At 40.5% G+C, this 288,358-nt stretch overlaps 2 protein-coding genes across 10 annotated transcripts; one reads left to right on the top strand and one right to left on the bottom strand.

The window, feature by feature from the left end:
- The first annotated feature begins 62,858 nt into the window (after positions 1-62,858).
- EML4 (EMAP like 4) lies at positions 62,859-236,076 on the top strand. Of its 5 annotated transcripts, XM_033175898.1 has the most exons (25): positions 62,860-63,177; positions 81,522-81,634; positions 147,586-147,768; positions 158,810-158,939; positions 163,660-163,833; positions 165,707-165,835; positions 167,218-167,243; positions 167,434-167,466; positions 183,640-183,763; positions 185,932-186,081; positions 188,048-188,117; positions 189,658-189,768; positions 191,590-191,685; positions 196,943-197,077; positions 197,199-197,334; positions 202,309-202,460; positions 204,179-204,304; positions 204,390-204,521; positions 205,566-205,633; positions 217,691-217,779; positions 219,182-219,279; positions 228,758-228,845; positions 229,383-229,481; positions 232,416-232,546; positions 233,269-236,072. In XM_033175898.1, the coding sequence occupies exons 2-25, from the start codon at positions 81,610-81,612 to the stop codon at positions 233,737-233,739; spliced, it is 2,976 nt and encodes a 991-aa protein (XP_033031789.1). In that variant the 5' UTR covers positions 62,860-63,177; positions 81,522-81,609; the 3' UTR covers positions 233,740-236,072. The 5 variants fall into 5 exon arrangements, with proteins under 5 accessions (XP_033031792.1, XP_033031789.1, XP_033031788.1 ...); XM_033175897.1 differs by lacking the exon at positions 81,522-81,634 and having other exon boundaries at positions 233,269-236,076; XM_033175899.1 differs by lacking the exons at positions 81,522-81,634; positions 167,434-167,466 and having other exon boundaries at positions 233,269-236,076.
- A 3,173-nt stretch (positions 236,077-239,249) lies between these two features.
- On the bottom strand, positions 239,250-266,204 carry LOC117062413 (cytochrome c oxidase subunit 7A-related protein, mitochondrial). Of its 5 annotated transcripts, none has more exons than XR_004428361.1 (5): positions 265,814-265,970; positions 255,598-255,729; positions 244,294-244,466; positions 242,306-242,497; positions 239,250-239,436 (listed from the first exon to the last, which is right to left on the bottom strand). XR_004428361.1 is itself a non-coding variant. In XM_033175895.1 (3 exons), the coding sequence occupies exons 1-3, from the start codon at positions 265,883-265,885 to the stop codon at positions 239,428-239,430; spliced, it is 213 nt and encodes a 70-aa protein (XP_033031786.1). In that variant the 5' UTR covers positions 265,886-265,970; the 3' UTR covers positions 239,250-239,427. The 5 variants fall into 5 exon arrangements, 2 of the variants coding, with proteins under 2 accessions (XP_033031786.1, XP_033031785.1); XR_004428360.1 differs by lacking the exon at positions 242,306-242,497 and adding an exon at positions 239,752-239,962; XR_004428362.1 differs by lacking the exons at positions 242,306-242,497; positions 244,294-244,466 and adding an exon at positions 239,752-239,962.
- Positions 266,205-288,358: the final 22,154 nt, after the last annotated feature.

The raw sequence follows: 288,358 nt of genomic DNA, 5'->3' as shown, positions 1-288,358 counted from the left end.
AGAAGTTGGTGTTTAAACAGTTGTTATGAAACTAGGATGTGTGACAGAAACATCACCTGTTTCCCAAGAGCTCATCCTCTCACTTAATTCAGCAAACACCAAGCTTTTCTTAGCATCCTGGGCCCCCTTCCCTGCAACTCTTCTTTGGAAGTGCCTTGGGTGATGGTCAGAGGCAAAGTCTGGAGGTGATTACATGGCTGCCAACTTAGGCTATGAGCGAGTCCAAAGGAATGGATCTGGCTTTTGACCAGGACAAAGCTAAGTCCAGAGGAGAAGCTGAGTGAAGAGGAGGCCCAGTGATAAACTTGGGTCTGAGCAGCCACAATCGAAGCACGATCTCATTCACCAAGATGGTGAGCAGCTGTGTTCTCTGAAACACAGACCACATGAGCAAAAATTGTCTTCCCCCAATTTGGAGGCTCCTCTTGCCAAAGCAGTTTAATGCGCAGAGAGGAGCAGAGTGAGGGAAGGTTTTGTATGGAGATGTGGGAATGAATGAAAAGGGCTTACATAAGAGGACCTATCTGATAGCCCTTGGGACCGCCTCAAATGCCTCTCTGGGGGGTTGGGGGGCGTTCAGCTCTGTGAATATTTAACTCTGACTGTTTTTGAAAGTCGCCCATGTGACAAGTGTGTCAACAGAGCCCCGGATGTGCCCTCTGGGGTGGGGAGGAGGGTGGATGTGATCAAGTACATTTCAGGCTTTCAGAGAAACAGGAAATTCAGTCATCAGAGAGCGAAAAATCTATTCAACCTCTTTTAAAGCCAGTGAATAATGTAGCAGAGTCAGAATTGTCACAACTGCTGGGTGCAGCCTTTGGAAAAGATGAAAGATGAGAGAATAGGAGAGGAGGAGGGGAGGCCCCTGCAGCTGGGATCACTCAGAGACACTCCCCTAACCTTCCCCTTCACCATCTGGTGGGAAGAAGGAGCCCCTGAAACTTCTCGACCCCAACACTCACCGCCTTGCCACCATCATCTGCCTTGCATCCAAAGAAGCTCATCTCATCGTGCCTTTGCCCCTGTTGACTTCAGTCCTTAAGAGCTGCTTGGTTCCCAGCTCGCCTAATCTCAGCCCACGAATCCCCATGAGGCTATGTTTTCCCTATCCCAGGGCTTTCTTCCACCCTCCCCAACTCCTGAAAGTCTTCCTCCATGCCCGCTGGAGTTCACGATCCATGATTAGCAAAATCTGTTTTATCCTCAATCTATTCTCTCAACATCTGCTTCACTTCTTTCCCCAAGAGGCACCTGGTTGTCCCCTGAGCTCATTGCTTTTTCCACCACCTTCTCAAGCAGGGGCTATTTTGTTCTCTCACAACCTTCTCACCGAGAGGTGACATAGGTGTCTTTCTTACTCTTCACACTTTCAGAAATATCTTCCTGGCCGGGCGCGGTGGCTCAAGCCTGTAATCCCAGCACTTTGGGAGGCCGAGACGGGCGGATCACGAGGTCAGGAGATCGAGACCATCCTGGCTAACATGGTGAAACCCCGTCTCTACTAAAAAAAATACAAAAACTAGCCGGGCGAGGTGGCGGGTGCCTGTAGTCCCAGCTACTGGGGAGGCTGAGGCGGGAGAATGGCGTAAACCCGGGAGGCGGAGCTTGCAGTGAGCTGAGATCCGGCCACTGCACTCCAGCCTGGGCGACAGAGCGAGACTCCGTCTCAAAAAAAAAAAAAAAAAAAAAAAAGAAATATCTTCCTGCTCCTCTGCAAACCCTTGCACCCCACAGTGAATTTTATATCTTCAGGTTGCATAAATCACTACTGTCTTCTCCTGATGCCCAGAGGTCATTTTTCAATTATTTTAGGGCTTGGTTAACTGTTTCTCTAATATGTACTGTCTTAACGCTTGGTGATTAAAATGTACATGTAGATGACCCTTTCAACACCCAAGCCTCTCAGTCCCTTGAACTCCTTTCCTCCAATGATCTTTCCTCTATTCAACCCATAATTGTGATTACCTACAACTGCAACCTCTCCATAATCTCAATTTCATGCATTCCACTCTCTGACTGCAACCTCCTATCTTTCCAGTTCGTCTCACGCATCCCAGCTATGCTTTGACCCCATCCGAACTATACACTGTTGCCCACCCTGTGATGTTCCTACTCCCCTCCTGACCCAGTGTCAATTTCACGGTTCAGCCATTATCATCATTGCCCCTTCTGCACACCTTCAGCTCTTTGCTTCTCTTTTCCTTTGTCACATTCACCTAGCCTGACGCAGACTTAGTCAAATCCACCTCTGCACCTACTTCATACCTCCATACCTGCTGCTGAACGTGGCTGGAGAACAACACACAGCCACACTGCTTGATTCACTTTAAATTCATGATGATGAAACTCCATGGGCCCTTAATGCTGATCAGGTCATTTTCCCTGATCCATTCATTCACCTTTCCACCTAGAGAGCAGTTTCATACCTTTTTTTCTCTTTTCAAATCTTTAGCATTTCCTTCCCACCCTTACTTTCAGCTGATAATTGTATTCTTTCTCCACTGGGAAAATAGAAGCAACCGGGAAAGAGCTCTACAGATTCCCATGACCACATTTATCCTCTGACCAGAAGTTGCATCTTCACACTTTCCACCTATTACCTGCCCATCAAAGCAAATTCCTCCACTTGTGCACACAATCCTGTCCCTTTCACCTACTCAAAGACATTACTCCAGCAATGCTTCCCTTTCTCTCCTCCACCAAATTGTCTCTTTCTCTCTCTCTACCAGATCCTTTCCATCAGTACACAAGCATGCTATTATTTCTCATATCTTAAAAAACAACGAAGTCTTTTAATGACTACTTCCATCAGCAGCGTCTGCCCTATTTACTCCCCTTTAGAGCAAAAAAGAATCATTTATACTTGCTATGTCCAATTCCCCTCCTCCAATTCTCTCTCAAACCAACTTCAAATCAAGCTTATATCCCCATTAGCCTACAGAGATTGTTCCTGTCAAAGTTATCATGACTTCCATGTTACTAAATACAAGGGTCAATTTTCAGCTCTCATCTTATTGATTAATAGCATCTGACATAACTGACCACTTCCTCCTCCTTGATACAGTCTCTTCACTGAGGTTCATGCCAGGGCATCTTACTTGGTTGATTTTTTCCTGGTACCTCACTCCTTCAAACCTTCTTAGTCTTTTTTCTTTGTTCCTCCTCTTTTCCCTAACCCCTAAATGTTGAAATGCCCAGGGCTCAGACCTCAGTTCTCTACTCTCTACTCTTCCCTATCCACCTCTTTCGATGGTCTCATACAAATATTAATACATGATTTCCAATACCATCAACATGCCCATGACCCCTACATTTATATCTCTAGCTCCAGATCTCTTCCCTGAACCCTGGACTCATATATCCAACTGTCTGTTCCACATCTCCAAATTCAACATGTCCAAAACCAAACTCTTGATCTGCTCCCCCAAACTTGACCTACCCACAGGCTTCCCATCACAACTGATGGCAACTCTATTCTTCCAGTTGCTCAAGCCAGAAACTTAGAGTCATCTCTGACACCTGTTGTCCTTTCACACGTACACCAGATCTGGCATCTGGCAAGTATTAATACTACCTTCAAAATACATCCGGAATCCAACCACTTCTTGCCTCCTTTATTGGCTCCATCTACTTGAAGCCACCATCATCTCTCACCTGGTAGATTCTCACCTGAATCTACTCTTGCTCTCAACACAGCAGCCACAATGATCTCTTTTGAATGCACCTGAGAGGCCGGGTGCAGTGGCTGATGCCTGTAACCCCTGATGCCTGCACTTTGGGAGACCAAGGAGGGAGGATCCCTCGAGCCCAGGAATTCAAGACCACCCTAGGCAACATGACGAAACCTGATCTCTATTAAAAATACAAAAATGTTCCAGGTGTGGTGGTGTGTGCCTGTAATCCCATCTAATCTGGAGGCTGAAGTGGGAGGATTGCTTGAGTCCAGGAAGCAGAGGTTGCAATGAGCCGAGATGGGGCCACTCAACTCCAGCCTGGGCGACAGAATGAGACCCTGTCTCAGGAAAAAAAAAAAAAAAAAGTACTTTACATCATACCCCTTCTTTAATCAAATCTCTTCAGTATCCCTGCCCCCCATTTTTCTTAAGGTAACACTTCAATAACTCCCATTTCTCTCAAAACTAAAGTCCTAGGTCGGGCACAGTGGCTCACGCCTATAATCCCAGCACTTTGGGAGGCCAAGGAGGGAGGATCACTTTAGCCCAGGAGTTCAAGACCACGCTGACCCTACGAAAGAATCAAAAAATTAACTGGGCATGGTGGCACATGGCTGTAGTCCCAGCTTCTCAGGAGGCAGAGGTGGGAAAATTGTTTGAGCCAGGGATGATCATGCCACTGCACTCCAGCCTGGGCAATAGAGCAAGACCCTGTCTAAAAAAAAAAAAAAAGCCAAAAGAAATGAAGGTCTTTACAAAGTCAAAATGGTTCTACATTATCTGTCTACTGCATCTCTCTACTTTTCTGACACTCTTCCTTGCTCATTTCAGCCTCCTTGTTGTTCCTTAAACACACTAGGCATGCGCTTACCTTTGTGTCCTTACTCTAGCTGTACCCTCTACCTGAATACACTTGCCCCAGATATCTACTTGATGAACTTTCTCATTCCTGCAGTGTTCAAATTTCACCTTCTCAGTGAGGCCCACCCTGATCATCCACCCTTCCCCCTACTCCCTGACACTCCTGATCACCCTTAACCCACATAATCTTGTTCTTTTTTGTCCTCATGGCACTTAAGAAGTCTAACATACTATGTAATTTAAATATTTGTTATGTGTATTGCTGATTATCTTTCTTCCCCCTCCCTGCAGGGATCTTTATCTATTTTGTTCACAAATCTATCCTAAATGACCAGAACAGTGCCTGGCAGGTCATAGGCAGACAATAAAAACTTTTTGAATGAGTGAAAAGAATCCAGTCAGAGTGAGTTATTTCTTCAGTCATGGGAAGTGGCTGGGACAAGGGCAAAGGGGGAAAAGGGACTAGAAAGAGCAAATAGAACCAATGATAAATGCATGGTTAGAGAGTAAAGTTAGGTAGAGTTGAAACGAACAACCGAATCCGGTATGTATAATTAACCCGAGGGAGGGAGAGAGAGAACGAGAGAGAGATGAGATGAGATTTCCCGTATGGTAGGTAATAGAGCAACTTTATTTAGCACATATAAGGTAGATAAAGGCCTGAGCCAGTGGCACTGGCTTACCCAGTTCCCATCACAGACAGTCGTTTTTTAGTTTCTCTGCCAGCCTTTAGTGAGCTAATGACACAGTTCAACAGAGAGGCACCAGAGTGAACAAAGTCTAAAGAACAAGACCCTAATAGTGAGTTCTTTGAAAAAGAAACTCCTCTCTTCTCCTATTCCCCCAAATGTCTTCTCAGTAGAAGATTCTGCAGGAGCAGATATTTTGGGCAGTCCCCAGGCCCATTTCATCGGAGCCCTGTGATCACTGGACTCAGATGGGCTAACAGTGCTGCTTGCCTGGCCCCCAGCATAGCACTGTAACACCAGCCTGCCTTCCTTTCTCACAGGGATTGCAGCCTCCAGGCTGACTGCCAACATATCCTTTATTCCAAGATGCCAGTGCTGTGCAAGGAGCCTCTGCACTCAGCACAACCAAGTTAAAGGAGCTCCTAAAGCCCCCTAGACATTTTGGTTACAGACCTGCAATGTTAGCTGTTTTGCTGCCCTGAGGGCTTGAGGCCAGAGCAGGGTCTGGGCCAGGAGGCCTTACTTGTCCTAGGGAAATAGAATCCCAGAGACTTTTCAGTCTGGAGGCTTCACCTCACAACACACCTAACCAGCCCCAGGCATCTCTTAGTTTCCACAGGACTCCTGGCAGAAGTTCCAGCAGGTCCCTCTTGACTAGACCCCAGTTCACAAGAAGGACTCAAACCAAATCGTACTGTCTTTCGCCAAAACAAATTCAAACCAAATCAGCTGTGCTTTTCATTTACAGTGTACCTTTCATTTAAAGCTGTGCCTTAAGTTTCATGTAGGGAATATAAGCGCATCAATGGTGATCAGCTAGGGCTGAGAGAGCAGCCAATAAGCCTTGAAGTAGGGTAAGCCTGTATCATTTTCTCCATAAAATGGATAAGTTCATTCATGAGAAAGACATTCATATTTGTGCAAACCAGATATGATGGAGAGCCCTATGTGGTTCAGTGCAAGCAAAAAAACACAGTAAAATAAACAGCAGTCCTGCAGAAAATGTAATTTAAATCCATTAAAATATTTACCCAGTCTGGCCGGGCATGGTGGCTCACGCCTGTAATACCAACACTTTGGGAGGCTGAAGCAGGCAGATCACAAGGTCAGGAGTTCGAGACCAGCCTGCCTAATATGGTGAAACCCTGTCTCTACTAAAAATACAAAAATTAGCTGGGCATGGTGGCGCGCACCTGTAATCCCAGCTACTCGGGAGGCTGAGGCAGGAGAATTGCTTGAACCTGGGAGGCGGAGGTTGCAGTGGGCCAAAATGGCACCACTGCACTCTAGCCTGGGCAATAAGTAAGTGAGAGGAATTGAAATATGTCTAAGGAAACTAAGAGGCAGAAGTTATTTTGATCTGCTCTTTATAATCATCTCAGATGCCTGCCCTGGGCAATGTCTAGGTTATTACTGAATTCTGGGGACATTGCCATATTAGCCCAATGCCTAATCAGAAAAGAAAGCTGACCATAGTCAACTAGAGGGTAAGGAACCAAGTGAAAATAGAGAGAGTTCTCCGGACCTCTGAATCTGGGTACAATCATTCAGGATGAAGACAGGAACTAGGGGAAGAGAGAAAACATAGAATTGTATTTTGATTGACTTTTTTTCTGATTACAAAAGTAATATATATTCAATGTAGAAAACCAGGAAGATACTGAAAAATACAAGAAGGTGTTGAAAAAAAAAAAACAACACTTGTGACCCCACCACCCAGATTTAACCAAGATTAACATGTTAGTGTACCTTTCCAGTGTGGTTTTCAATGCATATTCTTTTTAAAATCAAGTTAGAAACATAGTGTATATGCTATTTTAGAAATTATTTCTCAGCTGGGCGCGGTGACTCATGCCTGTAATCCCAGCACTTTAGGAGGCCAAGGCAGGTGGATCAACTGAGGTCAGGAGTTCAAGACCAGCCTGGCCAACATGGTGAAACCCCATCTCTACCAAAAATACAAAAATTAGCTGGGCATGATGGCACACACCTGTAAATCTCAGCTATTCTGGAGGCTGAGGCAGGAGAATTGCTTGAACCTGGGAGGTGGAGGTTGCAGTAAGCCAAGATTGCACCACTGCACTCCACTCCAGTCTGGGCGACAGAGAGATTCTGTCTCAAAAAAAAAGAAAAGAAAAGAAAGAAATTCTTTCTCATACATTATATCATAAATCTTTTCCAAAATCATTAAATATTCTTCTGCAATATGATTTGTTAAAGCTATATAAGATTTTGTGCAATAGATGTGCTATAATAGGCTTACCCAATTTTATATGGAAGAGCACTTAGGCTGTTTCCAAGCATAGAATTCTAAATATGGCAAGGTTATCTGCACAACTCCTGTTTTCAGGCATGCTGACCTCCATTTCTTACAAGCAGATAATGATCCCTTTAAAGTTCTCTACTCAAAAGAACCCTGCCATAGCAGAAGCAATTCTTCCCCAAGCATTCAGCTGCCCTGTGTTCTCCAGGGAAAGCCTAGCATTGGGCATTGGACATGCTTGCCTCTAAATAGCAAGGCCAGTTGATTCTTAAGCAAATGGAGAGAAAGCATTTGTCATTCTAAATCAGGGAAGTAGCTCAATTCAATTCAATTGTATAATTCTTAAAAACATATTTTGTGCCAGTCCTGAAAATGGTATTATAGAAGAAAAGTATGGTTTCTACCTTTAAGAAGATTGCTGACCAGGCTGGGCGCAGTGGCTCATGTCTGTAATCCCAGAACTTTAGGAGGCCGAGGCAGGCAGATCCCCTGAGGTCAGGAGGTAGACGGCAGCCCAACCAACATGGCAAAACCCCGTCTCTACTAAAAATATAAAAATTAGCCAGGCATGGTGGTGCACACCTGTAGTCCCAGCTACTCAGGAGACTGAGGCATGAGAATTGCTTGAACCATAGACGCGGAGGTAGTGGTGAGCTGAAATTGCGCCACTGCATTCCAGCCTGGGAGACAGAGCAAGACTCTATCTCAAAAAAAAAAAAAAAAAGAAGAAGAAGAAGAGGAAGGAGAAGAAGGAGGAGGAGGAGGAGGAGATTGCTGGTGGGATGTGGTGGCTCATACTTCTAATCCTAGCACTTTGGGAGGCCAAGGAAGGAGGATCACTTGAGCCAGGAAGGTCAAGGCTGCAGTGAGCTATGATCACACTACTCCATGCCAGCCTGGGTGACAGAGTGAAACCCTGTTTCAAGACGAAAAAAAAAAAAAAGATCGCCATCTTCCTGGGGTGACAAACACAATTTTAAAAGAGTCAGGTAGAAACATAGGACTGTATTTATGATGAAACAACTATGACTGAATGCTATGTTTTTCAGATCACATGTGCTTTAGGAAGAGAGAAGAGTATAAGTGCAATGTGGAATTGGGTGGTTGAGAAAACTCCAGAGAGGACCCAGTAGAGCTTGGAGGCAAGGTGGGCAAGGAACATTTCAAGAGGAGGGGACACTACAGCTGAGGCACAGAGATGAGAAAGCGCAGGAAGCAAGAAAGAGGCTCATCTGGCTGCAGCAGAGGGAGAGATGGTAAATTAGATCAGATAACTCATATATTGGGCATGTGTACAGAGCCAAAAAGATGTTTGGCCTTAATTCTATAGGTATTCCCCTTTGCCATAGATGTTACACCAAGAAAGAACACATTAAATCAAGCAAATTTAAGCTGGGTTTTTGTTTTTGTTTTTTGGTGGTGGGGGGGATGGTTTATAAGCAGAACTTCTCAAAGCTTTTAATATGCTTATATATGTGGTAGTATTGAGAGGCGAAGATTTGATATTCCAAGCATCTTTGGCAGCAGAACTCTTTCTCATGGAACATTTCCAGTGTTCCATGAGACACAATTAGAGGCTAGTGAGCCACTGACTTTTGAGTTGGAAAGTGACACATGGAGAAAACAAAGTTTTGGAAGATGGATCTCATGGTAGAATATAAAGTGAATAGGAGAGAAAAGAACCTGGATTCAGGCAACACAATCAGATGATTGGATAAAGGCTCAAGATTAGGGGGCGGGTTGCACTACACTGGAGTAGAGAATGGAGAGCAACAGCATTGATTGAATGCACAGTCTTCTGTTGGACCCTGGGATGATACAGAAGTGTCACAATTCCTGGGTCTTGTAGGAGTTCGAATGAGGATCAATCAGGAGTTTGATTGTGAGGCACAGAAATCAACTTGGACCAGCTAAAGCAAAAAGATTATTTTTAGGGAAATAAGGATGCGTCACAAGGACTGGATCTAGGTACTAGAAATCAACAAAAAGTTCCCCATCTGATCTCAGCTTCTCTGTGTGTCTACTACATATACAACTTTTCTCCTATTTTCTTTCCTCTCCACTCCCTACCTCCCTCCTCTCTCTCTCTTTTTCTTTTGTTTGTTTGTTTGTTTGTTTGTTTTTGGAGACAGAGTCTCCCCCTCTGTCACCCAGGCTGGAGTGTAGTGCTTAATCACTGCAGCCTCAGTTTCCTGGGCTCAAGTGATCCTCCCACCTCAGCCTCCTGAATAGCTGGGACCACAGGTGCAAGCCACAGTGCTCAGCTAATTAAAAAAAAAAAAATTGTTATCAGAGATGGGGTCTCATTATGTTGTCCAGGCTGGTCTCAAACTCCTAGGCTCAAGCAATCCTCCCATTTCAGCCTCCAAAAGTGCTGGGATTACAGGTGTGAGCCATTGCACTTGACCTTCTCTGCAGTTATCGAGTTTGCATATTACACTGAGTTTACATCTTACATTTCTAGCCATATCAGAAACTGCCTCTGCATCTCTCCTTCTCAATTTCAGATTTCTAGTAGAAAGAATCTTGTTCACCCAGCTTGGGACTCACTGAGTTATGACCAGTGGGACAGATTTTAGAAGATAAACATGGCTATAGGGACTTACCCTGTGAATTAGTGGGGGAGCTGCTTATCAGGAAAAGGGATCTGCTGTAAAGTGATACTGTAACTTTAAATTGAAAGTGTACTTCTAGAAGAGTTGAAGAGGAGTGGATTATTGTTGAATGGATGTATAATTAATGAAGCTTTAAAGGAACTTTATTAGAAAGTCCATATCCTTGTCTCTTTCCCAAACTCCTTTAGTTCCCAAGTCCTGAAAGAATCTATAGATAACAGAAGCAGAACACCACAGTGGTTAAGAGCACATGCTCTGAGGTTAAACTGTTTGTGTTTTGGATCCTGGCCTTGAGGACTTGGGCAAGTAACATGACATGCCTGAGCCTCAGTTTCCTCACCTGTAATATGGGCATCACGAGGAATAAATAAGGTAATACGTGTAAAGTGTTTGGCACAATGCTCTTGATAATGTTAGCAACATAATTTTGTAATGAAAATTAACTGATGGAGCTGAAATGTGCATCAGCAGGTCCAAATATCCTTGATAAACTGGCCAAAAGAAAGATGAATTGGCATAGAGGCAAGTGTTCATCTCGGTTCTCCAGATATCCCTGCAAACGTGGCCTCTGGAGTAGGAGATTTGGGGAGAAAAATAAGCCATGAAGCTCTTCTGGCGCCAGCATGAACATCAGCGATCATGGGTCGTTTGGGCCAGTCACATTCCTCTTTTTTCCTAGAGACTTAATATCTACCTACCTACTAAATGGCCTTGATTTGGAGGACAGAAGACAAGAAGAGGAATTGCTTTCAGCTGGTCCTCGCCTTTAAATAACTAGGGGTACGAAAATTTTTAAAACACAGAGGAGACCATGTGTAAAACATTAGTTAAGTTCAGATATAAATCTAGTCTTTGACCAGTCCAGAGCTAATCAATATGCTTTTCTACTCTCTTTGAACTTTTGAGTTTTCTGGCAACAACAAAAATCCGAAACCTCATCCAAAACCGTAGTCCAGACAGCCCAGTTTCTGCACTCCCTTCCTTGTGTCACATATTGTTGACAGAACTACTCCTGTTACCACATTCATTCCAGTGGTGATTCAAATTCTTCTGCAGAAATGGACTTGAAAGACAGAAAACTGCTCCTGTAATCACTTAATAAGGAATCTTGGACGAGGAATACAGAGCTATGAATACGAATTTACTCTTAGCCTTTATGGATGCCTTTTTCCCAGTTTTCATTGAAAATCTTGATGAACTAATTTAAATATCAAGGTAAAGTGAGATGGAAAATTACCCATAATAAGAGTTTTCTGAAAATACAGATCGGCCTCTTTTAGGCACATCAAGTTTGCTTTGTTTAAATTACAAATTCGCATATATTTGAAATGTGTTTCAATGTGTCGGTTTTAAGCAAAACTAAACTATTTGATTCCTTTCCAAAACTCAGGAATGTGCTTTGGAAAAACCCCATGAAGTCTGATTTACAAAGCAGAGGGGGAAGTGAGTAGCGGGTGAGAAAGACCCACCCAAAGGCTGCAGCCAGCTTCCCCAGGAAGATTCATAACCATGCCACAATACTGTCCTGCAATTCGTTCCAACAGATTTTACTATAACTCTAAATCATTAGAAGCAACTGCTGATATTACTAGTGCTATCTTTGCCTCAAAAAGAGGAAAAATCAGGACATACAATATAATCCCCTCAGGATCTAGGAGAGAAATCAGCCCATTTGTCATAAGAACTGAAAACCGAAGCTAAATAGTATACGAAACATTAGTATTTCATACCTCGATACTATATATTTTTGAAAATAAAGTGAGCATACACACAAGAAGTGGCAAGATGCAGCAGTTATAAAGTGGCTTAAGTTGGGTTAACTAATATAACTTAGAAAAACCATCCTATCTATTGCAAATTCTTTCCAGAAAAAGGTAAGAAAAATCCAACCACTTTTTAAACATCCTGAGCTATTCACAGCAAGTGAATCCTTACCCTTACCAGATGTATAAACATTTACATAAGGCAGGTTCATCACTTGGAGAGTGTAATCAAGGAGGTACTAACGCAGTGCTTCTCTTAAATGACTTCCTCCTCATTAGGGTCATTACTGTTTTGCAGTGTCCAGGGATGAAAGGACTTTGAAAGGTCATGTGTCTTGTGACCCAACTAGCAGCATCGGCATCACTGGGGAGAAGCTGGTTAGAAATGCAGAAGCTTGAGTCCACGCCACTCTTACTGACACCGAATCTGCATTTTGACAGGATCCCTGGGTGATTCACACACATATTCAAGGTTAAAATATGCCACCCTAGGTCATTCTCCTGCTTCTGAGCAAAACTGGGCACAAGGGACAAACTGGTCTCCTTCAGCCACTTTCAAGTCCTTTATTGAGCGTCCTGTGTGAGTCACTGAGAGGAAAGGGGAAATAATGCTTATTTAGGGATGTCTTGCATAACTTAACAAAGTAACTTCTTCAATACACTCAAGTACCTATTTTTGGAAGCTCTACAGGTTAAGTCAAAGTAAAGAGAAGCAAAAAATGGAGTGAGTTCAAGTAAAAAACTCTGACAAAATAAGGGAAGTACAGAAGCTGAGTCTATGAGGGATGGGAGGAGGAATTTAACCAAATTATCAGATCCAAAATCATCTCTGCACTGTAGATGATTTATAGCCCTAGAAGCTTAGAGGCTTGAGTCTCTTGCAGTATTTCATTTCAAATTAATAATTTTTATCTAGGGCTTCCCTATGGCTTAAAATGAAGGCCCTGGAATTTCTGAAGTGAGATTAACTGATGATTTGTATGTATGGTCATTCTGTAGTTATCCTGTAAGTTTCATATTGTAACAAGACTGGAATCTGAACAATAGAAAACTCTCTGTGGAAGTAAGCCAAAAGCTGATGGACTTAGGAAAGTTACATATATGCGTTTCAGTGGTCCTCAAATTTAGCTGCACATTAGAATCACTTGGACTTTGGGAAAAAAAAACAACAAAAAACAGATTTCTTGAGGTATAACTGACAAATAATAAGACAAACATATTTTTTTTTTTTTTTTTTGAGATGGAGTCTTGCTCTGCCGCCCAGGCTGGAGTGCAGTGGCCAGCTCTCAGCTCACTGCAAGCTCTGCCTCCCCGGTTCACGCCATTCTCCTGTCTCAGCCTCCCGAGTAGCTGGGACTACAGGCGCCCGCCTCATCGCCCGGCTAGTTTTTTGTATTTTTTAGTAGAGACGGGGTTTCACCGTATTAGCCAGGAGGGTCTCGATCTCCTGACCTCGTGATCCACCCGTCTCGGCCTCCCAAAGTGCTGGGATTACAGGCTTGAGCCACCGCGCCCGGCAAGACAAACATATTTCAGTATACAATTGGATGAGTTTTGACATGTTATATTCTTGTGAAACCATCACCACAATCAAGCTATTCACCCCCCAAATTTTTTGTGCCTCTTTGTTGTCCAACAAAGAGGCACCACTAATCTGCAACCACTAATTCTGCAACCACTAATCTGCTTTCTATCACTATGGATTAATTTGTATTTTCTAGAAGCTTAAATAAATGAAACCATATGGTGTGCATGTTTTTGGGGGAGAGGGCAGGGGGAGCTGATTTCTTTCCCTCAGTGTAATTGTTCTGAGAGTCATCTGTGTTTGCATGTGTTAATAGTTTATTCTTTTTATTGGTAAGTAGTATCCCGTTGTGTGGATGTACCACATGTTGTCTAACCATTCACAACTGAAGGATATTTGGGTTGTTTCTCATTTGGGGCAATTGAAAATAAGCAGTATAAACTGCTATAAACAGTCACGTACAGACATAAGCATGTACGTTTTCATTTTTCAAGGTAAATACATAGAAGTGGGTATAGTAAGTGTATGTTTAACTTGAAAAGAAACTACCAAAATGTTTCCAAAGTGGTTGTACCATTTTGCTTGCCTGCCAGAAATGTATGAGTTCTAGTTACTCCACATCCTTCCTAGCAGTTGATATTCTCAGTATTTTTTTTTCATTTGAATCATTCTAATAGGTGTGTAATGGTATTCCATTATGATACTAATTTAAATTTCCCTAATAACTACTGAGGTTGAAAAATCTTTCATGGGCATATTTGCCATCCTTATATCTTCTTTGGTGAAGAATCTTTCAAGCCTTCTGCTTATATTTTAACCAGGGTTTTGTTTTGCTTTTTCTTAATTGTTGAGTTTTAAGAGTCTACATATACCGCAAAAAACTCCTTGGTAAGATATATGATTGGCAAATCCTTTCTCCTCATCTTTTTATTCCCTTAACGATGCCTTTCAAGAGCAGATTTTTTTTTTTTTTTTTTTAAGACAGAGTCTCCCTCAGTTGCCCAGGCTGGAGTGCAATGGCGAGATCTCGGCTCACTGCAAGCTCCACCTCCCAGGTTCACACCATTCTCCTGCCTCAGCCTCCTGAGTAGCTGGGACTACAGGCGCCTACCATTACGCCCAGTTAATTTTTTTTTTTTTTTTTGTATTTTTAGTGGAGACGGGGTTTCACCGTGTTGGCCAGGATCGTCTCGATCTCCTGACCTCGTGATCCGCCTGTCTGGGCCTCCCAAAGTGCTAGGATTACAGGCGTGAGCCACTGCGCCTGGCAAGAGCAGAAATTCTTAATTTGACGCAATGCAATTTATTAATTTTTTTTTCTTTTTTTTTTTTTTTTTTTTTTTGAGGCAAAGTTTCACTCTGTCGCCCAGGCTAGAGTACAGTGGCACGACCTCAGCTCAATGTAACCTCTGCCTCCTGGTTTCAAACGATTCTCCTGCCTCAGCCTCCTGAGTAGCTGGGACTATAGGCACATGCCACCACGTCTGGCTAATTTTTGTGTTTCTAGTAGAGATGGGGTTTCCCCATGTTGGCCAGGCTGCTCTCGAACTCCTGACCTCAGGTGATCCACCCACCTCGGCCTCCCAAAATGCTGGGATTACAGGCGTGAACCACTGTGCCCAGCCTATTAATTTTCTTGTATGGATGGTGCATTTGGTGATCTGAGAAATCTTCACCTAACCCAAGGTCACAAGGATTTGCTCCTGTTTGCTTTCAAAAGTTTTATATGTTTAGATTTTATATTTAAGTCTATTTTGAGTTAATTTTTGTATATAATGCAAAGTTTAGAATGATGTTTAGTTTTTTGTCTATAATCTATGAATATCCAATAGTTCTAGCACCATTTATTGAAAAGACTGAACTTTATCTACTGAAGTGCCTTTGCACTTTTATTGAAAGTCAGTTTACAATTGACCACATATTTGTGGGTCTATTCTGGATTCTCTATTCTGTTACATTGATCTATTTGTCTATCTAATACAAATACCAGACTGGGTATTTGTATTAAGACAAATATAATTTGGGTATTTGTCAAGACAAATGAAAATTGTCTTGATTATCGTAGTTTTATTGCAAGTCTTGAAATCCAGCTTTATTCTTTTTCTAAGAAAAATATGAATTCTAGATTAAGCTTGAATTTTAGAATAAGTTTGCCAGTTTCTGAGAGGGGAAAGCCTACTGGAATTTTGATGAGGATTGTACTGAATCTACAGATCTATTAGGGGAAAAATGACATCTTAACAATATTGAGTCTTTTAATTCATGAGCACAAAGTCTTCTTTCATTTTTCTCAGCAATGTTTCCTTAGTTTACAGAACTTACAGCTCTTTTGTAAGGTTTTTTCTCTAAATATTTGATTATTTTGTACTATTATAAGTGTCATTATTTATATAATTTTAATTTCCAAGTATTTATTGAAACCATTTAGAAATAGTTGATTTTTTTATATTGATCTTTTATCTTGCAGGCTTGTTAAACTCATTTGTTAGTTCTGTAGCTTTTTTGTAGAGTCCATCAAATTTTCTACATAGAGAGTCATGTTGTCTGAGAATAAAAACAGTTTTATTCTTCTTGTCCAATCTTAATTCATTTTATATTTTTTTCTTGACTTATTGTATTGGCTACAACCAGTACAATGCTGAATAAATACAGTGACAGTGGACAGCCTTTCTTTGTTCTTGGTCTTAAAGGAAAAGCATTCAGTCTTTCCTATTAAGTATGATGTTAGCTTTAGGTTTTTCATAGATGCCGTTTCTCAAATTGAAGAAGTTTCCTACTTTACTGAGAGTTGCTTTTATTTAAAATCAGAAATGAGGCCAGTCACAGTGACTCACACCTGTAATCCCAGCACTTTGGGAGGCCAAGGTGGGAAGATTACCTGAGGTCAGGAGTTCGAGACCAGCCTGGACAACATGGTAAAACCCCACCTCTACTAAAAATACAAAAATTAGCTGGGAGTAGTGGTGCAGGCCTGTAGTCCCAGTTACTTGGGAGGCTGACACAGGAGAATTGCTTGAACCTGGGAGGCGGAGGTTGCAGTGAGCCAAGACTGTACCACTGCACTCCAGCCTGGGCAACAGAATGAGGAAAAAAAAAAGAAAGAAAGAGAGAGAGAAAGAAACAGAGAAGGAAAGAAAGAAAGAAGGAAATAAGGAAAGAAAAGAAAGGAAGAAAAAGGTCTTGGATTTTGTCAGATTTCTTTTTCTGTATCTATTGAGATATTCACATGGTTTTCCTTTTCAACCTGTTACTGTGGTAAATCACACTGAGTGACTTTCAAATATTAAACTAACCTTGCATTCCTGGGTTATGGCTATAATGTACTATCCTTTTATATATTGTTTTATTCTATTTACTATATTTTCCTAACAATTTTTGCATTTATACTCATGAAGGTTATTGGTCTGCAGTTTTGTTTTCTTGTTACATCTTTGTCTGGGTTTGATATCAGAGATCAGAGTAATATCAGTATTGTAGGCACCGTAAATATTTCCTTGTAATGCTTTTTATTTTAATTTTTTTATTTTTCAGAGTTTTGCTCTTGTTGCCCAGGCTGGAGTACAATGGCACGATCTCAGCTCACTGCAACCGCACGATCTCAGCTCACTGCAACCTCTGCCTCCTGGGTTCAAGTGATTCTCCTGCCTCAGCCTCCCGAGTAGCTGGGATTACAGACATGTGCCACCACGCCTGGCTAATTTTGTATTTTTAGTAGAGATGGGGTTTCACCATGTTGGTCAGGCTGGTCTTGAACTCCTGACCTCAGGTGATCTGCCTGCCTCGGCCTCCCAAAGTGCTAGGGATTACAGGCATGAGCCACTGCACCCAGCCTATAATGCTTTTTTTTTTTTTTTTGAGACAGAGTCTCACCCAGGCAGAAGTGCAGTGGCATGATCTTGGCTCACTGCAACCTCCGCCTCCTTGGTTCAAGTGATTCTCCTGCCTCAGCCTCCCTAGTAGCTGGGACCACAGGCACGCGCCACCACATTCTGCTAATTTTTTGTATCTTTAGTAGAGATGGGGTTTCACCATGTTGGCCAGGCTGGTCTCGAACTCCTGACCTCAGGTGATCTGCCCACCTCAGCCTCCCAAAGTGTTGGGATGACAGGCATGAGCCACTGCCTCTGGCCATGGCTGGGATTTAAACCCAGGCTTCCTAAGTCAAAGTTTATTTCTTTTTCCTTTTTTTTTTTTTTTTTTTTTTTGAGACGGAGTTTCGCTCTTGTTGCCCAGGCTGGAGTGCAATGGCGTGATCTTGGTTCAATGCAACCTCTGCCTCCCAGTTTCAAGCGATTATCCTGCCTCAGCCTCCTGAGTAGCAGGGATTATAAGCACGTGCCACCACAGCTGGCTAATGTAGTATTTTTCGTAGAGACAGGGTTTCTCCATGTTGGTAAGGCTGGTCTTGAACTTTCGACCTCAGGTGATCTGACTGCCTCAGCCTCCCAAAGTGCTGGGATTACAGGCATGAGCCACAGCACCCGGCCAGTTTATTGCTATCTTTTTGTATATCATAGCTACTTATATTTTGTTCTGTGACATGTGTTTATTGACTTGAATTCTGCCTGCATTTCTCTCTTGTCTCCGGAATACACTGTTTTGGGTTGTGGGAAGGAGCCCCATCTAACCCAAACCTTATAATTTTCACTGGACCTACCGCATTGTCTGTACCCAGAAGATGATTCTAGGGTTTTTCTTTTTCCTTTTGAGCGAGCTAAGTATCTGGGTTTATCTGACCACACAGTATTCATCAATCTGCCTTTTTCGTGGTCCATCCACAATCTAAGATTTAAATCAGGCTGTAATTAACTCTAGCACACAGGCTCTTCTACAAAAACCTTCCCAGGCTGCAGACTGTCAGCCTGCTTTTCTCCATTAATGCATGCCATTGGCAGCCAGCAACCAGATTTTGCCCCGAGCTACTCACACAAGTTTGAGGCAAGATTATGGGTGAAGAAAAGCTTGGGGTGGTTGCATCTCCTATGTGTAAAGCCTGTTTTGGTTGAGTGATTCCAAGTGCTGGTACACTATGATTAATTAACTTGGCTAAGCATTAATTCTTAAAAATCAGGAATCATTTGAATCATTCCTCCAGGTGAGTTGCTCAGCTGCCTCAGGGAGAGGATCAGTTGAAAAAAGTGAACAATTAATGTCTTAGAGATGACACACATTCCAAAGAGATAAAGAGAAAGGCTAATGAGGCATCGCTTTGACACATACTTTCTCTCTGTGTTTTGTTTTGTTTTATTTTTGGTTCACAGGTATCCTCAGCCTCAATATAGACTAATAAATCTATGTGAGCCTGTGAGTTTGTTTCTTTTCATAAATATTCAACAACTCAAATCCTACCCCCAAAACTGCCTTCTTTGACCCATTTCCTGTATTCCTGTCTCTGTTATCTTCAGATCTCTCCACCTGACTGTCCTCATTATTGAAACGTCATATTTTGACCTCAACACTTCATAGTTGCTGGTATGACTTCCTCTATGTTTGAAATGTTTTCTCAGTTACTGCCCTAAGTAAAAAGCAAACACAACAAGTTAGGGCTTGGCTATCTTTTTTTTTTTCTTTCAAAAAAGAGCTATTTATTACTAAGACGAGTCTACAACAACACTAAAAGTATTCAAAAAGAAAAACATCACTCATATTTCTGCCACTTACCACAACCACTTTCTTTTCTCCCAGATTTTCTTCCAGTCTTCAGTCAGATATAGAAATATTTTACATAAGCATAATTATAATGTTCATGTAATTTTTGTGTTCCACTTTTTGTTTAACATCACCTAATAAACATTTTCTTGTCCTTGCATAGTCTACCTAATGATCTTTTTTGTGGCTTCGTGGTTTCCCATGGATATGCCATAACTTGTTTAATCATTTCTCCTGCTGCTATGCATTAAGTTGTTTCTAGTTTTTAACTATTATAAGTGGTTCTTTTTTTTTTTTTCCTCTGAGATAGAGTCTAGCTCTGTCATCAGGCTGGAGTGCAATAGCACGATCTCGGCTCAGCCTCCCAAAGTGCTGGAATTATTGGTGTGAGCCCGGCCATAACTATTATAAGTGGTTCTTCTATAAACATCTAGTGCATGTAAAGATTTCCCTTCTTCTTTTAAATTATTTCCTTTGTAGAAATGTCCAGGAGGGCTGTTGCCAAGTTGAAGGCTTTGAATGATTTTCAGGGATGATGAGCTCTTAAAAAGGCAATGCCACAGAAGTTCATAACACATGTTATATCTTGATTTATAAAACTAATGATGGGGCCTGGCGCAGTGGCTTACACCTGTAATCCCAGCACTTTGGGAGGCTGAGCCAGGCAGATTGCTTGAGGTCAGGGGTTTTTGAGACCAGCCTGGCCAACATGGTGAAACTCCGTCTCTACTAAAAACACAAACATGAGCCTGGCATAGTGGCAGGTGACTATAATCTCAGCTACTTGGGAGGCTGAGGCAGAAGAATCACTTGAATCCAGGAGGCAGAGTTTGCAGTGAGCTGATACTGCACCACTGCACTCCAGTCTGGGTGACGGAGTGAGACTGTCTCAAAAATAAATAAATATGAATAAATAAATTAAAATAAAACTAATGATGATACAGAAGGCCCAAGATACTTCATAAAGCATCACTAACTGTCCATTCTCATACTCCAGAGCAGTCCAAGCAATGCACAATAAATACATCTACATCACTTTATTCTTTATTCTACTGATGCCCATTAAAAGAAAATTAGCCAGTTTTTTCCTGTATTTCAAGTGAAGAGCTTTTGGAATAAGTTTCAAGAAACTCAAGAGCAAAGCCATGAGCTAACCAAAGATCCACTTTCTGAGATAAATCTTGTCTTAGAAAGGAAATGAAGGCATACAATGTGTGTGGCAGGAGGGGCCATGAGGAGGGGGCTCAGGTCAGATATGATCGGAACGCTAGTGTCACAGTTGTCTCCTGTAAACTGGTCTCTGGGAGCTGGGTCAAGGCAGCGGAGTTGAAAGCCAAACACAGACAGCAGCTGTTGAGGATGTAAAGTCTCTGGACAGAGTGGATAGGGAGCTGGGTGTGGTCACCCAGAAGCCAATTTCCACCCCACCCTGCAGACCTAGCGACTGGGGCTGAGAAGAAAGAACTTCCCGTGTTGCATTCCAGCCCTCCTGGTTGGGCTTAGTGAGACGGCCAAAGACTGGCTGCAAGCTGTCTGATTGTACTGCACACACCTCCCTCAATGGTGTCCCGGCTGGAAAACACTGAGGCTTTTAAGAATACCACATCCAGATGGCCAGGATGCAGGACTGACCTGCAATTGCCACTCTGGGCACCAGGTACAAATAGATCTCACTGAAGTCCTCGAGGGACTGAGTGAAACTGCAGGGGTATGTGGGTCTTTCCCATGTTGCACAAATCCGTGCTGAGCTGCATAGGTGACACTGATCCCTTCCACAGTTTCCCAGAACATTTGTCAAGAGCCTGAAAGGGCTGCATCACTGAGCAGGGAATCTTCATTATTCATTTCAACATCACTTTTCTTGGAAACCTTGACTACTCCACTCTCCAGAAACAATCCATCAAACTTTTCTTTTTGTTGAAGTCATACTGCAAAAACTCCCATAATCAAATTCCCCACATTAGGATCCCTGTTTATTATGTAACAACAGAGTCAAGAGGGAAAAGACTGAATCAGACATCGACATTTTTTTTCTCTCTCTCTGTTTTAACTTTTTGTCATGAAAATTTTCAAACACACACAAAGTGAGAGAAATGTAAAAATGAACCAGGATGTACCCACCACCTAGCTTGCACAATCTCAACATACACCAATCTTGTTTCATCTATTGCCCCTCACCCCCACAACTATGCACACTTTTCTTTTTTTTTGGCTGGAATTTTAAAAAGCAAGTCCCAGACATAGCATCACTTCACTAATATATACTTCAGCATGCATCTCTAACTAATAAGGACTTTCCTTTTTTTTTTTTTTTGAGACAGAGTTTCATTCTTGTTGCCCAGACTGGAGTGCAATGGCGCTATCTTGGCTCACTGCAACCTCCATCTCTGGGGTTAAAGTGATCCTCCTGCCTCTGCCTCCTGAGTAGCTGGGATTACAGGCACCTGCCACCATGCCCGGCTAATTTTCTGTAATTTTAGTAGAGACAGGGTTTCACTATGTTGGCCAGGCTGATCTCAAACTCTTGACCTCAGGTGATCCGCCCACCTTGGCCTCCCAGAGTGCTGAGATTACAAGCATGAGCCACTGAGCCGGGCCAGGACTTTCATTTTTAACATAACCTCTGTAGACACTAGTATTTATTTAGTATCTATTGGTATCTATTTAGCATTTAGCATTTAGTATTAGTGGGAGCCATTACAGTAAGGCTCTTCACACTGTTTATTTCATAAAATCTCAGATCAGCAAAGAAACACCTTGGAAATTCACAAACTCCCCAGGAGAAAGAAAGAAATGCCAGGGCCCTAACAATATTGTTGTTTGCATTTTACTCATAAGGAAAGGTGCTTAGCCAACTCGAGGTAAGCTGTGGAAAGGCTGCAGTCCAAGAGCCTTCAGAACTTGAAACAAGAGGCATGTCAGAGCCCGACTTTGCTCCATCCCCTCTGAGTAGTCAAGGTATTAAAAGAGCATCACTTCCTCATTTGAAAACCACCTTTAAAAAAAAAAAAAACCACTTTACACCTATCATTTGAAGTCATATTGTCAAGATAGAAACACGTTTCTCGGGAAGGTAGTACCTTGAAAATAGAAACCATTCAGCAAAAAAGTTTCTGAAAAATCCAAGGTACATTTCCACTAATCAGGCTTGTCTGCGAATGGAGCAGAGGGAAAATGCTGCTTCACACAAAAGCAATCTCAGTATAAATATTTCTGTTTGCTGTGTGCTCTTCCTTTGTCATCTCTGTCCTTTTTACATGAAAGCTCAGGAGATTTAGGCACGGCAGCTACACTGGATTGACTTACCTGAATAAAGGAGTGGGGACTACACAAACATGGAATTTGGAGTGAGCCTTTGCCTCAAGGACAGACTGATAAATCCATTCTGAGTCACAAAGATGCCACACAGGCTTTGGCCTGCTACCTATGGCTGGACCTTCTAACCCCGGGCTCCTAGATACAAAACCCAAGCCAGCCCCCATAGACAGTCACAACATGCTCTTGATTTTCCCTTCAAAAACTCTTATGCCTTCTTGTTGTTGCCCTCCTCCAGGTTCTCATCACTTTATGCAAGATTATGCCAGGGACTGGGATGTGTTATACAAAAGAGTTGCCAGGAGCTGCAGTGTGGGTGATGGCTATGCCTAACAAGAGGGACGGATATTGGGATCTGGGCCAGCACTGCAGAGAGCACTCACTAAAACTGAGCTGTTGCATATGCTTTGGTGGGTGTTTGCTCTGCCTGGAGCACCCTGTAATTGTCTGTTTGACTTGCCCCTCAGCCCACTCTGCTTCTTTCAAGTCTCTGCACAAGCATCCCATTCTTGAGGGGGCCATCCCTGGCCACACTGTGTCAGACAGTACACCCACTGCCACTCTTGAGCCCTTTATTCTGCCTTATTTGCCTCTATCCTCCTTATCACAACCAAATACAACAAATTTATTATTTGTTTTGTGTTTTGGTCACTACTGTATCCCCTGCACCTAGAACAGTGCCAGGTATATGGCAAGGATTCAACACATTTTTGTAGAATGAGTGATCTCCTTGAAAACGAGATCTTGTCCTCTTGTTCTACCACACATGACTGATCTAAGCATGCACTAATTATGGAATGCCCCATTTTGGAGGAGGGGCTCCTCTGGAAATCCACAGAGAGATACAAACGGGCTTTCCAGAGCCAGCACTCACCCTGAAAATCTAACTGTTCTAAAAGGAATGTAGATTTCTTAAGTCTGCATCCTCTGTGACTGCCCCAGAGCTTGTGACTACCAGCTCCTAACCATGCATTCTGTTCCCATCCTTTGTTTCTGACCTTCAGGATCCTTGTGAAGCTTCCCGATGGCCTGATGCTAACAAACTCTCAAGCACATACACTTTAAGAATAATATATCCCTCTCAGAGCTACACCACTGAAAGGTGTTGCTTCAACAAGAGAAAGATTTATTACTTTCTTCCCTCACAGAAAAACCGCAGGAATATTTCCTTGTTGACTGCAGCAGTGAGTTCCAAGTTTCATTAAAGAACCGGCCAGATGCTTCCTCCTAGCTTGTGTGGGAAGAAGTTAAGATAAAGAGCATTTGAAACTCTACCTCTGCACACCTGCCCCATACCTTATTCCCTTTTGACAGTTCTTGTTTCCCCAGGGTTGGGGATATAGAGCCATGTGACCCGCCTCCCAGACAGCTGGGACCCTGGAACTTCCCTGGCCCCTCACCCTCTGGTATTAATAATAGATGACTCTTAGTGAATTGCACATCTGCCATAAAGCAGGCACTACGCTTTTCAAATTGTCTCAAATTCTTAACACCCAAACCGGAAAAGAGCTGTAACCTGAGTGTCTGCTGCTTGGACAGCCCTTGTATTCATAACAGCAGAATCTATCCTTCTGCCTCTGTCACTGAAAAGCACCTTCCTCCAGTACATCTGCAGACAGGGAGTAAGTTTCTTATTCCCAAAGCCAGTCCACATGGCAGCCTGTCCCTCTGCTCTTACCTGTCCCTAAACTCCACACTCAGCTGGGGCCTCTGCTCACAGTACTGTGGGTCCTGCCCCAGGACTCAGAGCTGCCCTCTTCCCTTGACATGACACTGATGGTGGCCTCAAGGGTGTAGTAGGCAGAATAATGATCCCCAAAAATGTCCACATTCTGGAACCTGTGAATATGTTACCTTATGTGGACTTTGCAGGTGTGATTAATTTAAAGACCTTGAGATGGAGAGATGATCCTGGCTTATCCGGATAAGCATGATGTAATCACAAGGATCCTCATGAGGGACAGAAGGAGGCATAAGAGTCAGAATCAGAGTCAGAGAAAATGAGATGATGGAAGCATACGTCAGAGTGATGTGAGGAGGGGACTGAGGAACGCAGGTAACCTTCAGAAACTGAAAACGGCAAGAAAACTCCTTCTCCCCCAAAGCCTCAGGAAAGAACACAGCCCTGCCAACACCTGGATTTTAGGTCTTCTACCTCCATATCAGGACAATAATGAATGTGTGGTTTTAAGTCACTAAATATGTGGTAATTTGTTACACCAGCAATAGGGAACTGATACAAGAGGTGACACAGAGATGACACATTGTTCTAGGTTCTAGAATAGAGCAGTAAACACAAATGACAAAAATCCAAGCCTTCAGTTTTAATGGAACCCCCTTTATGATACTGCCACTCAAAAGGGTCCACACAACCTCTACCCCTCTTCCCCAAATAGGCTAATTTGTAATATACGGATAATCCACAGCAATACCTTTTTCACAGTCTGAATTACTCAGTTCGGAATCATGCCATATAGTTAGATGATTCCCAAAATAATCCATGGTAGGCTTCATTTCTCCATTTCTTATTCTTTTCAGGGTCCTTCTGCCAGCTTGAGGTCAAAATACTCCTCCTCACTCTTCCTAGGGTCTTCTGATCTCCTATGAGTAACTCTTAGATCGATCTCTCTCTCTCTCTCTCTCTCTCTCTCTCTCATACTCTCTCTCTCTCTCTCTCTCACACACACACACACGCACACACCTCAAAGACAATCATTCTCAACTTAATTCTGTATTAGTAAGGAGGTCTTTCTAAAGGCAACATATTCCGTCCAACTAAATTAAAATATGCCTTTGCTTTTGTTATTCAGAGTGGCTCCAGACCCCTTTTTTCAGCTCCCCACCTCCACTTATAGACTATGCCCTGGGCCTACCTGGCATTGGAAATGCTGCCCATCACTGTGCCTTTCTTTTTTTTATTTTTTATTTTTTTATTTTTTGAGACAGAGTTTTGCTCTTGTTGCCCAGGCTGGAGTGGGTGCGATCTTGGCTCTCTGCAACCTCCACCTCCAAGGTTCTCCTGCCTCAGGCTCCCAAGTAGCTGGGATTACAGGAATGCACCACCATGCCCAGCTAATTTTTTTATTTTTGATAGAGACGGGGTTTCTCCATGTTGGTCAGGCTGGTCTCAAACTCCCGACCTCAGGTGATCCGCCTGTCTCAGCTTCCCAAAGTGTTGGGATTACAGGCGTGAGCCACTGGGCCCGGCCCATCACTGTGCCTTTATAAACAGAAGGCCTCCACTCATGAGCAACACCCTAACTATCCAGAGAACTGATAGAAGCTGAGTGGATGTGCTTTTTCGATACACTGAGCCACAGCAAATTCCTACCCAGGGCTTCCTCTCTACTAACAGTCTCTGCTAGAAGTGAATGAGAACTCCCTTTTCCCTATCTATCGATCACAAGCCCCTAGTGCCATGGGATTTGTCTTCTTTTAGTTACAGACAGGAATCCCCAAGTATAAGTACCTCCTTTTAATCATTTATAAATGATCCTTTTCTCCTCCTTTCTTGTGGTCTTTTCCTAACAAAAAATGAGTACAATTCCAATCAAACACAGGCACTACAAGTGAGTACTTCTGATTAAAACAAACTTTAACTCGGGCACTGAGGAATTTCAGAAAGAAGAACTGTTGCTGTAGACTCTGATTAAATTTGCCAACAATAATAATGCTTGTTATAGAGTAATTATTGTGATGTAAATAATAATACATCTCTTATATGCTGCCTAAGTACTAGGGACATGTGCTGAATATTTTACTTGTATTAGCTCATTTAATCCTCACCAATGAACTTGAGAGTGTTATTATTCACATTTTACATATGAAAAGCTTGAGCTGTGAAGGGCTAAGAAAATTACTCCAAGATGACACTGCTACTTAGTGGCAGAGCCAGGACTCAAACACAGGTTTGCCTGACAGCCAGACCCTAACCACTCTGCCATTCTGCTGTGGAATGCTTTTCGTACTAGAAGACTATCCAGGGTGGCACCTTCCATCTCTATTTCCATTTTCAAGTGAAAATGCTGAAGGAGGAATGGAGGAAAAAAGACAGGTTTATGACCAAAATTTGACCACTATGAGAATTATGGATAGATAAGAAGAAACCTGAAAAGCCATGAACAACAACAAACTTTAAAAACCACATCGAATTGAGCAACGGTAAATGCAGAAATTTGGGGTTTATGGTCAAGAGTGGTGCAGGGACTGGTGGCAACATTTATTTGCAAAGCGTCAAGGACTGCCGCCTCCAATTTAGATGCCTTTAATACATGAAAGTCTAAAATACTTTAAAGAGAATCCCAGCAGAGGCTACAAGCCAAGAATCTTTGGCTTACAAAATAGTGGGGGCTGCTTCTTCCCAAGTTACCATGCACAGAAGCAAAACTTGGCAGTATCTGAAACAGAGGATTTTGATCCTGTTCCTACCATTGCTTCCAGAGAAGGAAGCAAAACAAACCACTGAGTTCTATCTACTCCTGCTCCTGAGCACCAAGACCCTGCTCAGAAGAGAATCTCACCTTGCGGTATGCTCAGGGAAATCAGCCCCTCTAGAGGAAGCACCAAAAGACCTAAGTGCAGGACTGGAGTTTCCTACCCCTACTTATTTTCTGCAGAGTTCTGTTTCTTGAGGAAACTTTCCCCAAATAATCGAGCTGCCACTCTGACACCATTTTCATTGAGTAATTCATGGTGATGTCACATCAACCAGGCACTAGGGGAAGCCCTGCTTTTATGGGTTGGCTCTTAATTTAGGAATTTTTATTTTCTGACTTCCATCCCTCTTTCGCTGGACTCCACTTTTTTTGAGGCAAGATGCCTGAGTGGTGAAGTGTTGCTTGCTTTTGAGAAAAGGAATTCCTGCTGGTTGAGAGGCAAATGGTTGAGTGAAGGCAAGATGCATGTCCTGTAATAGTACATCTTAATTGGAGAGCTGGCAAGAGAGGAAGGAGGTGTGGGCCTGCTATGGGCTCTATTATTTCTAATAGGGTTCATTGAGTCAAGCACAGAAGATGGGCTGGGGGCACTAGGACTAACCACCACCTCCTGAAGACACAATCACTCATGTCTGGGGAGCTGACCACCTCCTTTTGACACCTGGGCAGCCACATCTAACCCACATCCCCACCTTCCCACCTTGCCTCTCAGCTGCTTTGTGCAGCAAGACAGCAAAGGCAAGTTTGGCAAAGCTCGCCTGTAAAAGCCTAATCCAAACAGCATGTCCGCTGAGCTCAGCGGGGTGACTCATGTGCAGTGATGTGTGAGGCCAGCAAGCAGAGATTAGGATCTGGCCCGCCCGCCAGCCTACCCTGCACTTCCTTTGATCAACTCTGATGGTTTTTAATTCTGCAGAAGCAGCTTCCTGCCAGCAGCGAGCAGCTCTCAGTGGCGGCTGGAGCTGCGTCCGTGCTGACCCACTTGTCAGTGGGGAGGGAGGCGTGTGCTGATGGCACTGGGACATCCCGGGCTCACAGGCTGCACTGAGCGAGAGGGCAGCCTCTTTTGCTGAGGTGCCCATGGTGACATCAGAAGCTTGCCCCTCAGCCAACACCAGCAAGACCATGCGTGTGAGCAGCTTGGGCTCTGAACCTGCTGCTGGCATTGGTTAGAATCACTGGGTAATAAAGAAAAATGGGACTCTCCCTGGGGGACATTTTTCAGTAAACTGGGGCATCTCTAAGGACGCCATCTGGCACAAAATGAAGCACTTTCTGGGTTCTTCAGAAGTACTCTTCTACATCTGTTTTGCTTGAAATGGAACACATTTGGAGTATATTACTTTTTTGAACCGCTCTTTCCCTGCTTGGTTGGAATATGTTTGCCTCTTGATTCTTCCAAATCCCCTCGATTACCACTGCCAAGCAGAGCACCTGAAATCTGGTCTCATGCTTTCTCATTCCCTCTCTTCCATGTTTCTCCTTTCTCTCTCTTTTCTCAGGAAGATAGCAGTGATTCTAATCTTGGCTGCATGTTAGCACCACCCTGGAAGGGGGGTGTGGTTAAAAAAAAATTCCCCAGGCCCAGGCTCTGCTCCAGTTTAATTCAATCAGAGTCCTGAGGGTAAGACCAGGCATTGGTACTGCTTAAAGCTCCTACTGTGGCCTGGTGCGGTGGCTCACGCCTGTAATCCTAGCACTTTGGGAGGATGTGGCAGGCGGATTGCCTGAGCTTAGTAGTTTGTGACCAGCCTGGGCAACACTGTGAAACCCCATTTCTACTAAAATACAAAAAGTTAGCCAGGCATGGCAGTGCATGCCTGTAGTCCCAGCTACTTGGGAGGCTGAGCCAGGAGAATCGCTTGAACCCGGGAGGCAGAAGTTGCAGTGAGCTGAGATTGTGCCATTGCACTCTAGCCTAGGCAACAGAGCGAGATTCCAGTCTCCAGAAAAAAAAAAAAAAAGAAGAAGAAGAAAAGAAAAAAGAAAAGCTCCCATTGTGCAACCGAAGTTAGAAGTCCTTGGGGTCTTGGTGTCGTAGGCCATCAGCCAAAAGCCCTAACAACGGTTCTTATCTGTCTTCCCAGCACCATTCAGGAGGGTCTAAGAAGTGGTGTGTACTTTAACCAGTCAAGGTGAAATAGTATCTGGATGGGATAACTAGCCTACATATTAAGAAGAATTTCCTCTTCCAATTAAAAGTATTTACCAGCTAGGTACGGTGGCTCATGCCTATAATCCCAGAACTTTGGGAGGCCAAGGCAGGAAGATCGCTTGAGCCTAGGAATTCAAGACCAGCCTGGGCAACATAGTGAGACCCTTGTCTCTACAAAAAATAAAATAAAAAGTTAGCCCAAGCATGGTGACATGTGCCTGTGGTCCCAGCTGCTCAGGAGGCTGAGGTGGGAGGATAGGATCACTTGACTCTGGGAGGCAGAGGTTGCGGTGAGCCGAGATCGCACCACTGCACTCCAGCCTGGGCCACAGAGTGACACTCTATGTCTCAGAAATAAATAAATAAATAAATATTTACCATCCCACTGAGACTTAGCACAGACAATGAATATGAGTGACTGAAATACAGAATAGACGAGTCTTAACAGACAAGGAGGGAATGATTCAGTACACAGAACATGATCAACTGAATGGAAATTTCTGGAAAGCAGGTTTGTGATGAAAGGTTGTGGGTAGAGCAATGAATAAAATAAAGACCCCTAGATAGATTTTAATTTCACCTATAGAAAAATAATGCAGTATTTGGGACATATTTATATTAAAAAATTATTCATTGTTTATCTGAAATTCAAATTTGATGGGATGATCTGTATTTTTGGGTTTTTTTTTTCCTAAATCTGGAAATCCTAGTTTGGGTGGCAGGCTGGAGAGGAGAACCTCAGGCATTTGAGGGAGTGGTGGGTCTCACCTGTGTGGAACTGTCCCCCAGGGTCTGCGGGGAAAGCACAGAGCATGTGGTGTTGTCCCAATAACTAGGGGTTGCTAGCGGCACTTGGTGGATGAGAATCAGGATGCTAAATATAGTACATTAGGTATAGTTCCAATGAAGTTTTGTTCCAATGAAGAATTGTCCCATCTAAAACACCAACAGCACCTAGACCAGTGCCACCCACTGTACCATTTTACTGAGGACTGACTCTATCATCCTCACATAGTTGATTCCCAGAAAGCAGTACACCAGCAACTCAGAGAGCTTCAGGACCTGCTCTCAAGGAACGAGACAACCAACGTCCCAGGTATTTGCCCCAAAGCCTCCCATGGTCCAAACCAAGCCTCATAGCTGGTCCACTGAAATGAACCCCTGAAATGAACTCCAAACCTTCAAAGCTTACTCTAATTACCACCTCCTTCAGGAAGCTCTCTTTTGACTGCTACAGTTTTCACTAATCTGTCTGCTCAATCCCTAAAACTCTTTTTATTCTAATTTAACACTTGAACATATTCTGCTAATAGTTCCCTGTGTGCTAGCCTGTGAGTTTTTCTCTTCAACTAGCCTGGGTACTCAGGAAAGTGAGATCAACTTCTGGGTGACCTTGAGTGTAGCTGACATGTGCAAATAGGCGAGACAGTTGACATACAGATGAAAGGGAAGATGGGAAGCCATAAAGAGGAAGGAGAAAATCAGGAACCAGAAATAAGATAATTTTGTAAATGGATACTAAATTGAAGTCTGGGCTTCCTGACAGCTCGATCAAAAAGTGAAAGACAATTGGTTACATCACTCTTACTGTCTGAAAAAAAGGAAGCAATATCAGCTCATGAGGAAATGTAATCTTTTCCCTCCTGCTGAATTGTAAGTGAAATTTATCACGTAGATCCTAAAAGACAGGAATCTGAGAAATAGAATAAACAATGTCTCCAATTGAGTTTTCAGAATTTACAAAAAAGGGTTTGTTTGTTTGTTTTCTGTGATTACCCTCTAAGAAAATCAGAACTGGTGGGAGGCGGTGGCTCACGCCTGTAATCCCAGCACTTTGGGAGGCCGAAGCAGGCAAGCAGGCGAATGACTTGAGCTCAGGAGTTTGAGACTAGCCTGGGCAACATGGTGAAACCCCGTCTCTACTAAAAATACAAAAAAAAAAAAATTAGCCAGGCGACGTTATCATCCCAGCTACTTGGGAGGCAGAGGTGGAGGTTACAGTGAGCTGAGATGGCACCACTGTACTCCAGTCTGGACAACAGAGTGAGACCGTGTCTCAAAAAAAAAAAAAGGAAGTCAAAACTCTAGTATTGAACCTTGGCTTAGTGCAAAAATTTTTATAAGGAATTAAGCTAATGTATTATAAATATATTGGTTTCTCGTGATTTTTATTAATAAAGGGGTACTTTTCAACAGCCCGGAGCTGTTATGAAGGCTTCGTGTGTGGCTCCCCCAGGAACTTCTGACAGCCTTAAGGAAAAAGTGGGGGTGGAAGCTAAGTTTGTGGTCAGGGGTAGAGGAAAGAATGGGAACAGACACACTCTACTTGTCACCCTACCCTTCTCTCCCCAAGCTAGAATCAGACAGTGGGAATTATGCACCCTGCCAAGAAGGCGCTTCCCAGCCACATCCCCAGTAAAGGAATAAAGGAAAACAGGATGTCACCAAGGGCCCACCCCAGGAGAGGATCGTGAGAATGACTTGAGAGACTCCCTGATGGTATGGATCATCTTCTAATGAGGGCTACACTTTGGGTTAGTTTGCCTCTCTTCCAAAGGCAGGGAACAAATAATTAGATGATTCAAAACAGAGTTTCCATTTTTTTGTTTGTTTTATTTGAGACCCAGGGGCTGCGGGTTGTTGATGAACACACATGTCCCTCTCCATACCCAGCCATCCCCATCTCAGGTAACACCTCTAGGGCTTGGTGGCTAGCTGTGGCAAAATCATGATGAGTCTATAGGTTATCAAAAGTCTAAGCGGCAGGTCTGGGATGAGAGGTCAAAGCCCAAGGTACAAACCTCTGGCACGGGCTTTTGTCTTTTGTTTTTTCAGTGGCAGTAGCTTCAATTTCCTTCCCGCTGGTGTGAAAAGGATGACCGGAGCAGGCAGGGCTGATCCAGATCCAGAGGCTGTTTGAGCCTCCCCACTGCTCCCTCTCCTTTCCTCCCCGGGGCTGAGGGAGTCTTCTGTGGGAGAGAGGGGGCCATCTTTCCTTTGTCCCTGAGGAGAGGTCAACCTGATTGTGCTGCTCTTGGCTTGCCTAGGGTAGTTGTTTCTCAGGTTGATAGATTCTGGGCTTAGTGCTGGCATGTGGCTACTGGACTCATTTCTGATTTTCTGGCTCTTCAGCAATGTTGACCCAGGCCCTCCCCATCACATGGGATTAGAGGAAGGAGGTTTAGGTAGAGTCATTTGTAGCTACTCAGCATCTGAACTCCCTTCACATGTTTAGGACATTTATCACTTTATGAATCTTGGTGTCCTAAGAAAGAGCCCCAAGGACCAAATACTGTCTTATTTTATTTTATTTTATTTTATTTTATTTGAGACAGAGTCTCGCTTTGTCACCCGGGCTGGAGTGCAGTGGCATGATCTCAGCTCACTGCAACCTCCACCTCCCAGGTTCAAGCAATTCTCCTGTCTCAGCCTCCCGAGTAGCTGGGATTACAGGTGCCCACCACCACACCGGGCTAATTTTTATATTTTTAGTAGTGATGGGGCTTCACCATATTGGTCAGGCTGGCCTCGAACTCCTGACCTTAGGTGATCAGCCTGCCTCAGCTTCCCAAAGTGCTGGGATTACAGGCGTGAGCCACCATGCCTGGCCCAGATACTCTTCTTTCTAGTCTCTTTTAAAGGTAGGACATGGACACATAACCGAGACTTGGCCAACAGGTACAGCTGCTCCAGAAGGAATCAGAAGGTACTGGCACCAACAAATACGGACACCTTTTCGTGGGAAACTGCAGGGCAGCAAAAATATACAAGCTCCCAGAGCAGTGGTGCTCATAGTGGTATCCAGTGTCTGGAGCTGAAGATGGTGACAATGTAAGCTGTGGTCCAGCACTGGGCAGTGGCAACAGTGATATCCTCATCTTAGTCCCTATGCTGTGATTGTACCTATAGCCTTGGCTGTGATCCTGAATTTCTGGTTCCTGTGTTTTTTGAGCCTGTTTCTCTAGCCTTCCCAGTTATTCTATGAGTTGCCCGATAGCATTGCAACAAATTATTTTTCTGTTTAAATCAGAGTTAGTTTCTGTTGCTTGCAATTGAGAACCTGATTCTGTCTAACTACAACTGGCTTCGGTCAGTCATTGGCAGATGCTTTTCCTCTTTCGCTGCCTGCATTCTTCATGCCTCTGCTCTCCTGGCAGTTCCTCAAGTAATCCAGAAAAGGAGGAAAGAGCATGCAGAGAATTTGACCATGGCTGGGAAGCGAGCCAGGAGAACACTGAAGAACTTGACTATTAGATCTCCTACTTTGTTAGGTGGGGTGAATGCAATATCAATGGGACAGAAGGCTGTGAGCTGTCTGTCATTTTATTTTATTATTTTTATCTCTAACTTGGTTATACAACGATACAATTATTACCTATGGTACTTAAAGACCCATGAAGGCATGGACCAAGTCTCCCTTGTTTGCCCCAGTATCTAGGTCATACTAGGTACTCAGTAAGTAGTAGTAGCGGATGATGATGGAAGTTTGAGAAAGAGAATTCAGGGAAGAGAAGCTTAATATATCCTTAACGTCTTTAAAAAAAGAATTGTCTCATCTATGTGGGAGCTAAAGATTAAGGTCTGCGAGTCGAGCCAACACTGCAAATCTGTGGTGGTGTTGATTGAGGAGCAAGAGCCTGGAGCTTGAGCCGTCAGACATTCAAAAGCTGAGATGACATTCTCCCGGGCAGACAGAGCCTGACTTGGGTCTAGCCCAGACAGAATGCTGGTCCATTTCTTCTTGGAAGGAGGCCCCAAGAATGCCTGCAAGCTGAATTGAGATGGATCTCCAAAAAGCATTTTGAATCAGTTTCAAATGCATTGGCAGTCTGGGGGAGTCAATGTGAGTCTAGATAACCAAGGGCAGGGTTTCAGCTCTCTTAAGCAGAAAATAACTTCAGTGCATCTCTTTTTAGTTTATTTTTTTGTTTTTTTGTTTTGTTTTGTTTTTTGTTTTTTGTTTTTTTGAGACGGAGTCTCCCAGGCTGTCTCCCAGGCTGGAGTGCAGTGGTGCAATCTCGGCTCACTGCAATCTCTGCCCCCAGGTTCAAGTCATTCTCCTGCCTCAGTCTCCCAAGTAGCTGGAACTATAGGCACCCGCCACCATGCCCGGCTAATTGAGTCTCTTGTAGTAAGCTTAGTTTTGAGTAACACTGTCATCTGTCTCACCTGGATTTGGGTCCTTGAGGATGCATAGTTCCAAACTGACTCAGGTGCTAATCCTTGTTCATGGGATTAACTAATGGACCCTTACCTTAGACAGGCCTCTTAATTAAGTTGTTTAAGCTCTCATTTCCCAATTTTAAAATCCTTGGTTTCAAAATATAGGGTTTGAATTACTTTGCTCACCAATTTCTTATCTAAAATGTGACATTTCTTATTACTTCCCTTAAGGACAAGAGTATAGGCATGAACCACCGCACCCCGCCTAGCAGTGGTAAATTTAAAAAAGGGAGAAAGGGTCAAGTGCAACGGCTCATGCCTGTAATCCTAGCATTTTGGGAAGCCAAGGTGGGCAGATCACTTGAGCCCAGGAGGTCGAGGCTACCATGAGCTGAGATCACACCACTGCACTCCAGCCTAGATGACAAAGTGAGATCCTGTCTCAAAAAAAAAAAAAAAAGACGGGAGGATGCTGACATCCTGTGACTTGCAAATACAATCTGACCTGGCACAGTGGCTCACACCTGTAATCCCAGCACTTCGGAAGACCAAGGCAGGCAGATCACATGAGTTCAGGAGTTCGAGACCAGTCTGGCCAACATGGTGGAATCACATCTCTACTAAAAATACAAAAACTAGCCAGGCGTGGTGGTGTGTGCCTGTAGTCACAGCTACTTGAGAGGCTGAGACATGAGAATCACTTGAACCCGTGAGGCAGAGGTTGCGGTGAGCCAAGATTGTGCCACTGCACTCCAGCCTGGGCAACAGTGAGAAACTCCATCTCAAAAAATAATAATAATTAAATTAAATAAACAAATACAATCTATAACCAGTTACAGAAACTGTAAACTGCTTTTTATGCTCAGTTTTCTTTGTTGCTGGAGCTGGATTGCCAAGGAACCTACTTCTAGCCCAGGCTTATCTTTAGATTCACATTGAACAGTAGAAGATGGTAAAGGGTAACATGCCTCATACTGCCTGAGGCTGTTAGAGCAGAGAGCTGTGAGCTAGCACACACAGGTATATATATATTACATTTATTTATTTATTTATTTATTTGGAGATGGAGTCTTGCTCTGTCAGATGGAGTCTCGCTCTGTCACCAGGCTGGAGTGCAGTGGCATGATCTCAGCTCACTGCAACCTTCACCTCCTGGGTTCAAGCAATTCTCCTGCCTCAGCCTCCCAAATAGCTGGGACTACAGGAGCACACCACCACGCCAGTATTTTTAGTAGAGATGGGATTTCATCATGTTGGCCAGGATGGTCTCAATATCTTGACCTCCTGATCCGCCTGCCTCAGCCACCCAAAGTTCTGGGATTACAGGTGTGAGCCGCCGCGCTGGGCCACACAGGCATATATTTTAACTGTGCTGTCCAACTAGGTTCTAATATGTAGAATCGACAGCAAGTTCCTTTTGCTCCGTAAGGGTGCTGTGACTCTTTTTGTCCTGGGATTCAAGCGATAAGCAGATTTGAAGGTCATAAGTGACAGCAGACAGGATGGTCATCTTATTTCCTCTGCTTTCTCCCTGGAGAGGAGCCAGAAGACTCCAGAGAAAAGAGAGATGGAAATGGAAACAAACGAATCCCAGCAGGGGAGCAGGGAGGAGAGACGAAATGGCAGCCGACTTGAGAGCTCTCAGCTGCCAGCTTCAAAATCTGATGCTCTGCATTGCTCTGCATAAAGGAGCCCAGGCTTCCGAAATCCAGGCGCCCCAACATGATTGCAAAAGCCACACCCATCAGCCCACAGAAAGCCAACACTGCTGCAGAACCAGTGAGACACCTTGGGAGGCTGCCCGAGTTTCTGGAGATATCTCTGTAAAAGCTGCTTTTCTCCCTGGTGGATGCTTGAACCCCGGCAAATGGTGGCGGACGGGACCCAGAGCTGCCATACCGAGAAGGAAAAAAAATTTTTAAGGAAAAGTTAATTTCAGGAATTATGTTCTCAGTTTTGTTGTAGGGCTAGTTGCCAATTCCTTTTCCCACTGGCAGCAGGCAGGGCTGACTGAGCCAGCACGCAGAGGCTTCTCAATGAGCTTTGATGTCAACAAAGGTAGGCAGGGCAGGCCCCAGTGGAAAATTGTGAAGTCAGCAGAGTTATCTCCGGCACTCCTCCCTTCCCCTTGCTTCCCCTTTCTCCACCCATTTCCCCCTCTCTCAGCTTCCAGCTTCTCATTTCCCAGGGGACCCTGTAATATACGAAAACCCGCTGTCATAAGATACGAGGGGCCGGCTCATGGTTCCAGTTATCAAAGTCTGCTTTTTCTTCCCAAGTCTAAAACAAACAAAAGCGTGCATTCCATACATTTCCTAAGAAAAGAGAGGGCACACAGAAACGTTGTCCTTCGTGTTCTCTCAGTTAAACCCCAAGAGTTTGGACCCTCAAGTTTAAAGCTGTCCTCTTGCCTCCTGGGGTTTTAAGAAGATTCAAAAGTGCCTCAAACCAATACAGCTGCTTGGTTTATGGCTCAAATTTAAACCACAAATTATAAAATGATAAATCGCTGCTCAAGTCTCTTCCAGGAAAGACTATGTTTTCAGATTAAGTTACAACCTCATGGACGTATGAGTGAGTGTAGCTGCTGACTAACTCTCACACTCATTTTCCTGCTGGAGATGTTTTTTTTGTTTTTTTTTCTCTTCATGAACATTCACTGTTTCTAAATGCTTTAAACAAAGAAAATGAGTGAAGACAGGAAAAACATCAGGGATTTCTTAACCCATGGAGCTTTGTGCTTTAGTATGTAATGGCTATTTTTATTTTATGAGAATCAAAGGAAGTTTAAGAAATATCTTTGTTCTTGAGCACTTACAGTAAGAAAGGGCTTCACAGGGGCAGCTACACGCACTTCAAACCCTAGCTGGCATGTGAGGCGTGTAGTAAGTCAAAGCTGTCTTAGGGAATTGGGATGTTAAAGGATCTATTCAGTGATTTGGGCAGGATTGCAATATCAGTTACTGTATTTTGTTCCCATAAAAATAAATTCTTGGAATTCTCTTATAGGGTCTGGTCTAGCAACAGAGAAGTATGACAGGTAATTAGTGTGCACGCATGCTTTGTCATAATGACTTCCCTGCTAGAGCTTTGGCAGGCAGGAGGTTAGGAGAAGAGATGAAATATGGACTTGTTTGAGACAGCTATCTTGCCTCGCTGCAGACTCCGTCACACAGACTTCATTTTGATCACCTGTGGCTGCAGGAGGCCGCTCCATGGTCCATCCGGCAGAGTACCTTGGTTATACAACTAAGACCTGGTTTCCCCAAGTCCCTCAGGCCTTGAGTACCATGAGGCTGTGAGTCATAATCACTGTAGCATTTACTCCTAAATTCAACTCCTGTTTACTTTCCTCCTTGACTTTCCGTCCTCCCTTTCTTGGGGCTACTCAGGTCCTTTTCTGATGTCATTTCACGTTATTGAGGCCCCTCTCCAGCCACTGCAGGCCCCGCCATGGCTATTCCGTTCTGCTTTTCTTGAAGTCTGCCCGCATTGCTGCTGCTTTTTCTGGGATACTTCAAATTGTGGAGAGAGTTTTTTTCCTGTGATTATAGCTCTTTCTTCCAATTTTGACTAGTCTGGCGTCTCTGTGATTACAGCTCATTAGGACTCCCAAGGCTAGAGAAGGCATTAAAAAAAAAGTTGCCATGTTTTTATTTTTTAAGGTAACATTTATTATAACTTACTTTTGCAGAGCAGTATGAAAAAGAAAGCAATAATGGTCATTAATCCCACAGTCCAGATAACCCCTAACCGTATTTTAAAAAATAAAAGTAGGCCGGGCGCGGTGGCTCAAGCCTGTAATCCCAGCACTTTGGGAGGCCGAGTCGGGTGGATCACGAGGTCAGGAGATCGAGACCATCCTGGCTAACACGGTGAAACCCCGTCTCTACTAAAAAATACAAAAAAACTAGCCGGGCCAGGTGGTGGGCGCCTGTAGTCCCAGCTGCTCGGGAGGCTGAGGCAGGAGAATGGCGTGAACCCGGGAGGCGGAGCTTGCAGTGAGCCGAGATCCGGCCACAGCACTCCAGCCTGGGCGACAGAGCGAGACTCCGTCTCAAAAAAAAAAAAATAAAAAAAAAAAAATAAAAGTAATACACATGGGAAGAAAATTAAAACAGTAAAAAAAGTATAAAAGGAAAAATAAAAGCTCCCTCTTCTGCCCTGAGTTTCTCCCCTAAAATATAACCAGTGTTACTATTTTTTTTGTACATCCTTATTATGACATATTTATGTATGTCCTCTAACAAAATTTTACATGAGGGAGATCTTACTGTATTAATCATTCTGCATCTCATTGTTTTTCACCTTAAACGCCATCTCAGAGATCTTTCAAACACGAGCTACAGATATACTGTCGTTTTTGTTTTTTTTTTAAGATGGAGTCTCTGTCACCCAGGCTAGTGTGCAGTGGCACAATCTCAGCTCACTGCAACCTCTGCCTCCTGGGTTCAAGCAATTCTCTGCCTCAGCCTCCTGAGTAGCTGGGATTACAGGTGCCTGTCACCACGCCCAGCTAATTTTTGTATTTTTAGTAGAGACGGGGTTTCACCATCTTGGCCAGGCTGGTCTTGAACTCCGGACCTCGTGCTCCACCCGCCTCGGCTTCCCAAAGTGCTGGGATTACAGGCGTGAGCCACAGTGCCTGGCCGTACTCTCTACTTTTAATGTCTGCACAGTCTTTGTTAGGAGAGAATGTGCCTTCCAAGTGAAAGGCCCTCAGCTAATGTCATTCCTGGCCCCTTTCTGTCCCTTTACTTCCACCACCCCTTGAGTGCAGAGTGATTTATCTGATTATATAAATTGAACCTTTTAGGTTCAATTCTGCCCTTTTCTTCTTAGGATGGAGTTGCCTACTGCTCCCCCAAAAGTGGGCAGAACTGGAGAATGTCTATCCAATTCGGGGTTTCCATAGTAGGAAGCCTATTTGTCTCACAGTATGAGATAACACATGGTGCAGCATGCAAATTAGCCTTTATCAGAGAGATTTGTGCCTTCATATGCCATTTTCTCAGTTTGTTCAGAATCTGAACAGGGAAGAAGGCTGCTATGTATTGGGCCTTTTAAGAGTCCGCAAATATTATTCCTTATTTGTATGAATCACAGTGTATTTAATCGGTTTCCTTTTTTTTTTTTTTTGAGACAAGGTCTTGCTGTGTCACCCAGGCTAGAGTGCAGTGGCACAATCTCGGCTCACTGCAGCCTCGACCTCCCAGGTTCAAATGATCCTCCCACCTCAGCCTCCCAAGTAGCTGGGACTACAGGCACATGTCACCTTACTCGGCTAATTTTTTTTTTTTTTTTTTGCCCCGGCTGGTCTTAAACTCCTGGGCTCAAGTGATCTTCCTGTCTCATACTCCCAAACTGCCGAGACTACAGGAGTGAGCCACCACACCTGGCTAATCGGTTTCCTAATGATGGATGTTTAGGTGGTTTCCAGTTCATTGCTAGAACAAATAACACCTCAGTGAATATCTTTACACATCTATCTTGGTAAACTTTTTGCAATCATATCAAAAGGTAGATTCCCAGCAGGGCACGGTGGCTTACGCCTGTAATCCCAGCACTTTAGGAGGCTGAGGCTGGTAGATCAGAAGTTCAGGAGTTCAAGACCATCCTGGCTAAAATGGTGAAACCCCGTCTCTACTCAAAACAAATAAATAAATAAATAATAAAAAGTAGATTCCTTACAGATATTGCTAGACCAAAGATGTGTCTTAGTGTCCCAAATAAAGATGGGAGAAAAAGATTACCCTCAACCTTAATAAAAGTTGAAAAGGGGGTGCCTAGATAATACACTAATAATTATAATGGGAATAATTAACATTGATTTATTTCTTACTGAATGCCAGGTTCTGTGCTAAACACTTTATGTATACTTATATTTTTAAATCCTCGTAACAACCTTGTGAGAGTGACTATTATTATCTCAGGGTTTTTTTTTTTTTTTTTTGAGACGGAGTCTTGCTCTGTCTCCCGAGCTAGAGTACAGTGGTGCAATCTCGGCTCACTGCAAGCTCCGCCTCCCGGGTTCACACTATTCTCCTGCCTCAGCCTCCCGAGTAGCTGGGACTACAGGCGCCCACCACCATGCCCAGCTAATTTTTTGTATTTTTAGTAGAGATGGGGTTTCACCATGTTAGCCAGGATGGTCTCGATCCCCTGACCTTGTGATCTGCCCGCCTCGGCCTCCCAAAGTGCTGGGATTACAGGCATGAGCCACTGCACTTGGCCTTTATAGTTGAGGATACAGAGATCAAAACTGTCAAATAACTAGCCCAGGATCACACAGCTAGTAACTAGCAGAGATGGAATTCAAGTCCATGTTTGTGTAATTTGAGAATTTATACCTCTAAGCACCAGACTAAAGGGTGTTCCCCACGGCATAGGGTGGTTGGTAGTCTCGTCTAGAATTTGAAAATGTGTGAAGACCATTGGCTCAGATCTCAGCTCCCACATGCGTGTGTATGTATGTGTGTGTGTGTGTGTAATCATAATTAAGAACACAGAATCTGCAGTCACACTATATGGGTTCAAATCCCACCTTTGTCTCTTACCAACTGTGGATTGACTACCTCAGTTTCCTCATCTGCAAAATGGAGACTTTTAAAAAGATTAAGTTATTTAATATTTTTAAAACACTAAGGAACACTGCCTGGCATCAAGTAAGTCTTTTATAAATGTTTGTTATTAATTTATTTTATAATTATTTTTAATTCTAAAAGCAATATACAAATTCATGTATGTATAATACTCAATAATTCAAACAATATTCAGATATACATAATAATAAATGAAAGTCCCCCTCACCTTAAGCATCTGCCACCACCTGACGCCACTGATTCCCATTCTTCCCTTTATAGATTCGTGGTTGCTGTCTACGCCTTCAGACCTTATTGTTCTTAACGTGCACTTTTCTTTATACATATGTAGTTGTATCTGTACACAACTGAGATTATTCTACTGGGAGAGTAGCTTAGCATAGTGATTTGTAAATGGACACTGGAGCAACACTGTCTGAATTCAAGTCCCAGCTCATCTACCTACCCACTGTGTGACCTTAGGCAAGTACCCTAACCTCTGAGACTCAATTTTCTCATTAATTTCCACAATGAAAAATGACAAGTACCTGGCTTATTATGGAGATTAGATGAGTTAATATATGTAGAGCTCTTAAAACAGTGCCTGACACAGAAAATATTCAGTAAATGTTAGTTCTTATAATTACTCCTACATGTGCTATACAGGGACTTCCTCTGTCTGTTAACAATATATCTTATGGGTTATCCCACAACAGCAGATATAAAAATGCGTCATTTAAAAGTGGCTATAAGACAGGCAGGGTGGCCCACTCCTGTAATTCCAGCACCTGAGGAGGGTGGATCGCTTTGAGCTCAGGAGTTTGAGACCAGCCTGGGCAACATGGTAAAACCTCATCTCTCAAAATAAATAAATAAATAAATAAAACTTAGCCAGGCATGGTGGCACACACTGTAATGCCAGCTACTTGGGAGGCTGAGGCTGGAGAATCACTTAAATCCGGGAGGTGGAGGTTGCAGTGAGCCAAGATGGCACCACACACTCCAACCTGAGCGACCTAGTAAGACCCTGTCTCAAGAAAAAAAAAGTGGTTACACAGTGTTTCGTAGTACAACCACATTGTAGTTTAGATTTGCCCCAATTTGGGTTGCTTCTAGCATTTGTATTCTTTCTCATGTGAGAATGTAGAATTCTAGACGGAATACCAGTCATCAGTATATTCCACTTTATTGAACAAACATATATGTCATTTACTACATGTCAATTTCCTAATCATCTTACTCATTTAATACTTACATTAACTCTATTAAAGTAGTGGCTATTTAATCCCCATATAACAGATGGGGAAATTGAGGCACCGGGTAGTTGAGTAACCTGCCCATGATAGCATGGCCAGGAAGCTGGGCACTGGGATTCCAACCCAGGCAGTCTGGCTCCTGAGTCCATGCTCTTCACCACTACACTCAGAACCTCTCTTCTCTGTGCTAAAATCTGTAGCCTGCACTTCATTAGAACTCCGAGCCTCACCTCATCACAGTTTACACCTACCTATACTGTGGACGGGAATTCACTGTCTTTGGAATACACTTAGGAATATACAAGTAATCTAAGGGACAACATGATTGCTAAACCAACCTGACTCTTTGAACTACCAGGAGCGAGCCTGTCTAAGGACTGCTCCTGACAACAGCCAGCCAGCATTTAGAAAGCTCTTCAGCGATGATACCAGCACTTTCCTCCAGAGGCCCCGGGTCTGGTCTCTGAACTCTGTCTCTGTGCCATGCTGGCCCACTGAGCAAACTCACAATGCGGGGCAGCAGACAGCCTTAAAATAAACAAACATGTTTTTGTTGTGCCTGGTTAGGGAACAGTGTCTATCCAATTAGGTAGTAGAAAACTCATGTAAATAATCTGTCCTTTTTTTCAATTCCTGCTATGTGGGAGTCTTTCACAACTGACTTGGCCAACTCAAATTCCTAAAATGCTAAGGTTCAGAAAGTCTGGTCAAAAGTTTGCTAGTAAAATATGAAACTCTCTCTTCTCTGTCCTCTATCCCCCACCCCTACCCTCAAGCTACTTTAGCTTTTAAACATGTATGAAATGCTTTTTTCTTTAAAGATATGAGTGAGCTATTTCTTTTGGAGTATGTCCAGACAATCTGGCAAATGCACACTTGGCATTAGCCACAGGGAAGCACATTTAAAAAAAATCAGAGGAGCAACAAATAAAATTAGGGCAGACTATGGGCCTACCCTTCTTACAAATCAGAATATCTTTCCAAATGGAAAACTTCATGAAACTCAATGAGTTTGATTTTTTTTGTTTTGCTTTGTTAATGGAAAAAATACATTCACAGACACATGTAATGTAATATTCTGGAAAGTTCTAACATTAACGATAAGAGTTTACATTTTAACTTGAAATATTATTTCTCATTCTAACATATTAAAACCTACATTTTTCCTTTTATAAATATACTTCTATCTCTGGGTTGTGTCCTTATGAAAAGAAGTACCGAAAGCCAGTCTTTCACTCATCCCAAAGCTTAACTTTTGGCTCAAGGAGCTTCCTATCCTGTTCCAGCTGTGACATGTTGAAAGTAAACCTGGAAATTGTGGACAATTTGCTATACTCTATGAATCTTTGCTGTGGTTCTACCCGTTTGCATTTTAGGAAATAAGGTAGGAGTATCAGGCCATTCTTGCATTGCTATAAAGAAATACCTGAGACTGGGTAACTTATAAAGAAAATAGGTTTAATTAGCTCATGGTTCTGCAGGCTTTAAAGGAAGCATCATGCTGGCATCTGCTGGGCTTCTGGTAAAGCCTCAAGGAGCTTTCAATCATGGCAGAAGACAAAGCGAGAGCAGGCACTTCACATGGCAAAAGCAGGAGGAAGAGAGAAAGAGAAAGAGTGGGAGGGAGGTGTTACACACTTTTACATAACCAGATCTCGCAAGAACTCACTATCAGGAAGACAGCATCAATCTGTAAGGGATCCACCCTCATGATCCAAACACCTCCCACCAGGTACCACCTCCAGCATTGGGGATTACAATTCAATATAAGATTTGGGTGGGGACAAATATCCAAAACTATATCAAGAGGGAATCATGGGGAGAGGCTCTGATAGGAACAGGGAATGGGTCCTGTTCAGGGGACTCCTTTCTACTTTTACTGTTCACATCATCCAAAGGGACAAACAGCCTTTACAACATATGTTTAATCCAACTCCTCTCACAGAGAGGTGGTTGAGCAAGGAGTAGACTGGATGGGGATGGGACAATAGGCTAGTCTTACTCTTAATTACGGTGGATAAAACTGGATCTTGAATACAGGAAACTATATCCCAGCAGATTATTAAGACCAAAGACAGGCCAGGCACAGTGGCTCACACCTGTAATCCCAGCACTTTGTGAGGCAGACGCAGGCAGATCACCTGAGGTCAGGAGTTCAAGACTAGCCTGGACAACATGGTGAAACCATCTCTACAAAAAATAAAAAAATTAGCCAGATGCAGTGGCACTTGCCTGTAGTCCCAGCTACTCGGGAGGCTGAGGCAGGAGAATCACTTGAACCTGGGTGGCAGAGGTTGCAGAGAGCCAAGATCACACCACAGCTTGGGCAACAGAGCAAGACTCTGTCCCCTCCTGCCCCCTCCAAAAAGCCCAAAGACCAAAGACAGAGGTTAATTGCAAAAGAGTTGATCCATTTTTTTTTAATTAAAATATCAATCAACTGGCCAAGTATGGTGGCTAACGCCTGTGATCCCAGCACTTTGGGAGGTTGAGGCAGGTGGATTACCTGAGGTCAGGATTTTCAGGAGACAGGCCTGAAACAACATATAGTGAAACTCCGTCTCTACTAAAAAATACAAAAATTAGCTGAGTGTGGTGGCGCATGCCTGTAGTCCCAGCTATTTGGGACGCTGAGGCAGAAGAATTACTTGAACCCAGGAGGCAGAGGTTGCAGTAAGCCGAGATCTCTCCACTGTACTCCAACCTGGGTGACAGAGTGACATTCTGTCTCTCAAAAATACAAAACAAAACAAAATATCAATCAATCAATCACACACACACATGCGCGCGCGCACACACACACACAAATCAATCACCGTGCCCTCCTGGCCCCTATTGAAAAAGTAGACTCAGAAGCCATGTTTTGTACCATGAGATCTAGCTCTCTGGTCTCATGAATGTTTGGATCGGGGTGGGCACCTGATTTAAGGGCAACCAAACCATAGATTGGCTAGATTCCCATGACCTGTAATCAGACATGAAAAGATACATTGGACCCATCAGAATTCCTCTCTCAGAGGAATGGCATGAAAGTAGAGAAATTACCAGTTCATAGCAGGACAGAAAGGAGTATGGCTGAACTATAGCTATACTGATGAAATACAGTGAAGACTTACAAATTTGTAATTGGTAAAGTGTACAGCCACCTCAAACTGAGAACTAGATTTTAGCACTAGTTTCTCTGAAGCTAGCCCTTTATGGTTTTTGTTCTTGGGTTTCCAAAAGCTTCCATTATCTTATCATGTATTTTTCTGAATGTTCTTATACTTGAGCTAACTGGAATGAGCACCTGATACTTGCAGCCAAAATAAAGCCAAACTAAAGCATTATCAAATAGGCCAGCAAAAATAGAGCCAAAATAAATGAGACTGAGGAATCAGGAAAGTCTGAACCAGAGGTAATACACGTGGGTGACTTTGCTAAGGCTCATGAGGTTGCAAATAATGTTACTGAAATCAATTCAAGTTGATGAAAGAAGAAGGAAAAAAAGGGAATTCATATATTCATGTGGAGAATACTGAAGTAGCTCAAGGACAGCCAGGACTCTTAAACATTAGTTCCAGACAGTTCCTCAAACTGTTAATCATAAAGTTATTACCATACGACCCAGCAATTCCACTCCTATGAAAACATATGCGCACACAAAAGGTACACCAATGTTCATGGCAGCATTATTCATGATAGGCAAAAAGTAGAAACAACTCAAATTCCTATAAAGTGATAACCAGATAAACAAAATGTGGTATGTCCATATGATGGAATATTATTTGGTTATAAAAAGAAATGAAGTTCTGATACATACTACAAAATGGGTTAACCTTGAAAAACTTAATGCTAAGTGAAAGAACCCAGACACAGAGGGCCACATACTGCATGATTGATTCCATTTATACGAAATGTCCAGAATAAACAAATCCATATAGACAGAAAGTAGATTAATGGTTGCCAGGGGCTAGGTAGAATGGGGAATGGTGGGTGGTGACTGCTAGTGAGCTCAGAGTTTCTTGTGGAGGGATGAAAATGTTCCAGAATTAGATCGTGGTGATGCATAACTCTATACTAAAACCCATGGAATTGTACACTTTGAAAGGTTGAATTTTATGTCATGTGAATTATATTTCAATAAAGCTGTTATAAAAAATTTTATATATATGTAGCTTTTATAATTATATATACATATATAACAAAACAAACAAAAAAAGAATGCCACAAAGTGGAAAGCAAGGAAGAAACCACACAGGGCTTTTTCACACTCTCTCTCCTCTCTGTGTCCCTGTGGACACCTGTTTCATTCTTGTCACTCTACAAATCTTAGCTTTTACATGCACATGGTAGACAGATGATGGCTACCCCACCGTTAAAAATGTACATGTTGTGATAGAGACTGACTAGATGGTCACCTACCCATTTTCTTTCTGGGCATACAACAGGACTGTGTTTCCCAGCATCCCTTCCTGTCAGGTAGGGCCATGTGATGAACTGTGGCCATTAGAATGGGGGCATGATGCATACTATTTCCAGGTCTAACCCATTTAAAAAATCTCCTGTGCACCTCTTCAGTCTCTCCCTCTTCCCTTGACTAAGGTCTTAGAAAATAATGAAGCCACTAGATGGAAGGAACCTGGGCACTTAATAGAATTTATGGAGCATAGCATTTCCCGCTTCTCCATCCTCCATTGGCGTTCATTAAAGTATGATATGGTTGAGAAATAAACTGAAGCCGTTGAGATTTGGGGATTGTTTGTCATAGCAGTTAACCTTATCTGACCAATACATAGGTATCCTCTGTATAGGAGATTAACTCAGATTGGCTGGATTAGTCTCAATTCTAATTTGAAATCCTCAAGTGAGAAAATCGTATTATCTCAAACTATGTCAGATGGTTTCCTAGTTCAGTCAACTGACATCAGGGAATGAGGTCACAGGGCATAAATAGAGTCTTCTAGGAGCCTATCCATGTAAGTGAACAGCATTTCTTAGAGGAAAGATGTCTACTATAGTGATAATATTAGGGGTCATTGTGAATTAGGGAGATGGTACAATGTCTAGTGTACACACACACACACACACACACACATGCTCTAGTTCCTAATTCTAAAATTCCTTGCAGGCAATTTGAAAAATACAAAAAAAAAGTCACCATTTTTTAGCACTTCTTTTCCTCCTTAATTCCCATTTTTTTCCTTCCTCCTGTCTTTCAATGCAGGTAGTAGCTAAGAGAAGCTAAATCCCTAGAATGACATGACCTGGTGTATTAGTTTGTTTTCACACTGCTGTAAATAAATACCCAAGACTGGGTAATTTATAAAGGAAAGAGGTTTAATTAACACATAGTTCCACATGGCTTGGGGGGGGCCTCAGGAAACTTACAATTGTGGTGAAAGGAGAAGCGGAAGCAAGGATCTTCTTCACATGGCAGCAGGAGAGAGAAGTGTGATAAGTGAAGGGGGAAGAATCCCTTATAAAACCATCAGATCTCATGAGAACTTACTCACTATCTGAGAACAGCACGGGGAAACTGCCCCCATGATCCAATCACCTTCCACTGGGTCCCTCCCTGGGCATATGGTGATTATGGGGATTACATTTCAATAAGAGATTTGGGTGCAGACACTGCCAAACCACATCACCTAGACATAGCCTACCTTTACCACTTTTCTGGATCTGTGGCTTTGGGGAAAAGTACTGAATTGCTCTCTGTCTTAATTTTTTCATCCATATGGTTAATGATAGCACTTACCAGAGGGTTTTCACAAAGATTAAGTGAGTTAATACATGTCCAGTGCTTAGTATAGTGCCTGGTTCATAGTAAGTACTTACTATTAGCTGTTATTATGTATCTGAAACTGCATTCCAGTGTTTCTGCATTCTTTCTTGAACGTTCTAAGGATGGAAGATGGCTTTGTCTTTAGGGGCAACTCTTTTTATTTTATTTAATTAATTAATTTTTTTTAGACAGTGTCTCGCTGTTTTGCCCAGACTGGAGTGCAGTAGTGTGATCTCGGCTCACTGTAACCTCCGCCTCCTGGGTTCAAGCGATTCTCCTGCCTCAGCCTCCTGAGTAGCTGGGATTGCAGGCGGGCACCACGACGCCCAGCTAATTTTTGTATTTTTAGTAGAGATGGGGTTTCATCGTGTTGGTCAGGATGGTCTCAAACTCCTGACCTTGTGATCTGCCTGCCTCGGCCTCCCAAAGTGCTGGGATTACAGGTGTGAGCCACCACGCCTGGCCTATTATATTATATTATATTATTTATTTATTTTTGAGACAGAGTCTCGCTCTGTCACCCAGGCTGGAGTGCAGTGTGCAATCTTGGCTCACTGCAACCTCCGCCTCCTGGGCTTAAGTAATTCTCCTGCTTCAGCCTCTCGAGTAGCTGAGACTATAGGCACGTGTCACTACAGCTGGCTAATTTTTATATTTTTAGTAGGGATGAGGTTTCACTATGTTGGTCAAGCTGGTCTTGAACTCTTGACCTCAAATGATCCACCTACCTTGGCCTCCCAAAATGCCGAGATTACAGCCCTGAGTCACTGAGCCAGGCCAGGGGCAACTCTTTTTAAATTCCTCATGATCCAAAGGAAGTAACAAACAACTGTGCTTGGAGGGCCCTGAACCAGTGGAGTAATCCAAATGCGAATGTTTTAGATGAAGACACTGAGGTTTCTGTTTAACAATGCAGAAAACCATTTTTATTGGGAGCAAGTATAGCTGTCCAGATTATCGAGTTTCCTCTGCTGATGGTCAGAAACAAGAACTTGGGGTTCTAGAACTTGAGTCAATAGGAGGAGACCCCCTCTGGGAGGGTGAGGCAAAGCTTTGCACAACTGTGGCAGGCTGAAAACAAAGGAGTGGACCTGTGGTGGAGAGTCCCTGGAAAGAGGCTTACAGGGAACTTCAGGAGCAAATGATATCTAATGTTCAGTGTTATTTTCTGCACTGTAATTCTCTATGTAATCCTCGAGCCTTTGTAAGGTTTGTTAAAATTGTAGCCGGATGATAGAGAATGACAGTCAGCTGGAAAAACCATTTTGAGACATGTGAGAAGTGATTGGTGAAGGAGGCTGGGGCAATGCTGTGGAGTGCATGGGGATCAGATAACAGGATGAGCTGAGGAATATGCAGACATGTATTGGAGGGTCTCAGAAATACCTAGAGAGGGGACTGGACTGGTATGCCCATACAGAATGAAGAGCAGAGTTACGGCATATGAAAGTACATAAATCCAGTGAGGCTGGGAAACCTGGAGGATCTCTCTGTCTCTCTCCATACACGAATTGTGTATTCGTGTGTACGTGTAGAATATATGTTGACATTGGATTTATAAGATATGTAGATAGTTTTTCACCTTGTTTTTCATTTAATTTTATATCATGAGCCTTTCTTAATATTCTTTAATATTGTGCAAGTATATAATGAACAATGGCCTCAATAACCTATTGTATGATTATGCTGTAATTTATTTAGCTGATGTCAACTACGGGACATTTAGATTTTTTGCAGTTTTTCACTTTTATAAATAATATTTGCAGTGAACATTCTTACCTATTCTTTGCATATTAAATAACTCATTTTTTGAGTTCTCAGAAGTGTATTTCCTACGGCAAATGGTAAGAACAATGTTAAGGCTTTTGGTAGATTAACAAATTGCTGGCTAGAAAGATCATACGTAGGGCCAGGCACACGCCTGTAATCCCAGCACTTTGGGAGGCTGAGGCTCATGGATCACCTAAGCTCAGGAGTTCAAGACCAGCCTGGGCAACAACATGGTGAAACCCCGTCTCTATAAAAAAAAAAAAAAAATTAGCCAGGAGTGGTGGTGTGCACCTGTGGTCCCTGCTGCTCTGTAGGCTGAGGTGGGAGGATCACTTGAGCCTGGGAGGCAGAGGTTGCAGTAAGTCGAGATTGTGCCACTGTACTCCAACCTGGATGACAGAGTGAGATCCCATAAAAAAAAAAAAAAGATCATACCAAGCAGGACTCCATAAGCACCCCCAGTTTCCCACCCTGGAATTATATAGGCATACATTTCATCACATCATGGGGTTACTTGCAGATTTCGGGGGATGAGGTGTGCTCATTTGAAGAAAGTGAACGTAGTCTGGCATGCTGGTGCCTGTCTGCAGTTCCAGCTACTCAAAAGGCTGAGGTGGGAGGATCGCTTGAGCCCAGGAATTCAAGGCTGCAGTCAGCCATGATCACACCACTGCACTTGAGCCTGGTTGACATGGGGGAGACCTTGTATCCAAAGAGAAAGGGAGAGAGAGAGAAAGGCTGAATATGATGGACACAGGAAGGCATTTGCTTAGTTACCAAGAGGTTTCACTAACAAAATATATCTCAGTTTTCATGTCAGAAGAACTGCTTTTATTTACTTGCACAATAGTCTCTCTTTAGCAGTTTTAGCAGTGAAGAAACATCAATATTTCTTACAAAGAGACTCTCTAGCTTTCCTCACAGGCAGCTAATTCTTAATTCTACTTTTTCTACTTTGAAGGCAAGGTGAAATAATCCATTCTTTGGTGTCATAATTGAAGGAAAACCTTCTCCCCAACTCTCTCAAGTTTACCCCTACAAGTAGGTATCCTGGCTCAAGCTAAATGCCTACTAGGCTTACATAACATATTTACAGTGACCATGACCTTATGTTAAATGCAATGGAATTGAAACCCAGAACCAGTGTTCTCACTAATAGTTCCTACCTTATATACAGTAAATGTCATCATGGAAATATCAAAGGGAAAACGTGATGGGGACAGGCAGACCATTTATAGGACTGGGCTGACATGGAATGATGTCCAATAGAACATGAAGGGGTTTCAAGGCTGAGTGGATGTCACAGCCATGAGATGAATGTTGCAAGTGACATGTTCATACTCACACCAGCTGTCCTGGCTCTCCCTTAAGTGCGTGTCTCAATTCAAGGATAACTATGAGCAGCTCAGAGCCCTCAGCACCCCAGGTGGGCAGGAATGTGTAGGGCACGGGCCACTTTGAAACCTCTACCCTATTGTTGACCCCTGTTCCCACATGGGGAAAGCATGGGTCAGGGAAAGCATCTATGCAAGCTGTTCAGTGAGCATGTTTTAGGCGCAGCAGTTTTTCTCTGACTTCATTAATTCATGGGAAGTAATTCTCTAGAAGTACCTTAGAGCTCTTTTTCTTATTATAAACAACACTGTCGCTGACTACCAAAGTAATGCAGTACAGTGTAGAAATAGAAAAAGGAATAAAAGTCATCCACAATCCCAGAACCCAGAGATAACCACCATCAACATTTTAGTAAATGTTTTTATTCTCGTATCTGTAGATCTATAGACACAGGGTCATCTCTTTTGTAATTCTGAGCTCATACAGTAGTACTATTTTGTACTCTTTTCATTTAACAAAATGTCAACATTTTCCCACATCATTAAACATTTTTACAATATGATTTTTTTTTTTTTTTTTTTTTGAGATGGAGTGTCGCTCTGTCACCCAGGCTGGAGTGCAGTGGTGCAATCTAGACTCACTGCAACCTCCACCTACCAGGTTTAAGCGATTCTTCTGCCTCAGCCTCCTAAGTAGCTGGGATTATAGGGGTGAGCCACCACGCCTGGCCTACACTATGATTTTTATAGCTGCATAGTATACTAACCTACGGATGTAGCATTAATTATTTAATCATAACCATCTGGTTGCACCTGTAAGTTGTTTATGGTTTTGCACCATTAAAAATAATATTGTGAGGAGACTTGTTGTTAGACAAGTCTTTGTATATAGCTCTGATTATTTCCTGTGGGTTAATTCCTCAGTGTGAAATTGCTTAGTTAAAGGTAGTCACATTTTGGAGCTTTTGATAAACAGTACTAACTTGCTCTCCAGAACTGTTGAATATTCCACACACTTGTATATGAGAGTATCTGTTTAACTGCCTCCTCATCTATGGTAAATAATTTTTTGCTTGTTTGTTTGTTTTGAGACAGAGTCTCGCTCTCTGTCGCCCAGACTGGAGTACAGTGGCATGATCTCGGCTCACTACAACCTCCACCTCCCGGGTTCAATTGATACTCCTGAGTAGCTGGGACTACAGCCCCCCACCAATGACACCCAGCTAATTTTTGTATTTTTAGTAGAGACAGGGTTTTGCCATGTTGGCCAGGCTGGTCTTGAACTCCTGACCTCATGTGATCCACCCACCTCAGCCTCCCAAAATGCTGGTTTTACAGGCATGAGCCTCCTGATTAGCTGGCACTATAGGCACGTGTCACCATGCTGGGCTAATTTTTTTTTTTTTTTTTTTGGTATTTTTAGTAGAGATGGGGTTTCACCATGTTAGCGGGATGTTCTCAATCTCCTGACCTCCTGATCTGCCTGCCTCGGCCTCCCAAAGTGCTAGGATTATAGGCATGAGCCACCATGCCTGGCCAAAAATTTTTTTAAAAAACACCTTTCATCAGGCACAAAAAGACAAACGGCATGTTCTCACTTATTTGTGGAATCTAAAAATAAAAACAATTGAACTCACGGAGACAGAGAGTAGAAGGATGGTTACCAGAGGTTGGAAAGGGTAGTGGGAGAGGTAGGGATGGTTAATGAGTACAAAAAAAACCAGAATGAATAAGATCTAATATTTTATACCACAATGTGACTATAGTGACTAATAACTGAATTGTACATTTTTATATAACTAAAAGATACTAATTGGATTGTTTGTAACACTAAGGATGGATAACACTAAGGATCCATATCCCATTTTACATGATGTGATTATTGTGCATTGCATGCCTGTATCAAAAGATCTCATGTACCCCGTAAATATATACATCTACTATGTAGCCACACAAATTTAAATTATAGGTTAAAAAAAGCCCAACTTTTCCAATTTGATTTCCATCAGATGTTATCTCCTCATTTTAGTTTGTACTGCTTTCTTTCCTTTTCTTTTTTTTTTCTTTTTTTTCTCTTTTCTTCTCAGCACCTCACCACCTGAGTAACAGGGACTACAGGCATGCGCCGCCATGCCTGGTTATATTTAGACTTTGTTTTTTTGAGACGGAGTCTCGCTCTGCCATTCGGGCTGGAGTGCAGTGGCACGATCTTGGCTCAGTGCAACCTCCGCCTCCCAAGTTCGATTCTCTTGCCTCAAGCCTCCTGAGTAGCTGGGACTACAGTTGCCCACCATGACGCCCAGCTAATTTTTGTATTTTTAGTAGAGACGGGGTTTTGCCATGTTGACCAGGCTGGTCTTGAACTCCTGACCTCACATGATCCGCCCACCTCGGCATCCCAAAATGCTGGGATTACAGGCATGAGCCACCGCGCCTGGACATAATATTTGTATTTTTAGTAGAGACATGGGTTCACCATGTTGTCCAGGATAGTCTTGAACTTCAGGTGATCCACTGGCCTCCCAAGGTGCTGGGATTACAGGCATGAATCACCACACCCAGCCAAATTTAGACTTTTTTAGAGCAGTTTTAGGTTCACAGCAATACTGAGAAGAAAGTACAGAAATATCTCATATGCCCTCTGCCCTACACATCCATAGACTCCCACTATCAACATCCTGCACCAGAGGGGTACAGTTGTTACAATCAATGAACCTGCATTGACACATCATTATCACCCAAAGTCCACAGTTTACATAAGGGTTCACTCTTAGTGTTGTGCATTCTATGGGTTCGCATAAATATGTAATGACATGTATCCACCGTTATATCATCATACAGCGTATTTTCACTGACCTGAAAAGCCTCTGTGCCTATTCATTCCGCCCTCCCCACTTACCTCTGGCAACCACTGACCTTTCTACTGTCTTCTTAGCTTTGCCTTTTCCAGAGTGTCATACAGTGGAATTATACAATATGTAGCCTTTATGATAGGCTTCTTTCACTTAGTAATATGCATTTAAGTTTCCTCTGAGTCTCTTCATGGCTTGATAGCACATTTCTTTTTAGCACTGAATATTTCATTGTTTGGATGTACCACAGTTTATTTACTCATTTACCTACTGAAGGACATCTCGGTTGCTTCCAAGTTTTATCAATTATGAACAAAGCTGCTATAAATATGTAGAGATTTTTGTGTGAATGTGCTGATGTGCTGATTTTTAAATATTCTTGTTCTTATATACACTTATTAGTGATTTGTATTTCTTCTTTTATGAAATGCCTGCTCATATCCTTTGTCATGCCTACTTTTTTTTTTTTTTGAGACAGAGTCTCTCCCTGTCACCCAGGCTGGAGTGCAGTGGCGAGATCTCGGCTCACTGCAAGCTCCACCTCCCGGGTTCACACCATTCTCCTGCCTCAGCCTCCCGAGTAGCTGGGACTACAGGCGCCTGCCACCACACCCGGCTAATTTTTTGTATTTTTAGTAGAGACAGGGTTTCACTGCATTAGCCAGGATGGTCTCGATTTCCCGACCTCGTGATCCACCCGCCTTGGCCTCCCAAAGTGCTGGGATTACAGGTGTGAGCCACGGTGCCTGGCCTTGCCTACATTTATTGACCTGTGGTCTGGCCAACTTGATGAGCCTGGTTGTGTGCAGGATACTGGATAACTGAGACCAGCAACTGCTGGCAACAACAGGAAGATGCTTTCCCCACAATTTTGACCCTGGGAGGAACTTGGATCCTTCCACAGGAATGTCTTCGCACTTTTGGGTGAGGACAGCCCATTTCACATGAAGGACTCTCTGAACCTGGGTCATGGCTCACCTCATGGGCTGATGCAAAAATGCCACCCATGGCTGGGCATGGTGGCTCACACCCGTAATACCAGAACTCTGGGATGCTGAGGTGGAAAGATTGCTTGAGGCCAGGATTTGAGACCAGCCCTGGCAACATAGCGAGACCTCATCTCTACTACAACAACAACGTCACATTTTGGAATTGATTTCAGGTTTCAGTTCTGAGGTAACCTTGTACTCATTTTAGTTTTATAACAGATCCTCCAGAAACTTCAATCATCACAGTTTAAATGGAAGGGAAGCCTTATCTGAAAATGTCATTCAGCTAAGTGCAAGTCTCCCAGGTATTTAAGAAGGAAAAGTCCCTATTCTGACTGGGAGGACTTTGATGATGAGCATTATTGGCTTTATGCAACTAGACATGCTCTGTTATTACAGACCATTCACATCTTGATCAAACACTGAGTGTGGGCCCAGCAAAGTATTAGGCTAAGAAGAGAGTGAGGAATGACACGAAAAGCTTTTTGACCATGTATCTGGAGACACACTAATGTACATGCACACATGTGCCTTCTGTTTGCACGTACAGGCACATACAATTATTCTAAAAGAAACTAAAGGGAATAATATGCACAAAAGCAAATCATTCATTTTCTATTGTTCTTCCTGTTTCTCTTCTCCCCCCAAAACTGCAGACTGCTTAGACGCAAATTGATACAGTAACACCAAAAGAACCCTAAAGTCATAGCTGATTGCTCTGATGAACCTATGACAGGCACTAGAAGATTGCTTACTAAAGTCTGCAAGCAAAATAAAGAAACTGCTTCTTACACCCATTGTAAAGGCTTTGTGTGCTTTAATTACATCCACCCAGGACCATAAACTCGGGGTGGGAAACTTCCAGGTCTTTAATCTTAATTGTTGTAGTCCAAGTATTTCATTGCACTTGAAAACCACTTATGACTTCTTACATTTCTAGTTAAAAATTATTTTTTAAATGCCTAGGTTTTTTTTTGTTTTTTTTTTGTTTTTTTTTTTTTTACTCATAGACTTCTAGGTAAAAGTCCACAGACATGGAAAGAGAAAGGTTTAAAGTAAAATAAAATAAGTTACAAGTTTTATTGTTATTAATACTTAAATCAGAGGCAATTTTAACTTTTTGTCTTTATATACCTTCTTTACAATGTTTTGAAACTGCATTAGATCATTTGGTTATTGGATATAAAGTTTGGTGTTGTAAAGGACCGTAAACTAATGAATTTTTTTAAATGTGCAATTGAGATATCATCTAATGACACACCTGTTTCTGGTTAATCAAAATGTTTTATCAAATCCTCAAAAGCTTACTAAGGTTCAACTGTGGTTTGGGATAAAATATATGCAGATGAAGAATATGTGGCTTATCTTTGTGTGGAACATGAAGTAGTATAAGAAATAGACTTTTCAAAGAAGAGTAAGACATGATGAGTAAGAAACTGTTATCCAGGAAATTGGTACTATATTAGCTTACAGTACAGATAAACTGAATAATGGAGTAACGAGGATAGTATACGGGTAAATAAAGAGCATCCAGTAGATAACTAAAGAAAAGCCTAGGAAATCAGGTTCTTTAGCCTATGGAGACGGGAGAGAGAACTTAGTAACCCTTGCTTGCAAGCATACTCAGGTACTCTCAATTCTAAAAATTTGCCTCTTTAGGCTGGGCACGGTGCCTCATGCCTGTAATCCAACCCCTTTGGAAGCTGAGGCAGGAGGACTGCTTGAGCCCAGGAGTTCAAGACCAGCCAGGGTAACATGGCAAAACCCCATATCTAAAAAAAAAAAAAAAATTATCCATGTGTGGTGGTGTGCACCTGTAGTCCCAGCTACTCAGAAAGCTGAGGCATGAGGATCACTTCAGCCCAGGAGATTGAGGCTGCAGTGAGCCAAGATCACAATGCTGCACTCCATTCTGGGTGACAGAGTGAGACCCTGTCTAAAATAAAATAAAATATTCCTCTTCATCATACTTCAGCTCAAGTTAATTTTCTGTTTCTGATCTTCTTTATTCATTCATTTAACAAGTATTTATTGAACACCTACCAGGTGCCAGGTGCTTTTCTAGGAGCTGGGAATTCAGTAAACAAAACAGATAAAATTCTGCCAAATTCCTTTAAACTATAGCCTGCATTTTTTTTTCCACTTTCACATCCCCCTTTCAGTCTTCCGCAACTTGATTTTTTTCCCCCACCACCAAGATAAACAGCTCTCTAAAGACCAGTGATCTCTCGTAATCACTAAATCTAGTACCCCTTTCTCACTTCTCATCTTCCTTGGACTCTGTAGCATTTAATAGCTTCCAACTTCCATCATTAAAAAAAAAAAAAAAAACCCTTTTGACTCCTTTTGGTTTTGTGATAGGGCACTAGTGGGATTTGCCTTCTATTGCTGTTATTGTTTTTTCTCTGACACCTTCTCTTGCCTCCTAAATATTGGAGGTCCCTCAAGTTCTACATTCTGCTTATTTCCATTTTTTTCCCTCTTAAATCTTTTTCCTCTAAGATTTCTCATAGCTTAAACCATCGTCTCTATCGAGAAGTCTCTTGCATATATATTCCCAGACCCAACCCTCTCCTAAACCACAGTCCACATTTCAAACTGTTTGCTGGAGGCCTCCATCTGGACATCTGGTTATGACGCCAAGCACAATCTGTTTAACACCGAACGCAGCACTTGTACCACTCAGAGTTCTCTGTTGCAAACAACAGAAACCCACTCTGGCTGACTCAAACAGAAAACAAATTCACTGGGAGGATATCTCCTTCGGTCAATAGGAAGATCAGAGGGCTAGGCACAGAAAATGGGCAAAAAGCCAGCCAATGGAGGGCACAGAGAGCATAGGCAAGTTTACTCTTTAGGAGGAGTCTGGCGAGGACGCTGCCCTGGAGTGGGCTGCCCTACTTCCTACCCCTGCACACCATCACTGTTGCTCTTCAATTTCTCAACCATCTTCAAGCATGGTCTCTGACTGCTAGTTTTTGTATCACTGCCCCCCAACTCATCCCTGCCATTAAAAGACCTGGGTTGAGGCACTCACTTGGCCTAGGTCTTGTGCCTGGGCTCCAGCTATCAAAGATGGCCTCGGATTCCCTTCAGCTTCCCACAAAGGTTAATTCATCACTATATTTTATTTTCTCCAGTCACATCATTTCTTTAAGTTCCCATTTTAATATAATGCTGCCATTATTCTCTCCATCACTGGGAACTGAACCTGGATAACCTGTTTTACTCCCTCCTCTTCCTTAGCTTCTGAGGCAATCAGTCCACCCAGCTCTGCGAGGGCTTTGTTTGTTGTTAATTCATTAGTTTTCCTTCACACGATTCTTTTTTTTTCTTGGAGCTTTCTGCAGCTACTGTTTCACTGCAAGTCTCCTAATTGGATTCCCCACTTCCAGTGCCTCTTTCAATGTGTCCACCCGGTTTAATCTTCCTAAAGCAATGCTCTGATCATATCACTTTGCTGCTAAAACTGCATTGTTGATAGGCGTCTCAGTCTGGTGTTCAAGGATCTCCACAACAGAATCCCATTGAGACCAAAGGCAAACTGGTGCAGCAAAGACTTTGATTTTCAGATGTAGATGGATATGGGTTCAAAACTTGATTTTCCCATTTCATAGTTGTATATTCTTGAGGCTCATTTTCCTTGTCTGAAAAATGGGGATAATGAAACCTACCACTTAAGGACATTCATAAGTAAGAACTTGGAAAGTTGAAATAGTGTTACATGTTGTATTTAGGTTGCAACATCAACCCACAGATGCTTATAATAGGGAACATTCAACTTCAGACCTGTCTGGTTCAAAACCTTAAGTAAGGTTGTCATCAGTGTGGTTTAGCACAGGCAGGTTAGGATCAGCATGCTACATGCTTTGGGGGCTAAGTGGCAATCTAACCACCAATTATGGCATTGTTCCTAATTTCAAACTGCTGGCTTACAGATGACCTTTTGGAAATATTTTATTTGCAAGTAGAGAACTTCCTGTGTTATTAATTTTGAGAATTGAATTTCCTTGATTGGCTGCTTTCCACTCTAACATTTCTATTTAAAAATATTTCCCTGTAGAATATCAATTTTGTAAGGGGTTGCTATGAACTCTTCATGGAGAAAAAGTTTATATTTATGATGGACACATGAAAATTATTAGCTATTATCTCTAAGGCTTGCCCAACATCCAGTAAAGGTAGTAAACTTACAACACATAAAAAGAAACTTTAAAGTTGGTTCCACAATCTCAACAAGTTCAAATCTCATTTCATGGCATATATTCTGAATCAGTGTCAGGAAAACTTAGCTCTGCAGGAGAGGCTAGTTGTCTTCTTTCTGCTAGTCATGGATGGCACCATCAGAACTGCCAAAATTAACCTCAAAAGGCATTCATTCCCTCACTCATGCATCTATGCAGCAGGTCCTCCAAGTGAGGTATGGCTGGTGATCCCCACAGGATAGATTTCAGTCTCATAAGCTCTCGCCAAGAATTTACAGCACTACTAATTGCTTGATTCTTTTCTGAAGTCAGAAAGTCTGGAAAGTCTTACGAGAGAGATAACAATCATGCCAAGATTGGTAAAATGGTTATTTAGTAAGTATGAGATTTTAAACCAGTCTCTACAGACACAGTTTATGAATGTCTGAATTAATATGCAGTGTAATATATTTTTTGTTTTTGCATTTTTAATGTTTTCAAAAAATGAACACTTATATGATTAAAATAATGTAAAAGTGAAATCCCCCATTTCTCTCCTCTACCCGTTCCTTCTTCCACTTAATTTCATTTCTCAGAGGCAGCTACTTTTGACACTTTGGGGTGTCTCCTCTCAAACTCCTTTTATTTCTCTTGCAGTAATTTTGAAGTTCTCCCTAGGCATTCGTTATGGTTAGAAGCTAGAACAACATTGCAATTTAGCTTCTTATAGATTTTGGAACTCTTTTATACACTGCTTACATTAAACATATTATGAAAATGAAGAATCCCTTTTTTCCCCCACTCAGGTATTAACTTCTCATTTTTTTCTATCAAATTTATACTTACATGGACTATAGATTTATACAATCTACATAGTTCCATGACTATAGGGTTTCATTTTTTAAATAACATTCAAATAATAAAATAAAAGGAGCTGAAGACCCAGCATACTTAAAAAAAACCCTTAATTTTCCTTGACATTCATTTTAAAATGTCTGTGGGAGAGAAAAGCAAGCAGACAAAAAGTTTGTAGTTACTTTTCAAGGTCATCTAGCTAGTGAGAGTAAAACAGAGAAATTGAATAGGAATCTTATTTTTCTTCAAATGTTAGGTCAAGACTTTGACAATGTATCTTCACAAGTATTCTGAAACTCCTCCTACAATATACTCATCTTGACATAGAGGGGAAGGTAAGTATGCAGAGTCAAGATCCTATGTATAAAGAGAACGTTCTGGCCAGGCACAGTGGCTGAAGCCTGTAATCCCAGCACCTTGGGAGGCCAAGGGTAGGCGAATCACTTGAGGTGAGGAGTTCGAGACCAGTCTGGGCAACATGGCCGAACCCTGTCTCTACTAAAAATACAAAAACTAGCCGGGTGTGGTGGTACACACCTGTAATCCCAGCTACTCAGGAGGCTGAGGCATGAGAATTGCTTGAACCTGGGAGGTGGAGGTTGCCATAAGCTGAGATTATGCCACTGCACTCCAGCCTGGGCAACAGAGTGAGATCCTGTCTCAAAAACCAAAACCGTAAAGCTAATATTCTAAGTTTTTAATATTTGATATAGCTATATTTAGCCTTTTCCTATAACTGGGATCCTAGAAAATGGCACATATTTTGCATTTGCCTGAATTAAGTTATACTTAAAGAGCTCAAAGGGGCAAGGGGACTCCACATTGAAAATAATCTAAAGATAAATCCTTTGTTAAGGTGAATAACCAAAATAACCCTCCAGTAATCGGTAATTGTTTAGCACCTTTGGATTTGTGTGTTTGATGATAATGTTCAGCTATGGCTTCACTTTTGAAAGATTTATGTTAAATTTTATTTTATCTTGGTAGTATTAGAGGCTTAGATTGTAAGATGTACTTTGATAAATATAAAACAGAAAAATTCTGGCTGCTTTAAAACACTCAGGCACTAGTTGTTGAAACAATGTATTCAGATTGACTAGTTTTCAGAGTTCTTCTATGTTTGTTCATTATTCAATAAATATTTATCAAAAAGTTGTTCTGTAATATGCTCTAAGTATAAAATAGAGAGCAAAAATGGGTACAAAATAAGAGCCGCTAATACCTACTGAGCACTTATAACATACTGTGCCCTGTTCTAAGTGCTTTACATGTATTACCTCATAGCATCCTCTCAAAAACTCTAAGAAGTAGAAGTGTTATCATCCCCATTTTGCAGTCAATAAAGCAGAAGCACAGAGAGGTTAGGTAACTTGTCCAATGTTTCATAGTTAGTACATGATGAGTTGGGATGTGAATCTGGGCAGCATGATTCCAGAGTCCGCACTCTAACTGCTGGGATATACTAACTCTCCTATATTTCAACAGCTTTCCTTGTAGTATACAGTATAATGAATGAGATGCTTATTGAATAAATCATCCAAGCAAATGAAAAATTTTAACTCTGATGAATGCCACGAAGGGGAGTGCAGCAGAAACCAGGGAGCTGTTACCAAAATATGTCTCTTTTCCTTCTGGATACACAGACTACATTCCTAGCCTCCCCTGCAGTCATGTGACCAAGTTCTGGCCAGTGGAATGTGGACAAAAGTGAGGTACACACTTCCAGGTCTGGACCATAAAACATATGTATACCTATCTGTCAAGTTCTTATTCTTTTAATCGACCTAAGGCAGAGAGCGTGGCCTGAAGACACAAAGGAACAGCTGTCAGAATTGAGAACTTCTCAAAGGTTTACTTAGGCTTAATAGAAACTTACACATATGAAAATGCCCATAGCAGAGGGAACATTGGGTAAATCATTTAAGTTTGAAGAGAAGGAAATTTTAGACACCGTTTAGTCTGTAACCTGAATTTATCTTGGCTGACTTATGGCCAGTCTCCATATAGTATGGTATTCAGAAGAAATACAGGTCTTAAATCCAAATAAGAAATGCAAAGTAATTTACATTTTTAGCGAAGATTTTTAAAGAGGCACCAAAGGTAGACATATACCACAAGAAGGTTTAACAATCCTTTCAATCATTTAATTCCTCTAAGTCCCTCTCATCAGGGCATATTTCTTGTCTCATATTTCCCTCTCATCATGACATATTTCTTGGGGACCTCTTGTCAAGTCCCTCGACTTGTCAAACCATGAGAAAGTCTTTAGAAGTATGGGAAATCGTGTTGGGGAAGGGAGGAAGATGAAGGCTATGTATATTTACATGTTTTGGTTACATGTCCAGACAACCCATTTGCAAATGAATAAAGTCAGGCCTAAATAAATTAGGTGATTTGACATTCACCTCTTGGGTCATACGGAGTTGGGCCTAGAACTCAGGTTACTTCATTTGAAATAACCCTTATTATGGTTCCCTAGCAGGCCGTCCTATAGCCTGCCATATATGGTCGTATTCCACCCCTACCGGGCAGAACGCTAGGGAGAGTAAGGAAGCCTGAGTTTTTGCTTCTACTAGGTTCGATGACCTTGGGCAGGTTGTCCTCTCTAAGACTCTGTGTTTTTCTTCATGAGAAGGGTTGGTTGGGCAAGATGAACTTTTGGGTCATGTCCAGCACTAAAATTCCTTGCTTCTTATCTGTCCCGGGCCCTGCGCCTGTGGCAGTGGTGGTATCGAGCTAGTCAAAAAGCTTCGCCCCTATCTGTCCCTCACTCTACCGGGGGAGAGGGAGAACCTCTCCCTCTTGGTTGCTTCTTTAGTGTCCTTGTAGGACCCACGTGGTGGCCATCTCTTGTCAGGGGGGTCCAGACTTGGCTCTGCGGGCTTCCCAGGGGCTATATGGGGAGAGGATCCTTCATGCATCAGAGTATCCCAGGCCGGAGGCTATGCCTTATCCCCACCTGTCGGAACCAAACCGTGGTCCCCAATCTTCAGCAGGCCCACCGCGCAGGCGCAACGACCAGCCTGTCGCGAGGCGGACCAACGCCGAGGCCGAGGCAAGGTGAGAGGGCGGGGCTGACAAGACCACGCCTCCGTGGCGTCACGTGGGAGGCGGAGTCGGAAGTGTGACGGCGTGCGCGGGGCGGGGCTACTGCTGCGCGCGGGCGCGGGGGCGGGGCGCGGCGCGGCGCGGCGCTCGCGGCGGCGGCGGCTGCTGCCTGGGAGGGAGGCCGGGCAGGCGGTTGAGCGGCGCCGCTCTCAACCTGACGGGGAAGTGGTCCCGGCGGCCGCGGCTGACTACCCCAGGGCCAACGGACGGACAACGGAGGCAGGAGCCGGGAGCCGAGCCGGGCGACGTAGAAAGCGAGCGGGTCAGGCTCAGCGTCGGCCACTCGGTCGGTCCGCTGAATGAAGTGCCCGCCCCGCTGAGCTCCGAGCCCGGCGCTTTCCCCGCAAGATGGACGGTTTCGCCGGCAGCCTCGGTGAGTACGGCTGGGGAGTCCTGCCTCTTCTGCGAAGGGTAGGAACTTTGTTCTCTCCTCACACAGCCCAGGCCCTGCCCTCCCTCCTGCCCCTCGGGGTGGCCGCGGCTCCACTGCACATGTTCCCTTCGAGGCTGCCGCCCCTCCACGGACTCCGGTGGACTGAGGGGCCCCTCCCCCATGTCCAGCCCTCCTCTGTGCTAGACCCTCCTTTCCTCCCGGAGCCCCTTTCATTGCAGGGCCCTCCAAAGGGGGAACCCCTTCCCTCTCAGGCCCCCCAATAGCTGGCACACCCCTCCCCGTACACTCACGGCTCCCCCCGCTCACTCCCCTTCAGAGTTGGGACACTTCTTCAAATCCAAGCTCCTCTTCAAGGTACAACATTCCACCCCCTTTCCATATACAGAGCTCTCTTTCAGGGTGGGGACAGCCTTTACCCGAACAGAGGCTCCTTTTTAGGATGGGGACCCTCATTCCCTCTTCAGGAAGGGGGCATACCCCGCCCCCCAGTCTTCACTTTAAATTTGGAGACTTTTCAGTTTTCTTCAGAGTAGTAGGCAACTTCCTTTTCACTCCCTCCACTTCTCTGAGCATTTTGCAGTGGTGGAGAGACCTAGAAGCATCGGAGCATCATTCGCTTAATACAGGAAAGGAAGAGGTGCATCTGTATTGGGGGACCCTCTTTAAGAGTGAAAGCAGAAGTGTTTTCTGGCTCTGCATGCGTGCTGGGGAGAAGTGATTCTGCCCAATGAATCAATAGGAAAGGGGGCCTCTATCAGGGAAGGAAAGGATTCTCCATTTTTGGAAGATGTTGTCTTTGTGGAATGGAGAAAGGGAAGAGGTTGTTAAATAGGCTGAAGTGCCTTTTCAGTGTTCCTTTCACTCAGATGAAGGTAATCTTCTGGGTAGGAAAGTCACAGCGCCAGGCTAGTATTGACTGCCCTAGAAACTGAGTCTGGAATTACTACTATTCTTCGAGGCCATTGGAATCTAGTGAAAGATTGAGTTCTACTGTTAGAATAGTGAGAACAGTTTCAGCTTTGGCTGATAACGCAGTTATGTGATACCTACTGCTGGAATTGTATTTTGAGTGTTTTATGTGCAGGTAGCTTGTATTCAGACGCCTTTCTTTTACGTTTCTTGATAATAAGTCTCTACTTGTTTAATGTTCACTGATCAGTGAGGAGTCTGTCCATACATAGGCCGTACTATATCCAGATAATATCGAGATGAGATGGATTTTTAAAATCTAAAGTAAAAAAGTGAGTCAAAGAGCAATGGGCCCATAATAGATATTAAATAGTAAAATCCATAATTTTGGCCTTCCCTTTTTCTTGGGCAGAAAAAATTGTTGTTATAGTGCTTTCAGAGTGGAAATCCTAAAATAGGAGGCAACTGAGTGTTGTGTTACTCGTTCCTCCTCAAAGGCACCTGTTGTCCATTATCTAACCTTTGATGTCTTGTAATTCCTTACTTAGGTTGGGCGCCTTTTAGAGAGACATCCATTTTTCCGTGGTTCTTTTTTAGCTCCATGCGTTGGTTTATTCACAGTAAATGTTGGACCGAAAAACTTGTCCTATATGTCCGCTAAAGGGCTGATCATATACTAAAGTAAAAATTGAGTGTCTTTTTAGGGGATGTTGTGGAGAGCTGTGTTATCTTTGTACTGTATTGGGTCCTCATCCTGTAGGAATGGGGAGATCACTATTCACTTTAACTTCTTTCCTGTTGGTTCTAAAGACTTCTGGAGGGTTTGGTAAAGCTTCATCTTCTATAAGTGTTTAGAAGGAGTCTTTCTCACCAGTTGGGGCACTTAAGTTTATTTTCAAACATTGATTATGCTTTGTAATAGCTTTCTTAACCAGTTCATGAGGCAAGTGATATAAAAGACCGAGAGATGAAGATGAATTGCATTTGGGGCTCACACTTTTCATATAGAGCGTCATTGTTGACCCTAATGTTGGATGTAAAAAATTTATTTGATGCCATGCTTTGGGTGGTATGTGATGAGACTTTTCTTTAGATATGGTGTTAATCCGGAGCAGAGGAGATATGCCTATCAGAGGAACCTGCGTCTGCAGAGAGGGAAGGAAATGGCTCCTGGCAGTATTTCTGGAGCTGCTCTTGATGAAGATGCTTCTCAGTGGGAGCTCTGTGCTTTCTCTTTCTGTGCCCCTTGTAAGAGTAAAACTAGGCCCCATCTTAATTGAAACCTTAAAGGGTGGGGGAGGAGTAGTGCTGGTATATTTTACTGGTAGTCTTTAAGCAGAGCTTTGCTCAGCTCTTGCCAAATTGCTTGTTTCTGTTCTCTGCAGTTAATTAGCCTAGAGTTTAGAGTTACATTGATCTTTATTTTATCAGGAGAGCCATGAATATAAAGGCAAGTACTTCTACTCTAGTAGATGTTTAAAAACTTTTTTTTTTTTAAACCAAACAAGAATTCAAAACATGTGAAGTTCTTCTGGGGTTACAAGTATTGAAAGCATTTATCCTCAAGGAAGTATGTGTGTATTTCCTTTTACATATTAGATAGGTTCTTGAAAAATGGTGAAAAAAAACTACATTTTTATAAGCAGAAAAATTGAGTGCTTTATAAACAGAACAATTTTAGAGAAGAGATTATTTAAGAGAATCCTGTGGCGACTCATTTTGGGAAGTGAAAGACTTAAAATTCAAACTGTACCCTTGATTGTTGCATGTTTAGATAAGAAAACCACTGTATTATGTGCATTTTATAAGATGTCTAATGGCAATTAAGACTAGTGTTTTTTTAAATCATATGAATGATAGATGATTGGCTGTTTCATAAATGCCACATTGAAGTTACCTGGTACTGATTATATTATCTTTGTTTTACATAAAAAGAACTGAAGAATTCTTTTAATCTCCGCAACTGATGAGTTTCAGGCAACTTGGCTGGCAGGTGCTTGTACTCTGGAATTTCCCTTAGGTATTATTAATATATCTTTTAATTCACGAATTATGGCAACTTAAGGCAGCACTGTAGAAACCTTTTTTTTTTCTTTAAGGAGAGAAAACTACTCAATTACCTTGATGTCTTGCCTCCAAATCACTACATATAGATACCCATGTGCAAAATGTATATACTGTGTATATTTTAAATCTCAGGTCTATGTGCAAAAGTGGGGAACTATTCATACAGCTTTTACCGATTTTTTATAAGACAGGGATTGGGTGCATTTCATGCTTAATCTTTTTAGAATCTCTTGTAATAGAGGTTTAATTTTAAGACTTTTATCTTGGAATTAACCTAGAGATTAGTCTGTTTGCATTTGAAAGAAACCTTATACCTAACCATGTCAGCTTTAAATTTTTCTGCCTCAAAAGTTAAACAGCAAAACTTAAAATCTTCCCCCTAAGAAAAATCGTAGTGAACGAAACTGTTGGATTAGGATCTATAAGAAACAATATTCTGGGTGCAGGGTATAAATGTGAACAAGTATGCTTCAACTTAGTCTTTTTAACATCACATTGTTAGAACTGTGATTTCTCATCAAAGATTTAGTCTTGCTTTCTTAAAGGAACAACGCTGTATGTGATTTTCAAATACTAACCTAAAGCATTCCTTATTTACATGAAAATGTTTTTCATGTTATATTTGGAGAGGTTTTTTTAAAACTTTTTTTGTTGGTTGCTTGTCTCTTGAAGAGTTCAAGATAGACTTAAGTTATGTAACAGGACATGAGTAGTAACTCTTAAATAGTAGAGCATCTTCATGAGTTAGCTAGAGTATTTTTCAACATGTATATGGATTAACATCGAGCATGGACTAGCACTATGCTAGGTGGTTCTCATGGGAAAGACAAGTAAAAGACATGCTTTTTGCCTTTTAGGAGCTTACTGCCTGGTTTTTAAAATAAGTACCATGACCAGGTACAGTGGCTCACGCCTGTAGTCCCAGCACTGTGGGAAACCGAGGTGGAATGATCGATTGAGCCCAGTAGTTTGAGACCAGCCTGGGCAACATAGCAAGACCCTCTCTCTACAAAAAAACAAAAATAGGCGTAGTGGCATGCGCCTGTAACCCCAGCAACTTGGGAGACTGAGGCAGGAGGAGCACTTGAGCGCAGGAATTAAAGGTTGCAGTGAGCTACGATTATACCACTGCACTCCACTGGGCCACAAAGCAAACCTCTGCCTCTAAAAAAAATAATAATAATAATAAAGTACATACTGTATGTAGAGATGTTTACTATTAAGCCTAAATACCAGAAATGGGGATGAAGGGAGGAAACACCATTTAGAATGCTGTGCTATGTTTCAAGCAAGCAACTTCTGAGAGAACATTTGTTGATTGCTAGATTTATCTCCGTAGAGCTTAGCTTTTTGAAACAATGAAATAATTTATTTAGCAGTTCAAATACTAGGGAGTCTTTCTCTGTCTTACGTGTAAGTTGGAATAACACGTAGCAAAATACTGCGTTTTGTATGTGGGAGTCCATATCTGTAACGTGTAAAACTTTAATATTCTTAAGAAATTTTAGAAAAATATTTTGATGTTTAAAATAGATTCTAATACTTGTAAAAAGTTTAGGGGAAGAATCTACTTCATCTAGTATTACCTCAGTGTGGAAGATTCCCAGATCTATAGTATATTTCTTTTTGTGTGTGTATCTGACGGAGTCTTGCTCTGTCTCCCAGGCTAGAATACAATGGTGCAATCTCAGCTCACTGCAACCTCTGCCCTCTTGGTTCAGGCGATTCTCCTGCCTCAGCCTCCCGAGTAGCTGGGATTACAGTTGTGTGCCCCCACACCCGGCTAATTTTTGTATTTTTAGTAGAGACAGGGTTTTACCGTGTTGGCCAGGCTGGTCTCAAACCCCTGACTTTGGGTGATCCACCCACCTTGACCTCCCAAAGTTCTGGGATTACAGGTGAGCCACTGCGCCTGACCGTATAGTATATTTCTATGTCTGTATGTGATCTCTTATCCTTTAGCTGTCTTATGCTATTATAATGGCTTAATTTTGCATGCTGTATATGATTTTTAAATATTATTCTAAAGAATTCCTTATTTACAGTGTACAAAGAGCTTTTACCTCATTTAATCTGCATACTAACCTTGGGAGATAAATTATTATGCTTTTTTTTTTTGGATACAGAGTCTTGCTCTGTTGCCCAGGCTGGAGTGCAGTGACGTGATCTCGGCTCACTGCAACCTTTGCCTGCCAGGTTTAGGCAGTTCTTTGCCTCAGTCTCCCGAGTAGCTGGGATTACAGGTGCCCGCCAGCATGCTTGGCTAATTTTTGTATTTTTAGTAGAGACGGGTTTCACCATCTTGGCCAGGCTGGTCTTGAACTCCTAACCTTGTGTGATCCACCCACCTCGGCCTCCCTCACAGGCGTGAGCCACCATGCCTGGCCGAGAGTGTGTGTTTGTTTGTTTTTGAGATGGAGTCTCGCTCTGTTGCCCAGGCTGGAGTGCAATGGCACCATTTCAGCTCATTGCAGCCTCTGCCTCGCAGGTTCAAGCCATTCTCCTGCCTCAAGCCTCCTAAGTAGCTGGGATTACAGGCGCTTGCCACCACACCTGGCTAATTTTTTGTATTTTTAGTAGAGATGGGGTTTCTCTGTGTTAGCCAGGATGGTTGTGATCTCCTGACCTTGTTATTCACCTGCCTAGGCCTTCCAAAGTGCTGTGATCACAGATGTGAGCCATTGCACCCGGCTAAGAATGTGTTATTTTTTTAAAACGTTGAGTCCAGGTTTTTTCTTTTTTTTGTATGGTTGGGATTGTTTGTATCTATATTATTTTATTTTATTTTATTTTGTTTTTTTGAGACAGAGTTTCTCTCTGTTGCCCAGGCTGGAGTACAGTGTCACAGTTTTCGCTCACTGCAACTTCTACCTCCCAGATTCAAGCGATTCTTGTGCCTCAGCCTCCCGAGTAGCTGAGATGACAGATGTGCACCACCGCCCCCACCTAATTTTTGTATTTTTAATAGAGATGAGGTTTCGCCATATTGACCAAGCTGGTCTCGAACTGCTGGCCTCAAGTGATCCATCCACCTCAGCCTCCCAAAGTGCTGGAATTAGAGATGTGAGTCACCATGCCTAGCCTCATATTATTTTTAAATAAAGGAAACAAGAATAGAAAAATAAATTATCTTTAGCTCATCTGTACGCAGCTGATGTTAACGTGTTGATGTACTTGTTCTTGGTCTTTTTCTGTGTTTAACTTTTTTAATAGTTAAAATCATACTGCAGACATAATTTTGCATTCTGTGTTTTTCGTTGGATCCTAACCTTTTTTTTTTTTTTTTTTCCACTTAAACTCAGATTTTTCTGATGGAGTGTAGTGGTCTTTTCTCTACTCAGTTACTGACTCTTTATAACCCTCAGGTACATACCTGAATCTGAACTTCTCTCCTGAATCAGCTTCTTTTCCTTATTTCCCACTGACTGTATCACCCAGTTTGAAATTTCAGAATCATGTTTGATTCTTTGCCATTTTTGCCTGGGGCATTAGAATCTCTTCTAAGACTTGTCAATTCTTGTCACCTTTTCTCATCCCTTTTGTTTTCCACCGCTGTAGTTCAGGTACTTATTATTCGATGCATGGATTATTGCATGGCATCAAGAATCTCCACCTGTCCAGTTTATTTTGTACAAGGCCCTCAGATTAATCTTCCTAAAGCCATACTTTGATTGTGCCATTCACCCTCTCAGATTGCTTCATTGCCTTGATGACTACATTCAAACACCTTAGCCTCTTAGCCTCTTCTCAAGTCCTCTGTCATCTCTTTCTGCTGTCTTACCATGTTCTGACCAAAATGACCTATTTCTTGTTCCTCAGATTTTCATCTTTTCATCCTGATGACCATTCCCAATACCCTTCAAGGCTCAACTCAAATATTATTTCCTTTGTAAAAATGTTTATTTCTTTTCATTCCCAGCCCAAAGTATTCTTCCTTGAACACTTGATAGGACCACTCTTGGGGTACTTATTGCGAAATGTTTTTTTCTTATAGTTATAAGGTGAAAGTAGTTATTGCAAATCTTAAAATTGTTATTTCCCTAAGCCAAATTGTTTTTATTTTTATTTATTTTTTTATGAGATGGAGTTTTGCTTTGTTGCCCAGGCTGGAGTGCAGTGGTGTGATCTCAGCTTACTGCAACCTCTGCCTCCTGTGTTCAAGGGATTCTCCTGCCTCAGCCTCCCGACTAGGTGGTATGACAGGCGTGTGCCACCACACCCGGCTAATTTTTGTATTTTTAGTAGAGACAGGTTTCGTCATGTTGCCCCAGCTGGTCTCGAGCTCCTGACCTCAAGTGATCTGCCCGTTGAGGCCTCCCAGAATGCTAGGGGATTGCAGGTACCACGCCCACCTAAGCCAAATGTATAAGCCTCTTGAAGGCTGTATTGAAGGTTTTATTGAAGGCTGAAACTCCCATGTGTCTTTGAAGTCTTGAGGTGGAGATTTCATGATCCAGTAAAATGTGGAGGAAAAAAATTAGGGACTAGCATATAGTTGATGACTTAACAACCTTCACTTTCATACCTTGTTTTTTTTTAAAAGAAATGACACTTGAAGACCAAAAGATTATAATACACAATCTCAGAATAAAAAATTGTAAAATTACTTTAAAAAATATGGCTTACACCTGTTATCCCAACAGTTTGGGAGGCTGAGGCGGGCGGATCATTTGAGCTCAGGAGTTTGAGACCAGCCTGGGCAACATGGTAAGACCCTGTCTCTACCAAAAGTACAAAAAAATTAGCCAGGCATGGTGGAGCACACCTGTGGTCCCAGATAACTTGGGAGGCTGAGCTGAGAGGCTTGCTTGAGCCTAGGAGGTGGAGGTTGCAGTGAGCTCAGCTCACACCACTGGTCTCCAACCTGGGTGACAGAGTGAGACCCCGTCTCAAACAAGCAAGCAAACAAACAACTCACTTTGTTCTTATTTCTCATTTCACGTGAAATGAGTGAAATCTTCTAGACTTTATTGGGAATCTGATAAAGAATTGTGTGCCAGATTCTAGGGTATTATTTTCAAGTACAAGTCATATGCATGACCTGTGAATGGTTTTTGAACTCAGTTTAGTAGTGGTCAGGACCAACATTAGAAAAATGAGAAAAGGAAGAGATAATGTAAAATATCAGTACTTCATGTGAGATTGCTTCATGGAACATTTAATATCAGTTATATATATTTGTCTTAGATTTCAGTGTAAAATTTCTGTTGGTCACAATCAGATGAAAGATACATTTTTAGTGGCTAATCCCTATCTTTGAGAGAATAGGTGGAAAGGTTAACATACATAAAAAGGTGGATGAACAATCAGAAGTAATCATGAGTTGTGGGCTATGTCTTTGATAAGTTTTTAGAGTCTGAATATAATTAGAATATGTTTAACATCAGTAGGAGCAGAAAGATATTTATTAGTTCTAGAATGAATGTAATTCAGACAAACTCAGTATGTAAAGAAGTGATTTTATGATATTGGTAGGGCTGGGGTATATTTACCTTGCAAATCAATTCTTTGCTTTGAAAGAGAATTTTCAGGCCAGGTGGTGTAGCTCACACCTATAATCCTAGCACTTTGTGAGGCCAAGGTAGGAGTATCACTTGAGGCCTGGAGTTCAAGACCAGTCTGGGCAACACAGTGAGACCCTGTCTCTACCAAAAAAACAAAACTTAGCCGAACGTGGTGGCACATACCCAGCTCCTTGGGAGGCTGAGGTGAGAGGATCGCTTGAGCCCAGGAGGTGGAGGCTGCAGTGAGCTATGATCATGTCACTGCACTCCAGCCTGGGCGGCAGAGTGAGCAGCGAGACCCTGTCTCAAATAAGTAAGAGGATTTTCCTTGTTTGAGTATCCCCCATGTGATGCCTGTCACGTGAGAAATCCCTGGGAGCCAAAAACAACTGCAAAAAAAGAGGGTTTACCATATTGCTTTATTTTACTTTTAAGCCAATCTGATGGAGTTGTCTGTGTCTTGACTGGTTCCCCACTTATTTGCTCAAATACATTTTTTCCCCAGGAAGCTGTCCCTGATTAGTACACTCAAACCATTGCACTATAGCGCTTCTAAAGTGGAGGGGACTGAGCACTTACACTTAAGGGATCTGGGAGTATAGCCAAAAGTTGAAATCTATGTAATTTTAAAGTTAATATGATTGTTTTGCAACAATTATAATAAAGATTTATTCAGACAGGAATCATCAATAGACGCTAAATCTAAGGGGATATTTTGGTGAGGAGCAGGATGTCTGCATGGTCTTAAATTTCTCCCCATATAATGCTTATTACTTGTAAGGGGGGAAAACAGTAACTCAATATGGTGGTGAAATCAGACAACCATATTATTGTCTTTTTTGCACACATGCACATTGTGTGCATGATCAAAATAAATATCGCCAGTGGTTGTTGTTTGTATCTGCATGTGATACCCTGAAAAGAACACATCACTTATCGTGTTTTTCAGCCATGAATTCATAGCCTGAATCTAATCATGAGGAAATTTTAAACTCCAGATGGGGAACATCCTATTTTTTAAAACGTCGGGGAGCTGGGGTTTTTTTTTTTTTTTTTTTAAGTGTTATAAAGACAAAGTCTGTGGAAACATTCCAGGCTAAAGAAGACTTAAGAGATATGGTAACTAAGTGGACTACCTGATTTTAGACTGGATCTTGTATAGAGAGGAAAATATAACAAAGGATATTATTGGATCACTTGGCAAAATTGGAATATGGATGGTAGTAAGTATTGCATTAATGTTTATTGAAGTTGATAACTGTCTTCAGGTTATGTAAGAGAATACTTTTATTCTTAGGAAATACATACCAAAGTTTTTATGGAGAATAATCCGTGATGTTTATAACTTATATTCAAATGGTTTAGGAAACAAATGTAATACATATGTGGGACTTTTTTATTTTGTTTTGAGATGGAGTCTCGCTCTGTCACCCAGGCTAGAGTGCAGTGGCGTGATCTTGGCTCACTGCACCCTCTGCCTCCCGGGTTCAAGCGATTATCCTGCCTCAGCCTCCCGAGTAATTGGGATTACAGGCGCATGCCACCATGCCCGGCTAATTTTGTATTTTTAGTAGAGATGGGGTTTCACTCTGTTGGTCAGGCTGATCTGGATCTCCTGACCCCAAGTGATGCACCCGCCTCAGTCTCCCAAAGTGCTGGGATTACAGGCGTGAACCACTGTACGTGACCATATGTGTTTTATATATACACACAGATACATGGACATATAGAGGGAGGGAGGGACAGAGAGCATGCATATGTGCATGTGTGTAAATAAAGCCAATGGATAAAACGTTAATAATAGGTTAATTTGGTGAAAGCTATGGATAGTCTTTGTACTGTTTTTGTTCTTACAGCTTTTCTGTGAGTTTGGAATCATTTTCAAAGGAAAAGTTTAAAAAAATATGCACTGTGCATTATACTTCATAGTATAGCTTTAAAAAAATTTGAAACTATCCTGTCTTCCAGAAAATTCCAGGCAAACCCTTGAGATAAAACTGCGGCTCCAAGAATATGTTCCTTGTGTATATCATGTGGCTTCCTTTTATCCCTAAGCCTCAGTTTGAGAAACATGTCTCTGGGCCAGAGGTAGCTGTGGTTCAGATTTAGCCAACAGACATGTTTTGTTTGGCCCTTTTGAGTGTTTTAAAAATTGGGAAATTTCGTATAACAATGTGGATGTTTGGTTTCTATTGAAAAATAGAGTGATCTTGCCACTCTGGGCTTGCATTCCATTCCAGATGATCTATATATTCACTAAGTGGTGTGCCAGGTGCCCTCAGTCCCTACCTTACATGCAGCTTGTTTTAGTCATTTCTTTCCTGGCCTCTGTAGACCTATCTTTGCAACCTTTACCTAGCCTAAGAGGTGATGAAAGTGCCTGTCTTCTTTATACTATAACAATTTGAGAACTAAATTGCTAATCAGATGCCCTATCACCCTCTAACATTTTAGTGTTTATTTCCTGTAAATAAGGCTTTCTCCTACATAACCATCTACAACCAACAAAATCAGGAAATGTTGATACATTACTGTCTAATTCTCAGACCCATTCTAGTTTCACTAATTGTCTGAGTAATGTCTTTTATAGCAAAAAGCTGTAGTTCACAATTACATGTTGAATTTAGTTCTCATGTCTCTTTGATATGGAACAGTTCCTTAGTCTTCCTTGGGTTTTGTGACCTTGACACTTTGGAAAGTTGCCCTCCAGTTGTTTTGTAGACTGTCCCTAAATTTGATGTTTTTAGATTCAAATTATGCAATTTTGGGAGAAATGCCACAGAAGTGAAGCTGTGTTTGTCTCATTGCATCCTATTAGGTGGCACACAGTTTTGATTTATCCCATTACTGGTGATGTCCATTTTGATCACTTGGTGTCTGCTAGACTTGTCCACAATTTTACAGTTTTAGTAATTGCAAGATTATTTTTCTTGTTTTACTTGGTAGTTAATAGCTATTTTGCAAAATGCGCTTTGAAACGATGTAAATATTCAGTTCTTCATCTGACCTTCAGTGTATTGGTTTATATCTGTATGGACTCAGGTTTCTTATTTTATTTTGTATTTGAGACAGGGTCTCACTCTGTTGCCCAGACTGTAGTGCGGTGGTGCGATCGCAGCTCACAGCATCCTCCGCCTCCCAGGTGCAAGCGATTCTCCTGCCTCAGCCTCCTGAGTAGCTGGGTTTACAGGTGTGTGCCACTACCACTTGGCTAATTTTTGTATTTTTAGTAGGGATGGGGTTTCACCATGTTGGCCTGGCTGGTGTCAAACTCCTGACCTCAGATGACCTACCTCAGCCTCCCAAAGTGCTGGGATTACAGGCGTGAACCACTATGCCTGACCAGGTTTCTTATTTTTTTTGATGGGTTATAATCCATTACTATTTATTTTGATGCTTAAATTGGCCCTGTTTTGGCAAGTAGATGCCCCTCTAAACTGTCTTCTTTGTTTTTTTGCCATGCTCTCATCGTTCTTTGATGACTTTCTTGTGTTGTGACACAATAAGATGATTCAGGTTCGTCTTGTACTCTTTTTGCTCCAGCCCTACAATCAGCCATTTTGCCAAAGAGCCCTACTTCTTTTATGGAGAATGGTATTTAGAAACCAAGCTCTGTGCACTAGTTGTGTTCAATGCTGCTGGAGTCCTTGTCACAGTAGTTAAAATTAAAGAATATATTTATGTACATATGTGTGTGGCAGTATATAGATATAGTTACAGCTATATTTTTACAACAGCATAGGATTAATTTTAGTTTCCTCCTTTATATATTTATAATTACTTCCCCAACAGAAACCTGGCTTCCTTTATACTTAGCATATTTATTTATTTGATGAGTCCTCCCCTGCATAATCAATCTCCTGTCTCCACTGGTTTCTACTTCCTTGCCTGTTCAGGTTCTGATTGAACCTGTGGTGGGCTGCCCCGTCATCTCGTACTGACATTCTCATCCCACCAGGGCTCCAGCATCCTATGCCAGGCTGCCTTTCTCATCCACCTGGTTGTTGATACCCTGCACACTAAACTCTGACACCCCATCCTGTGCTGCTCCTCTACCAGAATGACCTCCTTACACTCTTGCCTTGTACTGGCTGCCTTGATAGCTTTAGGACTGAACTATGGGGGAAGGGGAGAAGCCTAATCATTTTTAGAGAAAACAGTAGCTCTAATGAAAAAATTGAAAACTGTATCTTTTCCACCAAATATCACAAGTATTTCTTTATTTTATATCACTTCCCAAATCATGTTTACATGTCTGTTAGTCTGCTAGAGCTACCATACGAAATTACTACAGACTGGGTGGTTTAAACAACAGAAACATATTTTCTCACAGTTTTGGAAGCTAGAGGTCAGAAATCAGTGTTTTGTCAGGTTTGATTTCTTATAACACCTTTCTCCCTAGCTTGTTGGTTGCCATCTTCTGTGTCCTCGTGTGGTCTTTTCTTTATGTGCACATATCACTGGTGTCTGTGTGTCCAAATTTCCTCCTTTTTTTTTTTTTTTTTTTTGAGACAGAGTCTCGCACTGTCACCCAGGCTGGAGTGCAGTGATGCGATCTTGGCTCACTGCAAGCTCCACCTCCCGGGTTAATGCCATTCTTCTGCCTCAGCCTCCCGAGTAGCTGGGACTGCAGGCGCCTGCCACCGTTCCCGGCTCATTTTTTTGTGTATGTTTTTAGTAGAGATGGGGTTTCACAGTGTTAGCCAGGATGGTCTCGATCTCCTGACCTCATGATCTGCCCACCTCAGCCTCCCAAAGTGCCGGGATTACAGGCGTGAGCCACTGCGCCCTGCCCAAATTTCCTCTTCTTACAAGGATACCAGTTGTATTGGATGAGGCCCTCCCACCCCACCGCCCATCTCTACCAAAAGTACAAAAAATTAGCCAGGCATGGTGGTGCACGCCTGTGGTCTCAGGGACTCAGGAGGCTGAGGTGGGGAGATTGCTTGAGCCTGGGAGGTAGAGGTTGCAGTGAACTGAGATCACACCACTGTGTTCCAACCTGGGTGACAGAGTGGTGACTGACGCTAATTATAGCTCCCAGAATGAAAATCTAACAATTTAACAAATATTTGTTAAGTAAATACTGCATGCCAGGCATTGTTTTCATACTGGGAATATGTCAGTGAACAAAATAAAAATCCCTGCTCCATGAAGCTTATATTATTGTGAAGGGAGATAGACAATAAAGAGTTTTAATTAAATTATTCACTCTTAGGAGGTCAGTGGCTTCTGTAAAAACAATTGATGTCTACACTGTTGGTTGTGAGCACATTATCCTTTTTTCTTAGATGTTGGTGATATAACCTGTGTGGGATATGGCTGGGTCAGATTATACAGAAAAGTAATCTTGGAGATACAAAAACAGGTAGTTAAAACATTGATAGCTGCCCTAGGGCTACTTTGTTATACATCTTAGTCACTGTATCTGAATTTGATAGGTTTTTGGTATATGTATATGTATGTATAAAATACACGTATACGTTTGGCAGGCTTCCATTCTCGGTTCCTTTTTTTAAAAAATCATTTATATTTGAGGTCTTATTATTTACTATGCTACCTTTATGGTTGGACATACATTTCTTTTTATTTTTAGTATTTTTTCTTATTAAAGAATTTGGCTGTATTTCAATAAAATCTTTTTTTTCAGGTTAATTATTATAGGTCACTGTTTATCAATCTGGATTCAGGACCTATATCCAGTTACTAGAGAATTCTTGGGATGCTGAGGAGGTCTTAAAACAGCTGTTTGTGGGTGGTGGTGTTGGTAAAGGCAAAATGTGGGTTGTGTGACCAGGATGAGGTCACCTCTTCCACCTTCTGGCCCTCTTTCTTTCCGGACTTTAACACCTACTTTGGTACTTAAAGCAATTTGGGCCGTTTGCTGTGCTCTGAAGAGTTGTTTAGTAGTAGCACCTATAAGATGGTGTTAAATGTTTTTTGAATGAGTCTGTGTCACAGCAACAAGGAAAGAGTTGTTTTCAGTAGTTTGAAAACCATTGATATGGTTTTTATCTCGTTCTATTCTTTCTTAACCTGCATATGGCCACCAGATTATTTATTCTAACACACCATTTTCATTGTCACTCCCTGTTTTAAGAACTTTCTTCTCAAGTTTCTGTGAGATAAACTCTAGTATGGTGTCCAAGTTGTCCTGCCACCTGGCTCTCTCCTACCTTTCCAGCTTCACCCGTTACCACGGCCCCTACATGGATTCCCTCTGTATCCCTTTTCTTGCTTAGTTTTTTGTTAACTGGTTTCTTTTTATACCATTATTTATTTAATATCTTTCCTTTCTCTTAGTAATTTCTGTTTATCCAAAGTAGTTTAAGTCCACCTCTTGACCACTTTAATCCACAGGAATTTTCTCTCCTATTTTCTGAAATCTAGCACATTTGATTTTACTTACAGAGATGAATCATATATTTGCCTTATGTTGTTAACTCATATATATAGCCCTTTAAGTATTTCATGTTGTCTTTTCAATTAGGCAATACATTTCTTAAGGACAAGAATGTGTTTTATAGTAGGCTGAATGTATTGCCTTTTGAGTGGTAACTGCTCTCATATCTAGCGCCTAACTGCTTTGGTCGATGGGAAAAACCGTAGGATCAGTGGATTGATATAATTCTCTTTAACTTTTTGTTTTTATGTAATCTAGTTTTCTGTCCTTTGTGCAATGATATATCTGTGACATATTGGCAAAATCATTTGTCCTGGAATAATATAATACCTGAGCATATATTAATTTTTTTTTCATTTTATAAAGAAACTGAGTTGAAGAGAGGGAAAATAACTTGCTCAGGATTAGAGGTTGACAAACTACCACCTTCTGGCCAGTCTGGTCTCTTTTGCATTCTGTCTGAGAAAATGGTTTGTGCATTTTTAAGTAGTTGAAAAATAGAATATTGTGACACATGAAAATTATATGAAATTCAAATTTCAATATCCATAAATAAAATTGTGTTGGAACCAGCCATACTTGTTTACTTAGGGATTGTCTGTAACTACTGTCACGTGACAATGGCAGAGTAGAGTAGTTGTAACAGAGACCGAATGGCATGCAGAGCCTAAAAATCTCTGCTGTCTGGTTTTTTATAGAAAAAAGTTTTCAGCCCTTGCTTAAGGTTGAAACTTGTTCAGCCTTGGCTTAAGGTTGAGCCATGATTTAATTCTAGGCAGTTAGAGAGCCTTCTTTATAGTCTCCTGAACATAGCATGGAGTCTTTGGGGAACTAGTAAGTAAATATTAGTAATTGAGTATAGAGATGAGAGATGAAGGCAGGAGAGGACCATATCACTGATTATCTTCAGTGTCATGCTGAAGAGTTTGGCTTTGGGCCTGAAGGTGATGGGGGAGCCACTAAAGGACTTGTAATCAAGTTTGGATTTTAGAAAGTTTAGTCTGCTGGTACTGGGGAGAATGAATTAGAGCAGACAATATTGAAAATAGGAATATCAGTGTGGAGTTTTTGCAGTAATCTAGGAGAGACATGAAAGGGGCCTGAAACAGGTCTTCCCTCTTTTCTTCAGTAGTTGGATAGGAGATACGGACCGATTTAAAATTAGAGGAAAATTCTGCAAGAGTCTCTTAGGAATCAGGCGCTTTAAGCATATAATTTTAAGTGTTCATAGTAACTCTGAAATATCATTATTTATAATACCAATTAAAAAGGCCCCAAAAAGCTATTGAGAATTAAATTGCTAAACGGATGCCCCATCAGCCTCTAACATTTTAGAGTTTATTTCCTGTAAATAAGGCTTTCTCCTACATAATCATACTTACAAGCAACAAAATCAGTAAAGGTTGATACATTACTAATTCTCAGACCCATTCTAGTTTCACTAAGTGAAATAACTGGAGTGTGATCTTTAAAAAGTCTATGCTTGTTTTACTGAATTTTGCTATGTCTGTTTTTACCTGGGAATAATGCTAGCTACCTACTTCGGATTGAATCACTTTTCCTGTTTTCCAAATAGCTTATAATTGCCACAGAAAAATACATAGCCAAAATAACTAAGGAGATCCTGAACTACGTTACTGTGTAATTTTATTTCCCTATATTAAGCACAGGGAAGCACAAGTTCATTCTGGATCCACAATGAATTTGATTTTTGACTTTTTGAAAGTCCTTAATTTACATTTGAAAAAAAAAATCTTTAACTGTAAGGTAAATATTTTTAGTGCCTTAACTTGACAAACTTGCTGTATACCCTAGGGTAGATTATGGAATTTGAAAAACAACAGATAAGATAAAGACACATTCCTAAGAAATGTATGAGAAAGTGTTTTAGAGCAGGCTTTTGAGAATCATTTTCTTTTCTTTGCTTATTAATCTCTTCCTACCTCACATCGCTGACATTTTGTTTTAACCCTGGATAAGGTAGTTAGCTATTTCTGTCAGACTTCATTGGACTTACTTAAAACTGGGTATACTCTGCTCCTTTGGGGATTTGTCTGTCATTTTCATTATCAAATGCATTCTCAATAGCAAATTTTCACGGTCCTCTGTTTTAAAACAACATTAAAGCATTTCGTATCTTGGTTTTAGTGAAAGAGTAGAACTACAGAGTGGTTTTCAGATTTCTAAATTTTTAAATCCATTTTATTGAGCTTTTACATATAATAAAATGACAATTTTAGGAGTACAATGGGTCTTAATTTATATCATTGTGTATTCACTGCTACAATCAAGATATAGAACATTTTTGTTACCCAAAAAATTCTCTCATGCCTCTTTGTAGTCAGTCCCTTCCCTCTACCTCCAATTCTTGGCAACTGCTGATCTGCTTTTTTCCATTTATTTATATATATATATATATATATGTATTTTTTTTTTTTTCTTTTGAGACAGGTTCTCACTCTCTTGCCCAGGCTGGAGTGCAGTGGCAGGATCTCAGTTCACTGTAACGTCCAATTCTTGGGCTCAAGTGATCCTCTCACTTCAGCCTTCCAAGTAACTGGGACTATAGGCACACACCACCATGCCTGGCTAATTTTTTTTTTGTATTTTTTGTAGAAATGGGGTTTTGCCATGTGGCCCAGGCTCGTCTTGAACTCTGGGCTCAAGTGATCTGCCTGCTTCAGCTTCCCAAAGTTCTGGGATTACAGGGGTAAGCCACCACATCCAGTGTATTTTGTCTTTTCTAGAATTTCACATGACTGGGATCTTACAATCTGTGGTCTTTTTTGTGCTTTTTACTTAGCATATTGCTTTAGAGATTCATCCATGTTGTTTGTTTCACTAGTTCATTCCTTTTTATTGCTGAGTAATATTTCTTTGTGTGAATATACGACACTTAGTTTATTCCGTAGATGATGGACATTTCGGTTGCTATTAGTTTTGGCTGTTATGAATAAAGCTGCAGTGAACATTTGCGTATACATCTCCTTTCAGGCCCTAGCAACCATGAATCTGTTTTCTTTATGAATTTGCCTATTTGGTGCTCTTTTTAAAAAAAAAAATTGTTGCCTTAATTTTTGAGAGTATTTTATATGCTTTGGATACAAGTCCTGTATAAAAAATGTGGTTTGCAAATATTTTTCTCCCAGTCTGTGGCTTGCCTTTTCATAAATTAACAGTCTTTAGAAGAGTGAAAGTTTTTTAGTTTGATGAAATTCATTTATCAGTTTATTTTAATGTTCAACTTATTTTTTTCTTTTGTAGTTTATACTTTTTGTGTCCTGCTTAAGGAATTTTTGCCTAACCCAAGGTCACAAAGATTCTTATTATTTCTTAGTTTTTGCTCTTATTTTTAGGTCGATGATCTCTGTAGAGTTGATTTTTATATAGGGTATGAGGTCAAGGTTCATTTATTTGCACACTGATGATTTTTGTTCCAGCACAATTGAACTAATTGAAAAGATTGGCCTTTTTCCATTGAATTACCTTGGCACCTTTGCTGAAAATCAACAGACCACGTATGTGTAGATGAAGTTCTGCACTTTCTATTCTGGTATGTCAATCTCTGTTTGTCACTAAGCAAATACCACATTTTCTTAATTACTATAGCTGCATAGTAAAGGTTTCAATTAAAATTTTTATATATTTGAAAAACAATGTAGAGGAAATGGAAAATAATGTAGAGGACCTCCTGGGCTCAAGTGATCCTCCCACTCACCTCGCGGAGTAGCTGGGACTACAGGTGCACACCACCCTGCCTAGCTAATTTTTGTATTTTTTGTGTTGAGGAGGGTTTTTGCCATATTGCCCAGGCTGGTCTCAAACTCCTGGGCTCAAACGATCCGCCAGTCTCAGCCTCTCAAAGTGCTGGGATTATAAGCCGTGAACCACTGCTCCTGGGTACTTACATTTTAGAGTTTACTTTTAAAATTACTTTTTTTTTTTTTTTGAGACAGAGTCTTGCTTTGTCACCCAGGCTGGAGTGCAGTGGTGCGATCTTGGCTTACTGCAGCCTCTGCCTTCTGTGTTAGCCTCCTGAGTAGCAGAGATTACAGGCACCTGCACCATGCCTGGCTAATTTTTGTATTTTTAGTAGAGACGGAGTTTCACCATGTTGGCCAGGTTGGTCTCGAACTCCTGACCTCAGGTGACCTGCCCACCTTGGCTTCCCGTAGGACTGGGATTTACAGGCATGAACCACCATGCCCTGCCTACTTTTAAAATTACTTTCAGGGGCCAAGCATGGTGGCTCACACCTGTAATCCCAGCACATTAGGAGTCAGAGGCAGGAGGATCGCTCAAACCCAGCTAGGCAGCATTATTCCCAGGTAAAAATAGACATAGCAAAGTTAAGTAAAAAGAGCATGGACTTTTTAAAGTTCAAACTCCAGTTATCCCACTTTTAGCTTTTCTGAGCCTTTTTGTTTGTTTTAAATTTTTTAAGAGATGGGATTTCGCTTTGTTGCCTAGACTGGTCTCAAACTCCTGGACTCAAGCCATCCTCCCTATTCGGCCTCCCAAAGTGCTGGTATTACAGGCATGAGCCACCATGACCAGCCATGAGCCTTATTTTTAAAACAGTGATAATATTTCAGAGTTACTATGGGGAGCACCTGAAATTTTATTCATGAAGTGTCTGATTCATAAGAGAGTCCTGTTGATTTTTCCTCTTTAAATTTAAATCTGTCCATATCTCCTATCCCACCACCCAGTGAAGGGAGGAGACCTGTTTCAGGCCCTTATCATGCCTCTCCTAGATTGAGTTCAAGACCAGCCTGGGCTACATAGCATGACCATGTCTCTACTAGAAAGAAAATTAGTGAGCCAGGCGTGGTGGTGCGTACCTGCAGTCCCTGTTACTTGGGAGGCCAAGATGAGAGGATTGCATGAGTCCAGTAGTTCAAGGTGGCAATGAGCGATGATCTTGCTACTGCACTCCAGGTTCTGTGACAGAGCGAGAACCTGTCTCAAATAAATAAATAATAAAATTACCTTCAAAAACATGATCTCCTTAATTCACTAACAATCTTAGGAATTAGAACAGACATTAATATCCATATTTTATAAATGAGGAAACTATAAGGTTTAAGAGGGCTGATTTGAGATCATACAGTTAGTGTGATAAAGCACTGAAGCCCAAGTCATGACTTTCAAAATATGGTGCTTTCCACTATATGATACTAATTTCATTTGCTGTTGTTCTCTCATGTTGAATATTGAAGAATGAGTGTTTTATGAATAATTCAATCTCAAAATTTTATTTAATTATATAGCTACATGAAGACAGCTAATCCATTTCCTTGGTTACTAACATCATGAGACATACTAAGAAGTCAAAATTCCCAATCTGAAATGCAAAGAGGAAAAAAAAAAGTCATCAAAATTAGGCTTTTTTTTTTTTTTTAGGTGGTGGTGTTTTACAACCAGAAGAGGTACTTATAATTTGATTTTAAATTTAGGAATGCAGGGAAGAGGCAAGATTTGTTAAAAGAAAGCAGAAATATTTCTTGAAAAACTTATTTTAAGAATTAAAGATGCTCTTGTCAGGATGATAGAACTTAAGCTTTAGACTATTTGAGTGTGTATGTGTTACCTATATTCTCTTCTGTTGACAGACCTTCTGTTCTTTGCAACCTTAAGTCCCTTTCCTCCCGTTCCCTCCTCCTACTGAGTCCCCTGACAATGTTAGGTCATAGTTAGGAGGTTCTTGCAGGAGTAGTGATGAAAGATAATGGTGACTAGAGTTTGAGTAGTGATGGCAAAAGAAACGGTAGGGTTTGGAATATATTTTGAGGGGCCTGTGGATGTGCTTGATGAACGGATGTAAGGGATGAAGAAAACGAATGAATCACGGATAACTCCTAGTTTTTCAGCTTGATCAACTTGTTAGTACTATTTACTGATGTGGGGAAGACTTAGATGAATTAGATGAGCTATACAGTGAATGAAGGGAAATCAGATAGAAGCTATTTTTTTTAAGTTTTGTTTTCATAAAAAGTAATGTCACATCTCAGACATTGGAAAGGTAGAGACTAGATGAAATTACTTATGATCCTGACTTCCTGACACAATAATTTTAAGTGTTTTAGTGTGTATCTTTATAGTCTTGTGTAGTGGTTGGCATCCTTTCTGTAAAGGCAGCTACTTAACTCTGTTGTAGCATGAAAGCAGCCATATAAACAATATGTAAACAAATGAGTGTACTTGTGTTCCAGTAAAGCTTTGTTTATGGACATTGAAATTTGAACTTAATGTAATTTTCACATATCGCAAAAAATTCTTTTACTCATTTTTTCCCCCAAACATTAAAAAATGCAAAAACCATTCTTTGTGTGCAGGCCACACAAAAACAGTTGGCAGGCCAGATTTGGCTATCTAGCCAGTTTACAGGCCCCGATCTTGTGCATTTGTTTTATGGTTACAGTCATTATCTTACATTGAATTTTATTACCTACCTTTTCTACTTTATATATGTGCATACTTTTTAAGTTAAAAGACAAAGTGATTGCATTTGTTAAATAGTAGGCACTGATAAACTTAGTTTACAGAGTGCCTTTATGTTCATTAATTTTTAAATTCTTAGAATAACCGTGGGAAGTGTGTGTCATGCTTAATATATAGTAAAATATGTATTATGTACATAATTGAGGGTCAGATATACATTATCATTAGATCTCTGTCTCTTCCATTTCTCTCTATATGTTGGCTTTATTCTCTGAAATGATCTTTCCCCAGCAGCAGTGGTCATGGCTACCAGTAGCTCTGGAACAGTATCCTCAAAGTTGCCCTCCCTCAACACTAGTTTGAGAAATTCTAAGGCAGGACTTTGGTCCTGTTGCATCAAAATTTCATCCCACTGTTAATCATTATGTGTTGAAAGGGCAGAGTCACGTAGGAAGATAAGAGTTCTCATTTAGAACCAACGTTTAGAAAAATAGGAGGGAGAGTGGGTAGTTTCTCAGATGAAGGATAGGGTAGTACGGACATGGCCACCTGGGGGAATTGTGAGTTAGCCACCCCAAATTGTGTCTGTTAACATTGTTTGATATTGATTTAATTTTATGCTCTTGTCATTTACCTATTTGTGTTATACTCAATTCTCTTTGCCATTGCCGCTTTATGTTTTATCACCACCTCAAATTGAATTTTAAAAATCCCTAGTTTTGCCGGACATCGTGGCCTACACCTGTATGTAATCCCAACACTTTGGGAGGCTGAGGCGGGTGGATCACCTGAGGTCAGGAGTTCGAGACCAGCCTGACCGACATGGAGAAACCCCATCTCTACTAAAAATACAGAATTAGCCAGGCATGGTGGCACATGCCTGTAATCCCAGCTACTCGGGAGGCTGAAGCAGGAGAAACATTTGAACCTGGGAGGTGGAGGTTGTGGTGAGCCAAGATCACACCATTGCACTCTAGCCTGGGCAATAAGAGTGAAACTCTGTCTCAAAAAAAAAAAAAAGAAAAAATTCCCTTGTTTTGAATGTCATTTCCCCAAGAGTCTAGGTCTTATACCTCAGTGAAAGTTACACTTTTATTTGTTTTGTTTGTTTGTTTTTTTGTTGTTGTTTTGTTTTGTTTTTTTTTGAGGTGTAGTCTTGCTCCTCTTTTGCCCACACTGGAGTGCAGTGGCACACTCTTGGTGCTTAACTGCAATCTCTGCCTACTGGCTTCAAGAGCTTCTTCTCCTCCCTCAGCCTCCCGAGTAGCTGGGATTGCAGGCACCCACCATCATGCTTGGCTAATTTTTATATTTTTAGCAAAGACGGTGTTTCAGCCGGGTGAGGTGGCTCACGCCTGTAATTCCAGCACTTTGGAAGGCTGAGGCGGGCGGATCACGAGATCAGGAGATTGAGACCATCCTGACTAACAGAGTGAAACCTCACCTCTACTAAAAATACAAAAAATTAGCCGGACGTGGTGGCAGGTGCCTGTAGTCCCAGCTACTGGGGAGGCTGAGGCAGGAGAATGGCATGAACCAAGGAGGCGGAGCTTGCAGTGAGCCCAGATCGCCCTGTTGCACTCCAGCCTGGGCAACAGGGCGAGACTCTGTCTCAAAAAAAAAAGGCAGAGTTTCACCACATTGGCCAGACTGGTCTTGAGCTCCTGACCCCGAGTGATCCACCTGCCTCAGCCTCCCAAAGTACTGGGATTACAGGCATGTGCCACTGTGCCCAGCCTACTGTTTTCTTTTTAAAAGACCATATTCTGACCACTCCAGTCCCTTAAATACTAGAGTTCTTTTATGACAAAAATCTTGGTCATTTCCTGCCTCTTTGATTATAATATGAAGAGCTAGATGAGAAACAGATGAGCATCATTTGGAAATTCCAGATATTAAAGTATGAATGTATTTTGCTAGAATAACTGGCTCCCACTAGGATTCAAAAACCCAGAAAAACAGTGAGAAATGAAGCAGTTGCTCTTTTCTGAGTTTTCAGAACAATTGATTCCACTATCATGATTTTCACTTTTCTGTGAGACCCTGAGATTCTTGGTGCATCTGCAGAAAGCATTTAGGGTTTTGCTAATCTGAAGGAGTGACTGGTGAAACTCAAGTATAGGGTATGTCAGGGAGGCAGTGGAAAACTGACATGTTTGGCTGGTTGGCTCCATTTGGCCAAACCTTAAGTCTTTAGCGGCAGTACGATATGCTTCATAGTAAATAACAGTCATATACCATATATGAGGGTACTTCCATACGATTTTAATACCGTATTTTACTGTACCTTTTCTGTGCTTATATACATACCATTGTGTTACCATTTCCTACAGTATTCGGTGCAGTAATATGCTATACCAGTTTGCAGCCTAGGAGCAGTAGGTATACCGTGTAGCCTAGGTCTGTAGTAGGCTATACCATCTAGGTTTGTGTAAGTACATTCTGTGATTTTGCAGAATGAAATTGCCTGTGATGCATTTATCAGAACTGACACATGTCTGTACTGTAAAATGTGCATGTAATTTATTCTGCTGAAGGAAAAATTAGAAGGTGGTTTTCAGATGAAGAATAAAAGGAGGAAAAGCATTTAGAATGGTGTCTGCTGTGTAATTGTTTAGACTGACAGTGGAAAATGTCTTAGCAAAGAAGTTGCTGTTGCAATTTTATTTCTTAAGACCAAATCCAATCTGATGCGATAATGAGAACTAAAATGATTTAAATTCCTTTAAGTTTTGACCTTTTTCATTTCTGAGATTTCTTAAAGGGACATTGTGCTATATTTTGCTTTTAAGTTTTCACTTTTGTCATTTATTGAAATCATTGTAGGCGTTCTTTTTTTTTTTCCTTTTTCCTTTTTTAATGAAGTGGGATCTTGGTATGTCACCTAGGCTGGAGTGCAGCAGCACAATCATGGCTCACTGCAGCCTTGACCTCCGGGGCTCAAGCAGTCTTCCTGCTTCAGACTCCTGGGTAGCTGGGACTGTAGGCATGCACCACCATACCCAGCTAGTATTTTTATTTTTTGTAGAGACGGGATCTCGCTATGTTGCCTTTACTGTCTGGAACTCCTGGGCTCAAGTGATCGTCTCCCTTTGGCCTCCCAGAGTGCTGGGATTACAGGCCTGAGACACTGTGCCTTATCTGCAGTCTTATTTTAAAATGTGTTAACATTACTTTATTGTGAAATAGTTGTAGAATTTCCCTTTTACCATTTTTAGGGTAATTCATGTTTGCTTATTTTAAATTTTATTAATCATTGTTTTTATAGCCTATATAAATATACTAAAAAAGATAGTCATCATAAACTTTTAATGTATAATGTTAACGGTTTATTTGAAATGGGATATCCTGTGGTGTTTGGTTAAGGAAATCAAGTCCTTTTATATAAGATTAGGCAAAGCATATTTGTATATTTTTCAGTTATTTTCTTTATATTTCTTTTCTTTTCTTTTTTGTGTCTAGTCCTGAATGCTGAATCCAGATCTTTTTCACTTCTCTTTTTTTTGTGTGTGTGTGTGTGCTGGATAATTTATATTATTGTTGACTTGTACTATGAAAACAAATTTTTTGTCAGAAAATATTCTGTGAATATTTTCCCCTACATTGTGGCTTGCCTAGTTACTTTTTAAATGATATCTTTTGATTGACTTTTTAATTTACCTTTTTTATTTCTTTTTTTTTTTTTTTAGACAAGGTCTTGCTCTGTTGCCCAAGCAGTAGCTCATGTGATGCCCAACCTCCACCTCTTAGGCTCAAGCGATCCTCTCACCTCAGCGTCCCAAGTAGCTGGGACTACTGATGTGCACCACCATGCCCAGCTTATTTTTGTATATTTTGTAGAGATGGGATTTTCACCATGTTGCCCAGTCTTGTCTCGAACTCCTGGGCTCAAGCGATCCACTTGTTCTCAGCTCCCAAAGTGCTGGGATTACAGGAGTGAGCACGGCCTGGCAGAGATCTTTAATCTTGATGGTCTGATTTATCATTTGTTCTTTAGGGTTTTGGCTTTTAGGTCTATGTTCTACCTTAGATTAATTTCTGTGTATGGTATAAGATAAGAGTTAAAAATTATTTTTTTCTTATAAATAGCCTTATAAACAGTAACAAACAACATTGTTTGACAAAGACTCTGCTTTATTTCCAAATTAGGTAATCAGTATTACATGATAAATTTATTAGTTCTTTCAAAGTAGTTGCATGGTTAGCTAGCTCATTGGTTACAGAAGCTATATTGTTTAGGTCAGAATTATGGGTTTATGCCTTCAGGATCCAGTTAACGTGGCCTTGTTTTGTGGCCATGGAATGTATTTCTCCTAACTTGCTTTAGTCATTTGTTAGATTGGTTTCATTGCAAGTAAGAGGGTATATGATAACTTCATCATGCTACCAGGTAAAACATTAGAGCATATGCCTTACGTGACTATTAACTAATTTAATATTGAGTGAAAGAGATTACATTACTACATTTTAAGGGTACAGTATTCATAGTATTATGATGTTTAATGTATCATACTCAGTTTTTATGCCATACTAAAATAAGCAATAATACATTGATTTTAGTAAACATTAGGAAATAGTTTTTCAGAGTTTTGTGTAGAGTGGGAAATGTAGATCTGACACTGTGAAGTCCATTTGTTAGGTTTTGTGCGTAAACGATGCTAAGTATAAAAATTCAAGACATAGGAAAATTTAAAATATACGTTTACATATGCTTGTGCCAATATATAGACCATTCCATAAACCCAATTATTGGCTTACATTTCTGAGATACCAGCATTAAACATGAGTTATCTTTTAAGAGGCTGAATTTGAATTATATTACTATGTTAGGATTTGTGCCAGCTTTTGGTTAATCATTATCTTGTTGATTATATTTGGTTCACGATGACTCATTTTTCAAGGAGCTTTATTGCAGCATTACATATTTACTACAGGAAGCCTGGATGGAAATGGAGCATCAGGTTATTGGAGATTTTTTTCTCCAATCTTTATTGTACCAAGTGTTATTAAAGTTAATTATTTTTCAATAACTGAATTCCCTGTAGAACCTAGTACTTCATTAACCAACTGTTAGAGGATCAGTTATTCCTTTTTCATGGCAGACAAATATATCTTTGATGATTACTTAAATATTGGTCATACATTGACCAAACTTAGATGTAGTATTTTATTCTCATCAAATTGAGTATGGTCATTAACTAAGAATTTTGGAATCAGAGATATTTGAGATTGAACCTTGTTTGTAAAATTTACTAGCTTTGGAAGCTTGTGCAAATACTTCTCTGAACCTTAGCATTCATTCAGTCATTAATGAGTGAATTAATACATTCATTTATTAATGTATTTGGATAAAAATATTTACCTTGCAAGATCAGATTAAAAAGGACATATAAAAGAGTATTAGCACTTAATATGTGCTTAATGGTGATCACCATCTGTTGACACTTGCTTATAGTATATATTGAGGTTAGGAGTGCCAGTCATTTAGCCCTTCTCTCTCCAGGTTCTAAGAGATAAATAATGGACACAGCATAAGGCCAGTAGTCTGATCTGTTTCTAAAATTTAGACTATCTGATAACAGCAGAATTTGAGACCATAACATGGATCTAAGGATAAATTGAGAGTCTGCTGCAATCACCAACAAATCTAGACTGTGAGACTATGGGGAGAGTTCAGTCTGCCATGCCGACTCTGACTACACTTAATCTGGCAGCTGGCGAGAAGATTAGAGGCTTGTTTTATGTACCTAGTTAACAGCCTAACAAAGAGCTGGAGTGAGAAAGGGAAAGATGGCCTTGTTTTCTATGCAGTAACCTAATTTCCTTCTTGTTAAAAATAAGGTCCAAGGAAAGCTAAATCTAACCCACCAAATTAGTAACTTCCCTTCCCTCTCTACCCCTGCAGGAGTTTGTGGCTTGAGTTTGTGGAAGAGAGACTGGGAGAGTTTTCTGTAATACCTAATAGAGTAACCACCCTGCCTCCACCCTGCCCTCTACTGTGGAAAAGAGAAGGGAAGTCTTATTCTTTGTAACAGGAGATTAGTGTAAGAGTGCCCCCTACTTTGAAAAAGTAAACTTCACTTATGTTCAGTGTTTTTGTAGGCCCAAAGAGTAAATACAGTAGAAGAGCCCTGCAAAAATGAAAAGCCACGCTAGGAATCAAAGAATATGTTGGTTTAAGGAAGTAAATTATGTCTTTATTTTTTGAGACAGGGTCGCACTCTGTCACCCAGGCTGGAGTGCAGTGGTGAGATCACTGCTTACTGTAACCTTGACCTCCCAGGATCAGGTGATACTCCCACCTCAGATTCCCGAGTAGCTGGCACCACAGGCATGCACCACCACTCTTGGCTAATTTTTGTATTTTTTTGTAGAGATGAGGTTTTGCCATATGCCCAGGCTGGTCTCCAACTACGTGGGCTCAAGTGATCCACTTTCCTCAGCCTCCCAAAATTTGCTGGGTTTAACGTGTGAGCCACAACGCTCCCAGCCATCTTTTAAACTTGTTAATAGAAAAATTGATGTTGGTAAAGAAAAAGAACCCCCCAGAAAGATAGAGGCAATAAAAATCACAAGTCATCTATTGGCAGGAGGTGATAAGAGTTCTGTTTGCAAAGATATATTTAAGACATCTATTTAAATACTAGAATTTTTTTTAAATGAAAATATCAGTAAATCCAAAACAATAGTCTTCAGAAAAAAAAACAAAGTGGTGTAAACTCAACGTAAATTGTAAATCTATTCGGTAAATGAGTAATTTTAAATATCTGTGAAATATATATTAGTAGTGAATATTTTATCTTAAAAAGCAAAAATGTGAGAGTGATCATTTATTGGCACTTAAGAAGAAACCAGTAAACGTGTAGCAAAATAGTGAATAATTGTCAGTTAAGCCAGTCAGTGTGTCATTAGCTATTGACAAAGATTATAGTTTTGGAAATAACTCCAGATGTGCTCCACCTCACACTTTATGTACTCCTTTAGCCAGGATTTATAAAATAGAATTAGAAGCATAATATATGTGTTTGTAATTTGAAGCATAGGGTAGTGGTTAAGAATCTGGGCTCCAGAGTCACAGTGCCTACGTGTACATCCTGGCACCTGCAATAACTAGTTTGTATCCTTGGACAAGTTATTTAATCTTTCTGTGTGCCTCATTTGTGTGTTTTTTTTTTTTTTTTTTTTGAGACGGAGTCTCGCTCTGTCGCCCAGGCTGGAGTGCAGTGGCGCGATCTCCACTCCCTGCAAGCTCCGCCTCTCGGGTTCACGCCATTCTTCTGCCTCAGCCTCCCGTGTAGCTGGGACTACAGGCGCCCGCCACCGCACCCGGCTAGTTTTTTTTGTATTTTTTTAGTAGAGACGGGGTTTCACCATGTTAGCCTGGATGGTCTCGATCTCCTGACCTCGTGATCCGCCCGTCTCGGCCTCCCAAAGTGCTGGGATTACAGGCTTGAGCCATCGCGCCCGGCCTGTGTGCCTCATTTGTAAAGTGGGACTAATACAAGTACCTAGTTCATAGGGTTGCTTATCAGTGACTTTAATGGAATTATGGCGACCAGTTTGCTACAGGTTAGGTAGTGAATGGAAAATGAGAATGTCCAAACACCTATAGCTTGCTCCTACCAGGACTTCTTAAGGGAGATAGAGGGAGTCTGACTTAAAATTGATTTTTTTTTTTTTTTTTTTTTTTGGTTAATAGAGATGTGAATATCCTGAGGGAAAATGACCAGTGGAGAGGTCAGATGTGAGAGAGAATGGGCATATATGATTGACGTAAGGTCTCTAAAGATAGTAATAGGGGAAACGCTCTAAAGCACTGGGGGAAGGCTTGTTGTTTAACTCAAGAGGCAACTGTTTTAATGAGTTGGGAGGGACTGGGTGTGGTGGCTCACACCTGTAATCCCAGCACTTGGGGAAGCCAAGGTGGGAGGATTGCTTGAGACCAGGAGTTCAAGACCAGCCTGGGCAACATAGTGAGACCTCCATCTCTACAAAAAAAGAAGAAAAATTTTAAAAGGAAAAGGTGATAAGGATGCTACTTTGGGGAGGAATATTTCTACCTGAAGTCTGCTATTTTCTCTTTGAAAGAGGAAGTGAGGACAAATTCTGAGAAGTATGAGGTGGAGGTGGGGAATCGAAAGCTGGAAGAGAGTTGTGAGGATTTGGAATAGTTACTGGGGCAATGGGAGCTGGAGATCACTTGGAAAATGTAGAGAGACCAAGATGGGTTTGATGAGCAAGGGTTTTTGTGGTGGTCCCCGTTGTGTGTATATATTCTCATTCCTTCCCTCTGTCTCTCTCTGCAGTACCCAGCAGCCACTGTGTAGAAACAGAAAAGCTGGGCAGTCAAAATGTTCTGGTATTGGTGGAGGCAGGACTTGACAAAGCAGAGTGGTGTGGGAAGACCCAGGGGCCAAGAGTTGGAAGGATTGCAGTGAGAGTGGTTGAAATTATGTGTCTTGGGGGTTTAGGCTGGAGAGTGAACACATTGAAGCCAAGACAAGGCTGATAGGTGGGGAGAAAGTGGAAGAACATTAACACCAAAAGTTTCCATGAAGCTAAAGGGTGAAGTGTGATGGGGAATAGGAGTGAAAGAGACAGAGGATAAGGGGTTGTAGTTATGGGCCAAGATAATGAGTCTTAAGATTTCAGAGGAGTAATTATTGTAGATGATTAAGTGAGTGGTTATAGAGGTGGATTACTCAATTGGGTAGTGGCTATCTCTTCACTCCAGGAGAGCAGCTAGGATGTTCACATGGATCTGCAATTTGCCCAGGCTAATAATGGCTGGAAAGGTAAATTAGATAGTAAGATCAAAACTTATATGTAATTTGGAGAGTAACTGAGAAGTTGATTGACGATAATGATGAATAATTAGGTTAGTTGTTAGATCCTAGTTATAAGTAAAGGAGGAAGGTTTTGCAGGAGACTTTTGGTGTAATCGTATGTATGCTGCAATAGAAGACAGGACAATGCTGTTATCTGTTTTCTGTGTGAGAGGTATAAGAGAAAGAATAGTTGCCATTTTGACTCAGCTGGAATGGAATTGGTGTCGTGTGGGAAAGCTGGTTTCAATTAGAGCACAAAGGTAGATTGAGGTTCTGTAAAGGATCTAGAGAAGTTTATTTGAAAATAAGCATTACAAATGGCAGTAGTGAAAAAGGGAAAAGAGGGAGAGTGAATGGGTAAGTAAGAGAAGGAACCCAAGCCTTACAGAAATCCGAGGCCATAATTTACTAGTCAGATGGTAAATGTATCAGGGAAATGAAAGTCATCTATGGGTTATTGTGGAATCATGGAAAGAGACCATTTACTTTAAAGGATAAGTATATGGGATATCATTTATGCCAGTCTTAAAAAACAATTTTGACATTGAATCATTCCTTAATGAGATGAACAATGGCTGAGTAAATAAGGTTGCTGAGATTTAGAATAGAAATATCGGCCGGGCGCGGTGGCTCACACCTGTAATCCCAGCACTTTGGGAGGCCGAGGCGGGTGGATCATGAGGTCAGGAGATCGAGACCATCCTGGGTAATACGGTGAAACGCCGTCTCTACTCAAAATATGAAACAAACAATTAGCCAGGCGTGGTGGCGGGTGCCTATAGTCCCAGCTACTCGGGAAGCTGAGGCAGGAGAATGGCATTAACCCGGGAGGCTGAGCTTGCAGTGAGCCAAGATTGCGCCACTCCACTTCGGCCTGGGCAACAGAGCAAGACTCCGTCTCAAAAAAGAAAAAAGAAAAGAAAAGAAATATCAGTGTTGTGTAGACATGGGGAAAAAGAAAGAATTTCAACAAAAATTAATGGCCTTTGCTCTGCATATGACCTATAAGCTGTAGATAGCAGTCTTTTTTGAATTTGGCATAAATGCTTTTATGGATAAATGTTAATTTGAGGTTGTCAGGTGTTGTGGTTGTCAGGCATATTTAATTCAACAAATGCTGATTTCTTATTTGCTGGTCATTGAGATCAAAAGCTCTCTTTTTGACTTGAACTCCCTTTCTCCAGTTGAAAAGATAGTTTCAGAAATTCTGGCACTAATTCAGACTTACAGACTTTCTTTGTAGAGACAGTAATTCTCAAGTTCAGCAGTTTGACTCTAAATATCATAACAATTCTAAATTCGTATCTAAAGGAATGTTTTAAATCTTTTTTGGTATTTTTAAAGAGTTTTTGCAGACACTCATAGTCTTGGCATGCCTTCTGTTGAATCTTTGGTGGGAGAAAGAACGTAAAGTAAAGGACTGAAATTTCCAGCGCTTTGCAGGGGATAGTAGGAGAAATAAGGCAGGAAATGAGGGCCCACCTAGAGCACAGTTTATTCCAAGTCTTTTCCACTTCCCCTGTTCTCCATGGGCTGCCTGCTGTATTCTCCTAACGATGACCCTGAGAAATTAAGTGAATTGCATCCTCTAATTGTTGTCTACAGCAGTAATATGACAAAAGTATAGGATTTTTAAGTTCTTTTAAGTGAAGGATACCTGTATTCTAATTTCCATCAATCAAGTCGAATTTGTGAAGATTTTGTCAACTGTGCTAATTTTCAAAATGTTCTTGTTGGCTACATGCTAGCTGGGAATTATAACTCTGAAAGCATTACCATCAAAATCTAGCTATTAAGTAAATGTATAAAACTAATTTATCAAGCACCAGTCTGTATCAGAAACTGTTTGATGTTCTTTATGTGTATTGGCTCATTTAATCCTCATAGTAAGTTATGAGGATTAACTCATAATAAGTTAGCATTATTATCCCCATTTTATAGAGGTGGAAACTAAGGGATGAGTTAATTAACTTGCCCAAGAGCACACAGCCAGGCTTAATGTATGCAGATTTTCAACTTGATTTAGGAAGTTGAACATAAGTCTACTAGAACTTTAAAAAGTTAAAAGTATAACGCTTTCTGTGATGAAGCAATCCCACTTCTGAGTATATATCCAAAGGAATTGAAACCATTATGTTGAAGAGATGCCTGCACTCTCATGTTCATTGGCGCTTTATTCACAATAGCAAGGATATGGAAACCACAGAAGTGCCCATCAATAGATGAACAGATAAGAAAAACGTACTCAGCCTTGAAAAGGGGGAAATCCTGTCATTTGCAGCAAAATGGATGAACCTAGAAGACATTCTGCTGAGTGAAATAAGCTAGGCACAGAGAAACAAAACCCAAATAGCCACATTACTTCACTTATATGTGGAAACTGAAAAAAAGTCGAACTCAGAAGTAGAAAATAGGTTGGGCATGGTGGCTCATGCCTGTAATCCCAGCACTTTGGGAGGCTGAGGTAGGCAGATCACTTGAGGCCAGGAGTTAAAGACCAGCCTGGCCAACATGGTGAAACCCCATCTCTACTAAAAATACAAAAAATTAGCCAGGTGTGGTGTCACATACCTGTAATCCCAGCTCCTCAGGAGGCTGAGGCAGGAGACTCGCTTGAATTCAGGAGGCAGAGGTTGCAGTGAGCCGAGATTGCGCCACTGCACTCCAGCCTGGGTGACAGAGTGAGACTCCATCTCAAAAAAGAAAAAAAGAAGTAGAAAGTAGAATGACAGTTGCCGGGGGCTTGGAGGGGTGTAGACAGGGAAAGGAGAGGCAATGGTCAAATAGTAGAAAGTTTCATTTGGACAAGAGAAATAGATCCTGGTGATCTATTGCACAGTATGGTGTCTGTATATAATAATAAGGTATTGTAGACCAGGTGCAGTGGCTCACGCCTATAATCTCAGTGCTTTGGGAGGCCAAGGTGGAAGGATTGCTTGTGGCCAGTAGTTCGAGACTAGCCTGGTGTATTAGTCAGTGTTCTCTAGAGGGACAGAACTAACAGGATACATGATATATAAAAGGGAGTTTATTAAACGGTATTGACTCACACAATGACAAAGTGAGGTTTCACAATAGGCCATCTGTACACTGAGGAGCAAGGAAGCCAGTCTGAGTCCCAAAGCTGAAGAACTTGGAGTCTGATGTTTGAAGGCAGAAATCATCCAGCACGGGAGAAAGATGGAGGCCAGAAGACTACACCAGTCTAGTCTTTCCATGTTCTTCTGCCTGCTTTTATTCTGGCTGTGCTGGCAGCCGATTAGATGGTGCCTACCCAGATTGAGGGTGGGTCTGCCTTTCCTAATCCATTGACTCAAATGTTAATCTCCTTTGGCAGCAGCCTTCAATCCAATCAAGTTGACACTCAGTATAAACCGTCACACCTGGGCAATGTAGCAAGACCCCCCATCTCTACAAAAAATTTAAAAATTAGCCTGGTGTGGTGGTGCATGCCTGTAGTCTTGGCTGGTTAGGAGGCTGAGGCCTGAGGGTTGCTTGAGCCTAGCAGTTTGAGGCTGCGTTGAGCAATGATTGTACCACTGTACTCCAGCCTGGGTGACAGAGCTGTACCCTAACTCTAATAATAATAAGAAGAAGAAGAAGAAGAACATATTACATATTTCAAAATAGAATAAAATAGTGAATTTTAAATATTCTCACCATAAAGAAGTATTTGGCCATTCTATAATGTATACATATATTGAAATATCACATTGTGTCCCATAAATACATAAAATTATTATTTACCAGTTAAAATAAAACTTAGCATTTTCCATAAGTATATGAAGGTAAGTTTAGTTTTTTCCCCTCGTGGTCCAGTAGACATAGTTTGTCTTTCCATCTGTGGTGGCCCTTTTATGTTTATCAGAGGATCTGAAATAAAAACATTTGAATCCATGTTGAATACACTGTAATAGAGTTTTTCTGAACTTGAATAAATTTGGTTTGTCATTTTCAAGCAAAGTATATTGACATAGCTGTAATTAAAGTTTTTAATATAACAAAGTTCACATGAACTTTATATAGATTTTATTTGTAGTACAGTGGATGGCATCATTACCTATGGAAGCAGTTATACAAGATGGCTAGTCTGGAATCACAGATTAATATTAACAGCCATTTATTTACTTATTTTTTCAGACTTAATAGACACACCCTTTTTTTTGTAGAAGTTCCCCCCGTCCCCTACATGTTTTGGTGTGAATTGCAGTTGCCTGAACATAAAGAGGGAAAAAAACCCAGAAGGGATTAATTGATATTATACTTTTATGCCACATGTATAGGCACAAAAAGGCCTGGACCTCAACAGTTTGATAGGGAAAGAGTCCCCTGTTTAGTAACTATAGTGGTAATAATAATGAAAATATAGTGCTTACTATAAGGTACAGTGCTAAGCACTCTGTATTCCTTTATAAGATATTGTTGTCTTTCTTTTTCCCCCAAAGAGATGGAGTCTTGCTCTTTTGCCCAGGCTAGGGTGCAAGTGACACAATCATGGTGCACTGCACCTTGAACTCCTGGATTCAAGGGATCCTCCCACCTCAGCCCCTGGAATAGCTAGGACTACAGGCACATGCTACCACACCTGGCTAATTTTAAAAGTTTTTAATAGAGATGGGTCTCACTATGTTGCCCAGGCTGGTCTCAAACTCCTGGGCTCAAGTGATCCTCCTGCCTTGGCCTCCTAAAGTGCTGTAATTACAGATATAAGCCACCATACTTGGCCTATCTTTCTTTTAAAAATTTAGAAGTTTTAGTTTTAGAACCATTAGATGACTTTTGACAAGCTATATAAACAGTTAATGGCAAAGACAGGTTTTGAACCCAGGGGGTCTGATTTCAGTACCTACAGCTTAATCTCTTGTCTGCTGTGGTATATGGCAGGGGCTGGCAAACTTCTTCTGGAAAGGGCCAGATAATAAATATTTTAGGCTTGGTGGGCCACACATCTCCAGTGGAACTATTCCTCTCTGCTGTTTTTGTAAAATAGCCATTGGCAGTACCCGAAAGAGTGGGCCGGGGCTATATTGTAACAAACTTTTATTTATGAACACTGAATTTCATGTAATGTTTATGGGTCTCTAATAGCTGTTCCTTGAATTTGTTTTTCAGCTGTTTAAAAATGTAAGAAATCATTCTCGTTCTCTTACCATACAACTAAGGGATGGTGATGGGATCAGATTTGGCTTGTGGGCGGTAGTATGCCAACGACTACTGAATGGCTTGCTATATTTGTTCTCCCTACTAGAATAAACAGAAATGGATGATTCTTTTAACATAAGTTTTTCAGAATAAAGAAAAACTGTTACAGGGAGAGTTAGACCTAGTTAACTAGTTAACCTAGTTAGGTAGGTAGAGTTACAAGTTAGTAATGAATCTATGTAAATATTCTTTGCATCAGATGTTCATGAATGCTAAGATTATGGGGTCCCTTTAATATTACAGTTCTTCCTATTACTGTACCACATGGCTTTAGAAATTATAAATATTCATTTCTTAATCATTTGCAATACATTGCCATTTTGTTCTATAATCATCCAAAGAACTTTGATTCGAGGTCCTTCTGTATATTAAGTGTTGAGGTAATTTGATTCTTTTAAGAGAAAAATTTTTTGGAAATAAAATGAAGGATTCTCAATAAAGATGATTCATGCAAACTTTACAAAGTTTGCCTCTTAGATTACAATTTGACATTTATAAACTTGACCTTGTAGAATTTTAGTGTAAGTTGGCTTATGTGCAACAAAAAACACCCCCAGATGTGATCACTGATATGATTCTGAATTAAAATGCTTAATGAAAACTTCTAGTGTTGACAAATCAACACTAATCAAATAAAAATCTGTCCTTACACATAGTGAAGTTTATCAGCAAAAGTTTACATTTTTATATTTGGTAGGGAAAAGAGATATACTCTAAAAGTAAACTAATTTCAGCTTGACCAATAATAATAATAATAGGTGTAGATGGTGTTGAATTAAATGCCCCTGCCCTGAGTTAGCTTCCCTGGCTTATATAACCCGCAGTAAGCACTCAATGAATGTTTGCTCTTAGACGCTGTGCCTGGCCTGAATCAGTAGGCACTTAAATGAAGGAAGCAGAAGATCTGTTAGTACAAAAGGAAAGGGTTTTGTTGTTGTTGTTTTGTTGTTGTTTGTTTTAAGGAAGTATCAACTTAGATTTTTTAGACAGAAATGCATAAATTGTTTGTTATACTAATACTGTGTCAGAATTATTTAGTGATTGGCTATAGCCTATAGTATGAAATCTTATTTTCTTTGGGTTAGAATTCCGTCATTTGGCCCCAGCCTTCCTTTCTAGTCTTATTTTTACTCTCCTGTGTTAACAAACTATATAGTCAGTTTCTATTACTCAGTCATTTATCCACAAATATTCTACCACTTTGGAATTTTCTGTTTCCTCTACCTAACCAGTTTCTGCTTAGATTTCAAGACCCAAATAAAATTTTTTTTCTTTCATTAGGACCACTCTTGCTCATCATGATCATTTTTGCTTCTAAATTTCTAGCACTTACTGCGTTTATCACTCATTTGACTCTTTTTCTGCTTTGTGAACATTTCTTATAAAAGTAAGTAAACATTTGTACAGTATTTCTAAATCTGTAGACCTTATTCAGGTTTCACAAATGTGTTCCATATCGCATTCCCCCACTCCGGTCCAATCCAGAATCAGGCGTTACATTTAGTTTTTAATTTTAATTAATATATTTTTTAGAGAGAGGGCCTCACTCTGTCACCCAGGATGAAGTGCAGTGGCTTAATTATAGCTTACTATAGCCTCAAATTCCTGGGATCAAGTGATCCTCCCACCTCAGCCTCCTAAGTAGCTGGGACTATAAGTGCACTCCACTGCATCCAGATGATTTTTGAATTTCTAGGGGAGAAATGGGATTTCACTGTCTTGCCCAGGCAGGTCCCAAACTCCTGGCCTCAAGAGTTCTCCTGCCTTGACCTCCCAAAGTGTTGGGATTATAGACGTGGGCACTTCTCCCAGCCTGCATTTAGTTTTTATGCCTACTTTTATGTCTAGTCATCTCTCCTACTTTAATCTGGAACTGAACTGTTCCTGAGCCTTTTTTGTTCCTTTTATGACATTGACAGTTTTGAAGATTACTAGCCATTTATTTTGTAGGATGTCTTTCGATTTGGTTTTATCTGGTATTTCATGATCAGATTTAGGATATGCATTTTTGGCACATATACTACATAAGTGATGTGTTCTCAGTGCATCATGTATATTATTTTTGGGAAATAGTAAAATTTAAATCACCACAGTGAATTATAATAATTGCTGATGAGTTTGAATAATACAATAATCAAGACAGTCCTGGGTTCAAATTCTGTCCCTACCATTTGCTGATCATATAATCTTGGGTGTTACCTCTGTTTAGCTAATTTCTACATCTGTAATTGCAGGTAATTTAAATACCTTTTGGTAGGTCAAAAATAGTTGCATATTGGCAGTTTTATAGGGATCTGTCTAATATTTATAGATTTGTGAGATGAAATGAGACAATGCATCTGGCACTGAATATGTATTAAGTATACTGTAGCAATATATTATTTTTCAATATAGTTCTGTAAAAATATGTCAGCATGATTATTGGTTACATTATAAAATGAAGTTATTTTTAAGTTGGATGTATAACACCTCCTCTATTTGATATTATCAGTTATCATTTGTAGTTTTATAAAAGTAATTTCCAAACACAACCAAAACTTTTATAAATATATGTATTTTACAAAACCATATCTATGTATACACATACAACCTCCAAATATATATTAATGTAATACTAGATATAACTAGTTTTCATATAAGTAATTTAAAGAATGTAAGTAATACCTTAAGGGTAATTGAAGTGTCTTAGGGTTGTTTGCCTCTGCACTGAATGACCTAGGACCTTATACTTTTTCACTTATTGGTATCTTTAAAAATATGATTTTCTCATTGATGGATGAGTTGTCAGTTTCTTGCTTACCTCAGCAGCTCTACCTGAACCACTTTTTAATTTGTTGCTTTTTATTTGCTGGGAATTGGAAAACCAGATTATTTTGGTTCCTACCCAGTTCTAATAAACGTAGTTAACAGGCAACTTATGAGGGCCAGAGGACCTTTCCTGAACATAAGTGGTCTTTATACTTATGGTTTTAGTTTGGATTGTTGTGAGGTCTTTTTCTGCTCACTTTCTGGTCTTGGCTCAGTTCTGATGACTTGTCTCTGAGTTTGGCATAATATAAAATGCAAATTCATAATATTAAATAAGAATTCACCTTTGCTTTACTGATGAGTAATTGATTTCCTAATTGTTCTGTGTTTTAGACAATCATATTTGAGCTATAGTTACATTATCTTATAGGAAGTTTTTCCTTAAATGTTGCAGTGAAGTTTAGTAATTGAGAGTCCTGAAAATGGCAGTATTTGGATATGAGTATGCTATAGTATTGACACTATTGAAACTCAATAGTGTCAAAAGTCAGTAGGATGTGAATATGCTACAGTATTGACACTATTGAAAGTCAATAGCGTCAAAAGTCAATTGGATATGAGTATGCTACAGTATTGACAGTATTGAAAGTCGGACATCAGTCTGCGAGAGCCTACTTTATGATAGCAGCTCACACTTCCTATTTCATCTCTTTTTTGGTGGACAGGTACAAATTACATTTGTTTACTACCTTTTCAACTCATGTTTCCGCATTTATTCGTTTATTCTTCCTGGCCACTCTGGGAGGGAGGCCTTATGTCTTCTGAATAAAGGACAGGTTTAAGAACAGAAGGTGAATAGATGCAGAGTGAGTATTCAAATTTTGAGATAAATTTTCATTCTCAAACCTACTTTGAATCTGAATAATTTTGCCTTACATCATTTAGAACCAGATTTTTTTAAAGTTCTGATTTTGTATGTATAATCAAAGAACTAAAATGTATTTTTAAAATTTTCTATTTTATGTTGAATGTTTTCTTTACAATAGATTTATTTTGGAAACCTGCTCCTTTTTCTCCCCTCCCCTCCCCTCCCCTCCCCTCCCCTCCCCTTCCCTTCCCCTCCCCTTCCCTCCCTTCCCTTCCCTTCCCCTCCCCTCCCTTCCCTGTCACGTCTCATCTTGTCTCGTCTCGTCTCCTTTTTTTGAGACAGTCTCACTCTGTCGCCCAGGCTGGAGTGCAGTGGTGCGATCTCGGCCCATTACAACCTCCGCCCTCTGAGTTCAAGTGATTCTCCTGCCTCAGCCTCCCAAGTAGCTGGGATTACAGGCACCTCAGCCGGCTAATTTTTTATGTTTTTAGTATTTTTTATGTTTTGACAAGGCTGGTCTTGAACTCCTGACCGCATGATCCACCCTCCTCAGCCTCCCAAAGTGCTGGAATTACAGGTGTGAGCCACCGCGCCCAGTCTGGAAGCCTACTCCTTTTATTTTTATTTATTTATTTATTTTTTTGAGACAGGGTCTCGTTCTGTCTGGCTTTTTCTTTTTTCTTTTTTTTTCTCCAGACACAGAAAGCCACATAGAACAAAGTTAAAGCTTGGTAAATTATTATGAAATGGATATCCTTGTAACTACAGTCTAGAACAAGAAGTAGAAGTTATTATGAAATGGACATCCTTGTAACCACAGTCTAGAACAACAAATAGTAGTCATTTCAGAAGCCCCTATAGGTGCCCATCCCAGTTACAGTCTCTTTCCTTCCAAATTGTTACTACTCCTAGCTTTTGTAGTAATCACTTCCTATTTCCTTATGGTTTTATCCCCTAAGAGTCCATTGCTAGACACTAGAGTTTAGTCTTCCCTTTTTAAAATAAAGTACTTAAAATGCATCTTTATTATGATCTAATTGTAAAGGAAAGAGAAATTATAATATATTAAAAAATCGCTAATATGATACTAAAAGCAGTTTTTGGAAACTCAAAGCCCTACATAACTAAAAATATGGTTTCAAAACATAAAATAATTTTTAGACAATTATGTTCACTTTTCTGGTTTTTTTCCTTTTAACAAATACCACAAAGCAGAAGGGTACTCTAACTTTCTTTCAATACCGATCTTTTTTTCCAAGATAATATGTTGTATTTCTTCTTATGTTGATTATCATTTGTGCAGGGCTTTTCAGTTTCTAAAACAGATATTCCTGATCTGACTTAATCCTCACAGCAGTCTTGTAGGCATATTCTTCTTTCCATTTTATAGATGAGGAAATGATAATGTAACTAGTAGGTGGTGAAGCTTTGATTGGACCTTTGATTAAAAAGGAATTTCCTCATAAATGTTTTTCAAACTTTAGTCATCTGAGTACTACCTTCATGATTTTCCCAGTCTCTTACAACTATTACTATTTTACTTAATAATTTTATTTAAAATGACTTTTAAAAAACTGATAGACTGGCCAGGCGTGGTGGTTCACGCCTGTAATCCCAGCACTTTGGAAGGCTGTGGCGGGTGGAGCACCTCAGGTCAGGAGTTCAAGACCAACCTGACCAACACGGAGAAACTCCATCTCTACTAAAAATACAAATTTAGCAGGACATGGTGGCGAGCACCTGTAAGCCCAGCTACTTGGGAGGCTGAGGCAGGAGAATTGCTTGAACCCAGGAGGCGGAGATTACAGGGAGCCAAGATCATGCCATTGCACTCCAGCCTGGGCAACAAGGGCAAAACTCCATCTCAAAAAAAAACAAAAAAATCCCAGTAGACTTCATTTAGAACAGTTTTACATTTGCAGAAAAATTGATCATACAGAGTTTCCACACACCCCCAAATTCCCTTATTATCAATATCTTAGTATGGTGCATTATGATTTAAAACCCAATACTGACACATTGTGTTAACTAAAATCCATAGTTTATTAAGATTTTCTTAGTTTTTACCTAGTGCCCCTTTTCTTTTCCAGGGTCCCATCCAGTTGTCATGTCTTCTTAGGCTCTTGGCTATGACCATTTTTTCAGGTTTTTCTTGTTTTTGATACCTTGACAGTTTTAAGAGCAGTATTGGTATATTGTAGCAGCATTGGTATATCAGATATATTGTAGAATGTCCCTCTTTTGGAATTTGTCTGATGTTTTGGGGAGGAAGACCACAGAGGGAAAGCACCATCCTTATCACATCATAAGAAATATATGTGAGCAACATGACATCATTGATGTTGTTGACCTTGATCACTTCACTGAGGTACTGTTTGTTAGGTTTCTCCTTTGTAAAGTTACTTTTCCTAACCCCTTTCTGAACTGTACTCTTTGGAAGGAAGTCACTATGCACAGCCCACACTTAAGAAGTGGGTGTGGAGTTATGCCTCACTTCCTGAAGACAGTGTATTTACATTTATTTAGAATTCTTCTGTTCTCTTAGATATTTTTTTCAGTCATTTATTTATTTCAGTATGAACTCATGGATATTTTGTTCTTTGGGTTAAGATCCAATACTATTTTATTTATTTTGTTATTCAGATTGTTCCAGCTTTGGCCACAGGTTGGCTCTGTGTTCCTTTGACATACTCCCACCTTTTAAAAAAAAAACTTTTTTGAGAACTTCCTTACTTTCTGGCACTATAGAATAATTTAGTTTTTAGACATTTATTTTAAGATTAAATTTTATACACCACCCAGTAGATAGAAAATCATCTTATGGAAAATATTTGTTTATCTTAAAAGTTGGTTATGTTTAAATATTAGCAAAATGTTAGAGAGGTGTTAGAAACTGAGACTTTCTTAAAGTAATCAGAAGGTCCATGTGATCTTTTTTTTTCTTTTTTTTTTTTTTTTGAGACGGAGTCTTGCTCTGTCGCCCAGGCTGGAGTGCAGTGGCCGGATCTCAGCTCACTGCAAGCTCCGCCTCCCGGGTTTACGCCATTCTCCTGCCTCAACCTCCCCAGTAGCTGGGACTACAGGCGCCCACCACCTCGCCCGGCTAGTTTTTTATATTTTTTGGTAGAGACGGGGTTTCACCGTATTAGCCAGGATGGTCTCGATCTCCTGACCTGGTGATCCGCCCGTCTCGGCCTCCCAAAGTGCAGGGATTACAGACAGGCTTGAGCCACCGCGCCCGGCCGGTCCATGTGATCTTCTGTCTCTTATACACTCACTGGAGCATCCTGTCTTCTTTGCAGCTATAACTCTTTTTAGTATTTGCTTTAACATTGATTGAAATACCTTATAATGTGCTTGGTGTACCTACCACAGTAGATAGTGTGGAACATATAAAAGTGTGAAATATGGTCTCCTGTCCTGAAGGGGCATACATACACTTGGAATTTGTTAAGTCTGTAAGCATGGTTGGAAAAAAATCATATACTCCTGCATGTTAAGTACAAAATGGTATGAGTGTGAGGCTTATATGAGTTTAGGAAAGGAAGGATTCTGTGTTGAATAGAATAAAAGGAAGAACTTCTTAGAGGTTAAACCCATAGTAGATCCTGAAGGTAGGATATTGGGTAGGGGGTGAAGTCATTTCTGATCAGAGACTGAATGAACATTATCTACAGAACAGTGAATGAGGAGATTGGCTTGGGTGGAATCTTGTGTTGCTATAAACTGAAGTAGTCGGAAATTTCTGAACCCGTGGATTAGTCCCCTCTGTAGTTAACAAGTGTGATATGCCTAAAGTGGTCAGTTCTAATTATGAAAGGACTTGAATGTTTTAAACCTGCAAATAAAATGTTGTTAGAGAGGTTGAAAACTTTATCCTTCCAGGAAGGTTACGTACTTTCTTATTGAAACTGTGACATTTAAGTTGGGTAACTTTGTTCCTGTTACTGCATAGTGTGTTGCCAATGTTCTAAGTAGGGTAAGATTTACCCTTTGTCTTGGTGGGTAATGTAAACTTAGCTGCATTGGCAAACGTAGTATTTTCTTCCCAGACACAAAATAACCCACTTTCTTTTTCTTTTTTTTAATTTTTATTTTTTGAGACAGAGTTTCACTCTGTCGCCTAGGCTGGAGTGCAGTGGCATAATTTCGGCCCACCGCAACCTCTGTCTCCTGGGTTCAAATGATTCTCGTGCCTCAGCCTCCCAAGTAGCTGGGACTACAGGTTCGTGCCACCATGCACGGATAATTTTTATATTTTTAGTAGAGACGGGGTTTTGCTATGTTGACCAGGCTGGTCTCGAACTCCTGACCTCAGGTGATCCTCCTGCCTAAGCCCTCTAAAGTGCTGGGATTATAGGTGTGAGCTACTGTGCCTGATCCCCACTTTCAAATTGTATGTAAATATATATAATGGCTTTCTTTAAGCCTTGTGGTGCTCAACTATTTTGGAGACTTTTTGATCATCTGTTAAGATAAAAATGTTTTTGTTGTTGGTTTTTTATTTCTTAATGAAAAATTTCTAATTTACTTTGTGTTTTACTTTCAAAGTAATGCATGCTATTTGACATTTGAACTAGTGTGTTCAAAAAAAAAAAAAAAGAAATTACATATATCTTGCCTCCTTGATGAAAAACTATATAAAATTGTAGACTTAAAAGATTTGTGGAAATACATTAGGATATCAGAAAACTAAATGCATGGACTTGCTTTATGACTATCTATGACATGTTAATAAAATAGTTTAATTTTTTTTTTTTTTTTTTTGAGACGGAGTCTTGCTCTGTCGCCCAGGCTGGAGTGCAGTGGCCGGATCTCAGCTCACTGCAAGCTCCGCCTCCCGGGTTCACGCTATTCTCCTGCCTCAGCCTCCGGAGTAGCTGGGACTACAGGCGCCCACCACCTCGCCCGGCTATTTTTTTTGTATTTTTTAGTAGAGACAGGGTTTCACCGTGTTAGCCAGGATGGTCTTGATCTCCTGACCTTGTGATCCGCCCGCCTCGGCCTCCCAAAGTGCTGGGATTACAGACAGGCTTGAGCCACCGTGCCCGGCCGAACTAGTGTATATTTAATGTCACCTTTAATGGATTAAATATTATACTCCCATATTTTAATAGCCATTAAAATTTTTTACTTAATTCCTTCAACGTTTTAAAGAGAAGGACGGGAAATATATTATAAGCAAACTCGGCAGTAGATTTTTTTTTTTTTTTAGCAGTACATGTTTCATTGCACGAAATAGAATATTTTGTTAATGTTTGAGACCATTTAAAAAACCTTCCCTTCCTCAGCTAGTCACTGCTAAAATTCTTTAATTTCTTTTAATTTAGATCTCTTTTCTATCCAATTAACAGATAAAATGGCATGACACCCACAGATACACTTATTTACTTACTGTGTGTCCACTTTATTCACTGCTACAGTAAGGCAGATAGTCCCCTTCATGCATTTCTATATCTTTATCACGTTTTCTAGTGTTTCTTCCAGGGCACCACAGTACCTTTTATTGGATAGGGCATGAGAATAGAAAAGTATACCTGTGGATATTTTAAAAGTAACTACTAGAGAAAGAGGAATTGGCAGTATTGTGTAGTGATAAAGCACTTGACTAAGAGTCTGAAAGCCTGTATTCCAGTCCTGGCTCTGCCCTGTGTTATGTAATCTTGGAAGTCAGTTTTTGCATTCTCATTTGGGTTATGTGATCTGGAAGACACTTTCAAAATTATATCATTTGTGCCATGGTTCTGCAAACAAATGAGCATATTAGTGTAACATAGTATCCATAATGAAATATTGGAGTACCTCTGCTTCAGTTGTAAAAATGTTATAATCTTATAGCTTTGCCCCCCCTTTTTAAAAATGTAAACTTTTAATTGAAGTCTAACATAACTTGCAGAAAAAGTACACTCATGATAACATAAAACACAAATCACAAAACATTACCAGAATCCCAGAAGCTCCTTAGTGATGCCTTCTGTTCACTACTATTCCCCCCTCCCACATCTAAGGGTGACCACTCTCTTGACTTCCAACATCATAGGTTAGTTTTGGCTATTTTTGGAATCACACAGTATGGCTTCTTGTGTGGCTTCTTCTGCTCAGCATTATGTTTGTATGATTTGTTTAGTTCTAGTTCATTTCCATAGCTATGGGGAGCTTTATGGATATATCATAGTCCATTTACCCAGTCTCCTGTTGGACTAACCATAAAGAAAAGAAAAACAAAAGATAAAATGAACTACATTAGGGTTAAGAAATTCTGGTAGTTTAAAAACATTTAGGGATTGAATCTTTCCATTGCATACTTTTGTGTACTGTTTAAGCATTCAGATCGCAGATGTGTGCTTCAACTTTGTTAGCCTATTGTCACCCTTTTTCTTTTTCCCAGCAGCCGTATAAATCTTGCCTTGACTATCAAACAGGAATAATTTTCTAATAGTTTTAATAGCATGGAAAAAATAAGGGCAATAATTTAATACTTTAAATTTTTAGGTCTAGGAAAGATACAAGAACAGTTTAAATTTATATTTTGCAACTGGCTAGAAGGTACTTTTGCGTTTTCTTAAAACGTGTAAAATTAAGGATATTGATTGTTATTTAGATACATCAACTTAAGTTTCTTTTATGCAATTATAATTTTTAGCTGAATGTCTAGGATTTTAAAATTCATTCCATCAACAGTTACTGAGTACCTGTTATGTATGTAGTCAGAGAACTTTGTCTTTTGTGTATATCAAATATTATGGTAAATGGTGGGTAACACCTATGTTATGTGATCCCCCAATTTTTCCTAACAAGTCAATGAAAACTAGAATGTAGAAGCTTAAAACATTTTGCTGTTTTAAATTCAGTCATTTCTCTGTTAACTCTTTATTAAGACAGCCACTTGGGCGGGAGTCTCAGATCAGTGAAAAAATGTCAGGTCGTGGATTTGGTATGAACTTAAATAGAAAAAATTTTATATCTAATACATTTACTCATATAAATATCATCCAAAGTATAAAAAATTAACGGTTTAGAAAAATGGACTGTTACTTGATGCTTACCTGAGTTTTTATTGTAAGGGGTTTGTGTATTTGAATAGGCTAGGCAGTTATTCCTAACTATATAGCTTTTTCCTTTACCTTGTCTTCCTCACCTACTTAGCCTGGAGTTTACAACGTTTTTTTGTTTTGTTTTGTTTTTGTTTTTTCCATTTTTTAATTCATTGAAAATGAATGAATGCTAAAAATGAAGGATTTGGGCTAAATATTTAGTGATTAATATGCCCTTATTGATGTATTCCGGTTAAAAAAACAAACACCTAAAACGTAGTGGCTTAAAACAACAATTTTGATGTTATATCCAACATTATTGTGGGTCAGGAATTTGAGCAGGGTTTGGCTGGGCAATTCTTCTTTTCCACTAAGGTCACATGGTAATATGCAGCTGGAGGGTCGTACCTTTTGCATATGTGGTGCATTGGCCAGGATGGCTGTGAGGCTAAGCTTAGCTGGGACTGTCAAACCGAGTATCTGTGGCCTCTGGTATGGTGGCTCAGAGTAGTTGGACTTCTTAAAGGGCAGCTCAGTTCTGGAGAAGGTATTTCAGGAAAACAGAGTCTTAGATTCTGCAAGACTTATTCATATCTAGTCTTGGAAGTTACACAACTTCTGTTGGTAAAAAAGCAAGTCATGAGGCCAGCCTAGATTCAAAGGAGGAACTACATAAGAGCATGACTACCGGTAGGCATGTTTCATTGGGGTTCATCTTTGGAGACTAGCTATACTACAAGATCTGTAACTCTGCATAGTAGATATAAAACGGTTTTTGAGACAGGGCCTCTTTGTGTCACCCAGGTTGGAATGCAGTGGTATGATTATGGCTCACTGCAGCTTCAACCTCTTAGGCTCAAGTGATCCTTCCACTGCAACCCCTAAGTAGCTGGGACTACTGATGCATACCACCACACCTGGCTAACTTTTATATTTTTTATAGATACGAGGTTTTGCCATATTGCCCAGGCTGGTCTTGAACTCCTGGGATCAAGTGATCTGCGTGCCTCAACCTCCCAAAGTGCTGGGATTGCAGGCATGTGGCACCATGCCAGCCATAAAACCATTTTTTAACAGAATGGTATTCAAATCTTATAATCCAAGCTGATTTTCATAAAATCTAACTACCTTAATATTTTTATGTTCCTGTAAAAGCTTCCAGGGTACTCTGCAAATTTATTTCATTTTCTCTTGAGGTGTATCAGCCTCAGACTAGATTTTTTTTCTGTTTTATTATAAAAAATATTTAAGAAGTAAAAAAAAAAAAGAATTTTGTAGTGAATACCTGAATATCTACCTCTGAGATTCTATAACATTTTGCTACACTTTGGTTATCATATATCTATCTATTATCAACCTGTTTTCTGGTGAATTTAAAAGTAGGTTGCAGGTACTCAGATACAGATTTAAATTACTTTTTCTTCCAATCCAAACCTTAGAGGATAGTCAGAAAATACAAAGAATCTTTATTGCTATACCTTCTCCCTTTGAGAACTTATTTGTTTAGAACTTTTAAATCTGCCTTATTCATCACATTAGAACTTTTAAATCTGCCTTATTCATCACATACCCAGCCATTCTTTGGTTTAGTTTTCCACAACTCTTACTCCTGATAGTGTCACTAGGATCTTTGGAAGAAAAGGAGAAACTCATTTCTCTTTTTTTTTTTTCTATTTTTTGAGACGGAGTCTAGGTCTGTTACCCAGGGTGGAGTGCAGTGGCACAATCTCAGCTCACTGCAACCTATACCTTCCGCGTTCAAGCAATTCTCCTGTCTCAGCCTCCTGAGTAACTAAGACTACAGGCACCCAACACCATGCCTGGCTAATTTTTGTATTTTTATTAGAGACTGGGTTTCACCATATTGGTCAGGCTGGTCTTGAACTCCTGACCTCAGGTGATCTGCCTGTCTCGGCCTCCCGAAGTGCTGGGATTACCACACCCGGCCCACTTTTTTTTTTTGAGATGGAGTCTTGCTCTGTCACCCAGGCTGGAGTGCAGTGGCACGATCTTGGCTCACTGCAGCCTCTGCTGCCCGGGTTCAAGCGATTCTCCTGCCTCAGTCTTCTGAGTAGCTGGGATTACAAGCGCATGCCACCACACCCGGCTAATTTTTGTGTTTTTAGTAGAGTCGGGGTTTCAGCATCTTGGCCAGGCTGGTCTTGAACTCCTGATGTCGTGATCCACCCATCTTGGCCTCCCAAAGTGCTGGGGTTACAGGCATGAGCCACCAGGCCCGGCCCGTTTCTTTTTTAATTATAAAAACAATCATCCACAATCCTAGTATGAGTACAGCTATTCTCATTAATATGTTACCTGTTCTTTTTTCATTTTATATCTCTGCACTTATTGCTAGTAATTAAAACATATTTTGAATGTGTGACATTTTAAAGATTATTATAGCCAAACAATGAGTGCTTGATATTTCACTGAATGGCTGGACTGCTATTTTTAACCACGCCACAACAATTGAGTTGCTTTCCAGTGGAGGAAAGCTATTGAACCAAATTAAATACTGCTTATTGTCTAAAATTGGTTATATCCAAAGTTTATCCCACCCCTCTGACTCACACCCTTAAGTAAGAGTTTAAAGTGATGAAATGGCGGAGAAACAAAGTAGTTGGAAGGAATAAAGATCTTCTTGGTTCCTGATTGAAACTGCATAAGCAACAAACAAGTTAGGAAAAAAATGTAAGTTTCAACTGTAATAAAATATTTTTGTTAAGTAAATTTTCATTTTTTTAACCAATATTCTGACACTTAATATTCTCATAGTTGGACTAAACAAATGTTTTATTTAAAGTTTACCTGCAGATTTAAGCATATTAGAAACCTTTGGCATCAAGCTCAAGAGCTATGAGATACATATATTTCCTATGAATTTTGTTTTTGTAGTGGAACTTCTTTTTGAACTCTAGACAAACAAATTGTAATCTTAGGGATACAGTCCTCCTGTACTGAACAGGATTATACTTAACCCATCAAGGCAATTGAGTCTCTAAGTTTTTTTCAGAGAAAGCAGTTCTTGATTGTCAAGATTCGTTCTTCCCAGAATTAACCTTTACTGTAAAAAAAAAAAATTATATAACCCACATTCTTCATGTTATAGATTCAGTACATTTCTTGTTTGGCCCTCTGTGGAAACAGATGATTACTGGTTTTCATTTAGTAACTTTAGGTACTTGAAACCTAATATTTGTCTTTTAGGCTTTGCTGTGTTTGAATTACGTTATTTACAGAATGCAGACTGAAACATAGAGTTTTCTCTATGGAATACTGTACCCATGAAAAAGATTCTTTCTGAGGATTCTTAAAATATGCTTCTGGACTACATTTGGTCGTGTTTGTGTGTCCACATATTCATTGTCTTAATGAGCAGTTAGGTAATTTGAACTACATTTCTTGATTGCTGGAACTGTAGTTTTTAGAGGGTATGTCCAAGTATCAGATCTATCAACCAATATTATAACCAAACTCACTAGCAAAAATGGTCTGAATTTCATCTGCTTTTAAATATGGAGATTTACTTTGGGAAAGACATGGGGAATTTGATCTGGGTGCTGATCATCTCACTTTTGGAAAATCCCTAGGCTATTGGATTGATCCTGTGATTGATTTATGGGTCTCAGTCAGATCTGGGTGGTCCTTGAAGATTGTATAGTCTGCAATGAAGTGAGCTGTAGAACAGGGGTTCCCAACCCCCGGGGCCACGGACTGGTAGAAGCTGGGTCACACAGCAGGAGGTGAGCAGTGGGTGAGTGAGCAAATCTTCATCTGTATTTGCAGTCACTCCTCATCACTCTCATTACCACCTACGCTTTGTCTCCTGTCAGATCAGTGGCATTAGATTTTCATAGGAACACAAACCGTATTAGGAACTGCACATGCAAGGTGTCTCGGTTGCTCACTTCTTATGAGAATCTGATGCCTGATCTGTCACTGTCTTCCATCACTTCCAGATGGGACCATCTAGTTGCAGGAAAATGAGCTCAGGGCTCCCACTGATTCTACATTATAGTGAGTCATATACCTATTTTATTATGTATTACAATGTAATAATAATATAAAGTGCATAATAAATGTAATGTGTTTGAATCATCCCAGCCTTCCCCCGCTGCCCCTAGTCTGTGGACACATTGCCTTCCATGAAACCAGTCCCTGTTATCAAAAAGTTGGAGACTGCTGCTCTAGAGTATTCCAGATATTCTGTACTTGAGAATTATACTTGGATCTCTCATGTATATGGATCTTCCTGAGCCTGTCTGAAGAGAATATAGTAAAGGAGGAAAGGAATATTAAATTTGCCCTATCATAGTTCAATGTCAGCCTTTCCTACTCGGTTCCTATCCATACAGCACAATACAATTCCATACTAAAGTACAAGAGTCGTCCTTTAAGTACTGAAGATGCTTTACTTTGACCACAAGAATATTTGAATTTTGGATTCTAACCAGTAGTATGGTAGTGGCTTCTTTTAAAAATCAGTGAAATTTCTTTCTTTCTTTCTTTTTTAATTTTAAAAAGAGGGGAGTCTTGCTGTGTTGTACAGCCTAGACTTGAACTCCTGGGCTCAATCTGTCTTCCCATCTCAGCCTTGCAAGCAGCTAGGACTACAAACATGCACTGCAGCACTTGACTCAGTGAAAACTTTTAATATAAGGTATAATGCAGTTAACTAATGCTTGTTACGCATTTACTCCAAAATTTAACTGAAACACATTTGCTTGTTTCATCAGTGACATCATTTATACACCAATGACTCTTGGCCATGAAGAACCCACAGTGAACATAGAAAGTTTAGTTGTAGACCTTCAATTGATTAATTGTAGCAGAAACGGCATCAAATGAGGAAGAGCCCCCTTCATAAGGAAATACAGTTGACCCTTGAACAACACCAATTTGAACTGGGCAGGTCCACTGAAATGTGGATTTTTTCAGCCAAACGTGGATTGAAAACTACAGTATTCCAGGGATGCCAAACCTGTGTATACAGAGGGCTGACTTTTTGTATATGTGGATTGTGCAGGGCTGACTGTGGGACTTGAGTATCCCCGGACTTGGTATATGTAGGAGTCTGGTAACCACCCTCCCGCATATCTGAGGGATAACGGTAGATGTCTTTGAAAAGGTCTACCTTAAAGTTCTGAAGTTCTGTAAATATTCAGCTTGCTTTAGTTTCTACATTTGATTTTTATTTTAGATTTTCATAGATTAGAAAATGACATTTTGCATTTAACAGAATTTTAAAAAATCAAAAGGTTTATGTATGTCGTTTGGTTTTGGTGCAGGATCATTGAAAATCCGTTTCTGGCCGGGTGCAGTGGCTCACACCTGTAATCCCAGGATTTTGGGAGGCTGAAGTGGGCAGATTACTTGACCTCAGGATTTCAAGACCAGCCTGGTCAACATGGTGAAACCCCATCTCTACTAAAAGTACAAAAAAATTATTAGCTGGATGTAAGGGGTGCACGCCTGTAATCCCAGCTACTTGGGAGACTGAGGCAGGAAAATCACTTGAACCTGGGAGGTGGGGGTTGCAGTGAGCCAAGATCGTGCTACTGCACTCCAGCCTGGGCAACAGAGGGAGACTCCATCTTAAAAAAAAAAAAGTAAAAGAAAACTCTTTTTTGCCAGGAATAGCTGCTTTGAAAATTTCTGTATAGGAGGGGCTTAAGAGATGGCAATTTGGGTGGGGGAGTATGTCTTGAAGATTTATTTTGATGCTGCACTTTATTTTCACTCATAGTGTATGTCATAGATCATTCAAAATAGCAAAGTTCTCAAAAAATTGTTTTACTTCTCTGTAATACGTGTTTAACACATAATTGAAAAAATACCAATTATCCACATCAAATTCAGGCATACTTTGTTTTATTGTGCTTCACGCTCTTGCACTTTGCAGATACTGTATTTTTTTTATTTTTATTTTTTTACAAATTGAAGGTTTTTGGCAACCCTGCACTGAGCTAGTGTATTGGCCTTGCTTTTCCAACAGCATGTGTACCCACTTCATCTCTGTCACGCTTTGGTAATTCTCACAGTATTTCAGACTTTTTCACTGTTATTGTATCTCTTTAAGGTGACCTGTGATCCGTTATCTTTGATGTTAGTATTATAATTGTTTTGGAGTGCCATGAGCGACACCCATTTAAGATAACCTACTTAATAAATGTTGTGTGTGTTCTGACTGCTCCGCAGACTGGCTATTCATCTGTCTCTCTCCCTCTCCTCAGGCCTCCCTATTCCCTGAGATAACAATATTGAAATGAGGCCAGTTAATAATCCTACAATGGCCTTTAAGTGTTCAAGTGAAAGGAATGAGTGCACGTCTCTCACTTTAAATCAAAAGCTAGAAATGATGAAGCTTAGATGAAGAAGAGATGTCAAAAGCTGAGATAGGCTAAAAACTAGGCTTCTTTTACCAAACAGCCAGTTGTGAATGTGGAGAAAAAGTTTTTGAAGAGTGCTACTCCAGTGAATATATGAATAAGAAAGTTAAACAGCCTTATTGCTGATACAGAGAATATTTGAGTGTTCTGAATAGACAGTCAAACCAGACACAACATTCCCTTAAGCCAAAGCCTAATCCAGAGCAAGGCTCTAACTCTCTTCATTTCTATGAAAGCTGAGAGAGGTGAGGAAGCTGTAGAAGTTTGAAGCTTGCAGAGATTAGTTCATGAGTTTTAAGGAAAGAAGCCATCTCCATACATAAAAGTCCAAAGTGAAGCAGCAGGTTCTCATGTGGAAGCTGCAGCAAGTTATCTAGAAGATTTAGCTAAGATCATTGATGAAGATGGCTGCACTAAACAACAGATTATCAGTGTAGACAACACTGTCTTATATTAGAAAAAGATGTTACTTAGGACTTTCATAGCTAGAGAAGAGAAGCCAATGTCTGGCTTCAAAGGACAAGCTGACTCTTGTTTAGGGGCTATTGTAGCTGATGACTTTAAGTTGAAGCCAGTGCTCATTTACCATTCTGAAAATCCTAGGGCCTTAGGATTTTTCTACCCCGCACATGTGTATGCTCTAGAAATGGAAAAACAAAGCCTATATGACAGCACATCTGTTTATGGCATGGATTACTTTTTTTTTTTTTAATTTGAAACAGGACCTTGCTCTGCCACCCAGGCTAGAGTGCAGTGGTGCTATCAAGGCTCACTGCAGCCTGAATGTCCTGAGCCCAAGCAATCCTCCCACCTGAGCCTCCTGAATGGCTGGGACTACAAGCACACCCAACCATGCCTGGCTAATTTTTGTGGTGTTTTTTTTTAGGATGGAGTTTCGCTTTTGTTGCCCAGGCTGTAGTGCAGTGGCTTGATCTCAGGCTCATTGCAGCCTCCGTCTCCCGGGTTCAAGGAATTCTCCTGCCTCTGCCTCCCAGGTAGCTGGGATTACAGGTGCCTGCCACCACACCCAGCTAATTTTTGTATTTTTGGTAGAGATGAGGTTTCTTCGTGTTGGCCAGGCCAGTCCCGAACTCCTGACCTCAGGTGAGCCACCCACCCCGGCCTCCCAAAGTGCTGGGATTACAGGCATGAGCCACAGTGCCTGGCTAATTTTGTATTTTTAGTAGAGATGGGGTTTCACCATATTAGCCTAGCCAGGCTGGTCTCGAAATCCTGACTTCGGGTGATCCGCCCCTCTCAGCCGCCCAAAGTGCTGGGATTACAGGTGTCAGCCGTCACACCCAGCCTAATTTTTGTATTTTTTTGTAGAGACAGTGTTTCATCACGTTTCCCAGGCTGGTCTCGAACTCCTGGGCTCAAGCGATTTGTCTGCCTGGTCCCACAGTGCTGGGATTACAGGTGTGAGCCTCTGCATCTGGCCTAAAGTTGTCTTCTCTCCTTACTCTTCTCTTTCTGTAGCCATGAAGAAATTGAGTCATGTTAATTAACACACCAGTGATTCTGATTATGGAGAATATAATTTCTCAGCTCTATTAATAAAAATTACATTTTCATTTGAGAAGAGATAGTTTTTAAATTATTTTATGTATTTTAAAATGAAATGGCATATTTGCTTATTTTAACAAATTTTTTGCAAGATAGCCCCTGTTAACGGTTTAATTTGTGTCCTTCCACATCAGGGGTTGACAAACTTTAGCACTTTGTGGCAAAATTCACTGTTTTGTATCCTGTGAGCCAAAAATGGTTTTTGTATTTTTAAATGGTTGGAAAAAAATCAAAAGAATATTTCATGACACATTAAAGTTATATGAATTCTAATTTCAGTGTCTATAAATAAAGCTTTACTGGAACATAGCCATACACGTTTGTATAGTTACTGTCTGTGGTTGCTTTTGTGCTGCCACAGCAGAGTCCAGTAACTGGGACAAAGACCTTTTGTCCTACAAAGCCGAAAATGTTTACTATCTGGTCCTTAACAGAAAAAGTTTACCAACCCCTGTTCTCACGTACACCTGTTTTCTAGTTTGCTTTTTCAAAAACAGGGCATAAACTGTACTATGTAAACAATGAATATGCATTATCTTTTGCTTACTGGAAACTAACTTAAAATATATATCCATTGATCATGCATAGCCTTCCACATTGATATATAGAAATAAAACATTTTAAATAGCTGCACAGATTCCATATTTAGATAACATATTTCATTCACTTGATCCCATTGTGATAGGTTTGATTTATAGTTCCCTCTCTCCTTGCTACATACATTGTTGTGTCAAAGCATGTGTATTTTTCATTTTTGTAGTGATTACAGATTACTGTTCACAACTGAGATTTGTAGCAGTTCTGACAAATGCACCAGTACAAATGTCCTAACTTCCTAGCCAGTATTTGCTATCATTTTTTTTGTTTGCTCACAAGATCAGTAAAAATTATTTTTAATTGCAAGCCCCTGCCAAGTAATGAGGCTAAATCATTTGCACCTGTAAGGACATGCGTTGAAGTAGCTGAAGTTCAACCATTATCTCAGTGTTTTGTTTGGTTCTGTTTTTTAAGAGCTCTTAAATGTCAGTAGTTACAAATTACAAATTTTGCTATAGCAAGTCATCTTTCTTCTCCTTGCTTACAAGGAAGTAACCATTTTTTAGTCTTTCCCTATGACAAGAGTACAATGTGAGAATTTTTGCTCCTCTTAGCCCAGATCTCTAATGTATATGAAAAACATCCCCATGAAAACACATCTAGATACTGTAGGAAACATCTGTGTTTACAAAGACCATTACATTTTCACTAATCTTTGGACAATTTGAATAAATACGCATAACAATCTCTTAAGAAATGCTGGCTCTAGCCTATGTTATGAAAAAGTTGAAGTTGACCTTACTACTCCAGGATCTTTTTCCCCTTCATTTGTGCCCTCATGTAGGTGATTATTCTGGCCTTTTCACATACCTAATAATACCACTATGGGTTCTCCTTCCTGTCATTTATACACTTGGGAAAATTTAAATTCTATTTATACCGTCTGAGGGAATTTACAGTTTAAATTATGAACGTTTTTGTGGCTTATCGAATTAGGGTTTTTTTGTTGTTGTTGTTTCTGTGACAGCTGTTTTGAGATACAATTCACATGCTATATGAATCACCCATTTAAAACATACAGTTCAGTGGTTTTTAATAGATTCAGAGGTGTGCACCATCAATTTTAGAATATTTTTACCACAATAAGAATAAATCCTGTATCCTTTAGCAGTCGCTTCCTATTTCTCCCAGTCCCTATAGTTTTTAGGCAGCTGCTAATCTACTTTCTCTTATAGGTTTGCCTATTCAGAACATTATATAAATTGAATCATACAGTATGTAGTCTTTTGTGACTGGCTTCTTTCACTAAGTATGTTTTCAAGATTTCATCCATGTTGCAGCATGTATTACTGTTTTATTCTTTTTTATTGGAGTAATACTCCGTCATATGGGTATAACCATGTGAACAAATAACTGTTCAACATTTGATGGACATTTGGGTTATTTCTGCTTTTTGGCTCTTATGAACAGTGCTGCTATAAACAGTCATGTGCAAGTTTTTATGTGGGCACCTGTCTTTATTTCCCTTAGGTATATACTTTAGGAGTGGCATTGCTGGGTTATATGGTGCCTCTGTTTAACCTTTTGAAGAACTGCCAGATTGTTTTCCAAGGTGGTTCTACTGTTTACATTCCCACCAGCAATATATGAGGGTTTCAGTTTCCCCTTATCCTTACCAACACTTTGTCATTTTGATTATAGCCATCCTAATGGTGTGAAGTGGTATCTCATTATGATTTTTTATTGTTATAAAATACACATAAAATTTATCATTTTAAACATTTTTAACTTTACAGTTTAGTGTTATTAAGCACATTCACATTGTTGTGCAGCCATCACCAGTATGTTTTCAGAACTTTTTCGTCATATCAGTAACTCCTCATTGACCTCTCCTTTCAGTCCCCAGTAACCTCTGTTCTCTTTTCTGTTTCTATGAATTTGCCTATTCTAGGTACCTGGTATAAGTGGGAACATACAATATTTGTCCTTCTGTGTCTGGTTTATTTTACTTAGCATAATGTTTTCAAAACTCACTCATGTTTTAGCATGTGTCAGAGTATCATTTCTATTTAAGGCTGAATAATATTCCATTTTATGTTTATCCATTCATGTGTTTATGGACATTTGGGTGCTTTCTACCCCTTGGCTATTGTGAATAATGCTGCTATGAATATTGGTGTATAAAAGTATCTTGAGTTCATGCTTTCAGTTCTGTTGGTTTATACCTGTAAGTGGGGTTGCTTTGTCATATGGTAATCCTGTTTAATTTTTTGAGGAACTGCCTACTGTTTTCTATGGTGGCTACACAGGTTTACATTCACCAGCAATGCACAAGAGTTCTAATTTCTCCACGTTTTCATGTGCTTATTGATACTTTGTATATCTTCCTTAGAGAAATGCCTGTTTATTTTTATTTTTATTTTTTTTTTGCCTACTTCTGGATTGCTGGATTGTAGGCCAAGTATACTTTCACATTTTGTAAGCCTTGCTGAATTATTCTCCAGAAGAGTTTGTCGATATATACTTCCCTTCAGAATGTATAAAAGTTCTGATGCTCTAAATCCAACTAACGTTGCCAGACTTTATTTACGTTTTTTGTTTATCCAAAGATGTGTGAAATAGTATTTTGGGATTTTAATTGTCATGCGCCTAATTACTAGTGACCTTGATTCACCCTTCTTCCCTCCCTATAGATAGGAGTTTGCCTAGTCATGTCTTTTTTGCATTTTTCTATTGGACTGATGTCTTTTTTTATTGCTTTATAGGCAATATTGACATTTCTTACATATGTTGATTTTCTCAATCTTTCAGAAATTTAAAAACTTTTATTTTTTTGAAGTGAGAAGAAAGCAAGTTGAATTTGTATCCTTGGGATTTAACATAGTCCTGACAAATTAGTCGCTCAATAAATATAAAATGTATAAATATTTTACAAACATTTAAAAATTTGTTTTATTTTTAAAGAAATAATGCTACCCAAATTAAATAACAAAAGCTCTATTTTGTATATTATATGCTGTAGTTTTATAATGAATGTTAAAACAGTCATAAGGAAAATATATTCACTGTTCATTAAGTGGAAATGGATGTTCGTAAAAGTCCCATTTGTACAAAAAATGTGTTAATCATCCCTTTATGGTAAAATAATGTATTGAATCTTCCACTGTTCATGCCCTAGGCACATTTGTAAGTGGATTAGAAAAATAGTTCTTACCAGTCTTTTCTTGGTATGATAGTCATTTAAAGTATATTGAATCTGTTAGATCTTCCAGATACACTTAAATTCTGAGATAAAAATATACATACTCACATAATTCTTAGCCATAACACTGAAGGGACAGGGATTGGGGAAATGTTGGCCAAAAGACACAAAATTTCAGTTAGATGGGAGAAATAAGTTGAAGAGATCTATTGTAAATCATAGTTTTTACAGTTAATAAAAAAATAAATTGTGGGCCGGGTGCGGTGGCTCACACCTGCAGTCCCAGCACTTTGGGAGGCCGAGGCGGGCGGATCATAAGTTCAAGAGATTGAGACCATCCTGGCCAACATGGTGAAACCCCTTCTCTTCTAAAAATACAAAATTAGTCATTTGTGGTGGTGCATGCCTGTAATCCCATCTACTCGGGAGGCTGAGGCCGGAAAATGACTTGAACCTGGGAGGCGGAGGTTGCAGTGAGTCAAGATCGCACCATTGTACTGTAGCCTGGGCAACAGAGCAAGACTGTGTTTCAAAATAAAATAAAATAAATAAATTATATACTTGAAAATTGCTAAGAGAGTAGATTTTTAAGTGTTCTTTCTCCTCATAGAAAAATGTTATGTGAGGTAATGCATATGTTAAGTAGTCTGACTTTGCCATTCCACAGTATTTACATGTATAAAGTATCATGTTATATACCATAAATATATACAACTTGTCAATTAAAAAGTAAATTTAAAAATGTTAAATGAGATTAAAAAAATAAAAACTGCTTACTTCTAGAAATATATATATAAATTTTGATTCTAGTAACAGTATATCCACAAAATTTCCATGAAGTTCAGCAAAGGGAATCCCCTCAAAAGGAAAGCAAGATTTTTGTTGGGCGTTGTACTGAGCTTGTTTAATCCAGACTTTTTCCCACTGTCAGTTTTATGTACTTGTGAAATGATCATTCTTTTTTTTTTCCTCTTGAGGTAATATCTCGCTCTGTTGCCCAGCTGGAGTGCAGTGGCACATCGTGTCTCATGCAGCCTTGACCGCCCAGATTCAAGTGATCCTTCCACCTCAGCCTCCACAACCTGCCCCAATTAGCTGGCTGAGATTCCTGGCATACACCTGGCTGATTTTTTAATTTTTAATTTTAATTTTGTAGAGATGGGGTCTCACTGTGTTGCTCAGGCTGGTCTCAAGCAGTCCTCCCACCTCAGCCCCACAAAGTGCTGGGATTACTGATGTGAACCACTGTGCCCAGCCTCCGTTCTTATTTTTTAAAGAATTATATCCTACCTGCTTTCAAAATTAATATGAGCCCGTTAAGCCTTTGTTTTTTGTTTTTTTGTTTGTTTTAAACCACTCCTCTTCCACAAAGAAAAACTTGAAACTCGCTCCTGGTCCAACAACTCAATTTTGTGTGACATATTGCAATATATATGCCCTTCAAATACAGTTGACCCTTGAACAACACAGGTTTGAACTGTGTGGGTCCACTTATACAAGGATTTTCTTCTGCCTCTGCCACCCCTCAGGCAGCAAGAACAACCCCCTCCTTCCTCCTCTGCCTATGCAGTGTGAAAACAACAAGGCTGAAGACTTTTATTGAATATCCATTTTCTTAATGAATAGTGAATGTATTTTCTCTTCCTTATGATTTTTTAAAACATTTCATTATAAAACTACAGTACGTAATATATATATAACATACAAAATATGTGTTAACTGTTTGTTATTAGTAAGGCTTCCGGTCAACTGCAGGCTATTAATAGTTTGTAGGGAGTCAAAAATTATACATAGGCTGGGCATGGTGGCTCACACCTGTAATCCCAACACTTTGGGAGGCCGAGGCGGGCGGATTACTCGAGCTCAGGAGTTCAGAACCAGCCTGGCCGACATGGCGAAAGCCCGTCTCTACAAAAAATACAAGAAATTAGCTGGATGTGGTAGCATGCGCCTATAATCCCAGCTACTCAGGAGGCTGAGGCATGAGAATTGCTTGAGCCTGGGAGGCTGAGGTTGCAATGAGCCAAGATCATGCTACTGCGCTCCAGCCTGGGTGACAGAGAGAGACTCTGTCTCAAAAAAAAAAAAAAAGTTATACATGGATTTATATACTTGAAAATTGCTAAGAGAGTAGATTTTTAAGTGTTCTTTCTCCTCATAGAAAAATGAGTGGGTGGTCAGCACCCCTAACGCCTACATTGCTCAAGGATCGACATAGGAATGAAATTGATGAGTTTTGATGATGTAGCTTGTGGTTGATTGATAGATTTCCTCTGGATCTTTCTCTGCCTTCTTTTTTATTTGAAACAAGCTGAAACATCTTGTTCTTAGAGCTTGTCATTTAAAATTTAGTATTCAGTACCTACATCGTTTGGAATATAGCTGTAGTCTTATAATTTAGAAATTATAGCTTTGCTTAATGTTTTATAGGCCTACATCGTGAGCTCTTAAAATGGCATTGCTTTAAAAAATTTCTCATCAGTATTTTTCTTTTAACAGAAAAACAACTTGCTCCAGAGACCAGGCTTTCATTCTTTTCTCTCCTGGTAAAAATTGACTTTGTTTGAGTTCTACAATTTTCTGTATATATCTGTCAGGACAACGGTTGTATTGTACTTTATTTTATTTATTTATTTACCTTTTTCTGTCCCCCACAATGCTTGCTAGGGTTAGGAAACCATCTCATTTAAGTCCTAACAATGCATGGCATGTATTAATAATTAGAAGGTCACTTAATGTTAAAAATGATTATCAAATAACATATATCTTTGTGTTGTTTCCAGCATTTCCTGCTAATTCCAATTTAGTCCATTTTAAACTTTCTGATGATTAAAATGAAATTTAGTGTGTAAACAAATCAGTAAAATATAGTATCTCTTTCTGCTAATGTATTAGAAACTAAGTTTTAGTGAAACTTTGATTGTGTACCCTAGGTATCTGACTGCAAATGTTACTCATCCTTAGGGATTAAGGTGATCTAGGTGTGGCTTTAGCAGGCCTTTATATTGGAGTCTTATGATTGTAGTAGTAGCTAACACTTACAAAAAAATTTCACCTTTTGTCATTTTAACATGCTCTTTAATTTATCTAATTTAATTTTCTATAAGTTTGTGTGTTAGGTGTTCTTAGCTTCATTTTAAAGATGGAGACTCTGAGGCATGAAGAAGTTAAGAAACTTGCCTGGGTATATAGTTAGTAAATGATGAAGCCGGTTTTTAAATCTCAGACAGTCTAAATCCAGAATTGTGTTCTTAAGCACTATATGCATATTAAGTAAGTTTTTAGCTTACACATGAACTTTGTATTCCAGGAACAGTTTTGTTAGTAAAATCTTAAATGGTAAAGTATTTTTTCATAAAGCAAGACAGATAACTGTCTTGCAAGAATCACCCATTCACCACTAGAGAGAAAAATAAATGTGAGTGAGTGAGTTTAGGGCTAAATACATGTAAATAATAAGTTTGTCAGACGAATCAGGGAGGGAAGTAAAGTAGATTTTTTTTCTTGGATAAGAAATAAAAGCATTTTAGCCCATTTGCTTATAAAAAAAAATAAGAGGAAAACTCTAGCAAAATAAATCTAGAGTCCTGGGTTGAGACCCAGTAATGCAAGAATATCTAACCTCTTGGTTGGGTTAAATCTCTAGAACTGGTAGGAATAACAAAAATATACTTCATTTTGGTCATATCCTGGCAGAGAGGAAGAGGGGAAAGGAGGGCAGGAAGATAGATAGTCTCAAAATACAGGTACAAGAAAGGAAAGGAAAGGATATTCAGAGAAAGAAAAAAACAAAAACAAAAAAAGGAAGAAATACTAGGATAGTGAGGGAAGAGGGGAGAGAAACCTATCTTTTCTGTCATACAATTATTAGCTAAATTTGCTTCTTCCAGATTCCCCCTCAGCTACATGAAACTTCTAATAAAGGGGATTCTTATATTCTAAAGCAACCCCCAGTCCTATGCATTAGTCCAAACTAATGAGTGTCTTTTTTTCATTCCCTGTTTTATCCTGTCTTTGTTGCTTATTCTGAAGTACAACCACAACAAATCAGCCGCTGGAGAGTTACTGCAATGTGTGATGCTTTGCAGGTGTAGAGGAAAATGAAAAATAGCTTCTTCCCCAGAGGGTTTTACAATCTAGTTAGGAATTTTAAATGTAACTTTATTAAAAGATAATTAACAATATCCTGCAATATTATGAGTTGTGTGGTATATACAATTCCATACTTACTTATTGGCTCAACCTCTTATTTTTTATTTTCTATTTTATTTTTTTGAGACAGTCTTTTACTGTTGCACAGGCTAGAGTACAGTGTTGCAATCTCAGTTCACTGTAACCTCCTTCTCCTGAGTAGCTGGGATTACAGGTGTGTGCCACCATATCTGGCTAATTTTTTATTTTTAGTAGAGATAGGGTTTTGTCATGTTGGCCACGCTGGTCTCAAACTCCTGACCTCAGGCAATCCCTCTGCCTCAGCCTCCGAAAGTGCTGGGATTACAGGCGTGAGCCACCGCGCCCAGCCAGCTCAAGCTCTTTAACCAGCTCTTCTCAGCAGGGCACTGTGTCTCTTGCTGTACAGAAAAATTAGGTAGAAAGACAAGTATCTGTACCTCCTCTCATCTTCTTCCCTTCATTCGTAGATAAAAGTATCTCTTATCAGAAAAGGCTCATTCTTTATCTTGTTTTTTCTATTTTAGCCCTTCACATCTCTAAAGCTGGAGCTCTGCTGCATGTCCTTTTGTGTTAGTACAAATCACTCTATTGGTTCCTTCCCTAAACGCTGTAAATCTACTACTCTTACATTTAAATAAAAACACCACCATCAGCTTTGCAAACACTCTCTTCACCCCCATCCTGTTAAACCCTTTCCATCTTCAATCAAATTCCTTAAAAGACTGCCTTACCTCCCAGCCTCACTTCAGTGCATTTCAGTCATGCTTCTGTTCCCATGACTCCACTGAAACTTCTCTGGTAAAGATTCCTTAGTACCGGCCAAATCAGATGGACCATTTTTAGTCATTGTCTTTTGATATCTTTGCAGTCTGGAACGTTATATCTCCTTTACTGAACCTATGACTAGCTTTCTGACAGTTTTTGTTTTGTCTTCTCTGCTGGATAACTTTGGCCCTATTTGTTTCTCACTCCAAGTCATCAATTCTCATGACTCCAGTTATCAGATATGTCCTAATAAAGCTCCCAAATGTAATCTCTAGTTCAGGCCTCTGTCTTAAGCCCAAGACCTAGTTATAGTTTTGTTATAATGACCTCAAACTCAGTAGATCCAAAACCACACATCATTCTGTTCCCTCATTCCCCACCCTGTTTTTTTTTTCCTTTGTTCTCTATCAGTGAATGTTACAGAACCATGTATTCAGTCATCCAAATAGAAACACGGGGATCTTCCTCTACTTTTTATCCCCTCATCTAGTCAATGACCATATTCCATCAATTCTGTCTTGAGTATCATCTATTAAAATTATCCCTTTATGGCCAGGCACGGTGGCTCACACCTGTAATTCCAGCACTTTGGGAGGCCGAGGCGGGTGGGTCATGAGGTCAGGAGATTGAGGCCATCCTGGCTAACATGGTGAAACCCTGTCACTACTAAATATACAGAAAATTAGCCGGGTGTGGTGGTGGACGCCTGTAGTCCCAGCTACTCGGGAGGCTGAGGCAGGAGAATGGCATGAACCCAGGAGGAAGAGCTTTCAGTGAACCGAGATCGCGCCACAGCATTCCAGCCTGGGTGACAGAGAGAGACTCCGTCTCAAAAAAAATAATAATAATAATCTCTTTGTTTCTAATTTCTGATAGATAAATTTCTGACAGTAATTTTTTTTTAATTCTTAGCACTTTGAAAAATTTTTATATATAGTAATACTCAAATATTTGGATGAATAGGCCTTTTGGAAAAGAGATTTGACTGTAATAGAAAGGAGAGAAGATGGCCGGGCGCGGTGGCTCAAGCCTGTAATCCCAGCACTTTGGGAGGCCGAGACGGGCGGATCACGAGGTCAGGAGATCGAGACCATCCTGGCGAACACGGTGAGACCCCATCTCTACTAAAAATACAAAAACTAGCCGGGCGACGTGGCGGGCGCCTGTAGTCCCAGCTACTCGGGAGGCTGAGGCAGGAGAATGGCGTAAACCCGGGAGGCGGAGCTTGCAGTGAGCTGAGATCCGGCCACTGCACTCCAGCCTGGGCGACAGAGCGAGACTCCGCCTCAAAAAAAAAAAAAAAAAAAAAAAGAAAGGAGAGAAGATGATTTTTAATCATAGAAACAGCTACGACTGGGTCCCACAAGCTTTTTCCCTGAAATTAGATTTTGATTTGAGAAGGAAGAAATGCCCAAGGTACATAATATACAAATTAGTAATGCACTGCACAAATGGGAGGTGCTAGGAAAAAAAGCCCAATATACTTTGATGTGCAAGAGGACCTTTTTTGTTATATGCTAATTAGAAAGCACTTTGCTACAGAACTTTTTTGACAGCCCTTCTAACCTTAGAAACCTCTAAGCAGTCATTTAATTTGGGTCCATTTATTGTAAAGAAGAGTATAGCTGACACTTGAATCATAAAACTACAGCCTTAAACATTTGTCTGGTGATTGAAGAGAAGTATAATAACATACAATCCGCTTTCAAGCCTCTCACCAGTTAATAGCAAGAATTTGAATTCCTTCCTAGCCTGTAATATTTCAAACACATTACAAATTCTCCAACCCACCTCACTCCTGTTAATCTTTCAAGTAACTCCTATACTTTGATGAATCTGTACCAGGTATTGATGAAAAGAGAAGTGCTTTCCTGAGTCTTACTTGTAAAAACACTCTTTTCATGGCTTCTGCTTTTCTGTAAAGGCCTTTTTGTTTTGTTTTTGTTTTTTGAGATGGAGTCTGGCTCTGTTGCCCAGGCTGGAGTGCAGTGGCGGATCTCAGCTCACTGCAAGCTCTGCCTCCCGGGTTCACGCCATTCTGCTGCTTCAGCCTCCCGAGTAGCTGGGACTACAGGCGCCCACCACCACGCCTGGCTCATTTTTTGTATTTTTTAGTAGAGATGGGGTTTCACTGTGTTAGCCAGGATGGTCTCGATCTCCTGACCTCGTGATCCACCCACCTCAGCCTCCCAAAGTGCTGGGATTTCAGGCGTGAGCCACCGCACCCGGCCTATAAAGGCCTTTTGTAAGTGTTAATCTGGATCATTTTGCCTCATTCCATTGTCTTTTATCAGCTTTTGCTATGAGTTTATCCTTATCTCAATCTCTTCATGTTTAGTTTGGTTTAGGTTTCATCCCTTTCACAGTAGTTTTTGGTGCATGTGTGTTTATAGCAGTCATGTTGTTTATGTTTTATTTTGAGTTGGTTTAAATTTATTAAATTCAGTTGTAAAGCTTAAAAGCAACAAAAAGAGATGAACCACTGATAGTCTTGTTTTGACACTTATCCTCACAAATTTATTCTTTAATTAACTTTAGAAATAGTTATAGGAGAATAAATACATGTTCCATTCATTGTTACCTGGTTTTACTAAAGATATTCATAATACGAATTTCCTTACACACTGACATTATTTGAAGCATGAGTGGTTTAAAACTGGACTATCTAACCAGCTCTAAATTGTTTGTTATTATAGGTTTCTTTTGTTTTTTTTTTTAAACGGAGTCTCGCTCTGTCACCCAGGCTGGAGTGCGGTGGCGCGATCTTGGCTCACTGCAAGCTCCACCTCCCAGGTTCACGCCATTCTCCTGCCTCAGCCTCCCAGCAGCTAGGGCTACACGTGCCCGCCACCACACCCAGCTAATTTTTTTTTGTATTTTTAGTAGAGACAGAGTTTCACCGTGTTAGCCAGGATGGTCTCAATCTTCTGACCTCGTGATCCACCTGCCTCAGCCTCCCAAAGTGCTGGGATTACAGACGTGAGCCACCGCGTCCAGCCCTCATTGTAGGTTTCTTAGTACTGTAGTTAACATTTTCAAACAACTTGGAAACTTAGTTAAGAAAAATGATTCTCATTGTTAATTATATTCATTAACTTAGCAAAATGTTTATAATAAATCTCAGTATCTTAATATTTTGGTTTTAAAAATCAAAAAGTGATAATTCCTTTAGTTTTGTCACAATTCATGTGGGTTTCATTTTATTTTAAATAAAACGAAAGGGAGCGGGAGCGACACAGAAGACCGGTGATTTCTGCATTTTCAACTGAGGTACTGGGGTCATCTTACTAGGGAGTGCCGGACAATCGGTGCTGGTCAGCTGCTGCAGCCTGACCAGCGAGAGCTGAAGCAGGGCGAGGCATCGCCTCACCTGGAAGCGCAAGGGGGAAGGAAATCCGTTTTCCTAGCCAGGGGAACTGAGACGCACAACACCTGGAAAATCGGATAACTCCCACCCCAATACTGCGCTTTAAGGAAACAGGCACACCAGGAGAATATATCCCACACCTGGCTGGGAGGGTCCCACGCCCACGGAGCCTCCCTCACTGCTAACACAGCAGTCTGCCGCGATCTATCTGCAAGGCAGCAGCAAGGCTGGGGGAGGGGCGCCCGCCATTGCTGAGGCTTAAGTAGGTAAACAAAGCCACTGGGAAGCTCGAACTGGGTGGAGCTCACAGCAGCTCAAGGAAGCCTGCCTGTCTCTGTAGACTCTACCTCTGGGGACAGCGCACAGCTGAAGTCCAATAGGGGAAGCAGCGGGGGCCGGCGCAGACGCGAACGACTCTGTCTGACAGCTTTGGGGAGAGCCGTGGATCTCCCAACGTGGAGGTTGAGATCTGAGAACAGACAGACTGCCTGCTCAGGTGGGTCCCTGACCCCTGAGTAGCCTAGCTGGGAGACATCCCCCACTAGGGGCAGTCTGACACCCCACACCTCACAGGGTGGAGTACACCCCTGAGAGGAAGCTTCCAAAGGAAGAATCAGACAGGTACACTCGCTGTTCAGCAATATTCTATCTTCGGCAACCTCTGCTGCTGATACCCAGGCAAACAGGGTCTGGAGTGGACCTCAAGCAATCTCCAACAGACCAACAGACAGCCCTTCTTGACTGTCAGACGGAAAACTATCAAACAGGAAGGACACCTATACCAAAACCCCATCAGTACGTCACCATCATCAAAGACCAGAGACAGATAAAACCACAAAGATGGGGAAGAAGCAGGGCAGAAAAGCTGGAAATTCAAAAAATAAGAGTGCATCTCCCCCTGCAAAGGAGCGCAGCCCATCACCAGCAACGGATCAAAGCTGGTCAGAGAATGACTTTGACGAGATGAGAGAAGTAGGCTTCAGTCCATCAAACCTCTCAGAGCTAAAGGAGGAATTACGTACCCAGCGCAAAGAAACTAAAAATCTTGAAAAAAGAGTGGAAGAATTGACAGCTAGGCTAATTAATGCAGAGAAGATCATAAACAAAATGACAGAGATGAAAACCATGACAAGAGAAATACGTGACAAATGCACAAGCTTTAGTAACTGACTCGATCAACTGGAAGAAAGAGTATCAGCGATTGAGGATCAAATGAATGAAATGAAGTGAGAAGAGAAACCAAAAGAAAAAAGAAGAAAAAGAAATGAACAAAGCCTGCAAGAAGTATGGGATTATGTAAAAAGACCACATCTACGTCTGATTGGGGTGCCTGAAAGTGAGGGGGAAAATGGAACCAAGTTGGAAAACACTCTTCAGGATATCATCCAGGAGAACTTCCCCAACCTAGTAGGGCAGGCCAACATTCAAATTCAGGAAATACAGAGAATGCCACAAAGATAGTCCTCCAGAAGAGCAACTCCAAGACACATAATCGCCAGATTCACCAAAGTTGAAATGAAGGAAAAAATCTTAAGGGCAGCCAGAGAGAAAGGTCGGGTTACCCACAAAGGGAAGCCCATCAGACTAACAGCAGATCTCTTGGCAGAAACTCTACAAGCCAGAAGAGAGTGGGGGCCAATATTCAACGTTCTTAAAGAAAAGAATTTTAAACCCAGAATTTCATATCCAGCCAAACTAAGTTTCATCAGTGAAGGAGAAATAAAATCCTTTACAGATAAGCAAATGCTTAGAGATTTTGTCACCACCAGGCCTGCCTTACAAGAGACCCTGAAGGAAGCCCTAAACATGGAAAGGAACAACCGGTACCAGCCATCGCAAAAACATGCCAAAATGTAAAGACCATCGAGGCTAGGAAGAAACTGCATCAACTAACCAGCAAAATAACCAGTTAATATCATAATGACAGGATCAAGTTCACACATAACAATATTAACCTTAAATGTAAATGGACTAAATGCTCCAATTAAAAGACACAGACTGGCAAACTGGATCAAGAGTCAAGACCCATCAGTCTGCTGTATTCAGGAGACCCATCTCACATGCAGAGACATACATAGGCTCAAAATAAAGGGATGGAGGAAGATCTACCAAGCAAATGGAGAACAAAAAAAAGCAGGGGTTGCAATCCTAGTCTCTGATAAAACAGACTTTAAACCATCAAAGATCAAAAGAGACAAAGAAGGCCATTACATAATGGTAAAGGGATCAATTCAACAGGAAGAGCTAACTCTCCTAAATATCTATGCACCCAATACAGGAGCACCCAGATTCATAAAGCAAGTCCTTAGAGACCTACAAAGAGACTTAGACTCCCATACAATAATAATGGGAGACTTCAACACTCCACTGTCAACATTAGACAGATCAACGAGACAGAAAGTTAACAAGGATATCCAGGAATTGGACTCATCTCTGCACCAAGCAGACCTAATAGACATCTATAGAACTCTCCACCCCAAATCAACAGAATATACATTCTTCTCAGCACCACATCGCACTTATTCCAAAATTGACCACATAATTGGAAGTAAAGCACTCCTCAACAAATGTAAAAGAACAGAAATTATAACAAACTGTCTCTCAGACCACAGTGCAATCAAACTAGAACTCAGGACTAAGAAACTCAATCAAAACCGCTCAACTACATGGAAACTGAACAACCTGCTCCTGAATGACTACTGGGTACATAACAAAATGAAAGCAGAAATAAAGATGTTCTTTGAAACCAATGAGAACAAAGATACAACATACCAGAATCTCTGGGACACATTTAAAGCAGTGTGTAGAGGGAAATTTATAGCACTAAATGCCCACAAGAGAAAGCAGGAAAGATCTAAAATTGACACTCTAACATCACAATTAAAAGAACTAGAGAGGCAAGAGCAAACACATTCAAAAGCTAGCAGAAGGCAAGAAATAACTAAGATCAGAGCAGAACTGAAGGAGATAGAGACACAAAAAACCCTCCAAAAAATCAATGAATCCAGGAGTTGGTTTTTTGAAAAGATCAACAAAATTGACAGACCGCTAGCAAGACTAATAAAGAAGAAAAGAGAGAGAAATCAAATAGACGCAATAAAAAACGATAAAGGGGATATCACCACCGACAACGTAGAAATACAAACAACCATCAGAGAATACTATAAATGCCTCTACGCAAATCAACTAGAAAATCTAGAAGAAATGGATAATTTCCTGGACACTTACACTCTCCCAAGACTAAACCAGGAAGAAGTTGAATCCCTGAATAGACCAATAGCAGGCTCTGAAATTGAGGCAACAATTAATAGCCTACCCACCAAAAAAAGTCCAGGACCAGATGGATTCACAGCTGAATTCTACCAGAGGTACAAGGAGGAGCTGGTACCATTCCTTCTGAAACTATTCCAATCAATAGAAAAAGAGGGAATCCTCCCTAACTCATTTTATGAGGCCAACATCGTCCTGATACCAAAGCCTGGCAGAGACACAACAAAAAGAATTTTAGACCAATATCCCTGATGAACATCGATGCAAAAATTCTCAATAAAATACTCGCAAACCGGATTCAGCAGCGCATCAAAAAGCTTATCCACCATGATCAAGTGGGCTTCATCCCTGGGATGCAAGGCTGGTTCAACATTCGCAAATCAATAAACGGAATCCAGCATATAAACAGAACCAAAGACAAGAACCACATGATTATCTCAATAGATGCAGAAAAGGCTTTTGACAAAATTCAACAGCCCTTCATGCTAAAAACGCTCAATAAATTCGGTATTGATGGAACGTACCTCAAAATAATAAGAGCTATTTATGACAAACCCACAGCTAATATCATACTGAATGGGCAAAAACTGGAAAAATTCCCTTTGAAAACTGGCACAAGACAGGGATGCCCTCTCTCACCACTCCTATTCAACATAGTGTTGGAAGTTCTGGCTAGGGCAATCAGGCAAGAGAAAGAAATCAAGGGTATCCAGTTAGGAAAAGAAGAAGTCAAATTGTCCCTGTTTGCAGATGACATGATTGTATATTTAGAAAACCCCATCGTCTCAGCCCAAAATCTCCTTAAACTGATAAGCAACTTCAGCAAAGTCTCAGGATACAAAATTAATGTGCAAAAATCCCAAGCATTCTTATACACCAGTAACAGACAAGCAGAGAGCCAAATCAGGAACGAACTTCCATTCACAATTGCTTCAAAGAGAATAAAATACCTAGGAATCCAGCTTACAAGGGATGTAAAGGACCTCTTCAAGGAGAACTACAAACCACTGCTCAGTGAAATAAAAGAGGACACAAACAAATGGAAGAACATACCATGCTCATGGATAGGAAGAATCAATATCGTGAAAATGGCCATACTGCCCAAGGTGATTTATAGATTCAATGCCATCCCCATCAAGCTACCAATGACTTTCTTCACAGAATTGGAAAAAACTGCTTTAAAGTTCATATGGAACCAAAAAGAGCCCACATTGCCAAGACAATCCTAAGTCAAAAGGACAAAGCTGGAGGCGTCACGCTACCTGACTTCAAACTATACTACCAGGCTACAGTAACCAAAACAGCATGGTACTGGTACCACAACAGAGATATAGACCAATGGAACAGAACAGAGTCCTCAGAAATAATACCACACATCTACAGCCATCTGATCTTTGACAAACCTGAGAGGAACAAGAAATGGGGAAAGGATTCCCTATTTAATAAATGGTGCTGGGAAAATTGGCTAGCCATAAGTAGAAAGCTGAAACTGGATCCTTTCCTTACCCCTTATATGAAGATTAATTCAAGATGGATTAGAGACTTAAATGTTAGACCTAATACCATAAAAACCCTAGAAGAAAATCTAGGTAGTACCATTCAGGACATAGGCATGGGCAAGGACTTCATGTCTAAAACACCAAAAGCAACGGCAGCAAAAGCAAAATTGACAAATGGGATCTAATCAAACTAAAGAGCTTTTGCACAGCAAAAGAAACTACCATCAGAGTGAACAGGCAACCTACAGAATGGGAGAAAATTTTTGCAACCTACTCATCTGACAAAGGGCTAATATCCAGAATCTACAAAGAACTCCAACAAATATACAAGAAAAAAACAAACAACCCCATCAAAAAGTGGGGAAAGGATATGAACAGACATTTCTCAAAAGAAGACATTCATACAGCCAACAGACACATAAAAAAATGCTCATCATCACTCGCCATCAGAGAAATGCAAATCAAAACCACAATGAGATACCATCTCACACCAGTTAGAATGGCAATCATTAAGAAGTCAGGAAACAACAGGTGTTGGAGAGGATGTGGAGAAATAGGAACACTTTTACACTGTTGGTGGGATTGTAAACTAGTTCAACCATTATGGAAAACAGTATGGCAATTCCTCAAGGATCTAGAACTAGATGTACCATATGACCCAGCCATCCCACTACTGGGTATATACCCAAAGGATTATAAATTATTCTACTACAAAGACACATGCACACGTATGTTTATTGCAACACTATTCACAATAGCAAAGACTTGGAATCAATCCAAATGTCCATCTGTGACAGACTGGATTAAGAAAATGTGGCACATATACACCATGGAATACTATGCAGCCATCAAAAAGGATGAGTTTGCGTCCTTTGTAGGGACATGGATGCAGCTGGAAACCATCATTCTTAGCAAACTATCACAAGAAGAGAAAACCAAACACCACATGTTCTCACTCATAGGTGGGAACTGAACAATGAGATCACTTGGACTTGGGAAGGGGAACATCACACACTGGGGCCTATCATGGGGAGGGGGGAGGAGGGAGGGGTTGCACTGGGGAGTTATACATGATATAAATGATGAATTGATGGGTGCTGACGAGTTGATGGGTGCAGCACACCAACATGGCACAAGTATACATATGTAACCTGCACGTTATGCACATGTACCCTAGAACTTAAAGTATAATAAAAAATAAATAAATAAAAAATAAAACAAAAGGAAAAAGGAAATATGACTTGCTACTTTATATACACATTGTTTATTTTATATCCTACTAGAAAAAATACTTACTTTGGGGACTTTAAGCTCTAAGCGATAGTATGTACCAGTTTAAAGAAGATCAGAAAAGTAATGCCCAAGGGTAGCCAAATAATTGTGGTGAATGTTTGTGTAGTGCATTAATTCATGCTTTTCTGCTGCCTAGGATTTAGCCACTCCTCAAAGCAGCCCAGGTCCTTTGTCTGTATCCTGCCTGCTTTTGCCTGTGTGCTGTGTGCTCGCTCTCCTTCAGTTTGTCCCCTTTTATAAAATAGAGCATTTTCTTTAGTTCAGAGAGCAAAGGGACAGGAGAAGAACTATCTTAAGTTTTATTTGTGCCAACATAGAAGTAGTCTGTGTGGTAGGCCATCTGGACTGAGGATTTTCTCAGAATATAGAGTATGCTGTGAGATTTAGAGAGCTGGGATTTGCTTTGGAACTATCTGGGAAGGTGGTAGGAGACATACACAGAACTAGTTTATATTGCTTACAACATCGGCGGTGGGAATGGAAGACAACTTGCCTGGTCTCGCTTTAGTGTGTGGCTCCTCTACACTTAAGAATTTCTGACCAGGTAACCTATCTCTCCATTCCTGTGAGTTCAGACCTGTCTTACAAACTTGTGACAAAAGAAGTCTGAGGACTTGGGAATGAATCTAGATTCGTTGCTCTCTCCGTTAGCCCCCTTCTCCCTGTAAATATATGTGTCAGTAATGTCATAAACATTTGCCTACACACTTGTATAAAGTACTTAAAACTACTTACTTTGTAAACAAATATATTCCTGTTGAGAGGACAGAGTGGGTTTTGCTCAGCTTGTTCTTGTTCTCCGTGAAAAAAGATGGTCATGTATATGAAACAGCAGCTTTTAATGGAAAATAATTTAAAAGTGCCTCTCTTAATACATCAGAAATTGCATAATTAAGCTTGACTTTTGCTTTTGTGAAGTCTAACCAAAAAACTTCATCAAAAACAATTGTCTAGGTCAGGCGCTGTGGCTCATGCCTTGTAATCCCAGCACTTTGGGAGGCCAAGGTGGGTGGATCACTGGAGACCAGGAGTTCAAGGCCAGCCTGGCCAACATGGCGAAACCCCATCTCTACTAAAAATACAAAAATTAGCTGGCTGGGCGTGGTGGCTCATGCCTGTAATCCCAGCACTTTGGGAGGCCAAGGTGGGTGGATCACCTGATGTCAGGAGTTTGAGACAGGCCTGGCCAACGTGGTGAAATCCCGTCTCTGTTAAAAATAAAAAAGTTAGCCGGGTGTGCTTGGAGGTGCTTGTAATCCCAGCTACTTGGGAGGCTGACACAGGAGAGTCTCTGGAACCTGGGAGGTGGAGGTTGCAGTGAGCCAAGATCACGCCACTGCACTCAGACTGGGCGACAAGAACGAAACTCCATCCAAAAAAAAAAAAAAATTAGCAGAGCATGGTGGCATGCTCCTGTAATCCCAGCTACTCGGGAGGCTAAGGCGTGAGAATCACTTGAGCCTGGGAGGCAGAGATTGCAGTGAGCTGAGATCATGACACTGTACTCCAGCCTGGGCAACAGAGCCAGACTCTGTCTCAAAAAATAAAAAAGCCCAACACTATACACAGTGTGTGGTATTGTTACTAGTTTCTCATGGTCTTCTGTCACGTTAGCTTCTCTAATCGAACCTAATCTTCTGCCATTACCATTCTAACCTAGAAGGGCTGCCCAGTGTCTCAGCATAAGTGCTTTAGGAAGGGGAGATCAGAGACTATTTCAGATTTTTTAACAACTTTTTTGTTCTTGGGATGATATATCTCATACAATGTAACTTTTTGAAATGAAGGACTTTTTTTTTTCCATAGGTTTGTACATAACTGATCTTAGGGTCATACCAGTAGGCCTCAAAACTGTCATAAAGACCAACTAGTCTAGTTGTTTTTATGCCACAAAACCCCAGGGTTGTTGGAAATACAACTTCATTTTTGTTTTGGAATTTAGTTCACAAAAATGGGTTCATTGTTCTCCAAAGAATAAAGTGAGTAAGTCAGTTATGTAGACCAGTTATCCTCCATCCACTTTTACAGAAGAGAAAAATCACTGAACTTCCCTTCCCCTCCCTAAAAAGTGTAATACATGTTTTAATCACATAGATGTTCCATTATGTGTGAGTGTCTCACTGTCCTTTCCTCTGTCATACAACCATCAGAAGTAACTATTGTCATAAATTTTGTGTATATCATTCCCTTGGTTTTTCAGTAGTTTTTTCCTAAACATTGTATTTACTTTTGTATGTTTTTGAACTTTATGTAAATTTCACCTGACTTGCTTTTTACATTCATCATGTTCCTGAAATTCAAAATGATATTGCACATCGCCATAGTTTATTTTTACTATTCTGTTATTCTGTTGATTGTTAATATCACAATTTATTTACCTATTTTACAATTGATAGATATTTAGGTTGTTTCCAGTTTGTTTTTATGATGAGCTATGCTGCTGTGAGCATTCTTGGACATGTCTTTTGGTGTATGTATGTCTGCAGGAGTTTCTCTAGAACAGAGACTGGGAGACTGCCTGAGAGGCCATCTGTTTTATAAATGAAGTTTTATTGGAACATAGCCACACCCATTCATATGCATTTTTATAGCTGTTTTTGTGTTACAAAGGCACATCTGAGTAGTTTCCTGCACAGACTGTGTGGTCTGCAAAGCCTAAAGTATTTAACTATTTTCCCCTTTACAGAAAAGTTTGTTGACTGCTACTTTAGGTTAGGGTAACAGTGAAATTGCTGGGTCATAGGATGTGTGTGTCTTCAGTTTTACTAGATGTTGCCAAGGTTTTTTTCCCCCCTAAAGTCATTGAAACAGGTCACTTTCTACCAGTAATGTTTGAGAGTTTGTATCCCTCCATATCTTTGGGAACACTGGATGTTGTCATACTTTACATTTTTGGCCAGTCTGGTACACATAAGATAGTATTTTGGATGGTTTCAGTTTGTCTTTCCAAGATTATTAATGAGGTGCTTGAGCCTCATTTTTTGTTTTGTTGGCCATTTATGTTTCCTTTACTGTGAGGTGTTTAGAAAGACTGGCAAAAGCTTTGACGAACTATGGAATTATTTGTAGTCTCAACCTCCTTGGTCTCATGTCATCCTCCCACGTCAGCCTCCTAAGTAGCTAGGACTACAGGTGTGTGCCACCATGCCTGGCTAATTTTTGTATTTTTGTTTTTAGAGACGGGGATGTCATGTTGCCCAGGCTGGTCTCGAACTCCAGAGCTCAAGCAGTCCTCCTCCCTCGGCCTCCCAAAGTGCTGGGATTATGGGCATGAGCTACCATGTCCAGTTTGGATACAAGTTTTTATCATTTATATGTGTTACAGCCATCTTTTCCATGTTTATGGATTACTTTCTCTATTATGTCTTTTGGAGACCAAATATCTGAATTCTGTTGTAGTTAAGTATCAATATTTTATGGTTAGTTCTTTTTGTATCTTTTTTAGAAACTTCCTAGGCCGGGCACGGTGGCTCAAGCCTGTAATCCCAGTACTTTGGGAGGCCGAGATGGGAGGATCACAAGGTCAGGAGATTGAGAGCATCCTAGCTAACACGGTGAAACCCCGTCTCTACTAAAAAGTACAAAAAACTAGCCGGGCAAGGTGGCGGAAGCCTGTAGTCCCAGCTACTCCGGAGGCTGAGGCAGGAGAACGGCGTGAACCCGGGAGGCGGAGCTTGCAGTGACCTGAGATCCGGCCACTGCACTCCAGCCTGGGTGGCAGAGTGAGACTCCGTCTCAAAAAAAAAAAAAAGAAACTTCCTGTTTGTAGGATATGAAGACATTTGCAGTTATTTTCTAAAGATTTTATAATTTTGTCTTTAATTCTTTAATCTTCTCAGATCTTATTTTTGTGTGTGATAGAGATATGGGCTTTAATATATGGTTCACCCTTGAATAACATGGGGGCTTGGGGTGCCAACTCCTTCTCCCCCTCAGTCGAAAATCCCCGTATACTTTTGGTTCCCCAAAAATCTGACTACTGATAGCCTACTATTGACCAGAAGCCTTACTGGTAACAAGAAGTTGATTAACACATATTTTGTGTATTACATATATTATATGCTGTACTCTTATAATAAAGTAAGCTAGATAAAGAAAATGTTATTAAGAAAATCATAAGGAAAATTCATGTACTGTTCATTAAATGGAAATGGATCATCATAAGGCCTTCCTGCTTGTCATCTCAACTACTCAACATAGGTTGAGTAGGTTGAGGAGGAAGAAGAGGAGAGATTGGCTTGCATTTTCCTGTTAAGTACTTAAGTATGAATACATTTTAAAAAGTGATTATTTATTGGTAGTATATAAGTTCAGAGTCAGGAATGATGGTTATGCCAAACACCAACCAGTTGTCCAAGTGGGTGTCTGAGATAGTGACACCTTTGCTTTCTGATAGTTCAGTATACACTTTATTTCATGCACAAAATTATTTTTTAAATATTGTTTAAGATTACCTTCAGGACATGTGTATAAGATGTAAGTGAAACATAAATGAATTTTGTGGTTAGAGTTGGATCCCCTCCACAAGGTATCTCATTATATATATGCAGATATTCCAAAATCTGAAAAATTTGAGGTCTGAAACACTTCTGGTCCCAAGCAATTCAGATAAGGGATACTCAACCTGTAATACATTTTTAAAATAGAAGAGGTCCTCATGTTAGAGACTTCTCATATAAACAGTTAAAAAGCTTAATTATTCAGTATCCCATAATGTAGGAAATTAGATTGGAAAGGGAGCATTGCTGTGGATAGGCATAGCTAATCCTAACTGCAAAGAGGTAAGGAGAAAAGTAGAAAGAAAGATTAGAAAACCGAAAATGTGGTCTGGTGCAGTGGCTCATGCCTGTAATCCCAGCACTTTGGGAGGCTGAGCAGGGAGGATTGCTTGAGGGTGGGAATTCAAGACCAGCTTGGGCAACATACTGAGACCCCATCTCTACAAAAAAGAAAATCGAAAATGTAATTTTATTGTATTTGTATTTATTTATTTATTTTAGCAATAGGGTCTTACTATTTTGCCCAGGCTGGAGTGCAGTGATGCAGTTATAGCTCACTGCAGCCTTGAACTGGGCTCAGACAATTCTACTGCCTCAGCCCCTCAACTACAAGCATATGCCACCACACCTGGATAACTTTTAAAAATTTGTTATTTATTTATTTTAAAGACAGGGTCTTGCTCTATCATACAGGCTGGAGTGCAGTGGCACAATCTTGGCTTACTGCAGCCGTGACCTCTTAGGCTCAAGTGATCTTGCTGCCTTAGGACTGGGACTATAGGCATGTGCTGCCACCCCCTGGCTAATTTGTTTTGTAGAGACAGGGTCACCCTAGGTTGCTCAGGCTGGTCTTGAACTCCTTGGCTCATGCAATCCTCCTGCCTCAGCCTCTCAAAGTGCTGAATTACAGGCCTGAGCCATGGTTCTCAGTTATTTAATTAGAAATATAATAGCCTCTAGGGTATCATTTCACCACAGTGCTTGCAGCATAGTAATTAATATTCTAAATGAAGACTGAGTCACCAAGAAGTGGTTACATTATGATTGTATGCCCCCACTAAGAAACAAGACAGTAAGTATTCTGTTTTAGAAAGATACAAATATGATTGTATGCCCCCACTAAGAAAACAAGACAGTAAGTATTCTGTTTTAGGAAGATACAAAATCAATAGTATTCTGTTTTAGAAAGATATAAAATCAATAAAATCCAAAGATACTAGAATGTGTAGGCATGTCTCATTCTGATATGATGATATGATACTGAATTGCCAACTTTTGGATATTTATAATAAAACACAATATACTTATCTCTGCAAAGGTGACACATTTCTCAACAGTTCAGAAAATATGATTCAGTGTAATAAAAGCATAATGAATAGCTATAATTGTATACGTTAAACTGTAATATTTTAGACTTTAAAATATAAAGTTTACGAGTCACATATAAATTTTCTTGTGCTTCTAAAAAGAGACTGACTCATGCCAGTAAATAGATTAGACTGATAGTAAGAGGTTTGTGGATCTCCATTTTCTCTTCATTCTTTACTTTTTCCTTAACGAGTTCAAAAATGCTTGATAATTCATTTGTGTTTCATATTTCAACCTTGAAAGCTGGAAACTATTTTGAGAAGGAGCAAAAATTAAAAAAAAAAAAAAAACGGGGGGCAAGTACCAAAAATTTTTTAAAGGGAGAGGGATTACCGTTTTTAGCTTATACTCCTACTCTATAAAAAAGGTAGGGGTGTATAAGAAAAATGATCTACTTGGATCAAGAAAAGGGAATGTTAATAGCCCTCAGAAAATATATTCATTTACCAAACAGTTATATCCCTTAGTTTATTGTGAATGAGAATGGTGGTATCTTAGAAATTGGGAGGGAAGAAAAGTAAGAGCAAAGTTTTCAAAATGGAAAGAACAAGAGCAGTGGATTATGTAGAGTCATCAGAGGAAGGAACTCTGACTCCAATTTGCTGTGTGACCATGGGTGACTCACCTGATGTCTCAGAGTCTTAGTTTACTTATTTATAAAATGATGAGAGGGGTTGTTGGACTTTAAGATAGTGTCTGTTCTTGTTTTAGTAATCTGTGACAGAAATGTAAGTTATTTGCATTCTGCTTTGTATGTTCCTTTTAACATTGGAACACTGTAACTGGAGGAAACTTGTTTTAAGAAGTTAAACTTCAGAAGCAGTGCATTTTACCTTAAAGGGCATAAATTAATACACATTTTTATTGTGAAATTCGAATAATACGAGAATACATACACTGAAAAGAAAAAATTTCTCTTTATTCCCACTTTTCTAATCTCACCTTTCTAGTCAGAGGTAACCCAGTTACCAGTTTGATGTGTGTACTTCACAACTTCTTTCTGTGTACATTATATATACATATGTGTGTATACGTTTTTTGTGTTAATTTTTAAAAGTGTGTTTTGGTGTGTGTCTATAAATTATTCAGTACATATTGTTTTGCAGTTTGCTTATTCCACTTAAGTCGTCTTGTAGAACTTTCAAATTTTTAGCTTATGCTCCTATCTGTTATTTTAAATTATTGCATGATATTCTATGGTATGGACATATCATAGCTTATTTAACCTCATCCTTAGACTTTAGGTCATTTCTAATTTTGTGACAATAACAAACAGTGCAGTAAAGAATATCGCTATAGGATAATAACTTATTGAAACCACCCTATATGGCCATGCTGTGCATTATTTCATCTAATCATCCAAAGCCTGAGGTAAGCACCCAGTTCGCATGAGTAAATTACATATGAAGAAAGCAGCCACAGAGTTGGTAAATAGCAAACAGATGGCCGGGCACCGTGGCTCACACCTGTAATCCCAGCACTTTGGGAGGCGAAGGTGGGCAGATCCCTTGAGGTCAGGAGTTTGAGACCAGGCTGACCAAGATGGCAAAACCCCATATCTACAAAAATAATAATAATAATAATAATAAAATTTAGCTGGGTGTGGTGACACGCACCTCTGTAATCTCCCAGCTATTCCCAACCTCAGCTAATTGAGGCTGAGGCAGGACAATCTCTTGAACCTAGGAGGCGGAGGTTACAGTGAGATTACACCACTGCAATCCAGCCTAGTCGACAGAGAGAGTCTCGAAAAAAAGAAAAAAGAAAACAGATAGATGTATTTAGTCGGTGTAATACCAGAGTTCATACGCTGTTCTACCACGCTTTTATTGGATTCTCAAAGAAATTCATGCCCCTGAAAGGGTTAAGAGCCAGGATTTTAGACAGGAAGGAATTAGAGCTTTGAGGAACTCTGGTGATCAACTACTATGCTCCGTTACATTGCCATTGCTTGTTGCCTTGGCTATAGTGACCCTGTAATTGATCATCCAAGCCAGGGAACTTGAGAGTGAAAGAGGGGGTATTATGATAATATTTATACTGAGACAGGAGACATACTTGTTCTGGAGAAAGAAACTGAGACACTTGAACATCTTAATCCTAACATGGGCCATCATCACCTTTCACATGGGTTACTACAATAGCCTCCTGTCTGTTCTTGCATTTACTCTTACCCTGTTCCAATCTATTCTCACGCAGCAACCAAAATGATCTTCCTGAAACAAAAAACTGATTAAATCACTCAATAGTTTTGAAGCCCCTTGCGTGGCTTTGTGAAAGGATGTATTTGTTTGCTCCTCATGTGATTATTGTTAGGATGCAGCGTGGAATAAAATAAAGGGCACTTAAGTTGAGAGTCAAAAGACTTGTCTTTGAGTCTCAGGTATCTAGATTAGTTTAGTGACCTTGAGCAAGTTACTTAGTTTCTTGAGCTGTTTCCTCCAATATAAAATACAGATAGTGTGTGTAGGGGGGTGTGTGGGCTGAGGTAATAAATATGAAAGGCACAATGTAAATGCGGGACATTGTTAATAGTTAACTTTGTACGTGTTATGTCCTTTGAAAAATTGTCCTTGTGTCTATCAGTGTTATGCCCTTTGAAAAATTGTTCTTGTGTCTTACAGTGTCTATCAGGGTTTGATAGGAATTTTACAAGCTGAACCACCTTTCTTGTCACTATCCGAGTTTCACACAACTTAAAAACCTTAGTCATTTTTTTAAAAATCAAAGTTTGTAAAAGTTTGCTGAAAGTAAAAGATACCAAGTTGGTACTAAAACCTAGCACCCTAACCTTGGCATTATAGTCCGGTGATCTACTAGCTCAGCTGCCCTCCCAGAATAATTAAGCAGGTTATATGTTTACAAAAATCATATAAGCATTTTATTTGTGGTTATAATATGAAGGTATAGCTCATCTTTCATGAATTGAGAACAATTTAGAAAAACATATCCGTGTAGTTTACTGACTTAATCACGGCCTTTGGTTTACAAATAATGGCTTGCAAAAAGTGAATTTATTAGGTTGCATAATTAGCTGGGAGGAATATTGGAGTAGCTCTCAGAATTGAAGGGCCAGGGCTTCAGAGACTAGAACTGGAACACAAGGTAGTTAGAACCACCTTTATTTTTGACAGTCCTAGGGTGACATCTTTGTAGCTGGAGAACAAAGGAGGATGGGCTATAACTCTATCTCTGGGAAATTCAAGAGGGCTTCATTTGGCCTAGCCTATATCTCATGACTACTACTCCTGTGGTAGTATTAGATTGAGCCATATTAACTACCTCCCTCCCTCCCTTCCTTCCTTTCTGCCTCCCTTCCTTCCTGCCTCCCTCCCTTTCTCCTTCTTTCCTTTCCTCCCTCCCTCCCTTCCCTTTTTTCTTTTTCTTTTCATTTTTTCTCTTTTCTTTTCTCTTTTCTATTTTCTTTTCTTTCTGATAGGGTCTTCCTCTTGTCACCCAGGTTTATGTGCAGTGACATGATTAAAGCTCACTGCATCCTTAACTTACTTGACTGGGTTTAGGTGATCTTCCCACTTCACTTTCCCGAGTAGCTGGGACTACAAACACGGCCACCATGCCCAGCTAATTTTTTCTGTTTTGGTAGACATGGATTTTCACTGTGTTGCCCAGGCTGGTCTCGAACTCCTGGGCTCAAGCGATCCGCCCACCTTGGTTTCCCTAAGTGCTAGGATTACAGTCGTGAGCTGCCGTGCCCAGCTGAAATTTCTAATAGTAATATTTATACAACTGAAAAGGCCATTTTATATGGTTCAGTCTCATAGTATGGGGGGCCGAGGGGAAAGTGAGGCATCATAGATTGACGGCCCTACTAGGAGCAAGAAATATGGTGGAGTTTCACAAAAGACAAGAATGGCTATTCTTTCTGTCAGAAGAAGGAGAATAGGAAAGCATTCTGGGTAGGAAGAACAGTGACCGTAGTCTAACATACTTACAAAGAATATAGATAAGCTAGAATTCAGCTACACCACTGTGGACATGAAAAATACTTAAAATATAAAAATTTCTAAGGCGAGAGACTGAATTGTTCTTATTCCTTAAGTATCTCAGAGTTGGACACATCTGCCTTTAAGTAACAAATGTGCTCAAAGCTTTCAAATTCTAACTTTTGTGCTTTGTACATATCCTAGGCGCACCCTCCTTATAACAATCCTATTTAAAGATGAAGAAATTAATGCTCAAAGAACTAAAATAACTTGCCCAAGATTATGTAACTAGTTAATATGGAATCAGAATTTGAAGTCTTAATTAAAGATGAAACCCAGTTTTCTTTCAATATCAGTACTTCTCAAAGATAAAATTGTCAGTGAAATACTGGTAAAGACAGAAGAGAGTACCTATGTATGCATGGGAGGTCTGGTGGTGTATATGATATGAAATATGAATATTGTTTACTGTTCCGTCATGTAATGGTGATAGCTTTGGTTTTTAAATGTTGTGGTGGTGATTTTAACTCAAACTTTGAATTAAATTAAATTCCATAGCATAGTATCGCAGTATGAGAAAAAAACAATACATTCTGCGTTATCGTCTGAATGAGTGAAACAGTCATTTAAATAATCTCAGTCTGGTGCAAACAACTCTTACATTAGAAACTAAAACGTCCCCTCAGTGTAAGCCAAGGGTGTTTTTAACAATTAGTTATTTCCCTGAATTTTCCTGCTTATACTGAATGAACCAATACCGATTAATGTTTCTTTTTTCTTTTCTTTTTTTTTTTTTTGAGACGGGGTCTTGCTCTTTTGCCAGGCTGGAGTGCAGTGGCATGATATCGGCTCACTGCAGCCTCTGCCTCCCGGTTTCAAGCGATTCTCCTGCCTCAGCCTCCCGAGTAGCTGGGACTACAGGCTCATGCCACCATGCCCGGCTAATTTTTTGTATTTTAGTAGAGACGGGGTTTCACCTTGTTGGCCCAGATGGTCTCGATCTTCTGACCTCGTAATCTGCCCGCCTCAGCCTCCCAAAGTGCTGGGATTACAGGTGTGAGCCACTGCACCCAGCCAGCAATTGATGTTTCTATATGTTTGGATTCTGATTGACCCAACAAATACAGTAGTATAAAGTTACGTAACTTTGCAAGTCCTTTGTAATTGCTGTGGTATAGCTAAGCCTTATTTGAATAGTCTTTCTCTTGTTGCTGTTACATAACCTAAGGCAAATATTAGTATGTACTTCATAAAAACCTTTTTTTAAGAGAGGTTGTGGTGTTAGGTGGAGAGAAGGAGCAGTGAAAAGTCTTTTGTTAATTACGTAGCAACACTGACTTCTGTGGGAGTGTGGGAGAGTATAATAGTACAGTAGACCGGGCGCGGTGGCTCAAGCCTGTAATCCCAGCACTTTGGGAGGCCGAGGCGGGCGGATCACGAGGTCAGGAGATCGAGACCATCCTGGCTAACACGGTGAAACCCCGTCTCTACTAAAAAAATACAAAAAACTAGCCGGGCGAGGTGGCGGGCGCCTGTAGTCCCAGCTACTCTGGAGGCTGAGGCAGGAGAATGGCGTAAAACCCGGGAGGCGGAGCTTGCAGTGAGCTGAGATCTGGCCACTGCATTCCAGCCTGGGTGACAGAGCGAGACTCCGTCTCAAAAAAAAAAAAAAAAGTACAGTAAAGAGTAAAGTAGTAAAGAATGCTTTCTCATCGTTGTTGGTTAAAGTGATAGACTCCCTATCTGATACATAAAACCAAACAGAAGTGATTTATATGCCTTTTCTGTTTTCGTAGAGAATTATGATAATAATGTTGTAATTAAGAAAGGTTGGATAATTTGCTGTCTTGCAAGTTTCCTGATGTCTACAAAATGATGTATTTAGGGAGCATTTTCGTGAGAAAACCAATTAAGATGATGTTATAAAAATAGGGGGAATTTGACCTTGGGGAAGATTTTCACCATTTTAATTATTTGTCAAATTTATTAACTTATATTATTTTAAATTAAGATAGCTATGAAAATCTTTACGGAAGGTTCATATGTGTCAACATGATGGGATGTTATGGGTTTTTTGTTTTGAAATTTTTTCATCTTTTTTTTTCTTTCTTTTCTTTTTTGAGACAGAGTCTTGTTCTGTCGCCCAGACTAGAGTGCAGTGGCGCAATCTGGGCTCACTGCAACCTCTGCCTCCGGGGTTCACATGATTCTCGTGCCTCAGCCTCCCGCATAGCTGGAATTACAGAAGTGCACCATCATGCCTGGCTAATTTTTTGTATTGTTAGTAGAGACGGGGTTTCACCATGTTGGCCAGGCTGGTCTCCAACTCCTGACCTCAAGTGATCTGCCTGCCTTGGCCCCTCAAAATGCTGGAATTACAGGCACGAGCCACTTCACCTAGCCAGAGTTCTTCTCATCTTTTGTAAGTCTTATCTGGGATCATTTTTCTTATCAGAAATTATTTCTCAAGCAGTTTACTTTGATAATATTCCATATTTTATTTTATAGATGATAGTATTTCTGCTGCAAGTACTTCTGATGTTCAAGATCGCCTGTCAGCTCTTGAGTCACGAGTTCAGCAACAAGAAGACGAAATCACTGTGCTAAAGGCAGCTTTGGCTGATGTTTTGAGGCGTCTTGCAATCTCTGAAGATCATGTGGCCTCAGTGAAAAAATCAGTCTCAAGTAAAGGTAATTGTGTTGTAAAGTTAAGAAGAGTCTTGCTTTTTGCAGTATTTTCTTTGAAAGTTGAAGTTGAAAATATAAAACTAGTTTCTTATGTTGATTACTTGTGATTATAGTTTGTTTTCCATTTCCTTTTTTTTAATTCCCAAAAAGTTGTGAAAGTTTATTCTTTATTATTTAAAATAAAGAATTTTTGCATAATCCACTGATTATACTTACAGGTTTTTTATGTTACAGTATTTGTGTTAAGTTAGTGTCTTCTAACTAGTTGATAAGTTTACTGAGGGCAGGAGCTGAATCATTATTTTGTGTCTCATTTCATATTGAACCTAACTGGTAGGCACTCTTGTGTTTTTAAAATTAATTCTGTTGTCAATACAGAAACATAATTTAAATCATTATAGTTTAAATGGCCTTATTCTGAACCCTCTGTGGTAGTCAGCAGAATCCTGAAAAAATTAATTTAAGCTTTGACGCTTACTAGCCCAGTATAATGGGACTTTTAACTTTTCAGTATTGGGAGTTTTCAAGGTTGAGAGAAACAGTCATCAAGACCCTGTTGCTCTGAGTTTGGAGCAGATGTAGTGTACCTTTTGCCTTCCTTCAACCACCAAGAAAGAATTTATCATTCTTTCACATGAATCAAGTATTTGAACATATCATTTGATGTCTCTTGCAGATTTATTGGTAGAGTAGATGGGGATAGGCATTATTATGCCCATTTTGGCCATGGGAAAAGTGAGAACATTTATTGGCTTGCCTTCCTACTTCAATAAGTCCATGTAAATTATTAACCTAGGGAAGAGTTTTATATAACTCCCAAATTCCAGCCGAATAGGAGATAGTGCAGTCAGCCAACCAGCAAATGAGAAGCAGATTTAAAAGAAAGATTGTGAATTCAGTTTCTGAATGTTGTTTGCGGTGTGTATGGTATGTAGAGATACATATTGGTAGCTGAATTACATATGGATCTAGTGCTCATGTTAGTCTTGGCTAGCAACAAGAATTTGGGAATGTTCCTCTTATGCATGATAGTTGAAGCCATTTTACATAGAGGATGTAAAATGAGAAGGCAGTTCGGGATAGTTCCGTTGGGAGCTCCAACATTTCAGCATAGCACAAAAAGTGATGCGCATTGCCAGCTGCTACAGAGATGTCAAATAAAACAAAGACTGAGAGATGACCTTTGGACTTGGCATTTACAGCAGTATTAGAAACCTCTCCAAAAGCCATTTTAGTGGTGTAATAGAACTGCAAGTCAAATACCAGTATTTTGAGAGGCAGCAATTTAGGAGAATTATAGAATTGAGAGCAACAAATATAGCCGCTCTCAAAAAATTCACCTGAGTGAAGGAAGGTGGTAATAGCTAGGAGAGGATGCTATGTTGAAGGCCAGTTTTAATTACTTTTTAAAATTTGTTAAAAATACTTGATAGACTTGAGTGCGAAGATAGGTTGAGGACAAAAAGGCAGCAGAGAGGAAGACCAATATGGAGAAATGAAGTGGTAATTGATGAGGCAAGTATCCTGAGACTTTGAGAAGGGTATCTTAGAGCAGGTGAGAAACTATTAGTCTTAAACAGAAGAGTACTACTTCTAAGATAGAATGAACAGATACAACTGAGTGAAGGTTGATACATATTCACAGTTGTCAGGGTTGGAAGTTTTAGTCCTTATCACTGTCTCCTGAGAACTACAACTTCTAGACCTGATAACTGTGAATATACATTGAGACACTGATAACCTTTAGGCACAAAGATAGGTCCTCAGTGGTAGAAAAAAAGGGAATACATGTTTGGAGTGGTTAAAGCGGAGAATAGAAGACCGTAGACTTTTGAAAGAGATGCTGAAAGACCCTGAGGGTATGGAGACGGGAAACTTACTGTGGAGGAAAGGTGAGTATCATTCTGCCCAGTTTTGTGATTCCCACTCTTTTTCCCTCTCAGCCTCATGTACTCTGGGTCTATGTACTTACAGTGGAGAGTCAGATGGAAGATAGGATCAATCTTTTTCATTAGTGATAGTAAGATAAATATGTCAATGACAAAGGGTAAGGGACCTGAGGGTTTGGCAAAAGACTTGATAGAAACCACTTTGACTGATTGTGTTAAATTATGCTTGCTTGATTTATTTACATATTTAGAGACCCAACTTTGAGGACCACCAAGATCAAGCCAGAAAAAAGTTTTGTTTGGTTATAAATTGATTTTTATAGGGGGATTTTGGAATTTTGGAGTAGAATAAGGAACTAGATCAGTTAATGTATATGGGCTTTATAGGGAATATAAGCTTTGTGTAGAGAGGGAAGAACAAGTTTCCTATATATAATATACAGACTCAGAACCCGGGGGTACATATAAGTATTTTAAAACCTATAATAGAAAATGATAATGATGTCTGATTGCTATTCACATTTTTAAAAGCCTATTTTAAGTAGTTTACATTTAGGTTTTTTTTTTTTTTTACTTTTTTAAGAGACACAGTCTTACTCTGTCACCCAGGCTCACTGTAACCTCAAACTCCTGGGCACAAGTGATCCTCCTTCCTCAGCCTCTGGAGTAGCTAGGACTGCAGGTGTACACCACCACACCCTGCTAAAATCTTTTCTTTTTTTGTACAGGTGGAATCTCGCTATGTTGCCCAGGCTGGTCTCATACTCCTGGGCTCAAGTAATCTACCTTGGTCTCCAAAGTCTTTTTAATATGCGGAAACAACAGTACATTGTAATTTTATGTAAATTGAGAAACATTTTAAAGATATTTTCTCTCATATTGTATCTACTAAGGTGTTTCAGTAAAGAAAATTCTGAAATACTTTAAAGAAATTTAAAAATTGCTTTTTTTCCAGCGTATACACAAATATATGACACGAGTTTTTTAACACCTACTTCTCAATGTCATGAAATACAAATACAGTTAACTAGCTATAATTCCTATTCCCCAGGAACTTACTTTTTGTAAGTTGTCCTTTCTGGTCCTTTTCTAATTATCCTTAGTCATAATTCCTGTGTCTCTAAAGTGAGTCTAGGATCAGTTTTGTTAATGGCTTTTTAGTGAAGGATTACCTACTTCTGGAGCCCACAGAACCATCTCTGTGGAACTTTTTCTTTTCACATAACACTAACTCTTAATTCTTTTTAATAACCTTATTAATTACAGAGAGTTTTTTTTCTCCAATTGATTTTAAAATTATACTTCATAATTAACTGACTATTTTATAATATGCTAAGGTGGTTCACTCTTTGAGTTACTCTGTTGCCTGGGACACAGGCAAGTCTATGAAATGGATTGATGGGGGTATTGATTAATTTGAGAAAATAATTATTTCATAGATGAGAATAATTCATGTTAATAATTATTATATTTCCCTTTAATGGAAAAATACATCCAACTAATTATGTTTCCAATATTGATGTTAAGACATTGAGAGAAATACATATGTAAAGTTTCATAATGTTATTGGCAACTCTGGACAACTTTATCTTGGAGTTTATATATAGCATATTGTTGAAAGCAATTGGAATTTAAGTGACTCTTCACTATTAACATTTGTGTGCAGCCTAAAATAGATCATCTCAGTTTTGATATTAAATAAGATTAATAAATTAGTGGTAAGAAAATTTGGAATAAACATTTTAAGCAAAGTATTTTCAAATAAGTGAAGTTTTTCATAACATTAAAAATGAAATTATCTTGTAGGGATTTGTATTTTTTCTTTAATTAAAAAGTAAAGTCATTTTTTATATTATAGACAGTTTTATATGTGATTTTTTTTTTTAGCCACTTGTGAAATTAGAATTTATAGTGTTGAGTATCACATAAATTATTGACAGGAAAATGATCATTATCATCTTAAGGTGTTTACATTTTCTAGAGGATTTTTCTTTAGAGGTCAAATTAAATTCATATGGATAAATAGGATAGAACCCTTTTATGAAGCTGTGGTTCAAAGGACAGGTCAACTTCCCTATTACTGAAGACAGCTGTTGTATGATTTTGCTAGATGGTGGTGATATGGGAAGGACATAAGTTGTCATCAGATATGACCAAAAGTAAATGTTAATGATGTGTGTGCTAAGGGCTTAATGAAATTCTGCTATGTTGCTTCATAGTAGTATTGCCATTCAGTAAATACCAAAATCAGAAACACACCTAACCTTTAAATATATTTCATTGTCTTAGTTTATCGTCTCCAGTGTGCCAGCAGTATTTAAAGCTAAGACCCATTTTTTTCTTGAGTAAATTATGCAGGGTGCTTGACTGAGGTAGAAAATTTTCCCATGAGTTTTTAAGATGGCCAGTCACTTAAATTTTTCATATATCTTCTCCTCTGTCAGAGAATTCTTTCCTTTTGACGGCATATGTTCGTAATATATGCACCAGTTGCAGCTGAATCCTTGCCAAAAGAAAAAAAAATTACCTGTACTTCGGAGCAAAAGGGAAGGCCCAGAGAACACTGGAAGTTTTAGCTGGCAAGAAGATGAATTATGTCCCAGCTGGTGCCTGGGAAACTCATTAGGACTTCTTGAGGTGACCAAATGAATGTAATTTGAGAACACAGCCCAGTGGCATTACGTGAAGACAAGCTGTTAGTACACAATGATATAGAAGTTAAAAAGTTAAATTTATCTGAAGGTGGTAGTCAGTCATTTAAATCAGGAAACTGCTGGTTAAGCCAAAGTACAAAGCATTATAATTGCCACTTGAGAAATGAAAGAACCCAAAGGCAAAATTGAAATGTAGGGGTAAGTTCTCCAATAGAAACATTGCTAATTATGGAAAATCTGGGATACTGTAAAGGCACAGATCTGTATCATTCAGCTCCTGGCCCAAATAACATTTGGGAGGATTCAGGGATTATCATAGGTTTCCTGTAAATATTGTTGATAAGGACGCTACATCCATCAGTTCAGGAAGGTATGAATTGCCTTGGTGGGACCCTTACACTAAAATGACTGGTAACTGTGGAAGGGGATGAGGGAGTGTCTCGTTATTTTGTGTGTAGAAGTATAGTCATGCATCACTTAACAGGGAAACGTTCTGAGAAATGCATCATTGGGCAATTTTTTCCTTGTTTGAGCATTATAGGGTGTACTTACACAAACCTAGATGGTATAGCATAGTATGGATCTAGGCTATATGGCATAGCCCAGTGGTCCCCAACTTTTTTGGCACCAGGGACTGGTTTCATGGAAGACCAGTTTTCTGCAGACTGGGGTGGGTGGGGGGAGGTGTTGAGATCATTCAAGCATGTTACATTTGTTGTTCTATTCTTATTACGTAGTAATATATAATGAAATAATTATACAACTCACCATAACGTAGAATCGGTGGGAGCCCTGAGTTTGTTTTCCTACAGCTAGATGGTCCCATCTTGGGGTGATGGGAGACAGTGGTAGATCATCAGGCATTAGATTCTCATAGGAGCATGCAACCTAGATCCCTCACATGCACAGTTCACAATAGGATTTACTTTCCTATGAGAATCCAGTACTGCCTCTGATCTGACAGGAGGCTGAGCTCAGGTGGTAATGCAAGTGATAACCAGCAGCTGTAAATACAGATGAAGCTTCACTCGCTGACTTCTCACCTCCTGCTGTCTGGCCTGGTTTCTAACAGGCCACGAAGGTACCAGTCTGTGGCCCAGGGGTTGGGGACCCCTGGTATAGTCTATTGTTCCTAGGTTATGTAGGCAGCTGTAACACAACGGTAAGTATATGTATATCTAACAAACCTAAACATAGCAAAGATACAGTAAAAATACGGTATTCGAATCTTCTTGGACCACTGTTGTATATGCAGTCCATCGTGGAACAAGACGTCATTATGCAGTGCATGACTGTATATTGGCAGGTATTGCCTCAGACCAGGTAGCAATTACCGTTTGCAGAGTGCCATTTCTATATGAGAGTCAAATGCTTCTTTGTCATTTCCCCTCAAAATATACTCCTAAGTAGTGGCCACAAGTTGAAAGGCCTAAGGGTACATCTTCCTGTGAAATAAGAGGAAGGCAGAAGTATACAGATAAAATTCCAAATGGAGAAGATAGAATTTGAGTATCACATAAATTATTGACAGGAAAATGATTGTTGTCATCTTAAAGTGTTTACATTTTCTAGAGAATTTTTCTTTAGAGGTCAAATTAAATTCCTATGGATAAATAGGGTGGAACCCTTTTATGAAGCTGTGGTACATGTAGTCTTCAGTCTTCTCAAAGAATAAAGCAAGAATAATCAGCCAATAGAGAAAAGTGACAAAGAGCTTAAAAATGAGGAGTGGAAGAAGTATACAGTTAGAGCCATGAGGCGTGTGATAGAGAATTCGAGATAAATAAAAGATTTGAAATATCAACTAGACTATCTCTACCCTTCTTCTGATCAAAACTGTAGCCATCTTTAAGATGGCCTCAGAAATTATTTTCTGAAAATGATCTATTTTTTGTCACGTTTTGGAATTGTTTTAAATTTTTATTTGTACATCTCTTTTGGCATGTATATTCGTTGCTCCCACTAGATCATACACTATTTGAAAGAGGTCACTAACATAATCATCCCAAGGCTAGCTGAGAAACAATACATTGTTTGTAAATTGAATGCCAGAAGAAGTTAGTTATAGAAACAGGAAGTTGTGATAAAATTACAGTTTTAGAGAGACAGGTTGGGATAGATGCAAGAATAAGAAGATAATACGTACCAGAGTAGCAAGAAGGATTTCAGATTTTGAGCTTTGGAATATGCAGCAGTTCTTAGTGATAACTTTACTCTGTTGGTCTACAGTACACTGAAATGTATTTGTATTTAGGAACTTTCAGGCTAAGATGTCGGTAAGGTCATCTACTTGAGTCCGTCATTAAGGGGTGTAAACTATAGTGATTAGCATTCTCATGTCATGATCAAGTGTAAAAGTTTTTATTGACCTTCATCCTGGCATTATGATGGTTTCCACCGTGATTCTTAAAACTTCCTTCACTTTTTCGTTCACGCTATCTAGCTCTTGGTCCCCACCATCTTATTCTCAGACTACTGCCCTGAAATCAGTTCTTCACATGGCTACCAGAGGGTATCCTCTAACATGTAAATTGAACTCTCTTTTTCAGCTTAAAACCCTTTACTGATTCTTTATTCTCTATAGATAAAGTTTGCATCATCTGAATGCTACTTACCTCTTCTCTCTGAACTATCCCCTCTTTCATCCTACATCCTGGCCACATCAAGGAGCTTTTTGTCTCCCTACCACCAACCACTCAATGCCACAAATGCATACACTTACTTTGCTGTTAGAGTGTTTCTGTTGCTTTACACATACTGCAATGGATCCCAGTATCTTATCAACACCCTTTCAGTTGTCTATTTCTTTCTTATTCTTTAAGGTCTTATTCTGTATTTTTTCAAGGAAGCCTTCCTTGAACTCTGTGTCCCTAATCCTTACAGAATTATGTGTCCTTTCTTTGTACTTCCATGGTACTCCATTGATATCTGTTACTGTACTTACCACATGTTTTCATTGCCTATGTGATTCTCTTTGAAGATTCTGAATTCCTTGATGTCAGCAACTGCCTTATATACCTTTGTAAACATAAGACTAGGATTATAATTGGTCCTGAGTAAATATTTGATTGGTGCATGGATGATGAATACATTACAGTTTAGGCAAGCAGAGGTGACTAGCGTATGCCAGAGAGAAGGATCATCCAGGTGCAAAAGTGCAGAAGAGTAAAAAGGACTTAGTTTAGGAATTCAGAATAAACTGAAGCACAGGGTGTGAGATTGGGAGTTTCAAGAAATGAACATAGACTGGTAGGGCCCGTAGTGGAAGGTTTTCTTACACCTTGTTAGGGAATTTCGTTTTCATCCTGAAGGTAGTGGAGAGCCACTAAAGAATCTTAAGCTGAGGACTGACAGGCAGATTTATAGTAATTAGTCCAAGATGCCTATGTTTTTGACATTTTTAACATCCCTGAAATTACAATGCATATTACAATTGATGGTGTCTTATAGTTCTAATAGGAAATACTTCTTTCTAATGGTACTTAAAATAATGGGGCATATTACAGTTCGTGGCATTAAATTTAAAGATACGTAGCATATGTTAGGTCATTCTGGCACAGTGTAGCAATGCCATAATATAAGGTAAAACTGCAAGAAGAGAGACTCAAGATAAACTCAGCATAATCCAGAAGAGAAATTTGGTGGCGAAGTTGCATCCATTTAGTTGTTTTGGTATTAAGTACTTTCTATGTGCTAGGCAGAGTGCTCAAGAAATTTCAACCCTAATTCAAGAGTTATTAAAGTCATATGCCAGGGGAAAAAAAAGACAAAAAACCAAAAATACTTTGACTCTTAACTCATACCATAAACAAAAATTAAATCAAAATGGATCATAGACCTCAATGTGAGGGCTAAAACTTATATAAGAAAGATCTTAGTGACCTTGAGTTTGACAAACATTTCATAAGTAGCACACAAACAAGCACAGACTATAAGAGAAAAATCAATTAATTGAACTTCGTCAAAATTTAAGAATCTTGTTCTTTCAAAAACTGTTTTGAAAATAAAAGGGCAAGCTACAGAATAAGAGAAAATATTTGCCAGACATGTATTTGTCAGAGGACTTTTATGTAGAATATTTGAAGAACTTGTATGCCTCAGTTATTAAGAAGAAAGCCCGTTCTTAAAAGTGGGCAAAATGTTTGAGCAATTGAAGTTGATATGCCATTTGAGGCATTGGTAAAAGAATGGTAAAAATGCCTGTAATTGGTGGCCGGGCACAGTGGCTCACGCCACTGAGAGTCTGAGGCAGGTGGATTGCTTGAACCTAAGTTAGCGACCACACTGGGCAATGTGGCAAAACCCTGTCTCTACAAAAAAAAAAATACAAAAATTAGCCAGACATGGTGGCAGGCACCTGTAGTCACAGCTGCTCATGAGGCTGAGGTAGACAGATGGATTGCGCCCTTGGAGGCCGTGGCAGCACTGAGCCATGATTGTGCTATGACACTCCAGCCTGGGCAACAGAGCGAGACCCTGTCTCAAAAAAAAAAAAAAAAAAAGACTAGGAAAGAAGAATAAACTAAATCCAAGGCTTAGCGGAGGGAAGGAAATAAAGATTAGAGCAAAATAAATGAAGTAGGGAATAGAAAAACAATAGAATCAATGAAACCAAAACTCAATGAGGTAACACTTAATACCCTCTTGAGTTTTTTTAACCTGAAAATAACAAGTGTTGACAAGAATATGGTGACATTGGAACCCTTGTACATTGCTAGTGAAATTGTAAAATGGTGCAGCCACTGTGTTTGGCAGTCCCTCAAAGAGTTGAACATACAACAACTGTGGCTCAGCAGTTCCGCTCCTAGGTATATACTCAAAATAATTGAAAACAGGTGTTCATATGAAAATTTTTACACAAATGTTTATGGCAGCACTATTCCCATTATCCAAAAGGGGAAGGTGGAAACAATCCAGATGATCATCAACAGATGAAAAACAAAATATATCTATACAATGGAATATTTTTCAGTCATAAAAAAGAATGAAATATATGTGCTACAACATGGTGAACCTTGAAAACATTGTACTATATAAAAGAAGCCAAACAAGGTATGGCTTCTTTAGAGGGTGGGGTGTGGGGAGGGAGTGACTGCTTAATGGAGTGAGACCTAGTCTCGCTCTTTGGCCCAGGCTGTAGTGCAGTGGCGCGATCTTCGCTCACTGCAAGCGCTGCCTCCCGGGTTCGCGCCATTCTCCTGCCTCAGCCTCCCGAGTAACTAGAACTACAGGTGCCCGCCACCATGCCTGGCTAATTTTTTGTATTTTTAGTAGAGATGGGGTTTCACTGTGTTAGCCTGGATGGTCTCAATCTCCTGACTTCGTGATCCGCCCGCCTGGGCCTCCCAAAGTGCTGGGATTATAGGCTGAGCCACTGCGCCTGGCCAGTGGATATGTGGTTTCTATTTGGGGTGATGAAAATATTCTGCAACTTGGTAGTGGTGATGGTTGTACAACATTGTGAATATACTAATTGTCACTGAATTGTACATTTGTAAAATGGTTAAAATGATAAATTTTAGGACTGTTTTATCACAGTTTTTTAAAAGCTACTGATAAACCAATAAGTAACTTGTTTGACATATTAGAACTAAATCTAATGACCAGTGATATTTGCATAATTTGGGGGTTAATATAACTTATATGTTAAAAAAAATTTCTTAAGAGGTTTCAAAAATAAATGCAGCAGGTCTTCTTCTTCCTGTCTTCTAATTCATTCAGTCTAATGTAGGACTTAGGAATTTATATTAAGGAAGCATGTTAGGTGATTATGATACAAATGACCTCCAACATCTTACTCTTGACAAAAATGCAGTGTTATACCACCATGTGTAGAACTTCCTAAGGTACCAGATATTACTTGTGTGCACATGAGAAAACTGAGTCCAAAAATTAAAAAATAAAAATGTTCTCTATTCCCAAATCTTTACTTGACTCTTAGTATAGACAGGACTGTTTTATCTTGTGATGTTGTGTCTTCTGACCACACCAATATACCATTCACACATTTATTCCACTCCTTGTACTGTGTAAGTTAAAGAACAGGTTGACTTTATATACTTATGCTTTATTTATATGGAGTAACAGTCTAGAATTTAATATTTATGGTTTCTAGGATTTAAAATTTATGATTTTAACAAACAAGCTGTTTTTGAAGATTGATGTCATGGGATTTATGGTTTACTTGAGGCACGCATTTGAATCATGTGTTGTAAGGCTGCTGTGTGTGGTAAAGCAAACCATTTAGCTAAGAGAACTAGCCCAACTGTGTTTTAGTAAATTAGTGTGGCTTTCCTATAGGTCTGTTTTGATGGGATTAAGTCTTGAGACAGTATCATGTGCTGCATACCAGGGGGGCACTCTGCTCAAAAGTTATAAACAATAATGTACTTAATTTTTTTCCACCATCCCCTCCTTCCAAATGGACTTAATTTTAAAACTTAGATCTTTGAGGAATATATTCAAATTTGATATAATTTTTTTTTCCTTAATTATCTTTAGGCCAACCAAGCCCTCGAGCAGCTATTCCCATGTCCTGTATAACCAATGGAAGTGGTGCAAACAGAAAACCAAGTCATACCAGCGCTGTCTCAATTGCAGGAAAAGAAACTCTTTCATCTGCTGCTAAAAGGTACCCGTTTGTGAAGGGGGGAAAAACTAACATTGCAAAATTGTCTGAATGTGGTAGAGGTCTACCTTTAGAAAGAATATGAAATAGAGCTATTTGAATTCAAATGAGCATGTCCTTTGAATTCTTAAACTGTGAAAGTAGAGACATTTAGCCTGTGCTCACTCAGCTTGCACTCATCATACCTGTCAAGTTGTTTGAGGAAGCTTTCCGTTCTCACTAAAGAAAGAAAGCAGTTTCATTTCCTGGTTTTGTTTTGTTTCTTTTTAACAAGTATTTGTTGATAAACATCACTATATTTAAAGAAATTGTAGAAGTGAATTTTCCATAGCAAGTGATATATTTGATACAGCATTTTTAAAGGGAAAACAGAATATTTGATATATCTATGTCAGTGGGACGTCAAATGCTGTTATAACTTTTATTTTTTAACCATAACTATAAAATTAAGGCTTATTTCAAAAATATAGTACTATCTGGGGGGTGTGCGTGTGTGTTAGGGGATGGTGGGCAGGAGGGCTGTGGAATTACAGCAGTATAAGTTTCAGTGGATTACAGATTTGCATTCTTTATGTTCTTTTCATCAGTTAATTAATTTACTCCAATAAAAGTGCTCACAGGATTTTCCCCCTTTTGTAATTTCTAGCAAATTATTTGATATAGAGTTTGGAGAGACCATAGGTGATCAGCTACAAAATCTTACAACCAGTTTCTTCAAAGAATGAGTGAGGAAAATCTTGAGTAATAAGATCATGTGTTAACAGTGTACTGATGGAAAATGCTTACCTCAATAAACTAATGCCAGTGACCGAATTATTCATCGGTGAGGATTCATAGATACTTAACCAAACAGTTAACTACAAGAATGTTGAAGAAATGCCAAGATCTTCAGCCCTTTTAAAAATTCCTTCTAGAACTCAGTCTTTGACATCGTTATTACAGAATCTAGACTTTCCCCTACAAAGGATGCTAAAATTTATTACCTGTACTCCACTTTGAGTAGAAAAGGAGAAACCATAAGAAAATGTTAGTACAATTTTAAATAAATTTCCATGTTGTATCCAGTAATGGTTCAGATTCAGCCCATTTTCTTACGTAGCTATTGTACTGTTGGTGTGTAGTGATCAGTATTATGAACATTAGTGATTCAACAGTCTAAGGCCAGCTGAGTTTGTTAGTTTATGATCCAGGGTCCCTGTATTTTGCTTTTAAATAACCTAGAAGGAAAGTGGCTCTTACAGGTTTTACTGGGCCCATATAAAACTAGTGGCCACTGTATTCTTGTTGAAGAACAGCAAGAAAGAAGTAACTTCTGTTTTTTGTTTTTGTTTTTGAGAGAGTTGAACATACTGGAACTCAGTTTTTAAAGTTAATCTGATATTCTTGAAGTGTAATTGTATTTCTTTATTTTTATATTTTTATTTTTTTTACTTTATATACATATGTTTTTGAGATGGAGTTTCACTCTTGTTGCCCAGGCTGGAGTGCAATGGCGCAATCTTGGCTCACCACAACGTGCGTCTCCCGTCTTCAAACAATTCTCCTGCCTCAGCACCGGGAGTAGCTGGGGTTACAGGCATGCACCACCACACCCAGCTAATTTTGTATTTTTAGTAGAGACAGGGTTTCTCCATGTTGGTCAGGCTGGTCTCAAACTCCCAACCTCAGGTGATCCGCCCGCCTTAACCTCCCAAAGTGCTGGGACTACAGGTGTGAGCCACTGCGCCCAGCCAAAATTGTATTTCTTAGCACCCACTTTAAAAAACAATTGATCACAAAGTAGATAGTCAAGGGCCAGTCTGAAGTCAGAAGTTATCAGAAGTGTATCAGGTTAAGAAATGTCACTTGACATTAAAATATACTATAACATTTTAAACTATTATGTGATAAATTGTATATACTATGTACATTTATTTAAAATGTTCTTGAACAAACTTGCTTGTTGATTATGTACCTTATAATCGAATTACAAAACGTCCTTTGATTAAGACAGACATTCAGGGCTGGGCGCAGTGGCTCATGCCTGTAATCGCAGCACTTTGGGAGGCCACGGCAGTCAAATCAGCTGAGGTCAGGAGTTTGAGACCAGTCTGGCCAACATGGTGTAACCCCATCTCTACTAAAAATGTAAAAATTAGCTGGATGTGGTGGTGGGTGCCTGTAATCTCAGCTGCTGGGGAAGCTGAGGTGGAAGAATTGCTTGAACCTTGGAGGTGGAGGTTACAGTGAGCCGAGATCATACCACTGCACTCCAGCCTGGATGACAGAGCAAGACTTCGTCTCAAAAAAAAAAAAAAGGAAAGAAAAGAAATAGGCATTTAGTAGTTTCCTACCCTTTCATCACTAAAATTCAAGTCTTGATTCCATCAGCTTTATAATATTGTCAAGAGTGTTTTCAGTATAAGTACACTTACCCAGTCTGGTTAGGAATAGCAAGTGGAGGCCGGGCGCGGTGGCTCAAGCCTGTAATCCCAGCACTTTGGGAGGCCGAGTCGGGTGGATCACGAGGTCAGGAGATCGAGACCATCCTGGCTAACACGGTGAAACCCCGTCTCTACTAAAAAAATACAAAAAACTAGCCGGGCGAGGTGGTGGGCGCCTGTAGTCCCAGCTGCTCGGGAGGCTGAGGCAGGAGAATGGCGTGAACCCGGGAGGCGGAGCTTGCAGTGAGCCGAGATCCGGCCACAGCACTCCAGCCTGGGCGACAGAGCGAGACTCCGTCTCAAAAAAAAAAAAAAAAAAGGAATAGCAAGTGGTTTATTAACCAAGAGTCAAAGTACAGAATCCAAAGAATTTATACATAAATATCTGAAATATTTTAACATAAGATATATTCACCTGTATTCATTCATCAGTTTTTAAATGAAAGACCAAACCTACCCTCTAAGTATGTATGTCTCATCAAATTGTTGTTGACTGTCTTTCATAAAATATACCCATAAATAACTTTCTAAAATTTTTAGAAAGTTCTCAGAAATGAAATGAGTAAGAAATTTGAAACTCTGGCAGAAGAGTATGTTAGAACCCATTTCTCTTTCTATGATTTTCTTTTTTTTAGATGGAGTCTCGCTCTGTCACCCAGGCTGGAGTGCAGTGGCGTGATCTCAGCTCACTACAAGCTCTGCCTCCTGGGTTCACGCCATTCTCCTGCCTCAGCCTCCCAAGTAGTTGGGACTACAGGTGCCAACCACCACACCGGGCTAATTTTTTATATTTTTTAGTAGAGATGGGGTTTCACTTTGTTAGCCAGGATGGTCTCGATCTCCTGACCTCATGATCCGCCCGCCTCAGCCTCCCAAAGTGCTGGGATTGCAGGCATGAGCCACCGTGCCCGGCCAATTTTTTTTTTTTTAAAGAGACAGGGTCTCACTATGTTGCCCAGGCTTGTCTTGAACTCCTGGGCTCAAGTGATCCTCCTGTCTTGGCCTTCCAAAGTGCTGGGATTATAGGTGTGAGCCACCACACCCAGGCTCTGTGATTTGTTTGTTTGTTTTTTGAGACAGACTCACGCTGTCATCTAAGCTGGAGTATAATGGTGCAATCTCCGCTCACCTGCTCCACCTCCTGGCTCAAGCAATTCTTCTGTCGAGTAGCTGGGATTACAGGCACATACCACTGCACCAAGCTAATTTTTGTATTTTTAGTGGAGACGGAGTTTCACCATGTTGCCTGGGCTGGTCTTGAACTCCTGACCTCAGGTGATCCACTAGCCTCCCAAAGTGCTGGGATTGCAGGCGTGAGTCACTGCGCCCAGCCGCTTCTGTGATTTTTAAATTGTGTCACTCACACTAAATTTAACAGCAATTTTTTTTAGTAACTCATTTTTTTGTAGTCTTTCCAGAGCATTAAACTTAGTTTCCATAGAAATTGCTATTCTCTTTGTATTTAATTAACTTACATAATTAAAATAACCAACATAAACAGATTTGGGAAAAAACTTAAACTCTTGGTAGGTTTATGGCCGGGCGCGGTGGCTCAAGCCTGTAATCCCAGCACTTTGGGAGGCCGAGACGGGCGGATCACGAGGTCAGGAGATCGAGACCATCCTGGCGAACACGGTGAAACCCCGTCTCTACTAAAAAATACAAAAAACTAGCTGGGCGTGGTGGCGGGCGCCTGTAGTCCCAGCTACTCGGGAGGCTGAGGCAGGAGAATAGCGTGAACCCGGGAGGCGGAGCTTGCAGTGAGCTGAGAGCCGGCCACTGCACTCCAGCCCCGGCGACAGAGCAAGACTCCGTCTCAAAAAAAAAAAAAAAAACTCTTGGTAGGTTTAAAACTCAATTGAAGGGAGTAGAAGTATACAGAAAAAAAAACAGGAATTGGAGAATAATCTTTTAAACGTGAATATTTAGTGTTCCTTTGGCATCAGTCATTATGCTTTACACAGATAATCCTCTGATTTGGGTAACTTGAGGTCAGTTAAGAGACCTTCATTTGTCCCCCAAAATCTGCCAAGATGGCAAAATGTATTAGAGACCATTTCTGTCTAAAGGGGCAATCTTCATGGGATGCATCACCTTAGAATTTTTATAAATTCTTCACTGAAGATGTTAATAGCTTCTGGAATTTTCAAAGAAATATTGTCCTTCTTGAATGAAAACAGTGCAAATTGTATTAGCTGTATGACTTAGGGTTTTGAATTATATAATAATCACTTTTCTATCATTTGATTTTTTTTATTTGTTTAAATGTGTATTGTTCCATGTTATACTTTATTTTACAGTGGTACAGAAAAAAAGAAAGAAAAACCACAAGGACAGAGAGAAAAAAAAGAGGAATCTCATTCTAATGATCAAAGTCCACAAATTCGAGCATCACCTTCTCCCCAGCCCTCTTCACAACCTCTCCAAATACACAGACAAACTCCAGAAAGCAAGAATGCTACTCCCACCAAAAGGTTTTAACTGTCCCCAAGTACAGAGCTAGGGAATGGTTGTAATGATACCTAAATTCTGTGACTTGGGAAAAAGTTAGCTATCCAAGGATTCTGAGAGAAAAGGCTGGTGGCTTTATTTTTCCCTTCTTCATTGCTTATAATTTATACTTTATAGCACATTGGGGAATAAAGAATTAAGGTCACAACTTCTCAGTTAAAACTGGGAAAAAAAAAAACTGAGTTATGAACAATATGATTAAAGGAAGGCAGGAATAACCTAGTCTAAAACCAAACAATATTCTCCCAACCAAATTTTTGAATACTTTTTATACTTGTATGTAACTATGCATAAATTTATAGCCATGGATAGAAAATGGCCATATGTAATTGTCCTCACTGTATTTTGGCATCATTACAACCTTCAACCTGCAAGGGCCCATCTCAAGTGGCTCTTCATGGTGGCTGCATCTCAGTTTCAGTTTTGGGTCTTGGGAGGATAAGTTCTTGCTTGAGTAGAGAAATGAATCCATTTCACCTGGTCTTTTCTATGCTAAAGGCTTGCTTGAGGCCTTCTCTCTGTGTCCATAATAATATTTTAAAGTTATGAGAAGGGGAAGAGGGAGAAACATTCTAACAGTGTGTGTGAGCCTAAATTGAGAATCTAAACCTGCATGCTGGGAGTTCAGTGCTACAGCTGCCTCCTAATCAAATATTGAGGCCAATCTAATTAAATTTGCCTGTTTAGAAATGCTTATTCAAGCCTTGTGATTAGGAATAGACATATTTTATCATCGTACTTCTGCTTGGAAATCTTAGGAAAACTATTAAACCATTTCCAGAACTGGCTAGAATTTTAATAAAATAAATGACAACCATTCCTAAAAGATTAATATTTTTATTTGATCAATTTAATATTTTGCCTCAGATCGCTAATGGAAATTGGGAAAATCAAAATACCCTTCGCTTGATTGATGCATGTTTATCACTTACAAAGTGCTTTGTCTGTGTGTCTCATGCAGATTCTTACTCAATCTAAATGGTTTGTAATTTTTCTGCCTGGTCTCCTGTGGAGTTTTTCTTGGATATAGCTTATTAATGCTACATAACTTTGGATGGTGTGTGGTTTAAGGTGGCTTTTTATAATCGGTCTCTTTAAGGTTCTGATTTCACTTGGTATCTTCTTTGTCCCAGCATCTTTTTTTCAGCTTCTTGAGGTCTCCTGGAAATGTGCTTGCCCTCCTAAATTGCTCTTTGGATGTACTGTTGCAAGAAGTATTGGAGACTGGATGAGTTTGAGGATAGTTAGCAATGCAATGAAAAAATCATTTGTAAAGAAACAAATTTCATTTATAAGTATAGGGAATCAGGATTGCCAATAACCACATTCTTATGTAAAGTCTTTTTTATTTCTGATCATTGGTAAAATTGTCCCTAAAGATATAAACAAGAGTTTATTCCTTGTTATATTTAGAAATTGTCATTTGTACCGTATGTAATGTAATTACTTGAGGACATAATTGCACAAAAAATGAAAATGGCAGCCTCATAAAATTCAATGGCTATGAAAAAATACAGGTTTTCTGTAACTACAGATTATGAGAAACCTTAGCGATGTAAGGAAATAATTTTTTTCTGTTAACAAGTTTTTATAAAAAAAAAAAATCAGGTAATTTTGTTCTAGTGAATCTTCTGAGTGATACAGAAAATTATAATACAGGTTTGGGATTTGCCTTGTTTAACTCCTTTACTCATCCAGGCAGTCTTTCAACTAATCCTTCTCTTCTGGATTAGCTTTAAGGAAATGTTAATTGCTGCTTTTGTGTTCTGTTTAAATTGTTAGTTACATGTCTTTGACACTCAGAATTTTTCTCTAAGAAATTAATGTTCCTTCTAGCATAAAGCGACCATCACCAGCTGAAAAGTCACACAATTCATGGGAAAATTCAGATGATAGCCGTAATAAATTGTCGAAAATACCTTCAACACCCAAATTAATACCAAAAGTTACCAAAAATACAGACAAGTAAGTATTGCACTTTCTTCATTATATCTAAAAAGTAATAATTATTTGGCTATTATGTTTGCATGTATAGTTATGTATGTCTGGTTTAAATCTTTTTTTTATTTTTGAGACGGAGTCTTGTTCTGTCACCAGGCTGGAGTGCAGTGGCACCATCTTAGCTCACTGTAACTTCTGCTTCCCAGGTTCAAGCAATTCTCCTACCTCGGCCTGCCGAGTAGCTGGGACTACAGGCACGTACCACCATGCCCAGCTAATTTTTGTATTTTTTAGTAGAGACAGGGTTTCACCGTGTTGGCCAGGATGGTCTTGATCTCTTGACCTCATGATCTGCCTGCCTCCGCCTCCCAAAGTGCTGGGATTATGGCGTGAGCCACTGCGCCCGGCCTTGGTTTGAATCTTTTTAAAAACTCTGTATTATAATTCTTACTTCTCTTACCGAGTCTCACTCTGTCGCCAGGCTGGAGTGCAGTGGCACAATCTTGGCTCACTGCAACTTCCACCTCCTGGGTGCAAGCGATTCTCCTGCCTTAGCCTCCCGTGTAGCTGGGACTATAGGCGCGCACTATCATACCCCGCTAATTTTTGTATTGTCAGTAGAGATGGGGTTTCACCATGTTAACCAGGATGGTCTTGATCTCTCAACCTCGTGATCTGCCTGCCTCGGCCTCCCAAAGTGCTAGGATTACAGGCGTGAGCCACCACACCCAACCCGGTGTATATTTTCTTTCAAGTTTTCTACAAAAAGTTGTATCTACCTTTTAATGCTCCCAACTCAAATAATATATCTTTTTTTTTTTTTTTTTGAGACAGTGTCTCACTCAGTCACTCAGGCTGGAGTGCCATGGCACTATCACTGTTACATCTTACTGCAGCTTTCACCTTCCTGGGTTCAGGTGATTCTCCTACCTCAGCTTCCTGGGTAGTTGGGACTACAGGCACGTGCCACCATGCCCAGCTAATATTTTTGTATTTTTTGTAAAGACAGGGTTTTGCCATGTTGCCCAGGCTGGTCTTGAACTCCTGGACTCAAAGAGTTCACCTGCTTCAGCCTCCCAAAGTGCTAGGATTACAGGCGTGAGCCACTGTGCCCAGCCAAATAATAAATCTTAATAATCATATAACATTTGAGTATTTTTCATAAGTTATTTTTATGCTTTCACTGTTTAGATGCTCTTGTGGGATACTCATTGTTTTATAAAATAGTGTATATTAGTAGTTCATTAGTGAGAAACTTTAAAAAATGCTGATTTCTTACTCTCGCTTCTAGAGATTTGTCTAGGTTATAGCCTAAGCATTGACACTTTTACAGTTTCTTGAGGTGATTCTAATGGTCAGCCATATAAAATTATAAAATAAATGTGTTTCTTAAATTTCTTTTCTAGGCATAAAGATGTCATCATCAACCAAGGTAAATTAAAAATCCTTTAAAATTTTTTATTTTGCCTTTCTTAGTTTAATTTTTGCTAATTGAAAAGAATATTTACTTATTTTCATCCAGTGCACTTTATTAGTTCATAGTAATCAAAGTGCGTTACTATAGTCATTTAGGAAAATATCCAGTTTTTGTTGTAAGATAATGTCATTTTTGTCTCAACCAGCAAAAATGTCAACTCGCGAAAAAAACAGCCAAGGTAAGAATAAGCTACGCAGTTGGTTGCCTTCTAAGTGAATTTTTTTCCTGAGTCTCTTATTTGGCTTTTCATTATTTATGCTGCCTGACTTTCCTCCTTACAAAGGAAATATGGTGATTTCAACTAGGTGAATCCAGCAACATTTTACTTTTTTTTTTTTTTTGACACCAAGTCTTGTTCTGTTGCCCATGCTGGAGTAAAGTGGCACAATCGCATCTTATTGCAACCTCCATCTCCTGAGGTCAAGCGATTCTTGTGCCTCCTGAGTAGCTGAGGACTATAGGCACCACCACACCCGGCTAATTTTTTGTGTTTTTTTGTTTGTTTTGTATTTTTAGTAGAGATGGGGTTTTACCATGTTGGCCAGGCTGATCTCGAACTCCTGGCCTCAAACAGCCCTCCCTCCTCAACCTCCCAGAATGCTGGGATTATAGATGTGAGCCACCACACTCGGCTCAGCTACATTTTTAAAAATCCATCTTATTTCTAAGAAGTCTGAAGATTCAAGGTGAACAGCAAAAATACAGTATTACAAAAAGGGATAAAATACTAAAGGGAGTTTTCTCCCTTAAAAAAAAGTTTTACCTAGAAAAGCCATTTAAAAGATTGATAAATTTTAACTCAGTTTCCTGTCTTGCCAACTTCATTGCAAATAGTCACTCATTTCTTGATGCTAAGACTGAAAATATAACGAGTCTAGCGAATCCATTTCCTCTTAAGTTTTTCTTTTGTATTGTTTGTAACTTCTGGCTACTTGATGTTGTTGGCTTGTTCGGACCAAAAAAAAGGAAGCAGACTTTTGGCAAATGCGTATTTAATTTAATTGCAGTGTAGGTAAGTTTTATAAATCAGTTTTACATTCTCTTTAGATTGCCTGCAAATTTAATTGAAGCATGCTGTTCTTAATGAAAGCATGTCCTTTCTGTGCATGGTTTTCACAGCTCATTTCTGTTTCTCATAGTTAGCCTTATTTTCTGGTCTGTTATAGTGACAAACTACAATGTGGTTAAAGGGTTTTTTTAGAGATTTAACTTGATTTCTGTGGATTTTTACTTTTTTGGTTCCAGAAAGAAAAGAAAAAAATATTTCTAATAGTCTTTAGGTCATTTGTTTTTACATAGACTTTCTAAATGAAGTTGAATTTTGCTGGCATTCTTCTTTAGTAGGTCTTACTTTTTCCCTTCTTTATAATACAACATAGATTAAGTAATGTTTGAGATACTTTAAAGGGAAAAATGAAATTTTATTATGAAGATAATTCTTACTACATTTTATTTCAAAACTTTTAAGAGAGAGAGTCTTGCTCTGTTGCCCAGGCTGGAGTGCAGTCACTACCTTGGCTCACTGCAGCCTTTACCTCCTGGGCTCAAGCAGTCCTCTCACTGAAGCCTCCCGAGTAGCTGGGACTACAGGCGCGCACCACATACCTGGCTGATTTTTGTATTTATTGTAGAGATTGGGTCTCACTTTGTTGCCTAGGTTGGTCTCAAACTCCTGGGCTCAAGCAGTCCTGCATCAGCCTCCCAAAGTGTTGGGATTACAGGCGTGAGCCACCACCTCTGGTCTGAAACTTTTTTTTTTTTTTAAGTAGAGGCAGTGGTATGTGATAGGAAGAGCAGCGAATGGGGAATAGCTGTGTTTAGTGTTTGGTCCTGGCTGTTATACATAATAGCCTTATGACCTAGGCTAAATGACGGTATTTCTGAGTGGTTTTCTACTCTGAGTATAGTAACTATAAAGCTTATTTCACATGACTACTGAAGGGTGAAATAATACATATGAAATATAAATTGAAATAGAGTGGCATCTACTGAAATAGGGAACATTTGAGGAGAAGGAGATGTGTGGAAAAGGAGTTTGGCTTTGGACAATTGCATTTGAGTTGTCTGTAAAACTTAACCTATATGTAGAGATGTATAGCAAACAATGTCTTGTAGATGTTTAAACACATGGATTTTGGAGTCCAGAGAGTGGTTTTACCATTGACTTAGCTATAGTGACCTTGAGCAGGTTACTTCTACCTCTGTAAGTCTTTGTTTTCTCATCGTAATTGAGATAATAATAAGCCGTTAAAGGGTTACTGTAAAAATTATAGTAATAAAGTGTACACAGTACCTGGCATATAATACCAAGTAAGTTTTAGTTATTAATATGTGAATTTGGCAGTAAAACCTTGCACTCAGATTTGTATTGTAGGATGAAAAGATAATTATTAAATTGGTGAGATTCATTGACCATTAGTTGTAAAGCTATTTTAAAAGTCTGGTATTCATTTTGCATGGCATATTCACAACACATTTTCTAGTATTTCAGCTATTAATGCTAATATTTGTCATTTTGGGACATTCTTTTTAAAATATGACATTAATTTAGCACCTTGACTTGTTCCACATCATCTGCTTTGATTTGAGAAGAAGCCTATTTATATATGGTACATTTAGGTGAGTGGTAACAGAGAATACTTTACTTGAAAGGCCTGTATCCTTCAGACAGAGCAGAGTAGGAAAAAAGCTAGAAAGCTGCATATTCCAATCACCATTTAGGCAGAAGTCAGGAAACTGGTTGTTGAAAGCAATAGAAAGTAGAATGGGATGTACACTGGGCAGTCTCTGAGGTTAGATGTGAGAGGAAGAGCAGGTTATGCCACTAAAAAGAGGCTCTTACTGACCTATATGTTTATATCCTGAAACCTAAACTTTTTTTCGTTACTCTCTTCCTTAGTTCTGCTGGGTTGTGCTCCAGATACAGCAGAGACAAAGTCCTAGCATATCAACTGAAAATTTGAATAAGCTTCCCTGTAGGACTATCTGTTGTTAGAGGTGGCAGTTAGGTTCTAATACAGTAGTATTCACTGTGGTGAGTTATTGATTTTAAAACATTTTCCAAGCTAAGTTGGGGGACTTGAAGCACCATGTATAAAATTGCTTATTATGGAAAATAGATAACAATTTGGCAAATCTTCTAATAAATAAAATGATACTGCCATTAAGGTCATCCCTGAAATAGTTATCAAGTACAGTTGGCCTTCCATATCTGTGGATTTCACATTCCTGGATTCAGCCAACCTGCATTTGAAATATTCAAGGAAAACAAAGTTGCATCTGTAGTGAACATAACTTTTTTTTGGTCATAATTCCCTAAACAATACAGTGTAACAACTAGTAAGTAATCTAAAGATGATTTAAAGTATACAGGAAGACGGTCATAGGTTACATGGAAATGCTACACCTTTTATATCAAGGACTCGAGCATCCACAGATTTTGCTGTCTGCAGGAGATTCTAGAACCAATGTCCCGTGGAAACCAAGGGACCAACTATGTGTTACATTTTAAATTTATTATTTATTTATTTAGAGACAGGGTCTCACTCTGCCAACCAGGCTGGAGTTCAGTGGCATGATCGTAACTCACTGCAGCCTTAAACTCCGGGCTTGGGTGACCCTCCTGCCTCAGCCTTCCAAGTAGCTGAGACTGCAGGCACACACCACAACACCCAGCTAATTTTTGTTTTACTTTATAGAGGCGGGGTGTCACTATGTTTCCCAGGCTTGTCTTAAACTTTTGACCTCAAACAGTCCTCCCACCTCTGCCTCCCAAAGTGTTAGGATTATAGGTGTGAGTCACCGCACCTGGCCTACATTTTTTAGATATGGAAAATAAGTGTCACATGTTCTCATTATTTCTGAAGCAGAATCTGAATGTCCTCAAAATACTTTTTCAGACTTGAATAATCTTAAATCTATTTTTTCTCTTGTAGAACTTCAAGCTAGGCCTGTTTATATTTAACACATGATTACCTGGTCATGTTGAGAAACTGAATGACTGAGGTCTCTACTGGGAAGAAATCTGCTTGTTTTGAGGAAAAAGGAAGTCATCAATCACTAAATCCCATTCTTTCTTCCTCTTATGGTGCTGTCTCCCTGCTCTGGAATTAGATTCATTGTTATTTACCATTCAGTACAGTCATATCCTAACTATACAGGTATATCAAGGTGGAAGGACAGTTATAATATCTTAGAAAATTGAGAAGTAATTGAGTATTAGCTACCTGTCCAAAAATGTCTTCAGATTAAAAATACTTGAGAAGTCATTTTGACTGTCTAAAATATATATACTGTCTAAAATCCCTCAGTAATTTATTATAGCCAAATGGTTTATCAAATAATTTTAAAATAAATAATACAAACTCATTTATAAAATTGGGGAAAGGAAAAAACCTGAATAATCTTATCATTCTAACAGATTACAGTTCTGATGTGTTTCTTTATTGTTCTTTATCATATATACGTTTTATACATTCATTTAACAGATATTTACTGAGTGCTTATTTTGTCAGACCCTATCCTAGGCAGTCAGAGTTACAGCAGTTACAGTGTTGAGCTGTGTGGAACTTATATTCATGCTCCATAGACAAAACAGATAATAAATACTTCATATGTCAGGAAGGTGATACATATGGGGAAAGAATAAGGAGAGTAGAGAATTGCTATTTTATATAGAGTGGTTAGGGAAGACATTTCTGATATGATGACCTGAAGGAAGTGAATGAAATATGAAATATGTAGATAACTGTAAAAAGGATTTTATGAACAGAGGAAGCTGGAAGTATATAAGCCTTGAGGCAGGAACTTTCTTGCTGTATTAAGGAATAGCAAGGAGGTCCTTCATCATAGAGTACATACAATTTTGTATTATTTAGCACTTACATTTATAAAATGCATATTCATTCCAAGCAAGAGAAGCTTCGTGAGGTACGTCATGTAGGAAAGGGAAGTGAAGTGATACAGCAGAAAGGGCAAATGAGTAGCAAACATGAGACCTAGTTAGGGGTTAAATGACCTGTATCACAGAAAATTAAAGAATCACAGTTCTGCACTATGAGTTAGATAACTCATAATTTTGGGAAAAGCTGAAAATTCCATTTGCTAAAGCAGTGATTTTAGAAAACAAAACGTTGTCTGATAAAATTTTTCCTATTATCCTGACACTTTGGGCCTCAGTTTCCTTACATATATTTAGGCTTAGAGTAGATATCACTAAGGTCTTTTCGGTAACTTTTTGAAAGCTTTTTCTTGTAGCAAACAGAAAATGATGCACAGTTTCCTCCTGTCCCTACAATACCTTCACTAACTTGCTTGTAAACTACCTTTTGAAGAACTTAAAGGCTGGGTGAGGTGGCTCACGCCTATAATCCCAGCACTTTGGGAGGCCAAGGTGGTTGGATTGCTTGAGCTCAGGAGTTCGAGATCAGCCTGGGCAACATGGCAAAACCCCATCTCTACCAAAAATACAAAAATTAATCAGGCATAGTGGCACACATCTGTAGTACCAGCTACTTGGGAGGCTGAGGTGGGAGGATGGCTTGAATGGAGGTGCTTTTGTTCAGAGCCTTGCATTATGTTTTCTGACCTGTTGGCTCCAGACCTGTTTACTCCTAAAACCTGTTCACACCTGTGCAAACTGAGCATTGTATCTGAAAGAATAGCTAAAATTTATCGATAAAGATATATGATAGCAGTGTACTGCTGACACTGTATTTTGTGTCACCTATTGAGAGGGTGTATATTGTCACTTACTCAGAGAGTGTGCAGTTTGAAACAAACCAAAAAAATCAAAAGCCTTTCATTGAACTACAGGCAGATTCTTTCCTTTTTACCAAGATGGTATCCCAAATTTGGCAATTCCAGAATTTAGGAAGAAATTTGTTGAGTGTGCATAAGCAGAAAGGACAGAAAACCAGTGCATTTCCAATGGAGACCATACTTAATTCTAAAATTTATTTATTTTCTTTTTTATTTTAGAGATAGGGTCTCACTCTGTTGCCCAGGCTGGAGTGCTATGGAATGATCACAGCTCACTGCAGCCTTGACCTCCCGGGCTCAGTTGGTCCTCCCATCTCAGCCCCCAGAGTAGCTGGGACTACAGGAATGTGCCGCTGTGCCCAACTAGTTTTGTATTTTTGGTAGAGACAGGGTTTCACCATGTTGCCCAGGCTGTTCTTGAACTACTGGGCTCAAGTGATCCACCTGCTTCAGCCTCCCAAAGTGCTAGGATTACAGGCATGAGCCACTGTGCCTGGCTAGTTCTAAAATTTACATACTGTCCCTTTTAATAACCTGTATAAACATAATTTGGATCCCTGCATCTGGGGTTTGTCCAAGTATTCTCTGTATTTTTATTTATTTTATTTAAGAGCGTAGAGAAGGTGCTGCCAAGGACAGCAGGCCTGCCAGGCTGCTGGTCTCGCCATCTGTATTTTAAAAGGATACCAAAAAAAGAGGACCTTTCCTCTGTTGGAGATTTTTTTTTTTAAGCTCTATAAAGCAAAGATCTGATTTCATAATGTTGTGGTTAGTAGCAGTCTTCTAGATTAAAATATATTTGAAGACTGTCCCATTTTTTAAAATAGAAACTGTCCCAACTTCTAAGAACATGTTCTTGACATCCTCTTTCCTTATTTTCAGCAAAAAAAAAAAAGCTCCAACTCTCTCCTCTGGACATCAAGTATATGAATACTTCATTAGAGAACGTTCTAATCTTATATGTATTTATCGTGGCTAAAGTCTTCATTCAAATTATGTGTATTTTTGCTATACACATACTTTTTAAAAAAGATCTAAACTAGAAAATGTAATTAACCAAAAATTTTCAGTCTTCAAGCATGCCAGTTAACTGAGTGAAATATCATAGTTAGAAATCTGTGCTGTCAAGGCCAGGCACAGTGGCTCATGTCTGTAATCCCAGCACTTTGGGAGGCCAAGGTGGGCAGATCACCTGAGGTCAGGAGTTTAGACCAGCCTGGCCAACATGGCAAAAGCCCATCTCTACAAAAATACAAAAATTAGCCAGGCGTGGTGGCACCTGTCTGTTGTCCCCAGCTACTTAGGAAGCTGAGGCAGGAGAATCTCTTGAACCTGGGAGGCGGAGTTTGCAGTGAGCTGAGATAGCACCACTGCACTCCAGCCTAGGCAGTAGAGTGAGACTCCATCTCAAAAAAAAAAAAAAAGCTCCAACTCTCTCCTCTGGACATCAAGTATATGAATACTTCATTAGAGAACGTTCTAATCTTATATGTATTTATCGTGGCTAAAGTCTTCATTCAAATTATGTGTATTTTTGCTATACACATACTTTTTAAAAAAGATCTAAACTAGAAAATGTAATTAACCAAAAATTTTCAGTCTTCAAGCATGCCAGTTAACTGAGTGAAATATCATAGTTAGAAATCTGTGCTGTCAAGGCCAGGCACAGTGGCTCATGTCTGTAATCCCAGCACTTTGGGAGGCCAAGGTGGGCAGATCACCTGAGGTCAGGAGTTTAGACCAGCCTGGCCAACATGGCAAAAGCCCATCTCTACAAAAATACAAAAATTAGCCAGGCGTGGTGGCACCTGTCTGTTGTCCCCAGCTACTTAGGAAGCTGAGGCAGGAGAATCTCTTGAACCTGGGAGGCGGAGTTTGCAGTGAGCTGAGATAGCACCACTGCACTCCAGCCTAGGCAGTAGAGTGAGACTCCATCTCAAAAAAAAAAAAACTATCCTGTCCAAAAATGGCAATTATATTCTATATTGTATTCCTAACTCTAGTAATTGTTACTGTTTTCTAGAAGCACTTTGAAAAGAATTCTAAAATTTGTGATTAGCTGTAGCCAGAAAGAGTTGCAGTTAATCAGTGGCATATACCAAGATTGCAAGGAAAAGGTGTAGTAAATCACGTGCCATGTCCCCGAACTGTACTCACAACTGGTTCTCCAAAGAACAGTTTCACCAAAAATATTCTATTGTTTTCCTTTAATAATGCTTTTTAAACTTTGGTGAAGTATTTTAATGTTTCTAAAAACATATTCAAATAATACAGTGACCACCCAGATTTATCAGATCTTCACATTTTGCTTTATTTGATTCAGGGTTTTTTTGTTTGTTTCATTTTTTCCTTTAAGAAATAACATTATAGTTGAAGCTTCTCATTAATCCTGTTTAATCAGAATTTTTATATACAGGTTTTTAATGTTCTACTGAGGCCTCCTGATTCCCTCCCTGCTGTAGTTAATTGAGAAAACAGAGCCAGGATAATAGTTTGACATTTGAAATTTCCTGTTCAAATTCTTATTTTTAAAAAATTAAGTACAACTTGGTATATTCATATAAAATGAAAAGGTTTTTCATTTATTTAGTGCTTTAAATAATTTTTCCTGAGGATGTAAGTGAGTGAGTTTGGGGAATTTTTAAAATGAAACCATATTTTGCCTACAGAAAAGTTTTAGGCAGTATAGTGAGTCTTTTAGCAGTTTTATGTGTCTCATGTTATTGAAATAGATTTCTTTTCCATCTTTTCCCAAAAAAAGCCTTTTCAAGCAATACAAATAATCTAAAATGCTTAAGCAAACTCATGTCTGATATTTTCAAGTAATTTTATGACAATCAGAGAAACATCAAGAGAAACCTGATTAAAGGAGGTTTAGGTTCAAAAAGGTGGGTAACTGTAAGTTGGCTTACTACTGTTATAAGAGTTGATTAACAGGGGCACAAGACATGGTTATGTCGGGCCGGGCGCGGTGGCTCAAGCCTGTAATCCTAGCACTTTGGGAGGCCGAGACGGGCGGATCACGAGGTCAGGAGATCGAGACCATCCTGACTAACACGGCGAAACCCCGTCTCTACTAAAAACTACAAAAAAACTAGCCGGGCGAGGTGGCGGCGCCTGTAGTCCCAGCTACTCGGGAGGCTGAGGCAGGAGAATGGCGTGAACCCGGGAGGCGGAGCTTGCAGTGAGCTGAGATCCGGCCACAGCACTCCAGCCTGGGTGACAGCGCGAGACTCCGTCTCAAAAAAAAAAAAAAAAAAAAAAAAAAGACATGGTTATGTCTCCAATCTAAGCTCCTAAGAGGTTAGGTTCATATCTTTTACACTCTGCATCCCCCACCCACTATGTGATTAAAAATTCAGGAAATTTTATCAGCCAATAGAACTCTGCCTATAGAACAAAAAAGTTAAGGTCGCATTTTGTACTTGGCCAGATTTTTCAGACCAAAGTTTTATATTTGCTAATAAAACTACTAATGTTTAGCAAGTACTGGAACTAGGGATTTTTTAAACTGTGAAATAAGAGAGTTAGATTATATCCTTCTAAATTCACTTTTGGTTTATTTGGGTCTCTACATTTTATGATTTAACTATTTTTACAGCTAGATCATTGAAGGGGCAAAATCCAAACATCCTTACAGGTTCCATTGTTTGATTGGAATTTTAAAATATTGAATTATAACTACAAAATAACTGGATCGTTAACTGGAACTTGAAATCTTTTGTCTGCATCAAGAACCTTTTTAAGAAAATATTTTAGCCTTCCAAAAATGTTCCTTGTCACTTTCTACTATAAAATTATAGTTAATATTTCTGGGATTTTGGTTGTCCTTCTATTGTTTAACTCTGTGGTTTTGGGAAGTAGAGCCTGATAGTATCAGAGAAAAGTCTCAAATTGAGTAAAGATTCTTTAATTTTCTGCTTGCAGAAATTAGGTAGCATCACACTCTCCTACCTTTTAGTTAAGTATAAAACTCAAATTCCAGTTTAGGGGAGCCTATTGAGTTCTAAAGATTGTAAAATACAGATTAAAAATGGACTCCTAAAATGGAAACTTTCGGCAGAAAGATGTGTTAAGTTGTAAGCAATCTAGACGTTCAGAAGGCTTTCTACAGGTAGTACCCATTACACAAATAATTATAATCATAGTCCAAATCCCTGAAGTTCTGCTGTTGCCTTTGAATGGCTTTTTTTTTCTTTTTAAAAAATCTCTAAGACCAGAAGTAAAGCAAGCTTAAAAAGAAAATCACTGGAGGAACTGATCTTGGAATGGAGTATGCCCAGTGCCATCTCCCTTCTCCACTCTGCCTGAATTTTAACTTTTCCTTTGCTACAATTTGTGAGCAATTAATAAGTTTTTGTAAGGATCTTATATAAATTACTTTAAAAACCAAGTATTTATACGTGAGTATGAACCATTTTGAAAATATGGCTTTGCTCAGAACACCTGAGATAACTGTCTCAAAAGAATGGGAGTTTTGATTAGGGAATATGATAACCATTTTGCAATTTGGGACACCTTGGAGTGTCAGATGGCCTAAGGGAGATGCAAAAGTAGAAGAGCAAACCCAAGGAAACTGAAGGGGAAGCATTAGGAGGAATGGGGGAAGGATACAGAAGGGAAAGTGCAACATCAAGTATTTCAGATTTTTGCCTAACAATCACTCTTTCCAAAGATAGTAGAGCAGAAACATCTTCCTCTTCTACTGTCCTCCCTAATTTCCAGCTGTTGGGATTCAGAGCTCAAGCTCGTACTATTTGGATTGAAAGGAAGCTGTGTTGTCACCTTGTAATTGGACTAGCCTGAGGCCCTTACCAGTATCTGAACAGCACTGCCTAATGGAAATACAATGTATAACACATATGTAATTCAAATTTTTCTAGTCAAATTTTTAAAAAGACACATGTAATATTAAATTTTAATAACAAATTTTTAACTCAATGTAGCCAAAATACTGTCCTTTTGATGTGTGATCAGTATACAAAAATTATTAGTGAGATATTTCACTTTTTTTTCCATATTAAGTCTTCAAAATCTGGTTTGTATTTTATATTTCCAGCATATCTCAATTCAGACTAGGCCACATGGTAAGTGTTCAGTAATCAGTGTCTGTAATTTTAGACAGAGCAAGTCTAGATCATAGTTTTAGAGTGAAAATGTTTCCAGAGTTCTAAGTAATAGAATTTTGGACCAAAATCTAAAAATGTATTTAACCTCTCTAAGTCTTGGTTTCCCCTTCTGTAAAAGGAGGTTAGACTAGGAGAGCTATAATATTTCATCCAGCCCCAACATATGTGTCTTGGGAAATGAACAACAGCCTTCATGAACAATATCCTACAGAATTTCTTCTTTAATAATTAAACTACTCTATCACTGATCAGATTGACTTAAGAATATTTATTTTGTTTGAACATAAGCTAGTAAGTGCTAAAGCTGAGATTCGAACCAAGGTCTATATCACAAAGCTTGTGTTCTCTTCACTCTCTCTCAGTCCCAGAAAATTTCACCATACCAGGGTTGGAGATAAAATGTTGAGGCTGTTTATATTTAAGTTAGCATCAGCTTCATTATTGAATACTCCATACTGTGTTTACTATCATGAGGCAGGTAGTTTTCCTCACTTTCCTTTTCTGGACCACCAGACTTTGTATTTTGTTACTGATCTCCTGTTCTGCTTTGATCAGTCCCATCGCCCATCCCTTATTAAGTTTCCTGGTGGTTTATAGTGAAGACAGGCAGAAAGTAGCATTGGGATAATACATACTGACTCTGAGTTTTATGATTGTAAGATCAAGAAGCCTGAGAATCTCAGGAAAAAGTTTGCAGTGAGAATCTGACAATGACTGGGAAGAAAAGAGGCTCTTCTTCATCTATGTATTTTACCTAATGCCCAAGGTAAAGAGTGTCTTCCTAAAAGAAGAGGTTTTGCAAACTGGTGTTGTGTGCAGGCCAAAAATATGTTTTCATTTGGTATTGTCCCTTTTTTTGGTAGAGGAGGGAACATGTTTAAATAGGCAGGTTTCGCAATAAATTATAGATTTTCTATTTCTTTTGAAAAATAAGAAGACCTAGTAACACTGGACCCACATTCTTCATGGAGTGGCCTTGCTGCTCCCTCCCTGAGATGGAGTATGGGGTATTCGAATACAGTGTCCCCACCCTCAGTCATCGTGTACTCTCCCACTTCTCTCAGTTTCATATCCTGCAAATGAATTTGTGTTGTTTTAAAGTGTACATAATAGACTCAGCAGAATTCTAGTTTATTTGCTTATACTTGCTGTTCTGTGGACAGTCACTAAAGCTTAGGAAAAGATACTATAGTATACTAAATCAAACAATTGCTAAACAGTGTTTAGAGTGATCATAAATCCCTTTCAAAGGCAGAAGGATGTTTGTCAAGAACCTCATACTATGCTTTGCAGTGTGATATCTTATTTAATCACTTATAATTCCAAACAATAGGTATTACCACTTTATATATTGAGAAAATGAAGCCAGTCTTGCAGCTAACAAAGTGTGAAGCTAAGATTCAAGTCATAGACTTTTCCAAAGCTCATGCTGTTTTCACTATAATGTATTGCTGGAAATTGTCTGAAGTGCTTAGGTTATATACTTGATCTCCAACATATATGACCAATTTATAGATAGTGAAAGCATTGTCATCCTAATATGCATTGCCATTTTTATATCATATCAGAAAAGTTAGAAGCACTAGATCATGCCTTTACTTTTCTACTTGGTTTCTTAGGCTGCTTGACATTTGATAACCAATATGGTGTTCTCAGCTGTGCCTGTTCAAAAAGGAGACTTTTTTTTTTTCCTTCCTTGATACTGTGACTAACCCTCCCCCTTTGCTGTACCTATGCTCCTAAATGGTGATAGAAGCATCTATTATTAAATGTCTTTTTTATTCAGAACGCATTTATGATGTACATCTCTGATCGAAGATCCTGGAATAAATTCCAAAGGATTAGATATCTACCTTCAAAAAGTTTGTAATCTTAAAAACTAGAGGAAAAATTATATAACAAGGTGACACTTGAAAAGAGTAAACTATACAAATAAGAACAAGGATATACAGATCGGGATGACTGCAGAAGTAGGGAATATTTACAGCTGGTCATTTTCTTATCAAATTTCAGCTGTGCTAAAAATCATCAGGAAACAGAGCCCACTCTTAGATTCGGAAGTAATGAAGACATACATCATGTGGTGTTAAAACCATAGTGTGGGAGGCCTTAGCCTGTTCTTAGATCAAACTCTGAGGCCAACTACACTGAGTAATAATAATAAAAATAACTTGAACTTCTCACCCATAACAAGCACAACCTTTTTTTTTCTTTTGAGACGGAGTCTCGCTCTGTCTCCAGTCTGGAGTGCAGTAGCATGATCTCGGCTCACTGCAACCTCCGCCTCCTGGGTTTAAGCGATTCTCCTGCCTCATCTTCCCGAGTAGCTGAGATTACAGACATGTACCACCACACCCAGCTAATTTTTGTATTTTTAGTAGAGATGGGGTTTTACCATGTTGGCCAGGCTAGTCTCAAACTCCTGACCTTGTGATCTGCCTGCCTTAGCCTTCCAAAGTGCTGGTATTACAGGCATGAACCACCATGCCCAGCCCAAGCATAACCTTTTTAATCTGACTGAAGAAGTACTTGCAGACATTCAAGAAGTAATTTATCTTTCCTTCCTCTTCATGGTTTGTATTATATTAACTACTGCATTATCACATACTCTTCTCCTTAGGTCGTTTAAGTCATTATTAGAGATCCTAAGGTTGTATCAGCCTCTGGTTGTTGATCACATTTTCAGTCTGGTTCTAATGCTATTTTCATATCATGCCGGACAAGTTGGCAAGTGCTAGACATTTCCCATGTATCTGTACTAAGTCTTTGTCTCTCCTTTAGGTCCTTCTGTAACCATTTCACAATCACCATCAATAGTATTGAACCTGTTATGCGGAGGTCACTGGGATGCTAGAGGCGGGGTTAAGTGGGGTTTTTTTGGTTTTTTGTTTTCAAAGGAGTAAGAAACAATTGTGGCTGGGTACGGTGGCTCACACCAGTAATCCCAGCACTTTGGGAGGCCGAGGGGGCGCAGATAACTTGAGATCAGAAGTTTGAGACCAATCTGGCCAATGTGGTGAAACCCTGTGTCTACTAAAAGTGCAAAAATGAGCCGGTTGTGGTGGCGCGTGCCTGTAATCCCAGCTACTTGGGAGGCTGAGTGGGGAGAATCACTTGAACCCAGTGGCAGTTTGCAGTGAGCCAAGCTCGTGGGACTGCACTCCAGCCTGGGTGACAGAACAAGACTCCATCTTGAAAAAAAGAAAAAATTCCATCAGTTGAGTGATGTATTTTCTTTTGTAAAATATGTGTAATGTTGCCCAGGCACGGTGGTTCACGCCTGTAATCCGAGCACTTTGGGAGGCTGAGGTGGGCAGATCACCTGAGGTCACGAGTTCAAGACCAGCCTGACTGACATGGTGAAACTCCGTCTCTACTAAAAATACAAAAAAAAATAGCTAGGCATGGTGGCACATGCCTATAATCCCAGCTACTTGGGAGGCTGAGGCAGGAGAATTGCTTGAATCCAGGAGGCGGAAGTTATAGTGAGCCAAGATGGCGCCATTGCACTCTAGCCTGGGCAACAAGAGCAAAACTCTCTAAAAAAAAAAAAAAGATGTATAATATGGATTTGATTCTAGACTTGTGTTTTTTAACATTTTAGTTTTAGACTGTTGCAGTTCTTATAAACACCTATTGGTTTATGTAAATACAAGACACCTATCCTGCCAATAAGAAAACTGTTTCTTAGCACTGTCTTGAAAATCTCGGAGTATGACATTTGAAATCTTGAGGTCATGTTTTTTTTTAATTATTGTGAGATTTTATATATATATATATGTGTGTGTGTGTGTGTGTGTATGTGTGTGTGTGTATATATATATATACGTGTGCCACATTTTCATTATTCAGTTGAGTTTAGGTTGTTTCCACATCTTGGCTATTGTGAATAGTGCTACTGTGAACCTGAGAATACGGATATCTCTTCAAGATCCTGATTTCAATTCTTCTAAAAAATACCCAGTAGTGGGATTACAGCATCATGTGGTAGTTGTGTTTTTAACTTTTTGAGGAACCTTCATCCTACTTTCCATAGTGACTATACCATTTTGCATTCCTACCAGCACTGTACAAGTGTTCAAGTTTCTCCACATCCTCATCAATACTTGATGTCTTTTTTTTTTTTTTTTTTTGAGACAGTCCCGCTCTGTCTCCCAGGCTGGAGTGCAGTTGCGTGGTCTCAGCTCACTGCAAGCTCGCCTCCCCGTTTCACGCCATTCTCCTGCCTCAGCCTCCCGAGTAGCTGGGACTACAGGCTGGCCACCACCACACCCAGCTAATTTTTTGTATTTTTAGTAGAGACAGGGTTTCACTGTGTTAGCCAGGATGGTCTCAATCTCCTGACCTCATGATCTGCCCATCTCGACCTCCCAAAGTGCTGAGATTACAGGCATGAGCTGCCGCACCCAGCTGTCTTTTTGTTGTTATTATTATTATTAATAGCCATCCGACAGGTATAAGGTAATATTTCATTGTGATTGTGATCTACATTTCTCTGATGATTAGTGATGTTGAACAGTTTTTCATATACCTGTTGGCCGTTTTTATGTCTTTGGAGAAAAGACAAAAGAAAAAATGTCCTTAGTCCATTTTAAAATCAGTTATTTAACTTTTGAGTTCCTTAAATATTTTTGAGATTAACCCTTTTGGCTTGCAAATATTTTCTCCTGTAGGTGGCCTTTTTATTGTTGATTGTTTCCTGGCATAAGAAAAACTTACGCCATTTAACATCTATAGGTTCATTCAGTAGTGTGGTAGACATGGTTGTTGTCTATCCAATCTCACTCTTATTTTCAAGTGTTAGAAAAACTGTTGTCACAAAATTTTCTTTTGTGTTTTTCTACTCAGCCTTCCTGGCCTTGTAGAAATGTGTCAACTTAGATAAATTATATTTTAATTCTGAAAAAAATATTCTCAGTTAAGGAAATGGCCATTGGTTTTTTTTTTCCCTACGATGTTTTGGACTAGGACTTTATAGTATCACTTTGTTTTCTATATGCTGTATAGTTGGCCCTCTGTATCCATGGGTTCTGCATCCACAGATTCAGCCAACCATGGGTGGAAAATGTTTGGGGAAAAAGATTGTCTGTTATACTGAATATATGCAGACTTTTGTCATTATTTTCTAAACAGTACAATATAACAACTATTTACATAGCATTCACATCGTATTATGAGTAATCTAGAGATGATTTAAAATATACAGGTTATATGCAAATACTATGCCATTTTGTGTCAGGAAATTGAGCATCCATGGATTTTGGTATCTGAGGAAGGTGTTCCTAAAATCAATCCCCCATGGATACAGGACGACCGTATAACAAAAACAATTGTATATAATGAGGCTACAACTTTGAAGTGGTCATTTTTGTCTTGTTTTTATTGTATCACATTAATAATCCACTTTTGTATGACTATACAGAAAATATATATGACTTAACTTTTGTCTTGTATTTCAACAGAAGGAGAATATATTAAAATGTTTATGCGCGGTCGGCCAATTACCATGTTCATTCCTTCTGATGTTGACAACTATGATGACATCAGAACAGAACTGCCTCCTGAGAAGCTCAAACTGGAGTGGGCGTATCCTTCTCTACAATGACAGCAAATTCGTTTGCTTTGTCTTTAGTTTGACAAATTACTTAACCTGTTCTCTGTCAAAATTGTCTTTATACAAAAAAAAAAAAAAAAAAAAACAGCTACTTAAATAAAAGGAAACATCAGGCCAGGCACGGTGGCTCGCGCTGGTAATTCCAGCACTTTGGGAGGCTGAGGCAGGCGGATCACAGGGTCAGGAGTTCAACACCAGCCTGGCCAACTTTGTGAAACCCCGTCTCTACTAAAGATAAAAACAAAAAATTAGCCAGGTGTAGTGGCACACACCTGTAATCCCAGCTACTCGGAAGGCTGAGGCAGGGGAATCACTTGAACCCGGGAGGTGGAGGTTCCAGTGAGCCAATATCAGGCCATTGCACTCCAGCCTGGGCGACAGGGGAAGACTCTGTCTCAAAAAACAAACAAAAAAAGGAGATATTATCTCTAATTCTTTGCTGTTAGCAATTTAAAGCCATCAAAGTTTATATCTTTGGAAAGGACAAACAGTATTTTGCGAACATCGTGGCAGGTACTTGTGGTATGCTAGGAAAGGCACTAGACTGGAATTGGAAGACTAGTGTTTGAGTTTTGGCCCTGCCGCTTACTCCCTGTGAACGTTAACTTTCTTTACTTATAAAAGGGGATATGGCCGGGCGCGGTGGCTCAAGCCTGTAATCCCAGCACTTTGGGAGGCCGAGACGGGCGGATCACGAGGTCAGGAGATCGAGACCATCCTGGTGAACACGGTGAAACCCCGTCTCTACTAAAAAATACAAAAAACTAGCCGGGCGAGATGGCGGGTGCCTGTAGTCCCAGCTACTCGGGAGGCTGAGGCAGGAGAATGGCGTGAACCCGGGAGGCGGAGCTTGCAGTGAGCTGAGATCCGGCCACTGCACTCCAGCCCGGGCGACAGAGTGAGACTCCGTCTCAAAAAAAAAAAAAAGGGGTTAATAACCCATGCCTCACAGGGGCTGCTGTAGGAATTAAATAAGAAAACATCAGTTAAAGCATTTTGTAACCTCACATTAACAAGGCTGATTCTAATTCAGAATTAACTTTTCAGCCATACTTTTTTTAAATGACTAACTGTTAAAGGAGAGTTTTCCTAATTTCACCTAGAAATTTTCACTTCTCTTAGAACCTCCAAGAAACTCAGTGAAACAAAAAGGAACTAGTAGTTTGAACTCCATTGTCTGCCTCCATTCTCCTACACTTCCTCCCACATCCCTTGCATTATTCCCTCCTTAGGCAGGTATCAGCTTGGACACACTCACCAATCCTTTAATTCTGTACAACATATTTTTAACAAACATTCTGCCTACCAAACTGTTCCTGGCTATTCCTAATTTATCATGTGGGTCCAGCATAAATATCCCTTTTCCAGATAGGCCTTCTTTTGGTCCCTCCCTTCTCTCATTTTCTCTCCATCTAAATTAGGTCCTCCATTTAGGCTTTCTCCTAGCAGTCTGTTTTTTGTTTGTTTTTTTCCCATAATTTGTAATTTTATATTTGGTGATTATTTGTTTTCTTTGCCAGAGGATAAGCTCCAGAGACAGGCCCTACATTTTTTGTTCAGAACTGAATATTCACTATTATGCTTGATACACATTAGGATCTTAATATATATTTGTCTGGTAAATGAGGAAGCTACGATTTAAACATATTAAAAGAGTTAGGTTGCACTAGGGATAATGGCAGGGTATGAGTTTTCCTTTTCTTGGGCAGATGGTGGGGGTGGGTGGCAACAGTGTCTCTGTGGCCCAGGCTGGAGTGCAGTGGCACGATCTTGCTCACTGCAGCCTTGACTTGACCTCCTGGGCTCAAGTGATTCTCCCACTTCAGCCTCCCAAGTAGCTGGGACTACAGGCATGGGCCACCATACCTGGCTAATTTTGTTTTATTTTCTGTCCAGACGGGGTCTCACTATTCCCCACACTAGTCTCAAAAACTTCTGGGCTGAAGTGAGCCTCCCACCTTGGCCTCCTGAAGGGCTAGGATTACAGGTGTAAGTCACTCTGCCCGTCCAGGACATGAGTTTTCTAGTTCTAGTTCAGTCTTCTTCATTGTACCTTACTAATTCCATAAGTATACATGAAAAATCTGTTAACAACTTGAAAACTGTGTTTATTTAAAACCTTGACTCTTTTTCTATTAAGATATGGTTATCGAGGAAAGGATTGTAGAGCTAATGTTTACCTTCTTCCGACTGGGGAAATAGTTTATTTCATTGCATCAGTGGTAGTACTATTTAATTATGAGGAGAGAACTCAGCGACACTACCTGGGTCATACAGACTGTGTGAAATGGTTGGTATCGTTTAACATTGGTTGATTTTTGTTCTTTCAAAGCCTCATTTTGTATTTTTTAAATTTGGGTTTTGTTGAAAGTGATTTCTTGTGGAAAGCTCAGAATGTAAAAATATTATGGGTCATCTGTTGAATATATTTTAAAAAGAAAAAAAGACTTTAGGCCTCCAAAATGGTGGTGTGGTATCAGCAGCAACAAAACACATCCTCCATAAATCATGATTGGAACCTCTTCTACTTTCTCAGATGTCTTACAGTCCTTCTCTTCTCTGGTCTGTAGTATGAAATATATATGGGACAGACTGGACATTTTCAGGTTTCTGAAAGTGATTATTGGTTACTTAATATTTATTGAGGATTTGTCCTATGTAGATCAGTTTTAGACTTGAAGCTTTATTCTTTTGGGAAGAAAGAAATCATAGCTGAATAAGGATCATAAGTATGCCATAGGACGTCAGACTACAAATGTGAGAATTCCTTTTAAATGCCTAGGCGTACTTTTAAATTATTTTGTTACTTTTTAGTTAAATACAATTATTTACTGCTTATTAATATTTTCCAGCTTTTTAAATTTATTACCCTTTTCCCCCCTTAGATCCAAGGACTGACTGGATATTTTCTAACATTTAAAAGCTTTTATGTCTATACTATTCTGACACCTGTATCTTTATCTAGAAAAAAATTAATAGGGCCGGGCGCGGTGGCTCAAGCCTGTAATCCCAGCACTTTGGGAGGCCGAGATGGGCGGATCACGAGGTCAGGAGATCGAGACCATCCTGGCTAACACGGTGAAACCCCGTCTCTACTAAAAATACAAAAAAACTAGCCGGGCGAGGTGGCAGGCGCCTGTAGTCCCAGCTACTTGGGAGGCTGAGGCAGGAGAATGGCGTAAACCCGGGAGGCGGAGCTTGCAGTGAGCTGAGATCCGGCCACTGCACTCCAGTCCGGGCGACAAAGCGAGACTCCGCCTCAAAAAAAAAAAAAAAAAAATTAATAGATGACTATTAGAATATTATATAGATACTGAACTTTTGGAGTTGATTAAAATATTGCCTTTTACACTCGCAGAATAATATATGTACAAAATTATTTACTGCAGCATTGTTTGTGATAAAGGTTAGAAACAGCCTAAGTATTTTTCAGTTGGGGACTTACTGGTGAGGTTGTGGTGTACCTACCTATAGGCCACCATTTAAGCTGTAAAGAATGAGGAGGCACTTTATGTATTAATATGTAAATATCCCTCTGATGTATTCTTAAGTACAAATATTTAAGAACAAGAGAATCTTCACAGTGTTCAACCATTGTTGAAAGAGTCTAGATACAGACATAAGGATGTCTTTCAAAATTTTGCTAGTCACTTGTATACGTACTGTGAGTAATTTAGGCACATGCTACACTACTTCCCATTTCTATTTAAAAATTCCTTGCCTCAGTTTCACTTACAAGAATTTAGCACTAAGAACTAATTAAAAGGTTGAAGGCACTATGTGTGAAGATGCTCATTGCTGTTTTGTTGAAAAGTAAGAAATGGCCTAAAAGTTGGAAGAGCTGTCAAGTCAGCATGTATGAGGATTATGTAGCAAAAGGAAAAGATGCTTGTAACTTTAATAGATTAAAATTACACAGCACAATATTGCATCTTCACTACAATAAAGTCATGTGATTTGTATGCCTATGTGCATGGACTAGAAAGGAACTTGAACAAATTAGCGTGCCACAGTTGTCAATAAATATTTTCTTTGAACTTAATCTTTCATTCATCTGTGCAGCTTCACAAATAAAAAGTACAGCTGAAAATTCAGAAATCTTCAGATATTTGATATTATTTGATTTGCTAAAGAAAACAGATAAATGTATGTTTTTTTAATGATTAAAAACTGCTTATTTGAAAAATGTCGATACAAAGATATTCTGCTCTTTCACGTTTCCTGTGTTTAAAATCATTCTTAATACTGCTTTTTAGCCTTGCTATACATCCTGACAAAATTAGGATTGCAACTGGACAGATAGCTGGCGTGGATAAAGATGGAAGGGTGAGTGGCATAGCGTTATGCATTCTGTACCTAGAGACATTGCCGTTAGAGTGGAATCTATTGTAATTTTAACCACAACTCATTTGTTTTATTCTTTTGAAATTTAAGTACTGAGGAATTTCTAGTATAAGCATGGAAAAAACATTAGTATATAAGAACACTTTAAGAGAGAGAGTCATACTAATAAATTTTGTTTCTAAAAAATAAGTGTTCTCCCTTAAACTATTTACTGTAAAAATGGGAAAACTGATATGCCCATTACATTTTTCTTTATGTAAAATAGTTTACCAGTGTCTGCCAGAAGGTACTGCAGTTTCCCTTAGTTGATGGACCTGTTGATTCTTATTTACTTACTTACTTACTTACTTACTTATTTATTTATTTATTTGGGTGGAATCTCACTTTGTTGCCCAGGCTGGGCTCAAGCTCCTGGGCTCAAGTGATCCTCCAGCCTTGGCCTCTTGAGTGAGTAGCTGGACTACAGGTGTGTGCCACCATGCCCGCCTAACTCTTGATTTTATATGTGACTAGAACTGATACGACCTAGAGTTTCAGTTACTATTTGATATTATTCAGTTGGTTTGTATAACAAATACCTTATTTCTAAGGATCAACAGTGAATATTAATGGTGACTGAGTAACGTGTATATGACTATACTCATGGCATTCTCAGGCTTCAGAGGAGTGAAAGGTTTCTACTAGATAACTTCTAAGACCCCTTCCAGTTGCAAATGCTGTTTAAGGGCTGTTTAGTAGTTTATTGGACATTGATAAAAAGTGTTATTTTCTCAGGAATGAAGATTAGTAATGCTAAAAACAAAGTATCCAGAGCAAATTTGCCTGGATTAGAATCCTGACTCCACCTTTTTTTTTTCTTTCTTTTTTTGAGATGGAGTCACACTCTGTCTCCCAGGCTGGAGTGCAGTGGCACGATCTTGACTCACTGTAACCTCCGTCTCCCAGGTTCAAGTGATTCACCTGCCTCAGCCTCCTGAGTAGCTGGGGCTACAGATGTGTGCTACCATGCCTGGCTAATTTTTTGTATTTTTAATAGAGACGGGGTTTCACTGTTAGCCAGGTTGGTCTTGATTTCCTGACCTGGTGATCCACCTGCCTCAGCCTCCCAGAGTGCTGGGATTAAAGGTGTGGTGGGCCACCGCACCCGGCTGACTCAATCTTTTAATAGCGATATCACTTTGGGCAAGTTATTTAAATATCTGTATTCCAATTTCCTCAGCTGTGAAATGATAATTATAATAGTGTACCTATAGCTCATAGGATTAAATGAATTAATATGTGCCATACTTAGAATAGTATGTGTAACATAGTAAATACACAAGTTATTTGCTGCTATTGTTATTTTCACAGTATAAGAAAATACCTACTTAAGATTTATTTGGGGGCATGTCTAAAGCTAGTAATATTTTAGTAGAAGCTTATCCATCCCTATTACTTTTTTAAATGGCATTAGTTCTGTGTGCTATTGGTATTTATTTGCATCCACCTGTCCAGTTAGCCCTGCTATCTTGTGTTTTTGCAGCCTCTACAACCCCACGTCAGAGTGTGGGATTCTGTTACTCTGTCCACACTGCAGATTATTGGACTTGGCACTTTTGAGCGTGGAGTAGGATGCCTGGATTTTTCAAAAGCAGTAAGTGACAATTTTTAGAGAAGTAAGCAAGCTGAACAAAAAAGCAGGAAAGAAGTTAAGCTCAGTTGTGTGTTTACGTGTCCATAAAACGATAATCCTGAATTGAAAAATGAGATGCTAGCTATTGCTAACATATTACCTATTGCTAAATGGCTAGCATTTCAACTTGAGTGCTAAAGTACTTTGGTTTAGTTCGGATGCAAGATATTTTACTTTAATTATTCTTGTAATTATGCTGCCTTGAAGTAGAGCTTCCATGTAGTAGCAGGAAGTGGTTAGAGGAATATATACAAAGCAAAGTACAATTTTAGACAAGCAATAGGATGTATTTTTGCCTTACCTTGAATCATAGAAAAGATCTATTTTATTTTAAAAATTGACAGGAAACTTGGCCAATTCTGTGCAAATATTGGCTTTTCTTGACGTCATATTTGAGCAGCAGAAACAATCAAACCTTTGTATTTCCTAAAGTCATGAATTATCTTGGTTTTGAATTGATGACAACATGGGTTTAAAATTTTCCCTAGCGATCTTTTCTAAGTGTTGAGGCTTTATTCCAAGGGTAAAATAAGACAAGATCTTACTCATTTAAACTTTCTGTTTTTTTCTTGAATTGTATGTAATTGTGATTATAAAGTATACAGGTAACCTTCTATATTTTAGGATATATACTTTTTTAATTTCAAAGATAAATAAAAACACTTATTTTTATCTCTTCAGTTCTTAGGCGTTGGCAACTGTATTCTGGATTATGGGAGTTCTGTGGGACATGGAGGAAAGGACACTTTCAGAGCAGAAAGATAAATTTTAGTGAATTTAGGAACTTTGCTAGCTTGAAGGCACTGAATGTCAAGGGTCTAACAAGTCAGGAATTGGGAGAAAGACATTTAGAAAAGGAGATAAGAGGTCATAAAGGAAATACTTTTGCTACTTTATTTTCTCCCATAAATCTCTATAGCAGGAACTGTCGTCCAGTTGTTGATAACCATTGTTACAGTGTTAAGACCATCTTGTATTGCCTCATAACTCTATCTTTTCTAATTCAGATAATATTCCAATTTAAGCTAAGAGAAAGATAAAGAGGAGAAGAGAGTAAGCTCTGCCCTTCCTCAGTGCCTCTCACTCTTCCCTACAATGTTTCTGTGTTCCATAACATTGTAAAGCGTATTTCACAAATGCTGCTATTTAAAAAATCATTTAATATCATCTATAGTTATTTTTCTTAAACTAGGAGACTTAAAATACGTGAACGAGAATGGTTTCAGAAAAATAGGAAATTTCATTATAAAAAAGGAATTTCATTATAATTTTACTTAGGTTGTTTGTTCGTGTTAATGTAAGTCAGGTATCTCACAGAAGACTGAAATCAGCAAACTTTAAAATAGCCATGAATTTTAGCTTATTCTGTCAAATTGCCAAAATTTAGTGAGGAACAAAGTTATGAAATTATGTACATTTCTTCTTACCTACCACAAGGAAAAATACCTTAATACAGGCAGCAAGAAGGAAGCATAAGATGCAGAAGGGACTAGGATAGCCTCAAAATTAGTCACTATCTCTGAATAACACGAATGACTAGATGGCAAGTGGAAATTAACCTGGAGGGATGAGGGGATTTAAATAGAACATTTTTTAAAAGAATCTTTATATTTTTGAGGAAAATATAATTGTGGTAAATAGTGCATTATGTTTCAAAGAGTGATGAGTTTAAAGGATTTTGGGTTATCTTCCTATTAACAGTTTTAATAATATGGTGTTTCTTTCTTAGAATGTCAGCCCTATCAGTGAATTTTAAAATAACTTTAATTGACTTTTCTTTAGGATTCAGGTGTTCATTTATGTGTTATTGATGACTCCAATGAGCATATGCTTACTGTATGGGACTGGCAGAAAAAAGCAAAAGGAGCAGAAATAAAGGTAAATTTTTAAAAAACTGAGTATTATCTTTTAGAGTACATTATTTGTTTTGCAGGTATTTGGAACTATATCGGTATTGGAACAATCTATTCTTAAGTTGAAAAAGCAGATCTGGGCAAATTCAACAAATTTAGTGATTTGTCATAATCCTTAAGATATTAACACTGTAGTTATACAAGATAAAATAGTCAAGCAACTTGAAGCAATTTCAATATTTCAGACATTACTATAGTCCTGAAATGCCAGAGTAGATGGATGTCTGATCTCAAAATTAAGACTGAACACTCTTGTTGGTTTTCTTCTTTAATAAAATATGTAATTTCATTCCATCTTTAAAGTTTTAGAAATCTAGAGGAAAAATTCAGTAGGAATATGGCTGATGTAACTGGAGGGCTTATGATAAGTTTTTTGGTCTTAATTGTGTTTGTAGGATTATTTTAGAAAATTCTATAGCATGTATAATTGCTATAATTGCATTGTAACTCTTTGCAGTACAAGGGTTGATCTCTATGTGGATCAAGCTGTAAGTTGCAAGAGAAGAATGTAAAATGCATTGAAGCTGTGTTTATATGAGCCAGAAATGGACTTCTCCCTCTGACAGGCTTTTTTAAGGATTCAAAGTGACAAAATGGCTTTAAAAGTCTGTGTAATATTTGCCATACTCTTAAATAACATCACATTTCTCTCCAACTCCTCTCTCTTAACAGTCTTGTTTTGAGTAAGCTTCAAGCTTTTAGCTTTTTGGGCAAAAAGATTATATGATATTTAACTTAACATTTTGAAAGAAGTAGATTTGATTGTACTTAAAAGGAATGTAAGTTGTCAGAAAACCTCAAACTAAAAAACATGAATGAAGATATAGATTGGCTTCCAGTTATTCAGACTAATTTAACATTGAAACAAGGGGAAGTTGCATGAAAATGAAATATATCAATTTTGAGTCTTCATAGTAAGGTTTACTAGATGAAGTCTTGTGGTTTTCCTCCTCCTGGCCATTTCTTGATCTCCTTTCCAGGACCTTAAATGTTGGTGTTCTTCAGAGTTTTATTCCAGATGCTCCACTGATACTATATGCTGCTCCCATGGCCTCATTTTCTATCTGCTGAGTCCCGTATCAGTTATCTCCAGCCCAGATCTCTAACAGGTTTAACTCATATTTCTAGTTGCATCCTAGACATCTTTATTTGAATGTCCTCTACCGCAAATGAAAATCAACATGTTCAAATCTGTACATAATCATCTTTTCTAGCCCCCAACCACCAGTTTCATCCCCTAGTGACTGACACCGCATTTCACCTAGCTACCTAAGCTAGAAACTTGGACACCATTCATGGCCCTTTTTACCTCGCTTCTCACATCCAGGTAGTCAGGAAGTTCTCTAAACACTGTGTCCCAAATATCTGCATTATAACACTTCCTAGTACAAGCGACTGCAAAACAATTGAAATTAACTTAATCTGGCCAGGGGTGGTTGCTCACACCTGTAGTCTCAGCACTTTGAGAGACCAAAGTGGGTAGATCATTAGAGGTCAGGAGTTCAAGACCAGCCTGGCCAACATGGTGAAACCCCATCTGTACTAAAAATACAAAAAAAAATTAGCCAGATGTGGTGGTGGGTGCTTGTAACACCAGCTACCCTGGAGGCTGAGGCAAGAGAATTGTTTGAATCCTGGAGGTGGAGGTTGCAGTGAGCCAAGATTGCGCCATTGCACTTCAGTCTGCGTGACAGAGCAAAACTTTGTCTCAAAAAAATAATAAAAATAAAGTTAATGTAATCAAAACAGAGGTTGTATTGACTCCTGTTTAGGGAGGAAGAGAAAGCCTCTAGTGGGAGATTTTGACTCAGTAATGACTTGATTCAGGTGCTGGATTACGGGTTGACTGTCTTCTCTTCTCCCTGTTTTGACCTTATTCTACAGTAAATAGACCTGTTCTGCTGTAGATGAGCTCCATCCTTGCTTAAGTCACAAGGATTTGAGGAGTTGATATATAACTTTTTAATTTATGTAAGTTTAAAATTCAGTAAGGCGAGGGCAGCCTGGATGACCTGAGCTTGCGGGACCTCTCGTGAAAAAAAATAAAAAATTAACATTAAAATTCAGTAAGGACCTGGGTGCTGTGGCTCACGCCTATAATCCGAGCACTTTGGGAGGCCAAGGCCGGAGGATCACTTGAGCCCAGGAGTTCGAGACCAGCCTGGGCAAACATAATGAGACCTGTCTCTACCAAAAAAAAAAAAAAAATCAGGGCATGGTGGTGCACACTTGTAGTTCCAGCTATTTGGGAGGCTGAGGTGGAAGGATTAGCTGAGACCAGGAGATTGAGGCTGCAGTGAGCTGAGATTGTGCCACTGCACTCCAGCCTGGGCAACACAGCGAGACCCTGTCTCAAAAATTTTTTTTTTTATTTTCAAAATAAAAATAAAAGTAAGGCAACTCAAAAACCTCACTGACAGAAATTAAAGAGGAGGGATATTACATAATCATGGATAGGAGACAATTAAGATGTCGGTTTTGCATATTGAGCTATACATTCAGCATAGTCAAAACTCAGCTTTCATAGGAGTTGACAAACTGAATATATGTGGAAATATGAAGGGGAAGGAATAGGGAATAGTCAAGACAGTTGTGAAGATAGAGAATAAGGTTGGCTAGGCACGGTGGCTCACGCCTGTAATCCCAGCACTTCGGGAGGCTGAGGCGGGTGGATCACGAGGTCAGGAGATCGAGACCATCCTGGCTAACACGGTGAAACCCTGTCTCTACTAAAAATACAAAAAAAAATTAGCCAGATGTGGTGGTGGGTGCTTGTAACACCAGCTACCCTGGAGGCTGAGGCAAGAGAATTGTTTGAATCCTGGAGGTGGAGGTTGCAGTGAGCCAAGATTGCGCCATTGCACTTCAGTCTGCGTGACAGAGCAAAACTTTGTCTCAAAAAAATAATAAAAATAAAGTTAATGTAATCAAAACAGAGGTTGTATTGACTCCTGTTTAGGGAGGAAGAGAAAGCCTCTAGTGGGAGATTTTGACTCAGTAATGACTTGATTCAGGTGCTGGATTACGGGTTGACTGTCTTCTCTTCTCCCTGTTTTGACCTTATTCTACAGTAAATAGACCTGTTCTGCTGTAGATGAGCTCCATCCTTGCTTAAGTCACAAGGATTTGAGGAGTTGATATATAACTTTTTAATTTATGTAAGTTTAAAATTCAGTAAGGCGAGGGCAGCCTGGATGACCTGAGCTTGCGGGACCTCTCGTGAAAAAAAATAAAAAATTAACATTAAAATTCAGTAAGGACCTGGGTGCTGTGGCTCACGCCTATAATCCGAGCACTTTGGGAGGCCAAGGCCGGAGGATCACTTGAGCCCAGGAGTTCGAGACCAGCCTGGGCAAACATAATGAGACCTGTCTCTACCAAAAAAAAAAAAAAAATCAGGGCATGGTGGTGCACACTTGTAGTTCCAGCTATTTGGGAGGCTGAGGTGGAAGGATTAGCTGAGACCAGGAGATTGAGGCTGCAGTGAGCTGAGATTGTGCCACTGCACTCCAGCCTGGGCAACACAGCGAGACCCTGTCTCAAAAATTTTTTTTTTTATTTTCAAAATAAAAATAAAAGTAAGGCAACTCAAAAACCTCACTGACAGAAATTAAAGAGGAGGGATATTACATAATCATGGATAGGAGACAATTAAGATGTCGGTTTTGCATATTGAGCTATACATTCAGCATAGTCAAAACTCAGCTTTCATAGGAGTTGACAAACTGAATATATGTGGAAATATGAAGGGGAAGGAATAGGGAATAGTCAAGACAGTTGTGAAGATAGAGAATAAGGTTGGCTAGGCACGGTGGCTCACGCCTGTAATCCCAGCACTTCGGGAGGCTGAGGCGGGTGGATCACGAGGTCAGGAGATCGAGACCATCCTGGCTAACACGGTGAAACCCTGTCTCTACTAAAAATACAAAAAATTAGCCGGGTGTGGTGGCAGGCGCCTGTAGTCCCAGCTACTCGGGAGGCTGAGGCAGGAGAATGACATGAATCCGGGAGGCAGAGCTTGTAGTGAGCCGAGATCGGCTCCACTCCAGCCTGGGTGACAGAGCCAGACTCTTATCTCAGAAAAAACAAAGAAAGAATAAGGTTAAAGTACATAAAATATGAAATATGAAGACTTATTATAAGATATTGTGGTTCACAATATTAGAATATTAGAATATTATTAGATAATTATTATTAGATAATATTAGAATATTATTAGATAATATTAGGATATTAGAATAATATCCCCAACTGAAATCATTTTAATGAAAAAACTAGTAATTTCTTCTTGAGTCTCATGCTTGTGTTCTTCCTAGTCCACCATAAATCTTTTAAACCTAATGCCTGTCATTGCTAGATTTTTTGAGGGAAAAGAGCATAAAAGCTCTCTGGGAATGTTTTTGTTTTCATTTCTGTAGGAATCAGTAGTGACCATTCTAAATCTACTTTTTAAGAGTTCAGCCTGAAGGACATCTCTCTAAATTAGTCCTAGTCTCTAAATATTTTGTTGAGGCTGGGCACAATGGCTCATGCCTGTAATCCCAGCACTTTGGGAGGCTAGGTGGGCGGATGACTTGAGGTCAGGAGTTTGAGCCCAGCCTAGCCAACATGGTGAAACCATGTCTCTACTGAAAATACAAAAATTAGCTGGGCATGGTGGCGGGTGCCTGTGGTCCCAGCTACTGGGGAGGCTAAGGCAGGAGAATCACTTGAACCCTGGAGGCAGAGGTTGTCGTGAGCCGAGATCACTCCATTGCACTCTAGCCTGGGTGACAGAGCAAGACTACATCTCAAAAAAAAAAAAAATTGTATGAATAAATGCTCCATAATAATAGTACAAAGAAAGATAAGACATTTTCTTTTCTTTTTTTTTTTCTTTTAATACAAATAGCAGTGTCTTTAAGGAAGAATGTACATTGCTCTTAGATTTGATAGTTTTAAATGTACTTTTCTGGCATGTGCAAAAAGTTACAGGTATATATATAAATGTCTTTCTAATGCAGAGTTTTTATAAATAGCACAAAAGGTGATATAATAATACAAGGACATCAAATTTAAATCATCCCAAAAATACATTATCAAAATTTTTCAGGAAAATTATCTTGGCAGAAGAGGCATTTTCTCAAAATCTTTCCCTATCGTTGTCAGTAGCAGTAATTGAATTGATACTTGAAGAAGATAAAGATATACATTCATCTAAAGTTTTATTTCCCTTTCCATAGACAACAAATGAAGTTGTTTTGGCTGTGGAGTTTCACCCAACAGATGCAAATACCATAATTACATGCGGTAAATCTCATATTTTCTTCTGGACCTGGAGTGGCAATTCACTAACAAGAAAACAGGGAATTTTTGGGGTAAGGATCAGATTGTTTTAATGTTATTAGGTGTATAAATCTTTAATTTTTTAAATTGTTGAGTAAGCATCAAGTTGTCATGGCAAAAAGAAGATTGAAAATTTTCATTGTTTCCTTGTAGAAATATGAAAAGCCAAAATTTGTGCAGTGTTTAGCATTCTTGGGGAATGGAGATGTCCTTACTGGAGACTCAGGTGGAGTCATGCTTATATGGAGCAAAACTACTGTAGAGCCCACACCTGGGAAAGGACCTAAAGGTACAGTATTCTTATATTAAACTCATTTCTTAAAATTCTCACATAGTGCTCTTTCAGTCCCATCTATTAGACCAGGAGAGAAAGAGCTGCAGTGTAACAATATGAGCAAGTCACCAACATACCGTTTGTTTTCACCTTCTTCATAATCTTTTTTTAATGAAATTATTTATCCAGTTATTTATTGAGCTTATATAATCCACATTTGACTACACTGAACCATTCCCTTTAGGAAATTAATAATTAGAAAGAAATGATATATGTTAGTTTAAAAAGTATAGAGGCTCACTCTCCCCTGAGCTGGTTCTGGGTTATCTGTTAGGGCAGAATGCATGGCCATGTGATAAAATGGGAGAGGGGAGAAAAAATGAATAAACTCATAAACTAGCTGTTTGAAAACTATTTGTCAAACATTAAAGGAATAACTTTCATCTTAACTTTGGGTGTCAATGTAGGAGCAAAAGTTGAATAGTCTTGATGAAAGCACTATTTTCACCAAAATGTGGAATTTAAATTTCAAGTTACTATTTTCTTATGACTGCACAGAGTTTTGTACTGTATTTTTTTAGGACATATATTCAAATGCTCCTTGACTTCTAGATGGCATTATATCCTGATAAAACTGTCATAATGTCAAAAAATAATAAATTGAACCAACATAAGTCAGGGACCATCTGTTACTAAATTAATGTTTGAATTAAATGTTTTTCAAATCCATTCACCTGAATTTCTAAGATCGGCTGTTGAATTCAATTAGACATATTAAGAAGTTTAAAACAATAAGCCTTAAATTGTATTACCGTTGACCCTCATCTCAATCATTGGCCATATATTCTTAGCCTCTTTCGTTCAGTTTAGATTCAAAATTTACATACCAGAAGAATGGCAGTGGGTTGAGGGTTCTTAGAAAAGAGAGTTACGACAACAGTATATTAACTGCTTTTCCTGTTTATTTCTTTTCTTTTTTTCTCATTTTTCTTTCCTGGGCACATTTACTTAGTATCAGAAATGCCAGGAACAGCATAGTATATTAAAACAGTGACTTTTAAATTGTTCACGAATCTCCAACACTGAGCAGAATTTGGGTATAAATGCACCCTTTTGTTAGTGTTAATGTTTGTGTTCAGGTTGGGGACAGGAAGAAGAGGTTCAGAGGTTTTTATTTTGGTCTTTGAAAAATTTGTGGCTTAGCCTCTCTACATATGCACAAACAGGAAACAGGAAATCCAATCTTGTAAATTGCTGGGCACATGAAATGGCCTGTCTTGTACTTTGCCACATGACTAACCCTATTATGGGTAAAGTTGCTAAGAATTTGAGGTTTTCAGTTGCCTGGGAAGGATTTGGTGAGCGCAGTGAAATAAATGGAAGTCCAGAACAGAATAAGTGCCCAGAGTTTCCATTTTTTAATTCTTGCTCCCAGATTTCAGTAGGTCCAATTTACATATTCCCAACTATGACATTTTTGCACCTGTGGCAGTCTTACCAACCAAAATTTGAGTGTACTGTGACATCATGTCTGATTAAAGGACATTTTTGAATGGCAGAAGTGTAATTTCGCAACTAATCCTTTTACTTTTATAAATAGGAGACAAACCAAAACTGTATTTTATGTGTTAAAAGTGCTCTTATATTTTTTTTCTTGTTTCCAAACCATTTATTCCTCATAAATTAATGGGAATCTTCAAGTAATTATTATTTTCTATTTCTTAAGTAGGTATGAGGTCTTTGTTATTTGTTTCCTACACATATGAAATAGACTGAAATTGTTCTTATGCAACATAATTTGTAATCTTTTAAGTGGGTAAGTGGAAGTTGAGAGTATCTACAGAACCATTAAAAAGTTCCGCATTCTTAAGTCTTGCAAAGGAGCTAAGAAACACTGCCATTTTATGTGTTCTCCAAATAATCAAATTGGCCCAGTTGCTAAGAATACAACATAAATTTCAAAGTCTCCCTAATATTTGATTCTTTAAACAGACACAGAAGGCCTTCCAAACGTCTTTATTTGGCAGGCAGTGTAAACTTTTATGGAAGCTTTGTTTCTGTTAGAGATGAGAAGAAGGGGCGAGATTTGTGATTAAGTTTGGATAGACTTGACCATATGAGTAAGCCTGAAGGCAGAGTAGGTTTTTTTAATTCAAGGGTAATTATTGTGCTTGGCAGGGATTTCAAACATTATTTGGCAACTGGAATATCAGAAATACAGGCTCATAAGAAAGATATCTTTGGCTATAAATTTGTTTTATAGGTAAATATTATATAAAGGAAACTGATAATTTATTTAAATTGGAATCACTGAATTTTTTAAGCTAAATTGATACTAGGTCCACCTCAGGAGATAACTTTCCTGGAGTGAGAAGGACTCACTGACTTGATCACTATATAGAGTATTTTTATTTCTGATGAAGCATTTTTTTCTTCATATTTTTTGTTTTCTAGTTTTGCATCATTCTGGGAGGATTTTAAGTGTTTAACAAGGTTTTTGTCATGTTTCGAAATATGGAAAGTGGACTTAAGAATAGAAAAACTGTTTTCTTACATTTTAATGGAGAACTATGAAACTCCCACACCTCTGCTTTTTGTGTTTTCTTACATGATACCTTCAGGCTAGTGTTGTTAGTTTGACCATGCATAGGGAAATAAGCCTAAAATTTGCTTTTCTCTATTTTTAATGTCCAAATAAAGCCAGTAGTACTCTCAGAAAATTCACATCTCTCAGGTGTCCTTGCTTTCATGGTCACATCAGAACAGAGATAGATACTTGCCTGCCTGTCCCACTGAACGCAATTGTGTTGTTCAATTTTTAAGGTATTTTTAGATGGTAAATGTTGGTGTAAGTGGAGACAGTTGACCTGAACAGCACATTTGTTGGAGTTCTACTTCCAGCTCTGCTGAATTAGGCAAGCTCTCCTCCAAATCAAGCAAGCCTTTTCCTGTCTCCCTGCCATATATACCCATCTATTAAGTATTTGTACCACTAGCATACTCACACTGAGAGAATTTTTTTTACCATACCAAAGCCTTAGAAATTTTAGTTAATTTGTTAAAGATAATAGCAGCTCAAATAGATGAGTAAAAAAGAACAGTCTCAGTAACAGCTTTGAGTTATAATTCACATACCATGAAATCTACTCTGTTGAAGTATGCCTTTAAAGTTCAGTGTTTTTTAGTATATTTACAAGGTTGTATAGCCATTACCACTATCTAACCTAAGGACATTTTCCTCACCCCAAAAAGAAAACCTATACCCATTAGTAGTCACTTTCCATTTCTCCCTCCCCTCAGCCCCTAGGTAACCACCAATCTCCTTTAGGTCTCTATAGATTTACTTGTTTGGGACATTTCATATAAATGGAGTCATACAATGTGTGGTCTTTTATGACTTGCTTCTTTCACTTAGTTGTTTTTGTTTTGGTTTGGTTTGTTTGTTTGTTTGTTTTTTGAGACAGAGTTTCACTCTTGTTGCCCAGGCTGGAGTGCAATGGTGCAATTTTGGCTCACTGAACCTCCGCCTCCCAGGTTCAAGTGATTCTCCTGCCTCAACCTCCCAAGTAGCTGGAATTACAGGCATGTGCCATCATGCCTGGCTAATTTTGTATTTTTAGTAGAGATGGGATTTTGCCGTGTTGGCCAGGTTGGTTTCAAACCCCTGACCTCAGGTGATCCACCCGCCTCAGCCTCCCAGAGTGCTGAGATTACAGGTGTGAGCCACGGCACCCAGCCTTCACTTCACATTATGTTTTTAAGGTTCATCCATGTGGTGGTAGCATGTATCAATACCTCATTCCTTTTTATGGCTGAGTGATATCCCATTGTATAGACAATACTATGTTTTTAAAATCCCTTCATCAGTTGAGGAACAGTTTTAGAAAATGAATAGTTGTTAAACCTGAATTTTTTCAAGAGGACTAAGGGCTATTTATTGACTTAATTTAGCCATATTTCCATAAGGCTCTAACTTCCCATTTTGAACCTGGTAACTAATTCTGTCGGACATCATCTTCCAAAAAGCTTTACTCTTGCTCTGCTAGCCTATCTAGCTAAAGAGCTTCTCTGAGTAAGGCATTTATGAAAACCAAAGAAAAAGGTATGAGTACTATCATCTTATCCTCACCCTTAAAAGGGGGCAAAATACAATTTAAAAACCACATGTGTTTTGCCTAAAGTATCTTTTATGTACCCCATTGGTCGCTCCCTGGGTACTTAACAAAGTATGCTATGGGTATACAAGAAAACTGGGCTGTCATTTAGCCATCACATTGGTACAGCTGAATCAATTTTTAAAATACTGAAATTATTCTCTGCTAGTAGGTCAAAAGCCACTGCTACAGGTATCCACTGCCTACCTTTGTCCCAATAACTTCCATAGTGCTCCTGTATCTCAGCAAATAAAGGGGAGTATTCCTTGTCACAACAGAAGGCCTCTGTGTTAACAATGGTTGTAAAATGTTAAACATTGTGACTGTTACCTCAGAAGGAAACAAAGATGTTTTTGCAAAGTTAAAGGAACATCATGGTGGGAGACTTGAGTCTAGTCACAGCTTTGTTATTAGCTAACTATGTGGTATCCCCTAAGCTGCTCCTGTACCTCTTATGTCTTGAGCTCTAAAATCAGAAGCGTAATACCTACTCTATCTACCATACAAGATGATTATGAAAGATAGTAAAGTTCGGAAACCTATACTGTATCCCCTTTTGTCTGTGGAATTATCACTACTTTAGCTTTGTTTTTTTGGAGGAAAATATTTTGAAATATTTTCAGAGTAAATAACTATTGACATAAATAGAGATTATATTATGCTTTGAGCTTTACTACCTGCTTTGCACAGAAGACTTGCTGAAAGTAAGTTTTTGATTGAGTCATATGAACATTCTGATTATTAACTCTAGTTCTACTGAAGTTTTCTTCCAAATAGACACTAAAGTCTGATGAAAAGTATTATCACTAGTGTTTTTATTTTTCCCTCGTATTAGGTGTATATCAAATCAGCAAACAAATCAAAGCTCATGATGGCAGTGTGTTCACACTTTGTCAGATGAGAAATGGGATGTTATTAACTGGAGGAGGGAAAGACAGAAAAATAATTCTGTGGGATCATGATCTGAATCCTGAAAGAGAAATAGAGGTAAGCATGGAAACGGAATATAAAAAAATTAAATACTCTAAACTCAGGTATTTTGTCCCACATTAAGATAACTACACTTTTCTGGCAAACTTACTAAATTCTTATAATTTCGTTTCCTTCCCTCAATAAAGGAGTTTGCTGTTACCTTTAAGATAACTTTTTTCAAAAAAAAACTAAAGACCATTAAACAAAATAATTTGAAAGAGTATTTTTAAAGATTAGGCAGAATAATTTGCCTGTTAAAACCAGAGCATATGTCACAAAGTTTAATTTTTCTTCTCTTTTTTGGTGATTTATATTTTGGATTTATGCTTAATGTTTTTTTCCTACATGTAACATTCTTTCCAGAGAAAATCTTCTGGAAAATCCTCTTAAAAAGAGGATTCTGATAGTACTGCTCTTGGATTTTATTTCCAAGAAGATGGATAATAAAGAGTTGCTTAATCACAACCTTCAGTTCATACTGAAAATGCAACTTCCATCACTGTTTTCTTCACGGATAACTCATATCCTTTATTATTAAAAGCTATACAATCTAGTTCACTCCTTCCTTTCCCATTTCTAACGTAAATTTGAATTACTCTTAGAATTCAGTTATTTGTATTTATAGGAGTAATTTTAGATCCCACTTTATAAAGTGGGATTTATAATTTCATTATTTCAGAATCATTCTTTGAGATTATTATTAAATGTATTAACACAGCGTTCACTGAGATTGTTCCATGTATTGCATTAAACGAAATTGCTCTCCCAAGGAGTCCTATTATTATAATACTTTACAATATATTGTTTTTTAATTTACAAAGAAATTCCACATTACATTTTTTTAATTGACATATTGTAATTGAACATATTTATGGGATACAGTCTGATGTTTTGATACAGATATGCTGCATAGTAATCCAGTCAGGATAGTTATTATATCTGTTGCCTCATGCAATTATCATTTTTTTGTGGTGAGAATATTTTTATATTTTGATCCTTACAATAATCAAGAGTAGGTAGGGCATGTATTATTATCCTCATATTACAGAAAATGTTTCTTAGGCTAAGTAACTTACCCAAAGTAATGTAACTAATATAACTAATAAGTAACAAAACCCAATCACATTCTTCATGTGATCTAATAGAACTTACTTCATTCTTCCTTTTTTTTTCCCCTGAGACAGAGTCTTGCTCTGTCACCCAGGCTGGAATACAGCGGCCCAATGTTGGCTAACTGTAACCTCTGCCTCCCGGGTTCAAGCAATTCTCCTGCCTCAGCCTCCTGAGTAGCTGGGATTATAGGCGCCTGCCACCACACCTGGCTAATTTTTGTATTTTTAGTAGAAATGGGGTTTCACCATGTTGGCCAGACTGGTCCCGAACTCCTGACCTCAGATGATCCACCTGCCTTGGCCTCCACATGTGCTGGGATTATAGGTGTGAGCCACCACGCCCAGCCTTTTTTCCCTATTCTTAACCCTTAACTCCTAAAATCATTTAAAATACACATTTAAAATTAATTGAAGCAAAGAGTGTTGATAATTATTATAACTTCAGTATAATAAAATGTAATTGTCTGGACAAATAAATTATTAGTAGTACAAGATTACTATATTCAAATTTGGGCTTTTGTCATAATTACCCCATAATTGCTTACAGCTATAAATGCAGGCCTCAAGTAGTAGTTAATGCATGTTAGTATGTATATGGTGACTTTACACTTTTTTTTCTAGGTTCCTGATCAGTATGGCACAATCAGAGCTGTAGCAGAAGGAAAGGCAGATCAATTTTTAGTAGGCACATCACGAAACTTTATTTTACGGGGAACATTTAATGACGGCTTCCAAATAGAAGTACAGGTAAGCTGTGTGATATTAACCATTAACTGAGTATTTTTTATTATGTTCTTTGGTTCTTATAACAATGAGTGTCTTTCATTTTCAGGGTCATACAGATGAGCTTTGGGGTCTTGCCACACATCCCTTCAAAGATTTGCTCTTAACATGTGCTCAGGACAGGCAGGTGTGCCTGTGGAACTCAATGGAACACAGGCTGGAATGGACCAGGCTGGTAGATGTGAGTGAAGCAAGATGTGATTTTTAACCTCCCCATAGAAACTCCTCACACTGGAAGTTGAGAGCAGCAAAGTAAAAAGGACTAAGTGTTGATTCAAACCAAATGTAAACATATGGTTTAGTAAAAGAGGGTGGAGATAGGAGGGTAGTGTTTAGTCTTAAAGTATGAACATGAACCGATTTTAAAGAAGTAAGTTAGGCCGGGCGTGGTGGCTCACGCCTGTAATCCTAGCATTTTGGGAGGCCAAGGCGGGTGGATCACGGGGTCAGGAGATCGAGACCATCCTGGCTAACATGGTGAAACCCCGTCTCTACTAAAAATACAAAAATTTAGCCGGGCGTGGTGGCGGGCGCCTGTAGTCCCAGCTACTCGGGAGGCTGAGGCAGGAGAATGGCGTGAACCTGGGAGGTGGAGCTTGCACTGAGCCAAGATCATGCCACTGCACTCCAGCCTGGCCAACAGAGCGAGACTCCGTCTCAAAAAATAAAAAATAAATAAAAAGAAGTTAGCAGCGTAAAAGCTCAATTTGTCCATCAGCTTCAGTGGTAAAATCATAAAGATTTCACATATCTATATAGCATTAATTATTGTGGAAATATTTGTGCCTCGGGTGGCGTTGCAGTTGGATTCAGTAAGTGCTGCTCACTAACAGGCTCTACTGTCTTCTTTCTGAGTGGTCTCTTACTGTATTTTCTCTCTACCCAACCCAGACATCCACCTTCTCTAGCCCAAAAGGTATATACAGGTTCTTTGTGGATGCTAAAGAACTGTACCAGTGTTTGTTGTTGTTATCCTTATTATTGTTCCACTCCCTAGCCACAAGCTGGTTGTCCCTTTCCCTCACCACTCTGCCAGCATATCCCCTTCATGCTCTGAAATTCTTTTTCCTCTCATATCCGCGTGTTATTTCTCATTAGCTACAAAGTTGATGGAAATTTTATGTTTGTATGAAACAGGTTATTTTCAGATGTTTTTGCCACTATCCCCATAGATCTAGGGAGACTTTCTCAAATACTCCCCAACAGCTGTCTGTCTCTTTTCTAGGAACCAGGACACTGTGCAGATTTTCATCCAAGTGGCACAGTGGTGGCCATAGGAACGCACTCAGGCAGGTAGGGTCTTTAAGTGAGCTGAGTAACCTGAAGTGGTGGGATGTTTAAATGCTTAATCAGGAATGTCCTCAATCTGATCTGGAGAATTAATCTCTTAAGTGGCACACTAATATACTTGTTGTTCGTATCTGTTATGTATATTCATACAATTCAGTTATTGAGTATCTGCCTATTGCTTCATGCTATTGTGTGTATTCAGAATACATCAGAAAACAAAACAAAAATTCCTGCCCTGTGAAGCCCACATTTTAGTGTGTATGGGACAGAATAAAAAATAAGGCCTGATGCAGCCAGGCATGGTGGCTCATACTTGTAATCCCAGCACTTTGGGAGGCCAAGGTAGGTGGATCACCCGAGGTCAGGAGTTCGAAACCAGCCTGGCCAATGTGGCGAAACCCCATCTCTATTAAAAATACAAAAATTAGCCAGGTGTGGTGGCGCACACCTGTAATCCCAGCTACTTGGGAGGCTGAGGCAGGAGAATCAGTTGAACCTAGGAGACAGAGGTTGCAGTGAGCCGAGATTGCGCCACTGCACTCCAGCCTGGGCAACAGAGCAAGACTCCATCTCAAAAAAATAAAAATAAAAAAAAAATAAGGCCAGTCATAGTACCCCATGCCAGTAATTCCAGTGCTTTGGGAGGCTGAGGCAGGAAGATTGCTTGAGGCCAGGAGTTTGAGACCAGCCTGAATGAGACCCCATCTCTATAAAAAATAAAACATAAAAATAATAAACATTATAACAAATTATATTAGAAAATGTTAAGAACCATGTGAGGATAGGGAAAATGTTGGGAGATTAAGAAGGAGCGCAGTTGTTGCAAAATGATAGAGGGGTCATTATGGGCTTCATTGAAAAGGAGTTAGCAGATTTGACTTTGCTTTGTGAAATTAGAAGAATCAGAAAATTTCTCTCCTCATTATCTTTTATGCAGGGGAAGGATTTGAAGCTGATGTAACACAATTGAGCATTTATAAGTTGTTTGTGCTACACCTTTTGCCATCCTGTCTTATTTTAAATGCTATGCAGATATATAATAAAGATATATTTTCTAAAATAATTTAAGACCTGTCTTGCAGACCTTGTGTAGTACCTTTCTAAGGTTAACATGTTTATGATTTATACATCTTTAATTGACTCATCTTTATTGCCTCTGCTAGTAAGTAGTCCTCCTCACATTTTTAAGGAGGCAAAGAAAAACATGAAGTCAGTTTTCCCAAAATTAAACTCTAAAGTGTGGAATGCTGATTTTTAATGGGGTGAGACTATTGTGAACACGCTTATATAAATATTTTTGTTTATGTGTAAGACTTAAATACTTTAAACCAACTAATTCATTTAATTCTAAAACTAAATTTAATCATTTAGAGGGGATTTTTTTTATAGCAATTTTTCCTTCTGGCTGTTAGATACAAATTAACACCTGAAATGTGAAAACATTCCAATTTCTTCTTATAGTGCTGCAGAATCTTTCAGAATAATGGAAAAACAGGTCTTTAAAGATAATTGAATTATGAATGTGCAACTAGAGATGCTATTGAGTGAAATCATTGAATTTTAGAACTAGGCTGCTGGAGAGAGCAGTTGGTGATACTTTGCAAATGTAGAAGGCTAGCTCAGATCTTGCCCAAAACACGTTAGTAATAGATCATTATGAGGTTTAAAAGCACTTAGACTTGGATATTTGTCCATTTGGACCGAATTTGGTCCATTCTCTTTGAGAAAGACACATGACAGGTCACTGTAGGATTTGGAGGAAATTATTTTCTTCAACCAAAAAAAATTGTTGTTAAGCACGTAGGAAACCATCTGAGGTGTAGTGCTGATCTAGTTTTCAGAAAATCACAAAGAAATTCACTTTAAATCCTTATTTTTGGCAGCTAAACAGGTATCACACATGCTAAAGTCCTTGAAATAATAAACGTAAGAGGTATCATTTATTCATTGTCTGATGACCCTGTGCTAAAATCTTTTTTTTTTTTTGAGATGGAGTCTCACTCTGTCACCCAAGCTGGAGTGCAGTGACGCAATCTCGGCTCACTGCAAGCTCCGCCTCCCAGGTTCACGCCATTCTTCTGCCTCAGCCTCCAAAGTAGCTGGGACTACAGGCGCCCGCCACCACACCCGGCTAATTTTTTTTTTTTTTTTTTTTGTATTTTTAGTAGAGACGTGTTAGTCTCTACTAAAGTTTCGCTGTATTAGCCAGGATGGTCTCAATCTGACCTTGTGATCCACCCGCCTCGGCCTCCCAAAGTGCTAGGATTACAGGCGTGAGCCACAGTGCCCTGCCACTAAATTCTTTTTATCTGTTACTCCTAATCTTCACAATGTAACAAAGTGTTTATTAATATCATGATTGCACAGACAGGAAACCAAGACCAATAGAGTGCTGTTACTTGTGATTGAGCTCAGGTGCTGCATGGTTCCAAAGCCTGTCCTTTCCTCTAATCCAACAATGCTCTTTGAGATATTTACAGCATTTCTTAGAAATATTGTTAGGAAGGTTTATCTTTGACAATTAAATCACTGATTGACATTTTTATTTTTTATTTTTTTATTTTTTTTATTTTTTTTTTTGAGACGGAGTCTCGCTCTGTCGCCCAGGCTGGAGTGCAGTGGCCGGATCTCGGCTCACTGCAAGCTCCGTCTCCCGGGTTTACGCCATTCTCCTGCCTCAGCCTCCCGAGTAGCTGGGACTACAGGCGCCCGCCACCTCGCCCGGCTAGTTTTTTGTATTTTTTAGTAGAGACGGGGTTTCACGGTGTTCGCCAGGATGGTCTCCATCTCCTGACCTCGTGATCCGCCCGTCTCGGCCTCCCAAAGTGCTGTGATTACAGGCTTGAGCCACCACGCCCGGCCTTGATTGACATTTTTAAAGCATACTATGTCTACAAGGGAGTCAAACACTAAATGGGCGATTGTAAGGCTAGCGGGGTTTGAATCATGACGATAAACTGCTTGGTTGAAGAAAACACTGTGTGTTTACAAATATACATACACAGCCCCAATTTGTAAGGGAAAATTGTTCTGAAAAACTCATTGGAATTGCTTTCGAACATTTACATAGCTGTGAAATCATCATTGACAAGCTTAAAATGGAAAGTCACTCAATTTTAGTGACTTAAAGTTAAGCCAATTGGTTTCTCTTGGAGTTGTAAGTAGAAAACACTTTATAACTGAGAGTGATGCGGTAACTAAATTGAAAGTGCTGGCAGTCCATTTGGAGATTGATTAGAATCTAGGGGAGATGCAGTTGTCAGTGTTCATTCTGTATGTTAACTCCTGCCTTTGGTTTCACATCTGGTTAGGTTCTGTTGGTCCTTGGGAAACTTTCTCGTTTGTTTTTATTTTTGCCTTGGATCTGTGAATACCTGACTGTATTGTCTAAAATGGAAAAATCTTAATGTAGCCATTCTATTATTATCACTGACCCTAAGCCTGAAAAAACGCACACCTAGGGTTAGGAAATTTTTATTTTATTTTATGTATTTATTTTTATTTTTATTTATTTATTTAGAGACGGTTTCCCTCTTTCTCCCAGCCTGGAGTGCAATGGCATGATCTCAGCTCACTGTAACCTCTGCCTCCCAGGCTCAAGTGATTCTCTAGCCTTAGCCTCCTAAGTAGTTGGGATTACAGGCGCCCACTACTCTACCCAGCTAATTTTTGTATTTTTAGTAGAGACAGGGTTTCGCCATGTTGGCCAGGCTGGTCTCGAACCCCTGGCCTCAAGTGATCACCTTGCCTGGGCCTCCCAAAGTAGTGGGATTACAGGCATGAGCCACCATGCCCAGCCAAGGACATTTTTCTAGTGGAATGCAACACATGTCCAAGTTGTGCATGATCCAAAAAAAAGTGACTAGTAAAAAAAATGTAATGGTGTCTTCATGTCCAGATCTAGATATCTTCTACTTCATGTAACCAAAGAGTAAGCACAGTGTGAATAAAGCGTCAAATAAGTACAATTATCATTTTAAAATAATGTATTATTAATGTAATTTTAAGAGAAAAAAATTAAACCTGTAACCTTAAGTGGACATACTACTTCCTTAACACATTAATGCTCCTGGGCATGGTGGCTCATGCCTGTAAACCCAGCACTTTGGAAGGAGGCCAAGGCAGGTGGATTGCTTGAGCCTAGGAGTTTGAAACTAGCCTGGGCAACATGGCAAAACCCTGTCTCTACAAAAAAAATTTTTTAATTAGCCAGGTGTGGTGGTGTGTGCACCTGTAGTCCCTGCTACTCGGGAGGCTGAGGCAGGAGGATTGCTTGATCCCAGGAGGCAGAGGTTGCAGTGAACTGAGATCACGCCATTGCACTCCAGCCTGGGCACCGTCTCAAAACAAAAAGCAGAAGTTAATGCTCACATAGAAAGGATTCTTTTTAACAGCTTTGTTGAGATATAATTCACATACCCCCCCAAAAAAGAAATAAAAAATAATTCATATACTATAAAATTCACTGATTTAAGATATATAATTCAGTAAGTTCACAGGGTTGTGCAGCTATCCTCACAGTCTAATTTCAGAACAATTTTTAACCCAGAAAGAAGTCCTGTACCCGTTAATAGTCATTCCCCATTACCCCACCCCCCTCCCCCTTGCTCTAGACAACTGACCCAGTTTCTGTTTTTGTAGATTGTCTGTTCTGGGCATTTTCTGTAAATGGAATGAATCATATAATGTGTTTTGTGATTAGCTTCTTTCACTTAATGTTTTCAAGGTTTAACCGCGTTGAGTACTTCATACATAGCGTGTATTATGGCCAAATAACATTCCATTGTATGGATGTACAACCTTCATCGATTGATGGACATAGGGGTTATTTCCACTTTTTGGCTACTATGAATAATGCTGCTACATACATTCATACACAAGCTTTAGAGTGGATATGTGTTTTCAGCTCTCTGGGATATAAAGGAGTAGAATTGTTGGGTTATGTGATAACTCCATGTTTAACATTTTAAGGCCAGGCACAGTGGCTCACACCTGTAATCCCCACACTTTGGGAGGCTGAAGCAGGAGGATCACTTGAGTCCAGGAGTTTGAGACCAGCCTGGGCAATATAGCAAGACCTTGCCTCTACAAAAAAAAATTAAAAAAAAAATTAGCCAGGCATGGTGGTGCATGCCTGTGGTCCCAGCTACTCAAAAGCCTGAGGTGGGAGGATAATTTGAATCTGGGAGGTTGAGGCTATCATAGTGAGCTATGATGGCACCACTGCACTCCAGCCTGGATGACAGAGCGAGATCCTTTTTCAAAAACAACAACAACAACAACAAAAATTTTTGTTTTGTTTTGTTTTTTTAGGAACTACCAAACTTTTCCACAGCAGCCATATTGGCTTATGATTCCACCAGCAGTGTATGAGGGGTTTGTTTCTCCACATCTTTGCCAATACATATTATTATCTGTGTTTTGATTATAGCCATCCTAGTGGGTGTGAAGCGGTTTTTCATTATGGTTTTGATTTGCATTTCTTTGATGGCTAATGATGTTGAGCATTTCTTCAAGTACTTATTGGCCGCTTGTATATTCTCTTTAGAGAAATGTATGTTGAAATCCTGTGCCCATCTTTGAATTGGGTTGTCTATTCTTTTAAGAGTTTTTTATATATTCTGGATACAGTTCCTTGTAGATCTTTTTCAAATATTTTTTCTCATGCCAAGGGTGGTCTTTTCACTTTCTTGCTATTAGTAGCACCAGAGTTTTAAGTTTTGATGTAGTTTAGTTTATCTGTTCTTTCTCTTGTTTCTTGGGCATAAATATTTATTTCTATGTTTTCTTGTAAGAGTTTTATAGCTGTAGCTCTTACCTTTAGGTCTCCAATTCGTCTTGAGTTAATCTTCATATATAGTATGGCCCAGTAGGTGTCCAACTTCATTCTTTTGTATGTGGATATTCAGTTACAGCACCATTTGTTGAAAAGACTTTTCTTTCTCCATTGAATAGTATTGCCACCATTTTTGAAAATAAATTGACCAAACATACATGAGATTTTCTCTGGACTTTGAATTCTGTTCCGTGTATATATATATATATATATATATATATATCTGTGCTTAATGCCAGTACCATAGTTGCAATCATTATGGGATTCTGTAAGGCCTAATGGATCTTCCACTTCCCTTTCCCTTTTCCCTTTTGCAGAGTCTTGCTCTGTTGCCCAGGATGGAGTGCAGTGGCACAATCTCAGCTCACTGCAGCCTCAGCCTCCTGGGTTCAGGCAATTCTTGTGCCTCAGCGTGCCAGGTAGCTGGGACTACAGGTGTGGACCACCGTGCCTGGCTAATTTTTGTATTTCTAGTAGAGACAGGGTTTCACCATTTTGCCAAGCTGGTCTTGAACTCCTGACCTCAAGTGATCTGCTTATCTCAGCCTCCCAAAGTGCTGGAATTATAGGCATGAGCCACCACACCCAGCCAGAAGCTTGGTTCTAATGTATATACTCTAGACTAAAATAAGAATACAATGAAATAGTAAAAACTTAAATATTTGTTTATTTGGCCATCATGGTGGCTCAGGCCCAAAGCCCAGGCAGGAAGATCTCTTGAAGCCAGGAGTGAAATTTTTTTTTTAAATGTTTTTTAATTCGTAGAAAATCCCCTTGGCTAGAGGATTTGTTGTTAGAGATAGAGCCTCTGAGCCAAAAAGTCTTTTCTGAAGGTAAAACATAGTGCTTGCAATGAAAAGGGGTGGGAACTCCAAAATTATATATGGAAATTGTGTACCTTTAATAACAAACATTGAATTACTACTAAAAAGGATTTACCAAAAGTAGAAGAATTGATGTCTGATAATGTATTAATAATTAAAGAAATAGAAAAGTTAGGCACTGTTTGATGGGGGGTTTTTGGTTTCTTTTTTGATAGTCACTATCTCTAACCAGTAAATGACTAAGAGTTTTTAGGTTTCTACACGTTTTACCAAAACAGACACTACAGGGTTTGATTACATTTTCAGGGAGTGTCCAAAGAGACAAAATTACATAGTTTTCCTAGGAAGATTAAACTGACTTTGAAACAATCTTAAAACAGTATCAGTTGGTGCTTCTCCAAAATAAAAATTGGGCTGGTGTGGTGCTCACACCTGTAATCCCAACACTTTGAGAGGCCAAGGTGGGAGGATTCTTGAGCCTCAGAGTTCAAGACCAGCAACATGGCAAAACCCCTCCTCTACAAAAAATGAGCCAGGCATGGTAGCACGTGCTTTTGGTCCCAGCTACTCAAGAGGCTAAGGGGGGAAAGATCACCTGAGAGCCTGGGAGGTTGAGGCTGCAGTAAACTGCACTCCAGCCTGGGCAACAGAGTGAGACCCTGTCTCAAAAAAAAAAATAGATAAAAGTAATAATTTTTAAAATGCATGAGAGTATCATAAAGTTTCCATAAACTCATTAAAAACTCACCTGATACAGAGCAGCTCTGTATCTTGTCGTTTTGGTGTGTCAGTTCAGTCTGAACTAGGAAATTATTTTGTTCTCTTACTCTAAAAAGGCACTTGGCATCAGCTATGGCATTTCTAGGCCCAGAGGAATTTCATAGGAATAGTCATAAAAATTGGTTAATGAATTACATTCTCAGAAGAAACATAACCTGTGGGTACTGTCCAGTTGCAATAAAGTGTATTTCTTATGTGATTTTGTTTTTTATTTTATATTTTACTTTTAACGTTATTTTAAAATAAAATAGAGATGAGGTCTCACTACGTTGCCCAGTCTGGTTTTGAATTCCTGTGTTCAAGCGATCCTCCTGCCTCAGCCTCCCAAAGTGCTAGGATTACAGACATGAGGCACCATGCCCGTCCTTCCCTGTGCACTTTTTGAAATGAAAATAATTGGTAAACATGAAGCATATGGCTTCAAAGTGCCAGTTTTCCTGCTTATTGGCCTTTAAACTCAAGTATTCACATATGAAAGATATTTATCTTACCTGAGTAGATGACAAAATTAGGTTAGCTGCCTGGAAGTTTCAGCTCATAGCTTACAAATTACTAAAATTTATGAATATGTTTAGAGATTTCACTGATAGGTTATAAATCAAAAATAAAATTCTAAGGCCTCCCTACTATCTGACTGGACCCCTCATCTCTGCCAGGGAATTCCAAAATTAACCTGAAAAACTGGTTCAGGCCATAATGGGAAGGGAAGGTCATGCCTTGTTGTAACCTCTTAGAATTCAGGAAAAGCCAACCAACATTTAATATTAATACAGACTTTAAGTCCGGTAAGAAACATTTCTCTGTTTCTATTCTATTCTATTCTCTCTGAAATCTGCTACCTGAAGACTTTATCTGCATGATAAAACTTTGGTCTCCACAACCCCATATCATAACCCAGACAATTCCTTTCTACTGATAATAACCAATTGCCAAGAATTTTTCTTTTTTTTTTAGACGGAGTCTTGTTCTGTCACCCAGGCTGGAGTGCAGTGAGTGGCACAATCTCGGCTCACTGCAACCTCCACCTCCCGAGTTCAAACAATTCTTCTGCTGCAGCCTCCCAAGTAGCTGGGACTACAGGCACCACCATACCCGGCTAATTTTTTGTATCTTTTTTTACTAGAGACGGAGTTTCACCTTATTAGCCAGGATGGGCTCCATCTCCTGACTTCATGATCTACCCACGTCGGCCTCCCAAAGTGCTGGGATTACAGGCGTGAGCCACTGCGCCTGGCCTGCCAGTCAGAAAGTATTTAAATCTACCTGTAACCTGGAAGCCCCCACCTACCTTCGAGTTGTCTTGCCTTCCCCGACTGAACCAATGTATATCATTTTTTGTTTTGTTTTTTTTTTTCCCTAGGCTGGAATGCAGTGGCGCCATCTCAGCTCATGGCAAGCTCCACCACCTGGGTTCACACCATTCTCTTGCCTGATCCTCCCGAGTAGCTGCGACTACAGGCACCTGCCACCATACCCAGCTAATTTTTTGTATTCTTAGTAGAGACGGGTTTCACTGGGTTAGCCAGGATGGTCTTGATCTCCTGACCTCATGATCCACCTGCCTCGGCCTCCCAAAGTGCTGGGATTACAGGTGTGAGCCACTGCACCTGGCTGCTGCTTCTTTTCTTTTATTGTTATTATTAAACAGAGTCTCGCTCTGTCGCCCAGGATGGAGCACAGTGGTGCAATCTCTGCTCGCTGCAGCCTCAGCCTCCCGGGTTCAAGTGATTCTCCTGCCTCAGCCTCCCGAGTAGCTGGGATTACAGGCACCTGCCACCATGCCCAGCTAATTTTTGTATTTTTAGTAGAGACGGGATTTCACCATGTTGACCAGGCTGGTCTTGAACTCCCGACCTAGTGATCCGTCCGCCTCGGCTTCCCAAAGTGCTGGGATTACAGGCGTGAGCTACCGCGCCTGGCCAAACCAGTGTATATCTTAACATGTATTTTATTGATGTCTCATGTCACCTTAAAATGTATAAAATTAGGCTGTGCCTCTACCACCTTGGGCACATGTTCTCTGAGGGCCCTCTCACCATGGGCCATGGTCGCTCATATTTGGCTCAGAATAAATCTCTTCAAATATTTTAAAGAGTTTGGCTCTTTGTTGACAAGGTAAAAAATTGGGATCTTTTAGTCTTCAGTTCTACCTTGAATACACTAAGCCACGTTAAACAATATCACTAAGCTTAAAAAAAAAAAAAATCCTTCAAGCCCTTTTCTCTCTCCTAAATATTTCTTTTAATTTAAGAGGGAAATGGTCCCTTTCTCAGATATTAGTTATAATGCTTCAAAATGAAAAGCAACTTATTGGCCAGGTGCAGTGGCTCATGCCTGTAATCCCAGCACATTGGGAAGCCAAGGCAAGTGGATCACCTGAGGTCAGGAGTTCGAGACCAGGAGTTCGAGACCAGCCTGGTCAATATGGCGAAACCCTATCTCTACTAAAAATTCAAAAAATTATCAGTGCATAGTGGGGCATCCCTGTAGTCCCAGCTACTTGGGAGGCTAAGACACGAGAATCACTTGAACCCGGAGGCGGAGGTTGCAGTGAGCCGAGATAGCGCCACTCCACTCTAGTCTGGGTGACAGAGTGAGACTCCATCTCAAAAAAAAAAAAAAAAAAAGCTGTCATCATGATTGTTTTTATTGGCTTGTATTAGTGGTGGAATTTTTTCCATCTGAATAATTAAAAATGAAACAACTCAGAAGGTAGGACCAGGTAAAAAATAAAGATTAAAAATAAAAACTTGCCAGGCACAGTGGCTCATGCCTATAATCCTAGCACTTTGGGAGGCTGAGGTGGGCACATCACCTGAGGTCAGGAGTTTGAGACCAGCCTGGCCAACATGGTAAAACTCCATCTCTACTAAAAATACAAAAATTAGCTGGGCATGGTGGCGCCCACCTGTAATCCCAGCTATTCGGGAGAGTGAGGCATGAGAATCGCTTGAACCCAGGAGGCGGAGGTTGCAGTGAGTCAAGATCGTGCCACTGCACTGCAGCCTGGGGATGAAAGCAAGCCTCCGTCTCAAAAAGAAAAAAAACTTGCTGCTTTTTTTGCCCTGTTCAGTTCATGAATGAATTTTTAGTAACTTGTAAGCTATGGGTTGAAACTTTTAGGCAGCTAACCTAATTTGTAAATTCTGTCATCTACTCGGGTAAGAGAAATAATTTATATGTGAATACTTGAGTTTAAAGGCCAATAAGTAGTGATTTTGTTTTTCTAGTCTTGTCCTGTTCGTTCCATCCCATCCATTTTCTTCCTGCACACTGCACTACTATTAAATACCTCTTGCTAAAATTTGGCTTTTGACAAGTTCAAGACTTACTTTTAATTTATTTGTTCACTTATTCATTCTGAAGATATTTAGTGCCTACTCTAATCTGGGCAGTGCTCAACTCTGAATTCTTCCAACCGGCTGTGCATGCTGCCATCCTCTCTCTTGTGCAGCCTTAAGTCTGCCTGTCCACGGTTCCCATCTTTGCTTTATATCCCTGGCTTCACCATACTCTTCTGAAGTACCCATCCTTTCCTTCAAATACTTTTAGAAAAAAAGTCTAATAATAGAGATTTATAATGTAGTTGGATTTAAGTCATTGTTTTACCTCTCAAGAGGCATTTGCATTTTGACTTTTCCTGTAAATGTCAATGAAAAAATATCTCTTTCAAAGAATTTAGGGCTTCCCTGTGCAAGAGTTGGAGGTCTCGGGGAGGAGAGTGCTCCCTGCTGGTTCTTTTGAGTCACACCAAATGAATGACTTGCTACTGTTCCCTCCCACCTTCATATTGTCCATGGTTTTTCCCACCTCCCTAGCTATACAGCTCCTGTTCCTCCTGCCTAAAATGTCTGAACATTCACTCAGTGTTCAGCTCAACCCACATCTTACATCTTCCCTAAGGATGTTTTTCTGTTTGCTGTCATTCATTTTCCTCCTATGAGTTCCTCTATTATATTGAGTCACCATCACTGAGGTTGGCATTTCTTCATTCTTTGTTTCAGTTGACTCATTTCCTTTCTCCCAACTTAGTGTCTTCTTCAAGAACACTGATCCTGTATTTCTGTTTTATATTTAAACAGTGCCTAGCAAAGAGACAGGAATGGCAGTCAATGAAGACCCAAATAGAAATGAGAATATGTCTAGGCCCATGTATATTTATGTTTTATCTAGCAGCATTTTGCTAAATGAATTTATCCTTCATTAGAAGAAGAAAACATGTCATACTTAAGGACCATTATTAAAAATTCTTAAAATTAAAAAAATAGATCTGTCTGGGCACAGTGGCACATGCCTGTAATCTCATTCGTTTGGGAGGCTGAGGTGGGAGTTTAAGGCCAGCCTGGATAACATAGTAAGACCCCATCTCTAAACAAAAAAGAAATTAAAAATTAGCCAGTTATGGTGGCATGCACCTGTAGTCCCAGCAACTCAGGAGGCTAAGGTGTGGGAGGATGGTGTGAGCCCGGAAGTTCAAGGCCGTTGTGGTGAGCTAGGATCACTCCATGCACACCAGCGTTATGACAAAGCAAGACTCTGTCTCAAAAAAAAAAGAAAACAACTTTTATTTTCTATAAATGCTAATATCTGAAGAAAATTTTGGTTTTTACTTCTTAACAGGTGGTTTGTTCTGGATGCAGAAACCAGAGATCTAGTTTCTATCCACACAGACGGGAATGAACAGCTCTCTGTGATGCGCTACTCCATAGGTAGGCAGATTTCCTCCCACCTCCCAAGCCTGGCATTCACAGCACTTCACTGCAATTGCATACTTTTACTTCTGATAAGGCTGACTACTTTTTTCTCTCGTTAGAGTTGTTAAGTATTAAATCTGTTTCCCCCAACATTAAATTAAATTCTGCTGCCAGAAACTGCAAAAGATCTGCTAAAGTTAAACAACATTCTGAATCATCAAATTTAAAATGGACTACTACAGCTGCATTTGCAATTGAAAGCAGAATAAAGTGCAGTCAAATCCCCTTTTTCCGGAACTACGCATACTTTAGAATTTTCAATAGGTAGTAGGCTAAATGTCACATCTGGTTGGCAACCTTTTCTTTCTTTATAAGAGAATGTAAAAGAAATTACAGAGAAATTAAAAATACACAAATTGTATAGGCCTTTCAAGTCCTTTAGAATCTACTGCATTGTTTTGGTTACATAGTAATGATTGGTTTGTTAATTAAATACTTAGCAATTCTCTATAAGAATTTGATCTATTCCTTTAGCCTACTTGAGAGTAATTATTTGTACTTTATTGACAATGTTAAGTTTCTATGATAATACCCCAATTACCTTTTCCTGTTATTAATGTGGCTTTGATTCACACCATTCTTCCCTGGAGTTAGTCTGACATTTTCTTTATTTGAAAATATACGCCAATAGTTGTTGCATTAGCACGGGATCCAGAGAATCTTTTTGATTCCTGCTCAGTTGTTTCAAAGGAATCACAGAGTAGTATTCTTTAAATTGAACAAGGAAGGAAAAGTATGTACTTTATGAGCCTGAAAAGAGTCCTCTTGAAGCACAAAAATTTTAACATTTTTCTGGGGTTTGTTTTGTTACGTTTTATTGTTTTTTAGTGTTGTAGTAGCAAATAACCACTGCAAAGAAAGCTCTCGAACTCCAGAGATGACATGGACTTTATTGACCATTTGTTACATGCTTAGCGCCGTGGTGGGTACAGGGAAGGACACCACAAAAGAAAGGAACATGGTCTCTTCCCAAGAGCACCTGCTCTGTAATTGGACAGATCATATATGCTTGCTGAACTAAGCAGCTGTCCACTCAGCCTTCCATGTAAACCCTGTACCCTTCCACCCAAGAAGGCAGAATAACCTCTCTGGAGCTGTTTTTTAACTAGAAGATGAGGCCTAGAGTCCAAGGCCTGTAAGCATCTCCAAGAAGGGATTGTGTATTAGACTGGATGACCATTTATTTTTCAAATGTATTTAGTGGATAGGATTCATTCATCAGTTGCCAAATAACAGTTAAATTGATGAGATTTAACAGCATTTGTAAAATATGTCATTTAGGGTAGATCCAGTAAAATAACAGTAAATAAATTTATCAGTATATTTCTCTAGTCAACACTGGCCTATTTCATTCTAGATGGCACCTTCCTGGCTGTAGGATCTCATGACAACTTTATTTACCTCTATGTAGTCTCTGAAAATGGAAGAAAATATAGCAGATATGGAAGGTGCACTGTAAGTAGTGAAGTAAAACAAGTTGTAAAATTAATTGGGAAATTTTACTTCTGTTAAAAACAAATGTTTACATCGATGTATGTGTTGTTTCCTGTCGTTAGCTGCTTTAATCTCTGTCTTCGAAAACTGAGACTGGTAATACCTGACGGCAGAACATTAGCGTTCCCTGTGTGCTCTAAAAAGATGTCTCCTTTTGATGGGGGTGTAATATTTGTCACTCTTTGACTAGTTTTAAGACAGTTTCTTAAAGCTATTTCCGTAGGAAACCTTTAGAATAACACTTTTTGAAAACTGAATGAGTCAGAAATAAAAGAACATCTCATGTTTAATCTTAACATCATATATCACCTCTCTTCCACTAAAAATAAAAGAATGTACATGGATATTTGTCTGCGTTTAAGAGAATTAACAGAAGGATGTTTCCTGTAATTTGTTGCCTACTTCTGCCTTCATTGGGCTATAATTATAGGATGAAAATTGGATTACATTTCTATAAGCATGACAAGTACTGAATGTATGGCAGGTATTCCCCTAGCAAACGAAAATGGCTTAGGCACCAGGAATATGTACAACATGTGTTCCTTTGTCCTCAAGAAGTACAGTCCAGCTCAGGCCAGGAAGAGAAAAGTAGGCAGTGTAGCATAGTGGTTAAGAGGACAGACTCTGGGCCAGACTACCGGAATTTGAATTCTTTAACAGTCTTTATCACAAAGCAATTCATTTTAGGGAAATAGATGAAAGAATTAGTTTTTAGAAGCATATACATCTTGTAATAAGCAAAATAAACTTCAATATGGGTCTGATATTTATTTTGCTTATTATATTTAAGCAAAAACTAAGCCATGTACTATTTGAGGAAGCAGACTTATTTGCCTTTTTGCATATTTTATACCATATATTAAAACCAGTACATTTGCAAACTAGTCTACAAGCAACTTCAGAGTTTAGAATTTGTCCAAAATATTTTGTTTGCCTTGACAATAATGAATCATTATCCATTAATTTATTTAAATCTATCTTTTATCAACGTAATGTTTGTCATATGGAATAGTATACAACATGATTAAATGAGATATTCCACCTGAAGAAATTTTCAGATCACTGAAGTTTACCCTACCAGCCCCCAATTTTTTGTTGTTGTTGTTTGTTTTGTTTTGTTTTCTGTTTTTTGAATTTTGTTTTCACTTTTTGAGACAGGGTCTTACTCTGTCATCCAGGCTGGAGTGCAGTGCCTCAAACTCCTGGGCTGAAGCAATTCTCCTGCCTCACCCTCCTGAGTAGCTGGCATCATAGGTGCGTGCCACCTTTCCCAGCTCACTTTTTTTATTTTCATAGAGATGAGATCTCCCTATGTTATCCAGGCTGGTCTCGAACTCCTGGCCTCAAGCAGTCCTCCCACCTCAGCCTTCCAAAGTGATGAGATTAGGCATGAGCTACTGCGCCTGGCTGGCTTTTAATCTCAACCTTTTTTTTTTAAAGTCCATACCTTAATAAACAGTATATCAAATATGACTTAATCTTGTAGAATCAAGATTTTATAGGTAGCCCTGTAGCACTTAGCCCACTTTTCCGAGAAGAATAATGACTTGTCATCGGTGTTATCTTGACATAATGTCAGATCAAGGACTTGAACACAATTCTTATTAACTCTTAGTGAAGCAGACTTTCCAATGTACAGTAATGCCTCAGGTTTTTCATTACGTATCTTATTTTACTGTACAGCTGATCCAGAAGAGACACCAATGTGTGACATTAAATAATCAGAATGACCTTGGAAGTATTGAGAGATGGCAAGTTTATCAAATGCATGAGATTTGTCCTAATCCAGTTAGGGAGTTCTTTGAAGCGTTTGAAGAAAGTATTATTTTGAGATACCCATAGGAACTGTTAAAGTTTGCAGTACTGTTTGAGGTTGTAATGAAAGTTTCAACTATTCTGCGTTCCTAATTATCTTCTGTTTTGTGCTTTGCTTCTAGCTGTCAGTTCTTGTTGCTTGTTTCCATCAGCTGGTCTTATAGTCAGTCCCCTGCTTTTATCTATTGTCTGCTGTTATATAGGACAGGCAAAACTGGGTCAACACTGTCTCTGCTGCTTACTAGTTTGTGACTTTAGGCAAGTTAACTTCTCAGAGTTTTAATTTTATTATCTTAAAACTGGAGTTTATGATAGTTCCTACTTTATAGCATTGTTGTAAAGATGAGGTCTTTTAAAAATATAACGACTAGATCTACTCTCAGAGTTCCAATACAAATGCTATTTTCTATTTCTAGTAATTTTCTTATTACTACTCAGCATTTAGGTGACTATTATAGCTGCAGAAGCACAGTAAGCTTAGAGCTTTAGGAAGTGTCACTAATAAACTATGTCTAAATTATAAATGTCTCTAATAAAAATAATAAAGTAAATCTTATAACTTACAATCTAACAAATTATAAGTTACATGCATTTGGAGTCCCTCTTCACAGTAGCTTTTCAATATGTGGAAACGTCAGTTGAAAAGATGGCTGATACCCAAAGATGTGAAACAGCACTTCTTGGTAGAGGGCAGCTAGGTGATGCATGGGTCCCTTAATGAATGATGACATCATTATAGTCCAGGACCTTGCTCTCAACTTCATAAGCTAAGAAACAAGATCCATTTTAGAGATACGGACTTACATCAACCAAGTTTTCCAAAGCTAGTTTATAAAATGTCAATTTACAATACAAACTAGAACTGGTAAGGACACTAAATCCTAGTTTCCCCTGGCCAACCAAGTTATCTCTCTATAAGCAAGCAAGTCTCAGGAAAGCATCTTTTAATCAGAATGCTAGTTTAGGCCAGGCATGGTAGCGCATGCCTGTAACCCAGCACTTTGGGAGACTGAAGAGGCACATCACTTGAGCCCAGGAGTTCACATCCAGCCTGGGCAACAACATAATGAGACCCTGTCTTTACACATACACGTAAGCTGGGTGTGGTGGCATGCACTGTAGTCCCAGATAGGAGGATCGCTAGAGCCGTGGAGGTCAAGGTTGCAGTGAGCCATGATGATGCCACTACACTCTAGCCTGGATGTGAGAGCCAGACCCTGACTCAAAAAAAAAAAAAAAGAATACTAGTGTATTCATAAAATATGCCAAGGGGACAGGACATGAGCATCCTCCAGCCAATGCAGTCCTTTCCTTTAGGGAAAGTACATGTGAAGCAAGAGTAGAATCAGAAAGTGAGCAAATCCAGTGCTTACATCCACAGTAGAGCAGGGATCACCACTGGACCTGATCTCAGTTCAGGTCTCACTACCCTAAACATAGGACACATTGTCTCTGTGACTCCTCTTTCATTGCTGACCACACTAGTGCCAACTCAGCGGAATAATACTTTCTTTGGATAGATTCCTACCTTTAATCAGCTTATACTCTAGGCTTGCCAAGCTTAGAGCCATTATGACTCTTCTTTGCCTCTTTCTGCTTTGATTTATTTTATGTTAATTCTAAAGTTAGACATTCAGAGGTTCCAAACTAGAGGACATCCACTGGAGTTTCCACAAACTCACAGAACTTTACTCTTCCAGTCACTGAAACTTATTTCCATTTTCTACTGTCTCCAAATACCTTTTACAATCTTTCTGAACTTGATGTGCTTAAAATTTTGGTATTTCAAAAAACTTCAGATAAACTGTAAATTTGGAGATTTATCCTGGATTCCTTCTTCTGTGTGTTCTTTTAAAATATTAAGTCTGATCACAAAAGGACTATACAATTTATAGTTAGAATCATTTTTCCCATTTATAAAGGATAGAAGAGACCGTTATCTAGTCACCACCTTAATTTGATGAATAAGAAAGTAAGGCAACTGTACCAAAAGCTCATTTATCACTTACCCTTTGTTTTGTATTCTAACCTCTGTGATCAAGCTAATCTTGATTAATCTGGTTACCTCACAGTATAAACATATGAGTATACTAGTCTCCAAGGATGATAAAGACTGAGTTGAAAATTTGATGTGTCTCATCAAACCTTAGGAACCCGGAAAACCTCAACATCATACAAGAAGAGCCTAGCCAAGAGCACTTTTGGCTTCATGCTTTTTCACATACCCTGTCACTTCCTTTTTCTCTCCCATTTCTAATGCTTGCATTTATTTACTTTTAATGTTACACAGTCTCTATCACTTCAAAAACAGTACAAAAATAGATGCAGTACAAGTAAACAATCTAACTCCTAATGAGTAAAAGATAAGCCTGACTTCAATGCTGTGCTTAGGCCAGGTGAGGTGACTCACACCTGTAATCCCAGCACTTTGGGAGGCCAAGGTGGCAGGATCACTGGAATCTAGGAGTTTGACACCAGCCTGGGCAACTAACTAAGACCCTGTCTGTATTTAAAAAAAAAAAAAAAAGCTGTGCTTAATGTGCTCCAGAATCATCTGACCTAGTTTTGAACCCTGGTACACCAATTCTTTGTTAAGTAACTTCAGAAAAGTTACTTAACCTATCTATGCATCCTAACCATCTCACCTCCTAAGAGGACATCCTCATTAAGGTTGCTATGAGATTCAGATGTGATGATGTATGCAAGGTACTTAGTAAATATTAGGTATTATTATTATTAACAGCATTGTTTTCCATGATTAGATGAGCCTGGGTTGTATCTACGGGTATTTTTCAGCATTTAACGGTAATCTATTAAAATTCAAAAATAGTTTTACAATTATGAGCACTGTATATTTTCCTTGAAAGATTTTAGGTGTCTTGATTGACCTGAAGTTTCTATTCAGTTTTCAGTGGAATATTAAGGTTATTTTATTATGTACCTGAGTGTCAACATAATGGCTTTCTGCTTGACTCAAATTCCTGTGTACCTTTTAACACTGTTACTCGAATATCTTAACCCAGGAGATGTAGTATATTTAAGTTGCAATGATATCCTAAAAAGCATTACAAAATCTGTTTGAGTAGGCAAGAAGTGCTGGTAAAAGTTAAGTTTGCTTTTTGCCAGGATTTTGTTAATTGGAAATACACATCAAAAAGAGGGAAAAAAAAGAGTAATAAACCCTGAAATTAATGCAGGATTTCATAAGGTAATAGAATTCGGTATCACTGTGAAAGTTAAGAATTATGTGGAGTAACCAGGCCGGGCGCCATGGCTCATGCCTGTAATCCCAGCACTTTGGGAGGCTGAGGCGGGTGGATCATGAGGACAGGAGATTGAGACCATCCTGGCTAACATGGTGAAACCCCGTCTCTACTAAAAATACAAAAAATTAGCTGGGCATGGTGGCGGGTGCCTGTAGTCCCAGCTACTCGGGAGGCTGAGGCAGGAGAATGGTGTGAACTCGTAAGGTGGAGCTTGCAGTGAGCTGAGATCGCACCACTGCACTCCAGCCTGGGTGACAGAGCGAGACTCCATCTCAAAAAGAAAAAAAAAGTGTAGTTTTTCACTTGAACACATTAGAGATAAATGGTCTCATTTAAAAGAAGCCATCAGGAACTGGGATCCTTTCTTTCTACGTCATTTATTAGTATGTTGCCATTGCTTCCATCCTCAACATCATAACATGCTGCTGGAAATCCAGCCATCACATCCTACTTCCAAGCAGAAGGGATTAGAGCAAGGGACAAAAGAAGGGCACTCCTTCCACTAAGTCAATTCTCAGAGTTTTCCTGGAAGCCCCACACAATGACTTCTGCCACCCCTAACTTCAGAGGAGCTGGGAAATAACAGTGTTCTACCTGGGCACTCAACAGAAGAGGGATAATGTGGATTGGAGAGGCAACTAGCAGACTACACTCCACTCACTAGGTGAAGACCACTTTTCCTCACATCAGCAAAAGCATATCAGAAACGTAGGAAAAATGCATTCACAATAGCAACAAAAACTAGATGCTTTGAGAATAAACACAGCAACAAAAGCACAGGAAGCTATGTGAAATATTGCTGAAAGACATAACTATAATCTGAAAGAATTAGACATAGCATGTTTCTAAATAAAAAACCTCATAAAGATATGTTTTCTATAAACTAGTCTCTAAATTTGATATGATCTTTAGATTTTCACCATATTTATGGGATTAATAAAATAGTTCTAGTTCATGTGAAATTTTCCACGTATCACAGAGCTATCATGGTTGGGAATAAGCAGATAAACTGATGAAACAAAAGCATCCAGAAACAGATTTATGTTTTTGTGGAAGTTTACTAAGTAATAAAAGGGGTGTTTCAAATTAGTAGAGAAAGAACAGACTTCTCTACCTGTATTTTCCAATATGGCAATTACTAGCCACAACTTTCTGTTCATACCATTAAATGCAATTCAGTTCCCTGAGAGTGCAGCAACATTTCAGTTACTTCGAAACCACAGGGGACTAGTTGCTACTGCATTGGACTGCACTGATACAGATATTTTTTGTCACTGCAGAAAGTTCGACTGAACAGCATAGCTCTAGATGGACAAAAGTTAGGTCCTAAATTGAGACCTTCGTTGCTTAGTTGGTTGGTTGTTTTTTAACTCCCCAGGTAATCTTAAACCAGTTGCAAACCACTGATGCAGGTGATAATCATCATGCAGTTGACAAAGATTTAACTCACATATTTCTGAATTTTTTCTTCATAGCCATATTCTTTCACTTTGTCACTGGGGATTATTTTTGTGGTAACGCCATATGGCTACTTAATGACAATAATGAAAGGGCCAGCTTAGACTACTTGTTTGTCTTCAAGGAGATATACTAGAATTTGCACTTGTGTTTGTGCCCATGGAGTAAAGTTTGAGGCTGTTTTTCTAAGCTGTGCATATACTTTGCATTAGCCTGTGAGTTGGGTAGAGGAAGGACACTGAGGTGATTTGTGGGGAGAGTAACATAGACCCCAACAGCTGCATTTCATCTTTTCTTTGCTTATTTATTGGAATCGATGCCAGGCAGAAAATACTTTCTTTTCTAAATATGAGTTAATAACTTTCCTAAGATCTTTTCTAAATTTGGGGACTTCTCCTACTCAAGACTCCGTTTGAGAATACTTTTATGTTGATTTACCATCTGAAAATAATCTGTGTCCAACACAGATGTTTTTTGCATGAATATTATGTATATATACAATGCTTTTGATGCTCTTCTAATTAATGGTATTGAAAGCTTTGCACAAAGATGCAGATAGTATTTTTAAATACTGTTACATTAGGGTGAAATTCTCAAAGAGGCCTGTACTTTGCCATGACCAGTCTTGTTAAATCTTCATCCATGTAGCAAGTTCTAATTTTAGAAGCATGGCTTCCCCAGACGCCAGAGCCAGCCATCAGGCTCATCAGGCTCATGTGCACTGTGAAAAGGATGTATGAACCCTGCCATACTCAGAAAATAGCAAACATCCATGTGCATCTTGCTGTCTATGAAAACTGATTTCTTAAGTTAGTAGGTCCCCTGTATGCCTAGCAAGTGATTCCCAACCTGTTTTCCAATATACTGCTTAATTTCTAGTGATTTCAGAAAGCTTCACTTCTCAGATTCATATAATTTAAATTTGTTTAAATATGTGTATTTCCCATACAGCACTATGGTGGAGATTATGGCTCCAGAAAGGTTTGGGGACACATTGGTAGACTTCAGAAGGGTACTAAAAGAATTAGAGTCATCGCTCTAATGTAAATCATTAAAAACTATCCCTAAGGTACATTGAATTTGTTAACTTAAAAAATAAAATCTTGGCCGGGTGCAGTGGTTCACTATAATCCCAGCACTTTGGGAGGCTGGGGCAAGTGGATAACTTCAGGTCAGGAATTCAAGACCAGCCTGGCTAATGTGTTGAAACCCCGTCTATACCAAAAAAATACAAAAATTAGCCAGGTGTGGTGGTGCGCGCCTATAGTCCCACCTACTTGGGAGGCTGAGGTGGGAGGATCACTTGAACCCAGGAGGCGGAGGTTGCAGTGAGCCAAGATTATGCCACTGCACTCCATCCAGCCTGAGTGAACAAGTGAGACCCTGTCTCAATTAAAAAAGAAAAAATCTTAGAGGAAGAGAAGAATAGGTGAAAAAAAATAAAATAAGGCTTGGTGCCATGGCTCACACCTGTAATCCCAGCACTTTGGGAGGCTGAGGTGGGCAGATCACTTGAGGCCAGGAGTTTGAGACCAACCTGGCCAACAGAGTGAAACCCTGTCTCTACTAAAAATAGAAAAAATTAGCTGGGATGGTGGTGCACACCTGTAATTCCAGCTACTCAGGAGGCTGAGGCATGAGAATCGTTTGAACCCAGGAGGTGGAGGTTGCAGTGAGCTGAGCTTGTGCCACTGCTCTCCAGACTGGGTGACAGATTGAGACTCTATCTCAAAATAAAAAGAAGAAAATCATGTGACCAGAAAGCTAGTAATTGGCTACAGTGGCTCATGCCAGTAGTCCCAGCACTTTGGGAGGCTGAGGCTGGAGGATCACTTGAGCCCAGGAGTTCGAGACCAGCCTCAGCGATGTGGTGAAACCCCGTCTCTGCAGAAAATACAAAAATTAGCCGGGAGCGATGGCATGTGCCTGTAGTCCCAGCTATCCAGGAGGCTGAGAAGTGGAAGGATCACTTGAGGCCAGGGAGGTCAAGACTGCAGTGAGCCATGATAGCGCCATTGTACTCCAGCCTTGGCAACAGAGTGAGACCCTGTCTCAAAAAAATAAAGTTAGTAATTGAAAAAGCACAGTAGAAATTAAATGTGTTTCACCACAGACTGTAGGAGGTAAAAGTAAATTCAGGTCTCTGTCAGCTTTGGTGAACCATAAGATCTGGTAATTTATCTGAAATAGTTTATTGGAAATACATAAGTGCTCATATGTGAAGCCAACAAAAATTAGTGTTTCGTAGTTTTTTTGTTTTAACTCCCACAGTGTTAAAACCTAAGCAGAAAAAGATCATTGTTTCCTGCTTAAGGAATGTTCTAAGGAATCAGATGATTATATTGAGTCCTACTGTTCTGATGGAGTACAGCGTTGAGTGAATTTTCCCCCAAAACATTCTTTGGAGACGGTTTTTCTAGGATACCTCCATAGACCATATATGGGTGCTGTATTCCTCAGCTTCTGAGTTGTACCATGGAGAGTTAAGAAGTAGCCCAGGTAAACTGCATTCCTTATGCACAACTTATAACCAACACTTCATTCTCAAAAATGGAGTCACTCTCATGAGGACAGCACTGACATGAAATAAGGCCAGAGGGTATGATACGTGTTGCAGTGTCCTGTAAGATACAAGTTTAAGAGACTGTCTTTCTTGGAAGTGTCTGATACAGGTGGTAGGTACTAGTTTCTGGTATCTAGATAGGCCAGAAAGTTTCTCCCAAGTATCAAGTGCAAAGGATCTGCTGTGAGTCTGCTCAGTTCTAGAGGGTGTAACACTGCTTCCTCTCCTTTAGAAATTCCAACAAATGTGTATTCAGAAAACAGTATTGGCTAGCTGTTAAACTGTTTATCACTCAGAACTCTAAATGCTTTCTAACAATGTATCTGTTATTTTCTAGGGACATTCCAGCTACATCACACACCTTGACTGGTCCCCAGACAACAAGTACATAATGTCTAACTCGGGAGACTATGAAATATTGTACTGTAAGTATGAATGATCAGATATATATGGGCTGAGACATGTCTGACAGGGGTGCTAATGAACAGGCTGCATGGAATCGGAATTGTGCGGAGAATGCTTGCCAGACTCTTTAACCTGACAAAGCATATGTTACACTGAGCTAAAGTAATGAGAATCTCAAATGTGGTTCACTTCTCCAAGAGTAATGAATTAATGTAATAGTATAGAACGGAAGGCACATGTAGTAATAAGAAGTTACTCTGTCAAATTGATGCTGCTCTGAATGGTTTTTCATTTACTACTTCTCCTGGAGGCATAAATGGATGGGCATTTATGCCTTTTAGAGAGAGGAAAAAAAAAAACTTCCCATGGGAAACAGTTTGTGGTTTTATAAACCCTGTTAAAGTGAACACTTTCTTTTCCTTTTTAAATGTGTCTTAATGTTTTTCAGTGTATGGATTATAAATACAAGTAAACGTGGCTAGTTTGAATCAAGATGCACTTTCAAATACATTTGTACACAAGCACTATGATTATACTTCCTGTTTCTAAATTTAAAGGGGACATTCCAAATGGCTGCAAACTAATCAGGAATCGATCGGATTGTAAGGACATTGATTGGACGACATATACCTGTGTGCTAGGATTTCAAGTCTTTGGTAAGGACATGACACCTGATGTAAAGAAGTGGCTTGTGGGTTTTTCATATATAATATTTACTTGCTTAAATTTATAAATGAAAAACAGTCTGTGTGTTCTTTAGCTTTATCACTATTAATGTCAGCCACAGAGAAATAAAATGTATTAGAATTGAACAAACATGGCATTTGTATTTTGCAGAATCCAGCACTTTTGGTCCTCAATATGAAAGACAAGAAGTTCACATTAGTGCAGATTACCTTCCCGTTTTTCTTTAAGTGAAAATTGAAGTTATTAAATTTGGAAAGGCATTTTTAAGTAGCTTGAGATACATACGATACAGTTCACCTATTTAGAGTATAAAATTCAGGCTGGGTGTGGTGGCTCACACCTGTAATCCCAGCACTTTGGGAGGCCGAGGTGGGCAAATCACCTGAGTTCAGGAGTTCGAAACCAGCCTGGCCAACATGGTGAAACCCTGTCTCTGCTAAAAATACAAAAATTAGCTGGGCGTGGTGGCGTGCACCTGTAATCCCAGCTACATGGGAGGCTGAGGCAGGAGAATCGCTTGAACCTGGGAGGCAGAGGTTGCAGTGAGCTGAGACTGTGCCACTGCACTCCAGCCAGGGCAACAGATTGAGACTCCATCTCATAAATAAAGTGTAAAATTCAGTGGTTTTTGTATACTTAGTTGTGTGACCATCAAGGTCTAATTTTATAACATTTTCATTATCCCACAAAGAAACCCTGTACCCATTAACAGTTACCCCATCTCTCTTATCCTCTACCCCACCCCCCAGCAACTACTAATCTGTTTTATTGATTTGCCTATTCTGTATAGTTTGTATAAGGGGAATCATACAGTATGTGATGCATTGAGACTAGCTTCTGTGATTCAGCATAATATTTTCAAGGTTTATCCATGTTACAGCATGCATCAGTACTTTACTCTTTTTTATGGGTAAGTAATATCCCATTCTATGGATAGACTACATTTTCTTAATTCATTCATCTGTTGATGGACCTTGAGTTGTTCCTACTTTTTGGCTATTATGAATACCACTGCCATGAACAGTCATGTGCAGGTTTTTGTGTAGACATGTTTTCCTTTCTCTTGGGTATTTACCTAGGAGTAGAATTGCTGAGTTAAATGGTAACTGTATGTTTACTCTTCTGATCAACTGCCAGACTGTTTTCCACAGTGACTACATTTACATTTCCACCAGCAGTGTAGGAGGGTTCCAGTTTCTCCATGTCCTTGTCAGTGTATATTATTATTATTTTGCATGTGGATGTCTACTTGCCTTACACCACTTGTTGAAATACAAAGACATTTTTAGTAGAATTATATAAAGATAACTATGTGGGACTTCTTCCTAATCTGACGTTTTGTAAATTTCTGGAAATCTGACCTCTATGACGGTTTTCTAAGCCTTCCTTAGTATTTAGGTATCCTTCTGAAAGGGTGAGTAGATAGATGGAAAAATTAAAATAATAAAGCGTTATTTACAAAGAATTAAAAAGAAGTGTTATGCTCAGGTTATTAAAACACTGGATATGGATGTGGCACCAATACCTAAAGCAATGCACAAAAATCAATATTTTCTCTAACAATATATCTCTGCCTTCTGAGAATTGAGTTCTCCAGCCTGATCATAGATCTGAACATTTCTTTATGCTATGTGCATTAGAAAAATAATCCATTATAGGTGATTGTTCAAAACACAAGTGCTGGCCGGGCGCGGTGGCTCAAGCCTATAATCCCAGCACTTTGGGAGGCCGAGACGGGCGGATCACGAGGTCAGGAGATCGAGACCATCCTGGCTAACCCGGTGAAACCCGTCTCTACTAAAAAATAAAAAAAATTAGCCGGGCAAGGTGGCGGGCGCCTGTAGTCCCAGCTACTCGGGAGGCTGAGGCAGGAGAATGGCGTAAACCCGGGAGGCAGAGCTTGCTGTGAGCTGAGATCTGGCCGCTGCACTCCAGCCTGGGTGACAGAGCGAGACTCCGTCTCAAAAAAAAAAAAAAAAAAAAAAAACACAAGTGCTGTCAAGATAGAGAAGCCTAATAGGCCAGGAAGAAATTAAACACAAAATAATTCTGTCCATAAACAATTTCATTATTCTAGGTGAAAATGAAGCAGTGACCCACAGCTGATAGCTTCTGTGGTTATTTAATGAAGGCTTTATTAAATTAAGAGAGACCAATTTTAAAGTATTTTGACTTGTTTTTAGCAAATTTACCAAAAACATATTTGTTCTCTGGAGTAGCATTCAACCACAAGTGGCCATCTCAACCCTTAAATGTTCCATAGTTTTAATCTAGCCTAACAGAGGTCTGTGAAAATTATGTTCAACGTGATCATTAGTGCTGCATAATGATTCAGAATAATTAAATTTGGTGTGTCTTATTTTGGGACATAATCTTTGAAAATTCTATGGGATAGCATGCTAAACTATCCCATAGAATTTATAGTGGGTGGCCTATGCTTTCTATAAGAAATAATCTCTCTGAGGTTTTCTTTGAGGTGCCTCCCTGAAAGAAAACCTAGACTACACTTTGAAGACTTGGTGTTATGGCTTTGTTTTTGAACCTTGTCTATACAAGTAACTGATTCCCTCCATCCAGAAACTTTAAAAAGGAAGAGCTTATTGCTGAGGTGTAAGTCAAGCTGAAAGTAAAATAAATTATTAGCACCACCTGCTGGTTACTATTGAGTACCACTGAGTTTTCCATTTTAGGGCTATTTTGATTTTGTATTAGTTAGATTTTGGACAGGACTTCATTTGAATGAAGAACAGTGTGAGCCACTGAGAAATTTGTAAAGGAAATGTTAACAGCTAAGAGTTTGAACATAGATAAAAGCTAAACAGATTCTAAAAATAAACATATGTAGCATCACAGTTATACTTCTTCAGCTAATTTTTCTGCATCCCTGTGTTTCCATATCAAAGGTGTCTGGCCAGAAGGATCTGATGGGACAGATATCAATGCACTGGTGCGATCCCACAATAGAAAGGTGATAGCTGTTGCCGATGACTTTTGTAAAGTCCATCTGTTTCAGTATCCCTGCTCCAAAGCAAAGGTAAACTCACTCTAATAAAAACTAATGTTATAAGGCCTTCTGTCCAGGGATGATTCTCCATCAATGGCAAGAAAATATTTGTAGGTTACCGATTCCTCTCCATGCTACTCCAGCACACAGAGGGAGATAAGAGCCATCGGTGAGCATCCAGCCAGGCGGTGCTTGTCTTCTCCCCTTTCCTAAGGCTAAGGAGAAGCGAGCTGTAGAAATGACGACTGATGATGGGTTATTCCTGTTTATTTATCGTCCAGTTGCTTTTTATTTTGATTTGTTGGCAATTTAAAACCTCTCTAAATATTTTAAAATATTTTATTTGTTGGACACATATTCAACATTATAAAACTAATGGAACTGTTTCCCAAATCTCCAGTAATCCTGCCAACATCGTAAGTGTTCCCCTAACCCATTTCAGAAGAATAATTACTAAGCTCTGGCAAGTATACTACCAACATCTAGAAGAGACAGGCTTTTAGCTATTTTTTTTTAAACATATAGTGTGAAAATACAGAGATGTCAAATTCTTCTGTTTTGTTTCTCCTATGTAAAGTGGTAATAAAAGGAAATAACGGCTAGTCTTACTCCTGAGATCCGATGACTTCTGGCTTTAAATTGGATTGCCCATTTCACAAGCTGAGTTGACCCCCCTTATGTATCACCTCCGTTTCTGAAACAGGCTTGTCAAGAACGAGTTGAATTTTCCTGTCTTGATTTATTTCATATAGGCTCCCAGCCACAAGTACAGTGCCCACAGCAGCCATGTCACCAACGTCAGTTTTACACACAATGACAGTCACCTGATATCAACTGGTGGAAAAGACATGAGCATCATTCAGTGGAAACTTGTGGAAAAGTTATCTTTGCCTCAGAATGAGACTGTAGCAGATACTACTCTAACCAAAGCCCCCATCTCTTCCACTGAAAGTGTCATCCAATCTGATACTCCCACACCGCCTCCTTCTCAGTCCTTAAATGAGACAGCTGAAGAGGAAAGTAGAATAAGCAGTTCTCCCACACTTCTGGAGAACAGCCTGGAACAAACTGTGGAGCCAAGCGAAGACCACAGCGAGGAGGAGAGTGAAGGGGGCAGCGGAGACCTTGGTGAGCCTCCTTATGAAGAGCCATCCAATGAGATAAGCAAGCAGGGCGAAGCCACCCTTCCAGAGGACCAGCAACACCCTTTGCCCTCGTCCTAACACCCTGGCTTCAGTGCTACTCTTTTCCTTCAGCTGCATGTGATTTTGTGATAAAGTTCAGATAACAGGATGGGCAGTGATGGAGAATCACTGTTGATTGAGATTTTGGTTTCCATGTGATTTGTTTTCTTCAGTAGTCTTATTTTCAGTCTCTCAAATGCAGCCAACTTAAAGGTTTAGTTTGGTGTTTATTGAAAATTAACCAAACTTAATACTAGGAGAAGACTGAAACATTAATGATGTCTCACAAATTACTGTATACGTAAGTGGTGTGATGTAAATACTGGAAACAAAAACAGCAGTTGCATTAATTTTGAAAACAAACCCCCTTGTTATCTGAACATGTTTTCTTCAGGAACAACCAGAGGCATCACAAACACTGTTACTCATCTACTGGCTCAGACTGTACTACTTTTTTTCCCCCTGAAAAAGAAACCAGAAAAAAAAAGTACTCTTACTGAGATACCCTTTCACCCCAAATGTGTAATGGAAATTTTTTAATTAAGAAAAACTTCAGTTTTGCCAAGTGCAATGGTGTTGCCTTCTTAAAAAAAATGCCGTTTTCTGAAACTACCAGTGGATGTCCAGACATGCTCTTAGTCTACTAGAGAGGTGCTGCCTTTCCTCAGTCATAATGAGGAACGGTCCCTTAATTTCTTGTGTGCAAATCTGTTTTATCCTAGAACTAAGAGAGCATTGGTTTGTTAAAGAGCTTTCAATGTATATTAAAACCTTCAATACTCAGAAATGATGGATTCCTCCAAGGAGTCCTTTACTAGCCTAAACATTCTCAAATGTTTGAGATTCAAGTGAATGGAAGGAAAACCACATGCCTTTAAAACTAAACTGTAATGATTACCTGGCTAATTTCAGCTAAGCCTTCATCATAATTTGTTCCCTCAGTAATAGGAGAAATATAAATACAATAAGTTTAGATTATTGGTGCTTGAAATTTATTGGTTTTGTTGTAATTTTTATACAAATTATATGAGGGATAAGATATTCAGCAAATTGCAAATTCTTTTTTTACAGAAATGTGGATAATAGTCATAGCAATTTTTTTTTACCAACAGCATACTTAACAGATTTGCTCTGTAGCAATTTTTTTTCTGGTGGAGTTGTCATAAGTCTTGTAAGTCTAACGTGGCTATCCTACTATTTTGGGCAATGCATGTATTATGCATTGGAAAGGTTTTTTTTTTTTTTTAAGTTCTGCTGGCTAGCTATGGTTTTCAGTACATGTTTCCTATTGTAAGAGTAATTGCTGCCAAACATGTATTTCCTATATATTTGTTGATACTTTGATTATAAAAAAGTGTTTTGATTTTTTAACTTGCTGCATTGTTTTGATACTTTTTATTTTTTTGGTCAAATCATGTTTAGAAACTTTGGATGAGTTAAGAAGTCTTAAGTATGCAGGCGTTTACATGATTGTGCCATTCCAAAGTGCATCAGAACTGTCATTCCCTTCTAATATCTTCTCAGGAGTAATACAAATCAGGTATTTCATCATCATTTGGTAATATGAAAACTCCAGTGAACTCCCAAGGACATTTACATTTATATTCACATGCTGTATGGAAGGGTGTGGGTGTGTGTGAAGGGGCGAGTGGAGACACTGTGTGTATCTCTAGATAAGAAGATATGCACCACGTTGAAAATACTCAGTGTAGATCTCTGTGTGTATAGGTATCTGTATATCTTTCCTTTTGTTTACAACTGTTAAAAAACCTCAAAATAGTTCTCTTCAAGAGAAGAGAGATTCCAAGCAACCCATCTTTTTTCAGTATGTTCTGTACATAGTTATCAGAGTGCGCCAGTAAGTATCAGGCATATATATCTGCCTATTAGCAGCGATGATTACACCATCAGATCAGCATGTGCTATACTCCCTGCAAGAAATATACTGACATGAACAGGCAGTTCTTGGAGAAGAAAGAGCATTTCTTTAGGTACCTGGGGAATACAGCTCTCAGTGATCCGCAGGGAGTTTCTTTGAGAACAAACATCAGTCACCTTTGGGGTTGCCGTGTACAATGAGATTTATAATCATGATACTCTTCGGTGGTAGTTTCAAAAGACACTACTAATACGCAGGAAGCGTTCCAGCTATTTAATGCTGGCAACTACTGTTTAATGGTCAGTTAAATCTGTGATAATGGTTGGAAGTGGGTGGGGTTATGAAATTGTAGATGTTTTTAGAAAAACTTGTGAATGAAAATGAATCCAAGTGTTTCATGTGAAGAAGTTGAGCCATTGCTATCATGCATTCCTGTCTCATGGCAGAAGATTTTGAAGATTAAAAAATAAAATAATCAAAATGTTTCCTCTTTCTAAGTGCGTCTTAACTCTTTCTTCATTTATACTGCTAGTTTCCATGACTATCCAGTTATCAGAAGGCAGGACAATTCAGAAGACAATATTTATCAGTGGGCTACTGCTGCTGCTGTGGATGAAATCATCTGGTAGTAACAAACTCCCATCTCATAATGTTAGAGGAAATTACTTCTGATTTATGTTCCTATTGAATATGGGGATAGCTTTTTCATTTATTTCATGTCAACACTTTCTCTCATGTTTAATATTGGATAATCCTGATGATCTTGGTTACCCATCCAACGAGGCTGCCTCGCAGTGTTAGCCTTTGTGAAGTACTTGACCTCAGTAGGCCACGGCATTCTCTGCTTTCTCCCATCTCTCCCATATTGCTTAGTAACGCAGATCTTCTGTATACCACAGTCACAAATTGGCCACTACAAATTTTCCTTTATGAAGAATAGGTTGATAGTATTCCAAACATTCCCCAGTTTTACAATCAATCATAGACATGATGAGGTTTTCATTATTGCCTTACTCGCCCCTGGTTGACTGAATATTCACAGCCGCTTACATATACTAACCCACGAGAGGCTATCCTGGGGTAGGAGTTCCATTTTCACTGATTCTGAGACAGAATGGCTAGTGGGCACCAAAACAAACCCACTCAACAATGTGATTTTTCTTTAAAAGTAAGAAAATCCAAAACTTATTTATGGAGAAATGATGAATTAGCTTTTGGGCACAGTGAGGTATTGTATCAGTGTAACTTCTAGAAGCTTAAGGCTGGAAATAAAGGACAAGTACATGTTTTTAGGACCAAGAAGGCTGAAGAGCAGATGGGCAGGATATGGACCAAGAAGAGCTGCTCCTGGAGGAGCACCTACTATGGACCCAACATCCCCCAACACCCAGGTGCTCAGGGATACAGGGAAGGTGACTATAGATGAGGAAATGAGTTTGGGAGGTTTCGTAACCAGCCCATGTTCGTTTACATCATAGCCATGCTGAGACTTTGTGTTCTAGAACTTCAAAATCTATACTTCCTCCACCACAGTAGGAGAAAGACATTCATTAGACACAGAAGGAAAGGACCAGGGTAGATTCATAGACTTTGGAAAGGAGATAAGGGAAACAGAAGAGAGTCTGTGTCAGTCTCGGTCCTCAGTCTGGGAGGAGGCGAGTCCACAGCATAGCAATGCTACACATCTGCATCAGCATCACTGACGCCCACCCTGCTGGAAAAGTCCCTTTGTCAAAGATGCCCACAACCGGAGTCTCCAACAGCCACAGAAACAGAATGGTCTGTAGGTATGTTTCCCAAACAAAAAATAGGTGCATCTCCTTGTGAAGGGGCAGCTCCTCTCCTCACAGGGACTCATGTAATGTTAGTCATTTTGTGGTGATTGGTTCACCTTTCCAAAAGAAACTTGAATTTCTGCTCTACCTTCCCTTCATTAATAGATCCTGATAATAGCCTTAAAAGCTTTGATGTAAAGAAGACATTTCCGGCTAGGCGCAGTAGCTGACACCTGTAATCCCAGCACTTTGGGAGGCTGAGGCAGGTGGATCACTGGAGCCCAGGAGTTCAAGACCAGCCCGGGCAACATGGTGAAACCTCATCTCTACCAAAAATACAAGAAAAAAAAAAAAAATCCAGGTGTGGTGTACACCTATAGTCGCAGTTACTAGGGAGGCTGAGGTGGGAGAATCGCTTGAACCTAGGAGGTGAGGTTGCAGTGAGCGGAGATCGTGCCACTGCACTCCAGCCTGGGCAACAGAGGAGACACTATCTCAAAAATAAAACATTTCCTAGACAAAGGAAAAGGAAGAAGAACAAATAGAAAAGTTTGTCTCCTGGGAACGTGAGCCTGTTTCATTTCTTTATCCACTATCTCTTCATGGGTGATATCCTCAGGAGACCATGACTTAACTGAACTAACCACTTTTAAAGAATTTGCCAATCCAAACGGGACTACATTCATTACTAGATGCTGATGTATGCTTTATTTATTTATTTATTTATTTAGAGACAGAGTCTCGCTCTGTTGTCCAGGCTGGAGTGCAATGGCGTGATTTTAGCTCACTGCAACCTCTGCCTCCTGGGTTCAAGTAATTCTCCTGCCTCAGCCTCCCAAGTAGCTAGCTGGGATTATGGCCATGAGCCACCATGCCCAACTAATTTTATTTGTATTTTTAGTAGAGAGAGGGTTTCACTTTATTGGCCAAGCTAGTCTTGAACTCCCAACCTCAGGTGATCCGCCTGCCTCGGCCTCTCAAAAGTGCTGGATTACAGGTGTGAGCCACCGCTCCCGGCCTGATGTACGCTCTTAAAAGGCCAAACAATTGTTCCCACATCCTCTCCCCTGTATATCACAAAGCATCAGTATTTAAACAACCACCATGAGCCTTGTTGGATTCTGATTCAAACAAGTGGTAGAAAACATTAAGACAACTGGGGAATTGTGAGGACTGGATATTTCATAAGCAATTATTTTAATTTTTAAAAGTGTGATAATAGGCCAGGCGCGGTGGTTCATGCCTGTAATTCTACCAACTTGGGAGGTGGAGGCAGGCAGATCACTTGACATCAGGAGTTCCAGACCAGCCTGGACAAAATGGTGAAACCTCATCTCTACTAAAAATACAAAAATTAGCTAGACCTCATGGCGCACACCTGTAGTCCCAGCTACTTGGGAGGCTGAGGCATGAGAATCGCTTGAACCTGGGAGGCGGGAGGTTGCAGTGAACCGAGATCACGCCACTGCACATCAGCCTGGGCAACACAGCGAGACTGTGTCTCAAAAAAAAAAAATAAGTAAAAAAAACTTAAAATGTGATAATAGAATGCAGTTTTGTTTTGTTTGTATTTTTAGTAGAGACGGGGTTTCACTGTGTTAGTCAGGATGGTCTCGATCTCCTGACCTCGTGATCCGTCCGCCTTGGCCTCCCAAAGTGCTGGGATTACAGGCATGAGCCACTGCACCTGGCCAGAATGCAGTTTTTCAAAAAGCATCCTTAACTTGAAAATAAACAACAATTCAGAAATCTGGTAGAAAACCTATAGGACACCACTTCTATGTCTCAAAGGACAAAAACATGAAGAAGTAGGCTGAAATAAATGCAAGGTGCTCAATGATTAAAATATGGTCCAGCCCCATGACTAAATGCTAGTCAATGAAAACAGTTAACACTTCATGTGTTTAACATGTATTAACTCAATCTTTTCAAAATACTAAATTCCATTATCTCCATTTCACAGATGAAGAAACTTGAAGTACAGAGAAGCCGACTGGCTGAGCTATGAGTTGAAGCCAGGTACTCCCACCTCCAGAGTCCGCGCAGCCAGCTGCCATGCTCGTCTGCTGTAGGTTATATGCACTGTAAAATAACAATGGTTGTTAATAAGAATGAAATCGGTTAAACTTCCAATAGAAGAATTTAAGACTGGCAGAAGAGAAGGTGATAATGAGGCTTTGGACTCTGAATCGTGTCAGAGTTGAAGGGGGGCTTATGCACAAATCCTTCCCTGCTATCCCTACAACCATAGCATGGGGCAGAGGAGCTGCCAGGCTGGTTCACTGTGGCACCTGCTGCCAACAAATGCCTGCTCTTCTTGCCTTCTCTGACCTTGGGCACCCAAGTCCTTAGTCCCCAGTGTTCAATTTAAACCTATTGGTGTGAAGACACCACTACCTTATTTTCCAGGCTTTGGGCAATTTCCATTTCACTGAGCTCAGCGTGGCAGCTTCTCTCCATCATTAGCCAAGTGCTTTTTCCACTTCGTCCTCGTTCCCCATCGCTCACTTCCTGTGGCAAGTGTTGGGAGGCTGGGCCAACTCCATGCTCAGCCACAGAACTTTGATCTTCCGTCTCTTCTCCCTTTTACCAACGTAATCCTGTAGGCCTGAAAATAGATTTTCCTGAGGAGCCATCCACTGACAAATGAATATGGACCACTGCTGCTGATGACTATCTCAGTGGGATTCAACAAAATCGACTCCACAGGCCAACACTGACTCCTGACAGGGTGTCCTTTCATCAGATCTCATTGAAAGCACCGAGAAGAAAGTGAGTGCCCGACGAAAGGGAAAGGGCCTCAGGGAGGAAAAGGAATTTCCTAATATGCAAAGCCTGGTCATCCCATCCCATGCTTGACTGATCACAGTAACCAAGCCCTTGTGCCTCCTAGGAAAGATCACAGGAGACTCCGGAGCCTGCCACTGTCAACAGTGATGCCCGTTGGGCCGACCGACACTGGGTTGGAATGACTTGATAACCTGGTTAGAAGCAGGGAAACCAGAAGCTGGAGCCGTCACTGTAGAGCTGTTTCAGTTGACGAATGTAAGTCAGATGCCTTACAGCAGCTCCTCCTCTACGGAATTTAGTCTCTCTGCAACACACATTGTGTTGCTACCACCTTCAAAGTGGCAGCCAGTGTGAATCCTGGGGAGTTTGTGTGGAACTGAGGATGTAAAGGAGGCACCCATTCATCACATATATATTAAGAACCTGCCTAGGGCAAGGAACTGTGTGGGGCTCAGCAAGGAATCCCAAAATGAGAAAGAGTAGCCCCTGCCCTCACGGAGCATACACTCTAGAAAGGTTGTAAAAACAAACTTTGTATATTTTAGAACTGGTTTAGAGCAAAGTCACGTTCCCTCAAAATTAGAAAATTGTAACTAGATGCTATAATGTATAATGGCAAATGTACAAAGTAAGTTATTCCTTAGGAATCTTGGATTGGTCACCTACTGAAACCATCTACCCATTGCTTAAATTCTAGAATCAACACTCCATAAGGCTGAATCTCAATATTTAAAAAGTGATGTTGCCACTTCTGGAATCTTCACAGAAAAACCAAGTGACGTGCAGCCCACACAGTGGAATACTACTTAGCAAGAAAAAGGGCTGTGGACACATGCACACTCGATGGTGCTCACGGGCAGGAGCACCAGTGACAAACAGCACATCTCAAAAGTTTACAAACTGCATCCCATTGATACACCACTCTTGAAATGACAAAACTACAGAGATACAGAACACACTAGTGACTTCAGGGGACAGGGCTGGAAGGGAGGGGAGGCAACTACAAAGGGGTGGCACAAGGGGATTCCTCTGTGGTAGCGATGGGTAGGGTGGCCACCGCATGAGTCTACATATGGGGTCGGATTCCACAGAGTGTACACCGAACTGCTGAAAACAGGGAAGCCTGTGGTTTGGACTGCTGTGTCCTTCCAATGTCACTTTCCTGGTCTCATAGTTACGTAAGATGTCACCACTGGGGGAAGCAGAGGGAAGGGTTCATGGGACTCTACTATTTTTGCAACTTCCTGTGAGTCTCAAAAAAATTTACATAATGATGTAGAAACTTTACCTTCTTTTTATGCTTTTGAAGGGAATGTGGAGAAGAAAATAAGCCCTACTACCACGAAGCCTTTTGAAATTCTCTCTGCACCTGTGCACCTGCAGTGCTCCCCCAACAGGTCAGAGGGGGCAGTGCGGACCGTGGGACCGCGCGGTGCCCACACAGGTCCCTGCGGGAGAACTCCTAGCATGGTGTGGCCATGGGAAGCCTAGGCAAGGGAAGGTCAGTCTGGGGTATGACTGTGAAGCTCAGCATATGGGACCACAGGGATAAGAGACGACCGGGGAGCACTAAGAATTCATCTTCTGGTCCGCCCCTCTGATGACAGTTGGTTGATCCATAACGCTGCTCCCCATGCTCCCGGCACGCATGCAAGGCGGAGACAGCCTTTCCGTGTTTCTCTCCCGACCGCGGGGGCCACAGCACCCCTTCTCCCTCCTTGTTTTGCTTCTGGTTGATGTATCGTCGGTACTCACTCCTCCTCAGATGCCCTCTCCTGAAGCCATCCAGCCTCCGCCTTTCCTCGGGTGTCTGGGCTGAATCAGCTTCCCTTATTCAGAATTAATCAAATGGAAAGGAAGAGCAGAGTTTCACTTTCTTCAGCAGAGCCCTCTCAAGACTGCTCCCGAACTGAGATGAGGTGACCAGGCTTTCTCCGAGAGCAACAGGTCCTGGCTCTATCGGCAAGATCTGTGTTAATGTGGCCTGCCCTGTGCTGCCCGTGAACATCTCCTCACCAGAATCACTAGCAGAAATGTTTGCCAGGCTTGGACATTTCCATGAAGAAGATGATTAACTCTGAGCGGAGCCAAGAATCCCCCAGATAGCACTCAGCCCTCCCCAAGACCCTGGAGCCTTGGTGTGATCCAACTCCATCCCCACCTGGCAGTCAGCCTGTCGGAGGGCCAGTGAGGAATCTGCCAGCAGGGCTCTAATCACTGGCTATGGTGGAGAAGGCCTCAGGAAACAGTTTCCACTCACGGGGGAGAATTACTGCCTCCCATGAAAGCATTTTCCAGTGAGTGGAGGTGAGTTTAGGTGCTATCTGTGCAGAAGAGGTACCATCTCCTAGGTCTAGAAAGGAAAAAGAGAAGATGAAGGCCTTGCCCACATCCAATCCAAAGGGGAGAGACATCCTGGCGAGCTCTGCACATAAGAGAACGAGAGATTAGCTGTCCCCGCATCAGAGCGCCATTAAGGCCATCCCCTCTGAGCACTGGCTGGAGCCTGCATCACAATCACCAGTGTTTGCACTGGAAGCCATGGGCAACGCGACAGATTGTGAGGAAAGCCTGCAGATGGCTCCATTAATAAAGCTGTCGTTCACCACGCCAAAGCTGAAGTGGTTTCCATGGGAAACTCTCACATTAAAATAGAAGGAAGTTTTTTTAAATCAAATTTTAGTCGTTAATTACATTTTTTTATTAAACATTATCAAGTTTAAACACAAAGATTTGCCAGGGAGGGCACTCAGGAAAGCACAGACGCGGCCGTTGGCACCGCCAGGAGCTGAGGGGTTTCTCGGGCACGGGACCCCCCCAACGGCTCTTGCTCCTCCATGTCCTGATTCAACGCTAGGGTCCGTTCCACACCACTCACTCGAAGCGTGAGGGACACAACCCAGTGGTGAACCCAGAGGACTGTGGGGCAGCCTCCAAGGCCACAGGCCTCTCCAGAGCCGGTGCAGTGGCTTCAGCTCCAGGTGTGTGAGCGACACTGGCCGTCATCCTCGTCCTTGAAACCCCCTCCTCTCCTGTCACCATTCCTCCGGGTTTCTTTCTTCCCTCCTGCCCTTTCTCCCTCCTTCTATCCCTCCCTCCTTCGTTGCTTTCCTCCTTTCTTATTTTTAACACTTTTAAAATGTATTACTTCCAATAAAGTGCAAAATCGCAGTGCATCGTGCACACGTGTACACCCACACAGCCACCCCTGGAGGGAGACCCGGGATGCTGCCAGCACTCAGAAGTCGGCCTGGGACCTGCTCCTGTCAGGGGCTCCCACAGGGCGGCCTCCATTCTGACCTCCTGTTGCCACCGAAGAGTTTGGTTTGGTTTTGGCTTTTACACGAACAGAACGCGAAATGTGCTCTCTGTCGTGTCCGCCTTCCTCTGTTCACACACTCCATGAGCCTCGCTGCTCTCTTCCTCTCCACCCACCTTGTTCAGTCTTGGTTATCCCCCTTTCTATTTCCTCACTCCCACACAACCCTCTGAACAATGTCGCAGACACCCCTGGTTTCCGCAGCCACTTGTATATTCGGTCTCGAGTTTTAACTCTAGTCCAGATCCCTCACCTTCTCCCCAGACCGAATGCCTATGGGATTCCTCACCTAGAGGACCCACAGGCAACCCACGTTCTCCAAAGAAACACGCCTGCTTGTTTACCCCTAGGTTCTGTACTCCCCTCCCCACTCACCCAGAAGCCAAGCTGCACCATCCTGGGGGTACCCAGAGGCCTCCTCCCCTCTACTGGGATGGGCAGCTGTCACGCTGGGTTCACTCTGCCTTCCTCGCACCCTTGGGATCCATTCCTTCCTCTCGTGCCCTCGGCCCCCATCAGCTCTCATAACAACTCTTAATTATCAATTGTTGTGAGTCTTTTTCCTCTCCATTAGGTTCAAAAGAACCAAACCAACACAAAAACATCCCTGCTGGATCGGGTGGTTAGCCCCGACACACACCCTGCTCACCAGTCAGAGTCCAGCTCTCAGGCCCAGCCCCAGGAACGTGCTCCGGAAGGCCTAAGCCTCTTACTCTCATCCTGGATCCTGCCTTTCCTCTCTTCTCTCCGACCCCCCAGGCGCACCTGAGATGCCCTCACACCTCAGTGCATGCCTTCCCCACGTCCTCTGGTGGAAACCACCTACTCACGTGAGGTGCAAGTTCAACAGCGCCCCGGCGGGGCTTCCCTGCCACTCCTCTTGCCTTCCCAGGGCCTGGCCCTGCACTGGGCCGCTCTGCTGCCCTCTGACTGCTCATCATTCTGCAAGCACAGGAGGCCAGGAGCAGTGTCGCCTTTCTCCGTCTCTCCACTGCGCAGCACACTGCAGAAGGAATGATTTGTGCTTCAGGGGCTACTGATGGCAAAGGTGGGGCAAGTGGTCGTCACCTCTGACCTCTGTTCAGACCTAGAGCCAAAGAAAGAGAGCTCACCTCTGGCATCCTGGGTCTGAAGGGCCTGAAGTACCCCACCCTGCAGAATCCCGCACTGGCTTAGAGATTCTGTCTTGGTTATAACATGTCACATCCATCATCAATGGAGAAAACAGAAAAAATATGCTGGATGACAAGTTATGGGTGAGTCCTGCAGGGGGACACAGTGGTTTATGTCAGTCCTCCCTCAACCCCTCCTGCTGTGGCCACTAGACAGGAGCATGGAATGCTGGCCCTCAGGAGACTGAGGCTGCAGACAGGCCCTGATGAGGACTCGCATCTACCCCTTGGCAGGAGCAAGGCCACCCACACCCAAGGCATAAAGACTCAGAATAAGCTAGGTCATGACGTCACAGGGGCAGCACACTTCCCTCCCAACCTGCCCAAGTCCCACCTGGGCGGACCATGCCTCACTTGGCACCCCAAGGCCTGCCCAAGCTTGCCTGGGCTGGGGGGCCTACCTTAAACACGCCTTAACTTCCTCTCCCACAGCCACAGGATTGCTTTTTGCAAGTCACATGGTTCAATCTAGCCAGTAGTGCTCCCCAAGCCTTCCTGATGCAGTAGGGGCCCACATCCTTCGGCTCGAGGAACAGGTCCTGACTCGGAGTGATGGGTGGTGGGACACAAAGTTATAAAACCAACTTTCTAAATGACCATTTGATCAAGAGGACTTAGTTCCAGAGAAGGCAAGGGAACAGCCACCAAGTATAAACAAAGGCTGCCCTGTGTAACTCAACTTTAATTAGAATGACAACTAATTGAAAGTAATTTAATGCTAGTTCATGAAAGGTTAATGGAATTCATGTTTTGGAGATGCTGAATGCAACACAGATTTGGCCAGAAACACAAATCTAACCTTTATTCACTTGAATTATTCGGTCAGAATCATTTCCTGGGAGCAAATCTAGTCTCTGGATGGCTCTAATCAAACACCACTGAACTTTGAAGACATCAACTCATTCAGCTGCAACTCAATTTTCAAATTAATCTGCCGCATAACATAGAGGCTTTGTGGCCTAAGCAGGGGGCAGGCGGGAGGGGAAGATGGACTTAGAGCCTCCCAGGTATGAACTGATTCTGCAGCATCTGACCTTCCCCACCCTCTCTAGTGGTGAGGCACTTCCGGAACTGGTGCCAGGCCTTCCGACGAGAGGCTGAGCTGAGCAACCACGCTGCCTCCATGCTTGAGCTCAGGGCTCCACTCACAACTGAAGCCTACGCCTGGTACAGCTGGAACCCTGAAGGGGGCACTGGACCAGGAGAGCCTCCTCTTCCACCCTAGCCTAGCTGCCCTTCCCTGCTCCCCCTCTCCCTAAGAGAGCTGAGCTGAGGGACTTGAGCTCTCTGCCTGGCAAGATGCCCTCAGAAACCACCCCAATTTGTGCACCCACTTACTGCTTTGGCCCGTCAGGCAGGCACCAGGTACAGCCCACACAGCCTCAGCGTCTCCTTCCCTGCCTTGGAAAACCCAGGTCCCTAACTCCGTCTGCTTTACTGTACAGCCCTTCCAAGGCTTCTTCCTAAAACCTTCTCTACCAACTGAGAGGCAACACCACCATTTCTCACAGCCTGGGGCAGCTTGGAATGTGATATTTGGAGTCAGCAAAGATTCCAATCTGGCTAGTACATGTTAGGCAGCATAGAGACCTGTGCTTTGGCCCTGAGGTATAGCCATGTGACCATGACTAATCTATGTCATAGACGAGGTTGGAACAAGAGAAGGCAGGATGTCCCAGGAGGGCCGTGTCAGAACTCAAGGAAAAAAATATGACCTAAAGAATGCTCTTCCTGACCATTCACCAGGCCGTTTCGGGTTTTGCAGCAGACTCCCACGGGAAGTCAGCTCCAGCAGCCTTGGAACCCTGAGCAGGCAGCACCCGGGCCCCCACCTGCCCATCCCAACACATCCTGCAGCAGCGCCACACCCGGGCACTGTGGAGCCCCAGAGGTCAGGAGGCCTGATTCCAGCTCATGCAAGTGACAGTGGCTGATGGCAGAGAAGACTCCAAGTGATCGTCCCACTCCCCTCCTACCTCTGGAGGTGCTGAGCCACCGTCACTGCTCTTGTTCACATCATGAGAGCGAGAGTCAGCTGCTGCTGCCCTCCAGGCTATAGGGCCTGACCTGCTACCACCAAGGCATGACATGGGTTCCCAGAACAGCAGCCACAGCCAGGCTTCCCTCCACCACACACACCCGGGCAGCCTCCTCTAAAGCCACCAAACCCCGCCAGTCACACAGAGCTCCCAGATCAGAACAGGTGAAGGATAACTGCAGAATTCCTCAATAACAAGGTCATTTGCTAGCCACGTGGTCTATCACCCTAAGAGGTGGAGAGACACCCTGAAAATGACCCTATGCATGATTCATCTCTGAGGATCCAGCACCGAATAGTGTGTGCTTCTGCACACTAATTAAATGTCCAGAATAACAGAGAATTAATGCAACTCCTTGAAGACGGTGGGTTAGGGAGTCTTTGAGGAGCCAAAGATACCGGCCAATGAACCCAACAAACGGAGCGCTAGGGACGGGCCCCACTTAGCCAACCCGACATGGGCAGTTTGTGGTACTAAATAGTGACCCAACTTAGGAGGTGTGGAGTTAAAATGTCAAATGGATGTATTAAATCACTGGGACCAGGCAGTATCAGAATTTCTCAGCAACCAATTTTTATAGCCCCAGGTATAACCTCTAGCTATTGAAGACGAATGTGACAGAAAGTGAGAAGTTTACAAAGCTTTTGACTATGAGGAAAATGAGAACGAAGACGTGGGGATGAACAGACCTCAGTGTTAGACAAGCTAGGGGAGCCTGCCCAAGGCCACACACATGAAGGGAAGAAAAAAGCAGATAAATAAACGAAAGCTGGCCAGTGTTATCAAAGCCACACCAACCTTCATCTCACCCAGCAGCTTCACAGCAAAGTCACCCTGGATGAAGGGACGGAGGAGGAGAGGGAAAGCTAGTCAGACCCTGAAAGGGAATCTGGCTGACAGAGCAAAGCGAGGGATAAGTAGGCACTGCTTCACAAGGACAAGTGTAAAGTAGCCAGGTTCAACCCTTCTTACCCTTGTGTACCTAAAAAAAAATTTATATCGATGCATATCTAAGCTTAATACCTAACACTTTTCATCTTAAATTTAAATAGTTGCAAAAAGTATAGTTTCTATTGTTAAAAATACCAGCTAAATTATTAAATCACTTCTAAAAGTATCCAATGGGATGTAAATTCCACTCAGTTGGACACCCACCTTCATCTGGTTAAAAATACACATCTATACAACAGTCAGAAACCTCTGCTTCTACACGTATTTCCATTCCACTCCCATACCCACAACGTTACCCCCAAAATCTCATACAGCTTTAGGAATGAAAGTCTCCTTTTGCTCATGCATAATTCTCTGTAACACTCTAAAATTGAAATTTGTTTAAATTTCCTGTGACCATAAACTCTAAGTGTTAGAAATATTTTTATTCTAGATTGAATTATTACAATTACTGTTAGTACGTATTTGACCAAAACAAAGTATGAGAAAATCTGTCTTAGAATGCACTGCAGGCCCAGCGCGGTGGCTCACGCCTATAATCCCAGCACTTTGGGAGGCCGAGGTGGGCGGATCACGAGGTCAGGAGATGGAGACCATCCCGGCTAAGGTGGGGAAACCCCGTCTCTACTAAAAATACAAAAACTTAGCCGCGTGGTGGCGGACACCCGTAGTCCCAGCTACTCGGGAGGCTGAGGCAGGAGAATGGCCTGAACCCAGGAGGCGAAGCTTGCAGTGAGCCAAGATTGTACCACTGCACTCCAGCCTGGGCGACAGAGCAAGGCTCCGTCTCAAAAAAAAAGAATGTGTCATAATTAGAGGGAGCGAGCTGGTTCAGGTTTAAATGGATAAATCTTGCTTACTATTAAGATAATTTCAACACAAATTCCCAACATTCTCTCTCTCCTGGAATTTAGGGCATGTTGCCAGCAGCTGGACAACCATTTCCTTCCAAATCCAGTGAGAAATAGAGAAAGCTGGTCTGCAGAAACAGAATTAAACAGCTGCATAATCAAGAGAGTGACAGAAAGGACAGCTGCCTTGGACCCAAAGGCAGTCCTTGTGAGGCCCAGCTTCACTCAGGTTCTGAAAAATCTCCCTTTCTGTATCAGCTGGATTTAATGGACTTCTGGAACTTGCAATCAGAAGAGGTTTGGCTCAGACAGGAGTCACTAGAGACTATCCCTGAGGAAGTCAGCCCAGTAGACCAAAACATTCAGCATCATCAGTAAGTACTCTGGGCCAGGCAAGTGGCTCACATCTGTAATCCCAACACTTTGGGAGGCTAGGGCAGGAGGATTGCTTGAGGCCAGGAGTTCAAGACCAGCCTGGGCAACACAGCTGCAAGACCTCGTCTCTACCAAAAGCATGTTGCAGCAGCGCCTATAGACCCACTACGCAGGAAGGTGAGGTGGATCACTTGAGCCCAGGGAGTCAAGACTACAGTGAGCCAATACCGAGCCACTGCACTCCAGTCTGGGCGACAGAGTGAGACCCTGTCTCAAAAAAAGAAAAATGAAATTACCTTTTTATTATAATGAGTGATGCTGAGTACCTTTTTTTAAAAAATGTTTTATTCTTTTTAAAGGTAAGTTGTATTTCCTTTTTTTATGAGCTATCTATTCATGTACTTTGCCCATTTATCTCTAGAATACCTCTTTTTTTTAAATTCTTTAGAGACTGGCTCTTGCCCTGTCACCCAGGCTGAAATGCAGTGGCACAATCTCAGCTCACTGCAGCCTTGAACTCCTGGGCTCAGCCGATTCTCCTGCCTCAGCCCTTTTTGTATTTTTGTAGAGACGTTTCACCATGTTGCCCAGGCTGGTCTTGAACTCCTGAGCTGAAGTGGTCTGCCACCTCAGCCTCCCAGCATGCTGGGATTATAGGTGTGAGTCATGGCGCCCGGCCTAGTAAGGCAATTTAAACCACAAAGAAATGGTATCACTTAGAAGATTGGCAAAGATAAAAAAGTTTGGTAATATTTTATGTAGACAAAGGTGAAGAGAAACAGGCACTCTCAACACTGCTAGATAGGAATGTCAACCAGCACCATATTTTTTTAGTAATTAGCACTACTGAAATTGGAAAATGCACATCCCCCTCACCCACTAAATCTCACGTCTAGAAATGGTCCTAGAAATATAGCCAACATTGTGTTAAATGACAGCCAAAGATGATGCATTCAAGTCAGATTTATAAAAGCAAAAAATGTGAAACTGAATACCCTTCAAAAAGAGACTAAACTATGGTACATTCATAAAATAAAATCCAATGTAGAAAAATGAAACAGAACAATCTCTAAGCTACAAGTGAGATCTGGAAGGTATACTACCTACCATTTAGGCAAAAATAAAACAGGTGAAGAAAATGCGTCGGCCGGGCATGGTGGCTCACACCTGTAATCCCAACACTTCGGGACACCAAGGCAGGTGGATCACCTGAGGTCAGGAGTTCAAGACCAGCCTGACCAACCCAGAGAAACTCCATCTCTACTAAACATACAAAATTAGCCGGTTGTGGTGGCGCATCCTGTAATCCCAGCTACTCGGGAGGCTGAGGCAGAAAAATTGCTTGAACCCGGGAAGCAGAGGTTGCGGTGAGCCGAGATGGTGCCATTACACTCCAGTCTGGCAACAAGAGCAAAACTCCATCTCAAAAAAAAAGAAAAGAAAAAGTGTGTATATATATTCATAGAATATACCTGATAATAAACAGAGGAAACTGAGGTAAGGAAAACACAAGGTCAGCATGGAAGCCATCTTGTCTGTCACAAAGTAGGGAGGTGATCAAAGACTGATAGGAGATGCTCATAGAACACAGAAGCCACATTTCAGCATCGAAATGAATAATGGCAGAGATGCTTATTATACATCAAATTAGGAAATTCAGTCAAATTTCTTTAAAGGCTCATCTTCACAGAAGAAATATCAAAAATGTAGAAGGAATGACAACAGAAGAAATCACTTTACAACCACCTTAGTAATAATTCAGTCAAGAATGACCAGTGAAAACAGAATGCAAACTGCTAAGGAGACAATATTCCCAGTCTCAAATATCACCCCTCAGGCTACTTATTAATTGCAAAGTTTATCAACTTGACAAGGGAGAAATCTGGCAGACACAACTTTGAATCACCAATAATGGGACAAGCTGGTATCAAGTACCACCTGACATAATGAGGACACCGTATCGCCTATAAAGAATTCCTGACAAAAATGTTTAACCTGAAACCACAATGAGACATCCGACAAATCCAAGTTGAGGAATGTCCTACAAAACAACTGACCTGGACTCTTCAAATAGGTCACTATCAGGAAGGGCAGTGGGGACTGACTATTCTGGATAAAAAGAGACTAAAGAGTCACAACATGTCAGGCACAGTGGCCCACGCCTGTAATCCCAGCACTTTGGGAGGCTGAGGCAGGCGGATCACGAGGTCAGAAGATCGAGACCATCCTGGCCAACATGGTGAAACCCCATCTCTACTAAAAATACAATTAGTGGGACATGGTGGTGTGCACCTGTAGTCCCAGTTGGGAGGCTGACTCAAGAGAATCGCTTGAATGCGGGAGGCAGAGATTGCAGTGAGCTGAGATCATGCCACTGCTCTCCAGCCTGGAGACAGAGTAAGACTCCATCTTAAACAAACAAAAAAAGTCACAATAACTAAATGCAATGTATGATCGTTGGCTGGATCCTGGACCCAAAACAAAAACAAAAATGAACTGCATCTGCTGGTGAGAATGTTAAATGGTACAACTGGGTTGGAAACAGTCTGGCAGTTCCTCAAAATGTTAAACAGTTATCATATGACGCAGGAATTCCACTCCTAGGTAGATACCCAGGAGAAATGAAAACGTATGTCCACGTAAAAATTTGTTCACTATTGCTCATAGCAGCATTATTCATAACATCCCCAAAGTGGAAAGAACTCAAGTGTCCATCCATAGATGAGCAGATAAACAAAATGCGGAATATCCATTCAATTGAATACTATTCAGCCATAAAAAAGAATAAAGTATCAATTCATGCCACAACATGGATAAGCCTTAAAAACATGACACTGAGAGAAGCCAGTCACATGCATCACACATCATATGATTATATTTATATGAAATGTCCAGGAAAGACAAATCCATAGAGACTGAAAATAGATGAGTGCTTGCTTTGGGCTGGGAGGTGGGAGTTGGGGAGAGAAGGCAAGTGATTGCTAATGGGTACAGGGTTTCTTTTTAGGGTGACAGAAGTGTTCTAAAATTGATTCTCGTGGTGGCTGTACAACTCCAAATACAGTAAAAACCAATGATTTGTATACTTTAGGTGAACTGTACAGTATGTAAATTATATTCCAATAAAGCTGTTATTTTTTTAAAAACACAACTATAAAGAACTCATTATTAGAACAACTGGGGAAATTTGAAAGCAAACTATATATTAGATGATAGTATTGTTATAAATGTTAACTTTACTGAGTCTGACAACTGGGTTATGGTTATAAAGGAACACATGTCCTTACTCAGGAGATACTTGCTAAAGTATTTATGGCTGATTTATAATTCCATAACAATCTTAAGTGATTCAACAAAAACCAGATCTATGTGTGTGTGCACGTATGCATTGTGTGTGCCTGTGTGAGAGAACAAGAAAAAGCAAAGGTGCCAATATATTAATAACTGGTGATCTAAGTGAAGGATATACAGGTATATATTGTACTATGCTTAGTCTTTAGTCTGAAAATTTTCAAAATAAAAACTTGGGGGAAATACCAGAGAATAAAATTTAGATTTGCAGATACACACACACACACACACACACACATATATATGTATCACCGCATGGCTGCTACTGAGTATTTTCAAATCACCATATTTTATCCTGAGCAAGAGGTCACTGTTCTGTGCTATGGTAAGATGCAAACCATTCCTTTATATATAATAAAACTCCATCTTTTTTCAAAATTAATATAGGGTAGGTGAAGTCTACCAATCATGACAGCAAAGGAAATTAGTGTCTAAATGAACTGTGAGTTACAGGCACATTTCACTAAGGGGCAGGCAGGTTTTTATAAAAAACCATACGGTAATCATCAATATGCCGTTAAGACTCCTATTATAAGACTTTTAGGAATCATTTTGTAAAGATTATCTGGTGCCTAATTAACAAGAAAGAAATTAGACTCAGGTTTAAGATGCTGCTGGTGTTCTGAAATTACTCTGAAAGGTCATTCAAAGAACTTCAAACTTAAAATGTTTCATTCGTGTATTTATTCCACAGTCAAAATAAATCATAATTAAAAGCTATAACATTTTTAAAAGATAAAGGAAAATTTGTGGCACAGGTGCATTAACAAAACAGACACCAGTCTAAAGTGCAACACTAAACAGGTGTTCTCTGTTCCCGTGGTGGAGTAAATACACACAATTACACATAAGATTTCACTGAAGATAGGAGATGAGGCAAATAACCCTTTGAAATTAACTGTCCAACAAATAGAGGCAGGCTACATTAATTTAACATTTTACTGCAAAATGGAAAAAATCCCCGAGGCGACTAACTCAAACCCCTCATTTCATGCACATGACCTTGGCTTCTGTGTTCTTTCCACAGCCACATCCAAATCCAGAAAGTCTTCTGCACCCCGTGCTCAAAAATGCAACCTCAAGTCCCTGAGGTCCTCAGCACAGACTGACGTTAACAAGCCTGTGTGCAGCCTTCATCTAGAACCTCCAGGGAAATCAGGAGCACAAACACAGAGCAAAGCACCATTTCTTTAAACAATGGCTTCAACTGTTGAATGAGCTCTGACAAGCCATATGCATTTCATAAACAAACCAAATCATCTTCATATTTTCCTATTTTTCTTGCAAAAATATTAAGCCATCCAAGTAAAAAAAAAAATTTAATTTAACAATGAAAAAGGAAATTCAAAGGGTTTATGCCAAAAAACAAACCAGTCCTCTGCAGCCTAACTCATTTGTTTTTAGGCTGCGAAGCCATGTAGAGGGCGATCAGGCAGTAGATGGTCCCTCCCACAGTCAGCGCCATGGTAGTCCGGTAAAGCATTTGGTCAGGCAGGCCTCGTTTCAGGTAGACGGGCACACCATCAGCTTTCTTGAAAGCAAGAATTAACAAGGGCATGGTTGAGAAGAAAAATATTTTACAATTTTATTCTTTAAATTTAAAAAAAAAAAATGTGTCTACTCTGTAAGTAATTCATCAAAGTGACAGTGGGAAAAGCCCTAGTCCATGAAACGCTAGTAGATGTTCCTATAAATGTAGCTAAAGCTTGTAAATCCAAAGTCATTCTCCAAAATGCTGCCTCAGGGAATATGCATGCAAAAGATTCCAAATGTCTAAGACATTTATCATATATTGCTTAACTGGAGCATTGGTGCATTTTTTAAAAGGCAAAGGTAACCAGTAGCTAAAAGAAGTGCAGGCAGGAGAGGCTGGGTGCAGTGGCTCACACCTGTAATCCCAGCACTTTGGGAGGCCAAGGCAGGCAGATAGATGGCTTGAGCCCAGGAACTGAAGACCAGCCTGGGCAACACGGCAAAACCCTGTCTCTACAGAATAACTAAAATTAGTCAGGTGTGGTGGTGTGTGCCTGTAGTCCCAGCCATTAGGGAAGTTGAGGTGGGAGGATCACTTGAGCCCAAGAGGTCAAGGATGCAGTGGGCCGTGAGTGTGCCACTACACTCCAGCCTGGGCAACAGAGTAAGGCTCTGTGTTAAAACAGATAAAAAGAGGTGCTGGCACGAGAAACATTCTCCATTTAGTTTGGCTTCTGATCATAAGTGGATGGGATTGGAGTACTTCACGTCAATAAAAAGGTTCAAGTCCATTTGAGATTCGACTGCCCTCTTTCCGTCACACTGTTAAACCCATTTAATAATCAAATTCCATGAGATATTTAAATCATCATCATCATCATCATCATCATCATCATCATCATCTTAGAGACTGGGTCTCACTCTGTTACCCAGGCTGGCATGCAGTGGCTCAATCACAGCTCACTGCAGCCTCAAAATCCTGGGCTAAAGTGATCCTCCCGCCTCAGCCTCTGGAGTAGCTGGGGTTACAGATGCGTGCCAACACATTCAGCTAATTTTTTTTGTAGAGACAGGGTCTCGTTATGCTGCCCAGGCTGATCAAGCAATCCTCCTACCCTGGCCTCCCAAAGTGTTGGGGCTGCAGAAGTGAGCCACCGCACCTGGCCTGTTTAACTCATATTTTGCAGTGTCCAAAATTCCTCCCCACTGCACCTTGAGATTCTAAATGCTCTCTCAAACCTTACTTATCAGATAAAAAGAGATTCAACTGATCAAAACAAAAGTGCTCTATCCTCAAGATGGGTCTGGACCTGGACTGCTTCTGAGGAGGGAAGCTACCTTAAGCAACAGCAGTAGCAAGCACTGCTATGGCACCGAAGATCTGGTCAGGCCACTAACTTCACAATCACTTGCAGGTAGATTCACTCTAATAATATTTTCAATTCCGATGCTGGCTTCTCTGTTGATATGCAAACCCATAAGCACCTCCTCTACTTTCAGCAATAGCTCAGTGAATTTTAATATCAAGCAAGCAAAGAACAATTAGAAAAAAACTCACTGCCAAGTCACTACATGTGTCACAAAGTCAAATATATATATTGGGTTATTCAGTTATGCAGGCTATTCAGTTATACAGGCTATTCCTTCTTCCATGCAATAAATGATCAAGAGCTATTCATGCCATTTCAAAACCCTCATACCCTTAAATACTAATGAGGAAATTAACCACCCTCCCCTCTTTTATCAGTATCTACCTATATAAAGTTCTATTCGTTTATGGCTCAAACTAAAATCAAGAGACTACTACTTAAAGAAAAAAGAAGGAGGGTGGATAGTAAACTAGATTAAGATTTCGTTTCATAAGGCATTTTTTAAGCCTATGTATTTCACAGGCTTCTCTGTTGTAGAGTATCTTTCCTTACCTGGAAAAACTTCTGTAGCTCTGGAACTCTGTTTTTCCCAGCATAGTCATACACTGTGGAATCGGAGGTCAGTTTAGTTGGTGTGGCAAATATGATAGGTGGTGCTTCTGTGGAAACCACAGGCTTTAATCCCTGTAGAGGAAAAAAGGAAAATGGCAAGTTGAAAGTATGTCTGAGGAGACTGTCTGGAATAGTGAAGGCAGCCATTCAACCACGAGACAGAAAGAAAATCTCTCCAACTTTCCCAGAGCAAACCCTGTCAAGAGCCCCTTGCCATGATGATTGCAGGGGGAGGGGGAGGGTCAGGGGGACGACAAAAACAAAGGCCCAACCTGAGCTTCCAGAAATACCTGGTGTGTCTTACCTTCTTAGCAAACCAGTAAAACATTTATAATCTGTTATGAACTTGTCATTAGCTTTTATGAGGAATCTGTCTGCCCCTTTTTTCTTCCAAATGAAGAGCTAACCTAGTAACATGGAATGTCTAACCCCAGAGCGGACTTCAGAAACTTTTCCCAACACACAATAAAGAAATATTCAACGTAGAACAGCCTTACTGGTTTAAAACAAAACTAAACAAACAAACAATACTTGCCTTCAAGGACCAGAACACAAAATCAAAACAAAAAATTTTTTGAAATGAACTTTTCAGCATAAATAAACCCATAACTGAAAACACATATAGTAAAAATTTAAACAAGGTGAAGGGGGAGGAGGTACTGATACATGCTACAACATGGATAAGCTTCTAAAACATTATGCTGGGTCAAAGAAACCAGTCCCAAAGACCACATACTGCATGACGCCATTCATAGGACAGTCTGGAAGAGGGAACTGTAGAGACAGAAGGTAGGTTAATGGTTCCTTCAGGTGGGGGCTTGGGAGCTAGGGAGGTAACAGTTAAAAGGTACATTGGTATCCTTTTGAGGTGATAAAAAACGCTCTAAAATTAACTGTGGTGGTAGTTGCGTATATCTGTGAATACACTAAAAAACCCCTAAATTGCACCCTTTACATGGGCATATTGTATGCTATGCAAATTATATCTCAATAAAGCTGCTTTAAAAAAAGGGGGGAGCTCTGGTTTTTTTATCTTAAAGGAGTAAACCTACAGTGACAAATACATAGAGTAATCCAAAATAACCTGTAAATTAAAATAAGGAGCTAAGAGTTATAAGCCAATAAAAATCATCCTTTTATTTAAATTCTAAGTAAGAAAAATAAAAATTTAGGGTCAGAAAGCAGAATTCAAACCCAGCCTTTTCTTTTCACAAAGAAGGAAACCTCTTGCCCAAATACAGTCATCAGTCCACTGATTCTTGTCTCAAAGAAATCTAAATTTACCTATAATCGACAGGGCCTATTACAAACATTAGATATTGAAAACCTCAATGCCACTCCCACCAGGCAAGCATGAGATGAACAGGTCAATAAAAAAAGCATTAAAGTAAACTTGGCTTCTCTTTCTTCTGACACAGTACAGTATATGGGAATGAACCATGGCCTGTTTTCTGTAATGTATTCATTCATTCAACATTTATTACTGATCACTAACTCTGTACTACAATAAATAAGATCGCCACAATCTCAGCCACCATGGATATTAACGTTATAAACCAACAGCAGCTAATATCTATTTAACCCTTGTGAAGTGTCAGTATTATGGTAAACATTTCATATGCATTATCTCACTTAATTCTGACAGCAACCCATTTTTCAGAGGAAAACAGTGGAGAGAGAATAACTTGCCTTAGATCAAATAGTGAAAAGCGAGTCAAGTTTTCAAACTCACGCCTTTTTCAAGTCCAGAGCCCTGGCTTTTAAGTATTCCACAACTCACACCCCACCCTCCCCCATCAACTATTGCTTAAAAACAACAGCCCATTTAAAGAGAAAGTTTGGTCAGTAAGATGTCGGCCTACATCCAGAAATATAACACACTCAAAACAGAGACTCAGAGGAGTCAGAGAGGCAAACAGAGGCTCTACTATCAAGATCAAAAGGCTAACAAGGATCGTGGTTTGAACTGGATACAGAATGTCAGATACTCCTTTATATCATTCTGTGAGCTCACCATATTTTCTCCTTGAAATAACCATTTCTTCTTGAATGCAAAAATGTAAAAACCCTTTCTACCAACGATCTACAAAAACGGTTTGAAAGTAAATTCATGTTTCGACAGGACTAATGTGAGAGTATTTTTGAAGGGATTATATTTGTTTGTCCAACCATGCAGTGATTCAAAACTACAGCAAAGTTTTTGAACAGTATCATCTGAAAACAGGAATATCAACCATCTTAATTTTAAATTAATTCCGTATTTCCCTTTATAATATTGTAAAAGTTTATAGAATTGAAGTTACCTTTAATCTCATTATCTTATCCCATTAATTGTTATAAATTGTAAATTTTCCTCCAGTGTTTATTCAGGTTTAATAGTCACTGTAAAGTCCTACATTCTGCTCTTTGGTTTTTTTTTTTTTGAGATGGAGTCTTGCTCTGTTGCCCTGGCTGGAGTGCAGTGGCACAATCTCTGCTCACAACAACCTCCACCTCTCAGGTTCAAGCCATTCTCCTGTCTCAGCCTTCTGAGTAGCTGGGACTACAGGTACGTGCCAGCACGCCCAGCTAATTTTTGTATTTTTCGTAGAGACGGGGTTTCGCTATGTTGGCCAGGCTGGCCTCGAACTCCTGACCTCGGGTGATCCACCAACCCTGGCCTCCCAAAGTGCTGGGATTACAGGCATGAGCCACCACACCCGGCCCATTCTGCCTTTTTTCCTTTTTGAGCCAGGCTCTTGCTTTGTCACCCAGGCTGGAGTGCGGTGGCACGATCCTGACTCACTGCAGCCTGCAATTCCCAGGCTCAAGTGATCCTCCCTCCTCAGCCCCCTGAGTATCTGGGACTACAGGAAAATGTCACCACACCTGGCTAAATTTTTAATTTTTTGTAGACAGGGTCTGGCCATGTTGCCCAGGCCGGTCTTGAACTCCTGAGCTCCAGCGATCCTCCCACCTGAGCCTTCAAAGTGCTGGGATTACAAGTGTGAGCCATCAAGCCCAGCCTCATTCTGTTTTTGTTTATAATCATAAGTTTTTCAACTTTCCACAGTCTTTGTAACTATCAAATTCATTTTATTTATTTATTTATTTATTTATTTATTTTTGAGGCAGGGTCTCACTCTGTTGAATTTAATCTTCGGAACAACCCTATAAATAAGTTATGATCAGCCCATGTTACAGCTGATTAAAACAATGCTCAGAGCTCCCATAAGGAAGATGGGATTCAAACTCACGTTTTTATTACACCGTACTATCGGTAACTCAGCTGTTCTGGTACCACAGGAAAAGGCAGGGAACATTCCTAATGTTTCAAGGCAGCTAGATCACTGGCACTAGGCTTCTCAAGATTGGAAATGACCAGGCTTTATCTACAGGAGAGGATTCGGCATAAATCTCTTCACCTCTGCCTACTCCAAGACTGCAAGAACTGTCAGTCTCAAACATGTCTCTCCTCATCACAAGCACGACAGTGCCAAACTTCCAGGCACTCGGGCCAAAACCTTGGAAATACTCTTTTTTTTTTTTTTTTTTTGAGACGAAGTCTCACTCTATCATCCAGGCTGGAGTGCAGTGGCGCATCTTGGCTCACTGCAACCTCCACCTCCCGGGTTCAAGCGATTCTCCTGCCTCAGCCTCCCATGTAGCTGGGACTACAGGTGTGTACCACCACGCCCGGCTAATTTTTATATTTGTAGTAGAGACAGGGTTTCACCATACTGGTCAGGCTGGTCTTGAACTCCTCACCTCAAGTGATCTGCATACCTTGGCCTCACAAAGTGCTGGGATTACAGGCGTGAGCCTCCACGCCTGGCCAAAACCTTGGAAATATTATTGACACCTCTCCCTCATACACTGCAAATCCTTTTGGCTCTACCTTCAAAATATATTCAGAATCTGACCACTTCTCACCTACCTCCACCAATTCACACTCGAGTCTAAGCCCCTGGATTTCTACAACAGCCTCCCAATTGGTCTCTCAGCTTCCACTCTTGTTTGCTGCCCTGAAGTCTACTCTTATTACAGCAACCAATGATTTCATTAAAACACAGGATGTGACAAGTCAGCTCAAACCCTCCAAAAGGCCTCCTATCTCACTGAGTGACCCCTAAAGTTCTCACAATGACTTTCAGAGCTCTACAAAGTGCATCCCTTTCTTAGCCCCTCTTATTTATTTTTTGAGACAGGGTCTTGCTCTGTTATTCAGGCTGGAGTGCAGTGGTACAATCACAGCTCACTGTATCCTCGGCCTCCCGGGCTGAAGGAACCCACCCACCTCAACCTCCTGAGTAGCTGAGATGACAGGCGTGCACCACCACATCCAGCTAATTTTTTAAAAAATTGTAGGCCGGGCGCGGTGGCTCATACCTGTAATCCCAGCACTTTGGGAAGCCAAGGCAGGGGGATCACCTGAGGTTGGGAGTTCAAGACCAGCCTGACCAATATGGAGAAACACTATCTCTACTAAAAATACAAAATTAGCTGGGCTTGGTGGCACAGGCCTGTAATCCCAGCTACTCAGGAGGCTGAGCCAGGAGAATCGCTTGAACCCAGGGGGCAGAGGTTGCGGTGAGCCGAGATTGCACCATTGCATTCCAGCCTGGGCAACAAAAGCAAAACTGTATTAAAAAAATTTTTTTTTTTGCAGACACAGAGTTCCTCTATGTTGGCTAGTCTCAAACTCCTTAGCTCAAGCAGATCCTCCAGCCTCAGCCACCCAAAAAGCTGGGATTACAGGCAAAAGCCACTGCGCCCCAGCCTAGCCCCACTTCTATCATTCCCCTCCTCCTCCCCAGCCCACTGATCTAGCTCCAGAAACCTCCCAAGCACAGCCGTGTTCTCTCTGCCTAGAATGCTCTTCTCCAGGCATCCACGTGGCTTATACCCTCACCTTCTTCAGGTCTTTACCCATCCCCATAAGCCACCTTCTCAGTGAGATCTTTCCGACCAGCCTTTCAAAACCGCATGTCCTCCCCCTTGCCCTACTAACAACTTACCCTCTTTATTTTTCTCCACAGCACTTAATCACCACCTAACATACTATGTTTTACTTTGCTTACTGTGTCTCCCCCACTACAACAGAAGCTCCATGAGCACAGGATTTAGGCACATCTTGCTCACTGCTCCTATATTCCAAGACTTAGAAAAGCAACTGGCAGAGAAAGCACATTCACTAAATACATGCAGAATGTTCAAATAAACTAAAGAAGGCTATAGCTTCACCACAATGTAGGTTTCAGTATCTCAAAAACAAAGTCTGATAAATTGGTATTTGATGGCAGGGCATCCACAATTCCCACAGCAATAAGAAAATAACTGAAAGCTGTTCTTATAATAAGCGGACAGGCCGGGTGTGATGGCTCATGCCTGTGGTCCTACCGCTTTGGGAGGCTGAGGTGGGAGAATCATTTCACTCAGGAGTTGAGATCAGCCTGGGCAACAAAGTGAGACTTTATTTCTACAAAATATCAAACAAGTAGCCAGGTACAGTGGTGCACACCTATGGTCCCAGCTACTTAGGAGGCTGAGGTGGGAAGATGACTTGAGCCCAGGTGGTCAAGGCTGTAGTGAGCCATGATCATGCCACTATACTCCAGCCTGGGCAACAGAGACCCTGTATCAAAATAAAATTAAAAATAAGTAGACCATAGATCAAGAAAAATCACATACTTTACTTTTTAATACTGAATCTCTTAGCTGCTTAAATAAGCCCACCTCCAAAATTAAGAACCATTCAACCTTAACCACGTTTAGTAATTGAGTTTTTCCTAGTTTATTTCAATTGCTCCAAACTTTTAAAGAGAAAAGTAAACACGCCGGGCCCAGTGGCTCACGCCTGTAATCCCAGCACTTTGGGAGGCCGAGGCCAGCGGATCACGAGGTCAGGAGATCGAGACGATCCTGGCTAACATGGTGAAACCTCGTCTCTAATAAAAATACAAAAAATTAGCCAGGTGTGGTGGCGAGCACCTGTAGTCCCAGCTACTGAGAAGGCTGAGGCAGGAGAATGGTGTGAACCTGGGAGGCAGAGCTTGCAGTGAGCTGAGATTGCACCACTGCACTCCAGCCCGGATGACAAAGCCAGACTCCATCTCAGAAAAAAAGAAAAGAAAGGAAAAGAAAAGTAAAAATGATTTTCCCTCTAAAAGTTGGTTGTAACATTTTCCTTTTCTTCTACCTCTTCGGTTTGGGGAAGAGGGTGGAGGGAAAAGAGGATTACTCCTCATAATTTTAATTTTTAAATGACAGAAATGTATGAACCTTTTCACTGTGATTTAGGACTGGAAACCAGTTTCAATCTGCAATGACTCAATTCATTTGGCTTTTTGTTTTGTTTTGTTTATAGACAGGATCTCACACTGTCACCCAGGTTGGAGTGCAATGTGTTGATCACAGCTCACTGCAGCCTCAAACTCCTGGGCTCAAGTGATCCTCCCACCTCAGCCTCCTGACTAGCTAGGACTACAAGTATGTGTCACCAGGCCCAGCTAATTTTTCTTATTTTTTTTGTAGAGATGGGGTCTCACTGTGTTGCCCAGGCTGGTCTCAAACTCCTGGCCTCAAGCTATTCTCCTGCCCTCACCTCCCAAAACACTGGGATTACCAGGGTGAGCCACCACACCTGACCTCTATTTATTTCTAATTGTAAGCTAGACATCACCACCTGCCTCTGTGTCCTTCTGACACCTCACACTCATCATGTCCAAAATTCACTCATAAGCCCATTCAGGAACTCCCCGTCACTGTGAAAAGCACCAATTCACCATCATCCTGAAGCCCTCCCTCCTCATCCCCAACATCTGTCTCATCTGAAAGGACAAACTCTACCACAACTCTGCATCAAGTTGCTCTGTAACTTCCTACTCGTGCCTCACAAAATTAAGTCCTACCATCCTAGGCCCTTCATGATTTACCTCCATCCTCCACAGTCAAACTTACCTACTCAACACTTCTCCTCCAGACCCCCTCCCTTCCGTTACTCTCACAGTTCCCTTTATCTAGAATACCATTCTGCCATCTTAACTGGGAGAGGAATTCCTAGATCACATAGTAAAATTACATTTCCTTTTTAACAAACTGCCAAACTGTTTTCCAAAGTGGCTGCGTCATTTTACCATTCCCACCATCCCACCACAAATGTAGTAGGTTTCGTTTCTCTACATCCTCACCAATAGTTGTTATCGTCTCTTTTTGATTCTAGGCATTCTGGTGGATATTAAAAGGTATCTCACTGTGGTTGTGATTTGCTCTTCTCTAATAACTAAAGATGCTAAACATGTTCATGTGCTTATTGGTCTCAAGTTATTGTTGACGCAGTTCAGAGAAAGATAAGATGCTTTTCAACCAATGGAAAACGCCATCCCACCAACCACTCGCTGTCAAGCTGACTTACAAATCTCTATCTCTGCAATTGTTACTGAACCACCTTTTCCATATTATGTTATTTAATGCATGGTAAATTATTCACTTTACTTACTACTAAAAGTTACAAACATCTTCATTATATGTTTCCAGGAAAGGAAAAAGCTGAAATACTCCTAATTACCAAAGTCAGAGCACCTAGTTGGGAGGGCACCTGTCACAATCACTCAGAAATTTACAATTTATATAAAGCCTACACAATATCACTTCTTTTCAACATAGTTTGAGGTATCTTTAAGTAATTAAGAAGTTCGAATTCTCAAGAGAAACATGATTCACGAGGAGAAGTACTAGAAATCTGCAAGCCCTATCTATATCAAACTCATCTCAAGCTAATCTCTGCTGAGTGCCCCTTTTATTACAATACGCCAGTTTTTAGTCAAAAAATTTACTTTTTTCTTACTAAGCAACAAAACCTAGATTATGCTAAAGATATATTAAAAGAACACAAACCAGGTGTGGTGGTACACATCTGTAACCCCAGCCACTCAGGGTGCTGAGGTGAGAGGACTGCCTGAGCCCAAGAGTTCAAGATCAGACTGTGCAACACAGCAAGAGCCTGCCTCAAAAAATATTTTTAAAAAATAAAAGAACATCTACTACCACCAACAGAATAAACTGTGATATATTTATAAAATGAAACCCTACAGAAGAGTAAGAGGATAAAAGGATTAACTACTGATACGTACAACACGGACTAACCTCAAAAATATTTTAATAGGCTAGCAGCCAGACACGGTGGCTCACATCTGTAATTCCAGCATTTTCAGAGGCAAAAGTAGGACGATTACTTGAGCCCAGGAGTGAAAGTCTACAGTGAACGATGACTGTGCCATTACACTCCAGCCTGGGTGAGAGCTGCTTCCATCTACATGAAGTTCCAAAAAAGGGAAAACTATCTATTTATGATGATAAGAGCCAGAATAGGAAGGTGGCAGGGATTGACAGAGGGTACAAGGGAACTTCCTGGGATGATGTAACATTCTGTATATTGAGGGAGGTGTGGTTATACAGCGCATGGGTTTTTCCAAACTCATCAAACTGCAACATTTAAGATCCATACACTGAAGAATACACTTTATAGGAGCAGATGACAGAAATGGTCATTTCCCCACATAATCTGTAAAAGAAGTGTAACACTGCTGACTGTTCCTTCCTTACAAGTCATTACCAATTTGATTTCGCTGACACCACACTGGTTTCCCTTCTCACCTAGTCTATTCTTTAAACACATTTTCCTTCTCCACCCTCCCTTCATGCTTCTGTACTCTTAACTATGATACAACCTTTCTTCCCTACAAACTTCCTGGGTAATCTACCCACCAGATTCTACCACCTATGGGCTGAAGACACCCAACTTTATCAAACTCCATATTCAAAAATCTAGCTGCTACCAAGCATGACATATCACAAGGTCAACATTTATAAACCCTAAACTCTTCCTTTCCGTTCCCACCGCAACTCCCCCATTAACCCCCGCAAAAAACAAAACAAAAAAAACTTGCCCTTCCTATCCTAGATTAGAATCATTCTGCTTTTTAGTTTTTGTTTTTAAAGACAGGGTCTCACTATGTTGCCCCAGGTGATCTCAAACTCCTGGACTCAAGCGACCCTGCCGTCTCAGCCTCCCAAAGTGCTGTGATTTACAGGCGTGAGCCATAGTACCAGTTCTGACATCTTTCTTAAACATCCGCCTCTTGGGCAAGTTGCAGTGTCCCACAGGAAAAGGAGAACGAAGCAACAGTAATGGAGTATCCTTTACACCCCATCTGGGTCCCTTACTACTGCAGTCTAACTGCGTATCTCACCGACCCTTCCCACACTTCTCTAGGAGGACTAGGAGGGAATATACTGTCTCAGACAGCTTCTGATGAACGGTTAACACTTATTCAGAACCAACCACCTGCCCAAACTGCTAGTCACTTGACACACCTCATTTAAAGTGTACTAACGACGCCCTGGATGAAGCTGAGCTCACAATAAATTAAGTAACTTGGCCAAGGTCACACAATTAAAGCGGAAAACGCCATGATTTGAAAAGGCACGTCTGGGGCTCTAAAATCCCTCGTTTACCCCCAACACATGGAGACTCAAACTCCAATTGGCAGAGTCTGTGTGAAATGGAATACTTTTCAGACCACCCAAACAATGAGCATCTGTCAAATATTTTACAATCGGGAAAGTGTAACCTCGCTGCATGCAACTTCCCTCCCTGAACGTGTTAAGTAACCTGTTAAATCTCCTAACCCAAGTCATAGCCCCCCAACCCCCTGCCCCACGGTTTCCCTAAAAGCCTTTATCCCCGCTCTCTAATCTCGTGCTCAAGTTAGGCTGCCTATGGGGCTGTGGCAGGAGGTGACAAAGAAACGACAGGGAGGCCGAAAGCCAGATGTCTTCAAAGAGAGGGAGAAGGCCGAACCTCTGACTCGGGTCACACTGGGGACTCCCCCAAACCATCCCTTTTAGACAAGTGACCCCAGGGGTCACCTTGACCCCTGCAGTGTGCCAGACCAAACTTGCACGCCAGGCCAGCCCCACCAGGTGAGCAGGTACACAAAGAGAAGCCTCAGTGACCACCGTACGCTGGTGTGGAGAGGCCCCGGAAGGTGCAAGGAGAACAGAAACGAACTCGACAGCGGGCAGAAGCCTCCCCTGGCTCCAACGCCGCGACTGCTTGTCGCCGAGGCTCGGGCTGCCACTTCTCATGTCCGAGCTGGCTAGGTGCCACTCGTACCTGCGGACTATAGGCCTCCGAAGCCCACGCTCCCGCCAACTTCTGCGTGAAGCCACTAAATTTGTAGTACATGATGCACAGAGTCCGGCTTCCTGCATCCGCTGCCAACGCGACCGCCCCAGAGAAGGACCCCGCCTCCCAGGCTGTGGTCCCAAAACTCAGCGCAAGGACCCAGTGCCGGGACTAGGGCTGCCCGAAGATCGCCTAACTTAAAACCTGCCCACTTAAGCCGCACTGGGGAACCAAAAGCCAGGGTTCTCAGGATCACGAAAGGCAAAACCAGCTCTAAGAGAGCACGAAAAGCCGCTGTGGCGGAGTCTGTAGGAAATATGAAGTTCCCTCTTCCCCCCATTTAGATTTGGGCAGTGCCACGACAACTCAAGAAATGCGCAAGCGCCTCGCGGACTAAGCCCGGCGGACTAAGCCCGGCAGTGTCGGAGTCAGGTGGGGGGCATGCTCTAGGAGGGGCCGGCTCTAGGAGGGGCCGGCTCTAGGCGGGGCCTGGGAGGGAGAGGGCGGTGATTGGTGGGCGTGGTCTGGGTAGGGGCGGGACTACATCGAGGCCGGGTGGGAACTCTACCAGCGGAGAGAGTCTGTGCTGCGGAGCCACCGCCTGGTCGTCGGGGTGAAGGCGTCTCTTCCTTTACCAAACTTTACTTGATCGTAGTCTCATTTATTTCCTTCCGACCTAGAGCACCTCTTGAAGTATCCTGCTGTTACTCAGTCTGCCCAGGAGTATAGACCTGACGCCAAGCTTCCCCTGGCAACCTGGGAGTTGAAGCAAATAAGAAAATTTGAAAGCACCTGCTGAAGGCTGTTTAGTATCAAGGGCTGTTGGGAGATTTGCCCCAATTATATAAAAGTAGCCTCCTGGGCTTTGTGCAGAGGAATTACACATGCAGAGTGACCTAAAGCTCAGGTACCAGGATGTAAATGTCACACAGTTTATCAGAACTGGTTTTTACTCTCACCTGGGTTTTAAGGTCATTGGTTATTCATCCTTTTCCTGGCCTCCGCTCTTTGCGATAAATGGGGGAGGGTGCTCAGAAACACTTGTAAAATCTGGACCTTGAGCCTGAAAGATCTGGAACTACCACTTTTAATTCTAGTAGTATTCGCTTCAGTTCAATTTAAATATGTCTGTTAAGTCTGTGCTGTGTGCAAGGTACCGTGTAAAAGGAGTATACTAGTTTCTTACTCTCCAGGGATGGACCAAGGCTTTTCTTAGCTTCATCATCTAACCATAGGTTTACACAGGCATATTCTAGATGCATTTATGAAATCATGTTACAAATTAATGGATGATACTAACAACCTATATAGAGCATTTTCCTCAACTCATTTAATCTTCACAACAATCCTATAAAGTAAGTGCTATTCTCATCTCCATTTACAATACAGGAAAATGACTCCTGAAGAAGCTAAGTAACTTGCTTAGGTCAGGGGTAAGTGGCAAAGCTAGGCATTTGGCTCAAGACTTCCTACTGTTAAGCACTATGTTACAAATAAATAGATAAGAAGCCATTCTGAAAAAAGGAGGATCAAAGCTGAGCACTCCAGGTGAGGGTGTACACCAGCATCCTGGTTGCAGGCCTAAGTTCAAGAGCCCCAAGTATGCAGCACTGCCAATACGTTGTAAAGGTTTCAGCGGATTCATGTAAGCCAGCCCAAAGTTGCCACTTTTACAAAGCAGCATTGTGATATAATGGAAAGAACATGCGATTTGGGTTTATGACCATATTTCTCCAAGGATAAGTGGTTTGGGACTAGTGATTTCCTATTTATTTATTTTTATTTTGAAAGAGGGTCTCACTCTGTCATCCAGGCTGGAGTGGAGGGTTGTGATCTCAGCTCATTGCAGCTTTGACTTACCAGGCTCAGGTGATTCTCCTACCTCAGTCTCCCGGGTAGCTGGAACCACAGGTGCGTGCCACCATGCCTGGCTAATTTTTTGTATTTTTAGTAAAGCTGGGGTTTCACCATGTTTCCCAGGCTGGTCTCAAACTCCCTGGGCTCAAGTGATCTGCCGAACTCAGACTCCCAGTGCTGGGATTACAGGCGTGAGCCACCGTGCCAGGCCCACCCCATGTTTTGATACTGAATAGATTCAGGAAGATTTTTCTACAGACAAAAAGTTTGACTACCTCAAAAGAAAATGATCCATTGACATTAGCCTTCTTGAGTCCCAGGCGCTAGCAAATACTGAGTGAAAGAAAAGTCTTTCGTAGAGTTTAGATTGAAAAGAGAAATTAAATGATTTCAGACAGCTACTGTCTCCATCCCACTGACTTCTGGACATATTTTGGAAGAAGAAACTAAAGAATATTCTGGAACTTTTAGCAGCACTAAGGTGTACCAGCTTCTTTTATAAGGTGCCTGTCAACACTGGTTATTTTCTTAAAGTTCCTGCCATCTGATTTTGGATCCTGCAAGACATAAATTAAGAATCCTGAAAATGTTACAACAGCCAGGCTGTTCAGTGGGAGATAAAATGTCAGTAGCGGAGTGTGGGTTGGGATGTCACATGGAATGGCTGATCATGGGAAGATTTTGTCTCGTTTCCCAAATAAAACACAGCACACTCTGACAGTACTGAGGCACCCTATTCTCATTCAGATTTGCATATCCCACCCAACATCAAAGACAATCTTTTTTTATCACAATCCCTTTAGGTTGTTCCCCACATTCTATTCTGAAGGGAAGTGACCACGACTCAAAGTGCAGAGAAGCTTGCCAGCCACCAAGTGAACTGAGTGCAAATGCCAGTCCAGCTCCTGGTGAATCTGAATGCCGCTGCTTCTCCATTTGTGAAGGGTGTGTGCTAACGGCCTCTGGCAGGCCGCTCTGTGAAAGAGCTTGGGGAATGAATGGAAAGCCAACATAAAATATAAATTGGGTAATACTGAGGAGAGATAGGAACCAACTGTGAAATAGTTAATTTTTTAAATTCTCTCATTTTTTCCAAACCCGACTTTTTAAAAATTGACACTTAGTGGGTCTGGCATAATTAAAACATGTCGGCCTGTAGGAGTTGAGGTCATTGTGGGCTCCTGTTTTTGAAGGATTTTGCCCATTCTAGGGTAGTTTTCCTGAGAGAAAATGGAACATACATAGGGCAATGTTATCCTGAAGTGTCACCTTTTCCATTGTTGTTTATGTTTACTGTGTTTTTACATTTTTCCCAGCATTTAAAACTGCTAGTGATAACCCTAAGAAAAGCATCCCCAGTAAAATACTGGAAAGCAAAATGGAGTGCTAAACTCACTTTATGATATTCAGAATGATGACACCTGCCATGCAATTATTCGGTAATTTTCACGTGGCAGAAATCTCAGCTGTCATCTCTTACTGTTTTTGTCAAATAAAGCCGTATCTGGTGTGGAAATTTCATCTTCCAAACCTGAAACCTAGATTATATTGATATTGAAAACCAAATCTTTCTTAAAGCATGGTGTTTTCATAGCTAAAGAGCTGAGGGTCTGAATGGCTCATTTCTCACCCAAAGGAGGGAAAATGGCAGCTGGGATTGCAGTTGCTGGGACAGCTTTATTGCAGTACGGGATGAACATATTGACATCAACTCCCTACTCTGACCTTCTCGTTGTTGAATGTCAATACAGTGTGTGAAACTGCCTCACTTTTGCCTGCCTGCTTTTCCTTATGTGCAAGTCAAAAGCACATCCACGGAGAATATGGATTTAACTCAATTTTGACACATCACATTTCATCTCACTGGTTAAGAAAGGCTGAGGTATGACTCATAATTTATTTTAAATCATTTTAAATACACTTAATTATGCATAGAAAAAAGTTGAGATCCAGAGCCAGATTCATGCTATTTTACATTGACATCATCTGTAAAATTACAGTACACACAGTGTTGTCTTATGCATAGAATGAAAGGATTAGCAGTGGCCTCCAGTTTGGGGGATGGGTGGTGGTTTCTCATCATTGAGGATTCCCACTCTCTACCTCACATACATCTGCAGTGTTGAAATATTTCACAGTGAGCATACATGAGTTCTGTAAGCCCACATACACACACAGAAATAACACAAAGTCGGCTGGGAACGGTGGCTCACACCTGTAAATCCCAGCACTTTGGGAGGCCAAGGCGGGTGGATCACCTGACATCAGGAGTTCGAGACCAACCTTACAAACATGGCGAAACCCCATCTCTACTACAAATACAAAAATTAGCCGGACATGGTGGCATGCGTCTGTCATCCCAGCTACAGGGGAGGCTGAGTCAGAAGAACTGCTTGAACACAAGAGTTAGAGTTGCAGTGAGCCCCGATCATACCACTGCACTTCAGCCTGGGAACTTCGTCACCCAAAAAAAGAAATTACACAAAGTCCACCAAAAACATACAAATTAGAATTTTAAAAATGCTTTCATGTACTTACATCCCCAAATTACCAGGTAATTTAGAATGTTCTTTAATCACCCCCTGAGTAGATATGAGGGGCCTCTTAAGTGACAGTGTCCAAGTGTTAGGCCACAGGAAGGGTGACTCAAGGGCCATTCTGCCCATTACAGTTAACACTATAGTGGTTCTTCTTCCTAGGGCTGTTGGAGAAAAAAATGAATGAATGAACAAATGAATAAGAACAAACACATCACCTCCACACATTGCTGTGAGAAATGAGCAACCACTCTGGGTAGTTACTTACATCCGTGCCCAGACAGCCGTGGAAATTAGTGATCAAGTGGAAAAGAAGATTAAGAACCACACCTGGGTCTTAAGGAGGCTAATGTCAATGGATCATTTTCTTTTGAGGGAGTAGAATTTTTTGTCTATGGAAAAGCTACTGAATCTATTCAGTATCAAAACAAGGGGTGGGTTGGGTGTGGTGGCTCACACCTGTAATTCCAGCACTTTCAGAGGCCAAGACCAGTGGATCACTTGAATCCAGCAGTTCAAGACCAGCCTGGGCAACATGGTGAAACCCCGTCTCTAAGAAAAAAATACAAAAATTAGTCAGGCGTGATGCCTGTAGTCCCAGCTACTTGGGAGGCTAATGTGGGAGGATCACCTGAGCCCAGGAGGTTGAGGCTGCAGTGAGCCCAGATCGTGCCATTGCACTTCCGCCTGGGTGACAGAATGAGACCCTGTCTCCAAACAACACAAACATAGGGTGCTCTGCTAGCCATTGATGGTCAGCATGTCCAGATTCCAACCCTGCACTAGATTTATGACCTTTGGCTAGTTCCTTAACCTCTCTTAGCCACAAGATAAAATTTTCAGTTTAACAGGGTGATTGCAAGGATTAAATAAGATGGTGTGTACTGAAAAAGCTTAAGGAAAATATGTAAATACCTGGAAGCCTATATAGGAAATACATTTTGTAAAAATAGTAAAACTGGATCTCTAGTCACTGATATAGGCCAAAATTTAATTTAGCATGATGTAAAGCATTAGAGTTTTGAGTCTAGTTTATGTTTGTATAAAGAGCTAGTTATAATCAAAATTATAATCTACAAATCTTTCCATTTCCCTAGCCCCCTTCCCTTTCTCTCTCTCTTGCTCTATTCCTCTTCAGTCTCCTTTCCCCAGAAGTAGTAACTGTTAGTTAAGGCTATGGGACAGTCAGACTAGAGCTGTCAGGTGGATCCTGGTATGAAAACAGCCACCAAAGATAAGGAATCTGTGTAAAACTTGAAGACCAAAGAGAGGAGTTGGGTATCCCACTAAAATACCAGCCAACCTTTTAGCATTGGCATTAAATTTAAAAATCAGATCACTTCCAAATGCCAAATACATAATTTTACTTGCTTCCCCCTTATCTCCTCAGATTCTCAGATGGTGGAGATTTGGCATTTCTTTAGTTTCTGCTCCGTAGAAACTGAAAGTCATAGCCCTAAGATCACCTTCTGAAGAGGGTGACAAGTACACAGGCTGTACCTGACTAACCTGGGTCTGGATCCCAGATCTTCCTACTGATAAGCTCACTTACCTTGAATAAGTTACTACCCCATTCTGAGTCTCAGAGGTGAAATGATGTTCTAAATCAGAGGATTAGCCACATATTACCATGTAGCAAAGGTACCAGCGTGTGTCCACTAGTGCCTGGGCACAGCCTGCCAAGTGATTCCAAAATGGCTAACTTGGGGAGGAGGGCTGGGGAAGTCAGCCTGGGTCTTATTCCGAGAAATGGACAGGTCTGTAGTCTAGGAAACAAAACCTATAAAGAAAAAAAAAAAGCTAGGAGGAAGTTATCAATCAGTGAAAAGTATCTAATGGAAGGCAAATCTCCTCCTTAAAAGAAAGGGAAGTGGAGAGGGTAGGACATTCCCAAAAGCACAACTGAGAAACTTGGAAAGCCCAAGTCAAGGGGCACTGGCCCTGGGCCTGGAACTTCCAGCCACACGCCTGCCCTTAGCATGGCTGTGCCCTCCACTGACACCGATTGGCACTCTGAGCCAGGGGAGAAATTTGCTGAAAAGCAATTCCAAACAACCCAAAGGTTTCCAGCAAACAACTTATGCTGAAGCTCAGCTTTCTGACAGCAGGGAGAGCCCAATGCAGACAGGATTGCTGGCGTTTCATTATATGATCCTCACATCTCTTCCACCCCCAAACTGCAAGGCTACCCTATCCTCTTCCCTGGCACCACTCCTATACCCTAACAGCCCACAGATGCATATTGGAGAATAACCACATCTATTTTAATTTAAACCATGGCAAAGGTAAAAATCAGATCAAGGTGTGTTTTCTCCCCCTGGGAAGAAGCAAGAACTCTCTAACACACATAGCCTTGTTTCGGCACAGATGTCAGGAACGCAGAGCCTGTAAATCTGCCCAGGCAGTTCTGTTCTTGAATCATTAAGAACAACCGAGTGGGTGGAACAAGAACATGAAATTGCTGTGTGCACTCATGTTTTGTTTATGGAGCAATCATTTCTAGATGTGTTTTCTTTTTTTATGAAGAATCTTTTCTATGTTTGCCTTTTAACACCCCACCTTCCTTCCTGTCCCCAGCTCTCCCACACCCACTAAAAAGAAACATTGAGAGCATTACAAAAATCTCTGTAAATTTAAAGAATGGGTTACATTAAGTTTCTCTCTAAAGCAATTCCATTTAGTCAGTCAAAATAAATGATTTAGTAATATGAATAACACAGGTAACAGTTGAATATGAACAGTGTGTATTGTTTTAAAAGCTCACAACAACTGTTCCCTAATCATAAAAATCACTTTCCTTTTTCCACCATTGTGCAATGAGGACCTTGTTAACCCAGTGAATTGAAAGTTCTTGTGATGCTAATTATCAGCAGTATTTAATTAGTGGCTTATGTATCTGCCACAAGATTCTTCACTGAGCCTCAGTTTCTTTATCTATAAAATGGGAATAATATCTACTTTGTGAGGATTGAGTTTATTCATGTGAATGCCTAGGATGTAATAGCACTCATTAAACTGCAGCAGTTACTGTTATTACTAGTAGTTGTAGCAACTGGGCAGACTGGATGGAGTAGGATTTGGCCAAATCTTTCAGTCCTCTTCTCCAGTAGACCCCAACCTTGGCACATAGCAAGCACCCAGTAAATGGTAGCTCTTAGACTTACCAAGGCAATAACAACTCCAGTTAGTGCCCCAGGCTTCCCACATCCCCAGCAGTTTCCATCCATCTCCTGACCTCGCTGGCTGCTTTCCCCACTGCTCCCAGAAGGGAAGTGTGTGTGTAGCTCTGCTGCTGTGTTTACCATCCGGGTGGGTCTCACTTTATTGTGTTTTCTCCACTGTGTTTGGCTTCCCTGCATTGTCCTGCTTGGCACATGCCCCAGCCTTGTTCTCTGTGGCATATCACCGTGATGTCCTCCTGTTTTGGGCATCAGCTTGCTGCTACAGGCCTAACATGGTGGCATCAGGTGGCTTTAAAAGAGGGAGAGATTGCATTAAATTTTCTCTCAGGAAAATGAACTTGTTTTAAAAAAAAAAAAAAATGTTCCATGGAACAGATTTAATAACTTAGCTCCCTAATAATTTCTCCTCTGCTTGCTCTAATTGCAAAGGATTCTTCCACAAACAATGGAGTATTATTGCTTTTCAGCAAGCTAATGAGACTGCCTGTACATAATGCTTTTCAGGCTTTACCCCCAACACAAACAGGCACCAAGGAGACTTCCCCAGCAAGGACAGAGCTGGTCCTGCAGAAGACCTAGGAGACCCAGTGGATGCCATAGGCCTTCAAATCATGCCTTCCCCAGGAGGGTCTTGCAGGTCTCCACAAGAGGCACTTTGCCTTTTGTTCTGAAAGCCTGCCCAGCCAACAACTTAGTGTGCAGGACAAGGTCTTAACCACAGCAATCCAAACCAGGTTACCAGGCCTACTTTCTTCAGGCTCTGGGACTGCCAGGGGCTGTCCATCTCCAGCTAAGTACACTCTAGGAGCCGATCAAATTAGAGAGCTGGGGGAGGGGTGGTATAGACTCTTCTAAGAGAGCTGTAATGCTGTCAGTCAACTAGCACTTCATTTCCGGTGGGTTGTAAAAGTGCCATGTATCCTGCAAGCTTCAGGGTGAGTAGCCCGGTAGGATTCTAAGTTAAATGATGCAAGAAGAATAACTCTTGGTGAGGATTTTGCACCTCAGAATTAAAAACAAAGCAAAAAAGACCAAACCTATGTTTATATTGATTGCAAATATTGTAGGAAGGAATTTCTTTCCAATCTATTTCCGTTAAATTCCCTTGCTGACATCACATGTCACCTGAGTTGACAGCCACTGGAGGCCTGCAGCTGTTCAGCACCCATCATGGGCACAAATGCAACTTTGCTACCATGCCCTTACGGGGCCGGGCCTCTGCAGGCTGCTCAGTTTTGACACTGTCCTGCCCATAAGGGGATGGTCCCCAGGGAAAATGGGTAGAGTCAGGTGAAAGGGTGCTGGGGTGGATAGAACTGGGGCAGTTAGGAGGGGACGGCAGCAGTGGCCCTGGAACAGTGAGGCGGTTGGCGGAAGGAGGCCAGAGGCTGATCTGCTGCCATCGGACATTTATACCGTCTCCTGGCCTTGCAGACCTCTGATTTAGAAAATCATGGGGAGGCCGGGCGCAGTGGCTCATGCCTGTAATCCCAGTACTTTGGGAGGATGAGGCAGGTGGATCATGAGATCAGGACATAGAGACCATCCTGGCTAACATAGTGAAACCCCATCTCTACTAAAAATACAAAAAATTAGCTGCATGTGGTGGCAGGCGCCTGTAGTCCCAGCTACTCAGGAGGCTGAGGCGGGAGAATCACTTGAACCCAGGAGGCGGAGGATGAAGCCGAGATCATGCCACTGCACTCCAGCCTAGCAACAGAGTGAGACTGCATCTCAAAAAAAAAAAAAAAAAGAAAGAAAGAAAGAAAAAGAAAAAGAAAAAGTAAAAGAAAATCATGGGGAACTTTTCATTTCTAAGAAAGGCCATGAAATAAAGAAACAACATCATGTAACCCTGTAGAAGATTCACTGGTGTTAAATTCCTTACAGGATGCAAAAATGCTGTTCAATAAGTTTTACCAAAAACACACAGTTAAATTCAACAATAAAGTAGATGAGCAGTGCTGTCCAATAGTATGTTCTCTGATGACGGTCATGTTCTGTGTCTGTGCTGGCCGGTATGGTGGCCACCATCCACATGTGGCTACTGAGATTCTGGAATGTGGCTAGTGCAACTGAAGAACTGAATTTTTAATTGAAACACAGCCACATACAGCTAGTGGCTATAGTGGATAACACATGTGTAAGGAGATTAAGGTTTGAAGGAGAAAACCAACGTAAGAGCAACCTTCCTATTTGTCCAAGTCCTGAAAGAAGGAGATCCAGGCTGGGCACAGTGGCTCACGCCTGTAATCCCAGCACTTTGGGAGGCTGAGGCAGGAGGATTGCTTGAGCCCAGGAGTTTGAGACCAGCCTAGGCAACATAGCAAGACCTCGTCTCTGCAAAAATCTTAAAAAATTATTCAAGTGTGGTGGCACGTGCCTGTAGTCTCGGCTATTTGGGGGGCTGAAGTGAGAGGATTACTTGAGCCTGGGAGGCAGAAGTTGCAGTGAGTCAAGATCATACCACTGCACTCCAGCCTGGGGAACACAGCAAGACCCTGTCTCAAAAAAAAACACAAAAGCCAAAAAAAAAAATAAGAACAGAAGAAGGAAGTCCACCTTATTTGCTAATAAGTTCAGACTACAGGAGTAAAATAATAATTTCAATTTGTTTTGAAAAGTGCTTTATTTCCTGTCTAAATGTTGAACCATAATAGCTTTTCTTTTTTATAATTTTAGTGGGAAAAATACCATTATATGCTTCTGGAGATTGGAAGTGCCATCCTCAGCATGTACTCACCATTAATAGCTTCATCTTTTAGCCACATAGGGTTTTTGCCTCTGTAGGCTTCTAACATCATCTTAACGGCTTTGTTTTTTCTTTTTTTTTTGAGACGAAGTCTCGCTCTGTTGCCCAGGCTGGAGTGCAGTGGTGCAATCTCAGCTCACTGCAAGCTCCACCTCCCAGATTCACGACATTCTCCTGCCTCAGCCTCCCAAGTAGCTGGGACTAAAGGTGGCCGCCACCATGCCTGCCTAATTTTTTGTATTTTTAGTAGAGATGGTGTTTCACAGCATTAGCCAGGATGGTCTCGATCTCCTGACCTCGTGATCTGCTCACCTTGGCCTCCCACAGTGCTGGGATTACAGGCATGAGCCACCACGCCCGGCATATTATGGTTTTTATAGCCAGAGGCATAGGCAAGTTCTTCTATTGCTAATGACAGGTCAGGTTTCTCACCCTAATTTAGGCAACCACTCTATCCAACAGCTCACTGCATTTCAACATTTCTGATTTGTGACGTGGCGACTTATTCCTCTGAGAAATGTTTCGTGTGCTGCTGCTTGTTCAGCAACCAGTTCATATCCGCAGATCTGAGCGCCACCCCTGGGCCTGGCTGAATCCCCTGAAGATAAAGTGGCCTCTGTCCTGAGACAGTGGGCATGAGGGAAGGAGCAGTACACAAGTCTTTCTGACTGCCCACCCACAGCCCAATCCCCCAGCAAGCCCCATGGGCAGGCCCTGAAGCCCTGGCTTCACCCCTTGCAAGGGGCAAAGGTCAAGCCAAGATGTCACAGGTAAGGGGAAGCAAAGGGTTCTTAAGCAGGGCATAGATGGGCAGCAGCAGACCAAGCTCTGGGAAGCAGGGGAGGAAGAGGGAGATGAGACTTTTCAGGTTAAGAACAAACAAGGGAAAGATTCAGTAAGCAGGCAGCTGGGAGCCACGTGTCTGGGCCAAACAATAAGCTTTTAAAAATCCATAAAGGGCAAGCACTGCATAACAGCACTCTCTGATGTCAGAGTTCTGCCCTGGTCTTGTGAAAAGCACCAAGGACTCACCCTGCTGCAGCCAGGCTCTAAATAGTGGGGTGGGGGCTGGTATGTCCCAGGCAGCTGAAGGGTGCAGAGAGCAGATGTACCAGACCAGGCTCTGCGGGCCTGGACAGGCAGCTCAGCCAGGCCTGCTTCATTGATATAAGCTCCTAATGAGCAGGATAAACACCATTCGGGGCCATTTGCTGTGAAATGGGCTGGGGTGTATGAGAAATTGGCCTTGTATGGGCATAAAACACACACATCAGCAGAAAATAATGTGCTGGAAAAGTTTAAATTGAAGACGTGCCATTCTGAGTGTGCAGAGGCGTTAATGCTTATGTAATTAATCATTTCATATGTGAAGATTGGGATTTCTTTCCCTTTTAATTAATTAGCCAGTAGACTCGTTATAGTACATTTTTCATGTCAAAAAGGCAGTGGATTCTAAGAAAAGGGAGGGGGCCTGCAGGGGAGAAGTGACAGTGTGTTACAGTGTGCTGTGGAAAGCGCAGGGAACCACCGTCCCTGCTCAAAAAAATCCCTGTGGAGGGTGCAGAAATCCAGAACTCAGCAAAATGCTTTTGACTTATCCAAGTCCCATGAATGCAAGACTGCTGGTGCCCACATTTCCCAGAGCCTGCATTTAGCTCCTTACCAAGAGTTGCTGCCTACTCAGCTACTGTGTCTGTCTTTTACTAGAAAGAGGATGCAGCAAGAGGGCTAAAGGTTACACTCTGAAGCCAACCAGCCAGATTTCATCCCTGACTGCACCTTATCAGCTCAAGACTTTGAACAAGGAACTTAACCTTTTCGGGCCTCAGTTGCCTTCTGTGTACAATGCAGATGATAGTACCTACCTCAGGGTTATTGAGAAAAGAAAAGAAAATAATATATTAATAAATTGCTTACTTGGCACATATTGAAGACTCAAAAATGATAGACTTTATTACAAGAAGAGTTGTACTTCTTTGTGGAATAGAACACCACCCTTGACTTCTTTTTTTCTGTTTTTTTTTTTTTTTTTTTTTTTTGAGGCAGAGTCTTGCTCTGTTGCCCAGGCTAGAGTGCCATGGCATGATCTCCGCTCGCCACAACCTCTGCCTCCCAGGTTCAAATGATTCTCGTGCCTCAGCCTCCTGAGTAGCTAGAATTATAGGTGTGTGCCACCACACCCAGCTAATTTTTATATTTTTTGGATTACAGGTGTGAGCCACCATGCTTGGCTTATCCACCCTTGACTTCTTCACAAAGCTGTGTGTGTGTGTGTGTGTGTGTGTGTGTACGAAAATACATATAACCATTTTAGCCATTTTTAAGTATACAGGTCAGTGGCCTTAAGAATATTACTGTACAACCATCACCACTATCCATTTCCAGAACTTTTTTTCTTCCCCAACTGAAACTCTGTACTCATAAACACCAATTCTATATTTCACCCTCCTCCCAGCCCCTGGCAACCACCATTTTACTTTCTGTATCTATGAATTTTCTACTTAGAATTTTTTGTTGCTGTTGTTGTTGAGACAGAGTCTCACTCTGTTGCCCAGGCTGGAGTGCAGTGGTGCAGTCTCGGCTCACTGCAACCTCCACCTCCCTGGTTCAAGCAATTTCCCTGCCTGCCTCAGCCTCCCAAGCAGCAGGGACTACAGGCATCTGTCACCAGGCTGGGCTAGTTTTTGTATTTTCTGTAGAGGCAGGGATTCACCGTGTTGCCCAGGCTGGTCTTGAACTCCGGGGGTCAGGTGATCCTCCCACCTTGGCCTCCCAAAGTGCTGGGATTACAGGCACGAGCCACCGCACCTGGCCTGCTTACCTTTTAATTATTTGTCTCCCCCTCTGGAGGGTCAGCTCATGAAAGGAGGGACTGTGTCTCTCTTGCGTGGTACAGAGCAGGAGCTCAGTAAATATTTGTTAAGCAAATGGATGAATTGCAACTCTGCATTTCCACTTGAAGGGCTTAATTCTTCCTCCACATGTCTTCTCCCAGACATAGGCCCAGACTCCCCCTCTGACTTCTCTCTTTTCTCTACCTTTATCCTGTCTGTTTCCTACTTTTTTCACAGAAATGTCTCTCCTAACCTTCTTTCCCCACAGTTTCCCCCATTAAGAATCTGTTCCCCGCTGGACGTGGTGGTTCATGCCTGTCATCCCAACACTTTGCGAGGCCAACATGGGAGGATCCCTTGAACCCCAGAGTTTGAGCCCAGACTGGGCAACACAGTGAAACCCTGTCTCTACAAAAAAAAAATTTTTTTTTAATTAGCCAGGCATGATGACAGATGCCTGTGGTCCCAACTACTCAGGAAGCTGAGGTGGAAAGATTACTTGAGCCCTGGAAGTCGAGGCTACAGTGAACTATGATTGTGCCACTGCACTCCAGCCTGGGAGACAGAGCGAGACCCTATGTCAAGAAAAACAAAAAACAAAAGAATCTGCCTATCAAGTCTAAATTTTTTTTGGCCTAATTTTCTAAGTCCTAAGAAAAATGTAGATTTACAGGGTTTTTAAAATGTTAACTCTGACACTCACATTTATTGAGGGTCTGGAGGAATCTGTACTCACTTTATATAGTTCTGATATTCCTTCTGGAATTTAAAACCTTAAAAATGTGTAAACCTGGCGGGGTGCAGTGGCTCACACCTGTAATCCCAGCACTTTGGGAGGCCGAGGTGGGCAGATCACGAGGTCAACAGATAGAGACCATCCTGGCCAACATGATGAAACCCTGTCTCTACTAAAAATACAAAAATTAGCTGGGCATGGTGGCACGTGCCTGTAGTCTCAGCTACTCAGGAGGCTGAGACGAGAGAATCACTTGAACCCGGGAGGCAGAGGTTGCAGTGAGCTGAGATCACCCCACTGCACTCCAACCTGGCAACAAAGCGAGACTCCGTTTCAAAAAAAAAAAAATGTAAACCCTTTCACCCAGAAATTCCATGACTTCGTGCTAACAGATAATCATAATTATATCCAAAGATGTATCTTCAAGGATATGCATTGTGGTAAAAATTTAAAAAGGTACAAATAAACTATCTGACCAAAAATAGGCAATTGATAAATAAATTATGATACATTTGCAAAATGAGTATTTTGAACCCATTACAAAGTTATGCTGTAGTAGAATTCTTGCTATTGGAAAACTTTATTAACATACTGATACATTTTTATCTGAACAGGAGTATTAGTTAAGATACAGTTTCAAATGCTAAATCAAAAGTCAAAATGATAGTAGTTTAAACAAAATAGAAGTTAATGGAGTGTAGGGCTGATGAGTCTCCACAGGGTCAGGGACCCAGGCTCCTCCCCTCCTGTCCCTCTGTCATCTGCCTCATGGTCTCCAATGGCTGCTCCAGCTCCTGTCATCACAGCTGTCAGGGGAGGAGAGAAGTGGGCAGAGGGGGCAAGCCCCCATCCTTTAAGGGCATGAGCCAGAATTTGTACACATCCCTTCTGCTCACATCCATTAGCCAGAAGTTAATCACACAGCCATGCCTCACTGCAAGGGAGATGAGAAAGTGGATGCTGTGCCCAGTGAGAGTGAAGATCTTTGATTATGAAAGGACTCAGGTTGAGTGGCCCGGAGAGTAACAAGCAGCCTCTTCCACAGCAGACGGCAAACGGCGCATGTACAGTATGACATATGCCAAAAATTTTCAGCAGTGATCATCTAAATGGTGTTTTTTCTGTTTGGTTTATGCTTTTCTGTACAAATACTCTAATGAACATGTACTACATTTGAAGTCAAGGCAGAAAACGTTACCATATTTCCTGTTTAATTATTCCAGTCTCCCTGAACTTCTGCTTCATTTCCTGCCAGGCCAGGGTCTTTACAGTGCCAGCACAGCCCTGGCTCATTTGGCCTCAGAGTCTTTTAATCATGCTGTCCCTAGGGCCCCGAGCCCTGCCTGACCCCCTCCCCCAGCATCCCCATTCAGTTCTCCTCCTTCAAGATCAGTTCAAGATCCACCCATCTGCACTCCTGTTTCTCTAGGAGAAATTCCCCAACTGTCACAGGCTCTGGGCAGTCTTGTCTCAAAAGTAACCACATCAGCTGGGTGCAGTGGCTCACGCCTGTAATCCCAGCACTGTGAGAGGCCAAGGCGGGCAGATGACCTGAGGTCGGGAGTTTGAGACCAGCCTGACCAACATGGAGAAACTTTGTCTCTACTAAAAATACAGAATTAGCCAGGCGTGGTGGCATATGCCTGTAATCCTAGCTACTCAGGAGGCTGAGGCAGGAGAATCACTTGAACCCGGGAGGCAGAGCTTGCAGTGAGCCGAGACTGCACTCCAGCCTGGGCAACAAGGGCAAAATTCCGTCTCAAAAAAAAAAAAAAAAAAAAGTAACCACATCACATCCACTTACACACTTTCATACCTTTGTTAAGCCCTGTGGAGTCCACCTCTACCCGCCACCATGGTGTCTTATGTAAGCCCTAAGACTGGAAGCGCCTGGAAGGCAGGTGGCTACCTTACACTGCTGTCATCTTCCCACTGTCTCCCCAGCTGACACTGGGGGCAGGTGCTGCTGTTTCTGAACAGAGAGGCAGAGCCACAGACTGTTATTTCTGGCTTGCCTCTGTCAAAGACTATGCAATAGAACAGTAGAAGGGTTTCAGTTCAACTACTCATGGGTTACATCTCTTGGTCTGTGTTCTTTGAACCTATTAACCTATAAAGTTAAACATAGTTACAAATATTACTAAGGTTGCTTTTAAAAAAATCTTTTTTTTTTTTTTACAAAAGCAACACACTGTAGGAATATTGAAAAAATACAGAAAAATACAAAAATAAAAGCAAAACACCTATCCTTCCACCCCCTTATCCTCCCTTCTCATGAAACATGTAAAGTAAAATAGGAATAAGAGAGATCCTCCCACCATCCCAGAGCTAAACTCTGTGAGTAAATGATTTGGCACAAACATGGCGAGGTTTTTGTTCTATAGTTATACTAAATGTAGTATCTTTCCATATTCGTATCTATAGCATCCATATAGTATCTATGTCTATATAGATATAGACATATTAAGTACTATTTTTTCCAAAATAAAATGTTGTTATGCTGTTCTACAATTTTCCATTTTCTCAATGATATTTGTATGTCATCAAGGTCTTGCTCTCTTTACACACACACACACATTCTAATGCACATGTGCATGAACACACCCACCTTATCAATATATCCCATTTATATGTGGCATAATTTATTTTAAACAGGTTGTTACTTATCAACAATTGTTTTCCACTCTATCACTATAACCAGTGTTATAATAAATACCTTTGGGCCAGGCATAGTGGCTCATGCCTGTAATCCCAGTGCTTTGGGAGGCTAAAGCAGGGGGATCACTTGAGACCAGAAGTTTGAGATCAGCCTGGGCAACATAGTGAGACCTCATCTCTACAAATTTTTTCTTAAGTTAGCTGAGCATGGTGAGCACCTGTAATCCTAGCTACAAAGGAGGCTGAGGCAGGAGAACTGCTTGGGCTCAGGAGTTCAAGGATGCAGTGAGCTATGATAGCACCACTGAACTCCAGCCTGGACAACCGACTGAAACGCTATCTCTCAAAAAATGTGTGTGTGTGTGTGTGTATGTGTATACATATGCCTTTGCACATATGCCTTTACATTCCTATACTAGAAGTGAGATTGCTGGATTGGTAAAGATGTGCATTTAAATTTTGTTAGATACTGTCAAATTATCCTCCAAAAAGGCTACAGCCATTTTCCCAGCCCCGCTTGTGGGCAGGCTGTAGGCTGCAGTGAGGAGTCCCAGTCCCCAGTACCAGCCCCATGTCTAGGCCATCAGCTTAGCCTAAGCCTTATTTCACAGTCAGGAATGAAGAGGCCAGAACCTACAGCAAAAGTGCTGTGAGTAGGACATAGAAGGATCCATCTCAATGATAAAGGGGATATCACCACCCATCCCACAGAAATACAAACTACCATTGGAGAATAATATAAACACCCTACGCAAATAAACTAGAAAATCTAGAAGAAATGGATAAATTCCTGGACACATACAGCCTCCCAAGACAAAACCAGGAAGAAGTTGAATCCCTAAATAGACCAGTAACAGGTTCTGAAATTGAGGCAATAATTAATAGCCTACCAACCAAAAAAAGTCCAGGACCAAACAGATTCACAGCCGAATTCTACCAGAGGTACAAAGAGGAGCTGGTTCCATTCCTTCTGAAACTATTCCAATCAATAGAAAAGGAGGGAATCCTTCCTAATTCATTTTATGAGGCCAACATCATCCTGATACCAAAGCCTGGCAGAGACACAACAAAAAAAGAGAATTTTAGACCAATATCCTTGATGAACATCGATGCAAAAATCCTCAATAAAATACTGGCAAACCGAATCCAGCAGGACATCAAAAAGCATATCCACCATGATCAAGTGGGCTTCATCCCTGGGATGCAAGGCTGGTTCGACGTACACAAATCAATGAACGTAATCCATCACATAAACAGAATCAAAGACAAAAACCACGTGATTATCTCAATAGATGCAGAAAAGGCCTTTGACAAAATTCAACAGCCCTTCATGCTAAAAACTCTCAATAAACTAGGTATTGATGGGATGTTTATCAAAAATAATAAGAGCTATTTATGACGAACCCACAACCAGTATCATACTGAATGGGCAAAAACTGGAAGCATTCCCTTTGAAAACTGGCACAAGACAGGGATGCCCTCTCTCATCACACATATTCAACATAGTGTTGGAAGTTCTGGCCAGGGCCATCAGGCAAGAGAAAGAAATAATGAGTATTCAATTAGGGAAAGAGGAAGTCAAATTTTCCCTGTTTGCAGATGACATGATTGTATATTTAGAAAACCCCATCGTCTCAGTCCAAAATCTCCTTAAGCTGATAAGCAACTTCAGCAAAGTCTCAGGATACAAAATCAATGTGCAAAAATCACAAGCATTCCTATACACCAATAACAGACAGAGAGCCAAATCATGAATGAACTCCCATTCACAATTGCTTCAAAGAGAATAAAATACCTAGGAATCCAACTTACAAGGGATGTGAAGGACCTCTTCAAGGAGAACTACAAACCACTGCTCAGTGAAATAAAAGAGGACACAAACAAATGGAAGAACATTCCATGCTCATTGATAAGAAGAATCCATATTCTGAAAATGGCCATACTGCCCAAGGTAATTTATAGATTCAATGCCATCCCCATCAAGCTACCAATGACTTTCTTCACAGAATTGGAAAAAACTACTTTAAAGTTCATATGGAACCAAAAAAGAGCCCGCATTGCCAAGACAATCCTAAGCCAAAAGAACAAAGCTGGAGGCATCACAGTACCTGACTTCAAACTATACTGCAAGGCTACAGTAACCAAAACAGCATGGTACTGGTACCAAAACAGAGATATAGACCAATGGAACAGAATAGAGCCCTCGGAAATAACACCACACAACTACAGCCATCTGATCTTTGACAAACCTGACAAAAACAAGAAATGGGGAAAGGATTCCCTATTTAATAAATGGTGATGAGAAAACTGGCTAGCCATATGTAGAAAGCTGAAACTGGATCCCTTCCTTACACCTTATACAAAAATTAATTCAAGATGGATTAAAGATTTAAATGTTAGACCTAAAACCATAAAAACCCTAGAAGAAAACCGAGGCAATACCATTCAGACCATAGGCATGGGCAAGGACTTCATGACTAAAACACCAAAAGCAATGGCAACAAAAGCCAAAATTGACAAATGGGATCTAATTAAACTAAAGAGCGTCTGCACAGCAAAAGAAACTACCATCAGAGTGAACAGGTAACCTACAGAATGGGAGAAAATTTTTACAATCTACCCATCTGACAAAGGGCTAATATCCAGAATCTACAAATAAACAAATTTACAAGAAAAAATCAAACAACCCCATCAAAAACTGGGCAAAGGATATGAACAGACACTTCTCAAAAGAAGACATTTATGCAGTCAAGAGACACATGAAAAAATGCTCAACATCACTGGCCATCAGAGAAATGCAAATCAAAACCACAATGAAATACCATCTCACACCTGTTAGAATGGCAGTCATTAAAAAGTCAGGAAACAATAGGTGCTGGAAAGGATGTGGAGAAATAGGAACACTTTTACACTGTTGGTGGGACTGTAAACTAGTTCAACCATTGTGGAAGACAGTGTGGTGATTCCTTAAGGATCTAGAGCTAGAATTACCATTTGACCCAGCCATCCCATTACTGGACATATACCCAAAGGATTATAAATCATGCTGCTATAAAGACACATGCACACATATGTTTATTGTGGCACTATTCACAATAGCAAAGACTTGGAACCAACCAAAATGTCCATCAATTATAAGACTGGATTAAGAAAAGGTGGCACATATACACCATGGAATAATATGCAGCCATAAAAAGGGATGAGTTCATGTCCTTTATAGGGACATGGATGAAGCTGGAAACCATCATTCTGAGCAAATTATTGCAAGGACAGAAAACCAAACACTGCATGTTTTCACTCATAGATGGGAATTGAACAATGAGAACACATGGACACAGAGTGGGGAACATCACACACAGGGGCCTACCGGGGGTGGTTTGAGCGGGGAGGCATAGCATTAGGAGATATACCTAATGTAAATGACGAGTTAACGGGTGCAGCACACCAACATGGCACATGTATACATATGTAACAAACCTGCACGTTGTGCACATGTACCATAGAACAAAGAAAAAATAATAAAAAAAAAGAAGAAAAATATATCGCAAAGATGTTACCACAGTGTCCAGAATATAGTAGTTGCCTCACAAAGTCAGCTGCCATTATTATCTTTTAAATTTTATCTAATCTGATAAGCAAAAAAGTCATATTTTATTGTTGTTTTAATTTGCATTTCTGGAATCACTAAAATGATTATGGCAACTTCTCCTGAGAGTGTTGCTGGCTTCCCCACAATGTATTATGTATTTGGCCAACATGCCAATCTCATTACAGTGCTCTGCAGAGCCTCATCATACAGGCCTGTGCCCCAGACTGACCCAGAATAGACCCCTATTAGCCACAGCTGCACCTCTAGGGGGCCTGCCTCCCTGTCCAGATCCCCTCTCCTTTACTCTCAAGGCCACACTGTGGCTGGACTTTAAAGGGCCGGGACACGGCCAGGCGCGGTGGCTCATTCCTGTAATTCCAATACTTTGGGAGGCCGAGGCGGGCAGATCATGAAGTCAACTGATCGAGACAATCCTGGCCAACATAGTGAAACCCCATCTCTACTAAAAATACAAAAATTAGCTGGGTGTGGTGGTGCACGCCTGTAGTCCCAGCTACTCGGGAGGCTGATGCAGGAGAATCGCTTGAACCCAGGAGGCGGAGGGTTCAGTGAGCCAAGATCGCACCATTGCCCTCCACCCTGATGACCGAGTGAAACTCCATCTCAAAAAAAAAAAAGAAAGAAAGAAACAGCAGGGATGCTTGAGGTAGCTGAGATCAGAAAGGCTTAGTTTTCCAAGACACTGGGAACCCCAGGGAGGGTCTCAGGAGGCCTAGAGACTCACACCTACCCTTGATGGGACCACTGCTCAAGTCACCTATGGTAGAGTTGCCAGGCTTAGCAAACAGTAATACGGAATACTCTGTTAAATTTGAAGTTCAGAGTCAGGCATAGTGACACATACCTGCAGTCCCAGCGACTCGGGAGGCTGAGGTGGGCGGATTGCTTGAGCTGGGGAGTATGAGGCCAGCCTGGGTAACATAGTGAGATCCCTCCCCACTCATCTCTAAAAAAAATAAGAAATTGAAATCAGATAAACAAGGATAGCAATATTAGATGGGATATACTTATACTAAAGAAATTATTTTAAAAGTATTCATTATCTGAATTCAAATTTAACTGGGTGTGCTGTATTTTATCTGGTAGCCCTAGCTACCAGCTACTTTAGGTTTTTTATTAATCTGCTGTACTAGTTCTCTATTGCTGCTGTAACAGATTACCACAAATATAGTGACTTGAAACAGTACCGACCTACTCTCTTATAGTTCTGGAGGCCAGAAGTCCCAAATCAGTTTCACTGGACTAAAGTCAAGATGAGGGCATGGCTAGTTCTTTCTGGAGGCTCTAGGGGAGAACCTATTTCCTTGTCTTTTCCAGATTTTAGAGGATGCCTTCATTCCTTGGCTTATGGCTCCTTCTTCCGTCTTCAAAACTTCAAAGTAGTGTTGTATCTTCAAATCTTTCTCTGTTTCTCTCTGACTCTGACACTTCTACCTCCCTCTCATGAGGGCCCCTGTGATTACATTGAGCCCACCCAGGTAATCCAGGAGACTGTCCCCATCTCATGATCCTTAATAGCACCTGCAAAGTCCCTTTTATTTATTTATTTTATTTTTATTATTATTATTATTATTTTGAGGCATAGTCTTGCTCTGTCACCCAGGCTGGAGTGCAGTGGCACGATCTCGGCTCACTGTAACCTTCGCCTCCTGGGTTCAAGCCATTCTCCTGCCTCAGCCTTCCGAGTAGCTGGAATTACAGGTGCGCACCACCATGCCCAGCTAAAATTATGTATTTTAGTAGAGATGGGATTTTGCCATGTTGGCCAGGCTGGTCTCGAACTCCTGACCTCAAGTGATCTGCCCACCTGTGCCTCCCAAAGTGTTGGGATTATAGGCGTGAGCCACCACGCCCAGTCCGAAGTCCCTTTTACCATGTAAAGTCTATTCACAGGTTCTGAAGATTAGGACACAGACATCTTTAGGGGACCATTATTCAGCCTACCACACCTGCCTGGTAACCTTCATACATTATATTGCTTCTATTGCAAAAAGCATTCTGAGTTCTAAACTCCACCACCACCTTTCTTCCTCTATCTGTATAATAGCACTTGGCATATTCTATTGTGACTATTTTACATCCCTCTGTCTCTGTCTCCTGACTCATTTATCTCAGTCTGCCCTGTGCTTGACACACAGTAGGCTCCTGAGCCAATGATGATTGAATGCATATTAAATTGCAGATTAGGGTGTGCCTCTAACCACATATTTATATTATGGAAGCGAACAAGAGAGAGTGTATTGGTTGGGAATGTGGACTTGGGAAGAGAGATGGGGTCAGGACCAGAGAGCTGAGCAGCAAATGGAACACTGTGATCAGAGAGGCAGGGGTAGGAGAGAAAAGAATGAGGCAGAAGGAGAGGAGCAC

This window comes from Trachypithecus francoisi, unplaced genomic scaffold, assembly GCF_009764315.1.
Source record: "Trachypithecus francoisi isolate TF-2019V2 unplaced genomic scaffold, Tfra_2.0 Lachesis_group17, whole genome shotgun sequence".
In the NCBI taxonomy this organism is placed as follows: Eukaryota; Metazoa; Chordata; class Mammalia; order Primates; family Cercopithecidae; genus Trachypithecus; species Trachypithecus francoisi.
Note: the sequence above shows the minus strand (reverse complement) of the source record. Positions and strands in the feature narration are given on the sequence as shown.

Bases quoted from the DNA above. Each gene is read 5' to 3' on its own strand.
- LOC117062413 (XM_033175894.1), bottom strand. From the start codon at position 265,885: ATGTACTACAAATTTAGTGGCTTCACGCAGAAGTTGGCGGGAGCGTGG. The intron at 255,730-265,813 runs GTACGAGTGGCA...TTTCCTCTACAG, and splicing joins CGGAGGCCTATAGTCCGCAG to GGATTAAAGCCTGTGGTTTC. The intron at 253,734-255,597 runs GTAAGGAAAGAT...CTTGCTTTCAAG, and splicing joins AGCTACAGAAGTTTTTCCAG to AAAGCTGATGGTGTGCCCGT.
- EML4 (XM_033175897.1), top strand. From the start codon at position 63,153: ATGGACGGTTTCGCCGGCAGCCTCG. The intron at 167,467-183,639 runs GTAAGAATAAGC...GTATTTCAACAG, and splicing joins TCGCGAAAAAAACAGCCAAG to AAGGAGAATATATTAAAATG. The intron at 228,846-229,382 runs GTAAGTATGAAT...CTAAATTTAAAG, and splicing joins AGACTATGAAATATTGTACT to GGGACATTCCAAATGGCTGC.